The sequence below is a fragment of the Tenebrio molitor genome, chromosome 1, assembly GCF_963966145.1.
Source record: "Tenebrio molitor chromosome 1, icTenMoli1.1, whole genome shotgun sequence".
Taxonomy (NCBI): domain Eukaryota; kingdom Metazoa; phylum Arthropoda; class Insecta; order Coleoptera; family Tenebrionidae; genus Tenebrio; species Tenebrio molitor.
Genome location: NC_091046.1, coordinates 11,628,758 through 11,881,936, shown reverse-complemented (window position 1 = coordinate 11,881,936; position 253,179 = coordinate 11,628,758). Strand labels below are relative to the sequence as shown.

Genomic DNA, 253,179 nt, shown 5'->3' with positions numbered 1-253,179 from the left:
CCGCACCCGTACGATAATGAATTTTAAATCGCACACGTGTGATTAAGTAAATAACGGAAATTGATATTTGATTCCTAATTTAAGGAACGAGACTTAAAATGAGGCTTGCAGCTGTGATTTGTACAGGGTGATTCAATTCAAGTTTTACCGCCCGTACGATTAACCCTATTAAAAAATTAGTAAAAATTACGAAACTTTAGGGTTACATTCCCTTGATATAAGACTTCAAATTTGAGCAATAAATTTTCCCGTATCACTTCATTCAGAGCCATAAAATGTAAAAAATCGATTTTGATCCAAAAAAAAAAAAAATTTTTTTTCGCAAACGCTCATAATTCACAATTAATTCAAAGAACACATTTATGAAATTCGCATTGAAAGAAAATTGTTAGTTTTTGAGTTATTCCAATTTTAACATTAAAAGCGAAAAATGACCAAGATTTACAACTGCAGTGTCATAAATAAATATTTCATTGTTGGGTAGACATCTGTTGACAACTTTTCGAGTAATTCTTAAGATCCTAAAGGGTACAATAAACTACCCATGTCAACCTCTTTTGTGGAAGTGACCGCCCAATTTAATAATAAATCATAGCTAAATCTTGCATTTTAATATCAAATTCAATTTATTTCGGAAACCGGTGATGTTTTCATAATTTCAATGACACCAAATTTTTCCTAGATATTTGAAAGGACTCTCATCGAAAAATTATGTAAATTAATCTAGCGGTTATTGAATTAAAACGAAATACCTGTTTCATTAAAAAAGTTTAAATTTTTACAGAAAGTTCTACAGCGATACACAATCATTCCTGAATTTTTTGAGAATTTTAAATCAATTAGAAGTGGGTGTTTTCGCTCGGGCGATTAAACTTGAATCACCCTGTACACAGAGTGTAACAGAAACTCGGAAAGAAATACATATTATTAATGTGAGTCCCTCTTCTTCATAGCATTTGTTGGAAATCGCATATTTTTAAATAGGTAGTGTGGTATACAATATGATCAACAAAAAAAAGAGATAAAGAACGGCTACGGCAAACATAATTCCGCCAGTAAAACTTGGCAAAGAAAACATGATTACAAAAAAAAAAAATAATTGAAATGTCATACATGTTATAAGTTATGAATGTTTTACAATAGAGGACTTGCTATAATGTCAAAGAACGACATTGCCGACCAAAATTTATTACGTGTAACTGTAGCTTGCTGTATATGAAGATAGGTATGAAGACAGATTTTCATCTAAAGTAGCGAAAAGCAACCTTTCCTTTTAGAGAGTGAAAATTGAAAAACTAATAATCTGAAACAGGCCGCAAGCTCCTTAGAAAACTTTGTTTATTGATTTAATAGTTATTTAAGCTACAAGTGGGATATAGACATTATTATCTCATGCATTTGTGAAATATACATGAGGCCGTAGGCCGAGTTTGTGTTAACACATAAGTGCGATAATTATGGAATACATGTTGCATATAATGTTTTATCTAAAATCGCTTAGAATGTTTGAAAATCAACACATTTCTACTTGAACATAAATTATTTCAAATAAAAGTAGAAATAGGCGCTAAGTGTTTCTACCGTGAGCTTTTTATTTTACTGAACATAGGATTTATGGATGTGTAAGTTTGGTTGCCTATTTCAAATGAATTGACTTGTCCATTTTAGAACTGAACATAGCCATTTTACATTGTATGTTCAGCGAAATAAAAAACGCAGTGTATAGTATTTTTACCCCTAATAGAAATATTAACTAAAATCATAAATCACACCAACAAACAAACAATTTACAATCCACTTACAGGTACTTACACTTACAGGTAAGAAACCGGTCATTTTTGCCCGTTGGGTGTCATCAAATATTTGGCTGGGGTTATTTAACACATCGGATAGGGTGCTTTAAGATCTATTCCTTTGTGGTGTGATTTATGATTTTAGTCAATATTTCTATTCAGGGTAAAAATACTATACAAATTCACAATTTTTCAAGAAAACTTATTACTATCTCAACAATCTTTTCTGTGGCTACGATATAAAGATTTTTATTTTTAGTTTTGCATAATTACTTCATTTATTTGTTTTTGCAAATTTCACATGCGTGCGATAATACCTCTATCCAACTTATTGCGTAAATAAAAACTATTGTCTATGATGTCAAGAAACGATACTGTCCTAAAACTTAAGTCTATTGTACACCCCAAGCAATATTCATTATATCAGCTCTACCTTCCACGAAAGGACTTTACTGATGGACGATGGACGCGTTCGCTATTTCTTCGGATTCCAGGAACGAAGCACAGAATATAGAATGTGATAGGAAGTTTCGTAACACCGGCGTTAGCGTACACGGTTATCTGAAAAACGTAACGCGAAAACTCTCTATTATTTTACTGAACATACGCCTAATGCATCTGTACTGTAAGTTTGGTTGCCTATTTCATTTGAATTGACTTATCCATTTTAACCATTTTTACATCGTATGTTCGGGGATAATACAGGGTTATTCTAAATGATTGTAGTACAAGTAAAGTAGGCGTAAAAACTGAATGTATGGTTGCCGCTCCGTTAAAAAACATCAAAGTGATGTGAATAAGTGAATATTATTACACACCGTTCACACACAGGAGTTAAATGGAGTGCAAAACAACTCAATATTTTTGGAAGGTGGTCATGGATTTTCAAATAATTGTCGAAGCTTTGTGTCAAATAATTTTTTGAATGTCAAAATCAATTTTCGAGAGCGCTTCCCACACTTTGCAGTAATGCCGAAGGATTTTTGTGCATGCCTTACAAATTGTGTTGGTGTGTTTTGCGAAACTGGCTTTGTGGCTCATGAAAAAAGGTGCTGGTAGGCCAATCGTTCGTACCGAAGAAATCGTCACACTAAATAAGTTGAGACGGACGTTTTCCAATCCATGACCACCTTTGACCAAGATAATTTTTGACATCCCGGTACATACATATTGTTCACGTTGGTAACATTTTTTCCTTTTCGTAACTGCCACTTGGTTAGGGATTTGTAGTTTTTTTTTACTGATAATGACCAATGGTGTGTGTTCAATCTTTACCTCCCTCTACCCCGACTTAGTGGTGCCGGACCCTTTCGGCTACCTGCACTTGTACAAAACCGAAATATTTGTAGAATTTAGAGACTTGTAAATAGAGATTCGTAGAAGCCACACGTCTTTTATTCAGTCCATTGATTCGTTCTCTGTTTATCAGTCACTTGTTCAAAAACGCTTGAACATATTTTTTGGTCCTTCGAGCCGGATGTAACGTCGCGCAATTGGATTAATCCATCGACGTATTATCCGTGTGCAATTTGCAACATCGCAAATATCGGCGCCATCAAGTGCATATCAGTGTCGCCTCAAGACATCAACATCGAGTGTCATCATCTCCAGACCAGGACGACAATTCCAATCAACATTGTAGTCTCCACATCAGGACGACAACTTCATCAGCATTGTCAACAAAGGTCAGTCCTTCTTTCTTATATCCTTCCATACCAGTATACAGCTAGTGCATGGTCAAAGGATCACAAAATTTGACAATCATTCAATTTACTAGTTACGTAATACATATTCAAAATGGTAGCAGACTTGAAATCTCTAAAAGCAAGGCGCGGTAACATCAAGGGTCGTCTCACACGATTTTCGAATTTTTTCAAAGATCAAGAAAACACGAACAAATTTAGTGAAATTAAACGTCGGTTGCAAAGCGTAACTTCATGTTTAACCGAATTCGAGGAAGTGCATTCACAAATTCAAGAGTTAGATGCGACCCAAGCTACGGAAGTCGAGTTAATAGATTTTGAAAATGAATATTACAAGGTAATTAGTGAGGCCGATACCATAATCAATGATCACCAGGCCGCATTTCATTCGTCCCAGGTAAAACTCCCAGATATTCAGTTGCCATTGTTTTCGGGGTTATTTACGGAATGGGTTACGTTCAAAGACACATTTTTAAATCTGATACATAACAACAACTCATTATCAGGTGTACAGAAATTTCATTATTTGCAATCTAGTCTGACAGGCGAAGCACGACAAAACATTGAACATCTAACAATTTCCAACGAAAATTACGCCACAGCTTGGCAAATTTTATCAAATCGTTACGAAAATAACAGATTAATCATTCATCACCACATACGGGCAATTTTCAATCTTTCACCGATTAGTAAAGATCCGAAATCGCTACGACAATTATTGCAAACGGCCACAATGCATTTGAAAGTTCTTAATTCATTAAACCGTCCTACAAATCATTGGGACGATTTATTGGTTCACATCATTACATCCAAATTTGATCAAATCACAATTCTTGCTTGGGAATCTTCATTAACAAATGAAATTCCTACATATCAACAACTTGAAGATTTCATGACGCAACGGTGTCAAACATTAGAATCATTGCAAGTAACGAGTTTAGATTTAAACGCACAAAAATCAGATTCCAAATCAAAACATTTTTCAAATCCTCCTACGAAAACGATCGTTGCTACAACGTGCTGCTTTTGTAAAAAATCTCATAATTTATATCACTGCAAAGATTTCCTATCATTGACAATTCCACAAAGAATCAGTGAAATTAGGAAACTAAAACTATGCACAAATTGCTTGCGAGAGTCTCATAAAGTCGAATCATGTACATCAAGCACCTGCCGCAAATGCTCAAGAAAACACAACACACTTCTACATATTGAGACAAATGACAGCGACAGAAATCAAATTTCACCTTCCGTTTCTAGTACATCCAGTCATTGTTCGTATCTAAAGGCACAGGACGTCATCTTGTCTACGGCCTTAGTGAAAGTTTTTGATTGCAACGGCAAACCCTTACAATTAAGAGCGTTACTGGATTCCGGATCACAGTCGAGCTTCATAACGGAATCTATTGCTGACAAATTAAAACTTTCGTTCACTCATATAAATGTGCCAGTAACGGGAATAAATGAAAGCATCAGCACAGCGAAAAAATTGGTAGAACTCAAAATCCATTCAAACATAACAACATTTTCCGCAACACTAACATGTTTAGTTTCAAAAAAAATAACAGAAAGACTACCAATTGTATCAATAAATTTGTCTAACTTCACGGTACCTCCCAACATCAAATTGGCCGATCCAAAATTCAATGTGTCTTCCGAAATTGACTTGCTCATTGGCAGCGACCTATTTTGGTCATTATTATCAGTTGGGCAAATTGCAGCCAATCGCAAGGGTCCAATATTTCAGAAGACACAATTGGGTTGGATAGTTGGAGGTCACAATTATAGTTGGAAAAACCCAACGGCGGTTTGCACGTTTTCCCAAGTCGAAAACGACATTCAGAAATTTTGGCAAATTGAACAATTTGACACGGGTTCAGGTGTAATAAAATCTGCCGACAATATTTGCTGCGAGCAACAATACCGGGAGTCTGTCTGTCGCCAACCAGATGGTCGTTTTATGGTTAAATTACCCTTAACTCAGAAAAGGCCGGTCCTGGGTGAAAGCCGACAGGCAGCAATAAAACGACTTAAGGCGGTAGAGCACAAATTTTCAAAAGATCCCAAATTGAAAGCGGATTATACCGCCTTCATGGACGAATACCTGAAATTGTCGCACATGCAGATCATAAACGACAGGTTGGAGCCGGACAATTGTTACTATCTGCCGCACCATCCGGTATACAAACGTAACGACAATCAATCGGCAATTCGGGTGGTTTTCGACGGTTCTGCGAAAAGCACCAACGATCTGTCATTAAACGATAACTTGCTCACGGGAGAAACGCTTCAGGAGGAATTATTCGCGATATTGACCAGATTTCGTACACACCAGTATGTTCTAACTGCAGACATCGCGAAAATGTACCGAATGATTGACATTCACCCGGAACATCGCGATTATCAAAGGATCGTGTGGAGGTTCAGTCCAGAGGAACCAATCAAAACGTATCAATTAAATACGGTTACCTACGGGATGACGTCATCACCATTCCTTGCAATTCGGACGTTACAAGAATTAGCGCGAAGCGAAGCCAAAAATTTTCCTAACTCGTATAAAATGATTTTGCGGGACTTCTATGTCGATGATTTACTAACCGGGTCGTCAACAGTAGAAGAATTACACAAAATTCGCGATGATGTCACTGAAATTTTACGTAGGGGTGGTTTTGAGCTACGCAAATTTCGAACAAATGAACCACAACGGAATAAATCAGAAAAACAAGAATTATTATCTCTTGCACCCCAAACAAACAAAAAAACATTAGGGTTATTGTGGGACAATCAACATGATGTCATTACCTTTGCATACAATGACATGTCGATAAGTCGTAAAATAACCAAACGCACTGTGCTCAGCACTATTTCCCATTTATTTGATCCCATCGGATTAATTACCCCAGTAACGGTCACAGCCAAAATTATTTTACAAAGAATTTGGTCACTCAAGTTAGATTGGGATGAATCTCTCCCTCTCGATCTGCATACCACATGGGTTGCATTTCTAAGGGATTTCCAATTTATTAATCAGGTCCAAATACCGAGGAAAATCATCAGTGATCGGTATCCTGTCAACATGCAGATTCACGGGTTTAGCGATGCCAGTCAATTGTCATACGGGGCATGTGTCTATCTTCGATGCACCATGGTTGACGGTACACACAGTTCGAATTTAATTTGTTCAAAAAACAGAGTGGCGCCGTTACGTCCAACAACGATACCACGATTGGAATTATGTGCAGCCGTTTTGTTGATACAATTAATATCAAAATTAAAGATAACATTAAATTTGCCCATCTCCAAATATTCTTACTGGACAGATTCTCAAATTGTGATTGCATGGATAAAAACTGAACCACACAAATTAAAAACATTCATTGCTAATCGCATATCAAAAATTCAGGAATCAAGCGACATGTCAGATTGGTCATATATAAACACGAAACAAAATCCTGCAGACATACTGTCGCGTGGGATATCGCCAAAAGGTTTACATGAATCACATTTGTGGTGGAATGGACCCAAGTTTTTAAGTGAGCATGAGTTACAATGGCCAACTAAAGAAAGTACATCAATTCAAAATTTACCAGAAGTAAAGCCAATTTGTTGCGTAAACACCTTAGCAAAATTTGAATTACTAACCAAGTTTTCTTCATTCACAAAATTGATTAGGGTTTTCGCATATTGTCTACGTTTCATACACAACAGCCGCAAAGAAAATTGTGACAAATTCACAGGCTATTTGTCGTGTAGTGAGTTACAGCATTCGCATGACTTAATAGTAAAATTCACTCAACAAGAAGCATTTCATTCAGACATGCACAATCTTCGAAAATCAAGTAGGTTATCTCAGGACAGTAAATTAATATCTCTAAATCCATTTATTGATAAAAAGGGCCTATTGCGCGTGGGGGGAAGGTTACGTCACGCACCCATCACCTACGAACAAAAACATCCGCTAATTTTACCAAAAAATCATCACATAACACAGTTAGTCATCAATTACGTTCATCTTTCAAATTTACATGCTGGTTGTCAAGCCACCTTAGCCGCAGTTCGAAACAAGTACTGGCCAATATCAGATAGAGACTCTGTGCGTATGTCAATTCACAAATGCATAACGTGCTACAGGGTTAAACCGATCACTTATCAACAATTGATGGGAGATTTACCTGGAACGCGCGTCCGACCTGTACGTCCCTTTAATTGTAGCGCAGTCGATTATGCTGGGCCTTTTATACTGAAAAATGGTCACGGCCGAACCAACAGAAAAATCAAGGGTTATATTGTTGTTTTTGTGTGTTGCGCCACAAAAGCGGTTCACCTAGATTTGGTTTGTGATTGCACTACAACCTCATTTTTAAACTCTTTAAAAAGGTTCATTGCACGACGTGGTAAGGTAGCAACCATCATTTCAGATAATGCAAAAAACTTTGTCGGTGCTGACCGAGAATTAAAAGATTTTCAGAATTTAATAAAATCACAACATTTTCAAAATCAAGTCATTAATGTGTTAGCAAACGACAATATCACATGGAAATTTTTACCACCGCGAGCTCCTCATTTTGGAGGTTTACATGAGGCTGCAGTCAAGTCAATGAAGTACCATTTGAAACGTATCACAAAAAATGTCACTTTCAATTTCGAGGAAATGTACACTCTTTTGACCATGATCGAAGCGTGCCTCAATTCCCGTCCTTTGTCACCTCTGTCCAGTGATCCGTCAGATTTACAAGCCTTAACCCCTGGACACTTCCTTATTGGTGAACCTCTGACCGCACCAGCAGAGCCAGACATTTTAGACATCAAATCAACACGATTGTCCAAGTACCAACACCTGGAACAAATGAGCAACACTCCTCAATTAGGAACACTAGTCCTCATCAAGGAGGATAATGCACCGCCACTCCAGTGGCCGATGGGCCGCATCATGGAACTTCACCCAGGAGCCGACGGATTGGTTCGTGTAGTGACAGTGAAAACTATGCGTGGTGTGTTAAAAAGGCCTCTCACGAAAATTTGCGCGTTACCAATCGAGTGCTAGTGTTCGGTTCATTCATCCACACAAACTGAATTGTTCCAATAATTATGTAATCATTTCATTTTTTGTCATTTCTCAGCTTGTTATTGTTATTTTGTTTACATATCTCACATTTGTTTCCTTTTACATCGATGCATGTATTGTATAATATGTACCTACTTTTTTATTGTACTTAATTCATTCATTTATTTAAGGACTATGCCTTAACGGGGGGAGCAATGTTCAATCTTTACCTCCCTCTACCCCGACTTAGTGGTGCCGGACCCTTTCGGCTACCTGCACTTGTACAAAACCGAAATATTTGTAGAATTTAGAGACTTGTAAATAGAGATTCGTAGAAGCCACACGTCTTTTATTCAGTCCATTGATTCGTTCTCTGTTTATCAGTCACTTGTTCAAAAACGCTTGAACAGTGTGCAGAAGTTTGAGGTTGTCTAACCAGATGTTCTTAACATAAAAAATATATTTTTGGTAGGTTGTTTTAATAATTTCCACTAATTCGGTTTTATGGTCTTTGGATTTGGGATGTGCAAACACGAGAGTTGCGCTTGGCAGATGATGTAAATATTTCAATATCTAAATATGTGTTTCAAGTTTAGTTTTTGTTGAACGTACATTCGTCAAGTAATGAAATTGTTATCGTATGAACTTATATCTCCGTGTCGTTATTTTTCTCAAAAATCAAAGCGTCCTTTGTTCAAAAAAACTTTTAAATTTTTTGGAATATATGCATGACTTGTGGATTATTTATTTAAAAATGTTTTTGAATAAGCGATATCGGCAATTAGTATACATTTTATCAAATAATAACAACATCGAAAAATTTCACGGGTCAAGTTAATTTGATTGCAAAATAATCATTTATTCTTGCAATACTTTCACATGAAAAGTATCAGAAACATCACTGACATAAAAATAAATTATTAATTAATGGGGAAATACGTTCTTGAGAGTTCTATAAATTTGAAAAGTAAAATTTTGTCCTTAGATACGCATACAAAGCTCTTTCTCTCTCTCCGTTATCAGTTTATTACACACTGCCCTTCACAATCAACGTTAAAACCCATTTACATGCAGATATTTATGTCTGACGTCGTCATTTAGTCGTACGGTTCTTATCTTTATTTTGTATTGTTATAATTTGTATGGTTAGAGAAATCTGTTATTCGTTTGCACTGAATTTAAAATAATTATAAATAAGTTACTTAGGGTTGAAAAAAGTAAAAAATGTTCAAAATTCATTTGGAGAGTTTGTTGCTCCTCAAATATGAAACCTAAAATAATTCCTAAATGTGATTACCGAATTGCGTATGATCGATAAAAAAACATTAAATATCGATGTATTTCCAGTTTATAAACTTCTTCATAAACATTTAGAAGTGGGGTCAGTTTGTTTGATTTGAGTCTGTTACGAGTTCACTGCAGAATAAAGTACAATACATCTTTACTAGATGAGTAATGGTTTCTTTGTTGCTAGTTTTATTTTCATACACAAGGGTACGTGGTGTCATTAGTGATCACATGGTACTATCGTGCTGTCTTCAGTTTAATATTGCTGCAATATTGATCAAACATAATACAAAATAAGTGTTTTTTTCTCAAGTAAATATGTTTCACAATTTCTTGCTTTAAATTGGTATTTTGGGTACATTTGGAACTCATAATATATTGTTTGTTATTCTGATCATTAAATTTAATTCATGTTCTGGTTGACTTATAACAAGGACCCATATTATTCCACCTAGCATTTCTGGATACGTTAATGTACTTTGCAATTTGCATTTCTTGAATTTTTAGGCAAAACTGTGATATGTTGTACCATCGTTGAATAAAAATAATAAGTAAAATTTAATTGAGTTATTCAGTTCCCGACAATTATAAATTTCGTTCTACAGAAATTAATTACGTAGTCAAATAGTGAAGCAAGTTGGAACAGAATTTTGGACCAAACTAGGTCTAACCAGGAGAGATCGCTAAGTATTCTTAAGTATACTTAACAATTTAAAATCAAACATAAAAAACATTTAAAAAAATACTTATTTTTGTTCGACACTGTCAGAATTTGAGAATTTTCTCCTGTGTGAACGGATTTTGATAAATGTCACAACTTGTCAAAACGAAACGTCAAGCTAATTTTAAAGATTTTAAGCGATTTGGGGCTCGTCGAACAAAAAAACGTTGTATTCAACTCGTTCGTGTGTAAATTGGGCTTTTTTACACACGAACTCGTTAAATAAACTACTATTAGTTATTACCATTTTATAACAAAATGAAACAAATGAATTGTTTTTTATACATAACGTTGTGGTCATTGTTCACTTTAACTACTTCTGGAATTTTCGCGTTTTTTCTGGCTAGACAGCCTCAGGGCGTCCTCCTAGATCGTTTCCCACCATTCAAACCTTGTGCAAATGAATTTTCCTTACCCTTTAGTTATACTAAGACATTGGCGCGACCTTGACGCGACCTTGAAACACAACAAGAGAGAAAAAAAGGCATTTGCACAAGGTTTGAATGGTGGGAAACGATCTAGGAGGACGCCCTGAGGCTGTCTAGCCAGAAAAAACGCGAAAATTCCAGAAGTAGTTAAAGTGAACAATTACCAACGTTGTTTTGATGTGGAATGATCCATAAGCAAAAAATTATAGTATATAACATATTAAAGATGTAAATATTGTTATTGGTGATATTTTTATTATAAATGTTTTTACTAAACCGTTTAATTCAACAAATATACGTCAGTATTTCGATGATTAAAATTAATAAATTATTCCATAGATTACAATGATCGTAGACAACCTTGTCATTACTCAAAAGGAATTACGTGAAGATTACAGGAAACGAATACAAGGAGAATGCACACTTTTCTCCTTTGTATTAAAATATTGTATCTACGATCGTGTAAAATGTAGGCACTTTTTGCACTAAAAATCGTTGTCAAAGTTGACGTTTAGTGAAACTGACGGAATCGTGCCATAAAACTTTTAGTGCACGCTTTTATGGCACAGAACTGTCAGAAAACCACAATACAATTTGTTAGAAACATTGTTTAGAAGTAGGTTGCTAAACGACGTACTTCTCAAATGGCTTTGGTTATTCATAAAATATTGAATCAGTGGTAATTATTTTATACAAAATGTTTAAATCGGTGCGATAATCTCACGAACGTAGATAAAATGTTGTAAGACATACGTGTAAAAAGTTCCTTTGTTGCACTCACATCCTTTAAAATACTCCCTCGTACCTCGGTCGTATTTTAAACCCGTTCGTGAAACAAAGGATAACTTTTTACACTTATATCTTAAATAACTATAAAATTAATAACAACATTACGAAAGAGAATCAATAAAAGTCTTCTGCTTTTTAATTATATACATTTTTGTAATACGATAGATGATATGAATACTAATTACTTAATTAGGTATAACTTGACAAACGCTACTTGGCCGATGACGATGAGATGCGTATGGAATTCTGGATAATTCTGTTTCCTTCGTTTTCCTATTGTAGCTAGTCCAACAGCTATTTAAAGGATTTTTTTCTTTAAATGAAAAATGGATATTTTAGAGATATTACAAACAGTAACAATTCCGAAATTGCTAGGCGTAAAATAGTCGAGTTCAGCCCTGACAGGGCAAGTACAGGGTGGGGCATCGTAGGTATATGCGCACGCGAAAAATCACGACTTCTAATTAAATAAAATTGTCGAAATTTTTCACACTTACCTGGCTATTGGTAAGGTACATTTCATAATTTTTTGATAATTTTTCACTTACAAAAAAAGCCAAAAAAAAATATGTAAATTTCAACCAAAAAGTCAAATTCTGATTTTTACACTGACCTACCCAGATTCACTTCCTATAATTATTTACGAAATCAGCAGAAAAAAAAAACCAATTAGATTTGAATTAAACACAGTTTTACATTTCAACTTTCAAAATCGTTTTTATTTATGACCTGCTGCTTGTGCTGTCGTAAATTTATGGCAAAGCTGCAAGTAAGAGAGTCAAAACGGCCGGCTACTAGTAAATGGTCCTTTTGTTGGCAAATTATAGCATTCGGCCATAAAGGCCCATACACAATGGCGTTAACGTTACGTCGCTGTTAAAACGTTAATGTTAACGTTAGATCTAGAAATTCAAAATTACATGTATTTCATTGTGGACCGTTCACAATGACGTTATGATGAAAATTAATGTTGCATGATATTGTTAGCGTTAACGTTAGTTCTAGAAATGTTCTGGATTCTTAACGTTACATTCTAACATTAGCCAACGGAAATAATTTACAAAAAGTACTGAAATACATGTAATTAGATCTAACGTTAACATTAACGTTTTAACATCGACGTAACGTTAACGCCATTGTGAAAGGGCTGTAAATCACGCGTCTGGTTTGCGTTTTTTAAATAAAAAGGGAATTATTTAGCTAACCAAGTCAAAATTTGAAATTGTCCCACCATGGTTTGATGCGCTAGCAGATACAGATTCATTTAGTGTAAAAACTTTATATGTCAATTAACAGTAAATTTTAGAAACTAATAAAACTGTTACGGTCTTATTTATTAACAAAATTTTTTTAAAAATTCTCAAATATACCTTATCAATAATTAGTTAGGTATATAAAATTTCGACAATTTTATTTAATTAGAAGTCGCGATTTGTCGCGTGCGCGTATATGATGCCCTACCCTGTACTTGCAGTTTGGAGATGGGGTGTCGTAAGTCTTACTTCTGATTCGGTTTGTGATTAGGCACTTTGATTAATTTTACTTAATCGCCTCCTGACGCGAAACCCAATTCATAAAATAATGGGACAGGCTTATACAGGATGTTTTCGAAGTTGAGACGTTCCTTTTAACGTGTGATAGTATGCGTTGTTCTAAAGAGTTTTAGCCAAAATCACCTTAGTAAAATGTGTGCAGCAATGAAGATACAATGAGTTAATTTTTTTGAAATTTTTGAAACCTGTCCTGTTCAAATTTGCGCTGATTTGTTAGAAATTAGAATTGACCAAAAAAAATCAAATAAGCATGGACGTTAATCAAAAATATTGTCAGAGTTGTCATCTAATTAGTCGGAATGGCTTTATCATTACGAAAATAATGAGCTCACAAATATGTTGCTAATGTATGGGCAATGTTATCACGTTATCAGAATGCAGCTGCGGCGTCCAGAGGGTACGCAGAGCGATTTACAGAAAGACACCATCCTGGGCCACGTCAGTTATTAATTTAGTACAGCGGAGAAATAGACAGGACCGGACTCAAAATTTTAGAAAATAATAAAAATGTACAATCAATTGTCTCCGTTAATACAAACATTTTACTATGAAGATTTAGGCTAAAATTCTTAAGAATAATGTATAGTACCTACTTCGTGTTACAAGGAACGCTTCAACTTCGAAAACACCCTATATAGCTCATATGTGCGTCTCTTCATAGCCAAGCGTCAATTTTTTTCCATAATTAGAAACCGCGTAATCGCAAAAATGGTAAGTGTTGGGCCACCCGTAAAATATTTTGAGTAATACCCCGGGTAATTTTTTTGTTTGAGACCGCCTAGTGATTGACAGGCACAATATTACAATACATTTTTTTAAGTACGGTCCTTGTTCGGTTTATTTTTAGCTTAAGTCAAAATTCTTTACTAAGATAAAGGCACTATAAAACTTAATTTTACCTCATCATAACATAATACGGTGCGATCAATTAAAAAATAAATCGAGTCGGCGTGTTACCTATGGCAACCCATGCTATAGCATAGGCTCCAAAGCAAACTCGATTTATTTTTTAAATGATCGCTCGGTATATTATTGTGCTGCGAAGCAAACTGTTATGTGTTCCATGAAATAACAACAAAACAGTAAATACCCATAAAAATATACAAATGAATGCATAATTGCATACATTTATTAATAAAATTATCATATAGTATAATTGAATGTTTATGTAGACATTATTTAATTAATCAAGAAATTTAAAGTAATTCGCCGATTCTTTTTTTTTATTATTGTATCGGGCGTTCAAAAAAATTGCAGTCAAGCAGGATTTGGTCTTCACTCTCTTCTACAAGTGCAGGCGGTCTTTTTACTTGGTATTCATTTCCTTCAGATATATAATTTCACCTCGATCATCATTTTATTGTAAATTAAACACTGAATTCAAAGAAAACATCATCGTGTAGCACTTAGAAAGTCAAAAAACAAGAAATAATTCATACCACTGTGTGTTCAGTGAATAAATAACGTTCAACATTCTACGGTCTGACAGCAAAGTAAGCACCATCCCATTTGACCACAAATGTTTTTCAACCAGTGACGGCTCGTTAGGGGCGGCAGAGTCGGCCGGGCCGTACCACACATAATTACGAATTTTATTTTCATACTTTCTGATAAAAAAATGTTTACGTTATTTTTCTTCAAACACAAATAACAACTTAAATTACAATTTACATTTCTGTCTCGTACCTAATTACATTGTACTGTGTACCGTATGTGCTGTAAATACACATATTATGTAGTATAAATACCTAAACGCATCCAGGATAGTTTTGAAAAAAAAAAGTGTGTGTAAATGAAAATCCACTTAATAAACGCAAAATTCTACTAAACATAAATTATGATGTCTGTTCGCCTTCATCGTTTTTTTTAATTGCCTCAGTAAAGACCAATTTAAATTAGATATTGAAGTTAAAGTTATTTTTTCACCATTACAAAAATTAAATGTATACGAATATTTACAAAACTACGACAATAATTGACAAAGCCGTTCCTAGGCTCCTGCGGCAAGTGTTTATTAAATAGGTAATAAATACATTCGGCCAAGGAAGGGGAAGGGTCGGCCAGTGACGTATTTGCCGAGTGCACACAGACTAATCTTTGCACTGCGATTTTGAAACGATGAATACGTTCAGAAGTACGTCCAGCTGTCTCGTCTCACCAATCTTAAGTTATGTTGCTGTAACTTGTAACGGATAGCTTAGCTCGTTTCACACAACCCCGGCAAAAGTTAATTTGGCCGATAGCTGTTGCAGCGCTGTGGCGCTGCTAAACTGAGTTTGCTAAGGTAACGACAACGGTTGCGCCAATATTTCCATCTCACTTAATTTGGAGTCTATGCAAGTTAATCGACACGATACAAACATCCCGTGACACGATACAAACATCCCGTAAAACAATGAGTTGTCGCTACCTTATTTATCATCGAGAACCTTAGAGTTTGCGTTTGCGTAGTTTAATTCCTTAATTTCAAATTCACGTCTGCTCCTAACCGTTTAACGTATCGTCTTTTGTTTCTGTTTTGTGTGTTTAATCTGTTATTAATTATTATAGTATTATTTAAATTGTGAGTGTAAGTGTTAAGTAGGTAAACACACCGACAATGGCAAATGTAAAAGATACCAATGCCGATTTGATTAACTATTTATTGGTAAATAAATTTCATACATTGTCTTATGATGACAAAATATTTGTGAAGAAATTGCCAGTTCCATAACCCTCAATGGTTGATTTAATACAATCGAAAAGTGGTCATAATCGCGCGTTTTCTAAAACTCTGTACCAGAAAAATATATGGTTAACGGGCAGCCAAGTGCACTTGCACTTGTTAGTTTTACTATGTAACATTTTTTTAATTATGAACCTACATTTGTCACGCGGATGCCTATCAAAAAGTTAAATTGACTAATTAGAGCTTTACCGATCTACCCATGTTCGGCCGACCCATATTCGCGAAACACGAGCCGTCACTGTTTTCAACGCTTTTTATACAGGGTCTATCAGAACTGGCGGACCAAAATAATACTGTGAATTCATCATCTTCTGGGAATAATAGGAAAAATGTTCAAAAAAATCTATCTTAAATAGTAATTAGGAAAGAAGCAATTTAAACTGACCAATCCTGTTGTTGATGTTAAGTTACCTATAAATTAGTTTTCCTGCTTTATTTGTAACTACGGATGCATTTCAAATGATGCATATGCATTGTTGGGTATCTGCATTTTTTGTGCAATGACGGACGTTTTTAGGTTATAGTATTTTTCAGGTTATAGTATATATTTTTGCTAGGATGTTCCCTATTGGGAAAACGAACTGCGTACTCCTGAGCAGCAACTGTGGCACTCCCATCACATTGTCCATATAAGACAAGCATATCAAAATATTATGAAGAAGTAAACATTAAGCATTTTTAATGACTTTTGTAATTGTCAGAAATTATTTATTATGACATAATATTCAATTATTATGTCTTTGCAACAATCAAATTTGTTGCGATAGTTACTAATATAATTTTTTAAGGTAATTTTATATCTATACGCGATTGGTCAATTAAAAACGTTCTTATTTTAAAATCCAATGAGGATGGATTTTAAAAAATATTTTTCCTATTATTCCCCGAAGATGATGATTTCACCGTATTATTTTGGTCCGCCAGTTCTGATAGACCCTGTATGTATTAGGCATTCACGATCTTTTTGGGACCGAGTTGGCTATGACTTTTTCTTTTCATGTTGGACTAACTGACTCAGTGATGCAACGGATGCAATTTTTTTTCCTGTCAGTGTCTGTTCGACATTTTCTTGCCACCGCATTGCCATATTTATTATTTTAATATTCGTAAGAAACTAAATGATTTATTAAGTGTGTAAAAATAATTTAAATTTCCGTCAAAGGAACAGTCAAAATTGCCAAAATAATTTTATTACGATAAAAATTTTCTATTAAACGATTTGATTTAATTTAAAAAGTACAGACCAGATTTAAGAGATCCGGCAACAATGTACCTATTCAGAAAATATAACCCTAAACTGAAAACAACCTAACCTAACACAAAAAGTGTCAATTTCCTTTAGGGAATGTAGTTATCACCGAGGTACTGCCAACAAAATCACTAGATGGTCATAGCCAACTCGGTCCCAAAAAGATCGTGAATGCCTTATACACTTCTATAAAAAAAAAAGCGTACTCGTATTGAGGGCTACTGTAAATGGGGATAAAATTAATTAATAGTTTCCAAGAAAACGTATTACTGACATTTTGTATGTATGTCAAATGTGTGAACACTGTTTTTTATAAATTTTTCAATTGTTGTTAGATGTGTACTATGGCGAGCATAGAATTTCGGGCAGCAATTTACATGTCATTTAAAAAAACCCAATGTAGTCTAAGCTTTATTGTCATAAATGTCATAATAATTAATTTTGACGGAACTTCAAAATAAACTGTCACAATTATGCACAATTATTTTACATTTTAGTTACTGATTTCCAAAGTTTAATAAAAAAGACGATTTAGTTCTCAGAAAATCACATCTAAGCACTTGCAGCTTTTCAGAATTGATGAATGCAATTTGGAAAATGATATGAGACAATAGTTGATATTAAAATGAGGTTATTAATACGTCTAACACCTAAAGCCTATTTCACATTTTATATCAGTCAAATTTTAAGTCTGCCCGAAATTCCGTGCTCCCAATAGTACGTGATACATATAATCTGTTTCAAAATCAAAAATTCACCAACACTGCATTCTACCTCGAAAATACAATCGACAACGTCGCCAACTTTTGTTTTTAGTGTGTCTGCAAGTGTCAGAAAAAAATGGGGTTATGAAAGAAAATTGTTGACAGTCGTTTCGGGCGTAGTTCATAGTGTTTTTTAATTCTCAATTTATTATTTCACTCAAAAGGTATGATATGGTAGCTACCACCTTTTTGTACGTAATAATTATTTTGTGTTACGTAAATAAACTCAACAATTCAACGTCAAATTTTGGCGGGAGGTTGGGCCAACCCAAAAAAATGAATCTTATTCTAGTGATTTTTTTTTTCTGCCAACATAATTCAACAGGTGGTGGATTTTTGATTTTGAAACAGATTATACTGTTGCGAGCAATAAATTTTGGTCGTCAACGTCACTTCAAAATTAAAAAAAAATTCCTGCCTGATTATGCCCATGTCAACAAAGTGTCAAAAAAATGAGAAAAAAAAGACAATTAATGTCATACAACATGATGATAGGTTATGAATTTACGACTGTTTTACAATGGAGCATTTTCGATTGCATCAAAGAATGACCTTGACGACCAAAATTTATTGCTCGCGACTGTACATATACTGCAGTATTAAAAATTGAATGAATGTGATTTGCAGATGAAAATATAAAGCTGATTCCTTTATCTTCTTAACCTAAAATTAAAAATTTTACAGATCTTATTTTTAATGACGTTTATAGTTTGTTCAAACGCGTCGCAATTCTGGTTTCTTTAAAGGTAAATCTGTCTTTAGTTTGAACATTTAATGAAACATGCTTACATGTAATAGATGAAAATTATTTAAAAATAAAATTTCATTGTTGTTTATGTTTTCTTTATTATAATCACGCATGAAATTTTACCTCATTACACAATTAATGTTTATACTGATTCTGGCAGTGAAAGTGTTTCAAAAAGTAGATTAGACAGACTTGTGTGGCATTGTCGACTGATATAAGTTCTGTAAACTTTTTCATTATGAAGAGTTCCTTCTTCGTAAATATGTAATTCTTAACAGCAGGAACAAATTCTCTTTCCGTTGTCAATATGTCAGAGAAAAATGCAACGAATTTTAAATGTTAGAAAACGAGCAGCACAGCAAATGTTAAATTTTTCTTACTTAATTGACAAGTTTAAAGATACCGGATTTATCGTTGTTTTGAAGCATCTTGGCCAATACCCCGTCGATGATGAAATTGCAAACAAATGTACGAATAATATTACGTGAAATTTCAAGGAATTTCATAAGATCCAAAAAACAAATCAAAGAGATATATGGTGATAAGGGTCAGTTGGTAGGACAAGTCCGTCACTATTAAACAGAGCCTGTTTTCGTTTACGGCTCAGTCTGTGGACAACTTTAAGCAAATAACTTTCGCTGGATACTAACAATTTTAGAAAAATGATGTCTCGACCTACCGACATAGCCAAGGCACCCGTCAAGGAAGAAACTCCTCAAGGGAGTCCACCGGATATAGTAAGTTTTTTCTTTTTATCGCCGAATCAATGAATGTATGAATTCGAAAGTGAGTGTCGGAGTATTTCAGTTTCAAATAGTAATAAATTCTTAAAATTTTTCAAATTTTTCCGCGTCTACGTTCAACTTTCCTTCCACTCTAACGCGACTTTACACGCTTTATGTATCATTCGATCTTGTTGTCGTAAGTAAATTCTGATATATTATTATCATAATTAAATTGTTTTCACTAATTGTGCTAAATCATTTCGTATTCTTATACATATAAATAAAACTGCAATTTATCAAAATAAAAAAATGTAAAGATGTATTTAGAAGGCAAGCGGATATAGTCCGGACAAAATAAATGTGAATCTTGACGTTATTAAGTCAAATTATTTAACAACATGATAACGTAAATAAAAATGTATGATAGGTCGTTCTCGAAAAGAACCAGGTATATAAATACAGCGAGTTTTCGAAATTCTATATCTGTTCCCATCATAAATCTCTACAATTGTTATCTTTACATTTTTATTTGAACATGCTGTTAAATAATTTGACTTAATAAAGTCCGGATTCACATTTATTTTGTTCGGACTATAAAATATTGTCATTTTTAATCTTATATTAAATATTTACTTTTTTAAAAACATGTAAAAAATTCTGACAATATGATAATTTGATAAATAATGAAATAGCAAATTAAAAATATTATTCTTTTATTTGTGTTAAATTCAATTGAATATGTAATTTGAAATCATTGTAAAAAATTCGAGTAACAACAATTTTTAAAAAAAATTTCTCAATGCCATACTTCAACAATGTTAAACGTTGCACTAATTTATTATTAAAACAAATAAACATTAAAGTTTAAAGTTTCGATAAACATATAAAATAAAAATAAATGCTTGTACTATTATTATTTTATTTAAAGCGGTCAGGGTCTTCTATAAATCTCAATTAATGATTTTTTGTTGATTAAGTAGATTCTCTCTTGTTTAACCAGGAAGTAGAAAGCAATCACGTGATTTGTATTTCATCATTTACAATTTCGTTAAAACAAAACTTAAAATGTAGTGAAAACGCCAACTACTGTTCCTATGATAACACACTAACGCGTTTATTAAAAATAGAAATTATTCATCTTCCTTGACATGAGCGATAAATATTTACCATAAATGGGAATTTGACAGTAATTGTAACACAAGGTTTGCGGCAATGATTTAATGGTGAATTATAGATTTGACGGTTTGGCTTAGTAACCAAGTACCAAGTGATTAAAAAAATGTTGTTTAAAAATCCTGCAAAAGTTAAAAATAATTTAGATCGTTTTTAATTTTCATTTCAACACCGAACAACCTAAAAACGTATCGGCCATTTTTTATTAAATTTTGAAATGGGTTCTGGCAAAATTCTGATCTCTTTTTAAATTGTAAATTTCTTTGTCCGCTAAAAGATGGTATCGTGGTTTCTCTTTGTATCTATTTACTATTTAGCCAATTCAAGAAGCGCAAAAGGTTTTTTTAAAGACTGTTGTAAGATGAAAGTTTAGTGTTTTACAAAAATATCATTCGTTTTGAAATTACTGAATTTATTCCATAAGTAGTTTCCACATTGTATACGTTCTTTTAGAGACATTTTGTGATTAGTATACATATACATTTTGGTCGTCAAGGTTATTCTTTGACGCAACGGAAAATGCTCTAATATGAAACGGACATAACCTCTAATAAATTCTATTTGTCTTGTCTTGTCAAGATCTTGTCAACTTTTTGGAAATCCCAACTAGGTTGCCACCCTAGCTTCTGACACATCCATCTCTACAGCGAAATAATTTTTACTCTGTTAAAATACGATATTGGGGCCATAATTTTGAATGTTTAGAATAAAACTTTGACAAACTTCTTTTTTGATTGACGTTTTATTGACATTGGCCCTAATTAAGCAGGCAAAATTTTTAATTTGTGACAGTAGCGGGAAATTGACCTTGACCACCAAGATTTAATCCTCGCGACTGTACATACGACTATGTAGAAACATTCTTTGCAAAATATAAATGGACGTATTACATATTTCGTTTAATAATAATAATTATTCACTAATCGATTTTAATCTAAAAAATTAAAAACCAATCTAATTTATTTGTTTATAATAATATAGCGACACGAATGTTGACCGAAGGTCAGTTAACTGGCAAAAAAACAAAATAAGAAACCATTCTCTCCCGGCAATAATTTAATAATTTTAGCATTATTAATTATTAACACTGAAAAAATAAACCAAAACTATCACTTATTGAAATATGTACTGTTTTTGCCTGGTAAACTGACCTGCATCAACAAGGATCAAATCAAAGACCTTAAATAACATCGTAATTATTATGCTTGTACTGATTTGGAATTTCACGGTTTAATATGAAACATCTGATGCAATGCCTTATAAAGGTTGCAATTTTCACGTAACGGAAAACCAAAAAAGTAATTACAACAAATACTAGGAAACGCCGGCAAGGATAAATAAAAGAGTTAAATTGTATGGTGAAACCAGTACTTCATTCAGGAGGCTTTTGGTGTAAAATTTGTGTTGTGTAGTCTCTCAATGTCTAATCACTACAACGTGTTCAAAGATGTAAGTTTAATTTTTAATACATTTTATAAATAAATACCACCTCCAACTTACAAAATATATTAACTTATAAAATACATGCATGAAGAAAAATTGAAAAACAGCTATGCAGGGCGTTGTAAAGTAGTTGGCATTGAGTTTTAATTGTTAATTTGGTTATTTTATTCAAACTAACAGTATTTACAATTTTATTACATTAATATTAATTTTATTAAAATTTTCTCTTTCTGCCTCTACATAATATTATTTGTTTATACATTTTAAAGTTGGATTCATTGAAAACTATGAAAGACTTTTAAAAGTAGGCAATATTTTACTTGTTCTAAATTTGTCCTTTAAAAAAATGTTTTAAATAGGTTTGGTTGTAATATGTATGTAATGTACAATCGCTGGAAAAGAATAGTGGTACCGTATGCTACTTCCACCTCCACTTCTAAAATTCAATTAAAATTTGAGTTTTGGAAATGTCTACATGCTGCGATTTGTAAAAAAAAATCTTACTACTGATAGAAAAATATTGTCTTTGTTTATGTTTTTTATTCTTTTATTACTATTGACATAGTATTTATTACTTTGTTTAACATTTTTTATGTACAAACATGTATTCAGATGCTTAGTTTGTCGTTGTTAATAACGACGTTTTGATTTTTATATAAACACATCTTTTATTACTTAATATAATTATTATTTGCAGCCAAAACTTATGCCGGGAGGGAATTACATAAAAATAGGCCGCGACTCTGCCAGAAGCACCTGCATTGTTTTCGCACCGGCCGCCGAAGAAGTAGGCGTCCTAGCCAGATGTCTTAACATTTTCGAAAAATACGGAGTCAACCTGTTGCACATCGAATCTCGACCATCAGCCAGAATCCTCAACAATTACGAATTTATGGTAGAATGCGCACCCACAGGAAACTTAGGAGCGGCCATCACCGACATCAGGAACAACAGCGAATACTTCAACATCATATCAAGGGACTACAAAGACAACAAAGATACAGTTCCTTGGTTCCCAAGTCGCATTCGCGATCTTGACAGATTCGCCAATCAGATTCTTTCTTATGGAGCCGAGCTAGATTCGGACCATCCAGGCTTTACTGATCCTATTTACCGGGCCCGGAGGAAATATTTCGCCGATATAGCTTACAACTACAAACATGGCGAGAAGCTGCCCCATGTGGAATATACCGAAGAAGAGGTGGAGACTTGGGGGAAGGTTTTCACTCAGTTGACCACGCTCTACCCTACCCATGCCTGCAAAGAGCATAATCATGTCTTTCCGCTTCTCATTGAAAATTGTGGATACAGGAAGGATAATATACCGCAACTGGAAGACGTTTCCAATTTCTTGAAAGGTAAATTAAATGGGAGTATGGCAATGCCAAATACATGAAACGTCAACAGACAAATGTCTAACCTTACTTTCTCATACAAAACTGATATATTTTTACATATTAGGTATATCCTTAGTGCTAGGTGTTTATCGAAGGTAAAATAACAGGACCTAATTTTTTTATCAGATAAATTTTTCAATTTTACGAAAACTTTTTGCTTTGACAATTTTACGAATTGAATTTGGACATTTTTATTCTGGTTAGGTTTAACCTTTGAATAAAAATGTCCAACTATCAACGAGTAAAATTGTCTAAAGCAAAAATGTTTAAGTGAAAATTAGGAAATTTATCAGATTTAAAAAATTAGGTCGGGTTATTTTTGGAAAGATTAATTCCAGAATACAAACTTTAACGTTAGGTAATTATTTATTTTTATGATGCAGTTACTTATTAATAACACAATTATTAAAAACAATTTGAGAATCTGACAGGATAGCATGCAATTTTAATCACAGAGACGGAGACAGAGTAGCAGGACGTTTTTATCGCGATAAACATTTTTGATTGGATGAAACCAAGCGTTCTGATTGGCTGAATACGCGCGTTTAATGTACCTATGTGGGAATTAATCAGCGAAAAAGACGAAAACATTCGCAAACGAATAAAAATGCCAATTATTATCTAATAAGAGCCCGAGTAATTTAAGAATGTTCGAGTCAGATTTTTTTTTAGCTGACATCAAAATCAAGCACGAAGGATATACAGCTGATTATTTATCGAAAATATAGCACATAATTAAATAACTGCCACAAATTTCATTTTTATTAAGTAATGTAAAGTTATCCTATTGAGCGAACCTTTTGCTTCGAATACATCTGGCTGGATTCTAATCTCTGGCCTTGAAAGGTCCAACACACCTCTGCTGTTTCTCTGCATGTTAATTACCTTGTTATAGACTTGCAGGGTGACACTCTTTTTCACATTTTTTAGATTGCACCGGTTTCACTTTAAGACCAGTCGCTGGCCTTCTTTCATCGCGGGACTTCCTCGCTGGTCTAGCCTTTAGGGTGTTCCACTCCACTCAATACATCCGGCATCCGAGCAAACCTTTTTACACACCGGAGCCGGATGTATGTCACGAACTCTTGGGGCACGCTCCTCTTTTCGCCGATCCCGCTTTCGCCCAGTTTTCCCAACAGATTGGTCTAGCCTCGTTGGGGGCACCCGACGACTACATCGAAAAATTGGCAACAGTAATTCACCTTAAATACAACCAAAACGACTTAATCTGACAAGATTTGTTTCAGTGCTTTTGGTTTACTGTCGAATACGGCTTGTGTCGAGAGGGGCACGACTTGAAAGCTTTCGGTGCTGGACTGTTGTCTTCATATGGCGAACTGCAGTACGCTTTGGAAAATAAAGCAGAAATTAGGCCTTTCGAGCCCGCGAAAACCGCCTTGCAGAAGTATCCGATCACAGAGTACCAACCGGTGTATTACGTTGCTGAGAGTTTCGAAGATGCCAAAGAGAAAATGATGTAAGGACGAATTTTTTTAACAGATATTCTAACGATAACGTTTCGACAATTTTAGTAAATATGCTGCCACAATACCTAGGGGATTTGGAGTTAGGTACAACGCCTACACTCAAAGCATTGAAGTGTTGGATTCTAAACCTCAAATTGAAAGCTTGATTTCTAATATCAGCACAGAAATTTCCATTCTGGCGGACTCTTTAAAGAAGTTGTGAACATATGCAGACATAATCGTTAATATTATCAAGTATTATGAACATGACTATACCTATGATTGGTTGTAAATATTTAATAAGTTTTATTTAATTTTTTTTAATACACAAGTGGATTTGACATTATTATTATTTGTTATGTTATTTAAATTGCATAAGTGTCAATAACATGAAAGGTAATAAAGGAGTTACTTTACTAAACATTCATAATTTTTATTTTTATATTAAAAAAACTGTTAGGTACATAAATAAATATATATGTGTATATTACAACTTTACATTACAGTGATGTATTACAACAATGCATTAGCTTATATCACATTCAGAAAAACCTACTTACAAGACATAATATCCTTAGGACGACTTATTGGTATTTATTTACAACAATTTGTTAAAAACAATGTTTGTAATAAATTAACATTAGACCGCTGTCAAACTCTATTTGTTCTTGTTACGAACCAAAAGGTGAGTCATAAATGTACACGCACACACACGTACAACATATGATTTTTATATCATGCGTTCAAATGAAAACCTGAGCTGAGTAGACGTTGAAAAAAGTAAACCATTTGGAACAGTGTAAAGTTTGAATTTCCCGCCGTTTGATACGAATTACATTTATTTACATGATTGAACATGTTTGTTTTCAGCAAAGGCCGCCTTCAGATATTTGCTTCGAGAACAGAAATCGTTAATTATTCTAAATATTTTTAATGTAAAACATTGCAAATAAGGAAAAAAACCGAAAAAGTTTTCTTTTATAAATTTTAGGTTAGCTGTCAACATGCTCTAATTACAACTGTCAATTTACACTGTAAAAAAGCAAAACAACTGACGGTTTCCAGCACCTTCCCAGCCCAGGATTTCATTTGAACGCCCGATACTTGTCGGTAACCCGGTAACCGTTGATATCAGAGGTAAATTGCTTTTAATTAGTAAATAATAAAATAATCTTTTCTTATTTTAATAATCGACATTTTTCTATTTAGTAAGAAAAGAAGTTAAAAAATATTTGTATGAGGTTATTTGAACATATTTTTCACCATTATTTCAATAATAATAATTATTGTTTAATATTTATCATTTGTATCATTTTAATATGAGAACCTTGTTGGATATGAAACTCAAAACATAATACTTTAGGTCTTTAGGTCCTAAACGTATGTAAGATTTAGTAATTAAAGGAAATCGAATTGAATTAATTTGCTTCCTAATACAGAACTGCTTGTACAACGATACGTAGTTTACTTGGTAATTTGTTAATTTTGAGTCTTTTAGGAATATCTTTAGCTGATTTAAAAATTAATTTAAGGAAACTGAATTTAACTTCTGTGGTGCTTTCAGTTTGAATTTCTGATTGAAAAAAAAATCCACTTGGTACGGAGTAAAAAATCATTCATGTGCAGAATTGAAAAATAAGAAGTAAAGACGTTGATTGTGTATTATTTTTGTAACGTCAAAATATAGTGTTCATTTAAATTTATCGTAGTAAAAACACAAACAACGCAAAAAGTGAGGTTAGATTTAATGAGGTCATCCTTGATCTGTAGGTAATCCGTGGTGCGTTCACAATCGACTCTTCAACGCCAACTTTGAGGATAAATTTAAATGAACACCCGGTATATATTATTCATAAATCATAATTATCATTATGTCAGTTATCACTTAACTTTAGCAAAAGTAAAATGGCAATTGTCTTTTGGTTGTATTTCAACAAATTATCACTTAATAAATGAAATAATGATGAAAACGGCAATTTGTGCGTTTGCAGATCAAAAAAATAATGACTTCAGTTTTTTCCATTAAAAAAATTGCTATTTATTTTAATTGGAATTTAAGACACAATAACACAGAGGTAGGGAATTACGGTAACGACTTGAGCGAATTGTTCTTACTTTATTAACTCGACACTAATAGTCTTTGGTCTTGTTGCAGCACGTAGTTTATTTAATTTTCATTTAGTTTGTCCATTTGTATCCGCAGGATTGTACAACATGTTTGGCTGGTGCTGAGATAAAGGCAAGGATATGCTTACAGGTACTATCACTGACGGTGAGCCCACAGCACTCGACTGGATCCCTTGAATTGTTGTGGTACTACTGACTGCTCCAGAACTCGCCCCTTGATATGTTATATTAGCTACTTGAGCAGAATACTGAAAAATAGAAAAACAAACATTAACAACAATCTCGTGCGATGTTTAGTCATACATTTTGGATAGGTTGGTTCTGCGGATGTGGCAGCAAGCCGAGCCTAGCCATCAAAAGTTGTTCGGATACTCTTCGCAATTCGGCTTGCTGTTGTCCAATAATTGCTTGAAGTTCGGCATGTTTTCTTTGGAGATCCATCTGAATTTGTGTCTGGGCTGGCGTCATTATAACATTATCTAGTGGCTGAAATACATTTTATTTGAAAACGACTTTGAAATCACTTTTGGACATAGACTCACCTGCATTGGAGAAATTACTCCTGATGGAGAAAATCCAGAGATCATTGGTTGCACAGGTATGGCCGCTACGTATTGAGGTGGTTCCAGAAATTGTTGGGTATGTTGCATGGGCTGCGAATGCGGAGGTTGAATGGGTTGTGTTTGTTGTGGAGGCTGCTGGGGCTGCTGGGGCTGGATGGTCGGAGTCAGAGGTTTACCATGGTTTGACTTAGATTTCTGCGAACAACACGGATCACTGAAAAGTGTTCTAAATACATTTTTTTTGCAATAAGTTTATCAGATCTATAACGTGTCTTACATTATCAGTATTAACGTAATACATTTACATATTCCGCCTTTCAACCATTTTTATAAATTTTGTGCAAAAAGGAAAATGTCTTATACTTTCTTTTTTATATAAATATTGCCCACGTCATAATAAAAAAAATGGATGCTTGTTTTTAAGGTGTTCCCAAAAATATTTTTTAAACAATACTATTTTAGCAAATTGATTTATTCTTCAAAATCTTTATATGTAGTTAAATTCATGTAAAAAAATTATATTAATCTAAAGGACTTGAAAGAAATAGTAATTTTGTGCAACCGTACGCGAAATGAGCACTTTCGCGTACCTAAAACAAAACTGATAATTGTCCTGTCACCATAAATTATGTAAATAATTAATTGTATTCCAAATAGTATATTTATAGTTTTGTTGAGGAGCTAATGATAACAAACACTTAAAAAAAATATGTATTAATAAATTTATCTATTTGAAAAAGGTAGATACAAAACAAATTTGTAATTTTGCTTTGTAGTTCATGCGGCCGGCTAAAAAATTTAATGTGCACGCCTGCCAAAAAATGCCCTTGGTCCTCGCCTATTTTGAAGCCTCGGCTGCGCCTCAGCCAGAAAACTCAGATTCCGACGAAAAAGATGCACTCTTTGGCCTTGATATTCAAGTAGCTATTTGCTTAAAATAGTCCAGAATAGTGCTATAAGTGAAAACTGAAAAGTTTAAATCTATGATCTGATTCAAGATTAATTCCTTGAAATTCAGTATTTAGCGACCATAAAAGAAAATGCCTATAAATCTCCTAAGGGCATCTTTGAACATACAATAAAATATAAAACTTATTAGTCTGAATAATGGTAATTATTGAAATGCCTTGCATTCTCATTACCATCAACCTTGTAAGACCTCTGTACGGAGCAGGTTTTATTTCATAGGTTATATGTGAAATCCGTTGTCCACTAGTTACTTTCTCTCAAGAGAGAATGACTTCACAAGGACTTTAGAACTCTTAAATATAAATGCATTGCATCTTTATTATGCGTCGAGTGCAGAAAGCACAAATGCCATTCCTTGCAACTGTAAAATTTGATTAAATATATTGAACAAATACATTACAAGTATGGAGAAGATTGTTTCATCATTTTTTTTCATTTTCACTGAACTTTATTTTCAGAAAAACAGATAAGGGGCGGTTACATTTCTACAAACGTGTGACGTAACTTAATAAACGGTCACTTGTCAATTTTGACATTGGCGTGAATTTTATTTAAAAAAATATTTTCACTCAAGAATACAATAGTATATTAAAGAACGAGTTTTATAAGGGTTGATTTGGCGCACGAGTCTCAAGTGTAGAAAATGAGCCGTAGGGGAGTTTTCTATGGGACGAGTGCGCCAATGCCCCTATAAAACGAGTTTTTTTATGTTATTTTTTAGAATTTGCACCCTTGTTTTAATTTTTAAATAAAAAAATTAAATTTTCAAATTCGAGGGAATTTTGTATTAATTGGTAATTCAAGGTAACGGATGCAACTACATCTGCAACAGATGTTAAAAAATAGAGTTTCAACATTAATATTGGAAGTTTTTTGGTGTAAATGACAATAATACACTGACATGTTGATAAAACTTTTCTTAGAGATCTATTAAACCACGAGTGCTTTAATAGATAGCCATAAACGACTCTAAATTGAATACAATAATAGACCTATTAGAGACGCAAATTGTAAAAAATATATATTTATGACAGAAACCTATTTTGAAATTGGAATGAAGAAAATGGTGACTGAGTATACCATACATACACAACTTTATTTGTTGGTGTTTTGGCAAAATTCCTTTTCATCAATATGTATGTGTTAGTATGACAGTATGAGTGAAGCTATGCCGCACGTTTTTAGAAGTTTTGTTATTCATTAGCATTCCTTATCTCTTTTTTTTTGCTGATCATATCGTATTTTTTTTTTTAAGTTCTTAAGGAAGATATTGTTCAAAATATGTTTATGTTCTTCTTGTTATTTTCTTTGAACGAATCATTTTTTTATTGTAAATGTAGATATAATACACAATAATTATATCGGGCGTTTTTTTAAATTTCACCTCATAGTAGGCGTTGAAAAGCCGATTGTGAACGTACTATACAGGTTACGAATCATGGATCAGCTGTTTAAATCTTACGTTTTATGAGTGGTGCGTTCATAATCGACTTTTCAACGCCTACTACGAGGTGAAAAAACACCCGATATCATTGTTCTCAATCATCGCTTATCACAATTTTCTTCTTTTTCTTTCAATAATTAATCTGATTGAAAATTTCATGCAATGGAATTGTCGTCATTTAGATGCCACAAATAAAATTTGAACTTCAATTGTGTACTCAAATCCTTCAACATACCACGGAAAAATGCGTCATCGCTGATTGCCTCGAGGTCGGTGAATCCGCCGACATAGAAGTGCAGTCTGACGCAGTTTCATGGCGGATAATACTCTTATTATTCTTGCTAGGCCAAGGAGTTGAAGATCCTCCGTTTCCTAGAGTAGGTGAAGGACCAGATATGGTAACACGAGTCTCTTCTTTGCGATTTTGCTTCATAACATCTACATAACTAAAATGTTAAATTTATGATTACTCTTGAACGTAATCAGCATCAGTCGTCAATTTAGACTTACCTGACGACTCGATGGGTGCAAACAATAAATTCAGGTTTAGAGTTCCACTGATGATAAGTAATGTAATATCTGGTCTGCAACCAAATCCACTGTTGGCCTTTTGTAAGAAATCTATAATAACAAGAAGTACCCTCGCCTTTTTGCATGAGGGCTTCGTGACCGCTTGTTATGTTATCCAAGTCATCCACGTGGTAATAATCATATCCAGAAGTACCCAAAAGTTCGAATGGTAGATAACCGATAATTGGAGGTGCTCGATGGTCGAGAAACAAAAACTTCCACTCGAGACTGTGTCTTGAAGTAAATTCGCTTTTGCTAGAATCTACTAATGGCATTTCTCTGATTAGGCGAGGTGTCTGAATTTTGCCAGTCCCAACAAAGACCAGTCTGCAAAAGGCAAAAAACATACATTTAAATGCTCTTGTAAGAGTTGTAAGCCTTGTTTTTGTAAATTTTATTACATAGTAGTATCACTGACAGACAAATATATAAATCATATATTTATCAAATTGTAGTGTACGTTTCCTACTGCAATATTAATAGCCGAAAAACTGATTAAAATAATATTCATAACTAAAGAGCGATCAAATTAATTTGTAATCGAGTTATCCATGAATCCGAAATCGTATGTCGTTACTTGAACTCCAGGCTCTAATAAACACAGCTTGAAACACAGGTTAAATCTGGACATATCAATCGCAAAAGACATACGGTTTTAAATCCATGGATGACTCGATTACAAATTAATTTGATCGCTCGATACTAATTCAAAAAGTAGTTTAAAGCATTTACGAAAAATTACTAAGTTCTTGACTTTTTTTCTTTAAAATGAATCTTATAGTACTACTACTTTTTGTGTACTTGATGATTAATTGATTACATACTATATATATTTAATATTTACTAAATTGTACAATAGACATTATTAACGCACGTATTGTGAAGAATCGCCCTACAAGGCCGTAAACCGAGTTGGGGTAATCAAATCACATAGTGCGTTAATAATGTAGGTACTCGTAATATCTGACAAATATCGTACAAAGTTGTAACTTGTTGTTCTTGATGATAAAATGCGAAAATAATTGTATGCGGAGAAACAATACGTGGAAGATAAAAGTTAATATTGGACAATACGCCGTGATCAAGAATCAGTGAATCTGTTGGTAACAATAAAATTTGGCAAGTTTGAAATTTATCATCAAAGGTTCATTTTTGTAATGGCATAAACATAACCGACATAACCAAAAACGTTTTTAATGTCGTCTCTTGAAATAGCAAAATACATTAAAATTTGTAATATGTGCTACTACATACTTGGTTTATGGTTTATGATGTTTTATATATTTTAAAAATATGAAACAAGATAACAATGTTACTGTACCAGAAGACATTTATACTGTAAGTCATTATCACAATCATTGTGAAGTTAATTTTCACATAAACAAACAAATCTATTTTAGTTTATCCCTATTTTAGGCATGAGAAACTGAGTGGGCGAAAATAAAGAGCGATCAAATTAATTTGTAATCTAGTTATCCATGAATCCGAAATCGTATGTCGTTACTTGAACTCCACGCTCCAATAAACACAGCTTGAAACACAGGTTAGATCTCGGCATATCAATCACAAAAGACATACGGATTCAAATCCATGGATTACAAATTAATTTGATCGCTCGATACAATAAGATCAACAAAAAAAAGAAATAAGGGGCTGCAAAAATTTTATTTGATTTTTATTGTAAAAATTTTAATTGACCTTAAACAAAAACAAAGAAACATCAGGTTAACAATAAAATTCAACGCAAATGTTGAAATTGCCTTCCGCCAATCATTTAGCACTCACCGACACTTTGTACACTGCGCTCAATAATGTCAGGGATTATTTCTATTTGTTCCGTTTCAGCGCGAATTCTCTGCTGCAAATCTACTAAATTGTTTGGTCTATTAAAATAAATTTCGATTTTAACTAAACCCACAGAAAAAAAATGTTTACGTCAAAAATTAAATTAAAATTTTGAAATAAAAATTGTCATTTTCTCAAAAAAATTGTTATGTAAGATACAAATTTTTTTCATTCATCATTTAAGTGGTACGAAGGTCTATCAAAATGAGAAGAAACAAGTGGGTGTTGTCATTTAAAAAATTTATTGATGACGTCATAATTAGGAGATGAAAAGCTGTCAACATAAAGAAAGTACGGAGGAATATGCACCTTTTAAAAACAAAGTTGACATCTTCGAGAATTTTTCTCAGAAATTAATGCTTACAGTTTGATCGAATTTATTCTGAACTTTACGAATACACTGTATATTATTTAGTGACTTTACTGTGTACTGTGCTGTCAAATGTCACTGCTGTGCTGTCTTTAAAATTCTATGTTCCCAACTTCCTAATAAAATCACAGCCTACTCTAATTCCGAATTTATTTGAAGGCTAAGAAGGCGAAGGCACGATGCTAACATCCGTAATGAGGAGAAAAACAAAGACAAACAAAATTGTGTATGGTAAACCTAGCCACCATTTTCTTTGTTTCCAATTCGAAAATAGCATTCTGTCAAGAATAATTTATAGTTTAAATCTTTTTTTTTTAATCATATTTTATTATCCCTCACTGCTGTAGCACATCAGGTGTCATAAAAATAACTTGAGTGGGCAAAGAAAAGGTTTCAAGTTATGTAAGAAACGACATATTTCAACAGCAGGATTAAACAAATATTGTTAAAATGCTGCACGAAAGAAACACACCGCTCAAATGTCATGTCAAAATCCTTTATGGATTTTACAAAATAAATACAAATAACAAAAGGTTATTATAATTAATCATCTTAAGTACATAACATTTTTGTTTTACAATACAAAAATTTCCGATAATAATGCGGGATCTAGAAAAGTGCCCCCAATGCTTGCAGCGTTTCCACGTTGAATGGCAAGGGAAATCCTCTCAAAAAGGAATTTCTTTGATTTTGAATCGCCTGATTCCGCAATAAGCCGGTTTCCGATGACATTAATAAAATCGATAGCTTCTTTGCACCAAGGGTCTGAGGTTTCAAAGGCTAAGCCTTTAAATATGTAATTTCATGAAATAATTGAACTAGGTATATTTGCTATGTTTGCGTTTGCAAGCCATTTCAGCGGCAAAACCTGAAACTTCAGAAGTTTTCAAAACGTAACTGTCTGCAAGTGTAGCTACAATACCTACAATACAAATTATATTGTTATATTATTGTTATATTATTGTAGCTGCCAAAATGAATGAATTTCCAAAACGGAGTAGAGCATCAATAAGGAAACAGACGAAGCAGCACATTTTAAAGCCTTTCAACAAAATGAAATAAATGACTCATGGAGATAATGGAAACGTAATGAAAAAGTACAAAATTGTAGAAGCAGTGGCGGATATTTTTTCGGTAAATTCTAAACTAAAATAAAACACTACCTAAGTGCTGTACAGGTATCAGTCCCAGAAATATACAAAATTTTAAATGAAGGACAAGGACAAGGTTTATGGGAAACTTTAGCATCCATGACATATGCCCAATTATTGTTAATTTGGCTGAAGATTCCGATTCGGACTTAGAAAACAGCGATTATGACGAGGATGAGTAAGACAATTCAAAATTATTTCATTGTTCAACTGCTTTCTCGTATTTGTTTAGTGTAACTTTCCTATTTTTTTTTTCAAAATAATTAATTAAATTTAATTTCACTATACTTTGATTGGGACCAGTTTTGACAGAACAAATTCGTGACCCATAACTTAACTTTTTGAAAGCCCAAATTCGCGGTAAAAAGGTGTGTTCACAAGACAAAAGTTACTAAATTCAGTACCTAACTCTAGTTCGTCATTACAAAAATGAATTGATTATACGTTAATACCTAGTCAGGAATTAATTGTTGGTGTTTGTAAGGATGACAGTATGTATATAAGCAACATACCTGAATCGTGTGACAAATCTGACAAATTGAATCAAATTAATGACATCGTTTTTGAAAACGTTGTATTAATTCACCAGGCTATTTAGGTATAAAAGCCGATTTTGTAGCCTGAGATAAATGATAAATGAATGACGTCATTATCTTATTTGTCGCTGTCTAAGAACTCAAAGAACCATTTTTTTCCATCCTACGGTTTAAACGAATGACATTTTACGAATTTGTATGACGAATACATCTTCGGACCTATCAAGTTCGTAAAAATAAAAGCCACGTTGTTTAAAATAATGACATTAGTGGGTACAAACAAGGCGATCTTCATTTACTTGAGACCGCCTTGGTACAAATCATAACAAGATGGAGCACAGCTGCGCTGAAGCAAATGAACAACACTATTCTAATTAAATTTAAAGTTCTCCATTTCTCTAATTTCTTACAAGTTCGTGAGTCGTTGGTTAGCTGGGAATTACTTGTTTAAATGTTTGCTTGCAAAATGGATGGTTTAACGAACTTACCTAGTGTCGGCTTCTCCTGAATATCCGCTATATCTATTTTCACCTTGCACCATATCCTCATCGGATCCTGAAAGGCATAAGAATTTATGACAACCTTTATTGCCATTTTCATAATTAATGTTACATGTCTGCATTTCCTTGTTCTTGCAACCTTGCTTGTTGTCGAGTCACGATCACGTGCATTACGTAATTTATATTCACGTGAACGTGTTAAGAAAATGAAGAAACTAACATTTGATTATGATTTATAGTAATCAACAATCACTCACTAAAATATCCTACGAAGTGTACAAGCTCGAAAGAAGGGTTTTGTTTCATATCAGGATCTCCACGTCGCAGATGACACGTGAAAGAAGCTTGACCCTGTTCTTCGGACGGAGTGAGTAAAATATTGTAAAGATTACTGTGTTCTTCTTCGCTGGCCATGTCATATATTGTCATGTTAAGAACTTCATTCTGGAACGAGACGCTTGTCAGCATTCGATTTTGTTCCGATTTTTATACCTACCGGTAAATATCCTAAAAGCGAGGTAATACTTTCCGAAGCGTAAAAGATTTGTCCTGACGCCGAAAATACCATAATAAATCCATCTACAGCTTCTAGTACTAAATGTGTAAATTCTTCGTTTGTGAGAAATGTCGGTTTCCAGTCTTCTTGAATTTCATTGACGCGAGATCTTACTGCTACTTCTAAAATTCACAGCCTAATTTACATTTATTCAGGTGGCGAAAGTGGCATTTTACCGTTATGATTTTTTAAAAATGCTATAGTGGATTTAAGGACCGTCGACTTGTCCATCTTTCTACTCCCCGTCGCAACCATCGAGCTTAACTCATTCACTAATAAATTAAATTGGTCCCTTCTTTTCTTTTCACTTAAATTTCGAGATTTTCTGAAGAAATAGATTTATCTTCCATTACATTATTATGTTTTTCACAAAAGAGTAGCTTACCGTTTCGAGTCCTTGTCGTCGGAGTCATCGTCCATAGTATCACTGGAAATTTTATAAAATAAAATTAAAATCATCCAGTAAGTTTATATTCATAACAAGAAGAGACGATTTACAACTAATGTTCCTGATATTCATTTCAACCAATAGGCTTTTGTTTACAAGATGTAATAATTTGTTTCCATTATTAGGTATGTTAGATGAAGTTCGTTCAGCTTTAAAAACTTTCGCGAACAATTATAAATAATAAAATACAGAACAATCAAAGTTAGATAATAATAATAAGAATGATAAAACTGATTAAAAAAACTATTGCATTTTGTAAATAAAATCAATAATTCCCTGACTGGGTTAAATAACTACAATATACCGACTGCATCATCAGAATGACACATCGCGAATCTTGAAGAAGACTTTATCATCTCCTTTCTGTCAGTTGCATTCTCCAATGAGTAAAGTTACCGCTAAAAATGAAATGAATTTGTTCAATTTACTTGATATTTATGTTATATATTAATATTTAACTAGTCAATTACACTGACTCTCACAAATTAACTAAACTCGAAATTTCGTTTTGTCAACAGACAGGAATGGTTTCTCTTAATTAATGTTGCATAAAAAATTAATTGTTTTGTATTTATGTCACTTTGAAGCTGCAATTTGTAGGTATACAGCGTGGGTTACTGAAAACGAAACAGGCGTGGTATGTGACACTTGACCCCAAATTTTCGAAAAATAGCCGAACAAGTAAAATTAATTTGCAATTTGAGATGGGGGATGTAAGCCAGATATACTAACAAGAATAAGTAAAGCACAACAGGTGTTCAACCCATTGGGAGGCATATGGAGAACAAATGCAGTCTCGACAGACACAAAGGTCAAAATGTGTAACTGCACAATTAAAAGCGTATTGCTATACGATGCTGAAACCTGGAAAGTTGACAAAGAGACAACGCAGAAATTGCAAACCTTCATAAACATGTAACTAAAGAAGATACTAAAGATACACTGGCCACACAAAATAAGCAACAACGAATTGTGGAACGCAACAAAGCAAGAACCAGGAGAAACCACAGTAAAACGAAGGAAATGGATTGGACATACGTTAAGAAAGATAAATGAAAACATTGTAAGACAAGCACTAGAACATCAACCGGTAGGAAAAAGAAAAGGGGCAAACCCTTCAACAATTGAAGAAGAAGTGTAACAAGGGAACACGAGGAAATCGGCTTGAGCTGCACGGATGTAAAGTCGATAGGGAAGAATAGAGAAAAATGGAAAGACAGTAACCTAAATCTCCAAAGGATAGAGGGCTAGCCACTCAACCACACTAATTATTGAGCAAGAAACTCGAAAGCGCCCTATATTCCATTAGGAGTGAAAGGACATAGAAGGAGAGAGAGGGAGAGAGTGAGAGAGAGAGAGAGAGAGAGAGAGAGAGGAGAGAGAGAGAGGGGGGGAGAGAGAGAGAGAGAGAGAGAGAGAGAGAGAGAGAGAGAGAGAGAGAGAGAGAGAGAGAGAGAGAGAGAGAGAGAGAGAGAGAGAGAGTTTTAATATACTTTCTTTGAATTTGCCAGTGTATTGTCAAGAATTAAAAAAGAGCACTTTCCTTGCAACTTTTGCTTGTAGTACATTGTAGTACAAATGTTCAAATTGTAATCCATTTACATTCTGTATCCAAGATACACAACAAAAAGTTCAATGGGCTCAAATCTGGTGATGGAGGATGCCATTCAACCCTCTTTTGCCACCTATACAACTATTTGCAGAAATATCGTCGAGGAACGACGAATCTCTACACCAAAATGTCGAGGTGCGCCGTTTTATTAAAAGTAGAATTTGTACCTCGCAGTGTCATCGTTATTTAGCGACAATTATACATACAGGTCGCTAAAAAGTATGGATACAGCTAAATATTTTCAGAACAGTTTAGCAGAGCTCGTTGAAATTTGGCACACAGTTAGAAATGTCTAAATTCTATCATCTGAGATTTTTTCAATTTTCTAACATCATTTATTTTGAAGATACAAGTCTAACTTGATTTTTTTAAATGGTACGGGGGCCTCAAATTTAATACACTCCCCACAGCAATTATCGCATAACATAATATGTTTATACAGTGCGTTCGTAAAGTTCAGAATAAATTCGATAAAATTGTAAGTATTAATTTCTGAGAAAAATCCTCGAACTTTGTTTTTAAAAAGTGCATGTTGTACAGTACGTTATTTAAGTTGACAGCTTGTTGTCTCCTAATAATGACGTCATCAATATTTTTTTTAAATGACAACCCACGCTTTTTTCATCTTTTTCTGGTAGACCTTAAACTTAAACGACTAATGAAAAAAATTGATACCTTACATAACAATTTTTTTGAGAAAATGATACATTTTACTTAAAAAATTTAATTTAATTTTTAATGTAAAAATTTTAATTGACCTCAAGCAAAATCTAACAAACATCTCAGGTTAACAATAAAATTTAACGCAAATGTTGAAATTGCCTCCCGCAAACTATTTGGCACTCACCGACACTTTGTACACTGCGCCCAATAATGTCAGGGCTTATTTGTTCCGTTTCAGTGCGAATTCTCTACCGCAAATCCTTCTAAATTGTTTGGTCTATTAAAATAAACCTTCCATTGTAACTAAATGTATTGAACAAAAAATTTAAGTCAAAAATTAAATTAAATTTTTTGAAGTAAAATTTGTCATTTTCTCAAAAAAATTGTTATGTAAGGTGTAATTTTTTTTTTCATTGATCGTTTAGCTAGTACGACGGCGTACAAGAAAAATAAGAAAAAAATGATGGTTGTCATTTAAAAAAATTATTAATGACGTCATAATTAGGAGATGACAAGCTGTCAATATAAGCAAAGTACTGAACAATATGCACTTTTTAAAAACAAAGTTGACCCGTTCAAGGATTTTTCTCAGAAATGAATACTTACAGTTTTATCGAATTTATTCCGAACTTTACGAACGCACTGTATATGTAAAATTTGATTTTTTTTTCTGTGTTATCCTTCCGAGAATGGAATTGTATAAAATCCATATTGCACATATCAACATAAGGAGTTACAGTCATTGATTAATTCGCTCTAAAGTATTGTGGTAAACGAGATGGTTCTGCAATGTCTTGCATACAGTCAACAAAAATTAACACAAGCAGTGCAAAAATTACTTATCATTCCAATATAGGGTTGAAATCTTCTTAAAGATTAAATTTAGTCTATTTATACCAAATGTTTGCAGACCATTTGCTATATACTTAAGAAACAAAGTTAAGACATCAGTGTGAAAATATTTAGCTGTATCCATACTTTTTAGCGACCTGTATATGACGATTCACAGTGCCGTTTAAACAAAAAGCTGCTTTGTTAGAAAATAGAATATTTTATAGAAAACTTGAATCGTCATTATAACGCCCCACTAATGCGTCACAAAATTCGTAACGTCTATCGGAATCGTCCTCGTTTAATTCATTCATGAAGCAACTGAACTTTGCAGGTTTTTTTTTGATAATGTTATGTCAAGTGATTCTGATTGTTGATGCAATTTGTCGGGTAGCGAAATGAGTGTCTCCTGCTTGTAATAAAGTGTTCAACTTTGTATCATCATTTACTTGGAGACGTCAAAATTTCATATACAGGCTGAAATCGAAATATGTACATCAGAATATTACGATCCTAGCACGTGCATTCAGTCTTGCGTTATACAACATAGGTACATACATCCGTTTGAGGCCAAGCACAAAAGTTGAATATGTCACGTTAGGTGGCAGAAGGTGTTCACTCACCACCCAAGATCACACCGCGGCAGGTGGTTTGGCGAGATCCTGAGTGGACACCCCGCCCAGACCTCCTCGTGGTGCCACCACTCCGGGTCTACGGTTTGTTGTAGCAAACTCTATGGGCAAATCGGGCGGTTCAGAAGGAGGTTTATCTGCTCCGCTCATAGTCATATGTCCCCGAAAGGTGAACAGGGGTGGGTGGCCCTCGGGACACCCGCTTTTCGAACTAGGGGAGCAGACAGCTCCCCGAAGGCGCCGACTTGGAGGCGGACGTGGTGCATGAATATGTTGAGCGATTGGAAATGATGGTCCCCTTTGAGGGACCGAGAGCGGGTCCTTCGGGCCAGCATGAGCCGTCCCCGTAAGGTGGACGGGGGCCGGCTTTTGGGCTGCAAGGCTAGGGGAGCAGACAGCTCCCCGAAGATGACGATTTAGCGATGTGCGGTATAAGATCGTCCTGCAGAGCAGGAGGACAAGGGGGAGACTGTGGTCTGCGCCCCATGAGCGGTCTCCAAGGTAAATGGCAGACCACAATCTGTTTACCCATAAAGCGTTTCGGCAGACTACACAATCCCACCGTTTCGTGGGTAACTGGTAGCAGTCTTCTAGGACCTAAAACTTATGGGTAAATAGGATCATGTCGGTTCTGTCATCGTTCGAAAACTTTTTCAAATACATACTAAATATATAAAATTCTAAAAGTTTTTAAATTTTTCTGAAGATCTTGGTGATATTTTATAATACATATTAGGAAAGAAGTTAAATTTGTATTATGGTTTTTGTGTTGGTTTGTGGCAATTACATTGTCATTAAGGGTTCTAGTAAATGAAATAGTATGTTATTCAATGATCCTGTAATGATAGTTTTTATCCACGAAGATGAAACTTGAACCACGAGCGCCAGCGAGTGATGTAATAGCCATTACACGTGAGTCAAACACTATACCTTGTCTACAACTATCCGAGAAAAAACAAAAAACTATGCATTCAGGGTATTTCATGAGTGATAATAATGAGCCCGGCGGAATTGAAAATGCAACCCACAATACATTTCTAGAGTTAACGTAGCTATTTTAAATATCGTTTTGTTTTAAAATAAAATTATGAACCATGATGGCTTTGCCTCTAATAATGTTATATGTCATAAGTGACATTTACAAAAAAAGTTAAAATAGGACAATTACAATGTATTCGAATGATGAGAAAACAGACATGATCCTGATTTATGGCGAATATAATAAAAATGCTTTTAGTGTTCCGCGTTTATGCAGACAATAACATTTTCCCAAAAATTCTTCGTTTTTTCACAATTTCATTTAACAAACAGAATGACGTTTATGTCAAAATTTACGAAACTGCACAGCTATGTTTTATGTTTTTTAAATGAAAAAACAAATATCTACTACGTTAACTTTGTAAATGTATTGTAGGTTGCATTTTCAATTCCGTCGGGATTATTATCGCTTGTGAAATACCCTGTACTAAGTAAGTTTTATTAAACACAAAATGTTTTGTTAACATTGTAATTAATTATAGTTAATACTAATATTCGTACAGTTATTAAAAATTACAGGTCGATTTTCTTTACCAGTCATATAATAAGTAGTGCTTCCTGTAATAAAAATAGCACTTTACATTTTGAATGATACAATGATTTTTATTGTTCGTCCTCCTTCTAATTTGTTATTTAAGTTGTCCTTAATACATACAGTGTGGAATAAAATGATTTACATCTAGTTACCTTTGCATTACCCTTGTAAAAATACGAAATGCCGCTCTACAAAGAAAAGAAAGCCTAACCTCAAAATATATGTCCAAATTCCAAGTGTGATTTATTGCGAAGGGATGATATGAATGCAAAGTTAAGATTGAAATTAAAAAGGAGCTAACAAATGCAAGTCACAGCAAGTGTTGAAGGTGGCCACCAACGTTTGTTAATTCAATTTAGTAAATTGTAACAATTGTCAATTCGATTTACATGTGCAAAAATTCCAAAGGTAACTAGATGTAAATCATTTTATTCCACACTGTATAAACTTCGGCAACTGGAGTTGATTTCCATCCCCCTAGTTTTTTTATTTATACAGTTGTGATATCATCACCTTTAAATTGAATTTTGACATAACGGTTCAGTAATATTATTCTATCGAATTGTCTGTATTATTCAACCGATACAGATACATATACATATCATTACCTGCCATGGCATAATAGTTGTAGATAAAAAAAATGTAAATGGTTTAATTTAAAAAGTATTTGATGACATCTTAGTAACGAATAGGTACATCTGTCAAAATAATTTCTAAATAGAGTGTTCTTAATTTCCTAAGTTGGTTGACACACCGTTTTTAGTATTATTACAAATACCTGCAATTTTTAATTTTTTGTTTGTATGAAAAAAATCGAAATAGGTTCCGGGGTACACTAAGTTAACCTTCCTTCTGAGTACCCTTTTTAGACTACACCTTCACTGGAACTATTGCTGAGAATGTAAAGATAAACACTTTTATATTCTTTGATACCTCTTGTGATGGCACATAATACGCCTGCTGCGATTTTGATGACCCACCCTGTCTTAATAACTAGAGCTTTAACGTAAATATCCCTCACATATTTTACTGAATTTAAAATCATTGCTAAAGACATACCATTGAGATAACGTTTTATTATGTGTGGCAAGTGTCAAGCAAAGCGACTTTTAATTTTTTGTAAGTGAAAAATTTTATGCAAAAGTCGCTAACGGTAACATTGCATAATGAGATTTAACAATATGCAGTTACCTGCAAAAGAAAGTCATTTTCTTGATGTAATGTGTAAATAATGCATTACGTAATTGCTTGATTTACCTTAATGGTACAGCAACCGCACCTTAATTATTGTAAGTAATTTAAAAGTGCCACTACCGTTAAGATCGCTATATGTAACCCTGAAATATCTAACATTTCTGTGTAAAAATGCTACACTGCCTCCACTGTCATTGACATCGTGACAACTTTCAACGAGGTTCCGTTATTGCTTGGAAAATCAAGTACACTGTGAGAGAAAAATCAAAATAAATTATAATTATATTAAGAGGAGGAAACAATATTTCTCTGAAATAATCACAGTGTTTTAATGAAATTATTCACGAATTACGGTTTAGTTAGATATATGTATTTATTTTATGACCCACTAACGCTTAATGTATTGTCATCACAGTATCACCTTCAATAAACTATTCTGTACCGTAAGTGTACATTATGAATATAAATGTTATTTTAAATTTAAGTATGAGTAAAATAACAAATAAAAAGCTAAATAAAAAAAATACCAGATACGCTTATAAATTGTAAAATGCGATAATAATTTTTTTTTTAATTTTATTTATTATCTTTGAATAAAATTTCAGTCATTGTCTTGCCAGTATTTGGTACCGCTTCTAGTTCAGTTTTCAATTTTTTGCAAGTTTAAATGGTAAATAAAATGTTTTAAATGATGTTGACAAGAGACTGTACCATTTTAAATCGACAATCTGCACGTTTTTTCATCATTTCGATGGACTAATTTGCAGATATTCGCACAGATATTGATTCATTTCTTCGATAAAAATGTGCCATTGGCAATGTCAAAGGCATTGCATAAAATGACACTAACTCGCGAGGCAAGCGCCCAAATAAGTTACAGGTGGAAATGACACCGTTGGAAAATTCGGACCTGAAAATACAATCGGTCCGCTGAAGCGACAAGGTGGAAATCGCTCTCTTCCCCAAATACTCACTCCGAACGTCTCGTTGAGCTTTTCTTTATGCTGGACATGTTATCGATTGTAATCCAATTTTAATTTATGTTTCCAACACATGTAGAGTATTAACATAATTTGACACATATTTACTTCTTTCTTGATTCACCGGCAACACTTCTTCGACTAACACATTGTCATAAGCACACATGATTTTTCAGAAGCACATTTTACCGACAACACGAACAACACTCGAGAGACGGATGAAAAAGGCGAGGAGGAAATTCGAAGAGCGTGCTGCTAATTAACTTCCAATTAATAAGGGCGATTTTATTGGCACAACACAAGGTAGCATGCACTTCTGAAGTCGAAACGCGTTCCCACTTTGAAGGCGCAAGCGTCACAGAATTATCAGTTCATAATCAATCATGTCGTAATAGAACACAGCCAATCAGTTTACACCGTACCTCTCTCACCGTTTCCTAACTTGGCTGTGATAATTTCACCCCCTTACATATTATATTCGTGGTTGCCACCCTTGCTTCTGTTACGTAAAACCTATGATTCTGGACTCTTATATTGTGCTAGTACCTTCTTAATGAGCTGCTTTATTGGGGTAAACTCGAACGTAAACAGGGTTCTAGAACTTCTAGAAATTTCGATTCGACATAATTTAATCGACATTTCGACAATAAACAAAGAACATTAATTTATTTCATACCGTAAACACGTAAATGACGGACGCTGGAAATAACTTAATTGTCAATAAATATAACTGTTAGTTACGTTTGTCTTAATGCCGTTATACACGTAATCAGATAAGGATGACGAAAAACGTTTTCTTTGTTGTGTTCAAAGATACTTGAATTGATGTTAACTGATAAATTATTATAACACCACGTTCTTGTATATCTTGCATATTTCTTTAATTGAAAGATTAAAAGCATCATCGTTTTGTATTTTAAAGAACGTTGCAAAATTGTTGAGAAACCAAAAAAAAGTCACGCACCGATTGTGCTAATAACTGTGAACGATTATTCTTAGTGTGAAAAAATTGTGGTAAATAGAATTAACATTTTTTCACTACAAGAAACTGTCCAAAAAATTAATAGAACAGTTACGAGTAAATAGAGTGGTCTACCTTGAATTGTAAATAAAGTGGGTTAACGAGTTCAAAAGTTCTGAAAAGCTCTAACTCACTTGTTTAAACGAGTAAAGTCATCATTTGCTGTATCTGTTTAATTTATAGAAAAAAACACTCCCAGTTGTACCTATAAAGGAAATATTTATTACATCACAAAAAACATCATAGAGGAGTAGAGAAAATCCGTGCATAATGACAATGAGCTGCTGAAGAATAATTGACAGTACTTCTTGAAACATAATTACCAGTACTTCTTTTGTAATTGAAACTTTGTTATCTCATAACTATTATGAGATACACTTACATGGATATAGTGATGCAACGCTACGAATAGGCACGTGAGATAGAAAAGAATGTAAAATTAATTTAAAAAGAAAATTTTAAAAGGTCATGCTTGCCTGGTTTGTCGCGGCTTTCTTGAATTACTTCAAAGATTAAGTGCTTAACAGACAAATTAAAAGTTATTTATTTTTGGAACCTTATTCACTGAAACAACTTGCCATTTGAGAATTTAATTATTGAAACAACGAAAATTAAATTAGGGAGTTTGATGCAAAGCTCAGAGAGGAAGAACCACGGATTGTGCACATTTTTAAAGTAAAGGCAAGGAATGGAAAATTGTAAATATACAGTGTGAACATGAAGTTTGCAACACAATTCAAATAGCGTTAGGGTGTTTTCGAAGTTGAGGCGTTCCTTTTAACATGTGATAGTATGCGTTGTTCTAAAGAATTTTAGCCAAAATCACCTTAGTAAAGTGTGTACGGCAATGAAGATACAATAAGTTAATTTTTTTGAAATTTTTGAAACCGGTCCTGCTCAAATTTGCGCTGATTTGTTAGAAATTGGAATTGACAAAAAAAAAAAACAAATGAGCATGGACGTTAATCAAAACTACTGTCAGAGTTGTCATCTAATTAGTCGAAATGGCTTTACTATTAGGAAAATAATGAGCTCACAGATATGTTGCAATGTTATCACGTTATCAGAATGCATCTGCAGCGTCCAGAGAGTATTGCAAAGCGATTTCCGGAAAGACACCATTCTGGGCCAGGTTAGTTATTAATTTAGTACAGCGTAGAAATAGACAGGACCGGACTCAAAATTTTAGAAAACAATAAAAATATACAATCAATTATCTCCCTTAATACAAACATTTTACTAAGAAGATTTAGGCTAAAATTCTTAAGAATAATGTGTAGTACCTCGTGTTACAAGGAACGCGTCAACTTCGAGAATACCCTGTATAGTCGATTTTACTTCGAAAAATGCTATTCTGTGACGTGCAAACTTGTTTAAATAACGCCATTGGTTTTTACGCAATGACGTCATCACCAATTTCTTTAAATGACAATCTCTACTTTTTTCTACACTTTTCTGATAGACTCAACAATGAATGAAAAAATTGGTACCTTACATAACAATTTTTTTGAGAAAATGAGAAATTTTATTTCAACAATTTAATTTAATTTTTTATTTTTTTTCTGCAGCATTTGTAATAATAAATGTAATAATAACAATAACCAATTACAGGACGATATTTAATAATTTAAATAATGGGAAGATTTTAATCCTCCTATTAACTGGTTACAAATTACAATTACATTTCTATGTTTACTAAATATAATTATAAATTAACTAAATGTAGTTAGGTTACACAATTATGTAAAATTTTATAAAATATAAAATATTTCTTCTAATTTGTCATTGCTTGAATCTTCTATTGTTCCAAGGACTGAGGCCGCATTACTCCGTTGTACCTGCAATGCTTATTCTTTGTGTGAAATAAAAAGTTGATCTTGATTCATTTGTAATCTTCTGTATTTTCTGACCAATCTCATTAATTATTTTGTTTTGCGTCATCACCCCAAGGACCCAAAGTCTCAATAGCAATAAGTACGAAATGGTAATTATTATAAGTCTCCACAGTTACGTATTTCGATTTTTTTGCATTTTCTCGTAGGCGAGCAGCTTCTCCAGCTTTTTTTGAAGATAATCCAATATATGATTTAGCCAATGTATCCGTGCATGTTACATCCCATAAAAGAGGTTTGCCACATAATTTAAATATTAAACATGCAAAACAATAAATTAATTTCATTTCAAAAATTTAAAAAATGAGCTAAATGCCAAAAATATGCATTATGGAGTTATTTTTTTAATTTGCTGTTTTAGTTTAGAGGGTAGCGCCAAAAATTCCCGGCCTGACATAGATCCGTATTTTCTAGCAGGTCAAACTTACTTATCTTGGAAAGCCTTACAAAAAAAATTGACGTTTTACGTTAAACAGTTTTTAATTGAACGTATCCAGTAAAATGTCTCAAGTGAGTCAAATCGAGTGTGTTAATGAAAGGTTTACTCAATAAATTATCAAGTAAAGGTTGGTTGGTACAGTGGAAGTTTTCCTTCCTATTCTGTAATAAAAGAATGGGCAAAGCGCTTTCGTATGGGACAAGAATCCCTTGAAGATGATGCAAGATCTGGTCGACCAGTAGAAGTGTTCACGGATGACAACATTGTCCTTGTTGAAGAGTTGGTAGTGCATGACCATTTAGGAATGCATAAAGTCAGTGGAAGATGGGTTCCCAAACATCTTTCAGCTGTTCAGCGGCAACATCGAGTTGAATGTGCAATTGTGCATGAACACATTTAAAGCTCTCTAGATCAGACCCAAAGGGTGTATTGGAGACCATTGTAACAGAAGATGAAATAATGGTCTTGTACTATGATCCTCTGTCGAAAAAAGAATCAATGGAATGGCAATGTAAGGGTGAAACACCCCAAAGAAAATTCAGAGTTTTTCAATCAACAAAAATGGTAATGGCCACAATTTTCTGTGATTGTGAGGGAATGCTTCTTTAGATTGTAAGGAAACTAACACCACAGTGAATGGCAAATACATATTATGCAGCATTGCTTCATAAATTTGCGGGACAATATACGCGAAAAGAGACGGGGGAAACTAACTAGAGGCCCCGGATTCTTCATGACAATACACCAGTTCATACTGCCAGTGTCACACAAGTCGCCATCCTGGATTTTGGTTTCCGTCAAATCGACCATCCTCCTTATAGCCAAGACATGACCCCTAGCGACTATTATCTATTTGGATATTTACAAAAAGATCTACGTGAGCGACGTTTTAACGTGATAATGGGCTAAAAGCAGCAGTAGTAGCCCATTTTGCGGATAAACCAGAAAAATATTTTTTTAAAGAGATTGAGTTGTTAATTAAAAGATGTAACAAGTGTATTGAAGTTAAGGGAGATTACATCGAAAAATTATTTTTAAAAAATTGTTTTATTTTGCCTCCTTCATAGTCAGGCCGGGTAATTCTGGCGCTACCTACATATTTGGTGCAACACTTAACATTTTTTCGATTACGCGGTTTCTAATTAACGAAAAGAGACACACATACATATGGGTCTATATTCGATTTTTTTTAAATCTGAATAGGTTAAAACTACAGTGTGGAATAAAATAATTTACATCTAGTTACCTTTGGAAATTTTGCACATGTAAATTTTCCTGTACCGCTCTATTTTTTTTTGAAGTGTCGAACTATTAGTTCTGTCAATAAATGTCATCAATCGAATTGACAATTGTTATAATTTACTAAATTGAATTAACAAACGTTGGTGACCACTTTCAACACTAGCTGTGACTTGCTTTTGTTAGCTCCTTTTTAATTTCAATCTCTACTTTGCATTCATATCATCCCTTCGCAATAAGTCACATTTGGAATATTTTGAGGTTAGGCTTTCTTTTCTTTGTAGAGCGGCATTTCGTATTTTTACAAGGGTAATACAAAGGTAACTAGATGTAAATCATTTTATTCCACACTGTAGTACAGAAAACAGATATCTGAAAGTAAAAAAAATTAAAATGCATCACTTTGCCGATTATTATTTGCAATTGATGAAAGTGCCGCACAACTAACAAACCAAACCAGAAGTAAGATTTACGACACCTACAATACTTAATGACAACGTCAATCAATTCAAAATAGGGTTAGAATTAGATAAGGGTTATTTCACATTAAAAGTCAAGATAATGACGTTGATGTCCCGCAATAGTATCGGGTGATCAAGAAGGACTGTTTAAGTTGGCAGTACAATTAAGAACATTTTTTTATTCGGCTATTTACAACACTGCAACCGCATATGTTTTGTGGGTTTATTTGACCGGTATCTGACGTAGCATTAATAACGACAAAGTGGTAGGTTATCAGAGTAAAAATTAACGGCAAAAAGAATTCAAAGTCGGAACTCGGAATAATAATCTAAAAATTAACTAAAGGAAGTTCTCGAAGTGCTCCCCATTTTGCTCTAAACATAAATTAACTCTTCTCTCGAACGATTCACCAGCATGTTTAATTTAATTTGAAATGTCAAATTTGACTTGTCACTGATGCGGCTGTCAGTGTGAAGCCGTCAACAACCGGAAGTTACTCCAGTTGTACCATTTAAAAATAAAATTCAGCATTACCAACTTAAACAGTCCTTCTTGATCACTCGTACTTACCCAACTTACTATGTCAGGGCCGACCTCGACTAGTTTACGCCTAGCAATTTCGGCATTGTTTCTATTGTAATGAAATTGAAATTATTCAATATTCAGTTTTCTAAAATATCCATTTTTCATTTAAAGAAAAATCCTTTACGCATGAAAAGTTGCTGTGAATTTTTCTGTAATACACCGGAATTTCACCAGTACGGACCTGAAAAATGGTTTCGGGGGCACTGACAGTCCTGCGTCAAAAAGATTTATTGGGAGCCATCACTTTACGAGCTGTCTTTTTCAGCTCTATCATAAACGGTCTTGGATTTCAGCTTTCTATAACTCGATATTTGATCGCAATTTTCACTATTACCTGATTATAATTCAAAGCCGGAAGTGGATCAATCGAAGAGCTGAGGAACTCTGTAACTAGCAGAGAAAAAAAAACTTACAATATATGGATTATAACAGGTGTTCAAGTTCAAGTTCATCAAGTTGGCTTTGACCTTTGACGCTATCTTTGTCTAGCCAACTTAATTTACGATGTTGCCTGTTGTCTTTTAAAAAATAAAGTAAATGCCAACTCGTTGAACTTTTCAATTGAACACCTCTTATAGGTCGGTATATCAGAATTACTTTCCTGATACTAAATATCGAAATTTTCATTTTAGAGATTTTTTTTGAAATTTCGGTGTTCAATTAGAATTTTTCAGCCGCCTTGTTTTTACTTAAAAAAAAATCAATATCTTAGGAGCCATCAATCCAAGTATCATATGTGGGCATAAATCAGAAAATAAATAATCTAACCAAATCTGCAAAAAATGAGGGTTGCGATTTAAAAAAATTTCCTTTAAAAAAATTAAGTTGACTTGTACTAGTTTTTTTCAGAAATCTCAGCGGGAAACAAAATATTTAAATTGTTCCAATCTTTTGGCTCATTGAATTAGTAGTTTATTTAACGTGTTCGTGTGTAAATTGGGCTTTTTTGCCATGTACTTATGTACTATCGCGGCCATCCAAAAGTGAACGTTTTTTTTTATAGTTTGATTTTTACTTTAAATCATAGGCGTCCTAAAATGTCAAAGTTTGACACTAGCGATAAAAAAATTATTGAAACTATTTTTTTTAAATGCCACATCTCACTCCGATTCAGACAGCTAGGGCTATTGCAAAGCTAGAAGAAAATTGGTTTTTGGCTGCTGTGGCCAGAGAATTATTGCAGTAAGACTTGCATCTTCAATATGTATAAAGAGGCGTTGGCAAGAAAACAGTCTTGAGAGGCCAATACGAATAGTAACGCCTGCTGCACGAACGCCAATGAATACAGCCTGATTTAATCTAACGAAAAATACGGAAATTTTCTGCACAGTATTTGCATAAATTAACGCTGCCCTCCACACCTACAGCAAGTTTTCAAATGTACATAAAGTTATACAAGGTTTTAACGAAACTGAACTTGAATTTCCATCTGCTTACTGTTACGAAAAAGATTTTCTACCCTGGAAGAATCATATTACACTACAGCTCCTTTCTGTATTCTGACCTAGTTCTCAAATTATAATGTATCAGATATTCTTCATAAAAAGAATTATTTCAGTTTTATGTTACATTTTTTGTACTATACGTATGTAACCAGATACATACTGTGTGACTGATGAAAAACCTTTGATGCTGTATTTTGCTTATTTTTTATCCAATTTGAATAAATAACACATCAGATGAAATAGTTCGAAAAACACTTCAACATGATCTGATTCGATATGTTTTTCGACATCTATTTTTTGACATAAAATAGTCAACTTTCTTTTTTCAAATTACAATGTATATTTTTTTATTCGTTGTTATAAAGAATGTTCTTCTGAATGTTCGTACACCTGTCCGATTTTTTAGTAATAGCTGAAGACGAGCTTCTGGGATTAGTGAAATTGAAAATTTTATGTGAACTACAGGAAAATTTATTTAAGTCATCTTGAAGTCTCTTACTGTCTATTTTCTATGGGGAGGCCGTTGTGGGAAAGGCTGAATACAGGGTGAAATCGATATACATCAGAATATTAAAATCCCAGGATCTTTAGACCATTTGTAAAAATCACGTGCATTCAGTTTTGCGTTATATCTCCGCATGAGGGCAGAAATGCGGTGTATAGTTTAAGAACTAAAGTTGCGTACGCCACTGATGTCACGATAGGAAAAACAGTAAGATTAAAAAGTTATCGAGTGCAACGCAAAAAGGTGAAAACGTTTTTCGTTTTCATCCATACAGTGTGCCCGGGGAAGTGGTGGCAAGTTTTCCAATTAGTTCCACCAGATGGAGAAAATATTTTTGATATATGTCAAATGTTGTTTTCTCCATCTGGTGGAACAAGACATTGTCAGTGTCACTGTAAATTAGGTTAAGCAAAAATCAAAAATAATTAACATCTAAAGTCCATTCAAAAATCAAAAAACCACCACCTGTTGCTTTAGGTTGGTAAAATTTAAAAAACCCTAGGTATGTAGTTACTTTTTCATACTATGTTGGTAACTATAAATTATGACATTTATTTGATTCAAAATAAAAATTTTCATTTTTTATTAATTCTTATTATTATCTTTACTTAAACATGCCCAGAAAAACAAGGCACTTAATAAACACTTAACATCAAAATTACAATTCTCATCAAATTTTACACTAGACAGCGTTTCCGATAGTAATTATCGGGGAAAATGCGACGTTCCAAATTTTATTTAAAATGTTCAAATTGTTCACATTATGCCAACCACGCCATGTAAAACCATTTAACAATAGCTGCTATTCTTTGTTCCATAGGTAAACAGCTTGAAAAGGAATACATAATGGCAAATGATGACATTTGAGAAAGTCAAAAAAAAAAGATCGATATGCTTGTATCCTATGAAAAAGTAATAAATGTAAGCAACATTGCAACACTTATTTGATTCGTACATTTCGTTCTTGAATAATGCCACCAATAGGTGCTAATAAATACCCAGCGTAAAAGTTGCCACCACTTTCGTGGGCACCCTGTATTCTTACACGTTTTTACGGCTCTGTGTATTTAAATTTTAAAGTGTTTTTCGGCTATTTCATTTATACTCCTAGTAAGGTTTTGTGACTCTTTGTTTTTGGAAACGTCTCGTCGGGGATGGAATTAAGTTAAATTAATTAAATTGGACTTGAATTTACCACATTTTCGATTTATTCACTTATTGAAGATACAATGGTTTACATATTATGATGAATTTCAATTACACCCTGTATACAGCTTGTCCCAGAACTGCTCCCCATAGAAAACAAGCATGTGCCGATAGCAAAACAGACTCCAAGTCCAAGATGACTAAAATAAATTTTCAAATTTTTATCAAGTAAACAAAAATTTGGTTCACACATTTTTATGTTCAAAGAAATTTTCCAAAAATTCAGAAACCAAATTATACAGTTGGTTGCAAAAAAAAACGGGAACTGTCAGAATAAAATTGACACATTTTTACAATTTTTTCATAGTGTGAAACCTTCTTGCGAGAGGTTAGAATTATGGTCAAAATTCAATGACATTGTTAAAAATTATTTGATAGGTATTGTCAACTAGACAATTAATTGAAAAATAGACAAAACCAAATTTACATTAGAAAAATTTTCCTTTCCCATTTTTTTCGCAACCAACTGTACCTATTACAAAACAAATCCAACCCGGCGCATCCACCATAAATTTAGGGTATCGGAAACAAAACATGTCTTCACTGTCAAAAGTGTCATACATGTTTTAGCGCCCTATGCACCGGCCAAATATCCGTCATATCATAGAGTGCATTTTTTTTAACTGTTGCCATAGGGAATTGTATGGTATAATTTATACCCCCTGTTAACTTTTGTTCTAATGAAAATATTCTTATTTTTAAAGTCACTGTTTTTCTAAAAATTGCTGTATAAAAATATTAAGTATTTGTTTTTTGAAAAGTTTTGAAGAAATAAAAATGTTTAATAAATAATAATTGAGACATTTTAATGAAAAAGCGAATAAAATCAAGTTGCTTTGTGAGACCTGTCAGCTAGAGCATTTGTTACGCAAAGTATTTGACAAGTTGTTAAAACTGTGTTTCCTCGTAATCGTGAGTAAAAATGAATACCTTTGAAGAAATTACCGACATGCTACAAGAGTATTTTGAGTGTGAAAAAAGTGCACAGGCCGCTTGATTTTATTCGCTTTTTCATTAAAATGTCTCAATTATTATTTATTAAACATTTTTATTTCTTCAAAACTTGTCAACCATAAACGGATTGAATATTTTAATGAGTTTGGTTGGGATACAGTCAACATCTGACGGAAAGAAAATATGGAAAATTAAATTAAAAATTAGAAAGAGAATTACTAAGCATAAGCGTGTTTGTTGGAAACATTTTGTAGATGAAGATTTTGTTCCACTGGTTTGTTGGTTTGGCCGCACTGTTTACTTGTTTGATTGTTTCGAGGTTAGGTATGCCGCACAGCAATAAATGTTCAACCCTAAAACAGCTTCTCCTGCGACGTAGCATTACTTGGGGTAGCATTTAAATAATTGCAGACAATTGACGTACTTAAATGCATAATTAGTTATATACAGGTGCGATACACTGAATAAGTGAATAAGCCCATTTCTAGCGTTAGCCATGACATAGCAGCAGGTATGTTCGCAATTTCTGCACGGATGTTGGCCTTGTAGGGTCCTTTGATAGTTGATATAAACGCGAGATTTTAAAAAAAAACGCAAACAAAATTGCAAGGGGACAAATCGGGCGAGCGGGCTCTCTACTACAAATTGCCCCTTATTGAGGTGAGACTCCAGTTCTTCGTCTTGTCACACTCCCGGTTTGTCTGAAATCATGGTCTGAACGTAGTGACCCCTGTAACAATTGATTTCTGGTTCGCGACACGACCCAACATTGAAGCGATTTCGGAAGGGTTGCGATCACAGAAAATCAGTTTGAAAAGTAGACCTCAACGGCAAACGCAGGCTTTTCACTCTTCCAACGCCTGATGGCAGCTGACAGGGATAGGGAACAAATCTTTAAAACCACGGCCTCCGAATGAGACCACTCCCGCCCCATTACGACCCTTACAGTCTGAATAGCACGCATTTCAAAAAAGGAAGTTATGTTGTCGCACCCTGTACAATCCAAAAGTACGTGTTGTTGATCACCATTGATCACACATGGTGTTAAAACTCAGCTGACGTTAAATCTCAATTAAGTTCATTCAAATTGTCGATGCGCGCACGATGACAGATTGTGACAGATGACATAACCTTTCAAAATGAATTTTCTTCATAATTTTTTTTTCGTTAGTTATTCGATGTTTTAATAGTTATTCTGCTAATCGGGGCGGAGACAAATCCAACAATATAAAGATCATAAAAATCTGTCCAGCCGTTCTTGAGTTATAAATAGCGTAACTAACCCGACTTTGTTTTATATTTATATATAGATTTTATTATTTATTTTAATCATAGCCTCGAGGAGATCTCGCTATTTATTTTTTAAATGAAAGTGACAAAAGTCGAAAGTGGAGATGGTCAGGTCTCAGGTGCTAGTTGAGCCGACAGGGACGCTATTCTGGCGACCGCTCGACGTACTATCATTCCGGCGCGCTAGAAAATATTTTTGTCACAACTTTTTCGACAGTTTAGGATATTGAATTGTATTCTGTCCGATAGTTTAAAAAATCTTCAAACTTTGTTCCAAAAATGGTTTGAATATTTTCATCAGAACAAAAGTTAACAGGGGGTATAAGTTTTACCATGCAATTCCCTATGGCAACAGTTAAAAAAAATGCACTGTATATACAGTGAGCGGCAAAAGTATGGAAAAAATTCCTTAAAAATTAAACAATTTTTTTTTCAAAAAAATCAAAATTAAAATTTTTATACGTTGTGTTTCTGTTAAATGAGTAATTTTCGAAAACGTTTTGTAAAACAAATAAATTGACAGTAACATTTGACTGTTTGATTTACCTGCTTGATTTTTTTATTTGTTTTTGTTCGTTACAAAATTTTATTTTTTTCAAATTTATTTTTTTTTTTTCTCAAAAATTGCCTCATCTAAGATTACAAAATTTTTATACTGTCGTTTAGACAATTAAAAGGGCTATCAGAATCAAGAAAAAAATAGGTTTCCATTTCAAAAAAAATTCGATGACGTCATCACTCGAACACAAATGACTGCTTGGAATTTGATTTGGTACTAAAACATGTATTTTTATAAACTAAAATTGACCCCTCCAAAGATTTCTTTGAAAAAAATTTTGTTTAATTTTTAATGAATTTATTCCATACTTTTGCCGCACACTGTATATATGTATTTATACGGCAAGCCAAATTCGTAAAGATGTCGGTGGGTTAATAGAAAAATCGGGCCTATGATGAGCTTGGAAACTACTGCAATAGTTATTTACCTAACGTACGACAAATAAAACTGCGACACTTAAAATTTAATCTATTGAATTGTCACTATATTTGTCAGTGTCAGTATCGCTTTGATGTTTCTCTATATTACTATAGGGTGTCTCAAAATTCGCGAATTCCGAATTCAGAGCGTCGTAGGGGGTCACTTCAGTAGTCCAAATATGGAAAAAAAAAAATCTGGACCCCCTAGAAAGATACATTGGTCTGAAGGTGCACTCTTTGAAGTGCGTTTTCTTCAAATACAGGCTGAAAAGTTCAGTGTTTATTGTTATTTATGGTGTGATGATTGTGGAAAATAATAACGTAAAACAATTTTTTGAAAAATAGCTTTGCTTTGGAGTAAAAAAAAATCTTAAATTATTGTAAATGTAGCTGGAATAGTATTTTGTCACTGTGGATATAAAGGCTGCTATGTATTTAACAAAATTAAAGTGCTTATATCTTCTTCAGGAAGAGCGAATTTTTTTTCTAAGTATATTTGGAGCTCTACTGGGTCCTTTCCTATCACGCTCTGAATTTGGAATTTGCAAATTTTGAGACATCGGTTGAGAAATAAGAGTTAAAATAATTTTGATTTTTTAAAAGATCTGACTCGTTCACTATGAGGGGGATAAAAATGAAAATGAAAATAAAAAATGAAGTACCTACATACATATTCTAAATGACAAAAAAAAAGTGACAGGGTAGCTTTTTGTTACTACCGCAAAACATTTTTTTATAAATGGAAATAACTCTTGCAAAAAAAACTTATAATACAGGGTTATTATTACATACAGGGGAATCCAATTTTTTTAAATGCTCTAGCAACTTTATTTCTTATCCGATTTCAATAAGCGGTACATCAAATGAAAAGACGTTTAAGGGACTATAAACTGCCACATAATATTTATTTTTTAAAGAAGCAGTTTAAGTGGGGTGATATTTAACTTTCTTATTTTAAATTATGACATATGTTTTTCATTACTTATTTTTAAAGTCACTATTTTTCTAAACATTGCTGTATAAAAATATTAAGTATTTGTTTTTTGAAAAGTTTTGAAGAAATAAATAAATAATAATTGAGACATTTTAATGAAAAAGCGAATAAAATCAAGTTGCTTTGTGAGACCTGTCAGCTAGAGCATTTGTTACGCAAAGTATTTGAAAAGTTGTTAAAACTGCGTTTCCTCGTAATCGTGAGTAAAAATGAATACCTTTGAAGAAATTACTGACATGCTACAAGCGTATTTTGAGTGTGAAAAAAGTGCACAGGCCGCTTGATTTTATTCGCTTTTTCATTAAAATGTTTCAATTATTATTTATTAAACATTTTTATTTCTTCAAAACTTGTCAAAAAGCAAATAATATTTTTATATAGCAATGTTTAGAAAAATAGTAACTTTAAACAATTTAAAATAAAAAAGTTAAATATCACCTTACTTAAACTGCTTCTTTAAAAAATAAATATTACTTATATGGCAGTTCATAGTCCCTTAAACGCCTTTTCATTTGATATATCGCTTATTGAAATGGGATAAGAAATAAAGTTGCTAGAGCATTTAAAAAAAATTGTATCACCCGGTATAAAATATTTTAACATCTAGTTGGCGTAGCGGCGCACCTAAATAAAGCACACAACCAGTTACGATGCTAGAAACATTTATTTGACAAATGTCCTGTAGGAAAATTCAGACTCATATTACAGCGTGAAACTACGGGCTAAATAATTCGGGATAAAAGTCCATTAAAGTTACAGTACTTTACAAAATAACTAAGAAAACTGATACATAATTATATTGAAAACATTTGGAAATAAAGAACAATATGCCTTTGCAAGAAATAAGGTGATTATTTTATTACGTATCTTCTGAGAACATTGTAGCAGGAGACAACAGTTGAAATTTGACAGTTCAAGAAATCACCAAATGAGATATTGCACTTACACTTTTTCAGTGATTCAGCCCGTTGGGGACGTAATTTAATATATTTGTCATGTTATTACTCTCCAAAATATTTAACTATTACAACTTTAAAGTAAAATATCTCAAAAACCTCCTCTTTGAGGGACTGATTAGTGATTACCATTATACGGGGTGATCAAGAAGGACTGTTTAAGTTGGTAACACTGGATCGTATTTTAAATCGTATAACAGGAGTAACTAGCAGTTGTTGGTGGCTTGTCGTTGTTAATGCTATAGCTATATCAGATATTTGTCAAATAAACCAACAAAACATATCCAGTTGCAGTGTTATAAATAACCGAATTAAAAATTTTTCTCAATTGTACTGCCAACTTAAACAGTCCTTCTTGATCACCCGGTAGTATAATTCAGAATAAGTGGCAACAAGGAAATTCCAAATACTTATAACAAGAAAATAAACACAAAACGATTCCAATGATAATATCAAGGCCAAATTAAAAGCGAAGGTTACCAACGGCATCGAAACTAGGGTATTATTAGCAAGGGTCTTGTTGCCAACGTAAATTTGAATTTCCAAAGCCTACCGCGATGCCACTTATTCTGAATTATAATATACCTACTTTACTTACACAGACATACTAAAAAAAAAGCCCTCTTTCATAACCCACCATTAAAAAAATGTCGAGTGTTGTTTAAAATTTTGAGGTGGGTGTGGTTGGCGGCGGCTAGAGAAGGAGTAATGACATGACAACTATACCAAGATATATCCCCCATGACGATGATATTCATACTCTAATAAAGTTTGTCTAAACATAAGTGAATTTTACGGTTTTAACAACTCAAGTACTTTATGAGGGATGTTGTAAAAATGGCAATAACCAAATCTGCAGCTTTTCGTTTAACAAAGACAGGCACGCGTTTCAAAATTTACGACAGGGTAGCTAAATATTCTGTTGTGATGGATTTGTCGTGAACAACCCTAAAATCCCTCATAAAGTACTTTAGATGTTAAAACCATAAAATTCACTTATGTTTAGACAAACTTTAGCTATTTATGTAATAAGTACATAATATAGGTCTTTGTGGACGAGCCCTATAGTTTATGGCAGAGCTCGCTTTGCGAGCGAGACTAATAAATAGGGCAAGTTCACAAAGCCTAATTATGTACGAATTACATACAAAGCTTTATGTTCGATTGTGAAGTTAAGTTTCTTTTAGATACAAAATTAATAGATTCTAAAAATTACGATAATTTCCAAGTGTTCTGTTTTTGTTTCTGTGGTTACGAAATTATTTATTACTATTTATTTGAAAACGAACAGTGTTTGTGTTTGAAATACGAACTGAAATCGTCTTTATTTCTAGTTGTAATAATGAGCAAAGTAAGTGAAATTGCGACAAAAGCTAAAGAATCTTGTCTGCAAAGTTTTCTATTAATTCTATTCATTCCTGATTTAAATAAAATTAGGAAAATTTTGACGTTTATTTTGAAGTAATACCTACCCAAAATTGACAAGCGGCCGTTTTACTATCTTTATGGACTAGTCCATAAACAGATAGTTTGTGGACAATAAACGATATCATAAATTATGAATTATAATACAATCGAACATAAAATTTTAAATTTGTAATATTAAAAACTCTAGAAATAAACTCATCAGAACTTTTGTGCCGGACACTCGGTATATCACATAACACAAAGAAGTTTTCTCATATATTTGCAGAAGCTATTCCTGAACTCAGACAATCTTGATAGCTCTAAATCAGTATCAAAAAAATTCAACCTGGGAGGGTGCCATTTAACCCTACTCTACTATTTTTTAAATTTAAATTTTAAAGTAGCCTAATGCGTTTTAAACTTTAGATAAAATAGTAAAATCTGAAATTTAATTTTGTTACTAAGGAAACAAAAATTGTTTTTACAAATAAATTTCTTAATCTAAAAATTCCTTGCACATACTTAATCGTTTCCATGAGTATAATCAGTTAATCACTAAGAAATGAAAATAATAATTTCACAATCAACAGCCGTTCTGTGCAACAGCCTATGAACATTTTCTTGCATGTCTGACCGAAATATACTTGACAGTTTGAAGATGTCTCTGTCTTATTCAATTGAATACCTACTGCTTTATTATTTGGCTGTTTTGCAAATGTAACTATCCACCTGAGGTTTTGCTTTATAAAATTCTTGTAGTAATATAAGGTGTAACGATATCATTGGGATCAAAAACGTAAGAAAGAAATGTAGAAAGAAAAGACAGACTGTAATCGTCAAATTTATTTATAACTGTAGTGAAATATTTTGGGAAAATATAATAAATAATTAATATAATATCACAATGACAAAAATAATAAATATATCAAAAATTCATTACAATAAGCATTATACGCATTTATAACACTTATTTCTTACATTATCAAATAAATATTATCAAGGAGATTTTAAAAGTGACAAGAGTTACTGAAATAAATTAACCATGAGTATACTTAATTAATTATGAGCTAAGACTTACTTGTACCTAAATTACTTAAATAAGCAAATCATGTAAAGAAATAAAAAATAATTCATTGTAACGATCATTCAGAACAAATTTGCGTCATCAGGAAAATTAATAAAAAATTACAAAATCAATTATATAAAAATAAATAAATTTTTGGTCGCTTACATGAAAAACATATCACAAATGTTATCTTTTAGTAGAACATTCAAAAATCAGATTAAATTATGATAGTATCATAAAATACTAACTATCTACAGTAAATATTCAAAAAATTTCCTACATAAAAATGATTGTACATTAGGTCAATAGGGAATTTTTATGTATATTTTTAATCTGAATGTGTAATGACTTCCCTGGTAGATCACAAAATTTTCTATAAGCTTGACTTGATCAAAAAATTTACAAACGTATTTTGAAATTCAAATACGGATTATTTTTACAAACTGACATGAAAATTCCTTAGAATGAGCTACTCAGGTACTTGTCCTATCATGAAAACGATGTATTTTACAAAATTCATCTAACCGCGAGAGTAAAGCAACGAATATGTATCGTCAATGCTTTACTTATTTTCTTAAAGTTACTTAAGATCGGCTGCATATTTTGAGTCAGTTGGTCTTTAAGCGTACTTCACCTTGCGGGAAATACTCGATCGCTTCATCTCCAATCGACCAGTACTGAAGCAATTTTTCAGCACATTTACTAGTAATTTACAGAGTCGATAAAAATTCACCGAGTGAAGCTGAAGCAATCCAAGATAACAATGCGGTTTGGCGCTGAGGTGAACAAGATGGAAAAATTTAATTAGTCAACGATATTTCAAATGTTCTTTCAGAATCACTGCACGATTCACTTGCGTCTTCTGATTCAGGACATGCGTTTCTTTCCAAGGCCTTCATTCGAATTTCCATCCGTTCCAGCATTTTGTCTATTGCACGTAACCTCTTCTCCAGATTCGTAGTGCTGAGAAATCCAACCTAAACCAACACCAATTACAACCAAATCTGTCTATTTGTCACAAATCTCACCTGCAGTTGAGAGCTGAGGGGCAGGATCGGCATCAACCACCAAGTCCACGACGGTCCGTCAGGTAAACTCAGCCAGTTCTTCTCTACATCTGGCATCTTGCCAATCAGCCTTTCCACTTCGGCAAGGACCTTGGGCGTCAGCGACATAATCCACTTCGACGCTTTATTGCGGACTTTCTGGTGCAAAGTTATGAGTTCTGGCAATTTTTCAGAAGCCACCACTACATCCTTAATAACTTGTATCTTTGCAGTGTCATAACCGTCCTGCATGAATAAAACATTTTTAAAGAAATAACTGATTGCGTGAAGCTAAACCGCCAGCAAGTATTGTAATTTTATCGCGAAAGTTAATGTCTCATCATGAAAAAATATAAACGCCAGATAAATTCATCTGCAAAAGTCAGACTGTTTCATTATGTCCTTCAAGCTATAAAAAAACTACACTCCTGATTACTTCATGGTGATCTCTTTTGTCTGTACGCAAGGTCATTCCATATACATGAAATTCTAGAAGTAGGGTTCAAATAAATGGGAATCCTAAATTTGAATAATATCTAAAACATCATATTCGTTACCGAACAAATAATATAACAGTGTTAGTTAATTTTCCATGACATCATTTATTTTAATGTGTATTATGTATTTTAATGTTATTTATGTGAATTTATTCCAGAACTAAAAGAAAACTTTTGACATAACTGACCTTCATTTGATAGAAAATGTTAGTAAAATGCAATAAGATTTCACTTGTCATCAATTCTTTGTTATTAATTAATATTTAGAAATTTAAAGAAGAATAACAACAAAGACAAGATTAAAATAGTTATTTTTATATTAAGTGCGCGAAGAGAGTGTTTTTTGTGCATGAAAAGGTCTTTTACGCCGAGACGAAGGTCGAGGCAGTATAAGCCTTTGAATGCACAAAAACATCTTCGCGCACGAAATATAAACAATATTTTTTCTATAATTGATTCAAAAAATTGAAATTAAAAATTCAAATTTTTGAAGGAACTCTGAAGTTTCAATGCAGTGACCATGTTGCTAGGTAACTAATAAAAAACAGTGCGTGAAATGAAAAACAGAAATAGTCGTATGCGTGAAATTGCATTTCACACACTGTTTTGTATGGTTTCTATGGTTTCGATCTTACTAACAATGCAAAAAAAAAAAAATACACGTCAGAAAATGACCCACTTCAGGTACAGATAACTATGCGTGAATTTCAATTTTTTGAATCAATTATAGAAAAAAACATTTTTTGAGTTATTCAAAATTTTAAAAACTTTTGACAAATTAAATCAAACCTTTTTATTTCACGATATAAGAATATCCTCATAGTAAAGTCGAGTTAACTGCTATCCCTCCACTAGATAAAAAGTACCTACAGTTGGCAGAACTACCTTCTAGTTCCCTTTGCTGTATGTATATGGTTGGTAGCTTTAATCTTTGACGTTTTTGATACGTGACAATTTGACAGATTTTCCCCAAAACACGACTAATTATAAATAAATTTAAATAACCTTTCAACACCAAAATTATATCATTCAACAGATAGGTACAACATTTCGCTAATCAATTCAGAATTGGTACCAACCTGTTCGCCTCGACTGACGACTTTAAACCTCCTCACTCCGGCGGTAGTGAGAATGAAGCTGCCATCTTCCAGGGAGACGGCATCTTTGACCTCCAGAATAGTACCATAAGAAACAAACTTTTCCCCATTGCCCTCCTTGGCCGCCATCGCAAATCTCCTCGTCGGCGATAGCAAACATCTTCTAACCAGCAATCTGTACCTTGGTTCGTAGACGTACAACGGACACGCAACTCCGGGGAACGCGTTCGTGCATATAAACACCGGAATCTGCAACGAAAACAGTTATACGAAAAGTTCAACGTGACAAAGCGAGTACCCACATCTGAGTTTTTATTCAACATCTGGGCCTCTCTCATATTTGTCAGCAACCTGTCGTTGTACTCTTGTGGGAGCAGGAACCGAATAGCTTGGTCCAGGATGACGCTGGATCCTCGCGAGTAGTCCCTCACGCTCAACGGTGCCATACAGAGGGGACAGGAGAGCCCATGGTCCAACACTCTGGTGAGGCAACCCTTGCAAAACGTGTGCCCGCAAGCTGTCGTAATGGGATCGAAGATGCAGCGACTGCACAGAATGCATTCCAGGTCGTTCGGCGTGATGGTGTCCCAGCAATTCTTGACCGCCTCCTCTTGAATGTGCTCGACTTCTCTGAAAACGTTCCTCAGAGTACTGTTAAATCTCCTGTTAGACATGTCCGTTTTCAATAATTTACTGATGTTAGATTTGTCCAGCGACCTGTCGTAAGCTTTGGTTGCTGCGTTTGGTGTAGCGATCTAAAAACAAGCGCTCGTACCACCACTTCAGGAACAAATTGTTGTACACTCACATTTATTTTGTTTGCCTCGTTGATTTGTAGCCCCGCAAATCCTGACCTAAGGTGGTATCGGGGTTCCACCCCCAAAATGTCCGTCGTGTTGGGTACGGTCATATCTGCAAGAGAAGATCGTCTTTTACTTTTTGTTTTTGCATTTCCTGTGTTGTTTATTGTCTTGGCGAAAAAACCGGAATGGTTTTGTTGGAAAGGTCGCGGTTTTGAGATGACTGCGACGAGGTCAGGGGTTTTTAGCGACCGAAGGACCTGCAGGTATTAAATCAATAAAGCCGTTTTCAGTCATCAAGACGTCTGGGAATGTCGAGATATGTGGGAATGACCTCCTGGCATTGACTGCACCGCCGACTGCAAGGAATACCAACACAAAAAATCCGTTGATCCACCGCAGCGGTCAGTGGAAACGACTGCATTGTTCTTTCGGTTTCAAGATATTTTTACTTGTGAGCTGACCTATCCGAACAGTTTACGTCAACGGGCCATAAATAAGTTATCGTTTTGACAAGTAATGCAGGATGGTGCGTTAACAGCGTTTTTAACAGTAGTGACGGCCATTATTGTTGTTGTCTAGACAATATCGATTGTCGTTCGATATTATATAATGACATTAGATCACCTGTCCCTATTGAAACAATACAATTGAGACGTATGATGGTTTCGGGAAGTTTATCGCTTTTTCGATCTTGCTTTCTCTTTCATTGACGAATTTTATATAATAAGAATTTATAACATTCTACGGAGACACAACCGGAGTTCTTATATATTTATTCAAGCTTGATATTTGATGTCATAGAAAAAAGGTGAAATTTTGCTTTGCTATTAAATAGCATGTCGCTGTAATGAATGTTCTAATTGTGTTAATAAATTGGTTTTGTTATTATCAGGTAAATCTACCAAAATACAAACATCGTTAAATTTTCTATATGTATAATAAGGTTTGAATTACCATCTCTTTAAAAAAGTGTTGTAAAGGTTGTATTTTTTTTTACAATTTTTTAAGACTTATTTAAGTAAAGAATTTTTGTGAGAAATTTAGCACCTGGGAATTAATTAATAAAGCGGTTTATTATTATTATTAATTAACTAATGAATAGGGTGAATTTTTATAGTGATAATGGAAATGCTTCAGTTTTGTTAGTGTGACCTTTATTGTTAATAGAACACAATAATGGCATTAATACAAACTATGTATGTGTTGGAAAAGTTTTAATTAAAACATAATACAAAAAACTAGTGTAGGATAAAAAAATGGTAAATCAAAACATAAATATCAGTTTTCACACCTGCTGCTTAAATTGCTAAACGATAATTTTTAACAATTGTTAACTTACGTAATGTCCTTAAACTGATTTCTTCATGCTTATAATCCCCCCAATTAAAAAGAATTCAAGTGGCACCGATTTGCCACTTGATAAACTTGTCTACTTTTTTAAAACTTATAATCAAATCAAACCCAAAAATTATTTCTACAGATTCATGAGGTGTTCTTCTGATTGCATGAAAATATTAACAAAGTGTCTTCATTTTGAATATTGTACACATTTGAAATATTTAAAATAGAAACTTCAAAGGTTTATGTTTGTTGTGTTATACTTTAGGAGTTTCCGGTTTCCACACTTGGGAGTAAAAATAAGAGAATAATTCCCTGACGATAACGAGATTTCCAACATGTTCGGTCAAGATGTCGTAACAGATCAATTAGTGCAAAGGTGGTTTGAAAAATGCCATTCCGGAGATACGATGCTGAGGGATGAATCGAGACCGACTTGGTCGTCTTACGTTCATAACGATGTTTTGAAGACTGTTGTCGAACAAAACCCACGCAAACCAATACCAACCCCAATAACTGCTACTCGCCCTTATATAAGCCGTGAAAAATAAGACGGTTAAGTCTGGATGGCGGATTGATTCAGGAAGTAAAACAAAGCGACGAGAATGGCTGCAGCAATTAGTTTGCTTGCTTAACAGAAAAATGAATCTCCCTCGGAGAAAATGTAACTGGAGATGAAAAATTGTTTACGTACTGTAAGGAAAGTACAAGGAAAAACAACAAACTGACCGGAATCAAAATCTACCATTGTTGGAAGAAAACTTTCAATGTATGAAATCATCAGGTGTAGGAGTGTCAAAAAAGCATTATCCTCTCGTAAATGTGCAGAATGTTGCTATAAAGGCGTGCAGACAAATGCAAGAAGATCGCAGGAAACATTTTTGGAGATAGAATGGTCTGTATTGCAGCGTCCACCTTATTCAGCAGGGCTTGTACCATGCACCATTTAGTGAAAAATACTTCAATAATGTTGAAGTGATTATACATGTGTCCCAGAACTTCCTCCCCAGAGAAGAAAAGGAGTAGGTATTTGAGTAAATGTGATAATCTGCATTTTAAAGAAAAAAAGTCCTATATCAAGTGATAATCGAGAAAAAAATACATATGGTAAACTTGACCAATCAGAGTTAAGCACCATCGAGGTAGGATGACTGCAATTTTGCGTTGCTTGGATTTTGAATTTCGAATTTTGTTGCGATACCAATTATATTTTCAATGTCTAGCAACCTGAGGACGAGCTTCTGGGATTGGTGAAATTGAAAACTTTATGTGAGCTAGAGGAAAAATTATTTTAGTAATCTTGGAGTTTCTTTTTCTGTCGGCACATGCCTGTTTTCTATGGGGAGGAAGTTCTGGAACAGGCTGTATATACCTACTTTGTATTAAAATCAATTGTGAGTACATATTTTTATAATTTACAGTTGTTGTTACTTTTTAAGTATTCAGGATCATCTTTATATTATTAACATTTTTCCAATTATCTTCAATATGAAATTAATTTGAATGTATTTTAGAATTTATCTAGAAATATAATAGTAATAGTGATCCTAGATGTTATTTTTGTAATAGTATTTGGTGTTTTATAACACTTAACAGTCAAAAAATATTTTAAGAAAAGTTAAATTGATAACTACAATTTAGAAGCAATTGACGAATACAAAGAAATACGGTGACCGTGTTGTACTTGTTGCTAGGCAGACTACTCTGTACTACCTTTTACCTAGAGCTCTTCTGTGCTTAAATGAGATCACCATTATTAATCTTTCTTTAAAGTCACATTAGCCCGCATCTTCAGCATGTAAATTTCAGGTTTTCTTTATTTGTTGAATGATGTAAAACGCGTCGGGAATGTTCAAAGGCGAGCCACAAAGATGTCTCATATCACGGACTTCCTCTATAGTCAATGTGAAGCTTTGCTTAAATTACTATCTTTGGCAGATGACTAGATATGGGGATACAAAATTACCCAGAATTTAACTGGTTTTATTGATATATTCCATATGTTCTCTGATCTGTAATTGCGGGATCACTGTTATAAGATAAATATATTGGGCCGTATCACGACACCGTTATTAAAGTTGCCGTTAACTAAATTCGTGATTAAAGTAAACATAAAACGATATAGTTTTATGCAATTATAACCTGCCAGAAAGAGATAAATTCGTCACAATGGTAACTAGAGTCATGATTAAATGTCGTGATACGGCCGATAGAATTTAATGTCTTAAGCACTTTCGTCAGTAAGAATTCATTTAATTTCAAAAGAAATTCAAACTAATAATAATACATACCTAATAGTATCGAATACTATTGATGATATGTACCACCAACAATAATGGAACAATATACTGTATGTTTCAAAAAATGTATGGCCAAGACACGCTATGAAAAACAAATAATCGAAAATATATGGCGCAGCTTTACATTATTATACAAAGTGTTTCAAAATGATTGTGGTGTCGTAGCAGGTTTTGACAATTTCAGTGTTTTGAATTTTAACGCATTCTAGGAAAGTGATACCAACCATCAAGAACCGTCACAATGACATGTACTTATAAGAGAGGTTAGGTTTATCAACCAAACAATATTAACTAAAGCAGTTTGTAATGGTTCTAAACCAATTTGGGTAAAGCCGAGGGATCATTTCATTTTATTGTGAATTTTGGAATATTGACAACAGACAATGAATGACAGAAATGATATTTGACACTTGCTAGCGACTTGGAGGTCATGTTTGGTGTACTGTAGTGCGGGATCTTATCGTCGAAAGGTGGCAAACTATGTTTTCTGGTTCAAGCATCCTACGACGCCATAATCGTTTTGGAACACTTTGTATATAACCATAGCCACAGATTACCTAACTTTGAATTCGCAAATTACCTACTTGACCGTACCTACGTAGAACTGCGGCACGGTCAACTGTCTGCAACGGTGACTCATTCATATAGGAACCATTCTCAGGACAGTACATGTTGTATGACCCAAAGTTAACGCGTAAGTTTTCAAATCTTGTGTCTTTCACAACCGCTCTTGACCATAAACTTTTGGAATACATATGGTACATTAAGTACGTTATTAAAAATTAATTGATATTAATTAGTTAGGCGGTATCATTAGTTAGGCGGTATCAAAAATAAAGAAAATGAGTCAGAGTACATAGTTAGGTAAGTAAAAACGAAACAAAGAAAATAATAATTCGTTTAAAAGCAAAGAATATGTTTTTGTGGAATCGGAAATCAAGGGAATCAAAAAAGAAAATAATAAAATAAAAATAAAATCATAACTGCTTCTGCTTTTGTTTCTTCTGTCACTCCAAATAACAGAGTCCTGGACGTCAGTGTTCTAATTTTCATTTCATTGTTTCCGAGACGGGTAGCATTTTTATCCAGATTGTATTCTGGTGGCGACAGTTTTTCTCGAAGGCCACAAATAAACCACGATGTAATCCATATTTATATAAATCGTTAGAATTAGCTGCGGTCTAAGTAATTTTATTCATTAGAAGCACAACCGTTGTATAATATCCCTTGCATAATAGTCCCACGTATAAGATAAGAATATTATTATTTACGATACAGCTGTTGAAATACATTCCGTTCGTTCGAAATTTACCTTAGATTTTTGTCGTTCCAAACAATTATGTAAACGGACGCTCCTATCATTTTCCCAAGCTTATTAACTCCTAAAAATAGGACATTTTTACACGGTGTACCCCAACAAAAGTATTCACGTAAACAATCCCAGCACGTGGCCAATGGCTAAAATTAGTGAGCACACTTGTGCCGCTTCTAGCACATCGAACTTTTTATCCGGCCACAAATTAAATGCGCAAATCACGAAGCCCCAACTTGGAATAAATTCCGCAAACGGGGGCGAGATGCGTAATCCAGATAAGGTAATGGACGAGTCCCGCGCATTTATTTTTCCCACTAAAAATACGAACAATTTAAATTCTTTCATTGTTTGCGAGTTGGGACGTTGGAAAATTAAGTTTGAGTCCAAGTGTGAGCTGTTAATCTTTGCCAAGGATAATTGTCGACGCAAATATGTGTAAACACAAGACACGTTGATCAAAATGCGATTGAAAATCCAGGTCTTCTGCTCGGACCGGACGTAACGAAGAAACGTTTTGTTGGCATCCACACCCGTCCGCGGTTATGAGAACGATGACATAACATCATTACATGTACTTTGCCGTTCATTAAAACGTAAAACTACATGCATAGATTAACACCGTGAGGATTTCAGCTTGAACAAGAATTTTTTTTTGGTAAACTTTTTATGCTTCTGTTACCAAATAGGTAGTGCAACATTCAGTCACTCTACTATTTTATAATAGAAACTTGTGACCCTGATCTGAAAAAAAATTGTACGTCAGGTGCCCCTCGCACTTTTCGGCCACCGGCAAACCCATTACGCAACCCATCAACGTTGAATGAATCTTCATTATCATCATACGCTAATAATACTTCACGACAGTACAAAAGTTATCTTTTGTAACCCGTCCATGTTGATAAACAAAAGAATGACACTTAATTAGCGTAATTACGATTACTTCAATTCCATATCAGTAATTCCGATTGAACATCGAAAGGAAATTGCCGCGTCTCAGTTTTCTTACAAAAGAAGTTACGTAATTAATGACTGTTCACATTTGAGTAGAGTGTAACGAGTAACATTGGGCTTGTTCTAGGCAATAAGAAAAGGTGTCGATTTTTTGTAAAATTTGAATGTTGTAAAATGTAAGCTGGTCAAAAAAGTGTAACCCTCGAGATATTACGGTTAAGGTAGAAATTGATTTTTATTCCATTTCCTTTCTCGAAATAAGGTGCAAATACAAAACTTGTGAGAATTCCTTCACAAATAAAATGTGCTTTTCTCAACCTTTATAATTTAATTTGTTGTTTAATCAGAATGGACTAATTTGGATATCAATGTCACGTTTTAAATGTGGACGTGGAAACAGTTTTAAAAGAAAACTGTTTTGTTATTTACTTTTATTACAATAAACTTTATTAATGTCAGAGTGTTATAACGGGTGACTATTAAAATTTTCACTTAGGGTTGGCTATGGATCATTCTTTGTTTTCCGTTGCACCTTAGCCACTGACAAGTTTGACATTTCAATAAAGGTTTTTTCTCTTAATTTGGTTATGTTTCAATTGTACTGACTGACATTTGTCGTTCGTTCTTGCGTGTGTCTAAAGTAACAGAAAAAATAAAAACTCGTTCAAAGCCAACTCCAAGTGAAAATTTTAATAGTCACCCGTTACATATCTACAAATAACCGCGAATTCCAGAAAAATAAAATTATATAAGCAGTGATATCACTACCAACGACAATGAAACTAAATGTGTTAAAAATTGTATTGTCTAAAAATCAATACTCCAATACTTAACAAATGGCTCATAGTCATAACTCATTTCATAAGTCTTAAGTCACAAGACTTAATTAAAGAAAGTACACGCAAGAAACCGGGTTCCTGATTCATTTGGCAAATGTTTAGATACATTTTTGTAATTCCGAGAAATATTTAGATACTTTTAAATTGACCAAATTAAATTAGCGTTAACTAAAAAACTGATGTAAAAAATTCGTTCGCCAGATGTGTTCATAAGGATATCTAAAATTTTCTTTGAATCATTTTCGTCTAATAATGCTATTTCATTTCAAAACACAATTTTTTCTTAACATTTGAACGATTAAAAACTTTAAATATGCAGAAACAATATCAAGAGATAAAGCCAAAAACTGATAACACTGATAACTCTTGTCAGTCACATTTTTAGTTTTTTTTTTCACAGCTTTCACCTTCTGGTCTATCGGGTACCTTGCGGTCGCCTAATTCCTTTTTTAGGTGGTGCGGCGGGGCTCCGGGGTACTTTCCCCGGCCACCCACGCCCACCCTCTCCACTCGTTTTTTCCTTTTTTTGGACGACACACAATACGATCACAACAAAAGATCCATGGGTGGCCCATCCGGCCGGGATTCGAACCCTGCCGACCTCGCGGTGATGGTCGAAAGAGTGTTTCTCTTCCTTCCACCACCCTACTGTCCCCTGAAAGTCATGCACACACATGGTTCCTTCCTTGGAAAAAATCCTCCCTCTTCGGTGAGATTCGAACCCAGTAGCGCCGGGACCGTGACCTCGCAGCACTGTCTCCGACAGCCATGCGGCCACTGAGCTACCTGTCACATTTTTAGTTTTAAAATGATTACCGTAATAAAATTTTCTCATACGGTGCGAACTTCTTCGTGGTAAGTGGTAAAGAGCAAAATTTTATCTTAGTATAATTTATTATGTACGACCGAAAAAAATTACAAACTTCTCAACAATCAAGAATTGAATAAATGCCACCCACCTCAAAATACCATGTGATGACGATTTTTTTATAAAAACATAATAGCAAAAGCTTGTCCATACCACGCATGTCAGCGTAATTTTGTTGTTATTCAATTAGTTTAGCATTACTGGTGAGGGAAAAACGGAAAGAATCTTTTACCACAACGTGTACGATGTTAAATCTGATAAAATATGTTTCTAACCAGTTTAGCGTTATTCAAAGTGTGGAACATCCTTCAGAAATGGTAACTGGCAGTGTCCAAGAAATGAATATCTCTACAAAAGCATTAAAAGAAAATCAATTGCTTATCTCAAAAAGACTGCTGGTGACAGTTACAAAGAACTAAAACGATGACATGGATCGTGGAACGTCGTCTATACAATGCAGGCTTGAACGGACATGATGAAAGTTTTAGATATGTTTAACAAATCAGAAAGAATTAGTCGAGTTCGCATCGATGAGTAATAAACTGGAGTACAAAGATTGAACCAAACTTATATTTCATATCTTGGGAGCAACGCTAAACGAAATGAAAGACATCAAAATCCAAAAGTGTAAGTACAAGATCCGAACCAGTTGTACAGGGTTTTCATAAATGTTTTGTGTCACAAGAAGGCTGTGTCTCCATTTACATTCATGAAAGCCCTGTATTTTTCCCACTACGAATACGAAACACTGTGGTAGTATCTATGTACCGTGCGATTAACAATTATTTAGATCAAAGAACCTTTGAGATTTTGAACGTACATATTATGTCCAAATCTACTTGAGGTTCAGACGTTCAGATGCTCTGTATTTTTGGTTGCATATTTAGTTTCAATTTAAATTTGGAAAATTTTGCCGAAACTCTACCAAACAGGCAACAGTGCTGTATGTCCATTCTCCGTTATTGAACACCATCACGATTCTTCAATGATGAATCTTTTGATTCATAGTGACAATTATTTGACGTTTATTAGCTGAGTTAGAAAAGTCATAGCCGCCCCTCATCTAAGTAATTGCTGATCGCACGGTATAATCAATGTTTAAAGGGTGTTTTTTTAAATTTGGCGTCGAAGTAGGCGTTGGAGAGTCGATTGAGATCGCACCACTCGTGTAAAAGTGTAAGATTTAAACAGCTGATCCGTGATCCGTAACTTGTATAGTGCGTTCACAATCGACAGTTCAACGCCTACTTCGACGCCAAATTTAAAAAAACACCCGTTATGTTTTTTTGATTATCGAGTTGGTCTTTCTTCTTCTGGTCGAAAATATGAACGCAACCATGTTCAAAAATACATCAGAGAAACTGATGTTTTCATATATGTGAAATAGAAAAATCTTCTGGGATTGGATTTGTCAAATGAACAACAATCCAAAGTGTCGTTAAAAGGTCCAATGGTTTCACGATCATCATGTATGCATGTTTTAGTCAGTGGCTTAACTAATCCCCAGATGTCAATCCAATCGAGAATCTTTTGGATGGATTAGTCAGCCGCGTAGGAAGCTGATTTCGCAAAATTATATTTACAAGCGGAATTGACGACTTCATTGCGTCCACATCACGGCTCAGTGCTACCGTAATATTAGTAAATTGCTATCCGATAAAATACCAAGTTTGTTTGTTGCTCTTATACTGAAATATACTTGTATAACAAAAACAAAAACAAAATTGTAGGAATTATGGTTTGGGGTCATATTGGTGTGTGTACTATATTAGAAGGCTTGGAAGAGAGCATTTTCCATCAAGACAACGTACGCCCACACATTGCTCGAGCTTCTATGGTCTTCATAGAAGAGGAAGGGATAGAAGTGCTACTACCATGGTTACCTTAATCACCTGGTTTATCGCCCATCGAAAAAGTGTGGAATAATATGGGTACATTCGTGCTTTACCACAACTTTCGATGAACTCCAGCGTATCTACTAGAGAAGAGGCTCGGGAGACTATACTGGTTCACAGAGAACACAATTGACAACATGTCTCACAGAACTGCTTTCGTGGGCACGGTGGCCCACTCATTATTCATTCTTTGTTATCGGAATTGCCTGAAATCAATCATAGGTTCTGGTAGATACTCTCAGTATTCAATAAAAAAATCTAGGTATTCGGATTTCAATTTTTAAAGAGAAAAATTTCAAGCTTACACTTTAATCATTTTACAACTTGAATTTCAATGCTTAGTTGTTTAAAATTTTAGAAGAGTTTTTATAATATGTACCATGAAATTAAAAATATGTAACTACGAGTATATTGCACAAATTTTTAAAAAAGACGAAGAGACGAATGTTGTAATATTGAATTCGGCAGTAAAGGACTTGGACGATGAAAATGTTCGTTGGCCGTTAGTCATTAGAATATGTGTTAATTGTAAATCGTTACGTATGGTTGGCAATGTACGAGCTGTGTCGAATGTAAGTTAACGAATGAAACCGTTAAATTGGAAGATCGTTTGTTCCCAACGAATTGTTTAAATTAGATTATTCGACTATTATTGGTAGTCATTGTTTCGCCGTTGGGATTTGAATGAATGTGAATGGTTGAAAGAGAAGAGAGGGATGTGATTAAAAAAGAGAACGAACGAGTCACCCCGAAGGTCGTTTCAAGTCCGGGGGCTTATTACTCTTATTAGACTTGTTTAGTAGAGTCAAAGGGACTCAAGTTCGAATAATATGTAGTTACTTCATAATTTCATGCGCTCACTGTATTTAAATTATCATTAAATGTCATCGCTTGACCACTTTGAAGTCAAATTCATTGGAAAAAAACAACGGCTACACGAATTTTTTCTCAATAAGGGTCGCGAAAAACTGGCCCACTAAATTCGAATTGAGATTTTAAGATTCGCAAAACCACCTGTTCGGCAAGGAAGGCGATGAACGGCGTGAAGAAAGAACTCGATCCAAAACCGATTACCATAATTGACGTGGGTGACCGGGTGCAAGTTCAAACGTACAGTTTTGCTTGGGGGGACTAATTTGACAATCTCGATTTTATTTCTGGCCAGGAGTGAGTCACTGGACTCATGAAGCTGATCGTGAAATACTCGCTTAATTCCCACATCCGCCAAACACGCTGCCACGATAAGGCTATTGACCCCGATCCTCGGTAAATAAAATATGTATATTTAAAACGATTATGTAAAAGTAAATTAAGAGACTATTATCTTCTCTTGAAGTTGACGTTAACATTGATTATCGCATCAGTGTAACGCCGTTGATGAGATAATGCGACTATTTTTAGTCGGGGACCACTTTTTCTAAAATACTCGTTATCGGCCAATATCGGATAGGCCATTACGTTGCGGATTTCAGCTACCGATTACATAAATATGAAATAACATCGGTCATATCTTACATGAAACTGTAAAATTACACTTTCAATTTAGTCCTTGTACTCGTTTCATAATATAATATTGTCGGGAATGAACAAATACCTCGACAGATCGCTCCGTTAACAATAATTGAATTGTTTGCAAAATCGACACACAATGCGAGGCTCAATGGAAAAAATTGCCTTGAAAGGACAAGTCGGTCGTTAGTTCTAATGTTGCACACTAGAAATGCGAAAAGAAAGACAATTAACGTGAATAATCGGAACATGTCACTCGCTGGTAAAACCTGCTCGTTTCGGTTTTCATAATATACGTAAATACAATATATTTGAATGGCCATTACATAAGCTGTTTATGATATGCAACAATCAATTATGTACGTCCTGTTTTTGATTTTTAATGAGTCAAATTGTTATAACAGCGGCGTGCAAAATTAGCATGAAATTTTCCTTTTGTTACGTCTGCTAAGTGTTTCTTTAACGTAATTCAACAAAGGGTTCATTTGTCTCTAGTTGCATCCAATTACGACATTCACCTCCCAATCGATACTAATTTCTCTCAATGATGACACCCCCGCTCACCCCATTTCTAGTTTCCGATAACCTGAGCCTGTTTTTTAAAGAAACGAATGAACTATGACGATCATAAATAACTACATAATGACAGACTCACCATTTTTATATACTCAAAACAAGATTATTTATTTCAAGGAATCTTTAAATAATATTTGTCCTCAACTTTATCTCGGTCTTAACGTTATTTATAATATTCACCTATCAAGTTCATGTTTTATTTGTTTCTGTAAAAACACCGCCAGATATTGTACCATTTATGCTTCGATGCAGGGAATGCAAACTTGATTTTGCAATTTTGTTATTTTATAAAGGGCTGTTATTTTATAGTCAAAATATATGGTTTTAAAGCTATGACAAAATGCATTCCTATAAATTTTAATTCAAAGTGGATTCGCAAAACGATAGTAAATTGACGGAATAATAAACTAACAAATGTATGTACCGCTACATTTAAGTTGAGCATAACACCCGTTTGTAAATTTCCTAAAGCCGAATTTATTCTACATTATCAAAATTAATATTTAATGGTAAACAACACTGATATATTTTTGTAGTAATTTTATTTCCTCAAGATAAAAGATAAACTATGACGAATATTGAAGTCACAGATTCACATTCCTCTACTTCGTGATATGATTAGATTAAGATCAAAACAAGTCATGTTAAAGGATCTCAATTCTTGAAGTGTCTTCATTTTTTTAAATATTCAATTTTTCTAATAATAAACTATGACATTAAAATACATACATAAGAAAAGAAACAGAATAATAACGTAATGAATTATTTCCTGAAGTATCGGGTGTTCATTTAAATTTCCCGTCAAAGTTGGCTTTGAAGAGTCGATTGTGAACGCACCACTCGTCAGTCTGCAGGGTAAAAACCAAAGTACAAAACACAAACAACGCAAAAGCGAGGTTAGATCATAAACAGTTGATCCGTGAGCCATAATCCATGGTGCGTTCACAATCAAGTCTTCAACGCCTACTTTGGGGATAAATTTAAATGAACACCAACATACTGGTGTAAATTCTACTCAACACATGCATTGAATAGTTGATTTTTTAAATAATTTGTAGTAAAGGATAAAGAAAAGAAGCCCAAAGGCTTCTGATTTTGTTAAAAGATACGTGGGCGTGTATTTAATAGGTATGACAAAAATGAAATTTGTATCTCAATAAAAATAATTATAATTATCTTCCAATAACACTTCTGGGCTTTTACATCACAAAAATGTGATCACCATTAATTAATTTAGCTTGCCTTTCAACGAATTATGCTAATATAACGCTAATCACAAGAAGTTAATTAAAAATAAAATATTATTTGTTGAGAAACAAGGCTATCATATTTATTAATTTCTAATGGCGCCGATCATTTACATTTTAATCAAGGTAATTCTAATAACTATTAACTAATTTGGAAATATTTCTGGTGGTTTTTACAAGATTACAAGCTACGTGTAATAAAAAACTTGAGAATTGGGGTGCACTGACACTGCCTCTTATTCGAGGCAATAAGAGACTACTGCTGCAGTGCATGAAACGAATTCCAGTTACATACAGCGCATCAAAGAATTTAATCTACATAATAGCAAAATACCCACTTTTTACGCTTCATTCGTACAATTATGAGGTTTGAACGTCGCTAACCAAAATATTGATCAGTCGAACGAAGCTTTAGATTTCCAGGAATCCATAAATTTTAATCACCTAAATAAAAATGAGCATTGGAAAGATACATTTTTGACAAGTTTTCTTTTATCATTTTGTTTGAAATTCTTGTCAAGTGACTGGACTAGCACTCCTTAATGGAAGTTTCGTTAATGCCAGAGATAATAGAAACTAGGTGAACTAACTGTCATTCCCTTGGAAATTTCACTAATAAGCAGTTAAAAGTTTCTAATTCGTATTTAATTATGCACATCCCAGCGCAGTGCAATCGAGTTTAAGTAAATGAATCACTTCAACGTGTACCTAGCTTGCACTTGCACTTGCATTTGTATTTGTTATTTGTTGAAGTATTGTAATTGTGAAGTGTTGACCTAACCGAAGGAAACAGTAAGTAACTGTAATTTATTGGTTATTAAAAAAATATTAAAGTAAACGACACTTGAAGCCTTGCAGAAAATGCTGTTTTACAAGATAATTATTTTGGCCTTCACCTTAATAAATTCACGTCTGTGTTATCCCATCGCTCAAGAACAACTTCCGGACACTCCTTACGATGTGAAACCACAAAATCTGAATGAACAATCTGAACAAACCAACCTCGAAGCAAAAGTACAAGACCGCAAAGCAACCGAGGAGAATTCCGTCTCTTTCGATGACCTCTTGGACTCCTTCGGGGACAACTCCGATCAAACCGATGAAAATGAGAGCGCAACCGTGAACACCCGTACAGGATTTTATTTCCTCCTCGATTGGAACTCATTCTTGGATATAGACGATCAGTTAGGGAGGAGAGTGAACCTGAGGTTCCAACCAAAAGTCGGCGATCCTAAACGATTCCTATCTGTTTCGGTGCCATAACAAACAAATTATACACTCGCCGGAATTTACATTAACTAATCGCTACAACATTTTATCAGTGTTTAGAGATAAGGAGTCATTGGTTTCAGATTTTTGTGGACGATTTCTCGGTAATGACTGTCGGCACGTACCACTGGAAACACAAACAACAGTCGTAACTTAACCCGTCCCGTTGTCTTGCCAAAACTGTCACGTTGTCTCTGCGTGCGCTCAAAATAGGTCCACAATTTAAAAAATAATTCGACGAATCCGTGGATCTGTTCTTTAATCTACAAACCAATTAATTTGCTGCTTGTTAGTGTGAAAATGGTTTTGCTCCAGTTTAGGGAAAGAAATACGTTACGTATCTCGCTTGTGACATCGTGTCCAGCCTGTGTGAGCACTTAGCGAGTACTAATTTATTGTTGTTGCGATTTAAATAAATACATAATCAAACCTATTACAAAACCCTAGTAATTTAATAACACCCTACGTTTCTTAACGTAATCGTGTACAGTAATCGGATGGCATAACAGTCTATTGTAGACGAAGGTTACGTAACACGCAGCCACTCCGCGGCGCAAAGAAGTTAGCAACACTCCTGCCGTGACCGACTCCCTCCTGCAACCTACAGAGATTCGGTAATGTTACAGCACCGGCGTTACGACATACCCTGTGTTACACTCAAAGACATATATATATATAGTATTGCAGAGTTCAGCAAATATACGTTAATCATTTCATCTGCTAGCTGGAGCTGCTTACGTACAACGTGCAGCAATCTATTAAGCACACCTCCTGTTGTGTAATGAAGACACGCTCCCAATAAATTTTGCCCGTTCTTACTTCAGCTCTTGCTGCAGTGAGGCAATTGCGAACAACTTTTTTTAAAGAACAACAACGATTACCACACTGTATAAATATCATGGACACTTTTTATAAAACCATTGTTTGGAGGAATTGGCCCGAAATTTAAACGACATCCTCATTACACACGAATTCAGTTCGGTACCTGAGCTAAAATGCGAAATTAAACGACTTTTTGTGTGCCGTCAATTTCTGGTTTTTAGTCTAAAATTCGCACTTCAAGTACTGGTAAATATTTACATCCGCACTTATTTCGTGTCGTAAACTTGAATCATGATATTTTACTCTTTGATGTTACAAAAATTATTACCCAATTGCGAATGTATACACGCTGTGTTCGCAACACTGAGCAAAGCGTTCCATTAAGATCTTTTGGCAACACCTCTACAGTGCAGCAGTTGCAATTTCATGGTTTCACTTTTCATATCTTGTCAAAGATTTTTTATTATTTTTTCTATTACATATTAATGTATTCTGATAGAGAACTTTCAGCACGTTTTGGAAGATTATGAGGAAGAAGCACAACAATTAATACACCTTTCTGCTGAAACGAACACAAAAATAGACTCTCACATAATAAAAGGTATTTTGATATCTGTATTGAAGCAAAAGCCTTGGTTGAGTTTCTTATGGATTTAACAGTTATGTAAGTAAGGATTGGTTCATACTGTGCTAGCAGTGACGCAAAGAGAAATATCAATAAAATATTAAATTCTAAATAATTGAATTGGTTTTTCACTTTTGTTCTTTTTAATGAAACATGTAGATCACTCTAAAATGTGTTAGCATCTTATCGTCTTTGGAATCAGGATTATTACATTCTAAAATTATTTAGTAAGACTCTTGATGCAAAGCCCAATTCCAAATGTTAAGGTTTACACAATAACGTTGAGATATCTGATATTTCCACACAATAACATAATCATTTTTTTCTACTAGAGTTTGGAAAACTTCAACATTGTAATACTAATTTGAGTTAGGAAAAGTGAAAAATTTCCTACTATGGGCGGAAATAATATTTCAACACTAAAAGTTCAATTTTGGTCGTCTCCTGGGATACGTAACGTAAAAACTGGTATTTAATTGAGACAAAAGCTTAAACGCCTTCAAAATTTTTCATTAATAAATTGTTTCTCTATGGTAACGAAAGCAGAACAATTTTGATTTCGCTTTTTAATTTAGAAATAATTAATAGTATATTAAAAATATCCAAATTTTATGTATTTTCCAAACTCCAGTAGAAAAAATCATGTGTGCAATTCGTAGGAAAAGTGTTTTTTCCGTACTCGACGCGTTTTTAATCTCGACTTCGTCTCGATTAAAAATCCCGCATCTCGTAAGGAAAAAAATCACTTTTCCTAACTTATTGCACAAATAGCTATTTCAGCTATTTTTTTAATTATTCAAATATTGCGGATAGAAACAAGTTTAGTTTAGTTTATTGGCGAAAATGACAAAAACTTGTAAATTTGCTCTGCTCCAAATTTAGTTTTGAGATTTTAATATTAATTGTCAAAGCTATGTATTCTAGTTCGAAAGATGATTGTAGTGGTTGACACGGAATGTTATTTTTCATGTTTGCTCGAACAGGATCAGAAAATAAATGCGACAAAAATAAATGTGGGACATGTCCTTCAATTATGCGTCGAATAATGCGTATTCCAATAACTCGGGTAGTTAGTGGATAATTAGGGACGATTGTTAAATATGGTTGAAAGAAATAGTCCACGCATGTCTGAACGAAACAATGAACCCACCTATGTAAATGGCCAATTGCTGCTTCTTATAGTTATTGCGAGATAGTTACAGCATGACCAGTTCGTTGGTAAAAAGCAGGAACAGTCATTGAACTATACAACTAAAATAGTTCTCGTATTCCTCCACACCTGAATAATTACGACCGTGAAGTTGGTTTTTTTTTCAAGGTTTATTGGAACTTTGATGGCTATCATTGTAATTCGCTTACATAAACGCGTGATAAAAATATTTTCGTTATTGACTAATTTAGCTAGTTGTTTTTGTGGCACAAAGGGGGCCCCCGAGTGGGTATCATCACGGGTATTGCATTGTTACGAGTTTGTTTTTGTCAATTCAAAAATAGATTTTAAGTGTCTCATTATGCTGTTATCAAGGAGTTATCAACAAAGAATTTGCACGGATGAGGCGACTGACCCGCGACTGCGGCAAAAAGTCCTGCCAGAAAAATCTGTTAAGTCATTTTGTAATTTTTTATACGCTCGAAATCAGGAAAGTCAAAGACTACGCGCCGTATCAATTCGTACATCAGGTCCTACAGCTTTGAAACTGCTCCGAACATTTTAATACGTTGAGAGAGACTTGAATTATTATTAATGCATATTTGAGAACTCGTGTTTATACATAATGTAGAAGGATTAAACAGGTTTAAATAATTTGTGGTTATCGCTAATTTGTATACAATGCTTTGGATACACAGGCAAAGGCATTAAACTTTGTCGTGTGAGTCAAATGTACAAATTACGTATTAGTATAAAAGATATAGAAACAATTTGTTAACACAATAATAAATTAAGGCATTTACTTGTTTAGTGAATAAACAAAGCAGAAAAAATTAGTAAGTTTTCCTAACACAAAAATAAATTTTAAAAAATTATTAAAACAGAATCAAAATATCAGTTTTGGGCTTATAATAAATTTTAAAAAATTATTAAAACAGAATCAAAATATCAGTTTTGGGGTTATAACAATATTTTTTTTAAATAACCACGGTTCACAGCAATAGAGCAGCAAAGAATACTTAAAAAATCACTTGTAGATTACAATTCTATTTGGAAAAGAAAATAGCAATTAGAAAATTAACAGGACTTCTTAAAATAATTTGAAAATATCCGTCAAAAACAGTAATTTTCAGTTCTGACTTCAGGACTTACCGTCCATTTTGCCCATTCAATAATAACATTAATAAATAATTTTAAAAACTGCATTGTCCTTATAGATCAATCCAGCTGTCACCGGACTGATGCATATCTCTTGCAAATGCACAAGCTTGCAGTGGCGGCTCGTGACCAAATTGGAAGGGAGGGCACACTTGGATCAATTGTACCCAATACTTTTTTATTGCGGTCTATATCCATTAGGGTAATATTGGCGTTATCTGTTGTTTCGTCGGCTGCTATTGCAATGTAATCACTTTCATTCTGAATTGTTTTTGACAAGCCAGTAAACACGGTTTTTTTAGTTTGATCTATGTGTAATTTTAAAATATCGTCAACTTCGGCAATTAAATTTATCAATCCTCGAAAAATGCCTGGGTTATTGCTCTCAACCCCTTCATCATGTCCAGGTAATGCTATGCTAACTCAAATGCCCCGCAAAATTTTATCGCGTCAATAAGTTTTCTTAAAATATATCGATTTTGTTTTTCATTATGTTTTTGAATTTCAAGGCGATATACCCCACTTAGCTGGTTACGGAGGTCCGTGTTGCCCAAAATTCCAAACGACTGAATAAAATAAATGTTTTTGGCTTATTGCATGCTTTTTAACTTTTTGGCCCAAATGTTTTAAATCTGTAACATCGGTCTGAACCCAGGTAGGATCGCAATCAGCGGATCCGATTACCAAACACACGAAACAATAAAATGAGTTACTTACATCGCAAGCACATAACCAATTAGCATTAGCACCTCTGTTAAAATTTCTTACCACAATTTTACCCTTGATCAAATTTTGTTTACAAATTTTCAGGTTTGGACGAGGTGGACCCAACTGTTTAATTTCTTTCCGCTCTTCAAATCCAAGTCCAACGGCGGTTTTTAAATTTTTAATTGATTGAACGGAATTCATGATAATATTCGTAAATAGCACGACTGAAACCTAATGTTACTACTGAAATCTCGAAATCTCGTTAATCTCGTTAAAATTGAAAATTCATAACCTCGGATGCAATCGAGCTAAAAACAATTCAACGTTCGATGAAGTCCGGTAAATTATGTGTTCCTATTCGCTGTGGGCAAAGTCGCCCTTGCCCACAGGAATAGGCATCGGCGTCATAGGGATTTTTTAACATAATGTTCTCGGAGAACTTGTAGAAGCCTCGTACGTCGTAGGGGAAAATAAACGAAGCGGGGCAAGCTAGTGCTTGCCTACGCCGCGACGCGCTTTTGTAACGCAAGATCCAAATGACGCTGAGCGGCGCGCAAAATACAAAATGCACCCATTGTCACATTACAAAGGCGATTCGAACTTACAATTACAATTTAAATATTTGAATAGACTATATAACGATTTTTATATTTATTGTTATCCTTATTTTACAATTTGTTTTGGGGGGGCATTGCCCATCTGCCCCTCCTGTACCAGCCGCCACTGCAAGCTTGTTTATGAGAAAATGAAAATATTTAAAATATAAAAAGAGTGATGTGTTAAATCCAATGTTTCTTCTTAGGAATTACAATTAACCTGCATATTTCGGAACATCCGTTACAAGGGCAACAAGCAGTGAATTTGTATCAAGGACAATAGTCTGTAAAAGCCTAGAAGACCTGTATGGAAGTGTAACATTTCAACATTAAAAAATAAATGTCAAGATTGATTTTACATTTCAATGTAGTCTCCTTTACAACTGTTTTGAAAATCTGCAATAAAAAAAAATCTGTTCTTACAATTATGTACATACTTCCTTATTTGTAGAAAAAATGTGAAAATTAGAATATTTCAACTCATGAAAGAAGAAACAGTTTTAAAAGGCGACATCTTGATATATGTATTTAAATACATTATAAATTTGCATCTGAGGCGACTATGAAAAGCTGATTTTAGTTTGGCAACCCCGGGTAAAGACCCGCATCTAGTGTTTTGTTTTGTTATGGTTGCCAACCATGTTGTCCAGTGCGAAAATATGCTATAACAATGAATTTGTATTTTTTAACGTCCGTCAAAAAAGTGCAAGTTTTTTCATTCGTTCGCGTTCATAAAATACGTGATTTTTTAATCGGTCAAGAAGCGTTAAAAAAGTGCCATTGCGATGCATTTTTGCACGCATTTTGCCTTAAAAAAGTGCCGTAGCGTGTCATTTTTTAACGCAATTATAAAATTTTTCATTCATAATTAGTAGTTTTTTTAACGAGTTCGTTTTAAAGGTCCACGGGTTCACACAAGACAAAATTTTCAAATTTTGAGTGTCGAAAAAATTGTTATCTAAACTTACGGGGTCCAAAATTTTTTTGTATGCAACGCGTTTGTAAAGTATATTTTTTTTACTCAGCGGATTTGCGCACTCGCTACAAATAACGATCAGCAGAGCACGCAACATTTTTAACACTTTTGCGGCCACGTTTGAAATGAGCTACCCCCTTGTTTTTTTTTTTAAATAGCCTTTCCCCTTTCACCGTACTGGTCTATCAGGTACCTTGCGGTGGGCTTGTTTTTTTCCTCTCTTTTTTTCCTTTGTGTGCGGCGGGGCTCCGGGGTACTTTCCCCGGCCACCCACGCCCACCCACTCTTCTCCTTTTTCCTTTCTGGACAACACAACACGAAATACAGCACAAACATCCATGGAGGCCCATCCGGCCTGGGATTTGAACCCTGCTGACCTCGCGGTGGTGTCGGAAGAGTGTCGCTCTTCCTTCCACCACCCTACCGTGCCCCTGAAAGACATACACACACATCCATGGCCCGGCGGAGGTTCCTACCTTGGAAAAAATCCTCCCCCTTCGGTGAGATTCGAACCCACTACCCGGCCGGGACGGCGACCTCGGAGCACTGTCTCCGACAGCCATGCCGCCACCGAGCTACCTTCTTGTTGATCATGGCAAATGAAGGAGACTTAACTAATATAGAATCCATAATGTTTTTGACTTTGGTAAAAAAATATTTTAATACGGCACAATGCTAAAGATTGTTCGCCGTTGAAAAATTCTATTGACATACCAATAAAGCACTATCCAGGACACACGTATCTATTAAGAATCATGATTTAGATGGCATCAAAACAAATTTTCAAACACCATAATTTACATTCAACATAAGTCAAAATTGAAGAATCTCTTTTGTTCTGAACACTTCAATTTCCAAATTTTTCCCATATTTTGTCAAAAATCGTGGACCATTTAATCCTGTTATGTTAAAGCTCCGCAAATTATTCATCTGACATTTCTCAATTTGGTACTTACACCTGCCACCTTCTTCTTGATAGAAGAAGGCTTGAACAAGAAAGTAGGTAAATCTGTTTTTCATATTTTTTGAAATTGAACTTCTGTCGAAGAAGCAGTATGAGAAACGGTGCGTTTTAGTCCAATTGTTACAAAAGCAGATAATAAAATTACGTCAGACTTTTACGAGGACTGTGTATCAGAGAAAACGCGTTACGGCATAACCAGCCTAATCGACCCATTTATGAAACAGCAAATTTTTAAAGAATATCGGTTTGCAACTTTTGCAATTGGTCCGAAGCGATATTGCAGAATAGAACTTTTAATTGATGCAAATTGCGTTATGGGAATGTAATTTACGTAAGTTAATCGCACGAAACGAGCGCAGTTCTGCATAATGTGCAAGGTTCAAAACCATTCAGTAGACTGCCAAACGCCTTCGTTGCGAATATGAGTAAAAATAAACGACAAATTTTTGGTTTAACGCACGTTACGTCACAAAGGCAACGCAACTAACACTATAATCCGATCAAAACAATTTTGCAGGAGAACGGTTTGCCAAGCAAACCATAGCGGCGCTCGTCGTCGTCAATGCACATAATGTCCACTTTGACGAAGTATCTAATTAACAGTCGTTACATAAACCGATTTACGTAAATTTAAAACGGCTTTTCAGTTTTATCACCTTTGCGTTAATTTAGTGTCGGTTTCCAAAAATGGACAGCTCCTGGGACCCTTTTGACGAAATAATTTGGACGGAGGAATGTCGGTTATGTAACGTCGCAAATAGGTAAACTGAATTGGTGATTCTAAGGCCAAATCAATAAATTGTAAAATAGTGCGTCACTAATTATAAATATTACATATCTACCATTATTAAATATTCGAATGGAACGAACGGTGGATTTTGTTCCAATGTATTATATAACAAACAAGTTAGACACGCCAAACAATATAAATATTATGTTTGTCACGTAGTTTATACTATTGCCATATCTGTGTATAAACAATCACTTAATAAGTCTTACATAAAAGATAAGTCTCCTCTAATCCAATTACACACACCGAGTTCTCAAGATTACGCATACGTGGACATAAGAAATTGAGCAGGGCGTCCTTTTAATGCGCCGCAAGGACGAAACTCGAGCTCGATGTTTACTTTGATTACTAATAAACGCATTTATTCCCCCATAAAATTTATACAGTATCGTAAAAGCCTCCTTTTACCGAATATAGTCAACTGATCAAACGGAAAAAACAAAAATCTTCCGATTACATTTTGCATTACATAACAATTTATCGTTCAAATGTATGCGAGTTCGTTTATTAATCGTGGTAAACAGGCAAGATAATTATTAATACGTTAAAGAAAATAAATATCGTTCAACGTCAAGAAATTTCGGTGAACTCAAGTGAATCGTCTTCGTCTAAATTGGTTACGCTCCAGGTTTCTGAATATTATTATTATTCAAAAGCAAAAAAGCAAAATCGACCATACTAATTAAGATTACGTGGAAATTGTCAAATAATTGCAGGATGCTGTACACAGAGAGATTAAAACAGACAGCTCTGAAGCTCTTACCTCCTGACAAAATATTGGCAAAAGTGGAATAGAATTAATTCTCACGTCACACTGGAGATTCAAATTGTTACTTTCGACTGTCAGCTCTGTGATCACAATGTCAACCGACTTTTTTAGCTGTCTTCTGAAGTTGTCTTTATTTTTCAGCTCAGTTCTTATTTTGTCTTGGCTTTCGCGCTGGAAAACATTTTTCATCTTTTATCGTTTCCAAAATTGGACCAAGAAATACCAAGACTATTTCAGCCTCTCTCTATTTCAATTCTTTCATTTTAATCGTAAGCCAAGACAGTAGTACTAACACGTAAGTGAGATAAATCAGATCTCGTATCAAAAATTTTGACACTTATCTAACCAATAACGTAAATTCAACTTTGACTCTTTAAAGTGTTTTACGTAATAATCAATTGCACTTATTACAATTTAATTATGTATAACATTAACAAATTTGCCTTAAAAGATTTACTTTGGAGTAATTTTAAAGCTTATTGTTCCTCAAAGATTTATTATTAGATTTGTTATTTACTTTTTATTCATCAAGTACTGTAATATTATTACCATATTTACAAAATTGCCATTGATGTGATATGGTATGATACTTGACAACTTATTTTTTTATGGAGGGTGGTTAATAATTATTATTTATTCTTTCTTCCAATTAATCAAGTCTTTATAAACATTTTTATTAAACCTGAATCATAATCACTGTTTTTGATACTAAAATGCGTGCGAAAAAGGGTCTTTAAAACACTAAAGCTTTAAAGGTTGTGTTTCTATATCAACGATTAATGAAATGACACAGATTACTTCGGAAAAGGTATTTCAATTTACTTTTTTTGTTATAATTTTCAGATTGTTTATAAGGGCCTTTAAAGCACTTGCGACGTTAAAAGCACTCCACTACGCGTTGTGATCTTAAACTCGTCGCCCGTGCTTTAAAGGCTTCCTTATAAACTTGTATCACAATATACTATTATGCAACTAATCATGAACAAATAGACCTTAAAAAATTCGTTTTCGCCCTAAATGTTTAGCTTTTAATTTTTGATTAAATATTTATCAATTCGAGTACATATTAAGAGTATTCTAGGGGTTCCACGAGAGATTGTAATCTTATTTGTTTAATTCACACGATGCACCATTGTAATAACAAGAACTTCACACATCATGAAACAAGGTATTTGACCTAAAACGTGAATTACTGAAGTGTTTATAAAAACAATTAAAAAGATTTTGAAGAGAATTTTTTTAAGAAAGTAGCTTGCTTTTGAATCTTTTGAATCTTCAATAGTTAAATAAGCACCACTGGAAAAAATCTTTTTATTTCAACTTTACGCAGCATCCTTGAGGGCGATGAAGAATATTGGTGACTTCAAATTCACTGAAAATCATCTCAAAGAACTTCAGATTAGAAACAATCATTGTTTTCCATCATTTTCAATTGAAATGTATCGTTCGCAAATTACGAATACTACTCTAAAAGAAAACAAAAAACCCTTGTGACCTGCACATGAATCGTTCAAGATTCAAGATTCATTCAAGATAAAATTTATTGATTTTCTTTCTTACCGAAAAATTCATCCAATTGGGAAAAACTTTTTATTCCCTGATTTAGCAAATCTGAAAACATCTTAAACTGGCAATAATTTTTATTCTAAGAATTAATTGGAACCAATTTTGAGAATATCGTAGTAAGATGATATTCTTTAGTTTTCTGAAATTTTCTGAAAATTTGACATCGGCATAAAATTTCTTAGGAATCAATTTTTTCTTATAACTCTTTTCGACAGGTCATTTTGACACAAGTCACGTGACAACTTTTGTCAATCATATTTTTTGTCTTTAAATGAGTGCCGTACCAAAACTTTTGGCATAATTTCCCGCGATGTCCTAAGTATTATTCTATTGCAAACTGACAATAATGCACTAGACATTGACGCTATTTATAACATAAAACTAATAAAAACATAACCTAATTCAACAGATGGCTTTGTTACCAAATTAAACACAAAATTTCCATGGCCTCCCACGTGAATGCATTTTACCTACTACCATTCACAGGAAGGAATTCTTCTGTTTTTTTCCGTCTCCTATTTGTGTGGGCAATTTGTTCTCTGCTTAACAAACGCCAAGAGCAATGATAGCAGTGTATGTACATCTCAAATTCGATTCGAAATTAGTGTTTCAAGTAAAAAAAGCAAACACAGATTTCACAGAAACATAAGTTTTATTCTTAATTTTCATTTATTATGTCTTGTACGCGTTAAACAATAATTCCTTCTTTAAAGGAGCATCGGCAATTATGTACTTATTTCTATTATAAACATTCCACCATTTTCCTTCCATTATTGGAACAACGATAAAATTTGTTCAAAATAAAAACCGGTGTAAACGTGGCCAAACAATGTGTTTTCATCAAAAAGAACTTCTGCAACAGGTTAATTTGATAAATCAAATGAAAATATAAATTCTTACATTTTACGCAACTCTAGTGTGCGTTTCTCTTGGTCCACAAACTGCTTCGAAAAGATAGGTTAATTCGAAACATAGGGACAAAAACAATGTCTCCATGTGACAAATGTGCATGATCATTGATCAGTATTCATTCAAGCATACCGTAATAAGCATAATTAAGGCAAATAAATACAAAACAGACACAAAGTTATAAGTTCTATAAAAACTGGTACTGAATAATTTCAAATTAATGTGATGGTTTTTATGCATCAACCGTGCACATTACATAACAGCATTAAATTTATAATTAACTACCATAAACCCACAGCCGTACACAGATGAGATAAGAAAATTCCCTCAATGAAATCTCAATCTCGACAATTGGACCTCGGCGAATTGAAACTATGTTTAGAATAAGACTATATATATAATATTTTCTATTGTTAGATCTAGATCAAAACGTGCAAGTTTAATGAGGCTGATTGGTGGAGGTCACGTACCAAATTCGAAAGTTGGACGGTCATGTGTGCGAGTTGTTGTGTGAAAGTGAGTTAATAACATGGCACCACCCCAGGGGGTTGGTTAAAGCGTTCAAAAGCTCCTCCGATACGGCAATAACGATAAATTCCGCTGTAAAGAGGCCAGGAAACCGAATTCCTGGCCAAGATAATGGGGCACAAAATTTTATCTGGCGATCATCGAGAGTGACAGTTGAGTTAATTTCTTGTAATCATGCCAATATACGCTGGATTGAAAATGAGAATCGAAGAAAACGTGTCAGAATAAATTCAACTTATAAAAGTATTTTTAATACAAACGGTCAAGGCCACATTCCTGTTTGTTAAATTCTTTTACTAATTGCTTCCTTAAAGTCCAGTGCTTGTCAAAATAGATATTTTTTCACTTCGTGTATCGACACTTTTCCATTTTAGTCTTGGCTTTGGAACGGGCACTTTATGCAAATTTTAAAATATCGAAGAATGTTCTAGAGTAAGTACGGTGTTGGAGATTAAAATAAAAATTGTCATTCTCTACCACAGAAACAAACATGAAGAATGTTTATAAGGACGTACATCATTAACCTTGCACACGATGACAATCTTTTCATAAAGTGATAACAAACATAAACAAAATAAAAATATCAATGCTGCAAGTTAATTTTCTTGTTTTACAGCAATTGTGAAATGTGAATTTCCAGTAAACGGTAAAAAATGTTGGTTTAGTAATCGTATTTGATTATTAATGTTTAACGCTTCATCAACGAATTTAGAATACTGGGTACAACAAATGAATAATTAATGTGCGTGTCTATTAAAATGCGTCAAGCGATCCTTGGGATATTTGTTTTTCCTGGAAAGATAATATTAATTATTATCAGTTATCACCCCGTGGGTTGTGAAATCTCGACCGAAACTACACAAATTCATAGATATCAAAGTACATACTCGTATTTCGCGCCAATAAAACCTCTTACACAATTATCAACATTTATGATACAAAGCGAATATTATTAGTGCCAGTTTGTGAACCCTCGCCCATATTATAATTTCAATTTTCAACTCGAGCTATTACGAGGCAGTCGTTGTTTCCGAATATAAAGCGTTGTATAATGTGCATTACTTTTAAACGTTAAATAACAATTTTTTAAGGTTCGCCTCGATAACATCTGCCAAAAATAACAGCGCACTGTTTGCTTTCAATCGAAACGATTCGCATTTCGCCTGACCGTAAACAATACAAAACTGAGTTAAAAAGTTAAATCTGAATCCAATTCGAGCATTACTCCCAATTTGGGTCAAACTCATTTAGCACTTGCAAACTTGGTCGTAATATCCGCAATATGCTCTATTAAATTCAGCTGCAATATGTTAATGTTACATCATTGTTCTTCATAATTGTCAGTACAAAATCACGTAATAATACGCCGTGTAATTGCACATAAACATCTAATTACGCAAGTGGATTGATTCTCCGATGATAAAGGCGACAGCGAGGAACGTTTTCTGTTGTATAACCGAATGTTATCAATGAATTCGTCGGAATCTGTGCTCACCTGTCAGATCGGCTTTGTTTCGCTCCCTCCACTTCTCCACCAGGTCCTGCACCAGGACGTTGACGGCCCTGGATGCACTGATGTCGGTGGCACAAATAACACAAACGGCACTGTTGGTGCGGTCCAAACAGTCATTGCAAAACGTGTGTCCGCACTCGACGGTCACCGGCCCTTTGAGCACATTCCTGCAGATGGGACAACTGAACAGCGTCACCACCTTCCTGTTGTCGTCCATCGCGTCGAAAAGGGCGCTTTCGAACTGCTTGACGCGCAAGCTGGGCAGCTTTCTGATCCGCTTGTGCTTTCTGATCCTGTCGGCCTCCCTCCTGTAGACTCTCCGTTCGCTCTTGAGCCTCGTCAGGTCGCAGGATCTGAAGTTGTTGAGCGCGACCAGCAGCTCGGGGTACTTCTTCAGGATGTGGTCCACGTGTCGCTCGCGGTGCGCCGCGTCCCTTACGTCACTGACGCCGTAATGTTGCATCGCGACGGCCTCCACCGGGCATGTAACCACGTGTAACGGTGAGTTTACCCAAGCTGGAGGACTATCGATCCTGTTGGGCCACTTGCGCACTACACAGCCGATTCAAAAACTTACCGCAAGACGTTTTTCCGGTGCCACCGACTGGGAAAACGTGTGATTCACTTGTTTATTCAACAGCCTTGATTATTTATAATCCACAAAATTATTATTGCACACCAGTGGTGGTTGCTGGACGCGGTACTAATTGCGTTTAAGTCGGGCGTTACGTAACGGTACCGTCGACAATAAACAGATCGACTTGAAAAATTGGTTATGTAAAACGGGCGTCATACGTAAAGCACATGTACAGTGTTGGCGTTGGCAACTCGTGTGCCTTCTCCTCTCGGAGGCTGTCGACGAACTGAGGCACTTCGACGCGACCAAACTCACACCGCCGCTGACTGATTACCAGCGTTCGTAGAACTCGCTATGACGAATCGTACGCGCATTCTTATCACGATACACCTGGTATACATGGTAAGGTCACGTGTACTGTTATCTCAACGGTAATGGTAATGGTAAATCCTGCACCAGTGCGTTGTCGAATCTTGGTGCTTCCGTCGCACCACCGGGAATCGGCGCTAAAAACACCACGTCGGATACACACACGGTACTCTTGTTTTCATTTTTATCGCGGTACACATGGCGCATGGTATAGTCACGTGTACTGTTATCTCAACGGTCACGGTAATGGTAAATTCTACACTAAATCATAATACCACGGGAACCGACACCAAGAGCATCACTTTGAGTATATACACGGTACTTTTTGTTTTTACAGGAGAAACACATGTGCCACATACGTTTTGCCATAAGACCTACCAGGTTCGACGGTCGTATGCGATGGAAAAAACAGTTACAAAAACAACCAATAAATAAAGCCCATTTACATAGATAACGGAACATATTTACTTTCAGAATTCGTTGTATTATCAATATACACTTTGTAAATCTTTTTTTTTATACATTCTTCGTAGAGTTTTGAGGAGATGTACTATCGACTAGCAAAAAAACTGGTACATGGTGTTGCTTTAGACACTTCCAAAACTCAATAAAAAATGTGACACTCTTCAAGGCAAGTATCTTTGCGCGAACGAGGAAATTGTCGCGGACAAGAGGAAACCTTGAGAACCCCGACAGACTAGGATATTAGGACAACCGGGGAATGGCGACAAGCGGAATGGAGGGCGGTAATCAGAAAGGCTCTTGGTACCCAACATCGAGATTTGGACAAAAAGAAAGCGTAGGGAAAGTTGTATTTTCGTCTGATCCAGGCACTAAGTGGACATGGATGTTTTAATAAGTTAATCCAGAATATGAAATTGAGAAAGTGAGGTATGCAAGTGAAAACTGCCATTGGAAGAGACATTATCTTGTATAACATAGTTGTGATAATGCTCCTGAAAGAAGAGAACTGGAGCTATATGTACTAGAACTGATAATGAAGGTGAAGGAAGATGATGGGTCATAAGACAAAAGCATACCACTACTGTTTCGAAGGGAATAACTGAAAGATAGAATTACATTACAGAAATACATTGAAGAAAAACAGCTTATTAATTCTTTGTGTGATCTTTATATTAATTTCATATTTTGAAAACTTAATGACATAAAACCTCAAAGTCAAAAAATTCCTAAATATTCGGGTACCAACATAACTCGAATGTGTCCAAGTTCAATACAAAATGAATGGATTTTAGACGGAGTAATCGCGTCAATAAACGACGATTTCCCACCTGGACTACCAAATGTTATTTTAACTTCTTGTCCGGTGACTAGTTTTAACATACATGTTTCTGCTGAAATACTGGCTGTGCTATCGATGTCCAGAAATTTTATAATCCATCGGCCGTTCTCGAAATCTTGGAGGGCGTCAGAGTACAGTTACGCCCACGGAATTTCGTCAGTTATTTTACTGTCAATTCGAAAAAAACTTGTGTAACCTAAGCTTTATTGTCACTATGACTGACATTCAACATTTTTGTGAGAGAAATTCTGTCACGCACAATAAAAATTGATTGACAAATTGACATCCATGTCAAAAATTCCAATTTGGGGTTAGAAATATATAAAACCTGCTTTACAGCTAATGTCAGTTGAATGACAACGGCTGACGAAATTTCGTGGCCGTGACTGTACTATTCCGGGCAAAAAATTTCGTTCACCCTTTTCCTGTCATTTCACAAAAATTGGGTGTAGTTTAACCTTTATTGTCATTATGATTGACTAATAAAAACACAATTTGATTGACACATGTCAACATGTGAAGTGAGGTTATTCGTTCCTAAAGGCTGCTTTACAGCACATGAGAGTGGAATGACAGTTGTGGACAAAACTTTTTGTCCACCATTGTACGTAGTGATAAATCACTCTTAAGTTTGCCCGCACCTCGACGGCGGCTTCCCGTTCTATATGAAGCATCTCGTTTCCGTTGGGTCGCACTGACATCAGGGTAAAACATACATACGGTTGGCTTAAAAGAAAAAACGGGAACTGTCAGAAAAAGTTCTGTCAGATTTCATTAAATTTTTATAGTTTGAAACGGCCTTTTAGAATTTAGGTTAAAAAACTGCAGAAATACTACGGCCAAACAGACACAAATTGACATAAATTGACAAATTAAATTTCCAATTCACATTAGGTCAAATTTCATTTCCCGTTTTTTTTTGAAGCCAACTGTATTATTTGCCAAATTTCTACAAATAAAGAATATTGTTAGTTCGATGCACTGCTTCGTTTCAAGATACTGTTACGAGTTAAATTTCCCACAAAATCATTTTTATAGAATACGTATTCTCGAATGTCCGATTACTGTGCGCACGACCCGCGTGATTTTCGTATCCGCCGAAAAAGACCCACGGAAGAGGGGCGAAAAAGATATAAGGGGGAACCAGGACGACTCGAGGAAGTTTCACGACCGTTTGCCTGTGGTTTATGGCAAATATTCAAAAGGGGGAGTTGTAGGAGGTACTTTAGTGTGCGACAGGTGCTGGTACGGCCGTGGTGTAGCTGAAGCAAAAAAAAAGGCACCGGGGGGCACGTTTATTTCAGTAAAGGGGAGCATCAAATTGGGCGCACTTTAATACATGTATCAGATGGTATCAGCAAGAGAGTACAATTTTTACTTATTCTAATTTCTCAATTATACTAATAATTAAAACTAATTTACAGTTTTTAGGTTCCTATTCTACTCGGGTCATTATTTCCCTGAAGTTTATCCAAATGCACCAAGCGTTCACTTTACTTCCGGATCCCGCTTTTGCACGTTGCACCACGTCCGTACTACATGTTCTTCACTGTAAACTCTGTTTTTCTCTATGTCTACGGGGTCACTAATTGTATTGATGGTATAGGCGTCTGGTTTTTATGTCAGGGTAGGTGGTTCCTGTGACCAATGTTGTGTGTTGAACTAAAACGTCCAGATGGAACTAGGAGTATAAGAGAAATTACTTGGGCAACTCTTGGGAGTTGGACATCTCCAACAGATCTGTACATCGCGTTTTGAAGGAGATCAGACTTCATCCTTTCCAATATACTCGTGTGCAATATCTCGAACAAGAAAATTACTCTGTTCGAAGAAATTTTTGTGTTTGCTTAATAAAGCGGCAGAAGATGAAAATTTTATGTCGCGAGTCTTGTTTTCGGAGGAATCAAGTTTTGGTCGACAGGGATGTTTCAACCATCGAAATTTGCATGTCTGGTCGTAAGTACGATAATCCAGGCGCTATTTATCCGCGTGCATTTCAACGTCGATTTTCCGCAAATTTGTGGGCAAGACTAGCGAGAAATTCAATGGTAAGTCAAGTTTGTAAAAAATAAAGAAAGCGATTTTAGGTATTCTTTATTTTCAGATCGGACCTTTTGAATTCCCTATGCGTTTAACAGAAGCAGTGTACGCACACCTTTTAAACATGGAACTGCCTCATTTACTTGAAGATATTCCATTGATTTTTCGCATAAATCAGTGGTTACAACAGAACGGGGCTCCACCCCATTTCAGTCACAATGTGCAAGGTATTTTGAATCGAATGTACGGTCGGTGGACAAATAAAACTGGGACACTTAAAATTTAATCTGTGTAAATCAGACCATTTAATTGTCAATATATTTGTCAGTGTCTATACAATATGTCATACCAAAGTTAACCTATTTGTGATAAAGCCGTAATTAAACGATGCAAATTTGTAAATTTTGACTTATGTGATTGTCATTTTTGTCCCAGTTTTATTTGTCCATCGACTGTACTATCGGTGGACATTAAAAGCTGGGACATCCAAATTTTGCTCATTGTGTATCAGACTTTTGAATTGTCACTCAAAATAAAAATTGTCATTAAAGAACTGAACTTTAACTTGATGTTTCTGACAGTGTATCATTGGTATGTCATAATTTTTATAACCTTATTTCTAAAAAGTCAAATTTACACGATGTATATTTGTGATTTTTGACTTTATACAAATTTGATGTTTGTCCCAGTTTTTTATGTCCACCGATGATAGTACATACAATGGCGGACAAAATTTTTTGTCCACAACTGACATTCCACTCACGTGTGCTGTAAAGGAGCCTTTAGGAACGAATACCTCACTTCACATGTTGACATGTGTCAATCAAATTGTGTCTATAATAATAATAATAATAATAATAATATAATATGTTCTTATGGGTGACAGTAATAAATTTCAAGTTTTAATTTGCACCGTCAATCATAATGACAATAAAGGTTAAACTACATGCAATTTTTTTGAATGATAGGAAAAGGACGAAATTTGTTGTTTACTTTACGACTTCCGCCCAATAATAAATTTGTATTAATAGTTGCGGGCTATACCATGACAAATTATATTAAATTTGTTGACATTATTCGTAACCTAAGTTTTTTGACAGTGCAATAATATGCCAAATTTGACAATAAAATACAGTCGACCAGATATTTCGCGTAGAATGATGAGTATTTTGGAAAACAAACAACGGCCCCATCCGTTCTGTTCTTCCCTAGTTCATCCGCGCTTGATTAACGGGATTGGTGGATTTGATATGCTTATAACTCGACTAAAAAAGCAGATAAGAAAAAAGAATCAATCGTTCCTGTAATGTTTTTGCTGTCGGCACAAGTCCGTTTCCTCTGGGGCGTGAGTTATGCCACACCCTGTATAAGGATTTTGATGATATTCATTATTACATAAGTCAACAGGTGGTGGATCTCAAGAAGTCACTTCGGCTGTTCTTAGTTTTGCCAATGTTATGGAAAAATTGTAATTTAGTGTAAGGTCAGGATCATCATTAATTCCATTTTAAAACACCATTATGTTTCGCCGTTCACCACATTCAAACAGTCATTTTTTTGTATAAATACACACCTCATCCACTCCAAAAATCAGAACTAGTAGAAGCAGTCAATAGTTAATATGTACCTATCAGTGGCCAATAAAGAAAACAATAATAATTGTAGATTGTATCAACTTCACTCGAATGTTAAAGAAAAAGAACCCAAACGAAGAAAACATAACACCAAGTCGTCAAACTAAACCTTTCTGCAAAAATCCAAGACAATACTCCCATATACTCCTATATTTTTTAAAAACAAATCGGTTATGAATTTAATACCATCAAAGAAATATTTTACATATATTTTTTTTAAATCTACTACAATACTCCACATAGTTAAGAAATGTAAACTCTTTACGGTACAGAGCCTTCCTTCAAATTAAAAAATGTGAAAAACAAATAATTTCCCAAGCGTTATTTTACCATCAAGTTGAGAATTGGTACAAGAAATCTTAACCAAAATATTTACTGGTGGGAAATACAGTCTTATGAAATGTTTAATTAAAAAAAAAAAAAAACGACTACGAATAAAATACCTATGTACCTATCTTATTTATCTTTTTTAAATAATAATTCATAAAACTTGACCCGCTCAGTACATACATACATTCGGGTAAGATTTGAATCTCGAAGAAAAGATTCGAAATCCGATAATAAACCCAAGAAAAAATACTTATGAGAAAACTCCACCCTCACGAAATACCCACACAAGTGATGATTCAAGGTTTTCAAATAATGTTTGTTTTATTTATATTTTCTTTACGAATTGTCTATTTGTAACTCTGGACACATTCATGGCTAGATGGGAGAAAATGTACTTACAACTGTCTCTGTACTTAGTTTTTGTACCTAATACCTGTACCTAAATTAAAATTTCAGTCTCAAATTAGAAAGACACCTGACCAATGAAAATGAACCATGTAAGTTTTCATGCGTAAATAAAAAAATCCCTATAAATAAATTTATTTTATCTAATTTAAGTTAGATGACCTTCTATTTACGGAAATTTACACGTGACATGTTCATCATTATTCGAGCTATTTGCGTTACATGGCAGAGATCTTTAAATAATTGCTATTTTCCTTCTTTAAGAACAGTTCAAACACGAAATTGACACCTGCTGACCTGCTACAACGAGTGTTTAATAAGATTAATTCAAGTTTACCAAAACAAGATACACTGCACTGAGACACACAAATAAAGCAATCGTTTTGTAATACATACCTATATCTGTTTTCCAGATTTCCATACAGTTGCTTATTAAAAAGGAATAACAAAATTCGTCATAAATATAGGTACATATTATAAATAATTATTTTGTAACAGTTGTAACTTTAGCTTCTAGTTCAGATGTAAAAATAACTCACGTTGCAACTTCAAAATTCAAGTGGTAATGTGTTAATTATAATAAAATTATGTCAAAACGATTGTTGCAATGAATTTGTAACTATAAAACTGAAACTGTTCACACTCTTAAAACATGTACACACGCGGCCACCCAAAAGTGCACGATTTTTTTCACATTAATAATATTACATAGGTATGTATTATACTTTTACAAGACTAATTTTAGAATCTTGACTTTTTTAAACAAAGGATACATTTGTCACAGAAAAAAATGCATTCGGCACAAACCCCACTGGACAGGTCCCGTTTTAAATCTAGGGAAAAATTGAGAAGTCTACACCAGCTATCGTGCACTTTTGGATGGCCGCAAGTGTAGGTACTACTTTTCCGTTTGTTGAACATTTGTGTTAAATTCTAAAATGTTACCGGAAACAGGTTTCTCAAAACTGCTTCCGTTTTTGCTAATGACCTTAAAATAAATTAATTATTTTTAAGTGTCTTTGACTCAACTATGAAATTTTAGTGTGTAGGGCAATTATTTATAAGTTTACAATACCTCGTCATGCAATGTTGTTCAAGAGGCAGGGAATATTTTCACAACGTACAATTGTGTAAAATGTGACCAATAAAATAGAATACCGTCGGCTTTCTTTAGAAACCGTGTAAGTCCCATTTTAATTTTTAATTTATTTAAATAATTATTAATTATTTAAATGAGTTTCATAATGCAATCACCAGACTGTTTTGATAAAATACTGTACAGAAATTTAATACACATTTTTTGCACCTTACTCCAAAAAGCTAACATAAAAAATAAGAATTTGAAAGGCGACGATACCTACCTACTATTCAATACTGAAACAAAATTTCTGGTATTTTTTGTTACTGGCAATTACTCAAATAATAAACATGTAGGTACTGAAAATATTTAAAATGAAAATGTATAAATAGAAATTTGTTTATTTTGAAACTGACAGAATGTTGTTATTTGAAATATTAGGAGTGAAGACTGATGAGGATTACATCAATAACATCAGATGTCCTCCAGCTTCCCTTTTACATGTTTTTTAAACGAATGCTACAATGCCTCTTATTAAAAAATAGTTATTTATTGTATAATGATTTAGATAGAATTTTATCCACGAAAGAATGTTTAAACGCGAGTGCGAACGCACGAGCGTTTAATATTCTTAAGTGTATAAAATGCGACTAAAACATAACGTTTTATCGACAATCAAAAGCCTAAATTATTATTTAAAATATCACAACGAATATCCCTTCTGAAACTCGGTGAAACTCAGAACGCGAGGTTCTGGTTGCATATGTTATTTATTATTTATTTTTCCATGGTAGTTTATATTTGATGTGCGTAGGTCCGGGAAGGTGTTCGGGAGAGCGAAATGATTAACGTGCGAGTGCTGGTGAACGACTGGTTTATTCAGAGTACAGGTGCGCATGTGTGTATGTGATAACATAAATTTGACATATTCAACATCCCCCCATCAAATTAATGTTCAACAAAAATAATAAAATAAAATTCGTCGATCATGGGTGGATTAAACAGCGTCACATAAATCGCGGGAGTAACTCTGAATTCTTACATTAAAAATTCGCGTAACAAAAAATAACGCGCAGCATAATTAAATAACACAATACAACAAATAAAATACAACATTACAAAAATGATTGGAGCGTAACACGGTTTTTCAGTTATTTACCAAACCATAGTGAGAAATACATGACTGAAATTTAGCAACGCATAGAGGTTTCGTCAGGGCGTCTGCGATCATGTTTTGGGTAGAGATGAGCTTGACTTTGATCTTCGCATCTTCGACCAGTTGACGTATGAAATGGTGTCTGAGATCGATATGTTTAGTTCGTTGACTGAATCCTGCGTCAGATGCTAAGTCGACGGCACCCTTGTTGTCGTTGTGCAAGGTCGTAGGTTCCTCGACGGACGTGGGGTCGAGTTCTGACGCTAAACTCCGTAGCCAGATGAGTTCTTGACATGTGTAGCTGAGCGCCATGTATTCTGCCTCTGTTGTAGACAAAGCAACTGTTGGTTGTTTCTTGCTGGACCATGATACAGGATTTCGATTGTGGAAAATGATAAATCCTGTCGTAGATCTTCGATCTGCGAGGTCATTTCCCCAGTCTGCGTCGCAGTAGGCGGTGATCGTGTTTTCTTCAAGTGATGAGAATTCCATCTTCAGGCTGATTGTGGACTTGAGATATCGAAGTATCCGTTTCACGGCTCTCCAGTGTACAATATCGGGATTCTGATTGAAGCGGCTCAAATAGTTGACTGCGTGGGCGATGTCAGGTCTCGAAATTTGCGTGAGGTACAATAATCCTCCGATCGCTTCTCGATAGGGAAAAATAGGAGTCGTTTCGGTTTCGTTGGTGTGCAAGTCCAGCTTCTGATTCACATCTTCTGGGGTCCTCACCGGGTGACTATCTTCCATCTTGAAACGTTTAAGTAGATTGAGGATATAGTCTGATTGGTCGATGTGGATCGTATGTCGTTTCCAATCTCGAGTGAAATTTATCCCTAAACATTTTGATACTTGTCCTAGGTCTTTCATATGGAATTTTTCGTTGAGGCTGTTTTTCGTGCTCGAAGTTGCGAAGTCGTCGTTCGAGAAAATTAGTATGTCATCTACGTAGACTGCTAATAATTCCATTTTTCGTCCTGCTCGTTTCGTGTAAACACATGGGTCTGTTTGCGATCGTGTGAATCCAATTTTCGTAAGTACTGAGTTCAGCTTGGAGTTCCACGCTCTTGAACCCTGCCTGAGCCCGTACATGGCCTTTCTGAGCTTGCAAATTTGATTCTCCTTCCCTGGTTGTTCGAAGCCAGTGGGCTGCTGGATGTATAACTCTTCTTTCAGATCTCCATGAAAGAATGCGTTCTTCACGTCAAGCTGATGAATTTTCAGGTCGTATTTTGCAGCCATCGAAATGAGAAAACGTAGTGTTTCCATCCTTATCACAGGTGAGTAGGTCTCTTCGAAGTGGATACCTGGAATCTGCGTGCAACCTTTTGCTACGAGTCTAGCCTTGTACAAGGTTGGCTGATCTTTCCCCCTTTTAGTTTTAAAAACCCAACGTGTTTTTAAAACTTTTGCGTTCGGTTTGGGATCTGTCAGAGTCCAAGTGCCGTTTTCCATGAGGGCTTTGTATTCCTCCTCCATGGCAGATTTCCATAAGTGACTTTGCGGGGAATTGAGGGCCTCTTCGGGAGTTTGAGGATCCTCGTCTTCGTTTTCGTGGGTGATTGCGTTTATCTTGTAGTAAACGTAATCGTCGTCTTTCTTGGGTTTCGATCCATTCATCGTCTACTTTGAACTTGATTGCGTTGAGACGATTCGAGTACGAGATGATCTGATATACGTACTCTTCCATTGATTGACATTTGTCGAGCCTGGTGTCAGTTAATGCACGCATCAATGCTATCCTGTTGTTTTGGCCTGCATCCTCGAAAGTGCGAGCGAGGTTGTTCCACGCGTCCTTGGCCGTCGCTGCATCCTCTACGTGGATATAGATGTGGGGCTCCGTGGCTAGCAAAATTCGGGATCGCGCCTTCATGTTTTTGCCTTCGTCGGTGACGTCGCCGGTCACACATTTCCATAGGTCTTCGAGATGTAACGCTGCTCGCATGGCGGACTTCCATGTATTATAGTTCTCTCGACCTCGAAGTTTTTCAAACGTAATTTGATTGTTTGTTGGCGGCATGTTGTTCGTGAGCCTTCACAAAGGACGTTCTCGTTGTTCGTTTCGCGGTTTGTTTCGTCGTTCGTTTCGTGGTTCGTTTCGTTGTTCGTTTTGTCGTTCGTTTTGGCCGTTCGTTTCGTTGTTCCTTTTGTCGTTCGTTTGCACAATTTCCAATTTTCGTGGTTTTTTGGACACTCGTTTTTCTTGCGTTTTTTTTCGGTCGTTCGTGTGATATGGCGGCGTGCGTTCGATTTCGTGTCGTTACGTTCACGTTTTCGGAATTCAATGATCGTGGGTCTCCACGAACTTACGTAAGAAGTGATCGGCGTTGTCTTTGGTCACTTTGCGGGCCCATAACCTGATGTGCGTAGGTCCGGGAAGGTGTTCGGGAGAGCGAAATGATTAACGTGCGAGTGCTGGTGAACGACTGGTTTATTCAGAGTACAGGTGCGCATGTGTGTATGTGATAACATAAATTTGACATATTCAACAATATTCCACTAGTGGATAAAATGCTATTATAGTTAATATGGTTCATAAGAGTGGATAAAAGTCGTTTTAAAATGTTATTGTGGATAAATATAATAATATACATTTTTTTCTGCTTTGCGTCATTTATTTAACAAAAATATGGAAACTATTTTCAAAAATGAACTCCTTAGTACCCAGGGAGTTTTAATTGCAATATGTGATAGCAGTGGAAAGCCATTGTGACTATCAATATTCTCAATAATAGTAATAGGTATTAGGGTAGGAGTAGGATTGTTTTAAAGCACGGTAAAATTTTTGGTTTATTTACTGTTTATTTGTAAATTTCTTTCGTTTGAGAAAGTTTTTATTACCCAAGTTCTTAATCTGAATGTTACCAAAAATAGTTCAACAATTAGAGCTATTATCAAACTACGGGTGATCAAGAAGTTTAAGTTGTTTAAGTTGGTGACACTGGATCGTATTTTAAATCGGATAACAGGAGTAACTTCCGGTTGTTGGTGGCTTGTCCTTGTTAATGCTATACCTATATCAGATATTTGTCAAATAAACCAACAAAACATATCCAGTTGCAGTGTTTTAAATAACCGAATTAAAACATTTTCTCAATTGTACTGCCAAATTAAACAGTCCTTCTTGATCACCCGGTATTTTCCATGTAAAGGTAAGTCTGTTACAAACGCAAAGTAGAAAAAATATTTTTAGAAATACATTCTCGTCCTTAACAAAATAGTTATTTTTATATTAAGTGCGCGAAGAGAGTGTTTTTTGTGCATGAAAAGGTCTTTTACGCCGAGAGAAAGGTCGAGGCAGTATAAGCCTTTGAATGCACAAAAACATCTTCGCGCAAGAAATATAAACAATATTTTTTCTATAATTGATTCAAAAAATTGAAATTAAAAATTCAAATTTTTGAAGGAACTCTAAAGTTTCAATGCAGTGACCATGTTGCTAGGTAACTAATAAAAAACAGTGCGTGAAATGAAAAACAGAAATAGTCGTGTGCGTGAAATTGCATTTCACACACTGTTTTGTATGGTTTCTATGGTTTCGATCTTACTAACAATGCAAAAAAAATACACGTCAGAAAATGACCCACTTCAGGCACAGATAACTATGCGTGAATTTCAATTTTTTGAATCAATTATAGAAAATAGTATTTTATGTCAAATTAAAAGAATTAATAATTATTAAACCTTGTTTAATCTTTGCAACATTTCTTAATTTAAATATTACAACAAAGTTTAATACATCATGTACCCAGTGGACATTCTAATTGAAAAATAAAAATTATGTTTACTTTCACACTTTTTTCTGCAAATTACATTGTCAAAATATGTATCTTTCAATATATTATGCACACAATAATTACTTAAAGCAAACGATGCTAAATAAATAAAGGATTTTTTCTATCACATGATGCAATATAGTTATTTTTATATTAAGTGCGCGAAGAGAGTGTTTTTTGTGCATGAAAGGGTCTTTTACGCCGAGACGAAGGTCGAGGCAGTATAAGCCTTTGAATGCACAAAAACATCTTCGCGCACGAAATATAAACAATATTTTTTCTATAATTGATTAAAAAAATTGAAATTAAAAATTCAAATTTTTGAAGGAACTCTGAAGTTTCAATGCCGTGACCATGTTGCTAGGTAACTAATAAAAAACAGTGCGTGAAATGAAAAACAGAAATAGTCGTATGCGTGAAATTGCATTTCACACACTGTTTTGTATGGTTTCTATGGTTTCGATCTTACTAACAATGTAAAAAGAAAGACACGTAAGAAAATGACCCACTTCATGCACAGATAACTATGCGTGAATTTCAATTTTTTGAATCAATTATATAAAAAAGTCTTATTGTAAAAATGCATAACACGAAATATGTTGATATAACATTTGTCTATACATTTAAGACTTAAAAACTATAATTACGCTCTCAAGCTGTTAATTCATACACAGTATTAACAAACTTGCAGGATTAGAATTAGACAAATTTTTTATAGGGACATTTGAATTATTAATAAAAGTTATTGTGTTTTTACATTTCGTCCTTGCAATACCATGTAACTGTTCATTTCGAAGACATGACATTTGAATATTTTTTCATTGATCAACAGTAATTATTGCAAATTGTGAAGGAAATATCAGTTCCATATGATTAACGGTTTTATAACGGTTATACGTAGGTGTTACGTAATAAAACAAATGTATTATACAGTTATATGGGTATCATTTTTATGTGGGTGGATCAATGAGATAAGCAAGAAGGTGAAATATCTCTGTTCAGTTTTAATGACGTCCAGATTTATTGTTGACTGGACTGTTAATTTATGCAAATAGTTTTATCAACAGGTATCGTTATGACACTAACGTCCTGTAACGTCGCATGAACTACCATCCATTCTTGACTTTTTTTGGGAAATTAGCGTTAAAAATAATTAACATTAATAAATAATATATTAGGCACAAAAATGTAACGTGACATTAAATTATTACGTAATATTTCAAAACAGTTTTTTCAGTTTTCAAAAATTCACCAAACTAGCTGACCTTCTAACTTCTTACTTTAGTTCCATAGTTAAGTAATACAGAAATAAAGTAAGTGCATTAACCAGTGTGGTAACTATTACATAACTAATAGTTCATGGTCATCACGACTTTTTGTCTGATGTTATGATTACAGTAGGTATTAGTATTATACCTTCACTTTACGAAATTATTTAAATTGTTTTTTATGGAAACGTGTTCTTTGGTGAATTAAATTTTAATGTTAAATGCTGTCTGTCAGTGAAGCGTATTTCTAATAATAATCGCCAACTGCTGTAGGTAGGTATTAGTACCTACCTACTTAAGTCACCTCGTTGAAAGAGAATTAGCAAGCATTGGTACAATAAAAAATGTTTCATATCCATATAATAAAGGATTTTAAATGAATAGGAGGTATTTGTTTTAAAATGACAATCGTAAGTACATAGGTACTCCATTTCAAACTACAACTAAATACAAAATACTTTTAAAGTATGCAACTTCTTTTTCACCGTTGCAACAGTTGTATACTCCACTTACTTTTGTACAATGTACGGTCGATGGACAAATAAAACTGGGACACTTATAATTTAATCTATGTAAATCAGACCATTGAATTGTCAATATATTTGTCAGTGTCTGTATAATATGTCATACCAAAGTAAACCTATTTGTGATAAAGCGGTAATTAAGCGATGCAAATTTGTAAATTTTGACTTATGTGATTGTCATTTTTGTCCCAGTTTTATTTGTCCATCGACTGTACATGTGTAGAATCATGATGGGTGGGATCAAAATTTTATTGAAAAATTTCAGTAAAATGTACCCATTTAATTTAGATAAATTAAGTGTAAATATTGTAGAATCAGCCATAGTAAATAAAATATACCATCATTTGGTACATAATTATTTAAGTAAACAAATTCTGACAAACTTTTTCAAAAACAAACTAACACAATACATGAACGTTATGGTATAAATAATAAATTGTTAGCAATTTGCACCGTAACATAAACATTCTGGACAATTTCAGGTCAACGGCCTGCTTTCGTCTGTTTATAAATACAGAAATACTGGGTGCCCCAAAATTCGCGGAACAACGTAGTAGTACGTTGTTAAGTAGTCATTAAGAATCAGGTAAAAATGTTTAAAAAAAATCAGTCTTCTTTTTTTGTAGAAGATATGGACCTATTCGTTACACTAAATGTGGCAACATTTAAAAACATTCTACCCGGACATTTTTTTAACTCTGAACATAGTCCATACTTATTTCCTATGTTCAATTTTAAAAACCACAGATCAATGCATTGCGAGTTGCTATGCAACCAACTATACCGAACACCAGAGATTGTGAAATAATGTTAAAAATTGTTCCGATTTATGGAATTGGTCTATCATGTGTTGCATTGGAAATGTCACGCACATTTCTAATGCTCTGATTGGCATAGAATAACTGCATTATGTGTATTTCTTCTTCAAATAACTTGACCATTTTGTTAAACTGTCAAGTACCTACTTATTTTCGTTACCTTGGATACGTGATTACATAAAGTCCATGTAATACCCCAAGTCAGTAAAATATCCTTTTCTAACATAAAAATTTTGGATAAAACGGACAACTACAGCAAAAAACGTAACTCTGTTGATTAATTGAATCTTGTTGTTTTATAGAATATCATGCATAACATAATTTCATGCACATGAATTTTATAATTAAAAATACAGTACAACTTCGATAATCCGGACACACGTTACATCGGACACTCCAATAATTCGGCGTCTTCCACGTTTCGGACACTTTGCAATTTTTACCTCCATAATCCGGATAAATCAAAACATTAAGGTTTGTTACCGAAAAGATTAGCTAAACTACATAATATCAAATGAAGATGACAATATTGTGCAACTGTTGACAAGATTCAGTAATAAAAAAAAAGAATGGGCACTCGGTGAAAATGATAATGTCGATTGTGATTTAACAGATGAACAAATAGTCCAAGAAACTTTAAACAATAATCATGAGGATGATGAAAACGAATGTGAATAATCCAAATTAAACGAAAACAAACAAAAATTATCACATATTTTAAACCCGCATAAAATAATTTACAAATATATAGTGTCCAAAAAGTCTGGAAACACCCAAATGAAAACGTAACGCATAATTTTTGAAAAAATCTAGACAGGTCAATTAGTGTTTTAAAAAGATTGCTGCTGATATTTTCTTTTTGGTCTTTTCGATGACCTTGAAAAAGTTGTTATTAAAAAAAATAGGTTTTTTCAGGAAATTTCTTATGTAAATTGAACATTTTTTTGACTGTCGGGTAGACAATTAAAAGATCTATTAACAACGGTAGTAAAAATGTGACGTTGCCATTTAAAAAAACCTCTGATGACAGTTTTTTTTTTCATTCTAAATGTACGTTTTTATTCTTCAATACATTATGTAGATATGTAGATTGTCATTGATGAATTCATGATTTTTTCGTAACCCAAGTAGTCAAAAATGTATATATAATACATTCATTTTTCTTTTAGACCAGAGTAGGCTATTTTAATTTTTTTAAATGTTGGTGTCGGGGCTATGTCAAAATAACAAAATCAAAATCGAGTGTCAAATTTGACATTATTATTAAGTATTAAGGTAAATTAGTTTTAAATTTGTGCAATATTTACATTTATCACTAAATACACACATTATTGAGTCCTCGAAACTATGTAGTTAATTGGAAAATGATAATGCTTGGCTACATGGTCATGAATTTTGACAAGAAAATGTAAGCTCAAATAATATTATACATGATGTATATTGTCATTCAGCCACAGTCTTACCATACAACTCGCCAAATTTCCATAGCCTACTCTGGTCTAAAACAAAAGTGAATGCACTGTACCTCGCTAATCCGGAAAACTCTCTAATTCGGCGAGGCTCAAAACTATATCTGTCCGGATTATCGAAGTTGTACTGTATAAGCTTTCATTTTACTGACTTGGGGTATTACATGGACCATACATGCATTGACCTGTGTTTTTTAAAACTGAACATAGGGAATAAGTATGGGCTATGTTCAATCTTAAAAAAATGTCCCGGTATAAACCACAATTAAATATTGTTTTTTTTTTGTTAGCTATCGACCAAATGATAACTTTTAATATAGCTCATTAGATTCAGAAAAAAAAAACCCTACCAGACAGCCTAAAAAACTACTACTTTTAAATTTTGAAAAAGAGATTGCGGTATTAAGATAATAATTATTACTGGCCTTTGACAAATTGACGATTTTATTTTGCTTTTATCATGATTTTATTATTTTTACACAATCACACAATGGACATTCTAATTATTATAATACATATCTACAAAATAATTAATTACTACATTTTAAAATGTACTCTCTTCGACTTTTGGTTTGTAGATTAACAATACTGCAAACAATTGTAAATATAGAATCTATATAAGGAACCACATTCCATGGTAAAATGGCATTAAAAATTTCAAAAGTTCTGATACACTGATGTGCCCTTTCTACATGAAACCTTGCTCTAGCGATAGTTGCGTTTTTCTTGACTCTTCCTGATGAAAATTGTTTGTCTTTTCTATGAAAAAATGGCCGTTCAATTTTAATGCTATGCCCAGCACACAATTCATCCACCAAAAATCCTTTGTCGACCATTATTGTGTCAATATATGGTTCAAACTTATTAATCACACCACTTTGTTCGAATATAGATTTGTCTGATGTTCTTCCACCATAACCCTTTGAAATAAAAGTCAATAATCCTCCTGGAGACACACATATCATGAATTTCAAAGTGTTTCTTCTTCTATAATGTGAGTAAGTCTTGATCTGGCAACTTCTACATCTAGGTTCTTGAACTGGAATTTCCATGCAATCAAATATTCCTCTAACATTATTGTAATCTTTAAAGGACTTGGGCATATTTGCTCTAGATTTTTCTATTGATGGCCACAATATGCATGGTTTTAAAACATTTGCTATATATTGTACATATTCATTAAATGTTTCTCGGCAGGTACTGGGTGAAATATGAAAAAAACTGGCCATCACATTGAACTTAATAGCTGTTTTTAATTTGAAAAATACCAACACCACTCTATCCTGGATAGAAAGCTTATGAGTATGCACTGTTAGGTAATGGCGTTCAACTAGTGAGCAAATATAATTTAACAATTTAAAGCTGCATAACCCAGTGAGTGATTCCAAATGTTTATTATTCTCTATTTTTGAAGTAAATGATGCAACTAGATCACCACCTGTCACTTGATCACCTTCATCTTCAATACGATAGTTTTGTCGAAAGTTTACAAAAACTGATCCCAAATTTAATAAACTATCAACAGCGTTACGTTCACCTTCACACAATTCTTCTAATGTTGCACCTATATTATTTTCTTCAACATCCTCTTCACACAGATCGGAAGCGTAATTTGTGACATCCGATTCTTCATTTAACATTTGTCTTTTTCTAACATGTAACTTTCTTCCCCCAGGCCTATTCCCCTTTATTTTTTGAGATAATGTAGGTAAATTTACAGAAGGAATGGCATTTCTTTTTAAACGTGGTTTTTGGCTCCCTAAAGGTGTGGCTTAAATAAAGCAGTTCAAAATATAATATATAAAATAGTATTTAACTTACAAATGTAGTCTTCTCTTCTAAAGTGTTTTCCACAGACCCTCATATAATTGGATGAAGGTTTTTCCATTAATAAGGCACTTTCCCACGCTTTCCTTAGCTCTACCCGGGGTTTAGAATCAAATAATGTTTTCCCACAACGTGGAAATAAATGGAAAACTGCATCTGGTTCGTTTTTTCGGCACGTGTTACAGCCAAAAACACAACAATTTGTTTTGTCGACCTTAGTTTTGGTCATTTTTAAAAATAATAAGCTACAATTTAACCGTCGTTTTGTTTGAAAAACACAAAGCACTAAAATAGCCACCGACTTGAGTATGACTTTGCCCAGTTCATCATACAACTCACAGTTCACATCAGGATGTCTCGCTGATAAATGGATTCGTTTTCGTTAGAGTGGTATATAAATATAAGAGAAAGTAGGCTCGATCCTGGTTCCTAGGGGAAAGCGGAGTTTTTGCATTGGCAGCCTGGTTGCCACAGACTTTGTGAAGTAAATGTACGAGTAAATGCAAGCAAATCTAAATAGTTAACTATAGTTAGTTATTTGTACAACTAGTTATGAAAGTCATACTTTTTTTCATGAATTTGCAGATTGATTAACCAGGGCGTAGCCCGAACTAATCAAGCAAATAAGTGAAAAAAAGAGACTTTCGTAACGTGTTGTACACACTATTTTTTTGCATATCGATCTAAGTTGAGAAATTTTGTCCAAAAGTATTATGAAAAATTACAAAAAAAAAAAAATAGGTATGCTTTGACAATCATCTCCAAGGAGATGTAATAAAATGATACAAAAAAGTACTACTTTCACTACGATTTTTCGTGTAAAAAAGTGCTACTTTCACTACGATTTTTCGTGTAAAAAAGTGCAACTTTCATTACGATATGCAAAAAATAATATTTACATTTTATTTTCACTCTAAACGCAGATAACAATTTTGACAATAACAGTGCAGCCAATTAACCAGCGACCAGCGGACACACTCCTAGGAACCAGGATGGAGCCAACTCAGGGCAAAAGGGTCTTCTACTGCTTGAAGGATATATTTCAAATTTTACGTGCGCTAGATACTATGTATGTACTTTCTCTACGTAGAGTTTAGTATGTCAACCAATCTCTCGCTAGCTGGACAAACTTTACTAATTTCAGTATGAATATTCGAAATTCGTATTATTTCTAAAGTTCCTAGATTTATAAGTTGTCTCTGGATTTATCAAGGGGTTGGTGGGTTGGGTGGGTTAACAAAAGTGCGGGTGATTTGAATGACAATTTCATAAACAATCAAATGTTGTGCACATGCGTAGCAAGAATTCACAATTCACAAAGCGTCAAGTTCTCAAGTTACTATTACCGGCGGAATCTGTGCATCGTGCATCCAAATATCTCGGATCCAAAGAGATCTTGTTTTTATTTTATTGAAATTTTAAAGTGAGTCTTTTTAATATAGTGATTTTTAGATTATTTTAATCATCATTTACAGGTGACATAAGTATTATAATAACACTAATCTCAGTTGCTTATGTCGCACCATGAGCGATATAAAATCATTTTTACATCAATTTTGCCAAAAAAATAAGAAAGAACAGCCACAATTTGAAGTTCGGCCTACTGGTAAGATACATTTAATATGCAATCGTAAATTTTCCAGTTATATTTTGAAACTGGATTTATTTGCTGAAATATTTCGGTTCATGTGAACATGGTTAAACTGCTAGAAACAGTACAGTAGGTGGTAGGTGGATCTAATCAATATTGTGTAATGAATACAGTAATCAAGGTTTTTTCCAAATACATGTATACTTACAATTAGAGATGAGCGATCCGGTGATTTTTCAAGAACGTCGTTCCTGGTGACCGTGATTTCTCAGTCACCGTGATTTCAAACAGTTACCGTGATCACTGATCACGACTAATTTTTACAGGAAATGGTTATCTCTATATCACTTAATACACATATTTGATGCAGTTACTTTAGTTGCAGTTATTTTAGGCTGTTTATAAACTATAATTTAAAAGATAATTATTAATGTATTATTACACTCCGGCTTATCATGAACAGAACAGGTACGTACGTTATCACTCCAGATTTAGCTTAGCAAAAATTGCTACCTTTCAGTAAGATAGCTTCTGTTTTGTAATAGTGCCAGATCGTAATAACATTTCAGATTACAGAATTCTGTAAGGAAAAATAGCAAAATGCTAAAATTACAATTTCTATTTTGTTGTGTGTCGGGTAACGACAAACAAGTAACTGCATAATAACCAGCGATTTAAGAAAATATGTAGTGAAATCACTAATCACGGTTACTTCGAGTATTTGATCACGGTGGTTACTCGTGATTTCCGAGTCACGGTGATAAAATCACCGGTAGTGAAATATCGCTCATCTCTACTTACAATGATGAGGTATGGTTATACTTACATAGTTATTTGTAGAGTTCTGTTAGGGGCTGAAGGAACATTTGGTGGGGGAAACTTGCGCGGTCCAAATATCCAACCAATAGCAACCAGTCTTATTTACTAATAAATCGACCTGGTCGAATCACAGAACGTTAGAACGAAATAGCCTTGCTGAACATCCCCACCTAATATCTCTTCACCAAGCGACTGGAGTCTACAACTAGTTATGAAAGTCATACTTTTTTTCACGAATTTGCAGATTGATTAACGAGGGCGTAGCCCGAGTTAATCAAGCAAATAAGTGAAAAAAGGGACAACGTGTACACACTATTTTTTTTGCATATCAATGTAAGTTGAGACATTTGGTCTAAAATGATTTATAAAAAATTACAAAAAAAAATTGGTATGCTTTGACAATCATCTGCAAGGAGATCGAATAAACTGATGCAAAAAAGTACTGCTTTCACTACGATTTTTCGTGTAAAAAGTGTGACTCACTACGATTTTGCCTGTAAAAAAGTGACACTTTCATTATATGCAAAAAAAAGGGCTCTAATGAACAGCTTTCCACTACAGAAAAGTACTACACTGTTAACATTTCGATAACATTGATAAATAATGATTATTGAAAGAACAAATATTAAGTTTTTAACAAATTAAGTTTGACTCCTTGATGAACAAATATGATAAAGTAAGGGTTATAGGCATTATCTATTGGCTACTCTTTGAAACATGCTTAGACCTGTTTTAAGTTGATGCCGGGACAGGGAAATTCAATAAACTGTTTTTTTTTTTCACTGGTATCTTTTTGCCAGTTTATTGATGAAAACCGTTAAAAAAAGTAATTTGTAATTTCATTTAATTTTGGGAATGCTGTCAGTAATGTGTTGGAACTAAAAGTAATTCCACATTATTATGTAAGAGATTAATAAGCTTTTTGGTCTAAACAAATTATCTGCCATTCTCAATGCCTCAACATTAAATTTAAAATAAAATTTGCTTGCCAATAGAAAGAATAAAAAAATTGTTTCTGACATGCTGATAGCTGCAAGTAAATAATTTCAGGACCTAAACACAGACAAAGATTTCTCTGCGAAGTGCGAATTGAAGGCTACAGCTATGTCGGAGCCGGAAATTCAACAAACAAAAAAGACGCGCAAACCAACGCTTCACGAGATTATGTTAGTTACCTAATAAGAGAGGGCATCGTCAACCCAAATGACGTGCCAGACCTTCAGGATATACCGACATCTGGGCCAGGTTACTGTGAAGCTCTTGATTTTGTTTCCACAATAATCATCACTCTCTCACAGGCAACGACAATGTGGCCAACAACCAAGGTCCAACACCTTCCGTATTTCAACAGGGTATGGGACCGTCATCTTTTGGTGAAGCTTACCGTCCGTTGGGGAAAGGAGGCAGATCTGATCAATCTGAGGGATGGCATTACATGAACAGAGCTCAAGAACAAAAGAGTTTAGAAGATGCCGAAGATCTGGACGTGAACGCTCAGATACACGGAAATTGGACAGTCGAAAATGCTAAATCTAAGTTGCATCAGTTTATGCAAAGTAATAAAATACATTCCGATTACAAATACACTCAAGTCGGCCCCGATCATTCCAGGTTTGTTCAAATTTGTTGCACTTGCATGTGTGTTGAGTGTGAAGTCAGGTTTAGTAGAAAAGTTTATATAAAAAAATAAAAAAGTGGCCCGTATGCTCCATCTCTTCATAAACTAAAAGTGGCAGTTGATTCGATATAGGTACATACTTTTCGTGATTAAATAATTTCTTAGCTAAAGGAATCTTGAGTGAGTTAAGCAACAGATATCCAGTGCAAAAAAAAGTTAAAACCATCCCGTTTCGCCTCCTGAACTAGAGGATTTTGTTTGTATTAATCCAGAAAATCTCTTGTAATTTCAGCATTTCTATTTTTAAACCGTATTCAGCTATGAAAAGCGTTAGAAGTCCACATAAATGTTCATTTAAAAACAAAGTACAAAATGCGATCAGAGATGGTACAAATGGGCCACCAAAATAGTTAAAAAAGCAGAACCAAGTCCAGTTGAGTGAAGTAATGCAACAATAGATACAATTTTCATCTTTATTGTATTCACTCCGTTTGAAGTGATTGCAATAAAATAATTTTTATCGTTATACAACAACACTTATTTTCACAACTCGATAATGGAATTACTTAAGAATATAACGGTAGTAAAATGAGTGGTTCCGTTATCCCATCACAACACATGTAGAAAAATTATTTATGACTCTCCTGTTTTTACTTTGTACAGGAAATTCTTAAATAATGATCTATCTAATTTCGACGACTTGATGACAACCGTTTTACTGTTCTTGGTTCTGTTTTCGAATAGGAACTGTGACCTGCTAGTAAATAAGAACCGTATATACTGTAACATGCTTGTGCATGTAAGTATATGATCATTTTATACCTTCGTTTGCTGTATCGACTTCCTTTGCAGGACATTCGTAGCTGAGATGAGTTTCTACGTGAAACAGCTGAACAGAACGATTACCGGCCGAGATTCGGGTTCAAATAAACAAACCGCCAGCAAAAGTTGCGCACTTTCGATCGTCAGACAGTTGTTTCACCTTGGGGTCATAGAGGCATTTACAGGCACTTTGAAAAAAGATAAAAGCGGCGTCCAGATGAACCCTTTCGATGTGCAAATATCCCCTGAATTACAAGCACAAATTAAAGACTGTTTGGAATGCTTGAACATCACCCCCAACGATGTCAAACCAACAGAAGATGGTCAGCCTGTTTCGCTACTGAGCAATCAAATCCTTCACGAGTTTCAAGCGGCGAAACCGACCGCTGCGGGGGTAGTTCCCTGGTCACCCCCTCAGCAAAATTGGAATCCCTGGACGGGTTGTAACATTGACGAAGGACCGTTAGCTAATGCAAATTTGGACCAAGTGAGCGAAGACATGTTGGAAGAAAGTAAACAAAGTATGAATCACAACGAACATCTTCAAAAGAGTGTACAGGAGCGCCAAGAGTTGCCCGTTTTCACGATGAAGAGACAAATAATGGAAGCAATAAATGATAATCCTGTTATTATCATCAAGGGTAACACAGGTTGTGGTAAGTATCAGTGGGTAATTTAAAGTTGGCATTTACACCACACGCTACGCAAATCCCAAAAATGACTTGTACTGACTTTTTTTGTAAGAGTACCAGCTCAAGGAGTACTTGAAATATTATTAGCAGGTATTGTTGTTTTAAAGTGAAATCACGTCCTGCTGTATTATAACCGACCTGTTCATTTCATTAAAATGCATTATGAAATTGTTTCCGAGAAAGAGCCAATTTCCGCCGGTGAGGGCGCCACATAATGGGCGTTTCTGGCGTTTCACACTTAAAAATAATAATCAATGCGCAATAGAACAATAACAACACAAAAACAACAAACAATAAGGAAAAGATTCACGAATTCAAAATGTCATTTGAACAAGAAAACTTCTCGATGACAAAAACTTAAGATGAATAATATCCCTAAAAAGCGTGCGTACACTAACGCTCTGCAGGGATCACTCAAACTACACTTTTGAACAGGCCGGTTATAATAAAATCTCTTACAGTTAAAATACTAAAGTCAAATAAAAAACGGACTATACATTTTTCCATTTTTGCCCAAAATTTTCTTGGGGGAAATGCTAGACTTAATTTTTTAATCGAAAAATTTAAATAATTTCATGTATTGATTCAAGGTAAAACAACGCAAGTATGCCAGTATATTTTGGAAGATTACATAATGTCGGGTCAGGGTGCTTGGTGCAACATCTGCATAACTCAACCTCGGCGAATCTCGGCCGTTTCTGTATCAGAGAGAGTCGCCAACGAGCGATGCGAGCAACTGGGCCAATCTGTCGGTTATTCGGTTCGATTCGAATCGGTACTTCCCAGACCATACGGATCTATCATGTTTTGTACCGTGGGAGTGCTGTTGAAGAAGTTGGAGAACGGTCTGCGAGGAGTTAGTCACGTGATCGTCGACGAAATCCACGAGAGAGACGTGAACAGCGACTTCATCATGGTAGTAGCGTTGAAGGTCGCGACAAACTCGATAATTTCATCAATTTTCTAGGTGGTACTGAGAGATATGATCCACACATTTCCAGATTTGCGCGTAATTTTGATGTCTGCAACCATCGATACCAGTTTATTTTCGAAATATTTCAACAATTGTCCGGTCGTCGAGATAACCGGTCGAACCTATCCGGTGCAGCAGTACTTTTTGGAGGATTGCATCGAGCTTACGCGATTCGTACCTCCCACAGAAACTCGCAAACGTAAGAGTGGCGGTGGGGATGACGACGAGAACACGATAGGGGACGAAGGTGACGAAAACATGAACAAAATAATTGACCCCAAGTTCAGTAATCAAACCAAGAATGCCATGGCCAGAATGAGCGAGAGAGAAATCAGCTTCGAGCTCATGGAGGCACTGTTGAAATACATCAAATCGCAAGAAATTCCCGGAGCGGTGCTCGTGTTCTTACCGGGTTGGAACTTGATTTTCGCAATGATGCGTCATCTGCAGCAGCACCCTATTTTTGGCAGTGCAGGATACAAAATTTTACCCTTGCATTCTCAAATTCCCAGAGAAGACCAGCGAAAAGTTTTCGAACCGGTGCCACCTCACGTCACCAAAGTCATCTTGGCCACAAACATAGCCGAGACGTCCATCACAATTAACGACGTAGTCTTCGTCATTGACAGTTGCAAAGCCAAGATAAAAATGTTCACTTCTCACAACAACATGACGAGTTACGCGACGGTTTGGGCGTCGAAAACTAATTTGGAACAACGCAAAGGTCGTGCCGGTCGCGTCAGGCCAGGTTTTTGTTTCCACTTGTGCTCAAATGCGAGGTACGAGAGGTTGGAAGAGCACATGACGGCGGAGATGTTCAGAACTCCGTTGCACGAGTTGGCCTTGAGTATCAAGTTACTTAAGCTAGGTTCCATCGGTCACTTCTTGAGCAAAGCCATAGAACCGCCACCGTTGGACGCCGTGATCGAAGCAGAAGTAGGGCGATATACGAATATGTGCCAGTTGTTTAATCTTTAAATTTTTTCAGGTTTTGTTGAGAGAGATGAAGTGTTTGGACAGTAATGACGAGTTGACCCCTCTTGGGCGTATCATCGCAAAACTACCGATCGAACCACGATTGGGAAAAATGATGGTTTTGGGGTGCATTTTTATGTGTGGTGGACCACTTGCCACGATGGCTGCGAATTCGTCGACTTTTCCGGAAATTTTCACCCTAGATATGGGACACAGGCGTTTGACTTACCACCAGAAAGCACTCGCCGGTGATCGTTTTTCTGATCACGTGGCCATGCTAACAGCTTTTGAAGTAAACTGACTTTCAAGTGTTTAAAATGCGCTACTTTGGTATTTCTTTGTAGTTGTGGGACCAAGCGCGACAAGGTGGAGAAGAAGCTGAGCAAAGATTTTGTGATTACAAAGGGATCAGCATGCCGACGATGCGTGTGACATGGGAAGCGAAACACCAGTTACAACAGATCCTCACTTCCGTTGGAATTCCAGAAGAAACTTTGCTACCAATAATGATGGAAACCATCGGACCTGATCCAAAACTTGACGTTGTTATGGCCCTAATGTGCTACGGTTTATATCCAAACGTTTGTTACCACAAAGAGAAAAGAAAAGTGTTGACGACGGAAAGCAAAGAAGCGCTGATTCACAAGACCTCAGTCAATTGCAGTAATTTCGAGCAAACCTTTCCTTTCCCCTTCTTTGTGTTTGGGGAGAAGATTCGAACCAGAGCTGTATCGTGTAAGCAAATGAGTATGGTCACTCCTATTCATTTGTTATTGTTTGGTTCAAGAAAAATCGATTGGGTAAAGAGAAGACCGATTGTCGCGAGTAAATTACAGACGTGTTTTTAGGTGGATGGGGTTGTGAGGCTCGACAATTGGATCAATCTGAAGATGGATCCTGTAGTCGCCGCTCAAATTGTGGCGTTGAGGCCGGCGTTGGAAAGTTTGGTCGTTCGAGCGTCCCAAGAACCTGAGCAAATTTTGGAAATGGCCCCCACAGATATGAAAGTGAGGTGGTGATGTAGCGTAAGGAATCGGTACTAATTTTTGTGTTTAGTTCGTTGCCACCATTAAAGAATTATGCAAATTGCATGCCGGGAGTTACCAACTGGAGAGGGTCAAGCCGCAACTGCCACAGTCCAAGAGGCCTCCAAGGGGACACACTTTGGGCTACACTGGCCCACCGCCGAAGTTTTTAAGGGGCGGTTTCAGAGGAGGATTTAATAATGATAGAGGATTTCACAATAATAGAGGAGGATTTAATAATAGAGGAGGCGGTTATAGGGGAGGATTTGGAGGAGGTGACGGCTCTGGAGGACAAGGCAATTTCAATCGAGGCGGATTCGGAGGCAGAGCTCCTTTCAGGGGAAGGGGTTTTAGAGGTGGAAGAGGATTTAGAGGAGGGAATAATGATTATTATAATTGAAAAAGAAAAGTATTGTTTATTGTAGACGTGTAATCTGCTTTTTGAAACTGCTGTGTATTTATTTTCTGTGAATGGTTCTGTTTTTCCTGATCAAAATAAAATTGCACAATACAGGATGTTTTTTTTTATGTGGCATAAGATTGTTGAAGAACGCGTTACGCCACTGGTGTGCTTGACGCGAGTACATCGATTAATTAAAAGCGATGTTGGTGGTTCGTTGGTTTTAGAATGTGGCAGTTAATTACAGGGGTAAAGTGTAGAGAAGTTGAGGGATGCGAGATTGCATCGCTTTTTTAAATATGTTAGGGATTTTGTGTTTTCTGTATGTTTTTTTAATCGCGCTACTGCGCAAAATGTGATTTGGCAACAAAGCAAAAATGACAGCAGCGGTTGTTCCTAGATGAGATTTCCAAGACTTTTGTCATAAACAGTGGGTGTAACGAAATTGAAGACAAGTCACCTAAAATATTCAGTGCCCGTAAAATGTGCATCACATCCCTTTAGATAAATCACTTGGTTATAATGTGCCCGTTTGCCTGCCCGTGTATTATGTGCAATTCTTGATTGTTTTTAAAAGTAGGTTGATAGAGAAGGTGGAAATTATGGATTTAGACGATTCAGGTGGTGGTCTCGGTTCCGAGACCATTTACGGCACTCACGAAGACTCGCATGTAGTGATGTCTGAAAAGGTGCAATCTCTAGCGGGTAGTATCTACCAGGAATTCGAACGAATGATTGCTCGCTACGACGAAGACGTCGTCAAAACGTTAATGCCGCTGCTCGTCAACGTCCTAGAATGCTTGGACGCTGCTTACCAACAAAATCAGGTACACGTGAACAATTTCCCTTTTGAATAAACCCCTTAAACTTCTGCATCTAGGAACACGATGTAGAATTAGAACTGTTGAGGGAAGATAACGAACAACTTGTCACGCAGTACGAACGAGAGAAGGGTGCTCGAAAAGCGTCAGAACAAAAACTGCTAGAATTCGAGGATGCTGCAGAAGGTGAAGTCAAAATCAAAATAAGCACACTTTACAGTGTCAAATTATAGGTGAAAGAAAAGAACTGGCAGCGCGTCTCGAAGCGCTGGAGAGCATAGTCAGGATGCTGGAGCTTAAACATAAGAACTCAATGGAACACGCAGGCCGTCTGGAAGAAAGGGAGGGTGAACTGAAAAAAGAGTATGCCAAACTCCACGAGCGCTACACCGAACTGTTTAAAACCCACATGGACTACATGGAACGTACCAAACTGCTCTTATCTGGGCAACAACTCGCCAACGAACGAGCGGAAGCGGGACGCTTAAACTCGAATAGAATTAATGTAGGACGTAGTTCAGGACCCATGTCTTTTGGTTTCGCTTCTTTGGAGAACGCAGAAGTGGTGGACAGTGTGCCGTCGTCGCCGATCAGTAGCGTTCACTCGTCACCAAGGTGAGAGACATTTGTTTGTTTTCATGCTGGTTATACCCATTGTTGGTTTATGTAGCCTACACAGTGAATTGGATAATATGGGTCCCAAACGAGGGATTCATACTGTAGAAAGAGCACAAGAAACTGATTCTTTGAATTTAGAGAATAAGAGTGTAATTACATCACCTGTTAGTCCACAGGCACCGCAAGCAACCAATAATAACACAGGGAGGTTGCACACGAAAAAGGAACAAAGAAGTGGAAATACGTTGTATCAGGAGCTTAGTTTCCAGGTTTGTGTAAAAGTTTTATTGTCAACAAGTGTTTAATAAGGAACCATAAAAATTGCACTAATAATGTTCACAGTATTGTGGAATTGCTAAATAAAAAATACTGTGATACATTTTCATGCAGATATACGATGCTTTCATTTAATCAGACCTTAGTTAATTATATAAATATTCTCTTGGAATCGTAATTACGTGATTGAAATGTTAACTTTCTTTTTGGTGTAATCAGCGTAAAAGAATTTAAATTAGTTACAGTGCATGGGTCATTGGACACGAGATCAAAGTGCATAAAATTTATCACCGTGTTTTCTTTATTACACCAGTTAGGTGGAAAAAGTGTGAATTTGAGATATGTTTCTACCGTTGAAATAATATCTTTTGTTGACAAAATTATTATCGTAAATGTGGCTTAAAATAATAATTAGTATTGTCTATTTATATTGCATTAGATTCTAAGAGTGTCAGAAAATAATATTAATTTTGTAACAAGGAATAACACCATAAGTGATTAAAATTGACCCATCATTTTTTGTTGCGACTTGAATCGTTGCTTAACAACAATTTGCAAAGTCCTGGAACTGCTATAATTAAAATTTGGCGTCTCTAATAATATTTACAGTGAGAACTTTTCCATTGCATCACAATGTTTTCGTTCGGTTTTAATAAAGCTAACTAAAAAAATTGATTTTATTCGAAATCAAATTTGTCTTCCACTATGTACAAAACAAACAAAAAAAATTAGAAGTCGTTTTTCAAAATACATATGTAGTGCCAATTTAGTTAAATATTTGAAGATTGAATTTTATCAGAATTCAAAGCGGGCTTTGTTTTAGCTACATATTCTATTTTAAATTAAATTGAACTTCTTCCGGGTTTTATCCAGACCGCATCAGATTTATCGGGTATCCATATTCCGGATTAAATCTGGAATTAATTGAATCCAAATGTGATTTTAATCTACAACGTGATTGATTGCTTTTAAAAAATGTACATTTGAACGTTTTATCGTTGGATTAGTAACAAACGAATGTACTTTTATTATCGCTAAGATTTTACGAAAGATTCAGATCTGAGTTATTCCAAGAAACAATTTAAAACGAATTGAATGCAGGGTTCGATTTGATTTGATTTTGTTCCGGAGTTGTGAGTTGTCAATCTTTAGAATACACTTAAAATGGAATAAATATTCAACATCCGTTTGGCACTACTACATAAAACAGTACACCATTTACAGAAAGTTTTACACATTTTTATTTATCGTAAAAGAGTGGAAATCCGATAAAAATTGTATTTTGTCAAGTGCAAATTAAATAACTGTCGTATTGATAAAATATTTTATTAAAATATGTTAAAATTAGTAAAGTACTGTTGTTACAATCAGACAAGAAAAACAAATGTCGGTTTTGAAATCAAACAATTAATTGCAAAAGTTAGTGATAATAAATTAATGAAAGTAGATAATTATCTACCAATGAAATCGATCGTTATATTTATCCTTAACTTGTTTTGTTGTCGGAGTATCAATATTAATGTGTCACTAATCAGTCAAGTTACAAATACCGAGTGACTATAAATGATTGAAAATTATTTTGTTATGTTGGTGACACATTTGAAATCTTTAGTTGGCAACATCGTTGGCATGACACACGCAATTTTTAAAATTGAAACAAACGTCAAAAAAATCAAAATCGACAATGTACTTCGTGACTTAACCTAACGTAAATAGAAATGATTGACAGATGATCCAGGAGAAGACTTACACTACCAACTGCATCAGTGTTGCCAATCCACTATTTTCCTTCAATCATTTATAGTCACTCGGTATATAGATTATGCAGATTGGTTAAAAAGCGGTACAATTTAAAGAAAAATACATTTTTAATTCATTTAAAATAGGTGTTTTAAAATTATAATTTCCATTAATAAAATGCCTTCATTTTGGCATGGGAGGCCATGGAAATTTTGCATTTAATTTGGTAGTAAAGCTATCTGTTGAATTAGGTTATATTTTACTAAGTTTGAGGTTATAAATAGCGTCATTGTCTAGCGCAACTCAGACATCGCGGGAAATTCAGCAATATGTTTATTTTGATAGGTCCGGATGTCAGGCACATTAGTGAGTGACGGAAATCAAACATTGTGTCCAACTTTAAAAAAATTAATCATGGCCTCTCATTATGCCAAAACAACGTGAACGGTGTTTACAAGAAAACTTGTAAATATTTACATTTTAAAGACAATTAAAAAAATTTGAACAGACCTTGAATACAGTTAGTATCAAGGAGGTTAAAGTAACCTCCTTGGTTAGTATACAGTATGTCCCCGGATTGAGTTTACAAGAGGGAAAACATTTTTATTTTTGATTTTACGCAAAAACTTCAGAGGAATAACATTTTTTGCTTCATCTGAAACCCCCATTTCTGTTATTAAAAAGTCTTTTTTAACATATTGGAAGACTTAACATAAAAATCAAAGAAAATGCAGATAAATATTTTCCTTTTTTTTTTTTGAAAAAATCAAATGATAATTAAATATAAAACTATTCTATTAACTATGCGCCGTTTTCTGTACATAATTCAACCCTGCATCGAAGTTTAAACTTCTGAACTCCCATGCCTGATACATACTCGTAACTGTTGGGAAATTTTTCATTAAATTTTGTGATTATGTGACAAAAATCGGTCCAACATTGGATTAAATAAATTCTTTGTTCTAAAGACAACATTTTGAAACAGTAATAAGTTGTTTGTCAAAAAACCAGGCCTATTGTAATAAAACTTATAACATAAAAATTAATTCTAAGTCCAAATTTTAACAAAAAAATGTTAGTTAATTTAAGAATACAGTGTATCAATACTGAGATTTTAATGACGGAAATGGGGGTTTCAGATGAAGCAAAAAATGTTATTCCTCTGAAGTTTTTACGTAAACTCAAAAGTAATTTTTTTTCTCTTGTAAACTCAATCCGGGGACATACTGTATATCGAGCGATCAAATGAATTTGTAATCGAGTCATCCATGGATTTGAATCCGTATGTCCTTTGCGATTGATATGTCGAGATCTAACCTGTGTTTCGCGCTGTGATTTATTGGAGCGTGGAGTTCAAGTAACGACATATGATTTCGGAATCATGGATAACTCGATTACAAATTACATCATTTGATTGCTCTTTATATTAAATAGAGTTGGCTCCATCTTGGTTCCTAGGGGCGTTTTTCGATTGATAATTGGCTGCACTTTTATTGTCCAGATTGGCACTATTTGTGTTTAAATAAAATTGTTAATTATCAAACTGTTTCTAGAGTGAAAAATCAATTATAAATATTGTGTTAACTATTAAGATTTGTTTGCATTTACTTCACAAAGTCTGTGGGAACCAGGCTTCCAATGCAAATTTAACTCTCAAAAACTCCCCTAGGAACCAGGATCGAGCCTACTTTCTCTTATATACAACCTTGCAATAAAAAAGTCGTCAGTTTTGTTGACTTTTTATTTGTGGTAGATTCTTAAATTTAAAATATGATTAACGTAATTTTTATTTGTATGTAACAGTTTATTTGCATTATTATTTTATAACTGCACAGGATGTGGACGGCGACGATGATGGCGACATAACAGGAGGCTGGGTTCATCCTGGAGAATATGCATCATCAGGTAACGCTAAAAATTATGCAGATCCTGCTCGCTTGTTTTTGTTTTGTTTTGTATAAAATATTAGCAAAGTGCACAAGTTATTGGAATGCACATAGAATCCTGTAAAACTGCATTTATTGGACGTTTACAGCTTTTTTATTACGTTCTACTAATACTAACAATGTTTGTTCCATTAACTCGCTATGGCCAGTCAACGATAATTTTTACGGTAAGCTTTTTTCTCTTACAGTTAACACTACTTACTTTGCGCATTTTAATATATACTCTCTGCTTCACCCAAGCAGTAATAAAAATAAAAGATTTTATAAATAACGCATGTGTTGAGTAGCCGTCGTATTAAAATTTGTTCAGCATGGCTACTGTCAAATATTCAAATAAAAATGTATAATTTTGAATTTACTCCTTTGTCCCAATTGGGTCGAGCGTACGGTATATGCATCGATTACGGAAAGCAAATTAGGTAGATATAATAATTGAAAAATGTTCAAGGGATGGGCAAAGAGGTGGAGAACTTGATAATGGAAAACAACGAGTTGCTAGCGACAAAGTGAGTAATGTCTGTTACATTTTTCGAAATTTTTGGTAACGTATGTGTGTCAGGAACGCCCTGAACGTGGTAAAAGACGATCTAATAGTAAAAGTGGACGAACTGACTGGCGAATTGGAGATGCTTCGAGAAGAAATTCTGTCGTTGAACATGTCGAGAACAAAACTGAGAGAACGCATCAGCGATCTAGAAGAGGAGCTCAGGAAAGTGAAGGAAGCCCACGAAGCGAAACAAGAGGCGGGAGACGAAGAGTCCGACGTTCCGATGGCGCAGAGAAAACGTTTCACCAGAGTGGAGATGGCTCGAGTTCTCATGGAGCGCAACCAATATAAAGTAAGTCGAACTTTCCTTATTTTGCGGCCAATTCTAACAATTTATCAAAGGAGCGCTTCATGGAGTTGCAAGAAGCCGTCCGTTGGACCGAAATGATACGAGCGTCGAAGAACGACACCGCTTTCGACAAGAAAAGCAAACAGAGCATATGGAGATTTTTTAGTAACCTTTTTAGTGGTACGGAAAGGCCGCAACGGCCTTTAGTGGGGCCCCATTTGCGATTTCAAACGGCGACCAATCAGATCGCACCCGGAGTGAGGGCGCTGCCTAGACCCGGACACGACTTCGTCGAAACCGAATTGGGTACGGAAGTGTGATTCATTTTTATAAACTATTTGTACCTGCTGTCAACTTATCTGTGATATATTATTATGCGCTAGTTTATAGACTAGTAATATTTTGAGCAAGTATTTATGCAAGTTTTTTTTGGCTTGGTAAATACACTTAAGAGATCTACGTGCTCTGGTACAATTTTTATTTTTTTTTTTTAGTTTCTATCGAGTTTTTATCTCATTTTTCTCTAGTTCGCAATTTGAACTGTATCCTTACGTCTGTATATATTTTGCCACAAGTCTATTTGAAATCTCGTTTTCTTTCCTGTGTGAAATAAGTGTAGTGCCGAATCGAATAAAAATCATTTGGAGTTCCACAGCAAGGAAAAGTTAAATAAAAGACAAACAAGTCAAAAATTTAAAGCCAACATTCAGGCCATATATTTTGTACAAATTATAAATCTTAGGGTAAGTTATTGGTGTGGTGATTTTTCAGTTGGACGCATTCTGAATGATTTTTATTTGATCACCTGGTTTTTATCGTACTGGAGTGATTGCGTCTGATCAGGTTTTTCGGACTTTCAAGTTTTCCAGAGTCTATTTTAAGTAATAAACGTGTGTGATGAAATCAGCATGTTCGTGTTTTTGTTTTGTTTGATGTGCATCGTTCACTTTAACAATAGAGTAAGATGTAACGAAGAGGATTGTTCAGTTCTGAGTTGGAATAATTATCCAAAGTTTTGGTAACTAATCTAGTCTTACCTCCCTAATTTGTTCTTGTTACCGGTTACGAATATGTTACTTTTGTTAAGAATCGTTAATTTTAAATACATTTTAATAATTTTATTTAGTGTTTTATTTTTGGTCGTTTTCTTGTTTTCTCTAAATTGTAGTAACGTCGTTATTTCCTTTATTTCCTGCATTCTTAGCCATTCTGTTGTAGTGCAAGTGTACATACATAGTAAATGTGACTTATCGAGTATTGACAGTAGTTACAAATAGTAAGTACTGGTTACCATTGCGTTTGTTTTACTGAGTCATCGAATTTTTGTAGGTTCGGAAAAACTGGCCGTGAGAAGAGCTGTCGAAAGGCGGGAGCAGTACCGCCAAGTGAGAGCCCACGTAAGGAAAGAAGACGGAAGGTTGCAGGCGTACGGGTGGAGTTTACCGGGGAAGGTGGGACCCGGGACCAAAGGGACACAGAACAGCAGCGGAGTTCCCGTTCCTGTTCCCGTGTACTGTCGACCGCTGGCGGAGACCACGCCAGGCATGAAGATTTGGTGTGCCGCCGGGGTCAACTTGATGGGAGGGTTCACCAAGGATGGTGGTTTGATGGTGAGAAAAAGGGTTTATTGGTGGTTTTTTTTAAGCTTAAGTGACAATAATATTGTGTTTTATTATTATTAATCGCAGGTGGGAGGAAGCGTGTTCTATTCAGAAGAACCAAAATTGGAGCCGGTGCAACAGAACGAAGTGGACAGTTTGGATCAGGAGCTGAACGCTCTGCGAGAAGGTGCCCTTTTGGAAACGCGACTGTCATCACTCGTTTGGATTTGTACATACACGCACGCTGCTAGTATAGTAACTGTAATCGATGCCAACAATCCAGCGGAAATTTTGAATAGTTTTGGGGTATGTGCAAACCACGTGCTATGTATAGCCAGTGTTCCCGGTGCTAGTCCGAATGATTACAATAAAACTTATACCAAAATTAATGTTAGTGAGAATGTTAAAGATAGTAGTGATAATGTAGAAAGTAGCAAAAACGAATCCACCACACCGCCATCAGAAAACACCAAACAGAACGGCAAGAACCACGAAGAAATGGAAGAAGCGTCATTGGTGAGGAGTGTCGTGTGATTGAACAGCAAAAACAAAAAGATTTATTTTTCAGATTGGTAAAGTCACGTTTATAGAAAATGACCAGTCGGTCGTGAACAAGAAAGATAAATACACCAAAGTTGTTCAGGTGGAAGAAGCGGATAATGCAAAAGCGTCAGAAGAAACGAGCGATGCTCCTTGTGATACGCCCACGGAGACGGAAAGTAGTATGGAAAATGAAACGGATGGTGCAAAGCCGGAACCGGCAGAGGGTAAAACTAGCAATCAGGAAATCATGTCGAGTGTATTGGCCACCATGTGGCTGGGAGCGGAAAATGGTATGGTGTACGTTCATTCTTCAGTGGCCAATTGGAACCAGTGTTTGCATTCTGTCAAACTTCAAGATGCCGTAATAAGTATTGTGTAAGTTTGTTTTTGTGTACGGTAACCAACGGTGTAATTTTGGTGACGTTTAACGCTTTCTTCTGAATTTACAGTCGGTCGGTTTCAGGAGAGCATCGATTATATTATTTGCACATGTTCAAAATCAATGAAATTTGATTTATTGTGTAAGGAAGTATGCCGTTAGGGTCGAAAAATCGTGTACGAGATAAGATCAATTGATGCTGGTGCCAATTGGATCAGTGGTTTTGGAAATTAACGCTTTTATGCCATTTTTTTCGTTGGCGATAACTTCTGCAAAAAATACCGGTTGGAATGTTTCTTTGCAGGAAATATTTGTTTTAGTAAGGATTCAAGGCCTATTAATTTTGGTGCGAGTCGGATTAGCTGTTTTGAAAATATGTGCAATTTTGCACGTATTTTTATTTAAAATTCGATACAGTCTCACAAATTCTGTTAATTTCCTGCTGTAGATTGTTAGAGGTATTTTCATATTTGGTGGCGGAAACAAAAGACTGAGAAATGTCACAAAATTATATTGTCAGTGTCAAATTTCTTATAAACGCCGTAAAAAGGAATGTCTAGGTAAATGTAAATTTTCGCAAAATAGATTGAAAAAATAAATTCTAAGGAAACCAATTTTTGTCAGTGCTTCAAAAGGAGAAGTTATTCTCATATAATCAAACGTATTACAAATCATGTCTCTAGTTCTACGATTAATAACTTTCCTATTACCAATTAGCTGCATTTCTGTTGAAATCACGAACGTCTTTGAGAAATTTGACACTGACAATACAAATTTGTGACATTTCTCAGTCTTTTGTTTCCGCCATCAAATATGAAAATATCTCATGAAATATTGTACTGTCGCGAGCAAAAAATTCTGGTCGTCAATGTCATTTCAAAATTTGGTTAGATTGTCAGAAATTAAAACATTTCCCTGACTGATTATGCCCGTGTCAACAAAGTGTCAAAAAAATGAGAAGAAAATGACAAGGAATGTCATACAACATGATGATAGGTTATATGTACAATGGAGCGTTTTCCATTGTGTCAGAGCATGAATTTGACGACCAGTTTTTTTTTGCTCGCGACAGTAACTCCCAATTTGCGATAAACTTTTCTTATTGTTCATTTTGTGTTCTCTTTTTGTTAAAAAATAGTGTTCCTTCCAAAACTAATTGATATCTAAAATTACAAAATGGTTTTTGCTTGACACTTAAAATTTGAGAATTTTCTCCTGTGTGAATGGATTTTGATAAATGTCACAACTTGTCAAAACGAAACGTCAAGCTAATTTTAAAGATTTTAAGCGATTTGGAGCCTCTAAGGGGCTCGTCGAACAAAAAAACGTTATATTCAACTCGTTCGTGTGCCAAAAAAGCCCAATTTACACACGAACTCGTTAAATAAACTACTATTATGACACTGTTTTCAGTTCACAAAGTTCAATTTTATAGCATCATCATCATCATAGCATGACAGTTTTTGATCGTTGATATTGTTTAATCCACTTTTGCACAAACTGTCCTCATTTCTTCACATATTTTGCTGCGGAAGAAATCCAAATTTTTGGGGCTGGGTATACAAAAATACAGCTTCGAAGCATGAAACATAAAATACTCGTTTTGAAAACGGTCGTCGGTGCAGGAACGCAAACCTGCCAATGGCAATTTTAAGTATAGTCATTGTCTATAGGCCTTTTTAAACTGTTGCAAAGTACATACTCGGTGCTACGTTCTACTGTGTAACCAAATAACTGTGACAAAGACAATTTGCAAATGTCTTGGAAGTGTATACGAGGAACGTTTTACAAATTTTCTGACCTAACCTCGAAAGAAGCAAAAGACAATTTCAAAACTGGTTTTATTTTTCAACATAATTCCCTCGAGGACAATAGGTATTTTACTCCACCGGTGTTGCAATCTGTTTACTCTCTCTTTAAATGAAGTTTCTCCTAAGTCGGCAAAATATTCCTCAGTACCTTGCAATAACTTTCAAATTTTTTAGAAAACTTCTTTCCACCTAAGAAATTTTTCAATTTAGAAAACAGGATTATGTTTGTAGTGGAGTTGGTAAAGTGAAATTGATCTTTCCGGTGGATGGAATTGTTTGAACAGTCATGATAAACTTTCAAAAAAATATTGTGGTTCTTCGCGACTTACTGTTGATTATCTTTTTGCACCTTGTCAATGACTGTGTCTTTTCTAAAGTGTGAAAATCGCGCTATTAATTTTACAGACTAGTCATACATAGTTAGAGCTCGTGCCAATTCTCATGATCGATGACGCAGAAACCAAAATGCGTACCGAAGCGGCCTTATATGCGAACTAAAAACATCGGTACCATTTTATCATACTTTACAGATTTGTGGGCTAATTTATGTTGATATTTATTTAGCGACAGGTCCCTAGATAATGTCCGGCATTCTAACCCAAGCCGTTGGACAGTGTAAAATGCAAATTTGGCGCCACCCTGAAAATTCTAACCAAACGACCGATGTTTTTACGTTTCACTTTTTAAAATTGGGCTCCGCCTTCGCGCAGCTTTTGTCAAGGTCATCGATCACGACAGTTGGCACAAGCTCTAACTCGCACACCAACGATTTCGGATATTTCTTTAGCATATTTTGGTGGACTGCGAATTATTTCATCATTTGTTACAGTTGTTGACCTGGCATTGTGGGAATTATATCGAATGTTGTCGTGGTGATGTCTGAAAGAATTTTATGCACCATCAATTTTTAAACATTGCAAATAAAGTGCAGGTTTAGTCGATGTAATACCCACGTCTGTTTTCTGTTGAAATCGTGACCGATAAACTTTAACCGATTATTCTAAATAATTATCCCGAATACAACCTTAAATTTTTTTGTGTACGCACTAAAGACAATAACTTAAAATTCGTTCATACATTGCAATGATTGAAACGCCATGTCAGGCTTCAAATTTTTCAAATTGCTCCCGTACAAACTTCCAAATATTTTTTTTTGTATATCGTAATGAAAGTGACACTTTTTTTATATGAAAAATCGTAGTGAAAGTAGTACTTTTTTGCATCATTTTATTCCATTTCCTTGGAGATGATTGTCAGAGCATATCTATTTTTTTTTTTTTTTGTAATTTTTCACAAATACTTTTAGGCCAAATTTCTCAACTTGCATCGATATGCAAAAAAATAGTGTGTACAACACGTTATGAAACTCTTTTTTTCACTTATTTGCTTGATTAACTCGGGCTACGCCCTCGTTAATCAAACTGCAAATTCATGAAATAAAGTATGACTTTCATAACTAGTTGTACAAATAGCTATTTTAGACAGACAGTTTAGACATCTGCCACTTTGTAAGAAGGTTGTGCAATTCTAGTGTAGCTTTACAAACTACCCTTAATGGAAGTAACCTTTGGTGTAGTACCTATTGATTTAATTTGATTTAGTTAAAACGACACGTTTTTGATATTTTTGCAGACATATAAATGGCAAAGTGGTAGCCGCATTGGCATGCGGAACTCTGGCCATTTTTGCAAGAAACGACGAAGGCGAATGGGACCTGTCACGTTATCACTTGGTACAAGTCGGTTTACCGTATCAGTCGGTGAGATGCTTGGCCGTAGTGGGAGACAAGGTGTGGTGTGGGTATCGAAACAAGATACACGTGCTGGAACCTCACGAACTGAAAATAATACATTCTCTAGAAGCCCATCCGAGACGCGAGAGTCCAGTAAATATTTTACAAGAAAGCGGAGCGAATCCGTTGTAAAAATGTCTTTTTGAAGGTCAGACAAATCGCCTGGTTGGGAGAAGGAGTTTGGGTGTCAATTCGACTCGACTCGACCTTAAGACTGTACCATGCTCACACTCACCAACACTTGCAAGATGTCGATATAGAACCTTACGTTAGTAAAATGTTAGGTAGGTGCTCGTCAATCTTCACCTGTTGTTGTCGGCGAGGAATTTTAATGAAATTCCGACGTTCGCAAAAGTTAAATCGACTCAAAATCGATCAATCGTTTTTAATTAATTATTTATTATGAAATCGTAGGAACGGGAAAACTGGGATTCTCCTTCGTGCGTATAACTTGCCTGCTGATTTCGTCAAACAGACTGTGGATAGGTACGAGCAACGGCGTTATCATATCTGTCCCGCTGAGCGAAAGCGGAGGATGTGCGGGGAGCATCGTCCCCAGGGGTTCGAACAGCCTGCCCGGTGCAGGAGTCCGAGTGCCTCCCGTTCCAGGAAGTTTTGTCCCCTACTGCACCATGGCTCACGCCCAGCTCAGTTTCCACGGTCACAGAGACAACGTCAAGTTTTTCGTTGCCGTTCCCGGTAACGGAGGTAAGTCGTTTGTTTCGCGTCGACGGGACACAATTCTTTCACGTTTCCGAAGGCATGAGTGCTGCGTCTACTCCCTCGGAGGCGTTGTCTACTTCCGCCACGTCAATTGGTCTGCCTCCGAAGCAACCGTCAGCGATGCTCGTGATGTCGGGCGGAGAAGGTTATATCGATTTTCGAATCGGTGAGTATTTTTTGGGCAAAATATTCATCATGCACAAAAAGGGGAACATTAGTAGTTTAATGCTCAAAACCATAGGATTCCTAGGAATATTAAGCATTAAGTTAAAGTTTGGGTGGCAGCTTATTTGATTCATCATGTTACTAACACAATGTACATAAGTATCAATAATTTCTTGAATAGAAATTATTTGACGAAACAAAATTTGCAGAGGACGATAATGATCCAAGAGATGGAGCCTCACATCTTCTAGTTTGGCAAGTTTTGTCTGATATTCCTGGGAATCCTGTTGGGTATGTGTTGACATAAATGTTCTTTAGCTACTGCTCACGTCGTCAGAGTTGTAATACCTGCATTAAACACGTGCGTTTTTGGTAGGTGATGAAATGGAAGACAGCATTATCGATAATGAAACTAGTGATCTTGAAGCAGCTCAGGGTGAATCCAAAGGTGAAAAAAGTCATTTGATTGTTTGGCAAGTGTCCACTAGCTAATTTTAAGAAAAAAGATATTTAACATATTTAAAAAGTATATTAATAAAGTTTTAATTAGTTTCATATAGCTACATAGCTTGTAGGTAACGTTTATAAAATACTGAAATGACATTTTAATTAAGTAGACTACTCATTATTGCCTGCTTGTGAATATGTAATTGGTTACATATGTTTGTAAAATTTTACTGTTGTTTAAACTCTTCTGTTATTGTAACATATTTTCTGTATAAACTATTTATATTTATTTGTAAATTTTAACACATATATATGCTAGCAGATTTTATTTATTAATAAATTGTATTGTGCTTAAGCTTTTTGATCACCGTGTTTAACAAAGAATACGTGTTGCATGGTGTTTGCAATTATAAATGAAACTTACAGGTAATTGATTCAATTTTATTCTTTTGGAGACATTCAACATGTTAACTGCACCATCGTAACAAAAATAAAAATGTTAAAAAGTAAAGGTGTACCTCACATATGTGTTGAAAAAATTAAATGTGGCAATATGTTTATAAACATTGAGGTTATGTTAATGTTCTTTTGATGCCATATGTCGTAATAAATTGTTGATAAATTTGTCTACTTTTCTTACATCTTGGGCTATTTCCGTTTTGAATTGTAAGCACTGAAAAAGGAACGCCATAAAAACATGCTGAATCTCTGCTATCGTTTCTTACCACTACATCATCTGTCATTTTTAAAACTAATACATTTTTTGAATGTACATATTTCATCGTGTACCGTGCTTTCGAGGGGGCTTGGAGATATAACTTTTCAGCAGCTTTTTCGAATTCTTCCCACGATTTTAAATAAGTCATTTTAATTCAAATTAACACTATTCATGTCAAAAATATGTCAAAATTAATACACATAAGAACTGCATGAAGACAAGAACAAGGTGAGGAAGTCGGGGAGGGGAGAATTTGGACGTGTTTTGGGACAACAATCAATCACACCAACATATAGATTTCAATGTCACCAAATTTGCCACATGAATTAAAACTCATTAATTTTGTTGGCACTACCACTACGCAGATTACGAAAAACCATTAATGCATAAACGTAAGGTCAAGGAGTACATAAATTATAAAAGAGTACTTTATTATTGGTAATCTTAAAATAAAGCAAGTTGGGAGTTTCTTCGGTTGGTGATTTTTGATCGTGTCAGTGACACCAACATTTATTTTAAAACATTTAATTTTTCTAGCCTAGCATCAGCATCAGCGGCAACTTCGTGAGTTCGCGTTGAGACGTGTTAAAATTGTGGTTGTGCAGTGGAAAAGGAGCAAATGATTAAATAGAAGTGTTTAGCTGATAAAAATATTGTTTAACTTCTTTTCTTCGAAGTATTAAAGACAACCACCCAATAAAAATGGTAGTTTTCACGTGCAATCACTGTGGCGAAAGCCTCCAAAAACCACGTGTTGAAAAACATTACAATATGCAATGTCGAAGATCAAAATCCTTAACCTGTGTAGACTGTTTCAAGGATTTTAAGTAAGTAGTATTCCAAATATTTTTTCTTTAATAACTTAGGTGTACATTTACAGAGATGAAGAATATGTTGTTCATACAAAATGTATCACAGAAGAAGAAAGATATTCAGCTAAAGGGTCTATTCCTGGGGGAATAGTGAAAAAAGGAGACGTAAAGCAGGAATCTTGGATCGATATGATCAAGTCCATTGTACAGAATGAACTGAATTTAAAGCCTTCCTTAAAAAACTTAATGAATACTATATCAACTTACTCCAATGTTCCAAGAAAGAAAGCTAAGTTTATTGTAATCATGTTTGTGCAATGTGTTGTGCATTTATTAATGTAAAGTGTTTTAGAATTTTTTACAAAATTCTTTAGGTGGGCGAGCAAATTTCAATGATATTGAAGCAGCTTGGAGCTTGATAGAAAAATACAAAAATGAACAGAGCAAAGACAATAGCAATGCATCAAATAAGCAGCAAGAAAGTACTGTTAAAGAAAATGAGACTAAACACAAATCTACTGATGATGGTGAGGATGCACCTGTAAAGAAGAAGAAAAAACTAGAACAAGTAGATGACCAGAAAGTGGATGTTGAAATGAGCGAAAATGGGCTTCAACCTAAAAATGATGACAAGGAGAAACCAAAAAAGAAAAAAAAGGAATCAAAAAAACAAGAACTTGATGAAGGAATAAATATTGAAACTAAAGAGAATGGACTTCAAAATGAAATTCAACCTAAAAATGACAAGGAGAAACCAAAAAAGAAAAAAAAGGAATCAAAAAAACAAGAACTTGAGGAAGGAATAAATATTGAAACTAAAGAGAATGGACTTCAAAATGAAATTCAACCTAAAAATGATGAGGAGAAACCAAAAAAGAAAAAGAAGCAATCAAAAAAACAAGCATGTGATGAAGTAATAAAACTAATAAATATTGAAAGAGAGACAATGGACTTGAAAAAAGAAGCACAAAATCAACAAAATGATGTTGAAACTAAAGAAAAAAAAAGTCAATATCAAACTAATGGTGATGAAGGATCATACAAGAAAAAGCTGGATAAAGTAAATGTTGAATTAGAAGATACTGAATGTCAGAATTCAAGCAGTTTTAATTTTAAAGATGCAATTTTAAAAATTTTGAACTCCAAAGGTAGCATGTCATGTAAGAAATTGCAAAAAAAGGTGTTAAGTGCATATCTGATGGAAACAGGAAATGCAGAATATTCAGAAAAAACTGTCAAGAAATATAATAAAAAACTAAAAAAAATAGGCAATGTTTCTGTCAATGATGATGTTGTTTCACTGTTGGAAAATGTGGAATAAAAAGTAGTTTTTAAGAAAATGTTTTATTGCAAATCTAAACCATATTTGTCCTTAAATAATCATCATCTTGTGGCATTAAATGAGTATTTAGGAACTCTTCAACTGAATCAGTGTTCCACTTCTCTATAGCAACAGTTTCTTGTAAAGTACCATCTTTGTCGTACAACTTTATGATGGGGTCAAGACCCCTCACGTATTTAATTTGGAGGTTAGGAAACTGTAGAGGTCGGTGGCTCTTAATAAATGCTTGGATCTGCGGATACGCTCCAAATTTGCACGTACAGACTTCCAACACAGCCCTGGCGTATTTTTTTTCTGTGACAGTTGTTTCATCCTGATGACAACACTCTTTGCAATGGTCTCTGCAATTTTAACAACTTTATTGACCGATTAATTATGTTTCGCGAAACACACTTTATCACATCCAAGTTAAATTTGGTAAGTTGATCGCAGGACGAACATAATAAATTCGCTTTGTTAAAACCTAATGCCCAACAGTCTTCGGTGGTAAACTCCGCAACACATCTTTCCTAAAATAACAAGTCACAACACTTTTTAAACTTGAATATTTTCACTTACCACGAAAAACAGTACGCAAACTGTGTACACCACTTTATTCATTTTTAATATCAACTTTGTTATAACATTACGTGTCCTGGCAGTGATAATGACAAATTATAACCTCAAACGCACAACGTGGGAAATGCGCATGCGTAATTTTGAACAAAATGGCGCTACAATTAAACTTCTCATTTAACTACTCCTTAAATTTATCGATGAAGTGCTCAAGTTACTCCGAGATTGGATAATAAAAGAAAGTATCAGCACGATATTTTAATTTATTAAGATTTTTTTACATATATTACAACTTACAAATAAAAATTACAAATATATACTCACAAAAAATTTCATAAAATTGTAACATAAAAAAAACAAATCAATTTACAACGAACCCAGAATAAAAAAATCTAGTTTAATCATAGTTTATTTAATCGATGTTATAATCCAATGAGGGAGGAGGTGACACTGGTTTATCAAATTTATCATTTATTTCGGCATATTGACGAACATCACGATCTTTATCTGTTTTTAGCCTCCTCAAGACTATTTCTAAACTATCCAAGTGCTGGTTACTTGGATCTTTGAAGTATTCTGAAACGAACAAAAAAAAAAAATTAAAGCATATGACACCTTTCAGAAAGACGTCTTACCATTAGGAATAATATGTTGTGCTATTGTTTTGGCAACTACCAATCTGACATTGGCAACAGGATCCCAACTCAAATCTAACAAATGAGGCATGATTTCAGATGCAAACTGTTCTGGAGGTAAAGCTTTCGACGATAACAATTTATAACACAGCAAGGCGAAAGTCTGTCGCCTTTTCCATTTTTTCGAATGAGCGAATTTTTCCACTAATCTAAGTAGGAAAAGCGAATTTAGACCCTGCTTCGTTGAAGTGTGTCGCAATAATTCCGTTATCTAAAACAGTAAATAATACTAAGTAGGTGGAGAATCGTCAAAATCAACAAATACCTACCAATGAAATGGCCGCTTGCCGCACAGCGGAAACGTCGTGCAGTAGATTTTCGGCAATAAACCCTATGTGTTTGGCGGAATCTACAGGTTTGAAGAGGGTCACAATTGACAATAACTGCGTGGCTAGTTCGTGACGGAAACGCCAATTCCATTCGTTTTCCGTTCTCAAAAACTCTTGTAACCTAGGTAAGTAAGCGAGTCGCTTGGCTGGTTTAATTATCTTCAGAAAATAGGCCAAATGTTTCAATATTCCTATGCGAACTTCGTCGAGATCTTTGATGAACCCTTCAAAGATTGGTGTTAAGTGTTCCGTCGCTATATCTCGACCTAAGATGAAGGCCAATTCGTGCAAGCTACTGGCGACTGTTCTTCTAACTTTGTATTGCATGTCGCTCGCCAAACGTTCGATGGTATGTTTCAGAAGTGGCCAGTTCTTATTTTCTAACGTTAACGCTACTGCAGGCAGTGAATAGGCGCAATGGTATGACATTTCGTTGTCAATGTTGATCGAAAATGAAGCGTCGGTCATCAAAAAGAAATGACTGATGAGAACTTGCGGGACGATGTCTTGCTCCGGTTCGATCGGTACAATTTCTTTCGTTTCAGACTCTTGCGATTCTAAAAATACATCACACAATCAAACTCCACGAAGCAAAAACACGTTAAGATGTCGCGAACGTAATTCAATTTAATCATAGTCTGCCTTATACAAAATTATCTTCACGTGTTTATCGTCTTGTACGATATAATCACTTTTGGTGTTTCTCTATTTCATAGAGACAAAAACCGAAGCGTACCTACCGGAATTAAAAGAAGTTTCATTTTTGCCAGTCTCAGGAGAGTCGTCTGTCAACTTTATGTCCGTGAGCGAATCCTCTAGTACGATCTAAAATTAAAACAAACTAATTAAAAAACAATATCGAAACGATTTTATAGAGTGATATTAACAAATCAATCAGAATGACGTTTATAACTTCAAATTTGTGTCAGAAGACCGTCGTCTAAATTCATCACAATAAAAAATGTATCATCATAAATTCCATTGTATGTAATTATTATTTCAAGGTGGAAAAAAAAGACAAACATACAAACTGGTACTTACGTTATGTGGATATCATATAGAAAATGAGGCACGAAATATGTATTAATGAGCACAAAATACAAAGCCAAGCAATTTATGATGACACAAGTGCGTTAGTAAAGCTCTGCATATTACTTACCCTTAAATCTCTATCCATTTTACCTCGACCTAGTTGTCCTTCCTCGAGAAAACTGAGATCTAACGTCATATCAGGACTTATGTACCAATAATTGTATGAATTGTACAAGTGTAAGTTATCGTCTTCTTTCTCACTCTCACTATTCAAAATTACCTGATTGTTTTCGGTGCTTTCTACTTTTACTTCGGTGGTGGACTCCACATTGCTATCGGAAATGTTAGTGTTATCAGAAACCTTTGCAATGGGATCGTACTTTGATGTACTAGGTTCGTCTAGGTTCTTGACCGTCATGTTTTTAAAATCGGCATCTAATTCAGTAATAGCGCTACCTAAGTTATCACAAGTTGCATTTTTAATATTACTTATCACATTTGCATTGCTTAAGTTAGTTTTTAAGTTATCTCCTATCACACCGTGTTCTTGTTCTACGTTTCTGTAGCTCAGTACGGCATTTTTCACAGTTTCGACGATTTCTTTGATGTCCTCGTCCGTCTGACCGACACAACTAGTGTCCAGATCGAAATTTTCTTCTGCCGTCTGTTCGCTATCCAACTCGGTACTCATTCCCTCTATTATTTCGCTCTCCAATTTAAGTTTAGAATCTTCCTCGTCAATTTGCCACCAATCGCCGAGTCCTATGTCGCTGCACGACTTGACGAGGCCAGAATTTAAAGCTGACGGTTGTCTCGGTAAATACTTAAATCTAACGTCGGGAATTGAGGGTGAGTTTATTCTGAAATGGACACGCACAACGGTAACGACTCTTCCAGTTCGTTCGCTGTCAACTTACAAAAATTCGTTGCCGTCCTTGTTGACAAAAACTAATTCACCTTGACTGTTGTAGGCCGTGTTTGTTATGGAGGGATCGGCAAATGTTGATATAAAAGGTCCTAACGTCTGAAATGCCGACATTTGCACCCATCTGCAATCGTCTTGCAAAAGTTTTGCGAACACCGGAGCCAGAGTTGTTCGCCGTATTTCCGGCGAACACACGGTAGAAACGAACATTACTACCTCCGCACACGATTTTCTGACACCCCATATTTCGTCTTGGCACAAGGCGATGTAACACGGCAGCTACAAAAAAAAAATTCGTGTCATTATTTGAAAGCAGAAAAAAAACAACGATCAATTTCTCGTTATAACTGTATCAGGTAGACGTAACTTATCCTTCATTATGTCTTATCAGAAGACCGTCGTCTAAATTCATCATTAATTCAATTCAAATCAAATCTATAACGAAGAATGTGGTTAAAAAAAAACAGTGGTGATTTGAAAACTTTTTAGATCGGATATCCCATTTTCCTTAATACATAAAAAAAAACTAACGTGGATTTATAAATTTAAAAATCGCCATGACCTATCTTACGTTTGAAATTCCTTGCAGAATCTAGACTCAACAAATAATGAGTCAATTAATATTTAACTGCTACTAAACTTTCAAATTTATTGACATTTCTAAATTTATCACCGCTACAATTCTGTGGTTGAACAACTCAATCTCTTTTAACTCTAAATAAAAATGGTTCCGCGGAATGCGAATTTTTAAAAATCGAAAATCTCCGTTTCAAAACTTCTGGTTGAAGCGGAAACGTGTACGATAACGTTATTTAAGAAACTTGAATTTTTACTTTAGAAACAACTCTACAATAAGGTTATCGTGCGCTTTGTTAGTTCTACAAGTATTATAACGGTTCTGCAGATCGTAAAACGTAAAATTTTTGCATTATTTAAACCGAACACATTCTTGTGTAACTCGAACGTTTTTGTTTTGTTTGAAGACAACACACATTGCTTACAAAAATATCGTTTTACTTCGCAGGCTTATGTTATCTTGTCCAGAACATTTCTCGTTAGTTATGCGAAGCAGATTATCGCCGGTCACAAAAATTTTGTTATTGAAATTGTACAATATCCTATTACACATTTGTCACACGCAAAAAAAAATCACTTGTACTTACCAAGACCTTTTCAAACTGGTCCTTGCCGACGATTGCGCAAAAATCGCCGATGTGCGATGCACACACCTTTCTGGTGTAAAACATGTTACTGGAGCACAGCTGCGAAAATCTTCTCAGAAACACCCGCTCGGTAACGTCACGTCCCAGAAGCGGAGCCATTTTGCTCATCAACTGCAAAGAAAAACAATCGTGTTCAACTCCACCGCGTAATGAAGGTGAAAATAACATTTTCCATCAAGTTTACTCACATGGCCGGCTGATGTGTACCGTGTACTCTTGCGCTCATCAAAGCTGGCTGTGATATGATGCTAAATACATTTCACATCCAGTTGATGAGCGAAAGCATACACCAAAAATTAAGAAAGAAAAAAAAAATCAATCCACAAAAGTACCTGGAACATAGGAGAAAGTCAAGCATGGAATGGTGTACATTAGATGTTGTAGCGCTCATCAAAGCTGGCTGTGATATGAGCTACAAATCCATTTCACATCCAGTTGATGAGCGACACAGCACATAAAAATTGAAAAACCATTTGAAGGACAATCCTGGAGCTATCGATGTAAACGTCGTCAACCAAACTCGTCAAAATGGCTGTGATACCCGAACAATTGCAAGGTTTCACAACCAAATTGACTGATAGGGCACCGACTGTAATCCACAATCTTCACACTGATGGTTTCAAAGACAACCGAGCTCATCAAAGTGGCTGTGATATCTATTGAAAATAAGAGTTCACAACCAAATTGACGACTCGGGCATCCTCGTTCGATGGGCACTTCTTAGATATCTACTGTTGAAAAAGACACTCAACTTTGCTCATCAAAGCTGGCTGTGATAGAATGTTATAATCTAAAACCGCCAACTCTGACAAGCAGAGGTGAGATCAAGTGGTGGTCAAACTGTCGCACTGCAACAGCCTCCACATGAAAGACAAGGTAGTGAGACACAATTATAAAACATCTCACTACCCATGTCTTTCACGCAGTCACTGCGATGTATGAGATGAACGTTATTTTAACATGACCGAAATGATAACAAAATGAAGCAAACTTACTGTAATGGCCCCAGTGTTTATGTCCGCGCTCTGTTCTTCGTTAGAGAGGGCTAGTATGGCCGGACAGACTTGTATTTCCGCCTGCGGTTTCGTGATCAGCCCCTGTTCCAGCAGGTGGATCAATGTCGCATGTGCAGCTTTGTCGACAGCATTGTCCGAACAGCCCAAGTTGCGCACCACTAACGGCAACAGATACTCGCTGATGATGGTCTTCAGGGACTCTACCCGATTGGAGTATTTCAATGCTTGCGATGCCATGTGCGGTATTTGTTCCAATAAATCTGCCCTGACCATGGCCTCTGCAAAAAAAAAATGGAAAAATCACAAATCGGTCCCATATCAAAAACCGAAATTCGAAAACCGCCATCGATTTAACGCCGATTTGAGGTTATAATAGCGAGACGATTCGCTTTTATCCGTGAAAAAAAAAGCGGCAAAAGTACAAGCACGCGGTTACCACCATTTTGATTTGCGCCTAAATATTTCTTGCAGGTTAACCGGAAACGCGCAACGAATTTCACGTCGAGAAATGTCTCCGACGCTTCGAAACCGCCAACATTACTTACCCCGGGGGCCGAGGATCGGTTCGCCGCAGTTCGTCGAGAAAATCGCCGCTTTTTTTCCACATTTTGCACCGTAAAATAACAAGAGCAAAAACCAAGCGTTGCCAGTGCCATGCCGACGAACTCGTTTGATTCGACCGCGTGGTGGCGCTCCGGTCGCGGCGGGCAAGCCGCCGAGGAGAGATCGTTGAACGCTCGTAGTACTCGCCGACGTGATGTTTCATTCAACTTCGCGCAGCACCGCCCTATGTCTGGGGCGTTCTACGCCAGTTTGTCGCTACGTCTTTTACCATTCGGAGCGTTGTTGTTGCATTATCGACGGTCGATCAATCGGGGGACGGGTCCGTTTTCGGCCGGCGAGGCGTTCTCGTCCCTTTCGAAAAAATCGGAGCCATCTGGCGGCGGCGACGGGAAATGAACAATCGGAATTGAAAGAGATGCTTGGCCCGCTCTGATATGGTGTCAAGTTCAGGGTGATATACAACCCCCGCAGAGCAAAATAGACGATCAATAGGGAAGCGACTCCCGTTCTTACCGCTTCCACACCACACCTACGCCTCACACGCTTCCGGTCCCGACGAAGATTTAGGAACGCATCCTGACACACATCCCACCTACGACAGTGTCTACGGCGACGCCACCGTGCGAGGACCTTTTCCCCTTTTTGAACTCGACTCCGTCACATATTTACACGTCACATGAGTAAAAACAAAAAAACAATCGATGCCGTTCACGAAAATGGACGCACACGAACCCCGCGCTTTAACGCATTTTCCTTTTCCGTTTTGCAATTATTACCGGTCAGAGAAATTCTCGTGTCGGTGAATTTTTTATAAAGCTTCGTTCAAACGCGACCGACATACGCATTTCAAAACAACTGTAACGTACTCCGTTTTTACGTTGAACCGTCATATTTTACGTATTTAATTTCAAGGTTGTGCATATTTTAATACCACCACACATTTTAAATTTTCAAATGGAACAACGTACATTCCCATCCGAAAATTCTCCGTTTAAAATTAGAGGTCTTTGTAGAATTTCGCCGAAGATACGAGTATTATTAGTGGTGTTAGTCAGAGTTCTTAAGAAGTCGATTAAAAACGGATAATCTTGAATTACGATAAAATTCGCAGGCGGTTATCCTCGACAACACGGATAAGGGAATTGTGTTTATCTCAACTATTTTAACAGCTCGAAGTAACTGAATGACCGTGCAGTTGCTTCAAAGGTTGTACTAGAGGAGTTTAAATTTTTTTAAAGTACATGTAAATGAACTGTGAGCTGTGTTGACTGTTATCAGATTAGGATTTGTTCAGTTGTACACGAGATTCATTCATTACCGTGCACTTAAAATTTGTCAATGAATCCGATATAGTATGATTTAATTCACGATTTTCTGCACTAAACTAAAAGAGAGTGAGTGCACCTTTTCTTTATTGTTCATTCCTCTTTCCCTCTCGTTTTATCGATATTTACTGCACACAGACTGGTTGGTAGGTAGGTGGTACAATGAGATAAAACAGTACACATATTGGACCATATTTTCATAAATAACGAATTCGTTTGTTTATTTACTTTAATCAACATCGCTAAAAAAGAGAAATTCAACCTTGTTTCAATATTGGCCTCATATAAACAACGTAAAAAACTGGGTTCCACCAAATCTTCAACCTTTGTTTTGATGTAATACTTACAGAGAATATTTTCCCTTTCCTTAAAAACGTAAATACAGTTGGTTGCGAAAAAAACAGGAACTGTCGGAATAAAACTGGCACATTTTTACAATTTTTTCATAGTGTGAAACCTTCTTACGAGAGGTAAGTTAGAATTAACGTCAAAATTTAATGACATTTTTTAAAATTATTTGATAAGTATTGTCAAGTAGACACCTAATTGACAAATGGATAAAATCAAATTTACATTAGGTAAATTTTCGTTTCCGGTTTTTTTTTGTAACCAACTGTGCTATTTATAATAGATAAAAAATATTCGCATTTTATTAACTGATCATTTAATTATGTGAACGATACGAATTACATATTAATGTGCCCGATAAATAAATAAAACAGAAGTATGTTTGTCAATATCTTTTATAAATATGAATGTAAACTCGGTACAGGTTGCAAAGACACTTGTCATTTGCAACAGCATTTTTTTCATATTTCTGAACCAAATAAGGGACCAGAAAATCATAGTTTGGGTTGAATATTTTCCATAGGAGTACAGTTTTAAAGTAATTTCAAATGACTAATGCCATAAAAGCGCTGTTGCAAATAAATGACAAGTGTGTCTTTGCAACCTGTACCGAGTTTATATTATTAGTGTTTTTCTTTTGGTTTTCCTCTTTTGTCAATTGTATTTCACTATTAACAAAAGAGGAAAACCAAAAGAAAAACAGTGTATATAGTATTGTCTGAATGATTTTATTTAATATACGACGCCGACATCGAATTTGAAACAAATTGAATCCTAATAGGAACCTAATCGGTAAAAACTTATGTTATAATGTTATAGTATATTGTATATCAAGAGTTGAAAATGAAAGAAGATTGTGAAATCGAATTTTCAATACGTGGTATACACGATATTTTTCCGACGACCACAAAAAAAAAACCTAATATATTCGGCATCCCTTCAAACTACAAATATTATTCGACAGAGCTGCGGACAAAATAATTATGCCGTTGCGCGGAGATAGACATCGTTAATCATCGGCCCGTGTACAATATAAAAACACACAGCTGTCGGCCAATCAGATTTCTCAAATTTTTCATTGTACACGGTTAGGCTGTTCGTTCGTGTTCGTGTTGAAATCGTTTGCAATTTTAAATTTTCACTAAGGAAAAACCGTGTGAAATGTGCCATATTTCACAGTGGTCGTCTGAAAAGTTTTGTTTTCTCATAACATTTGTACAGGGTGATTCAAGTTTTACCGCCCAATCGAAAACACCCACTTCTAATCGATCCAAAATTCTCAAAAAAATTCAAGAATATTCTGTAAAAATTTCAATTTTTTTTATGAAACAGGTAAATACATACCTACATATTTCATTTTACATAATTCAATAACCGCTACCTACATTAATTTACATGATTTTTCACTGAGAGTCTTGTCAAACATTTAGGAAAAATTTGTGTGATTGAAATCATGAAAACATCACCGGTTTTTGAAATAAATGGAATTTGATATTAAAGTGCAAAATTTAGTCTTATTATTGGGCGGTCACTTCCACAAAAGAGGTTATTTATGGTACCCTTTAGGGATTTAAGAAATATTTTATACTAGAAAAGTTCTCAACAGATGTTTGTTGGCTGTTCACCAACAATGAGATATTTATTTATAACACCGTAGTTGTAAATCTTGGTCATTTTTGACTGTAATGTTAAAATTGGAATAATTCAAAAATTAATAATTTTCTTTTGAGTGAATTTCATAAAATGTGTTCTTTGATTTAATTGTGAATTATGAGCGTGTACCAAATAGTTATATGCGGAATAACAATATAGGTACATGTCAAAATGACAAGAATCGAAAGTGGGGTTACGGTTCCTAAAGGTTTATTTGACACTTTACATGAACGCCAAGATAGTGACGGTTAAAATTTTTTGGCCGCCACAGTACTCATAGCACAGTATACCTTCTAAGGGGGAGATTCACGAAACTTTGCAAATTTGCAAATCGTTAACGAAACGGTAAATACAATGCTTCAACAATGTCGGTTGTCATGGTTTTGAATTTGCAACACCTTATCGAGCCTTACCGAGTTTCGTGAATGACCCCCTAAGAAGGTATACTGTGCTTCTAAGAAGGTATACTGTGCTCATAGCCTTAAAATCGGTACTTCCCGATTGTCCTCCGAGTGCGGAAACGATTCCCCGCACGCCGTGTTTTTTCTTTTGCAGCAGAAACTAGGGGAAATTGCATTGTAAGGTTGGTATTTAATAATGTAAACAGACGGAAACGTTAATTCACTTTAAACAAAATGGACGTCTCGTCACATTTGCAATTGTAACATTAATTCTCAGTAACACAATAAATGAGTAATTTTATTATAAAACAAATAAGAATACATATGTATATGTAATTCAGAGTAATAACAGAACCCCGAAAATAAATATTTTAAAATTTATTTTTAAATATTTTTGAGTTATTCGTTTTTAAGCTAGTTTGACACGATGCTAAATTTTGTAGAAAATTTGTTAGAAAATGAGAGAGACCCTCGATCAGGACCAATGAACGATCAGGAATGACAAAGACAGACTATGATCCTGATCGTTCATTGGTCCTGATCGAGGGTCTCTCATTTCCTAACAAATTTAGCATCGTGTCAAACTAGCTTTACAAAAAATATCGTATCTAACTTTTGCGAGAAGAAATTTCCCGCGTTCGCAGTAATGCAGCACTCCCTGCGGTTGTACCGCAAACAAAGTGTTCACGCGGGCTTTTTTGGCACTCATGGGCCTTTAAAACGCTCGTTTCACTCGCGTTTTAAACTGACCCACTCGTGCCAAAAAAACCCAATTTACACAAGAACTCGTCAAATAAACTACTATTACAATTTAAGTCAAAATTGACTATTTTCAACGAGGACTTTATATATACAGCGAGTTTTTTTAAAGATTGACCAAAGGGTTTTACATGCTAATTTTTTAACCCCCTGTTCACTTTTATTTTTGTGGAAATTACAAAGCCTAGCCCTGTTTTTAGATTAAACTATAATACTATCTCGTCATTTACTTCATTCTGTGATACCTAAATGGTTGTAAAAGACAATTTACAAAAAAAAAATGTTATTTGCAAAAAATAGTCTGAACATTACCTTAATAACGACAGATTCATTATTTACGTTGTAACAAGATTCTTTACTTCAATAAAAGTTAAATGAAATGTTCAAAATGGCCTCCATGGGCAGCTAAGCAATTACACAATCAATTACATATCAAAATTACAAATTTCAGGTGAAATTTTAGGCTGCTTAAATTTAAAAATTGAAGCAAAAATTCAAAAATGGGTTGAATATTTTCATGAGGACAAAAGTTAACAGGGGGTTGAAAAATTAGCATGTAAAACTCTATGGTCAGTCTTAAAAAAAAACTCACTGTATATGAATGTTATCGAAACTCTACAGTCATCAATAAAGTCAAATATTTCAGATGTTTAATGGTTAAAACTTAAAATATTTCATGTGCCGACAGCAAAAGAGACTAAGATGACCAAAATAAATGTTCCTGTAGCTCACAAGTTTTCAATTTCACCAATCCCAGAAGCTCATCCTAAGGCATTAATAAAAAAAATCGGACAAGTTGACAATCGGATTATTGATAACGCAACAATCAGCGAAAAGTTCACTTGGAATTTTGACTTCGAAACCTCGGCAACGAAAAATTGCAGTCATCGTACCTTGATGGTAATCAACTCTGATTGGTCAAGTTTAGGATGTCTTTTCTCGATTATCGCTTGAGATAGGACTTTTTTTCTTTAAAATTCAGATTATCACATTTACCCAAACACTCCCTTTTTTCTCTGGGGAGGCAGTTCTGGGACATCTGTACATTTATCAATCATTAGAACTTGTGCAGCGTAGATGCCTACTCATTTAGAATGAGACAAGATTGAAATAGAATTCTTGACACACCAACAATAAGTAAGTATATACGAGTATAAGATTTTAATGGGCGTTCTTTACGTAAGTAAGTACTTAATAAGTACTATTGCGAGCACGGAATTTCGGGCAGACTTGAAATTTGACTGATATACGATGTGAAATAGTAGGTTTTAGGTGTTAGACGTATTTAACCTCATTAATAGCCGTTTTCACCGTCGTAGTTTAAAACTAAGAAAAGCTTAAAACCTTGGTTTTTAAAATCGTAGCAACAATTGTTTTTAAGCTTAAAAATAAGGAACTTCGGTGCAAACGGCTATTAAATACCTATCTACTATTTTCAAAAGTTATTTTGACAAATTGGATTCATCAATCCTGAAAAGTTGCAAATGTTTAAATGTGATTTTCCGAAAACTCAACAGTCTTTTATTAAACTTTGGAAATTCGTCTGTGGGAGATTCGCCTTAGAACCAAGATTACAATTCTTACTTTGTTAAAATACGGAACTGCAGGTATTATTGTAACAGTCAAAATTAATTACTATGATATTTATGATAATAGACTATATTGTTTTTTTAATGACACAAATTGCTGCCTGAAATTCAGTGCTCCCACTGTACATACTAACTACATTAGAATAACGCAGGTTTAAAAAAATGTAGTATTTGTTGACATTTACAAAATTACCTTTTTACGTTTTGTACAGAAAAATGTCAACGTAGCCACAATTAGGTGTAACATTAAAGAACTCGGGCAGCTGCTGACCTAAGAGAAGGTAATAGAATGTATTTCCCCTCAACGTAACTATGACTTGGGAGTTTATAATGCAAATCTACTGGGTGCCCCAAAATTCGGGGAACAATTTGACAGTACGTTGTTAAGTAGTCATTAAAATATCAGGTAAAAATGTTTAAAAAAATAAATCTTCGTTTTTATAGAAGATATGAACCCATTTGTTATAACCGATTGCTCTGTCGTAATAAGAAGACCTTCAAACCTTGGTTACAGTTATTGAAATCGTAGCAACAATTGTATTTAAGCTTGGTTTAAAAATAAGGAACGTCGGTGCAAACGGCCATAAATGTGGCAACATTTAAATCCCAATAGTCTGCAAATATTTAATTTTTGTTGTATCCATAGATGAGAAAGAAAAATCAAAGCCATGTTGATCATATAAGGTTTGATTTACTTACTGAAAAATTGTTGTTTACTTTTTGAAACAAAACATTTTCAATGTGTTTGTTTATTTTGTTTTATAACTTCTCCATACATTTTTTATGTCTATAAAATATCGTACGAGTTTAGAACAAATCACATTTATAGTATATTGGGATATAAGGTTAGTAAGTACATTATTTATAATAGAATCGAGGAAGAGTTTGAAAAATGGAGACGAAGTTGAGATTTTTCAACTTCCGAGATTCTGTTATGGCACTTACTAACCGGTATACGAGTAGTCCACAACGTATTTCGCACAATCACTTATACGGAAAGAATTGGCTTTGAAGGAATTTTTTTGACAGAAGTATTTTGAACGCATAATGTCATTAATGACTTACCCCAAAATTCGCGGAACAACTCAATGGGGCAATGTCGACTCATGAGAAAAATAATTAAAAAAATCTATACCTCTTAGATTTGAAGATATGAGAGCTCCAAAAGGTGCAGCTTTGATCTCGCTTATTTTAAATATTAAAAAAGATTTTGGCTATTTGTCTTTTACTAGCCAGTGACATAATCATTCTGAAGGATTGTGATTAGCTTTGCAATTATTTTCTTCATTATTGCCAGCATTTTCAAGTATGTAGTAATTTTATGTCTATTTTACCTCAAATAACGTACGGCAACATGGCTTTAATTTTTATCTCTCATTTCCATGGATACAAACAAAAATGAAATATTTGCAGACTATTGGGATACATAGAATGTTTTTAAATGTTGCCACATTTAGTGTAACGAATAGGTCCGTATCTTCTACAAAAAAGAAGATTTAAGTTTTTTAACATTTTTACCTGATATTTTAATGACTACTTAAAAACGTCCTACTAAACTGTATCGCGAATTTTGGGGCACCCAGTATAAAGATCTACATCTTGAACTTCACCACATTAACGCATATCTGGAAAGAAAAGGTAATTTGAGGAGAAAAAAATTTCCTCATCGTTGGGAACACTTGAGACACCTTAAAACTGCAACGAAAAATCGAGCTCTTTAAACCTGTCCTGTCGGCGCATTTATGTGTTTGCTGGGGGTAAACGGGGCGTCGAACAGAATTAGTATCAGACGCGACCGCATACCTTTCTGATGGGGTGTCTGTGCTATTTTTACTCTCCGTGGTATAAATAATGCGAGAGTCGTCTAATCGCGGGGGGTCATCCACGTGCGCCACTTCCTGTTACCACCACCGGAAGCTGCACAAAAAAGTTTGCTCGGTTTTGTCACAGAAATAGATGGACGGGATGGGCTCACGACGTGCGTCCAGATGCTATTACATCCGTACCTGGCTATTGGTATTCGACCGAATCAATGCAGATATCAACAGTTCCCAATATAAAATCTTCCCTTATTTTAAAAAGTACTTTCACTGGTCTCACATTTTCAGTTAAGCAAAGTTTTTCACGTATCTGTAACAATTTTTTTTTGTTCGAAGATCTTTCACTGAGGTATCAAAGTCTCTATTTATTTCTTTCTCTTCACCTTATCCGCTGTACATGCTAGTTATTACTTCAATTCATAAACCAATGCAATTCAAAAAACCCCACTGCACACTGGCTTAAGTTAACTCATTTAAAATTTAGAAACAAATTAATTCGTATATGGGTTATTGCCCCTGTTTAGTAATGTCTTTGGTATTAATACTGCAACCAGACAAGGATATAATTAATCCAACATATTTTATTTAAAAACCAATCTCCAAATTAATAGAAGTGTGGGTACAGAAAATTAACTTTTGTATTTATTTCTAAATTCTTAAACATAAAAAGAACTAAGCAAAAATAAATCGTCATAATGTTGAACAAATCAATTAAGAAAGATTTTAACTATTTGTCCTTTACAAGCCAGTGGCATAACAATTCTGAATCAGTGTGATTAGGTTTGCAATTATGTATTTCTCCATTATTTCCAGCTTTTCCAAGAAGTGATTTTATGTCGGTGTTACCTCAAATAACGTATGGCAACATGGCTTTGATTTTTCTTTCTTATTTCCATGGATACAACAAAAATGAAATATTTGCAGACCACTGGGATACATAGAATGTTTTTAGATGTTGCCACATTTAGTGTACCTACCTAACAAAGAGGTCTATATATCTTCTGCAAAAAAGAAGATTGATTTTTTAAGAACATTTTTACCTGATATTTTAATGACTGTTCCGCGAATTTTGAGGCAACCGGTATGCATATTACTTTTCCTACTAAAACAATTTAAGACCTGTTCTGCCTCAATATCTATGTTTGAAATAAAGATATATTTAATGAATTATCTTTTTTTATTTACAGGTATCTTTCTAGAAATGAAAACTATAAGACAAATCAGATTACTTTTCAATTGACACAGTAAAAAAGTATTGAAATTCTCCGTAATTTTTGCTTTTTCTGATAATAAAGGCGCTTTAATCGAATGTTAACACGTTTGTTTACAATTAAAAAAAAAACTTTCAAGAGTTAAGAACTATAGGTATTAATTTACAACTTTTGATCACTGATCAGAAGTGTAGGCATAACCCATTGAGTACCAACGCACTATTTATTGATTTACGAAAAAAAAAAAGAAATTTCAGGAGTGACACTATGGTTTCTTACCTACTTAAAAATGTACTAAATGACCTATTAAAAAAAACTGTTTCCAAGACTATTTATAGATTATATAATATATGGGTGGTTTATCAAGATTGTTGACATACATATTTCATAGGCTTATCGAATAAAATTGTTGAATGATACTACTGTTGAAGAAATTGATAATTACCAATCAAATACCAAAAAAAAACCTTATACGATATTCTTATAGCTACAAAATATAAATAAGATCAAAGAGGCTGATTCGTTCAAAATGAATAGGTTTTCAATCTTCACTCAGACAAATATTTTGTAAGTACAAAGAAACATTCAAATCAGTGCATTTTTGGGAAAGTTACATTGCGTCCATTTTCGAAAACACTGATCCCAATTGGAACCAAAATCAATACGCTCGAAGTCGCTAATAATGAGACACACCTTTTACAAAAAGAAAAATTGAAATATGTAGGTTCATTTTTGCAAAATTTGATTATTTATTTTAGGACAATCAGAATCTGACCTTATTGCCGACACCACTCGACTCGACTCCATCGCCATACCTCAAGAAACATGGACACATTAACTTAAAAAACTAGGCATGTCGAAATACACAAAGTAGGTACACACATATAGCTAGCTTTTTTGTAATTTAACTTCAAAATATTTGCGATATGGCTATAGGACGTACAACGAATTTTAATTACATAAATAAATAGCACACACGGCATCCCTACTTATGTTTTAGGTTTTAGTGAAAAAATTAATCCAACAATCTAGGTTATGCTCATCTGAATCAGCACGTGCATATACATATCTCGAACAATTTTTTTTTCAAGTTTTTATAAACCATGTGTCACCGAAATCGTTACATTCCATCAATCAGCAAAAGCAGTAAAGTCTTTCTCTACCACAACACAGATGATTCAGGGCAATAATTAAAAACAATAAAGCACATTTTACTATTCGAACAAATTGGCAGATGTTTAGCGCCCATTCATCGGTTTCATCCATTAAAAATTTAACATGAATAATTTCAGTTCTTATAGTTGACGAATGAATCATCGGACAGTATGTTCGAATATCATTTGGAAAATTTATAGTCTGATATACATGGCAGTTGTTCTTAAGTCATACGAAAAAAATGTGACGCACTCTATAAGGAATTACTATGACTATATACCTGCCGCCAGTTACTAACCAACACAACATGATGGAAAACACAAACGTTCATCACGTCATTGCAAAGATATCTATCTAGTTTACGTTAACAGAGCCCACAGCTAATTCAAATTACACAAAGAGAATAGGAAATAAATTCGAACGTGGCTATCTATCTACTCACCATCTTTTTCGCCCAGATTCCTGACGATGGTCATGATGTTTGGAATTTCTTCGGCTAGGACGTCCGCGGGGGCAGTCCGGAATAATTCTTGCACTATCCGAGCCACCATTTGGCTGTAAGCAAAAAACACTCCGTTTATTCGAAAATCGAACTTTGACACCGTTCATTTCGAAATGGTCACGTTTCACCACCCTTTGGATACTTGACGTGGCGAGAAGAAAACCATCGACAGGTGATTTTCTCATTGTAAATATTAATTCAGACCACGTGGCGTGTCACACACTTAGGTAGGTGTACGTTCGCAGACGACGCAGTAGGAATTGGCGGGAAATCATTAGGCATGCATCAACAGAGAAGAGAGTGTGCAGGTGCGCGCGCACCGCAAACTTATGAGCGCCAAGTACGATTTGTCAAACCGGCTCCCTTTCATCCGGTGCCAGATACGCAACAAATCGACGACGCAATCGACAAAAAATCGATCCGTACAACTTTCCGATCTGTCGGAAAAAAACCCAGAACGTCGGGTGCCTTCCGTGTACGATGTCCAATAACGTCGACTCATGCACGTTTAATGTTGATACGTAATTGCGATATCCGACAAACCGGTGATCAGCGAAGCCGAGTTCGCGGTGTCCGTCTCTATTGGTCGCGAAGTCTCCGCCCCGCGGAAACAGCCTAAGATGGCCGACCGCGGACCTGAGGATAATATAATCTGCGACGCAAATTTTACATTGACTAATTTGGTGAAAAACGAATTTTCGAACGGGGAAAATTTTTTTCCGGTTTATTAAAAATTCGCAGCGGATAAAAAAAAATTATAACATTTCAGTAGCGAAAAAAGTTGCTTTTGCGCATTAACTTTCTTAGTTACATGCGTTATTCACTTTTTCAATACCTATCGCCTGCAGGTGTTGTGTGTGCAATTGCAAAATAAGTAAATATAAATAAATATCTAATATTAAATATTACATTTATCTACCCTTTTAGGTAGGTACCCTCCCAACGAATAAAAAATTGAAAATAAGGTGTATCTGTTTTGGCAAGTACAGTGTGGAACAAAATGAGTTTCATCTAGTTTGCTTTGGAATTTTTGCACATGTAAATATTCCGCTCTACTTTTTTTTTTGAAGTGCCGAACTATTAGTTCTGTCAGTAAATGTCACCAACCGAATTGACAATTGTTACAATTTACAAACTTGAATTAACAAACGTTGGTGGCCACTTTCAACATGCTTGCTTTTGTTAGCTCCTTTTTAATTTCAATCTCAAGTTTGCATTCATATCATCCCTTCGCAATAAATCACATTTGGATATATATTTTGAGGTTAGGCTTTCTTTTTTTCGTAGAGCGGCATTTCGTATTTTACAAGGGTAATGCAAAGGTAACTAGATGAAAATCATTTTATTCCACTGTAGAAACACCTTGTTTAAAAAAGTCTACACATGTTGTTGTAGGTATCTGGGTACTTGAGGTACCAAAAACAACGCAAAACATATTTGCACAAATATAATTAACACAATATCAGCAAATAAGTAGACATGTACTTACCTGTACCTGCATCTAAGTATGTACGTATGTGAAATAAAATAGGGGTAAAAAAATACAATCAATTTAAAAGACGAATTTGTCGGTTTAAAACATTTAAAAATCTTTTTTTTTGCAACGTATTTCTAAACACTTACAAATATAGCACCCTATATGCAAATATCTAACAGAAACAAATTCTAGAAAAGGAAAACATTTGTATCTTATACCTACCTATTCCCAAAAAAGGCATACCTAATACAGAACAAATTGAATGTTGGTAGGTAGATATTATATAGGTACTTAAGCAGTTCATACTTATTACCTTTAATACTAATGCAGGAACATTTTAATGTATTTTCAACTAAGTTTTTAGATTAACGTATTTGTAGGTATGTACTTATTTATTGTCTTGTTGTTAAAAGGCATAAAAATTATAAAATCATTCATAACATTTTATGTCATTACATGTGCGTCAAATGTAGACCAATAAGGCCAACGGATAGTTAAAAAAAAATGTTAATATAACACCGTTAGAACGCAGCATCTTTTTTAGCAATATGTTCTTCTGAGTGTTAAAGATACATACATCAAGCATTGTTTGTTACAGAGTCAATGCACAACGGAAAAAAGTTGAGCGGGTGGAGCTGATTTTGCCAATACTATAACAACTCATAATGTAAGAACTTTCGACTGGCAGTTTAAATGTTTTCTTTCTTCTTCTTCTTCATGTGCCGATCTGTTCCCGACGTTGGCGATCATGTTGGCTAATTTAACTTTATTTACGGCCGTTCGGAAGAGTTCGGTGGTTGTCATGGAAAACCAAGTGCATAAGTTTTTCAGCCATTTTTTTTTTAAATAACCCATATTTTATATTTAAAGAGAGAAATTGTTAACAATTAATTACTGAATTTTCTATCAATACTTCATATTTTCTATTTCCTCATGAATTATTCATTTAGTTAAGTGTGTAACAATTTGAGAAAAATCGCTCCAGCAATAATCAGGTTATCAATTTTTAACATGGTTCGCCTTATACATTCTTTAAATTGTTTTATCATGACGGTTCAAGTACCTACGTACCTAAGTAAAAATGCAGTGGCTAATCTTTTCGTAGTAGGTATTATAAGTATACTAAATCCAGAACTCTAACGTTTTACGATAGGCAATACTAATAACGACGGATTTGTATTTGACACCTCCTAGTGAGAAGAGGAGCACTTCGACCAAGAGAGGCTACCTGGTATAGTTTTCCCATTTATAATTTGGTTTTACTACCAGCCCTGTTGTAAGGGTGTTAAATACCCCGACAATAGGCAACTACCGCCATAAATCCTAGGACTGTAAAAGAAGCTCTGTTGTCTGACCAGGTTACAATATCTTCACTATCGCCAAAACCACAACGCCAGCCCCTAATAATTACAATTGCACTGCCATAAAACCAAATTATAAATGGGAAAACTATACCGCCTGCCCTTAAAGGTATGTTTATTTACGTCCATTGCCTGCTATTTAACCTCATAACGATATTGCCTGTCATAAAACGTTTAAGTTCTGGGTTCACTATACATTTGCATCATTGCGTCAAAATTAGATTTATTGTCATATTAATGAAAAAATCAAGTTAACCGACCTCCATTAAACTTGAGAAATACTGTCTGATAAACAAAGGAACTTGTTTATCGACTTATGTACCATTGTAAATATGTAATCATTTTTAACTTGTGTTTCTGTAGGTGGATAATAGGTACCTACGTATAATATGTATTTAGTTTTCTTTTTTACCGATTATCCTTTCTTTGCAGTTGAGATTTGGAAGCTGTCTTTGCTTACTGCCATGAAGACGATAGGTACACCTACCTACGTTATCGAACTGTGTGCAGTTCTCACATAGCATACACGGAGAAACACTATAGGTACGCATAACCAATATTTTCTCTTATAAACATAAGGATAATTTATTATCCTCATCTACCAAAAAGAATTAGTCAGTCCGAATCTGTATCAAGAGCGCACTGCTATGCACCCTATTCGTCTGCAGTAAATAAACAAGAATTAAATTAATTTCAAATTAAATTATCAAACTATTACCTACTTAATTTGTTTAGAAATTTAAGTTGTTAAAATATTTAAGTACATAAGTTTATTTTATGTTCAACACTGCCAGAATTTGAGATTTTTTTCTCCTGTGTGAACGGATTTTGATAAATGTCACAACTTTTTTTAAAAATTTTAAGCGTTTTGGAGCCTTTAAGGGGCTCGTCGAACAAAAAAACGTTGTATTCAACTCGTTCGTGTGTAAATTGGGCGTTTTTGGCACTCGTGGGCCTCGTTTCACTCGCGTTTAAAAATGGCCCACTTGTGAGAAAACAGGCCGAATTTACGTACGAACTCATTAAATAAACTACTATTATCTTTCCTTGTGTTTTCCATGTTTAAATGATTAGTAGATAGGTAGGTATGTACATATATTTCTCGCAAGATAAGACAGGTATGTGCATCCAGCGCAAAGGGGTAGGATAAGTGTTAAGTACGGGTTATAACAATAAAGTAAATGAAAGTATAATACAATATCAATTATAAAAAGCGATCAAATTAATTTGTAATCAAGTTATCCATGAATCCGAAATCGTATGTCGTTACGAACTCCACGCTCTTATAAACACAGCTTGCAACATAGGTTGCATCTACACCTTTTCCAATTGTATTTCAGAAAACGTCATGAAATTCAGAAAATATCATTTGTAAATCAGAAAGTCTCTTTTGTATTTCAGAATGCATATTACCGAGAACTTTGTAGGTAAACAAATAATTATAATATTTTATTAATACAATAACAAAGTTTATTGAAAAGTTGCGTGATATTTTCAGGAAAAAGTGAATTTTAACAGTATTTCTACGTAAACAATATGGTAACACGGCACTGTCAATACCCTACTTGCACAATTTCCTTGCCAAATCAATGATTTTGTTCCAAGTAAAGAAGTCTTTGTTCGACAACGCTAATGCCTCTAATTTGTGGAACCCTGAAATGAGTTTTGCATGTCTTAATTTTTGACCATATATTTTCGATGGGATAAGCATCGGAGAAAACGGTCCCAAACGCAATTATTACTTTCTGAAATACAAATGATATTTTCTTAAATAGAATTCACCTTTTCTGAAGTTCATTTAACTTTTCCGAAATACAATTAACACATTCTGAAATGCATTTTACATTTCTGAAATACAATTAACATATTTTGAAATACATCTTACTAATCTGAACTACATTTGATAGTTTCTGAAATTAAGCTGTTACTTTCTGAACTACAATTGGAGAAAGTGTAGACATATCAATTGCAAAAGACATACGGATTCAAATCCATGAATGACTCGATATCAAACTAATTTGATCGCTTGATATTTATTTCATTTCAGATCTCGACCAAATACAAACGCCAAGTTGTTTCAATGCGTAGCGAATGGACTCAAGAAAGTATAGTAGAACATGCAAAGGACGTTCTAAGGAATGAGAATACCTACGTCTTCGTCATCCCACTGGTACATGTACTAATGAAACAAAATAAAACTGAATCTTATCAAGGATAAAGAACAAACAGGAAAGAGAAAATGGACTGTTTCCTAAATTGGGCATATCACTCGCAATTGTATGGCCATCTAGCTACTTCTTACGTCCCAGATGAACTGGCCATGAAATAATTTTTCTATTACATACCTACCTACGTTTTAGCGTTATAAGAATGCATTTTTAATGATTGTTGATTATAATTACAAAGAGTTTAATAAAAAATTCTCTTGTGATTGATAGAAGTCATTTTATTTTACGTTCCTCAAACCAAGTGATGAGTAATTTGATCAATCAAATTATGGCCAATTTCGCGGAATCACCCCAAATAGTAACTAAATTTTACCACACTCTAAAGTCTAAAATCATATGAACAACTTAATAGCGACGTTAGCTGAATCTCTGTTTCTAATAAATAATGAAAGCCTGTACTGCCAAAATCAATATATCTACTTATACCGGGTGTAGAATTGGTTTACGAGACATAGGATTTTACATGTAAAAATAAAGAGTTTCAATTATTGGCTCCCCTAATAATTTTACGGCAAAATAGTTAAAATGAAAGTTGGAGAGAATTAAAATTACCGTCTAATTTCAGTCTTACTTTTTTTCTAACATCTTGTGGTACTGAAAGAAAGGCAAGAAAGAAGTTGATACAAAAACAGTCAAAAGTACTACTAAGCATGAAATTGTATTTCTTTCTTTAAATGTTATTATGGAGGATCTTTTTTAAGCAACTTCCAAGCAATATTTGCTTCAGGTTTCCCAGACCGATCAATTTCTGCCACAGAAACAATTGGAAGAATTGTAGAGAAGATTGAGCATTTAATGGAAGACACCTTTTCATTCATCCTGTTCAGGAGTACGACTTCATTTGAAAGGCAAATCAAAAGACAATTAAATAATAGAGAAACCATCCGACAAATAGATACACCGTAAAAAAATTTTACAGTACGGATTAGGTGAAATTCTTTTACCCATTATCCGTAGGGTAATTTTTTAGAAAATAGTAAAATTACATTTTACAATATTTTCGATAAGCGAAATTACAAAGCAGGACTGTATTTTTGCTTTTTAAATTTACAAAATATTTTAATTTTAAAGGGTAAAATTAGAGAAAATAGTAATTTTAAAAGGTAATAATAAAAATGATTTTACTAGACCCAAAATATTTACTAGGTAAATTTGAAACAGAACATTGATTTTATCAAGTAATTTTACTGTGAATAGAAACAATCCACTTGTAATTTGTTTCTGAAGAAGTTTCTAATTGTTTTAATAACCTTGGAAATTATTTGTTCAAAAAAAAATCACATTATTTATGTATATGTATAATAATAGTAGTTGATTTAACGAGTTCGTTTCACTCGAGTTTTAAACTGGCCCACTCATGCCAAAAAAAGCCCAAATTACACAAGAACGAGCTAAATACAACGTTTTTTTGTTTGACGAAACCCCTCCTCAAGGCTTCAAATCGCTGAAAATTTTTTAAATTAGCTTGACGTTTTGTTTTGACAAGTTGTCAAATTTATCAAAATCCGTTCACATAAGTGTCGAACAAAAAAATAATATTCTACGGGGTGATCAAATAGGACTGTTTATGTTGGTAACACTGAATTGTATTTTAAATCGTATAACAGGAGTAACTTTCGGTTGTTGATGGCTTGTCGTTGTTAATGCTATACCTACATCAGATATTTGTCAAATAAACCAACAAAACATATCCGGTTGCAGTGTTATAAATAACCGAATTAAAAAATTTTCTTAATTGTACTGCCAACTTAAACAGTCCTTCTTGATCACCCGGTACTTCAAAATTTGCAAAATTTTTTCACACAGTAGACATCAGGTTCATATTTTGAATGAAAGAAAAAGAATTTAAATAAATAAACTTTATTTTGATTATAACTACTGTGTTATACAAAATATTACTTATATATTACGTATATAAATTTTTCGAAAAATTATGTAGATATACAGTAATTTATGAAAACAAAGAAAAAACATCAGTAACTAATCTATCTATACTCAATGTTTAGAACGGAAAAAAACTTTCTTTAAATTCTTCAACAAAATTAGTTCTCCTACAAAAACATAATACTATACTAAGGACAACGTAACATTTTATCTGCCCCGCTCATTTCATTTTCTTAGTTACCAATCAAATAGGTTGTTAAGACGATCTGATTTACACAGTAAAAATTTCTGACATTCGAATTGTCTTAATGACATTTTATTTTTTAAAACCTAAAACAATAATTGTGGACTTGACAGCAAAATTCAAACCTTAACTTTTTTACGTGGCAAATGTGATGAAAAGTTGTACAGATTGAATCTGGCTTTGATTCTGATTGGTCAATTTTAGTGGGCGGAGCAGATAAAAAGTTATAACGGCAATACTATAGTAAAGAATAAATTATAACAGTCAGTACCAGTGACTGTAAGGTTGACTTTCGTTTATCACTGTTCTTACGGAAAAACGAACCCATCTCCACCCTGCATCCTGATTAGTCCTTTTGGTGTTTTGACATTTTAACAACTGACCAGACTTCCTAGTTTGAAAATAGTATAGGTCTGAAGTTGTTAGTGGAGGTTATGTTCGAAACCATGCAAATATTTATGTTCAACTTGCAACTCTCCACAACACAATACCAACAACACGCAAAACTTAGGTTAATGAATTAGTACTTATTGTAATATTATTGTACATACTTACCTGTACTTTCGAGAATAGTAATGGAAAAGCACTATTAAAACTAATGATAACACCTCGATTTTCTGGCGGTCAGAGGCGGTTTTGTCAGTGCGTAACACGCATGCTCATTAAACGATCGATTCCAGTACGAATTGAGGTAATTTTACTATTTTGTTTGAATTTTGAAACGTAAAATTAGTAAAATAAATTAAAATTAAAAATAGAGGTAAAGTTATACTGTAGATTTATACTTTTCAATCAAAAATAATGTTTTTAAGGAAATTGTTAGTTCAATATTATTATTTTATGTCGAAAATATAATTCTACATCAATATTACCTTAAAAATAAAGTAAATTTTCATTTTTAATGAAAATTCGACAACGCAAAATTAATACAATTTTTTTCAGTGTAGTATTTTAAAAGTCAAATTTCATGGCTAACATGGAAAATCCTATGTCTCGTAAACCAATTCTACACCCGGTATACCTTCCGACTTGTCAAAAAAATGGATTATTATAGATATTATATTTCTGTTGTTACTTTTGTTTCCCTGTGCAAAGATCTAAGCATTGTACCCAAAATCAAGTACCCATATAGATATCGAACGATCAAGTTAATTTGTAATCGAGTCATCATGGACTTGAATCCGTATGTCTTTTACGATTGATAGGTATGCAGAGATATACCTGTGTTTCAAGCTGTGTTTATTGGAGCGTTGAGTTCAAGAAACGACATACGATTTGGGATTCGTGGATAACTCGATTACAAATTAATTTGATCGCTCTTTACAACTAATATCAGTGATAAAATGTTTCGACATTTATGTAGAAACCAGTGAAGGGACATTTGGTGGGTCAAACTTGCGCGGTCCAAATATCCAACCAATAGCAACCACTCTTATTTACTATACCGGTCGAACCACAGAACAGTCCAAGGAAATAGCGTTGATGCGCATCCCCACCTAATGTCCCTTCACTAATCGACTGGATTCTAAAAACAAATTATTCACTTCCCATTACATCAAACTTTTAAAATAGGAAACCTAAAAAAAAAAAAAATAGTACATGCTTCAACAAGCGTATAATGACGGCTATTATTCAAGAGGATGAAAATTCCAACACGAGCCGTAGGCGAGTGGTGTAATCGTCCTAGTGAATAGCCATTATACGCGAATTGAAGACTATACACTCTTGCCTCGTTTCGATGCGCGACTTACTGTTTACAAACGCATCTGATTGATGATCTGCCTGTGATAGAATGAAAATACGAGGGATGTAATTGGGCGACAACTACGAGTTTCAGTACATTCTATCACTGGGTGCGGAATTTATATCATTCTTTCGTTGTATATCCAACAAGAATGCATTCATTCTTTAATACCTAGTCGTGGAGAAAAGAAGTACTCTACATCTGGTATTTCTAACAATTTGTAGAAATCTTTCTCTTGCGGTTAGCTATTTCGGGTTTTTTAACATTGGTAGTACATTTAGCTTATTATTATTTAGGGATAACTCTCCAGTTGTGTTTAACGATTTAAGTACCTATAGGGTAGGTACCATCGGATAGCAAAAAAAAAACTGGTACAAGGTGTTGCTTTTAGATCCTTCCAAAATTCCAATTTTTACATGGCGTAAATACTGGGTGCCCCAAAATTCGCGGAACAACGTAGTAGTATGTTGGTAAGTAGTCATTAAGATATCAGGTAAAAATGTTTAAAAAAAATCAATCGTCTTTTTTGTAGAAGATGTGGACCTATTCGTTACAATAAATGTGGCAACATTTAAAAACATTCTATGCATCCCAATAGTCTGCAAATATTTAATTTTTTTGTATCCATGGAAATGAGAGGGAAAAATCAAAGCCATGTTGCCGTACACTATTTGAGATAAAACGAACATAAAATTACTACTCGGAAATGCTGGAAATAATGAAGAAAATAATTGCAAACCTGATCACAATCGTTCAGAATTATTAGGCCACCGGCTAGTAAAAGACAAATAGTCAAAATCTTTTTTAATATTTAAAATAAATGAGATCAAAGCTGCACCTTTTGAGCCCCCATATCTTCAAATCTAAGAGGTATAGAATTTTTTTATTATTTTTCTCATCATTTTCTAACATGAGTTGACATTGCCTCATTGAGTTGTTCCGCGAATTTTGGGGCACCCAGTATAAATTTAGGTTATGTACCTATTATACGTCAGTAAAGTATGACATGAAAATTTGCCTTATTATGGCAGAATATCTTGCATCATTTTGTTTTTATTTACATTTAATTTTGCTGCTATACCTATATCTTATTATTGTTGCACCATCCCCCAATCTACTTTCTATTATAGCTTTCTGGTGAGGAGTTAAATTCGGCATCTTTTATTTAAAAATTATTGTTGTCACTTTTATCAATGAAAATTCATTTGTCAAAAATATCTATTTACAGGCACAAAATTTTCTCTCTACCAGTTCTTTTCTGCTAATCGATGGTACAATCTGTCTTTTTAAAAAAATCTCCATAGTCTAAAATTTCTAAAAGTGGTTTTTCACATTGAGTAAATATGTTTTCAAAAGTCTAACACCGGGAACAGTAACAAAAAAGTTTAAGGTTAAGTTAAATTATAAGATTTTTGAGAAATTACTTTAAAAAAACTTAATACATACCTAATTTTTGTATTATGTTGGTACATAAGCTTTAATAACTCTTTACAAGTACCTAGTTGATAGCTTCTTAAAACATGTATGTAGGTATTACTTTTAACTTGATAAAACTTGATTTGATGTCTTTTGTTCAGAAGAGGGAATAATGGCATGCAAATTGTTCAGCTAATCCAATAATAATGTGCAGCGAGTATTATTTTTTAAATATTGTGAGTGGTAAAAATGATTGATTGGCATGATTTGCCTGAATTCACAGCTTGGAGAGCCATCGGAAGATTAAAAGCTCGTCAAGCGCATTAGGTTGTGGTCTAAGAAAGAAAAGTTTTAGAAAATGTGATTTCTGGATGTTGGATTCGCTCTTAGACATATGGAAATGTTCGAGAAGACAGGACGAAAATCGACCATCAGCAACAACTTTAGAGGATGACCAATATTTATCATTACTTGGGCTTACCATTACCTCGCTTCGAAACAAATTTCACAGTGGAAGTTTATGCTTTACTTTGTTCAATTTATGAAAGGGCCCTGAGAAAATTGAAGCAAGAACAGCGTAACTGGACACATGAAAACCGGATTCAAGTACCTATGTATCCTTAAGTGAAGAGCCCATATTCAGCATACGACCTGATTGGCGTAATTTGATCGGACGTTAACGTGAAACAAGAAATAATCCACAATTTGTTAGAGAACGACCACCATATGAAAGCGGCACTTTGATGATTTGGGCAAGAATAAATGCTACATACTAGTCGTGTGGACCAAAAGTTAATGCGCAGTAGTTCTTTGGAAGGGATCACGATGACTGTACAGTGTACAGTCCATAGTGCCTTCATAACCAGCAGAAAGAAGTGGTTTATGGTTTATAATGTTCGACCACATCTAGGAAAACTTGGGGATCAATAGATCTACATATAAATTACTGACCAAATACATTGGTCTGTAGGTCTGTTTGCCGGATTGTAGTCCAACTAAATATGTTTGGAACACTTGAAAAAGATGTATTTTCACTTGACCGGTGCCACCGTGGTCAATCCAAGGAACAAATGAAACAGGAATAAGGAAAAATCCCTTAGTTAATAATTATAAATAATTGTGGGGTTTTGGTAATATCTTTATTTATTAGTAAAATTTTCTTATAATTCTGAGTCTTCTGATTATTAAAATGGTGCAGCAACAAAAAACAACAACAAAATGTACACGTTACTCAGGTTATCTTAGTGAAATTGCCATCATATGACTAGGTTCATTTGCTCGAATAACTTAAACTACAAGTAGAGGTAACCCGTTTCAGTGTTAAAAGTTTATATTGGTTGAAATACATTTTTGAACAAAACAGTCAATTTTTGATTGTTTTTTTGGATAGAAATGCCCACAAATTCAATAACCATTCACTGTTATTGACGTTTTCATTTCATAGGTATTTCGTTTGTATTAAAATATAGAATATAATAAAGAGTGCTAAAACTGCATGTTTGGTCGTCGTCATCTCGGATGATGATACCTAAAACAACAAAAATATGCCTATTTCAAAATCCCAAACTCAGTTCGAACAAAACAAAATATTTTCTTTATCTGATTTTACCCCATATACCCCATGAACAAAACCGTACTATACTTTTGCTCAACACTGCTTAATATAAAATGGAAGACCGGCAAGGATCTACGAAATACATATAATATAGGTAGGTAACAGGTGTGCAATTGAAAAGTTCATAAAATTGGCTTTGTTGTTTTTTAAAAAATAAAGTCAAAGCCAACTCGATGAACTTTTCAATTGAACAGCTGTTATAAATAGCCAATAGTCAACTGATTACTGAAACATTGCAGTTCACTTTTGAAATCCGTAGAATATAAAATTAAAACACTTTAAAATAAAAGAAATTGGAAAGCATGTGTTTTATGACAAGTCTCTGTTGCAAACAGATCGAGATGGTGGAAACCAGAGGCCTAACGCCTGTATAAATTTTTGCATTATTTATGAAAATGTGTGGTAATCGGTTTTCTGGTGCTATGCGGTTTGGTACAGGTCTCCCATAATTTTTTTCGGATAAGTCTAAATACGTAAAGAGTAAGAAAACATACTTTCCACACATTTAAAAGCAAATCAACTTTCATTGTTTTCAGTTGTTTTTAGATACTTCATCAAGTATAACATCTTTTGTTAAAAAAAGTCGATTCGCTGATGCTATTTTGAGTAGAATAATTCCATAAATATACATTTTATCTTATAAATAAATAGCAGTCGTATAATCAACTGCTGTAATGACAAATACATAGTTAAAAAATTTCAGTTCATGAAACTCACAATGCCATTGATGATGATATTAATGTAAAATGTATTAACTTCAGTGTAGTTTCAGTCGTTAAAAATTAGCTTTATATACCTAACCATCAGGTAAAAATGAAGATGGAATTCCACAATATTTCTTGGAAAGCAAAATAATTGCCCCAATTCTCCCCGGTATTCTTAAACACTAGATAAATTTAAAATGTTACAGGTTTATTCACCTAGAAGTAACTTTATTTGAACGAGAATCGCCCTCAAATGTCACATGATTTATATTGACAAATCACAACTCCGAATTATTTGAATAGCAACCAATCACAATTTAATTAAGCGGAAATTTTCCCTAGGGAAAATTTCCGATATAATTGCCCTAGGGAAAAATTTTTTCGGGCGATTCTCTTCCGAATATACCTCGGGACAGATATATATCGCCAGAAATTTTTTCTTGCAGTCCAACACTCGTGTTTGTCGCTCAAAATTACCCTCGGGCTGAAGCCCTCGTGTAATTTTCTTGCGACAGACACTCGTCTGTCAGGACTGCTCGAAAAAATTTCCGGCAATATATCTGTCCCTTGGTATATTATATATGATAATTACCACGAACCTACCAATAGCAGATTCTAAATCATAGCAACTACTGGCCAGATAAATTTACTTGAAGGTGAATAAACCGGGCCTTAATGTGTATATTAAATATTTCTAACACATTTCATTACAAATTTTAAACTGTAGTTATAAAAAATTCAAAAAAAGAAAAGTTCCCTATTCATTTTTGTCTAGTTTATTTCGGTAAGGTTAAAAAAAAAACAGTATAAAATTTAAATTATATTGCAAATTATTAACTTTTTACATATTGATTTTTAAGATGCGGTATAATCTTAACAAAGCTGTTTGGGTTAAAGTTTTGATCTTAATGTGTATTTAAAGTTTTAGGAATATGACACTTTCTGTATAAGGCATAATAAAGAAAGACATAAGGAGTGACCATAGCAAGGAATTTTTCTGAAAACGTGTCGCGTAAATATCACTTGTCATTCATTAAAGTGAATTTCATTTTAAAAAAGGTAACTGGGTTGGAATTTCGGGAAAACCTATCTGTTTATCGCTGTTCGAATGATTGAAGCTGCACCACGTTTGCAAAGAGTTTTTTCTTTATTGATCATATTATAGTAGCTACAATATGTAGTAGCTATTTGAAAATATTAAATATAAATGAAAATTAAAATATTATTATTGAAGTAAAATGAAATCATTGCTGCGGTAACATTTTACATAGGTATTTTAATTTTTAACTATTTTACAAATTATATCTAATAGCAAATATAAATACATACGAATATGAATTGGGCGATGTTCTAAAACCTAAAACTAATGCCCGTTTCCACCGTCGTACTTAAGTATTGGAATCACATTGTTATCCAATGCTTAAGCATTGCTTAGTACGACGGTACAAACAGGCATTAAAGCATATGATTGTGACTTACAAAATAAAACTTTTGTTAGACAGGTTAAGATTTGGATTACTTTCCCACCGTTCCTGATCTAGGCAACTTATGTCCACAATAAAAACCCGCCATAACAAAACATCACAATTAATTTTAATTAAAACAAACAACTTAAACAAAACAAAAAGTTTAAATGAAACCATTTGAATATTACTGAGATAAAAATGTGCCCATCTTTGGATATTGTCACTTATAATATCCCGATGCATAGATTCTATCCGAAAATATTTTTGAGTGCACTGCTGACAAAGATTAGTACTTTGTCAGCAATGCATGAAAATAAAATTTTCAGGATATGAATCTATGCAGAGATATTCGGCAAGAAAATTGCATGAATAGATTAACGACAAAAAAAAATGTACCAAGACTGTAGAATTTTAACTCCTCAACAAATTGAACTTTTATTTACAAAAATGTAGTAATTTGAATGTTATGTACTTAAGTTGATTAATTTGAATAAAAATTTTGCAAGTTTTGTTACACTGGAAATATGTATTTTTCTTTCCACCTAGAGTTGTCACAAATATTTCCGGAAATATTTTATGTATCCATGGTAATAACAATAAACGTAGCTTTCCAATTGGATAGTAGATTCATGAATGCGATTTTCATTTATAATACCACGAGTAGTCCAAATTATGTCGATTATTTTTCAAACTGGTCACGAATTATCAATTATTGTGCTTGGGAATGAATCCACGAGTCAGATTCGCAAGCACAACTGAATGAGTGAAACCAATTTGAAAAATAGTCTACATAATTTGGACTACAAGTTGTATTCGGAGGACTATTCCATGAACCAACATTGGCAATTTGGCAGCAAATCGGAAGAAGAAATTAACGCAGAAATCGAAGAAAATATTTCCAACAACACAAAAAAGACTCGTGAGTCCATTTGGAAGCAATTCTCAAGGCTGCATTCATTTGTTAAAAATTATCGCTGGGATCACTAGTGGTATTACCGATACAATTTCCACGAGTGGGAATATTCGATCCAATTTTTTGAAACCATGGTAACAAATGTGTAAAATTGTGTTTTTATTGGTCCATTTTTAACAAATGACAGGTGAATGGAATAGTCATAAAAATAAATCGCTCATGGACCACAATAATAGCAGAACTCAAAAAAATATCTTTTTCTACTTCGGTGTCACAATGAGCATTTTGTGACACCTAAAACAGTTTCACAAAGATAAATTTTATAGGATCGTTTCTAGTGACTATTGAATGTGAGGTTGGTGGTATTGATAGTAAGTTTCAGTGTTAAATGTAATGTCATTTGACCTGAATCCATGTCTTGGATCAAAATAAACCATTAAAGGAGGGATTATTATTGTAACGACATTTAGTAGACAATTTGAAATTTAGTTTTCAATGAAATGACATTGCTTCGTCAATACCAACGTAATTCCATTAAAATAAAAGTCACTAGATAATTATTTTATTTAAAAAAAATTAAATTAATGAAGCCGAAGTTGAAAAAATAGCATGTCACATTCGTTTCACAAGACATGTTGTCGATCTCGTTCTTTCAGAGCACTCTTCACTGCGTTCGTCGTGCTCTAAACCCTCTCGTTCGACAATAGACTGTCTTGTGTAACTCGTATAACAATATACTATTTAGAGATAGGTACATGCATTTAAAGTTTCCTTTCACATGGAAGAATTGTAGGCAAGAGTAACTTCGTCTACTATCTGAAGATCCAATATTAAAGATTGAGATCTGCCAGTATGTACATACAAAAAATTTTGGCCGTCACTTTCTTGACATTCAAGTAAAGTGTAAATAAACCTTTAGGAATCGTAACCCCACTTTCGATTCTTGTCATTTTGACAATCAATTTAAACTGTTTGAAGCTCAGATATTCCAAAAATCCGACATGAATGAACAAAATTTGAGCAATCGTACATAGATAACCTGAGGTAAACGTTCTGTGTAGTAGAAATGACAAAATAATTTTGAGTTTTGAAATTTACCACCCAAAAAATAACGTTCATAATCAAGACGGTAATCATGATGATAATAAAGTACGGGTTACAATTTTTTTTTTTTGAATTGACAGACAATGACGGCAAAAATTTTTTGGAAAAAAGACTAGTTGCCATACTGATGGGGACTTACAGCAATTTCGATAGCCCTTTTTTAAGTTGTGCCACTTCCACAGCCCACGAGCGAAATGATTCAGTGCAGTTCAGACCAAAGTTGTGACGGGGATGTATAGTCCTCCAAACTAGCTAATTTTAGGGGTGTAACGAGCCATTACAAAAATATTAACTTATTTTAAGCGGACTATTGTGGCTCAACCCTCAAACTACTGGAATATTTTTTTCTGAATCAGCTATAGAAAGAACAAGGTTCTCTCTCTAATGCAAAGGGCTTGCAGTTGTTCATTTGGGCAGTTTGTCAATCCCGTAATAAACTATTTGAGATAAGTTAAAATTTTTATAATGGCTCGTTACACCCCTCAAATTTTATGAGTTCTTAGCTGGTTTGGAGGACTATAGTTATAGAATTCAATGCTCTGAATTAAAGAATTCAAACTTTTATATGAATCTGTAAATTGTAAGAACGCAATATTAATAAATCAGAATATTTTAAATTTAATTTAATCAATTTTATAAGTCTACAAACCTTCTCTAAAGCTGGTGAAGAACACCATTACACAAAAACTTTTCATTTTTGTACCTAACAATTAGCTATAATTTTATGAACTCTTATTAATTTCACTATTTCCAATACAGTGAGCGACGAAAGTATGGAATAAATTCATTAAAAATTAAAACAATTTTTTTTAAATCTTTGGATAGGTCAATTTTAGTTTATAAAAAGACATATTTAATGACGTCATCGATATTTTTTTACATGGAAACCATAAAAACTATAAAAAAAACGACATAGGCACCTTAGGAACCTTCTTTTAAATCCCAACACCAAACATTATCTTTGATAAAGAACTGTTTGATTTTTTTTCTCTTTTCAATAACCCATTCTTTAAACCACTACACTTTCAAACTTTTCTAATGTTTGTCAACGATTTATCCTAGTTTCTATTGAGGTGATTTTTTGCAGATACAATAGTTTTGTTATTAACTTTATTCAACATAGATTTCTTGCCAAATAAGATACTTATAAAGATTTTGCAGAAAAATCATAAGGAGACTTTAAAATTCTATTAGCACAATAATCTTTCAACATGGTATTGAAAAACAGAGTACCGACTCAGCATAAGTACCTTACAAATCACACACATCCCAAAATCAACTTCATTACTTTATCTAACAAAAAATAGATACCAAATAGTCTACTGTTCTCGAACTATGATAACAGCAGGTACCTGAGTAGTTAACACTAATAAGTGTATGTTCAAATAACGCCCAGTTAAGAATATTTAAAAAACCGTAAGTATACAATTAAGTCATGTGCCACTATTAGTAAAATTCACTTCATTGAAAGGCAAGTTGTTAATAAGATTTCATAACCAAACACTTTTTGGGAAAATCCAATCCATTATCGTTATAATTTGACTAATTTTGTGGAATAATAAAGCAACTTTTCCATAAGCATATCCACATCTATCATTAAAGTCTCCACTCCATCTTAGCATGATATTATAATAAACGCATTTTCAAAGAAGTTTTTAAAAATAGTTTTTTCTCCAAATATGCAATAAAAAACAATATCTGTCCCTAAATATTTTCTTTAATTGCCAAGACACTGTTCTTTTAATGAACTCTTATGTATCTGTAGATAGTACTACGTATGTAACTATCAGTAAATTTTCTTGGTGTTCCACATCATATGCACAGTCACATTTATAAATATTGTATTCGCACTGAAAAAGAGTATCACATCGAAGTAAAACGTTTGAACAGTATCTACCTACCTGATATTACTGGAAATCTGCTAATCCTACAGCAAAAGTCTTACACAAGAGACGATTCCATTAAATTATTGTTTTTTATAAATCAAAGTACACACCCTGATAATTTGCACAGATCATATTAAAACCACTATGTATTTAAATTGCAGTATATTTACATAGTTTAGAGATTTTTAACAGCTTGACTAAATTAAGATTCGAGATGAGAGTACGTAATTGCGTTTGTTGATCAATATGCAAGTATTTACAGTTAAACTAATTGTAAGTAGGCAGGTATAGTTTTCCCATTTATAATTTGGTTTTATGGCAGTGCAATTGCAATTATTAGGGGCTGGGGTTGTGGTTTTGGCAATAGTGAACATATTGTAACCTGGTCAGACAACAGACCTTCTTTTACAGTCCTAGGATTTATGGCGGTAGTTGCCTATTGTCGGGGTATTTAACTCCCTGACAACAGGGCTGGTAGTAAAACCAAATTATAAATGGGAAAACTATACACCAAGGTAGAGTTTTGGAAACTGGAGGTTTTACGTTTCCTACCCGCGTATTCTACAAGAATGTGTGTGGTGTTAAAAAAAATCAAGTTACCCTTATGGGTCAAGGAAGATTTAAACTCATAAATAATATAACTTAATTTCCCGTAATCTTACACTCTGTCAAAAAATTCCGATGAATCAACTGTTTCCACACCTGCATTGGCAATTTTGTAATTTTCTTTAGTGAAACTGGAACGATAACATCTGTAAAAATGCACCAATTTAAAGTTTTTTTTAATGCAAAACATTTGTCTTGATGGTGACTATAGGCTCATTGACTTTCGCTCACGATGTCTTCCTTTGTTTAGGTATAACTTTTGCAAAAATGAACCGATTTTAATCTTTTCGCACTTGCAGTCAAATGAACTGTTATAGATATCTATTTGTTCGATTTTGCACACATTTTGTATCTGTAACAACATCGCCCAAGTATCGTATACCTAATGGTGAATTAATGAAAAAAGATATTTTCAGTGTCGCCTCAAATTATCCCAGGTATGTACGGTGCGATCAATTAAAAAATAAATCGAGTCGGCGTGTTACCTATGGCAAACCCATGCTATGCATAGGCTCCAAAGCAAACTCGATTTATTTTTTAAATGATCGCTCGGTATTATTAATTATAAGTTATAAATTTTCAGACATTACATAAAGTACTATATCTTCGCACACACAAGGTTTCTTTTTTTTTGTTTTTTTTTTTTTCATGTTCACAGTACGTGAAACCTCACCTCCGATTCTTGTCTCTCCCTGTAGTTTGTGGTCTTCAGTTACACAATTCATGACCAAAGAATTTAAATAATATTATAAATAAAGGAAATATCTCAAAATATTAATATTATATGTTTTAGCTTAAAATGTACACACAGTTGACTCGACAACACTGTATTTATACAGGGTGATTCAAGTTTTACCGCCCGATCGAAAACATCCACTTTATTCGATTTAAAATTCTCAAAAAATATTCTGTAAAAATTTCAAATTTTCTAATGACAGTTAAATATTTCATTTTAAATCAATAACCGCTACATAAATTTACATCATTTTTCACTGATAGTCCTTTCAGTCATTTAGGAAAAATTTGGTGTCATTGAAATCATGAAAACATCACCGGTTTTTTAAATAAATGGAATTTTATATTAAAGTGCAAAATTTAGCTGTAGTTGTAAATCTTGGTCATTTTTTCCTGTTAATGTTAAAATTGGAATATGAAATCCAAAAACTAATAATTTTCTTTTTATGCGAATTTCATAAATGTGTTCTTTGAATTAATTATGAATTGTGCGGGCGGTAAAACTTGAATCACCCTTTGTTTATCAACTTTATTTATTAAGGAATTTGTGTTGTCAAGGCGTGAATCTCAAAGACTACTAAATCCATTAAATTCATCGAAAGATAACTACTCATTTGTCATAATTTTTTTATTCTAAAAAGTTGAGATTTTTGTGCTCTTTCTACTCCCTACCGTCAAAAAAGTTGTATACAGGGTGTTAGTAAATGGTTGGGAATAAATTTCAGGGCGAACTCCTTACGAAAAATGTGACTTAAAACCTAAATAAAGTTTTTCGTTAAAATGAGTTTTCTCAAAAAAAGAAAAAAATTAAAAATAAACGTATTCTGGCATATTCGTATTTTTTTTGAAATACTACGATTTAATAATGGTTTAAAAAAAAATTTTAACGTGAAAAGTTGAATTTTTTAACGTATGTCAAAATTCAAAACTAATGCGATTTTAGGCAGACAAATGAACTAATTAGAGAAATTCTCCAACAGTGGACTACATTTTATTTTTTGAAAAAACTACTCATTTTAACGAAAAACTTTATTTAAAGTGCGTCTATCGATATTTTAAAACGACCTTTTGCTTCCTTCAGTGGTTTATTGACCGCTAACAAAGATTGTCGTAAAAGTAGTGAGATCCTCAATAATCCGCAGGTACCATCGAGAGTTTTTGTTACAGGGTAGGTAAATAATCCCCTAGTAATGAGACCATCATAAACGACCCAAAATGTTAACTAGTGTTTAAAAAGTGGTTTCAAAATATCGATAGACCCACTTTAGGTTTTACGCCACATTTTTCGTAATGAGTTCACCCTGAATTTTATTCCCAACCATTTACTAACACCCTGTATATAGGTACTTCTGGAGAGAATGCTCATTTTTCTCTCGTTGCTTTGCAGCCTTCGGGCTTCACCCTCTGGCTACAAACAGCACCTCAGGAAAACTCATGCATTTCTCTCCCTCAATTATAATACCTATGTACGAGGGGTCGTTTTTATATTCCCGGACTGGGCCATTTCCAATTTTAATGTAATTTTTCATTACAATAGTTTTTAATCACGTATACCTTAGTAATGTGTTTGACAATTTCGAGAACAATTGCAGCAGTATTAGTTCTAATATCTGTCAGTTTGTGTTGTCGCGTATCAAAATGAACAAACTTGAATATCGAACAGTTATAAAATTCCAAACAAAACAAGGAAAAGCTCCAAAAATTATGCTTGAAGAAGTATTGGCCGTATACGGGGATGATTATTCTTCCAAATCGACTAATTGCGAATGGTCAAAATTGTTTAAGTATGGTCGAAAAATCACTGGATGATGATCTCTGCCAGGCAACTGTTTTTTGTGATTGGCAAGGAATTTTAATGATTGATTCTCTGGATAAGGGTAGTACGGTTATACCATTGTCACAACTGACATTTACGAAAATGTATTCGAGTGATGAGAAAACAGACATGATCATGATTTAAGGAGAATGTAATAATAAAATGCCTCTGCCGTTGCGCGTTTATGCAGACAAACATTTTCCCAAAAATTCTTTGTTTTTTCACAATTTCATATAACCAGGCGAATATGACATTTCTGTCAAAATTTACGAAACTGCACAGTAAACTATGATTCACGTTTTTTAAATTAAAAAACAAATATCCACGTTAGCTTTGCAAACGTATTGTGGGTTGCATTTTCAATTGCATCGGACTCATTATCACTCGTGGAATACCCTATGTAATGTAAAAAGTTTTGGAGTCCTTAGTTTATTAGTATTGTGACAGTTTATAGTACAAAACAATTCTAAACTCATTGGTAGTTACTAAAAAAAATAGGCCACTTTCCTATTTCCTTCAATTATTTTTTTTTTACTTAAAAATCATAACAAATCTAGGCACGTACGTTCTAAATTGAATTTGTTAGGCATTGTGTAATGATTTGACTTCTATGAGTAATTTAAATTGTTTAGATTAAATCGTCTTTGTCAAAGTAAACTTTGTCTCAAATGAGTAATATCAAATTCTTACGTAATAAAAATCTGTATAACCACAAACAAAAGAAAAATCAAAATCAATGTAATAGGTAATAAGTATTTACTGATGTAACCAAATCTATATCGGTATAGTATACATATGAAAGATATTTCAAAGAATAATTTATGTTTACAAAAAGTAAGTATGTACTCTATGTACTTGAGAAAATAACCTAACTACGTTACATATAATTTCGCATCAAGAAGCAATTTATCCTTCGTAATCTAGTTTTGACACTTGATTAAATTTCTATCAGGAAAAACAGCATCATCGAAAACCGGCAATTGAGGAATCTAGAGTGAAATTATTGCAGTGCCGTGGGGCATGTGAATCGTCGTCATCATTGAATTACGACATGACTAGGGGTGAGAGAGAATTTGGTTCGCTTTCCTATACCTATGTGTGACCGGTGCTCGGGTAAGTTTTAGCCAATAGGGATACCCAAACCATTTCGCCAGGTGCGCCGTATATCACTCCAATTTCCGAAAATATGGAAGTATAATGGTGGCCATTCCGAATGAAAACGAGCAAATTCAATGGAGACAACTGCAAATGACCGGTGATTCAATACAGAAACGATTCGCAATGTAACAGTATAATATCAAAAACAGTTAACATTGTCTTGAAAGCTATCTTTGCGTCACCGACATGTTAGGAATGCAAATTTCGAATTAGCTAGAATAACTTATTAAGGTATGACAATGCTACATACCAATGCGAAATGAATTAAGAATGATATCACTACAAAATTATACCGTGCCTACCCGAATGGGTATTTGCTTTGCCAAAGTTTCATTTACTCCTATATGTATTATTTAAATAGGTATACCTAACCAAATTTAGGAGACTTTAGAAAAACAAAATAAATTTTAATGTTCGTTTTTTTTTAATGCACAAATAACAGAGAAGAAATCAATACATTATCTATCTTTGGTTTAAAAAAAAATAACAGCACTGAGAGATAATTTTGTACCGAGTGACTCATCAAAAAAACGTAAGAAAATTTAATTAATAATTTACCACACCTAAGGTATGCCTTTGTAAAACATTTTCATTTTTCATGGTACCGTAAACAAAAATACCTGCAGAAAATATCATCCAATTTCCTAACTAAAATGTAATAAGTAGGGAAATGTTTAAACTTATTTAAAAACAGTCTTCATTGGTTCTATATTGAATACCTATTATTGATTCAACGTGAAAAAAATTATCAATCAAGTGTTTAGAAGCGCTCATCGATCTACCTACGCATTCTTTGTTCACGTTTTTTATTCAATACCACTGTTATAACAAAGGTGGTTTATTATAAACAAAAACAACATATTCTGTAATGTTAGGGTAGGTATACATATAACAAATAAATCATCATCCTTTACAATTCATCAACTGTTCGTTATCTTACTCCGTCATAACTTAAGTAATAAACCAAGTTGCAACTTGTTAATAAGGGTAATAAAAGACCAGAACACTACCTGTAGCTCTACCAGGTTTACTAAATTTAGCCATTTTATTAATCCACATTTATGTTTTACAAAACTCTTGTTTAACAAGAAACAAACATGAAGACAAATAAATATCGAAACAAGCGTCAAATTTGTAGCTATACTGTATTTCCAGTCCATCAATCTCAATGTTAAATAAAAAGGGAAAATATTAGTTAATTGGTCGCTTTGCTAGAATTGAACATTCCCTTTCAGCCTTTCCAAAATTTTCATTCATTCATTCGTTACTATCCCACTTATTGTTGCTGTTGAAAGTAATAATAAAGTACATATACCTACCAGTTAGCAGCACTGGCGTGTTGTAACATAGAAAATACAAATAAATTGTATCAACTTTCATAACATCATGCGATGGTGAAATATTTATTTGTACAGAGCCTTTTTATCTTAAAAATTCATTGCTATCTACAATTTTGAAACTATATCGCTTTGTGTGGAATCATGTGAACATAAAAATGTCACTCGTCGAACGTTTTGCTAATGTATAAAATTCACAGAAGATATTTATGTATCTGCATTTTGACCACCTACACAGCAAAACATATACGAGTACCTATCATCCTGAAACGGTATAGCCCTTTGTAACGCTTAATCACGGTACCACCCGGTTTTGTAAACAACATGAAACATATCTTTTAATCGAGTATACGTACATAAAATAGTCCTGTAATTATGGCTGATTCTTAGGAATTTCCTCCCAAATAACTAAATTTTAGTTCCGTTGTACCTAGGAAGTGTTAAAACGAGCTTTTGCCAACTATCTTCTCATCTAATGGTTTTATGACTGAACCATTATTAAATTTTTAATTTTGAAAATTTCCTACAGAAAAGGTACTATGTACACATTTTTCGTACAAGCAAATGTTTTCACGCATTACGACTTAATAAGCTTAAACTTAAATACAACCCAATCACTCTATTCAAAAAAAGCATTGAAGTTAGGATTTCCAAGCTAGCTGAATTTTGGAATGTACCTACATAATATGTATGTACTTTCATTTAGTGCTTAAAAATACTGTATTAGCCCTTCAGTACATTTTTCGTAGCGAACTTTCTAACATAAATATTTGACAACTGTTTCGATCGTAGAACCAGTAGATAAGGAGATATTTAACAAAAACTCAGTTTTGACACTATGTAATTTTATTTTCGTCCGGATGGATGGTTACTTTTGATACATTATTTATATCTATGTACTAATTGGAAATATGTACGAAAACTGCAGCCAGCTTCAGTGATTTTTTAAATATGTACATATGTATGTAGGTATAATGACTGGATTAATAATGTACCACCTATACATTTGTGGGAGGGTGTGTAAATGTACATACGTTTAAAGTAAAAATAACTGTAATTAGATTTTCTTTGAAAAATACACAGCAAAAATTTAAGATATATTACACTGTCAAAAAAATTACGAATAATACTAATTGTAAAGTGTAGAAATGTTAAATTACAGCTTCTTCATGCAGCCATGTACCGGGTGGGGCATCGTATACGCGCACGCGAGAAATCGCGACTTCTAATTAAATAAAATTGTCGAAATTTTTCAGACTTACCTGGCTATTGGTAAGGTACATTTCATAATTTTTTGATAATTTTTCACTTACAAACAAAGCCAAAAAAAAAATTAAAATGTAAATTTCAACCAAAAAGTCAAATTCTGATTTTTATACTAACCTACCCAGATTCACTTCCTACAATTATTTACGAAATCTATGGAAAAAAATACCAATTAGATTTTGAATTAAACCCAGTTTTACATTTCAACTTTCAAAATCATTTTTATTTATGACCTACTACTTGTGCTGTCGTAAATTTAGGTGACAATGGAAACTGTCAATTTTATGGCAAAAAGGTTTAAAACGGTCGGCTATACCTTTGTTGGGAAATTATACCATTGTGCCGTAAATCACCCGTCTGGTTTACGTTTAAATAAAAAAGCGAATTATTTAGCTAACCAAGTTAAAATTTGTAATTGTGCCACCAGGGTTTGATGGGCTAGCAGATACAGATTCATTTAGTGTAAAAACTTTATAGGTAAATTAACAGTTAATTTCAGAAAACTAATAAAACTGTTACGGCCTTATCTATTAACAAAAAATGTTTTAAAAATTCTCAAATATACTTTATCAATAATTAGTCATGTATATAAAATTTCGCCAATTTTAATTAATTAGAAGTAGCGATTTCTCGCGTGCGCGTATACGATGCCCCACCCGGTATATATCTTGTTTTGTAAAAGCAAGCCGAACGGTTCACCACTAAAGTATGAGACATGATTGTATGACCTGCTGAAAGAATGCAGGCCTCAGACAGAATCACAACACGACCAGTCAACAACCTCCCGCTCGTTTAGTAATACACAAACCAAATACCGTAGTTTTACCCCCAAGCATTACAACATTCACAACGTATTCCGGATAACATCGCGGATTCAAATTTTTACGTTTTCTTTTTACATAAAACAAATACTAGCACTTAATCTCAAACGCAAAAGTGAACACAAGTAATTAATGGTACTCGAAAACCCTTAAAAACTGTCACAATGCACTTAAAAATGTGTTTTTTTTTAAACAAGCATCCACTTACGATTACTTCGTAGATTACACGAAGTATTCTATGTAGATCAAAATAATATCATATCTACCACATTTTTTTAGAAAAACGCAAAATGTTTATACATATTTGGGTTGGGAATCTATTTTTTTTTTAAATTGGTGATCCATTCTAAGAAAATCCTGTAAAGGTGATCGTTCTCCAAAGGTTGAAAAATCACAAAATAAGGTTACGGTTGAAAATAACTTATACCTGCCATCCACTTGGCCCATAAAATTCAGAGAAATCCAGGTAAGTAGTGACCAGGTAAAATAATGTATCTTTTTGTGTTAAAAATTTGTTAACCAAACCAAGTGTTTTGTGTTCGAAAATTTCAGATCTACGGTCCTCCCGTATAAATCTTTATTGATTGTCTGGTAAACAAGCATCGTTAAGAATCCTTTTGAAAATTTTCGAAAAACATTTTTAATCACCTATAAGTCTCAATACGATCTGTTAGAAATTCGAAAAATGTGAAAAAAATCGCCAGTTTCCACGAGAATTACAGTGAAATTCTTGGAATTCCTGGGTTCGTTGACCCGCGACTTCACTAGTCGTGCGAACTAGTTAGTTCATTTTACGTTCCTTTTTATGCAGGCTGAAATAATAACGACATCAAAAAATTGTCGATGGGTTCCGAAAGAATGTGACCGTGTCACAGATGACACGTCATCTCGACGATAATTTCGACCGGAACCGTCCGCTCTCGACTCACAAACAAACTCCGGACCGTATCAACAGTACGGTGTCATCACAACTTCGACAGTTGATACGTCGTAATTATGATCGCACTTGTCTATGAATGAGAAACAAGACGGAAGACGTACGGTACCAAGGCCGGCCACGGAAACGAGGTCGTCACGGTACGCAGAAATCAAACATGGACGACCTTCCTGTGCGTGAGGAGCCGGATCGACGTCGCGAAAACGAAATGCCGAACCGATCGAAAACGGAAAGGGGAAAAAAGCGAAAAAATAAAAAACGAAAATGCATCGGCTGCGCGGGAGTGCACCAGGCCGGTGCCGCCGACTTTCATGAATGAAGAACTTGTGAGTGGTGCGTCATCATAGTAGGTTGTGCGCGCCGTCATCGCCGCCTAATTATTGCAACATCATGACAATGTGTGCGTCGGTCGTGGACGATGCGTGCACGCAATTAGGGATCACGACGTCGGTCTCGGGGGAAGAGCCGCCGCCGCCGATGGGCGACGACATCGCCGCACAAATATGCTAGTTATGCGCAATTAAACGGTTCGCCGTTGGTCGCGGCCACGAAGAGAGCGGAAAGGTTTGTTTTGTTTGCGTTATAACGGACCGCGCGCATTCCAATTACAACACGGAAGACTGTACACAATCGAGACCACATCTGTGCCATCCGCGAACACGTTGGCCGCACGTCCGCGAATTCCTTTGCCCGCCGGCGGCCAAACGCCCAAGCTGTCCCCGTTCGGAGAAAAATTGAAGAATTGAAGAGCGCCCGGATCGTCGTCGCACGAACGAACGTCTTACCTCGAACGAGCATAACAAATAGTTTCCTGTGCCGCTGTAGCATCCTGTCAGAATCATGTGTCGTGTACACGTGTTTGTCAGGGCTTCAGACACCACATCCTGTTCGAACACTTCGCACTGATCCTGGTCGATTCCCGTTTCGCGAACGACGCGTCGATGATCGCGATCGTCACGGGATCGATCGTCATTTTCGACATGAAAAAAACGGAAACGATTTATCGGACGAGAATAAACAACGCGGTGCCGCACTCCCTCCTCGAACATTCGAAACGACTGAAGGAAACGGCGGGACATGGCGAGATGGCGCAGTGGTCTTGTTGTGGAAGGGGCCGGTGCCACCCCGGCATTTATTTTGGACTCGCCCGTTCCGGAAGTTGTATACTCGGAATCCAAAGGCTACGATTTAAATCTTCATCGAACGTGTCCGCATTATCACAAATCACAAACTGGAGACGATGATACGATGATCCGTTAGTTCGAAATTCACAAATCCACCGCTGACGATTCCGACCGCCGACGATTTCTGTGAAAAGCTGAAAATTATTTCCTTTTTTATTGTAACACCGCCAAATACGTTTACGGGTATCCAAATAAATCATCGATAATGAATAATGGCCAGTTTTATTGAAACAATCTAAAAGAGCCTTCGTATCCGTTCCGATCAATGACTGCGCGGTGGGTTACGTGACGTCAAAAGGCGCCACACAATTACGTCACTGTACTTTATGAACTTGGGGAAAATTGGTGTGTGGGCATCCGACATAATTATTTTCCCTAGACGTTCCGAAAAGCCGACTCGTGTGGAAGCAACTTCAGCGGTCAATTCTGAGAAAAGAGGTCCAAACACACCGGCAGGTTAAAGCTGGCACATTCCTCGGCCGATGAGGTATACAGGATGTTCAGACTTATCTCATGCTGGCTGGCCAGTTAACCACCTTATTATTGTATTCGCTTGAATACGAATTGGTTCTATTTTCACACTAATTACAACAAAAAACTATAATTACGGTTCAAGAGCACCTATTTACTATATTTTTTATTTTACTTTTCTTCAATTTCAATGTTATACAGGCTGTTTCCTAAAAAAACGCTGCAAACCGGAGCTCTGTTATTTATTGTCCAATTTTAATAAACAAAAGAAGCAATACAATGGTTAAAAAAATATGTACTACAAAACGGCTTCATTTTTTATTTTTTTCAACATTAACTGTTTTTGTTTTTCAAATGGAAACATATATTTATTTATTTTTATTATGCTAGCCTGTATAAAAGAAGGACACGTACTCTACTACTGGAATAAATGTAGGAGAAATTAATCTTCCTTGTTTTCTCCTAATTCAATAAAAAAAAAATGAAAAAATCCAGAATTTCCATTACTAGACCAACCTATACTATGTATTTCCAATTAACAATTACAAAATTCCCACCAGATTACATTAACTGTCGTCCCTTGTGAATTTATTATTATCGTTTGTCAAATGATATAACGATGATTGAAACATAACGATATTTTGACAATCAGTTTAGAAAATAGATTTCTCTTTATCGATGAGCATACAGTGTTATATTTAGGATGAATTTTTACTCAAAATTTTCCGTCTGATGGGACGAATATGTATGTTCTTCATTTTTTAAAAATTCAATTAGATGGTTGGATTTTTCGATCTACTGAGAATAATAGGACCAAGTGTCCGTTTTAAAGCTAATCACGTCAAAATCAACTCGTCCTCACAAAAAATCTTATTCACACATGTTGTGTAACAACTGAGAATTGAAGTTCAGTACGTTCACATAAAATACAAGACACGTTCAATGTGTCAACTGGAAAAGCTTGATTTTTATTCTGAAATTTGTCTATAGACTTTATACAATAGAAAACAACATCTCGTTGGACTGTTTCTCACGATTTCGGAAACAAATTTCAACAATGATTTTTTTGTATGTATTCAACCATCGACCAAATGTCACTGGATGGAAAAGAACTTGGCAATTTGTACCTATACACAATTCAAAACATCTTTAATTACAAGCGTCGAAAAGTAACACTTGTGGTTGATATCTGATGTGTACCGGGTGAGTAAGTTTTACCTACCGTCCGCACGATTAACCCTATTAAAAATTAGTAAAAATTATGATATAAGGCTTCAAATGTGTGCAATCAATTTTCCATGATCACTTCATTCAGAACCATAAAATTGTGCAAAAAACAATTTTTTTTTCGTACACGCTCATAAATCACAATTAATTTTCAAAGAACACATTTTATGAAATTCACATACATAAAAGAAAATTATTAGCTTCATAAACAAATATCTCATTGTTGGTAAACATCTGTTGACAACTTTTCTAGTTATTCTTAGGTCCCTAAAGGTTACCATAAACAATCTACGTCAACTCCAATTTAATAATAAATCATAGCTAAATTTTGCACTTTACTATCAAATTCCATTTATTTCAAAAACCAGTGATGTGTCCATGATTTCAATGACACCAAATTTTTCCTAAATGTTTGTGAAAGAACTGTCAGTAAAAAATTATGTAAATTAATGTAGCGATTATTGAATTAAAACGAAATATTTACCTGTTTCATTAAAAATTTTTAAATTTTTACAGACTGTTCTACAGCGATACACAATCACTTCTGAATTTTTTTGAGAATTTTAAATCGATTAGAAAAAGGTGTTTTCGCTCGGGCGGTAAAACTTGACTCACCCGGTACCTCTACTCTTATATACCACGATTTAAATGACTGATGAAAGCGGCATACAATAATACACTTCAGTTGATTGTTATCAAAAAATATTGAGTAGATATTTGATGCAATTTAGCAGTTTATACAGATATTTTTTTTAACAAGCTCATAAGATTTCTGTAGCATTAATTGCGGTCATAATTGGAACCTGTCATTACTAAAAGATGACTTCCAGGAGTTGAATTTTGAGCTTGCCGCCAAACAACCAGGTCTTTATTGTCTACCTAGTTCATTACTTTTTCTGAGAAACCCTTAGATAATTTGCCCCTTTTTATAATATGTATGTTCATTATAATAATAACCAAATTTAATATTCCCATGAATTGTTCCAGCAGTTATTTTTAATAATGAAAAAACGAACTCAACAATGTTTTCTATGATACACGATTCATTCAAATTCTGCAAATCCATATTGTAACGCGAATCTATTCGTACGTATGCAAATCGTGGAAAGAATCGTGAGTACTTCCTTGAATAAATATTTTCGTTAACGTTCGAGTTGGCGAAAACGAAACCTTCAAAGAACTGTCAACCGGGAAACAATTAATTACTAATGGACAAACTAAACAATGAGAAAAAAGTAAATGTTTGAAGACAAACTTTTCACCAAAAGAGCGACCATCAATTTTTTGTTCTTTCTGGAAAAGTCTTAAAATTGTTCCCTCCGTAATTATTACTTAAAAGCGGTGTCTTAATATTGATTGTGAAACAATTCAATGGTATCGGTAACGGGGGTTGGGTGGACACAAGATAGTGTCAACAATTATTGTACGGAACCCAGGAATTAAGTACCGTAAAAATAGTTGACGGTAAACATCAATTAAGTCACAGTTGCACTATTCTTCGGAAACGGTACGCCAAGATTGTGGAGTGTACAATTTAAAAAATAAATAGGCTTCCCGAATAAATCCAAGTCCTAACGTCTACCACCCTATACTTATAGATCAGAGGAAACCGACAGAACGCCACTCTCGAAGCGGTCCTTCACACAGACATGATAAAGATTTAGGTGGAAATCGATAAGGAGTCAAGGGGGTTCAAGGTCTGTAGCGCCGCCTTCTGGCGTACGGCGTCGCTTGTGTACAATAAGAACCCCGTTATATAACAGAGAGCTCTGAACGCATTCAACTTGGGCGGCCCCTGGGTCAATGCCACCGATGCACTCGCCATTACCGCTCTTGGTGTTCATTCGTTGGTGACAGGGAACCCGTTAATTAATCTAATTGATATTACTGGGAATATCCTTTGGATCACGAGCCGTTTTTAATGGCTCAATCATCGACATCCCCCCGAAAACGACGGCCGAAAAAAAAAAACAAACCGTCGACGTTCGATTCCCACCAATTTACCGAATGCACTCCATGTACGTTCAATGAAGCTAGCGTAAATAATTAGTAATGCGTCATTTTGACGTGGAACGACCTATATATACGTGGTGCCTTGTCAGGTCAGATAAAACGATGTTGTTGCTCAACGTTCATTCAATAAAAATCGCGCTATTCCTCTACTACCTCATTCATGAGTCCGACAGATAAATTATTGTGCTCCCACTTATCTAGCGACTTTACACAAAATAAGCTCATTATGGATTCCCCACCCTGTGCATGCGGAGTCGACGTCGTGAGACGTGAAAAGTATCATGTTGAAATCAGAACGGGCCTCCATTACAATCCGATGGTTACCGCCCTGTGATTAGGAGTCGAAGAATGTACCTTCACCGAACGAGTTTACCGCATATTATTACCTTCCTCGTAACAAAATATCCGTTTCCAGAACGATACTTAACGATGCAAATAGTGCAGATGGGACGGACCGCTTAGAAAGAAAATATGTACACATTAATTGAAACAAATAAACAAAAGGAAAACAAATACATGACGATGTAAATACGCAACACTACTAGTCACGGTCCCCTCGTTATTTTATTACAGAGATTAAAAACATCACCAACGGCAACAACAATCCACGATAACAACTCTAAAATAGGTATTTTTAAGTAAACAAGTATCGGTATCGGAACACTACGCCCCCGATAAAAAAGAATGTTATGAAAACACAGTCTCGTTTCGTCAGTGTTAACGTTTACTTGTAACTTCCTATCACTTAACCTTGATAACATTTTGAATACAATGTTCATTCATAAATCCCGTCGTTTATTCTTCTATCTACGTGTCATCGCTAGTAAACAGTCGTCCTGGATGAAATCTTCACCGAATCGACCACACCGAAAACGGTTCGTCTGACAGGGTGCGCAAATAAGAATGCCAATTAAATACGTCACAAACGAAGACCGTGTAATTACGCACTTTTTCGCCGGTTCGTTCACGTTCGGATAAAAGACATGATAATTCGACGAGGACAAAACAAAGAAAACGCCGTGAGTATGCGGAGGATTTGGTCGATTTTACATGTGTGCAAAATCCTGTTCAGGTTCAGGTAGTATCGCGGGTAGCGCGAGCTTGAAAACAGTTCAAAAGGGTGAGGAGAGCGGGCAGAATGTTTGTGTCCATCGAGAGGCCTGAGGGGCATTCCTCGATGGAAGGAATGTCCGGCGACCCCGCGAATGCACCGACCACAAGGACGCTGGTTCAAGGAGATACCGATGGAATGTTACACTTAGTGCGTGGTTATTGAACTGATGGACGGACCCATTCTAATGCTCCGATGTCAACAAATCCACCCTCGAATTGGGAACGTCGACTGAAGAACGGTAAGCAGCGTGTTTCTCGCGATAAATCTGTCAATGTCGAACAATAAAAAAAGACATTTATAAAATGCTGCAAAAACAGTCATTACCATGTTTGAATAATAAACGCCCTTTAAATAATAACCACTATTAGCATAAATTATATGTAACACCTGTATGGATAATCAATAAAATTACTTATTACTATAAATATTGAGTTAAGTGTTAATATTAATGACCTCCATTCTGAGTTTCTCCGAGAAGGAATTAATTAGAGATTTTGCATATTACGACTGGATAAATGCAGAAAAACCATTAGAAAAATAATTAACCACAATATCATTATGAAAAAATTCTTGGAACAACGTGGTTAATAATTTATTAAATCTTCAAATCTTCTTTAAATATTTGATGCCACAAAATGCATAAATTGTTCTGATTATGAGATAAATCAACGAAATAAAAGTACATATGTATTTGCAACAATTTACAATATCTTCTACATAAATCTCAAAATTTGATGTAGGTTAGCTTGCCTAAAACTTATATCGAACATTTCGTAAATTGCCTAATTTACTATGGCCACAAAAAAAAATAAAGAAAACTAAAAACTTACTATGTATGTAAATGCTTATACAAATATTGAAGTTCTTTATTACCTGTATTAATAAAAAAATGTGAAAAATGTAAAATTGCATCTCACATCTACTGGGTGCCCCAAAATTCGCGGAACAACTTAGCAGTACGTTGTTAAGTAGTCATTAAAATATCAGGTAAAAATGTTTAAAAAAATCAATCTTCTTTTTTGTCGAAGATATGGACCTATTCGTTACACTAAATGTGGCAACATTTAAAAACATTCTATGTATCCCAATAGTCTGCAAATATTTCATTTTTGTTGTTTCCATGGAAATGAGAGAGAAAAATCACAGCCATGTTGCCGTACGTTATTTGAGGTAAAACGGACATAAAATTACTATTTGGAAATGCTGGAAGTAATGAAAATAGTATATTTCAAACCAAGGTAAGAAAGTGGTTTCTTGCGGTCCGCAGGCAAAGATTATAAACCGAGTCGTAGACGAGGTTTGTAAGTGCCTAAGGTCTGCAAGGACACTTTCTTAACAAGGTTTGAATACAATTTTTTCCCTACCGGCACAACTTTGTTGAAAAAAGTCAAAAAAGATGGTTATATTCGTGATTAAAACGAAAATTTTGAGAATTGAATAGTAGGCTGTGTTATTTGTTTAATTAACTTGTCATAGCATTTGAAGATTTGAGGTTTGTTCGAAAATTTGATATAAACAGGGTAAAGTAATCTACCTACCTAGCTTATCTGTTTATTTTCCAGATTATATGATTGACCTACCAACTTACTTCATTGAATTGGCTTTCATTTATCAATAACTTATTTCACTTTTGACACTTTTGACATTTGTATTTTGGTACAGTTTTACCATAAACATTTCATGATTAACTTTCTTACCTTAGCGAGAAAGTTGAATTTTCTCACCTCAAATGAGGTATCCACAGCCTACATTTCTAACCGGTAGGGAGAAAAAATAATTGCAAACCTGATCACAATGGTTCAGAATTATTATGCCACTGGCTAGTAAAAGATAAATAGTCAAAATCTTTTTTAATATTTAAAATAAATGAGATCAAAGCTGCACCTTTTGAGCCCCCATATCTTCAAATTTAAGAGGTATAGAATTTTTTTATTATTTTTCTCATTATTTTCTAACATGAGTTGACATTGCCCCATTGAGTTGTTCCGCGAATTTTGGGGCACCCAGTATAACATAGAAATAAAATAAGAAACACTTAAAAATGTTATATTTTTCTCAAAAATATTTAAGGAAATATGTTGTATTTATACCTACGTGCAATTAAAAAAAATCATTTTTGTTCGACTGTCAGAATTTTAAAATTTTCTCCTGTGTGAACGGATTTTGATAAATGTCACAACTTGTCAAAACGAAACGTCAAACTAATTTTAAAGATTTTAAGCGATTAGGAGCCTTTAAGGGGCTCGTCGAACAAAAAAACGTTGTATTCAACTCGTTCGTGTGTAAATTGGGCCTTTTTGGCACTCGTGGGCCTTTAAAATGGCCCACTCGTGCCAAAAAAAACCCAATTTACACACAAACTCATTAAATAAACTACTATTACGACAAAAACCTTTTATTGGAAATATGTATGTATACCTAATGTCACTTCAGATTTTTATTGAAAAGAGCAGAGAACCTTAATCACATTCAAGATGAAGGCGGTCTAATATTTTTAGGAACAGAGGTTTGAATTTTTGCACAGTCGTAACACTTCATGGGGTGTATTGTTCGAAGTACATACATACATACATATATCTCAACTCAACCGTACGTGAACAAATCCTTCTAGTAACTGATATTCTCACCGCGAAGCAAAATGTGGAAAATTGGCTCCGTTTGACCAAGTTGCAGTTGGTTGGCTTTACAACTTACAGTTGAGTTGAATACCTCTAATAATGCACATTATGAAGTTCTAAGTATGTGCAAAAATTCAAATCTTTACTTATAAAAATAACGAAAACATCAAGCTCTCTTCAATCTTCACAAGTTTTGCCATATGTATTTTGATTAGTTGTTTCAAAGCAACATTGACTGGTAAAATAGAGTAAAGGACCGAACAATAACAATTAAAAAATATCCAACATACGTATGTAGTAGTATTAACAATTTTTGAGAATACCGAAGATGCTTTTCCAAATCTGTGGAGAAAATGCATAAAAAAGTTCCACAGATTCTTATTGATTAATTCCCACATATGCAAATATGTACATACACACATAAGAACGTTTTTATATTTACTTTTAACAATTTAACTACTGTTTCTATTTCATCAATTGTTAAGAATCAAAACTAAATACAAAAGAAATTCAAAGGTGATAAAAATTATTGAATATAACGTTTTAAATATTTCTATTATGTATTTACTACTATCTACAGTACTTGCATGACTAAAGTTATCAAAAGTAACTTCCAACTTTGCATGTGCCCAGCCATTAAAAATATTCTTCAACAATTCTGAAAAACCGTCTCGGTAATAAACAATCAGCATTTTTTCGGTGGATAGTAGTAAATAAGTATAAGAGTAATACTTGAAAATCTTTTACCCTGCGAGTTCAAAACAAACAGGATAAAACAAATCCCGGCACTTAAAAATCATGTTAAAAACTATGTAAGTTTAGAGCTTTGAATGAGAACCTCTTGTAATCGGTAATCGTGTATTGCCCGTTGTAAAGTCGTCATAAACAATAAATAATAGTGAAAAAACCGAACAGACCGTGATCCCGAGCAAAACAAACCATCGCAGTTCTTCGATGCGGCGCAGAAGAACTAAGACGGTCGGGGTCGTCTTGGTTCTTTTCACGAGAAGCCATCAGACCATTGTCGATGTTAGCGCCTCCGGTTGTTGTCGTTTTCGCTGAAGTCTGGATAAACGGGACGCGGGGTACGACACGGCGTGGGGCGAACACCGTGGGAAAGCATCACACCACACAACCTGATGATTTGTGTGTCGGCCTGCAGCTTACAAATTCCATTTGTTCGACGCGGTCGGTCGCCATCCTTTTCCTACTACAGGATCCTGTCTTTGATGAGACAAAATCAACCCATGACGCACCGCCCACGATTTTCTTTTTAAATTTGTTTTGACGGAGCGCACGATCAAATTTGAATGCGTCTCGATAGCGATCCTCCGCGTATGACGCAGAACTTGTGTGCGATAGCTGCCTATCAGATATTAGTTTGTTAGTCTTACGGTTGTGACGTCAAAGTGATGCACATACAACCTTCGCCATTGAAACCGCAGATTACTCCTGGGCTACCATCGTTACAGTAGGTACGTACACAGAAGCAATTACTGCACACTGCAAATTCTTTGTTTCGGAAAAACTCTTCTCGTTCTTTGTTGATCGGTAACATATCGAACTGGACACAGTGTTGCCGTCAAGCATGTCGATAGACAGTGCACAGTGTGTGTGTTTTTGTTTATCTCACGGTGGTGCCCTCTATCCGCTTCTAAATAAACTTTGTTGGAAACTGTTTTCTTAAAATGGGAATCGTGGAACTTCAGAAATGATATTTAGACTCAGATTTTATAACTTCTGTCATGTTACATTACAATATTTATAAACTGTAACATATACGGAAACTCTTCTACAGACCACTCAAGAAACATGATTTTTTTATAAAGTAAAAAAGACATAAAAAGTTCCTTACATTTTTACAGAAGGTGGAAATCAACCAACTTATAGATGGTGTTAATTGTCCTTCTAAGTTTCCAGCCACTCTGCATTATTAAACGAATCGATTGCACATGTTGCCAAACCAACACCCTTAGTCGGTATCGGTTCAATAAAAAAAAGTTTGTGACGAAAAAATACAAAAATAACTTTTGAATGGATATTTCAAAGTTTTACACGAAAACTCGGACCTGAATGCATCTTGTAGGCACTGATTTATAAATATTTAACTATTATTTTACTCTAGGTTTAAAAGTGTAAATTTCCTCTCAGTTATTTCATATTTCACTTGCACCTACAGAAGAGATTTTTATAACCGAATCTCGTATCTCCTGACTTTCCATGAACAACTAATCCCATCAAATTAATTTCTTTCATTCTTATAACGTGCTTATCGTCCATTAATCACTAATGGTATTTTACCGACAATATTAAAAACCTTGAATTAATACTCATAAAAAAACATTTTGAGATGCAGTATTAACTCACTTACTTACATGTAGTTTTACTACCTATAAACTAGATACAAAAGTAGCTATTTTTCTATATCTATGCGTGAAGTGGGTCATTTTCTTACATTGTTGTAAGATTAAAACTATAGAAACAATACATAACAGTGTGTAAAATGCGATTTCACACACATAAGCTTTTCGGTTTTTCACTTCACACACTGTTTTCTATTATTTAGCAACATGGTCACTGCGTTGATACTTCAATTTCTTTTAAAAATTTGAATTTTAAAATTTCATTCTGAAAGCAATTATAGAAAAAATATTGTTTATATTTCATGCGTGAAGATGTTTTTTGAGCATTCATAGTACATACCGAGATGGCAAGTGTTTCATTTCTGTCGAGAGCTAAGATAGTTGACCAAGGCGTAGCCGAGGTGAACTAATGCTCGAGACAGAAATGAAACACATTCCCATACAAACCTCGTATACTATTTTATTCAGAATCATTACATTTTTAGCAAATAAACAATTAATTTGATGCAGTTTCATTTCTACTGTTTTTCGACTGTCAGTAAGTACGCCACTGGAAAAACCTTATAATAGGGAGAAAAGTGGCCTATTACTGACCAAGAAAGGGAAGTAAAGATAAAAAGGAATGGTTAACTTTCCGCCCTCGTATAAGGTTAGGAATGCGGATATTACAATACGATTCCGAATAAAAGACTTCTACCTCGACCTGCGTCTCACTTAATATAAAAATATACATAGGTACATTTACTAAATGCTGCTCTTCTGGTTAAGAGGAAAACAAGTTAATTTTGAGATCTTAAAATTTCAGTTGGGTGTTTAGGACTAAGGACACAAGAACTATGTCCGAATCGTGACGTATCCTTTATTTTTGAATTCCCTTTAAAATTTTCTAACTCTATAATTCAGAGAGTCAATCTTTCAAAGAGTTCTCGAAGATTTTGATTTGATCGCTCGGAGTCGAGAAACGGGTTAGATGCAGCCTGTTTGGTGGGTGCTCCCAGAAACGTAAGGATTGTAAACTGTAGATGCATGAGGAAGCCGTATTGAATGTCTTTGAGGAGGAGGGCACGCGGAGTGTTCGAACAGTTGCCCGGGAAATAGGTTTATCTTATCCAAGAGTGTGGTGCAAAGATTTTAACCGATAACAGGAGCCATCCATACTCGAATCCAACATCTTCTGCCGGAGGATTATCAAATTAGGCGAGAATTCTGCATTTGGATAATAACCCAAAACGATGCTGATCCAAACTTCTTGTCACGGATACTGTTTTCGAGTCGCTATTTTGTCGGCAAGGTTGTTTCAATTATCATTATCACAACCTTCATGTCTGGACAGAAGAAAATCAATGAGAGTCATTTTCCACAGGTTTTCCGTAAATTTGTGGGCTATTGGGTGATCGTTTGGGAGGTATGAGTACGATGGATCTTTCCATTTGTTAAAATTCCGAATTCCCCGCTCTAGATTGGACCGTTTGAATTTCCTCCACGATTAACGGGTGAAAGATATGCTCAGTTTATTGGCATGGAGTTACCGGACTTGCTTGCAGATGCACCTCTTGCGTACTGTTTAAATGACCGGTTCCAGCATGATAGTGTTCCACCGCATTTTAGCAGAGACGTTCGGGAAATCTTAGATAACCAATATCCACAGCGTTGGATCGAATGAGAGGGGCCCCATCCTTGGCCTGCCAGATCTCTTGATTTGAATCCACTGGATTTATTTCTATGGGGGCATTTGAAGTCAACATTTATCGGCGGCCCATAAATTCGGAGTCTAATTTGAGAGTTCCCATTCAAGAGAGTATTGTATCAGTTACTCCAGAAATGATCCGTAACTCTGCTTCAAGAAGTTTCTTACGTAGTGCACAATTGTGCCATCATTTCGCAATATTGCTATTGAACAACATTGATTTTGCATACATCAAACCAATCAGCAGCTTCATATCATAGCAACTACAACCTTGTTATAGAGCAATATTGGTCAATTTTAAAACAGAATCGCCCCAAATGTCAACAAAATTCCACATCAGAAAACGCCAAAATTCTAAGTAAACTTTTTGTTGATTGTTGCGATATCAATAATTAATTTTTGCTGTCTAGCAATCTGTCCACTTTTTAGTAATAGCTGAGGACGAGCTTCTGGGATTGGTGAAATTGAAAACGCGGTTATGTGAGCAACAGAAAAATTTATTTTAATCATCTTGGAGTCTCTTTTGCTGTCGGCACATGCATGTTTTCTATATGGAGGCAGTTCTGGGACTGACTGCATAATAAAGACCAATGCAATGTAAAGTAACCGTATGTATAATAGGTTTACAGTAATTAAAAATGGATGTCCATTTTAACAACTTGTCATTATACATACTAATTTAACTAAAACAGATACATATTTTTGGGATGTAATTTTATTAATCCTGTTCCAGAAAAATATTTAAACAATTTCCCTTGGAATTTTTCCACTGACAGAAAATACATCCGTAGATTGTTTAAATTTGAAAAATATAAATACCTGTTTCAAAGGGGGGTCACACTAGAAACACAAAAAAATGTTCTTGTTGCTATCAATACTTCCAAATATTCACTCTCTTAATAAAACAACAATTTGTTAAAGACTATCTAGTTATTTTTCTTCAAATTATGTTTTAAAGAACTTGGTACACCTTTGGAATAAAAAAGTAAAATATCACAGCGCAATTTATCGTCTTTTAAGTTGACATTTGAAATGTCTTTTGCAAATCTTCAATCTTGGCAGAAATAAAAAGCCGCATCTCATCTCATAAATGACGCATGATACACGAATCAATCAGTTTTTCGAAGACGTCTCCCATGGGAGTATCCCTTCCAGAAGACATCAGTGTCGCGTCACGTTCGTACACATCGAAGATTGTCGTTGATCAAGAACAAGAGCCGCCAAGAGAATTATCTGGTTGTGTTTGGACGGTGCGGTGCACCAGACCGCTTACGGACGTAGAGCTGCACAAGGCAAGAGGAGGAGGTAAGAATTCCTGGAAGGACCGGACTGCATACATGTATGCATATCCCGCTGCAGCGGCAGACACTCCTTGGTCATTGCCGGATTGCCGCGGCATCGGCTCGGCATGGCCTCAGCGGCCGCATTCTTGTACCCCGCACCGCACAACACCCGCAACGCCATCATCTCAGACTACTGCGCAGTTACTACAAATACTATCGCTTTCCCGCCTTTGTGGTAGCCTCATCGTGTGGCGTTTGCTGCTTCTTTCATCAAAAGAAAAAAAGAGAGACAGAAGAAAAAAGAAGAAATTCACTGCGCTGCTAACGATGAGCACGTTACCGCAACCGTGCCGTTTGCGGCTTAGAAATGTTATCCTTTTTCAAAAAAATTGCCCTCACATAAACTACGTTGCAACGAAAAATAATCAACAACAATTTGTCAAATTTATTTTGTGCCCCAATAAATCAACAAAAAGGTGTTACAAAAAATTAAAAAATCGACACCGCTGATTAAAAAGGGAGTTTGTAATCACACGATAAAAAACAAAATATGTAAACACACGAATCAATGAAACACTTGTCCGCATTCAACAAATAAAGCTTGTAAATTATGGTAATATGTAATTTGTGTTTTGATAAATGGACAAATTGTAGAATTTGCCAATAAAATGTTTACATATACATATTTAAAATTATTGTTTCGTCAGAAAAACTAGAGCAAGCTGATAAGACTCTGGGCTTTACAGGCCAAAGCATAGGACGACGAACACAGCCATTGACCGCCACCGGATGCGAATGCATCACAACATTCACAACACAAGTTAACGCCCGGTGAAATCTGCTCCTTATGTGGTTGTGTACAAAGGTTCACAGGGTGATTCAACCATTCTTCCGTATTTATTGAATGTCGCTTTTACAGTTACCCAAAAACTAAATTGTTGTTACGTTGGCAATTTATTTTACAAAAACATTTTTGCGTGTATCAAAGGGAGAACATTTCAAAAAAATGTCTTTGTTAAACTGCATTTATGTGCGTATAATTACAATAAAATAAACATATAAAATATATTTCAAAATCTTATTAGCTTTAAAATTTTCGTTCAAAATATGTATAGGTAAATACACCTACATGTAGAAAAAATACAATTGCTGTTCCTACTGTTATAATAAGAAATAAAAAATAGACTCTAGAATCAAAGAACCTGCGAATCCCAACTAGTAACAATGTAAAAACAAAATAAAGATTCATTTGTCAAATTAAATATTAACGTACCATATGTCTGTTGAATTTTACAATACTTTATTTAGATCTGAATAATTCTCAAAAATGTAGTCAATATTAAAAAACTACAAAAATATATGAAATATTTTAGATATCTTTCACGAAAATCATCATTCATTGAAATGATAAAGATATAAAAGAATTATGTATATTGGCCTGTCGCTCATTGACTGACCGTTTGTTTGTTATTTAGACAGAAATAAATATTTTACGCTTACCTATATCTGCAACAATAGTTATTTATGCAACGAGTTTCTGTGTAAATTGTGCTTTTCTAATTGCCCGAGGGACAAGATTAAAACATAAGCGTAGCGAGGGTTTTAAGGCCTCGAAGGCAATTAGAGAAGCCCAATTTACTCAGAAACGAGTTGCATACAAAATTTTATTGTTTTCAACTGTCATAAATTCTCATTTTTCTCCTTTGTAAACTGCCTCTTAACTGCTCTAAAGCAAAATGAGCAGATAACGAACCGTTGCCCTAGAGCCTAGACAACACATTCAACGTTACATTTCTGACCAGGTCTTGAAAAATTTCTCAAAACTGTCAAAAGCAAATGTGAAACCTTTTTTAAAAGATTTGGAAGCTTCAGGGACGTCGTTTCAAACAATAAATATATTTATTTTTACTTAAGAGAAATTAATTTATTGGCTAATGTATTAAAATCATCTGAAGCAGAAATCTATCTGGAATGGTAAATAATGTTGATGATGTTTCAAAGCGTATGTTAGCAGACCATTTAATAGTAGGGTTTTACTTGTTTCTTACAGCTAAACTTCTTGTAAATTTTATTGTATGTGGCTAGGTATTCAAAAATAAGTGCCCAAAATTTTAACAAAAATACTTAAAAACCTAATGTAATTTTTGTTAGAAGAACACAAATTATCTATTTAGCGCACTTCCAAAATTTTGACTAGATTGAATTCCATTATCATGGATGAAATAAGTTGAAATCGAGCATAATTGTCACCACTAAAAATACACTGAAAGGCATAGAAATAGAAATATTCGGCAATACTTTTTAGTATTTTCTAATATGTCCTGTCAGAGAAAACAATACATATAAGTGAATATGTATTTTATTTGGTTGTTTATTATTATGTATTTATTATTATTGTGCTAGACTTTACTTTCTTTTATAATGAAAAAATATATTAAAGCATAAAATGCGAAATTTATCGACTTGTACAAAATTAGGTTGATACACTTAATATCCTCTTGAATTGTTTGAACTATTTACAGAAACACAATATTTTTAAGTAAAATTCCCTGAAAGAAAATCCAAAATAGACAATCATTCCATGTTACTAAGTCGTTATAAAGTCGTTATTAAAAATGAAACCTTGTTTCTATGCATCTTAATCAGACAAGTACATACATTATTATAGGAAACTGAAAATTATATTCGGTGCAAACCCAACTAAATATAAGTACGCAACTCCAATTTAAGCACCAGAAGTTACTGCGATTCGGTTCACAACAAAAGCAGCACAACTGTCAATTATGCATACATTTCAACAAAAGACGTCTTAGTCTGACGATGTTACCGTGATGGATTTCAGACAATTCTATTTTTAAGTGTGACGAAAAACATTTTCAACTGCGTATACCTAAAGTACGCTCAAGTCTTATACAGCACTTGATTAGGAAAAAAAATTGTATTTATGTGATTCGACAGTAAATATTCTGTCCAAAGTGAATGTGGTTTTGTAAAAACTAATCTGTTGGCAAACTTGGCACGCATCACAGCAATTTAAGTTTCTACAAGTTTTTTGGAACACCTATATATGATAAAGATATTTCGAGCAGATTTCCAAATTCACAATAAAACACCGATAATATTGACGACAATGGAGTCCGTAGACAGATACAGATGCGTACATCGCGTAGGAGGGAGCGCTTTTCTATTTATAATTTTGTTATGACTGAGCCCCCCTGCGAACATTTAAAGTTATATTTAACATAATACTGTCACCTACTCCCAAAAAGAAAAAATCTCTACGAACATCTTTATGTTTCTGTAGGGCAGTAGAATTTTTCTTTTCTTAACGTAATACAGAAATGTACTGTGATTATTTTTCCAAATTTAAGGATGACTAGGAAGTGTGATTATTAATTTAGACACAACATAAAGTACAGTGAAAAACAATAGGGTGGTCCATATGGAGGTTGGAGAAATTTTTTGTTTGCAAGTATGTATTGAAATTTAAAAAAATTATAAGTTTAAGCTTCAATACACAATAGAGTCGACATCTTCCATGGAGATATATTTTTGAAAAAAAAAAAAATAGATACTCAGTTCTACTTAATGGGTACAGCATTCCGCAAACTCCTAGTTCAATGGCCGATGAATAACCCTGGATATACCTTCTACCTTCCCCTACAATATTTCACCCTATTCACAAAATCGTCTACCTTTCAACTCGTAAAACAAATGTTAACATTTTTGCAGCTTGCACATCTTGACGAAATAAATCGCTCGGGCATAGTTTATTTTTGGTGTTAAAATGTGCAGCATCTGCGCGTGCTAAGGATATGGCATTATTCAGCAAAAGAAGGAGCACGTACCAAGATCGAAAATTCCTCGACAAGCATACGTATGCAACACCTGCCCAACTAAGCAATGATTTGAATTAAATAAAAGAACTGCATATAACCAGGAAAGGTACCACCTGCCTACATGAAATCAAAGACAGCTGTCGTTCGTGCCGCCACAAGACACTGAACGAAACCGATTTTTTTTCTTCAGCATCTTTTTTGTAACGCAGCCAATTTACCACTTCATCAAATTAACACCACTTTCAGATTTTGAAAAAATTATACGAATTTTTGTGGTAGATCTTAGATTTTTAGCCATATAAAAAGATTACAGTAAGTACAGTTGCGGCCGTTGAAAACTCAGACACTTTGACAACGCCAAACTTTTAGCTTTGTAAATGGTATTGAAAGTGACGTTTCTCAAAATGTCACTCAAACATTATCCACATTAATTTCTCGCGCAATGGCTCTTATACTCACACCGTCCCTCAGTCAAACACATTTTTGCAAATCAGATAATTGCGGCATTTCAGAAGTTACGCGCGATTCTGACCTAATATGTCAAATACTGACACTGACTTTATAATCCTTGATGAAAATCCTGTTTACGCTAATCAAATTTCGGAATTTATACAGTGTTTAAATCTTTCCTGTCTGAGATTTCAACGGCCGCAACTGTACATCTATGTACTCGTATGTACTTGAATTTTTCGGGTTCATAATAAAATTTTGAAAAAACCTCTCGACCGGAACACGTCTCGAATTTCATTCGATTAACTATGCAAACCAAAAAATAAGAAATAATTTTAATAATAGCTTAGTAACAACCGAATAAATTATTAACAAGTAAACCGATTTAATTATACCTGGCCCAAACATGTGCTACTCGGTAATTATCGATAACTTAGTAGACATAATGGAAACAAATGAAGAAGCAAGGCACGTGACCGGAAGCACAGTCATGATTACACAGACCACCTGGCGGAGCTGTTTCTAAAATACATGTTTACCCAAGATTGTTCTTTTGCAGGCAATTCATCAAAATTATTAAATTTTTTTAAATCGCCACGAACTTTTAGATACAGGAATTTGATTCAAGTGTAAATTGGATTAGAACGGTCCTAAATACCAAACTGAGAGAAAATATGTTGGAATTATGAAATCACCAATTAATGTCCGATATATGGCAACATTCAAGCAAGAATGCATCAACCTTGGATGAATGCAGGAAGGCCGCGCGGGGGCGCCAGATGCGCGCCAGCTGCTGGATGGCACGAGCCCGCAGCTGCCGATGAGACCCTCTCCTGTATCTAATCTTTTGCCTGTGTTAGTGCCAGTAAAATGATGACCATCTAACACCTTCCTTCATCAACTTACTTAAGCCACGCCACGAGTCGTTCACCAAAAGCTGTGGCATTGGGGAACATGCGCCATAACCAACTGCTTGAAAGCTATTGCAACAAGAAACATGCGCCGTGACGAACAAGTTCGAAGGGATTAAATACAGAAAAAGGTGTACTTCGTCGGTCTCGTCAACGGACACAAGTAAAATAACCGCAGAATCTCTTGATCAAATCGAAAGTAAAATTTTAATGATTCCTAAAAAACATATCAACCTTCGTATGTCGCACAGTCACGTGTTTACTACATGGGAAAAGTACCACCATCATAAAAGGGTTATTCTATGTTTAAAATAATTATTGTTGTTGAGACTTCGAATTTAAAAATACCTGTGAAGTTTTTCAGATATAAAAAAGATCAACACTAACCTCCCTTTTTAAGTGTGACAAAACCGGAAGGGTGCAGACTGAAGAAGATAGGAAGGGTAAAAAGACTGCTGTGGTAAAACTGCATCGCGTGCAAGCTGTTGGACGGGGTTGAGGTTCCACCACACCTGCTCGTAGCAGATGTGCACGTCTACATCCTAAGGTCCCGTCTGTATTCAAACCCATATTTAAAGCTGTATTAGATGCCATCTTTATTTTCCTCTAGAGAGTTATGGGTAAAGATAACATTACTAAAATCAAGGGTAGGTATCGCGTTCTTGTTAAATAGGTAAGTCTATATTCTTTTACAGCCCTAAAATACGACACGCTGCAATAAATGTCTACATGGTAAATACGTTCGAAAAGCCGGTCAACATTTTCGGGGAAAATCAATTTTTTTTTCCAAAATGAATTATTTACGGTCAATTCCAAACCGTTTATTTGTATTTATAACATGTTTTCGAGTTGAGACAAGCGCAGATTTCTGCCATACAAAAGAGTTCTTCAACAATACTAATCAACGACTACTAGTACCTATGCGAATATTCTATTGGTTGTTCGATTTAGATTGCTTCGGGACAGGTAACTCCCACCTATGGCAAAAAGAGTCGGCGATATTGCTGCACTATTACTCATCTACAATCAACGTTCTCGACGAGGACAAACAATCACAACAATTTCACACCGATCAAGCCATTCTGTACGACCGAAACCCTCCGATTCAAAAAAATAAAACGCTTCGCAGCGCCGTCTTTTCGGAACAGCCTGTAGAATTGAAAATATGTCGCTGGCCTCGTTTTTCGCAGGATGAAAACACCTCATCTCTATAATGGTCCAGACGGCGAGCATTGCATAACCTAGACGATGGTGCGAATGTGAGGATGAACTATTTCGGTTCGATGGGAGGGTATATTTAGAGAGAAATCTCGGACAGCAGCAGCAATCGACGCGCGGTCATCGCACTTTCGAGGAGAAGGGGTTGACCTAGTCGGACGATGGGGTGCACGGCTCAGGTCAAGGGGTAAAGGTCGTTGTCCTTGCGACCATCCCCTATTCGAAAATAAATCCTATCGACGCTACATACGCACGACGCAAAACCCAATGTCTACGCCGCTCGGGGAAGGCGCGACAGGTTTTATTGTCTGTCCTCAAGAACGTCTAATTAGAGCTCCGAGTTTCTTCGGTTCGACGAGCGGCAGAGTTTTTCGGATGAACAATCTCTTAAATATTCAACGTGAACAACAGAACATGCAATATCATTTTCTATCGGCTAATTAAGGGGTACCCTTCCTGGAATCTTTACGAGCAATCTCCACCCTGTCGCAACTGGCGCACACATAGTTGCATGCATACACCATTTTGTTGCAAAAATTCGCACAACGTCCTGTGAATGACCAGCATAAATGTGTAGCCGTATTCTTTTTTTTTATCAAATAATAGCTACGAACAACTGAAAGGTTTATGTTTCAGATATCAGAAAACTAGATTTGCAAACTCGGAAGGTCAACACAGTGATATCTATATCTAGGTATGACCGAGCTGTAAACTACGTAAAACCACGTAAATCTCGTATAGTAGATTGATGCGAACTGAAATAAAAACTGACAAAATATTAGAAAAAGAAAAACCTCATTTACAGCCCTCGCAGCATCTAATTTATACTTATTAAGCCGGCAATAATTTATTATTTGCCCGCAAAGAAAACTGTGTCTATTTCCACTTAAAACTTGAATGTCACGAAAATCGTTACACATCCGACAGACGTTTCGTCAGCGTCTGCATGAGTACGTAGTGTTACGCGATCCAAATTCGAGATGTCCTGGTTATTCCTGGCGCCGGCAATTCTAATCCAACGCCAACTCCGCACATATTAAAATGATGTGCCAAATCTCCCGCCTTACGTCCTGACTCACAACAATATAATTCGCTATTAAGGGCCAAATCGATTGTGACCACACCAAGTGATCGATATGGAGTCTTTGACTACCGAAACAACATCATTTTTGAAAGTATCAAACAGCATAGCACTTGTTTAAAAAAAAAACTTACCGGTCGTAGACGTTTCCGGATTGAGCATACTTCTGGACTCTGGATAGCGGGGGCAGGACGTCGTCGTCTGCAGGACTGCCCGACGAGCAATCTCCCTGTTCGTACACACCTACAAAAAGATATAGCTTAAATTTTGGGAATTTTTCCATTTTTCAATATTATTAAAAGCGTTTGTGTAATATAACAGACGCTAAATAAAAAAAATTAATTATTTCCCTATGATTAATTATTGTAATAATTCAATATGAATCCTTAACCAAGCACTATTTTCAATTTTTTAAACTAAATTTAAACGAACCTTGGACTAAATTTTAAAACATTCAATTATCGTAAGTTTTAATCTTTTTGAACGCCAACACGAAAATAAGTATATGCACCTCGGAAGTGCATGACTTTTACCCGCGGTGCTTTGTAGAACCCTCGGGCTACAAACTGCACCTCGGGTAAAAATCATGCACTTCACTCCCTCGGTGCGTAATCTACTATTTCTCATTTCTATTGCAAAATGTATCGTTAATTGGGAACCACTTATTTGCTGGATATTGGACTATAAAGAACAGTTTTTACTTATGACTTAATTGACACATGGCATTTGCTAACTTTTATGATCTATCACAACCGAATTGCATAAATGCTTTTATCTACGAGGTCTTTCTTACAGAAGTTTTTAAATATTAGGTTTACAAAGTGGACGGCCAGACAGATATAATCCGCTATTTCGGTGGGATCCAGTAGGTACACCAAATTTTCTATGGTGTGAAATGCACTTACATTTTCTGTCAATGATCAATGTCAATTTTAACAAACAAAATGCCTAATCTAACCGAAAACGCAAAAGTGCACATTCTTTCCAAATTAGAAGAAGGGTGGTGGATCCGGAAGGTAGCCCAGTATTACAACATCGCGAAGAGTACCGTGCAGAGGGACAATATTATGGTGTTCTAAAATATTAGCGACATTTTATGTTGTCAAACTTACCTAACCTATATGTAGATATAAAAAATATGACGCTCAAATTTCAAAAAGGCATCTTTACATGTACAAAAACTGTAATAAATCGACTTCTTGATTTTTGAGGTGTGCTCGATAATTTTGAAATTTACTGTACATATGTGACAACTACGTAAAATAACTGACAGCACAACAAAAAGTGTCGTTATGCTTAAAATTTTTAATTTTCTTTAAAGAAATCTACAAAGAATGCAACCATGTGGTAAATATAAGGTAAAGACACGACAGCAATAGTTTTTCAGAAATTCATATACTACTTTATGAATGATTCTGAACTGCAAGTTGTTTTAGATGAATCAACTGCCTTTTATGACAAAAAAAAAGAAAATTACACAACTCTAAAACCAAAATAGAACGTTCACACTCGTAAATATTCAATTACCAGTCTAAGAAAGAAATAATCCCTTGAAGTTCAACAACTGCGTATTTACGCAGAAAAATTCTACAAAGTATCGTTTATACTTTTTATTACATTAATTTGCTTCCTTAGTGTGAGAGTACACAAATTACTACATTACTCATTTAAAATTCATCTTCAAAAAAGAAGAGTTTCAAAGTCTTTACGATACTTTTCTCTATACCCAAGGTTTCCAACATGTTTTCATATTTTTCAATGTGCATTGCCTAGAATAACTAGCACCACATTTCAACACGTTTCAAGTAACTTTTACATATTATATTTGATAATTTCAATTATCGAACAAAGTGCGTCATATAAATACGTTCCATTTATTTAATTAAGACGATTACTTATTATTTTTATTACCATACATTGTATCAACTAAAAAATGAAATTGCGGAATACTCAAAAAATGAAATTTTATTTCTGTGAATGTATCCGCAGAAGTGAAAATTCAATTTTCTTTTACAATTTTTGTAGTGCAAGTAAAGTAGGTACCTAATTTAGATTTCTGATCACTGAAATAATCTTCAGAAAAGATATTATATCTTCACATGTATCTATTCGAAATGTATTTTTCAAATGATTTAATCTTGGCTATTCGTTACCTGTAGACTCAAGTAAAGTATGTTCTTGTTTAACCAAATAAGCATTCCAACATGTAACATCAAGAACAACTGTACAAATACCTATCAGTCTGTTGGCAGAAAAGCATGGCTTTCTCGTAAATCGATAAAATCTTAATCCTTCCGATGAAACATTATTCCACAAAATAAGTGGTCAGAATAATGTTTAACGAAAAGCATTCCGCTCAGACGGTAAAATCTTGATATATCGAAGTGGTGCGTGATTAATGAACGAAAGACATCTATCATCACGATGTAAATAAAAATTATTAGCAAAAAAGAGGGTGCGGACCTGACAGGTTCTATGCATCTTTTCCACGTGAAGTACATGATGGTGGTGTAAAATCCCAACAATTACGCACCACGCGCACACCGGAACATTAAAACTGACGACCGCAGACCGGAATCGGTCCATTATCGGAATCACACTTGAAAAATGAACCGGATACTGTCAAACTTGCCGGTCGTCAGGACATCACCCGCCAAGGAAAGAGTTTTACGGAGAAGATCAGTCGGGTGGAGACGTTGTTTCGGTGCGTCACCGAACGTCGCGGAGGCGCCACCAATCGGTTAAGTGACTGATCCGATCAATATGAGCGTGCGTACGGGCGTGGTGAACACTTCAAAATCCACCAACATGGAAAAGCCGCATGCCATGAAGGAGCGTACTTTACATATTACCCCATTTGTGTACGACTTGCACCGAACCCTTTCCATTTTGCACCCGCCTTGTTGCGTGTCTAGTTGAGACACATTTGCATACCGCATATGAAGAAAAATCAACCGAGACCGAAAACAAAAATGGCGGCACTCGACCGCTCGGAAATGTGGCCGCAAATATTCCAATATTTCGAAAAAACTCTTTTTAAATTAAATCCACTTTGGACAAATTACGGCTCGATGTGTGTTTACGCAAACATGACCGATCACAAACTGACACTGTCAGAAAAATTATGTTCCCTCATTTTGGGCTACATAACCTCCCTGTGGAAAATAATTTGATTGATGGGTATTTAACTAAATCATTCGTCTTGGTTAACCCATTATTTAACAAAATTTAAACAAAGTGACACTGATCAATGTCCAAATTTTGAACAGTAGGTTTGACTAATAAAATTACCATTTTTATACTGTTTTGATTCAAACCCAGCCTTTCAAATGTTAAAATCAAAATATGTACTCGTTCAGACGGAAACTACATATCGACAATGAATAACGTAATTGTTTTTCACAAAAATTAAATCAAAATGTACAATTCCGGACACGGAATCTTGGCCAACATTTTTTAGACATTTCTTTAAAAAATGATGTAAACCAATTATTAAAAATTACTTTGAAGTTTTTCTTGTGACATCAAAAAACGGGAAATGGCATTATCGAGTCAAAAGTTGGGTTATATTCAATAAAGGCCAGTTCACACATGTTTGTCAGTTAAATGTCAGTTGTGGCCAAGATTTCGTGTCCGCAATTGTACATATTTGATATTTTCCGTTATGAGATACGAGTATACTCATATATATTTATTTGTGTTAAATATCATAAGTACCACAAGAAAAGATAAAATTTTATATTTAAATTTAATAATGGTGGTACAGTTAGGGACAAATCAAAATCGTCACAAACGGTAAAATTGAGGTTAATAATGTAAAGCCTATTTTACATTTTTTGACAGTATATTGACAGTGTTGCCCGAAATTCCGTGTCTCGAACTGTACTACGTAGTCCATCAAAAATATGTTAAAAAGTACACATTTAATTCGAACTAAATTCCTTCAGGACACACGACAGAAAAATAACAAATGGACACGTAGCTACTGGACAATGTTTTTTTTTTCTTGAACAACCTTGTCTTTCAATTTTAAACGTTCATTTAACAATTTAAACTAGTATCCAATTCAAGTGTTAAAAACCAAAATCTCCTCTCGTTTAATTAGAACAATTTACTCATGATCAATGGCGCGATTTTTTTCCAAATGAATTAAATGTAGAACAATATGAAAATAACAAAACTAACTTGTTTGTAAAAAAAATGTTGTACCTACATATTTAATATTTTTGCATTCTTCTTACTTACCCCGGTTCAGTATGGCATGGAAAATGTTATGTTAAAAATAATGCAAAAAGACATACTGCACATACATATTTCATAATTCAAATTGACGCAGCGACATTACTAAATGGTTTACAAAAAAGTTTAAAAACCACAACACTAACTAAAATTAAGGTCCTTCGAGGTGATAGTGAAAAATAACAGGTATTCATCTTCTCTACAACATATTTTTCTATTCTTATTCAATTTATACAAGAAACTTGAAACTCCAAATGGAAGTATGTATATCATACTCATCTTAAATTTAAACATGTGCAACAACCTATTGTGCATACTTGTTGTAATTATTGTATAATTGCAACTATAAACGTACAAATCATTATCAACAATAGTTATTTAAAGAATGTTAATGTTATATTTAACGCACAATCAACACGTTAACACTCTGAATATTAACTTGTAACCAGTTAAGACCTTTCTAATAACTCATTTGTAGAACATTCATATTAAGTACTTCATAAAAAACCAATTAAAAAGAGGCTTTACAAAATTCATCACCTCTTCATAATCCAATAAACGTAAAACAAATAATATAAGATTATGTAGTATCAAGTTAATCCTTGTGGTATTCGCATTTAGTCGGAATAAAAACTGAATGTTTCGGCGCTCCATTTTAAAATATGTTTAAGGACAAATTCTTATCTGTTTCACATTAAAAATCTAAATATTAATTAAATTCTCAGTAATAAAAGTTGCAAGAATTAAAAACAGGTATTAATATTACATATTAACGATAACAAAGTGAGTATTTATTTCAAAACATATACATACACCCATTTACGGTACACTTACCACTTTGTTTTCAATCCTAGGAATATGATAAGCTTAATTCATGACTAATATTTTTCTACTACGTATTTACAATCACGTGCTTCTGAAAATCAGAGATTTAAAAAAATGGAATTTTGGGTTAAAATAAGTACATACTTAAATCCAGACAATTTAAAAATATTTGTAATTAACATTGGAACTGTTTATAAGTAATTATTTTATTCACAATAATATTGTTACAAATATTAAAAAAATAGCGGTTATAAGTAACACTGTACAATTTCTCTTTACATTATTAAACCGTTAGGTTAAAAGATTATAACCAAACAGAAACAGAAATCTAGCCATTTTTGGTAAGTTTTATTTTAAAGTTGTGAGACAATCAAAAATTCATGAATTCATTAAAACTTTAATGAGTTGGGATTTCAAGCTAAAAATTATTTTAGACAGAAGTTTATCACTTCTTCTTCTTGCGGTACACTCTTTTTAGGTATAAGTTATAATATTAATATTCCAGTGATTTAAAACTTATCAGATTTTCAAATTCCATTTCTATAAATTTTGCTTATCTTATTTCTAACTCCAATTACACCTGCATTAACTAGCTACGCAGTTATATAAACCAATTAAATACAACGTCAATAATTGAGTTGCAACTGCTTTATTATCAATTCCTCGTCACAGTTTCCAAGAAACTAAAATCGATTTTAACAATTACGACTTCTCTTTAAAAACTGCTCTATCGCTTTTCGCTTAATGAAAAATTTCTCAGGAAAGTTAAAAATGTACAATACAAATATATAACAGGAAAAACAATGTGATTATTTTTTATCGCAAAGAAATGTCGTTGTGTCGAAATGTAGTTTGAATGAATGAATTGGCAAAAATTAAACCACCAAAATCGACTTAGTAATACGTCGTTTGAAATCATCCCAATGGACACAAAAATAATTTTGGTTAGTAATTTTACTGCAAACGTAATTTTAAAAAATTACCTAGTATACACGTTTGTATACTAAATATAAAAAGATTCACTTGTTATTTTACATTAGAAAAATAACAAGTGAATCTTTTTATATGTATTTTCCATCATTGAGGAGCTTGCTATCTAATAGCAACAAATACAGCTAAATTTTTGTATTATTTAATTTTATCATGAATGATATTATGTATACTGCAAGTGTTCTCAAAATTGGCAATATTCTTTATCAATTTTTAAAGGACCTAAATATAACTCCTATAAAAAATACTCTATTAAAAATGACGCCTTGCAAGTACATACATGAAAGATTTGTTATGAAATCATCGTCTAAACAAAAATATTGTGTATTTATCAATAAAAAGATATACACTCTTGCACATACATTTTTCACGTGATTTAGTATGAGTTCGTGATGTGATCATGAACATCTTTACTGAAATAAGTTTTAAGGAGTGTAAACATCACAAAATTCAAAGATTTTTATGCACATTCGTAAATGGTTTTTGTTGGGTGATTTTTAAATCATAGATTAAGAGGTAGGTACATAAGTGTGTACTGTTAATTCCTTCAAAACAGAATTACATGCCGCGGTGGGAGGATTAGGCATGTTTTGAACAACAACATCAAAGATTTTAAAGCACTTACCTTTACAGCCTAAAAAAACATTTTCACTTCAGACCGACATAATAATGAATTATTTTTAGCTTCTCTAATTAAAACCAAGTTCCTAAATTATCAATCGAATAATTTTGTGAATTAAAGCTTAAATTAATTATAGAAAAGTCAGGTAGCCAGCCAGCCGGGTATGTATCAAAAGTGCAAAATTTACGGTTCTGTTGATATTACGAATATTAAAAATTGCAACAATCAATAGATCATACGCCTATATAAATACATACCTATACTATTAAAATATTGTAGGTTTCCAAATTACTAGTATTTACATTTATTGCACTACTAATAAAAACATACCTACTAAATATAAAAGGACAGCAATAGAGATAACTTTTACATCTATGCATATATACTGACAAGAATTTTTTGGCTTTGTCAAATCGGAACATCGCATATTGTGAAGTCCAAAATAAATTCTTATATCGAACACTTTACTAACAAATGCATACAATTTATGGACCATTCAGTGTAAATAAGTATGAGAAGAAGTCATAAAATTTGATTGTTCTAGCAGTGAATAAATCGATGAACTCGCAAGTTTTTTACTCCTTAAAAGTAACACCAACAGTGAAGTAGTGCTATTCATCTTGTATTAATTTTTGTAAACTAGATTAATTCATTTAACCTGCCTCTTTCATTACTGGTTGATAACACTGTCTGTTTCAGAAGTAAAAACACTCAACGCGAAAGCAATTTCATTGATTGTAATTCTCGGGATACAGTTGCCACGGTATCTAGCCACTTCATTTTACATTAAGATATTGTTTTATAAAAATCGACGCCTTTGCCTATCTATTATCCGGCATTGATTTTGAAAACTCTTGCTAGATCTTAGTAATTTTGTGCCTTACTATTTCCTAAGAAGCCAATTCGTTAGAAAGCACGCCATGTTTTTGTTTCGTCACCGGCAGTATGACCAAATGAATCGTCACGCAGCAAAGAACGAATATCTGATTTGATGAAAACATTTTATTTTAGCAGTACCAAGTTTTGGAAAAATAAATTGTGTTCGTCTGTTCGATCAGCAAACTTACATGTTTTATATGCATGAACGGTAACAAAATCTTGTTGGATTCTACTAGGAGCCCAACTCTTCCTTTCTACTTCTAATAATTGTAAAAATCATTAATAAGATGTCTTTAATATCCTGTTCAGTGAGAAGCAAAATCTTATTTATAAGATTTTAAGCATAGGATAGTGCCTTTGAAGATCTACACAAGTGTGTTACAACCTATGTATCTGTTCAATGATTCTTTAATATTTTTTTTATTATTAGTTTAAATATCCAAATGAAATAAAAGAAGATAACACGTTGCCATTAAAGAAAACAGATTTCACTCCAACAACTAAAAAGGGTAAATTGAAGTATACTAATCTAAAAAAGGAACCAACAAGCATTCAAAAAAATGTTGGTCAAGCAGACCGTCGTTTTTTCTCTTTCACTTCTTTTTAGTTGGTACGCTTGCAAATTTCCTTCAGATACATAATCCCTCTTTGATCATTATTTTAATGTAGGTTAAAACATTAATTTAAACGAAAAACCATCATGTGGCACTAAGAACACAAGGAAAACTCGTCGATTACTTCGAAAATTAACTATTTTTTTTTGCAAAAGAAATAATTCATACCACCGCTTGTTCACTGTAGAAAGATGAGAGAAAAACGCTTGACACCTACGCCTTCACAGTTGATGATGGTATGTCGTACGAAAAGAAATAAGCTCTTCAAATGAACAAAAGTGAACAAATCATGAACAGACTAAATAGTGTTCATATAATATCTTCAAAGATGGAGCTAATCGTAATTTTTAATGTCATATTCGTGTTTAAGAACTGAATTGTCAAGAATTGGCTATTTTCATTTCAGAATCATTTTAGGTGCTCTCCACTGTAATCAAATGCTTTAACAGTTTTTAACAGAAATTTGCAGTTTATGCTACTTCTAAAGATTACGGCTTATCCATATGTTTCTAGGGAGTGATAAAGGTGAGACCCAGCCAAATCTGGTGGCAGTTTATAGAACTAAATTGAACAGCACGTCTTAATCGTTATTTATACTCGGAAACCTTAGGAATAATTTTCACTTTTAAAATACTGTCTATAAAAATTATTTTCAATTAATATTTTTACCAAACTAAGACAATTAACTAAACAATAAAAAATACTGCACTTGATGCACAAAATGGCGAATTATTATACATATTTGACTTATACGAAAAACCATTAATTATCTGATCACGTAATATACCTAAACCTAAAATTCGTATGCTTCTCGCTCGTCTATGCGTGTCCTTTAATTACTATTTTAAATCATGGATGAATGAATCGCAATTTCTATAAATAAAATAGGTGACATGTTTGAATTAAACAATGTTGCTACATTTTGCCAATGGCGATACGTTCTAAAACAATAGCTACATACTTTTTAATCTTGCTAAAAGCGTTCTATCGATGAATTGCAGAATTAAATTAATTAAATCAGAAAATTTTCAGACGTCACTCAAGTTACACAAGATGGCATGATACTTCCGATATTCCATTTACCAACATATCAACAACGTAGGTATACTCTTTGATGTAACTTTTCTACAATTCACAAAAAAATTGCAATTTCACAATAGAAAAATGGCGATTGCGTGAATTTTTACAAATATGCAGTACGTCACTTTTAGCGACAAAACCGCATGTGTGTCGCCGGCCTAATTCACAGCACTTTCGATATGCCCACGATGATATACTTTTTTCCCACGCCGCTGACCACGAAATGATCGTTTCTTTCGCTTTCACAGTTTGTTTTTTATTTTTTGACTCGACAAAAACAAATTAAATGGGAAGAACAGGTCGAAGCGGAATTGAAATTTTCCAAAATCTGTTTGAAAAAAATTCTGCACATATTTAGCGGGTGAAACTCAAAAGTCTAAAATGACGTTTACTCGTGTTCCAAGATCTATTATTCATGACTGAGGAATGTAAAAGTTAATTCGTAACTTCCTGATTTGCAATTTATATTACACGTTGTATATAGCCAAGAAATTGAAAAATTCTTAATAAAAAAATAAAGCCATCCTTTTTATTAAGGTGTAATGTAATAACACGATAAAATTTATCGCAAGCAATAACAAAATAAGATTTGTGAAAGGATGTTAAGTCGAAAATTTTAGCCGATGGTAATTAACACTAATTCTTGTTTTTGTGACGAGTCGTGTATCGGGTTCACAGGACTAGGTGCACATTCTGACACAAACTGGCTACATCCGCGTCACAATAAAAAAGAAAAACATCTCAACAATCGTACAAATAATACCCTAATGGTAATGAAATGAACCAGTCATAGGAACACAAATCATTTGAACGAGTGGGAAGGGAATGGTGGAGAGGGTATATGTATCACCGGAAATGACGGTCGACACCCTCTTTATCTGTTCGTCATATTAAGTAGAAGATGCACGTTAGCTCGAAAGAGATTCTGCTCAATTATTTGAACCAGACAACACTCGAATAATTGTCAAATGCTAAAACGCGTAAATAGTAAATACTTGGCATGCACGTAAGAACGCATTCTCAAGATTATTTCTGAAAAAAATATATAAACAATTTATGTCGAGCTGACCTAAATACGGGGCGATTGTTAACGAAAAGTGGTGAATGAGCGGGCAGTTTACAAAGTATTTCGCCAAAATTACAGGTTGTTTAGTAGCAATTACGGAAAATACGCATTTTAACCTATGCAAAAGTGGCGCATGAATTTGGCATTTTACGTTGGAAGTAATCATTGGGAAATTTACATACCTTCGTCACAATCATCCATGCATACATCTTGGATTAATGAAATGTCTGCAGAAGAAGCAACAATATCAGCACTAATAAAATATTTCATTAAGTTAACTCACCCGCCATTTTGTACCAGCATCAAAACATAGCATTTGCAAAGGCACGTGATTTAAAATTTTCATTAATACGACAACATACGTCAACACTTGTAACAATAAATCACATTCAAATACTTAGCTTGACTCATCCACTCTGATAAGTGACTTATTAATTTAGTAATTCACTCAAAATTCTTATTTTCTAATGCAAAACCTCATCATGGCTCAAGTGTGTGCTGTGTACAAAAAAACTTATTTAATTCTCATACCAACATAAAAATATTTAATTCCCGTTATAGTTATCAGAGCGCGGAATTTGAATTGCGTCAACGACTATTTTACTTCACCGTTTAAAACAAATCAGTAAAAACATAAATAAAAACCCTACACTGAAAAATGTCGGTGAATAATTGTATCGACATTATTGCGTTGTCACGCTCGCACCAACTCATCGCATTTTTATTTAGGTTTTAACCCGATAATAATTTTACTTAAATTATCACGACAAGATAATGTATAATTGCCAAATTATATTTTAATCTTAATCTACTATTTGAAACTTAACGATCTCTTTTTTTGTTCGAGACACGTACGTAATTCATTGTTAAACTAACATGAAAGTTTAATGGAATAAATAATTGTCACAAATAATCATCTTTCGCAATGTATATCAAACATTTCAAATGTTTAACGAATCTAACTGAAACAGAGTAAAAGTACCTAAAAATTGTATTATGGGCTGTTATGGGGCATCTTATGGAGGCACCCAGTGATGATCAATGTCTAGATTATACTTTCCAACTTTCAACCCTGCATTGATGGTGGTATATAATATTTAAAATTTTATTTTTTTGTATTTACAGCAATTTGGAAATCAGACAGGATATTGTGTATTAGAAACGTCAAATTAGGTACATTAAGCAAAAATGAATTCAATATATGGCGTTCATAATAAACAAAGAGAAATGTTTAGATCTGAAGCAAATAAATAACTGAATCCATAAAGAAGTAGGTGTCTACTCCATCATTTTAAATTAACAATAATTTATGTAAACTAAGTCTCTGAACAATGTCTAATAACTGCAAATTTGATTTTTATTTTTTTAAATATTCATTTTAAGTATAGACATGTGTTAACTTAAGTGTATTATGTGTTGTATGTAAACTACTGTAAGTTAAGGTTTTATGAGAAATAGGATGTTTATTAACTCTTCTCTCCCTTCTCTCCCCTATAAAAAATGAGATAAATGTGCAAGTAGCATATAAACTGAAAACCAATCAACAATCAACTGAAATAACGGTGAAACTGGATTAAAAAAAATACATAATCAACTATTAATAGGTATTTATGAATAAAATTCAAATTTTCTGTTTATTATATAGGTACCTACCTAATTTAATAACAAACAAAAAAACAGATTTGAACAATCGATGGTTTATTATAATAAATGCATTTACTTGAACTTGCGATCAAGATTGATCTTAATTTAAAGGCGGCCTTACACCATACACCAAGGCAACAATTGACAACATGTAAGCATACCACAGTTTATGGAATGTTGCCTCTCGCACAAACCAGCTTGCTGCGACTAAGTATCATGTCACAGACCATTTATACTTACGCAACTAATTGTCGTCAGTATAAGTGCAATATGTATTTACATTTCAAATCTCGGATACAATAATTGCAGCTGCAGCATATTTCGTTTTGATCCAACAAGTAAAAAAGCAAAAAAGACGAAGGTGGTGGAATAGAATAGACAATTGTTTGCGCAACGAAACTTATCTCAAGAAAGTTTTTTGTCTCAGTTGAATGCAGATCGCGGAGCCCTTTTTAATTTTTTTTTTAAATTTTACATGAATAAGTTTAATTGACATAATGAAATTGTGCCTAGGGTTTTTTATTTTCTTTATTAAATTAACAATGTCACTTCCATATTTTTCATTTAAGGTCTTAAAAAATCTAACTTTTACCTGTTATTCTTGAAATTTCTTAATTTGTGATTCCAAAGTATTTCGTTATTCCTGTAATCCTCAATAAACATTACAGTTTTTTCATTTGACCATTCCATCACTAATCATTAAATATTCAAAGCAAAAATTTGAAGTCGCTCGAATAATGTTGCTTACTTTTCCACTTGTTGTGGATCGACGTGCTACAGGCGGCAACAGGCAATTTTTGTCGCATGGTCGCGCGATACAGTGGCAACATGTTGAATTCGACAATGTCGCATGCTACATGTTGACAATTGTTGCCGCTTTAAGAATTGTTAAATGTCCTGATTTGGTGGTAAAGTAGGTTTCCAGATTTAAGACATAATAAAAAAATGGCCAAGCAATAGATTTTTTATTATAACATTAAAATATATTTATATGTATTACTTTCTATGTATTTAAATTTTAAAATCATAATCGATAACAGTTATATACATATTTTAAATTAAAATTATCCATGTATGATAAAATACAATTTTTAAATTTGACACATACATATAATCTGCAAAAAAAATTATCACCAGATTTGTTATTGTCAAATCATAACTAAATACGAATAGTACACGACACATCTGACTGCTAAAATTAAAATGTCTGTATTAATTGCATATAAAAATATTAACAACTTAGTCGACACATTGCATTAACCACGAGACTAAAGTCAATACAGAATTATAATTCCTTTCATAACTAATACAACCTCTTAAAGTTACATAAATTATAACTAAAACAATTAAATATGAACCCGTCTTTTATAAATCAACAAATTTGTACAAAAATATGTTTATGTAATTAATATAAATTATTGATTATGTATCTTATCATAGAAAATTTATTTGTCAAGGATTTTCCTCTTCTAAAACTAATTCGAATGGTGCTCGGCACATTGGGCATTCTAGCAGTTGGCTGGCGCATGACGGGCAAAAGCCACTGAAAAAATAAAATTAACTCCAGAACATGCAATTCCATATGACAGTATTCCGACTTACGAGTGTTCACATGGTATAAGCCGTACAGAAGCTTTTTGATCATAGCAAAGGGTACAACTATCTTCTGTGATATTTTCCTGCCTCAACTCATCCAAGAAAATATGTCTTGGCATTACAATCTTGTCTTCTGGTTTTAACGTTCCATATTCGTTAAATGTGGAATAATTACCTGGAGGCGGATACTTGAATGGTTCAGCACCGAAATTAAATCGACACTGTTGGAATGACATAAAACTTGCAGCAGCAAAGAAACCCGATCTGCAACCAAAACAGTCATTACCGTTCACTGTGCCAAACAAATCACTTACTGAGCCATACTGAACACATGAGTACATGGTGGTAACCTCATACCATTGATAGAAAATATTATTTGCGGTGTATTTAAGTCTAGATAACAACCTAAGACATCACCAGACTGCCAAGCAGGCAAATTTTGTGGTTCAGATTTTGCATTATACCAAATTAGCTTTCTGCACCCGTCGTAAGCTAATGAATACTTATCATCACCAATACCGTAGCCTTCCTGGAATTTATAAAATGAGTAAACGTTGACTGACAGCATTGTACAACCGACATGATTGAGAAAATTGCTGTTTTTTGTGGCCCACCCGATCTGCATCACTCCAGGAGTAATGATGCGAACTTCGTAGTACCACACGCCGGAATCGGCTTGCGCCGTGCACCTCACACTTTCAAACGAATACGCATCACAGCGAGCTTCTAAACCGTCTGGAGATATTTTAAGGTATTCGCTAACATCGCTCGTGTTTAACATGGCGTTTATGTTCTCCATATTTACGGTTAAATAGGAATATTGACGATTGTTCATCACAACTGGAAGAAATTTCTTTAGCAAAAATATCACAGCTGGGGTGATCACAGTCGTACATAAATTATCTAAGACCCACTGTGCACAAAACCCTACTTGTCTCTTGATGTAGTGAGTTTCGTTGCGCCACTTTTCTAATGCATTTATTTGACAGGGATGTATTTGTTCTAACCTTTTCAGTATGGTGGATTTATTTTGACTAGACTCGGCAAACTTCTCCAGTGCTATCAGAGAAAATAGCACAACATTCGGATCAGTTTCAGGTTCCTGAAAGCGATATTTATTTACATTGTTGATTGCGAAATGGAGTGACTCACCAAATTCGTTAATAGATAATCTAACATGGGATCATTAAGGATTCTTAAATTTCTCGGGCCAGCCAAAGTTTCAGCTATGCAACCCAAAACTACACAAATATTTCTCTCCCGTGAAGGGTTGGATCTTCCGCTGACGGCCGACTCCCTTGACAGATTTAACATATTGACTACTTTGAATACTGATTCCTTTGAAGGCAACGGACAATCATCCAGCAAAAGTGTTATAATTGATGGTCCTAGAGGATCAGATAATGGTACGACTTTTATCATTGACTTCACCACTTGAATAAATCCTTCTTCATTATCTGCTATATTGTGTAGTAATAACATTGATGCAGGTGGATCTTGTTCACTGAAAATTTTGTTGATAACAATTTAATCAAGTCAACAGATGCTACTGATGATTAATTGCTACCTCACAACTATTGCGCATTTTTGGTGATCTTAACGAGCACTTACTTGTCCACTAAGGTTGCGATGACGCCTAACGTTTCCAATACAAGCTTATCGACGAGATGAGGGTCAGGAGCTTTTGCAACTCTAATGTAATACTGGGGGGCTACTGGTGAGACTGGTTGTATTGTTGCAGTAACGTTGTGATTGTTTGAGGAGTGGCGCTGTTGAGGAACATAGGTGTCATGTTCTTCCTCCTTCTGTTTACACCAGCAGACACCCATTACGTATTGGAAGTATATTTACAAAAACTTGTTTGTTGATTGTTTACTACATGCTAGTTATGTTTAAATGTTTATACAAGTCTTTTGCGCTTATGTTGGTGTAATCATTGACATCAACATATTAAAATTAGCACTCGCGTGGTTTAAAACCCATACGATTTTCGGCATTAGGCGAGTTTTGTTAGGCCCATTAATTAACTGCATGGATTACACAATCACCGTTATTTCCACAACTTTTTAAATTTAAAGAACGTATTTTGATTCGATTAAATTATGTGTTTGGTTAGAATTTTACTGTCACGACTGTCACTAACGTCAAGTGCTTTTTTAGGTCACCTGTTTTATCTCATCTCCAACATAAGAAATTAAAAATCACTAAATAGTTAAAAGGCCATGGCCATAAAATCCAAGATGCACACGTGACGGCAGTTTTGCTAAAATCATTACATATTTATGTAGGTACAGTTGTAAATGCATATTACCACGTTACATAATACAGTGGAAAGTTATTATCACTTGTAATAAAATGCGCCACTAATAAACATTACCTATTTGTGATAAACATTTTGGTAAGAATTGTTGCAGAAACACAAAACAAAATTTAAGAAACCTACAAATTTTGTTGGTTTACAAAAGTTAATTAGAAAAAATCGTTATACTGGTGCATGTTTCATTTTTCATTTGATTTTCAAGTAAAAATTTCGAGCTAAGCTTAAATTTTACATACAATTACATAAAGAAAGACAAACACAAATAATGCCAAACCGGATTTCGAAAAGAATTCGGATTTTTTATAAAAATGTTGGTTACAATGACCTACTTTTCACTTTTGATTTTGATAAATATTTGAATGTTTAAGATAAGATAAGGAAATCACTTCTAAGACCTGTTAACCCTTTGTAAACAATCATTGAAAAGATTAATTATTACTCAACTAAAAAGAATTCACTCGAGAGGAATTCCACTTATCGTTCAGAAGGAAACTGTCAGGCTGCGTATAAAAGTACCCCCACTTTTATTTGCTTTTTGTAAATATTTTGTAGACTTTGTTTAAAATTAATAATCTTTGTGTTGGTAATTGTTTACTGATGTTTTTAAAAATGATAAGACCACTGTTTGCGATTTTGATTAAAAATATGTAATTACGTGTTACAAAAAAGAAAGAACGTTTCTCATTTTTGAAGGTGTCATTTTTAATCTTGTTCAGCAGATAACACAAATAAATTAACTATTATACCTATCATTTATCAAATGATTTAAAGGAGAAGTTGTCATGTTTTGTCAATTTGTAACTGATTTTTGCCGTTCTTCTGTGATAGTACTTATGTATCGAGCGATCTATTGAATTTGTTATTAAAGTTGGCGCTGGAACTGAAGCCGTAGGTTTTTTGAATCGATACACTTATTTGTGTATAAATTAATGTTACAAAATGCTATCAGTGGAGTCAAACGAAGGGCCCGTTTGTGCTTAGAATAAAAAATTGGGATGGAGCCGAGTCGAAGACCCGGCCTATAGTTCATTTTTTAATGCTGTAGAAAAAGCCAGGCAGCTAAATATACACTTTCAATAGTTCACTAGATTTCTATTTCAATTTTGTAAATTACTTCAATCCATGATGCCATATGCCACAATAAATGTATTAATGTCAATTTGTGTCACTGTGTCACAGGTATGAATTTAAAGGCTAGTTTGGTCAAGCGTTTTTATACTTGATTATCGATGGGTTGCACAGAACAAATTATGTTCAACGAAACAGTATTATTGATTCTATTTACTAACTTACTTAAATTCTAGATTAAACACATTATTAAACACGTTTTCTCATTTCAATTAAATTTTTTTATCGAATGTCAAAACCATGTCAGACTGACGGAGATTTTGACAAAGAGAATTTTTAGCGGCATCGTGGATCCATATCAATTATAAATGAATTTAAGGTATCTAGGCAGCCTTGATGACAGTATATTGGGTTGCCTGACTTTTTCTACTGCATTAAAAAATGAATCATAGTAACTTACCCGACATCAATTTAAAGCAATCTGAATTGACCCGAGATACCTACCTTGTCCGTGTTAACCCACATAAGTCATCTTCTAATTCTCGCAAATAGTAAATATCATTTCCAACATAAAAACAAATGCCTTTTCAACTGGTGATGCCAAATTTCCATGTCATCTCATTATTTTTTCGAGCAACCCCCACCCTCTTCCACCCCTCGTAGTCGGATTGACACAAAACTCTATTCGGTAGTCACTATTACAGAGTTATTTCCAATGGCAAGGTCCGAGATTATTTTATTAAAAGTTTCAGCAGTTATCGCCGTCGATCTATGAAGACGTAAATAATTTTATAAGTCCGCCATATTGGAAAAATCCGCAAATGGTAAACATCGTTTTCGACATAGAAACACATGCCCTTTCAAACGGTAAAGTCATATTTCCATGTTCCCTTATTATTTTTTTCGACCTACCCCCACCTCCCGTGGTCCGATTGACACCAAAAGCTTTGCAACTCGAGAGACCACGGGTAAGTTTGTGTTGGTCAAATTTGAAAGCAATCGGTCAAAGCGTTTTTGAGTAATCGTGGGAGAACGAAAAGTGGGACAGACAGACGCACAGACGCACATAAACGTGTTGAGGGGACTTCAAAACGTAAACATCTGATGAAATTAGCAATTCGAAATTTTGGACCGATCACAATAACTTACCCACCTTTGGTCGGGTAAGTTAAAAAACATCAAAATGATGTGAATAAGTGAGTATACTTGACTCAAGTTGCAAAAAACCACTTGTCAATTGCAACAGCATTTTTTCAATATTTTTAAACCAAATAAAGGCACAAAAAGGCCAGAAAATCATAGTTTGGATTGAATATTTTCCATATAAATACAGTTTTAAAGTAATTTCAAATGACTAATTCCATAAAAGTGCTGTTGCAAATGCAAAATGGTTTTTTGCAACTTGAATCAATTTTACACACCGTTCACACACGGTACAAACAACTTAATATTTCTGGATTCAATCGTTAATTTAAGAAAATTAAATAAAAAACTCATCACCGCACTTTTCACCTAAAAATGACAGTGACTGCGACAAAACTGACAGTTCTCATGAAAGCGGCAAAAATGTAATAACATGGGCATGGCCTCTTCGACTACAATCATTTAGAATAATCCGGTATTTAGAACTATTTTGCATAGACACTGTCGCGAGCAAAAAATTCTGGTGGTCAATGTAATTTCAAAATTTGGTTAGATTGTCACAGATTAAAAAAAAATTCCTGCCTGATAACGACCACGTCAACAAAGTGTCAAAAAAAAAATGAGAAAAAAGTGACAATTAATGTCATATAACATGATGATTCGTTATGATGATATTTACGACCGTTTTACAATGGAGCATTTTCCACAGTGTCAAAGCATGATTTTGAGGATCAGTTTTTTTTTGCTCGCGACAGTACATATTATTACATTTTTCTAACACTAATATCTTATACCTACTGTTTCCATGGTGCATTTGAGCTCACACCGTATGTTTCCCATAAAATACGCTTTTCTCTATAAGACACGTCGTCAATAGCAACGTAAAGTCCATTCATTTTGTATTGAACTTTTCAAGGTCAAATAATTTTATTTTTTGGCTTTGTACCTTTGTAATTATGTTTTGTAAATAGTGACATGCAGGTAAACACCGTAGACGTTGAATTGAGCATTGCTAAATCACATTATGTTGGTTATATGCATGTCACTATTTACAAAACATAATTACAGTGCCAAAATTTAAATTATTTGACCTTGAAAAGTTCAATACAAAATGAATGGACTTTATCTTATAGAGTCATAAAATACGCTCACACATATTATTCAAGTAACATTTTATTCATAATTTTTACAGTAAATGGGTCATATGCATAAACCATTAGCAAATGCTTTTACTTGTATTAGTAAGAGATAGAAATACATGGACTCTATTAGATAGAAAAAGACATATATATATATATACAGTATAAGCAAATGCTTATTCTTATTCATACTACCCATTATCACAAAAGTGAAAAGTACAATTATTGAATTGGAACTGCCACATTAGCTTCGTGCTCTTATTCCTAACATCTTCTTCTTTAACTTCTGCTGTTTAATCCAATGCAAGTGCCCGGCCATCGAAAACTGGCAATCTTTACATTTTCTTCAAATGCTTCTTGCCTTGGTGCGAATTAACTTTAAATGAAGTTCTACACACTTACCCCATATCAAGAAAAGCCAAAATGACATCTTCCGTTACCTCCGTGATACTTTTTTTATTGTTCCGGCCTTGAAACGAAACATACACCTTTTCGTATGCACTTTTAGACTTCATTGGTAACAAATTGCCCCTTTTTTCTTATTTCTTCTGGAACGTTTTGCCCCATTTCAATGATGAAAATTATTTTTTTCCAAATTTATTGATATTATTACCATAGTACCCACGGCAACCTCCGCATTTTGTGTATTGTGACGCGCCTCGAATAATTTCTGAATTTATTAAAATTTCTGATAAGATGTTAGTGTTAGAAAAAATCTTGAAGACAACGCGTGTTTTATAGTTTAAAAATCTCGATCTATTTAATCCTCGCTCCCTGCGGTCGCTCTGATTTAAACTACGATCTCGATTTTTAAATCGTCTATAAAACACTTGTTGTCTTAATAGCTATTTACTCATTTGGAGCAAACTTGATTGGAGTTTAAAGATTGTCATATCAATGTTAGTTACCTGTCGGGTTAGTGGTGGAATAAATAATAATTATTGAAACACTTCGGCAGACTCACACTAAATATCTTATGGTCAGTGTCTTAAGTATAGTTTTTTGACTGCATATTATAAGAAAGACAAACGTGAAAAATATGTTTGTACATATGTCTGATTTGTTACGAGACTCACTTCAAACAATGGTGGATGCGCCGGGTATAAATTATTTTTTAGAATCTGCGTCTTTAATAAGTCTATTATTGTATTCAATTTGGAGTCGTTTAGGGATACCTCTTAAAGCACTCGTAGTTTAATAGATCTCTAAGAAAATTTTTATCAATATTTCAGTGTATTATTGTCATTTACGCCAAAAAACTTCCAATATTAATCTTCAAACTCTACTTTTTAACATATGTTGCAGATGTAGTTGCATCCGTTACCTTGAATTACCATTAATACAAAATTCCCTAGAATTTGAAAATTTGATTTTTTTATTTAAAAATTAAAACAAGGGTGCAAATTCTAAAAAATAACATAAAAAACTTGTTTTATAAGGGCATTGGCGCACTCGTTCCATACAAAACTCCCCTACGGGTAGTTTTCTACACCTGGAACTCGTGCGCCAAATCAACCCTTATAAAACTCGTTCTTTAATATACTATTTAACATTTAGGTAAGTACTCTAATGGTTCGGACGTTCGGTGAATTAAGAATTTTATTTAAAAATTTTTTAAGGATTCGGGACTAGCAACCAGATAATTTTAGTCGGAGACAAGGGTCATAAATGTGCGCTGGGTAAAACTTTGCAGCAAAATACGTGTTTGAAATGTTTAAAAATTTTGTTTAAATCAATTGATGTTATCAAATTTCAGGTTGAAAGAAGCAACAAATGAATTTTCACTAAATTAAGTGACTTTTTTGTAATGCTCAAATTTTTATCAAACATAAAGTCAAGAATTCCTAATTTGAAACACATTGCTTCATCGCAGAAACTAACAACGCACGTGTAGTTAGAAAATTAACAGAACAAGGTAGACAACGAGTTATTATAAATGATTGTCCCATCGCAGCTGGCGTTGGTGACGTATTTGAATGTGCCACAAGCCTCATAACATGAGTGAGACTATTATCGCCGATAGGTGGCGATACCGGCGGTAGTGGACATCTGTCTATTAGTTTGTCTAACGCTGCGAGGCTGGCGGTAGGTACATCCAAAATTAGTGTGGGTTTTCAACGCCAACTGCGATAATAACCCTATACAAGAAGGTAACATCACTTAATTTATAGAATGACAATGTGTATGTGTGTGAGAGAGAGAGTGAAATTCAAACAAATGTAGAATAATTCTTATTCTTTATAATTGCAATAGTCAGATTTTACAATACAAAAATTTCCGAAAATAATTTGGAATCTGGAAAAGTGCCCCGAGTGCCCCGAATGAAAAGGAATTTCTTTGATTCAAATTAAAAATTTCAAGTTTAATTGGAAAAAAACAGAAACGCAGAAAAGTATAGAAATACTGAAAACGTTAACGTGATAGTTTAATAGCTATTTGTGCAATAAGTTAGGAAAAGTGACTCGACGCGTTTTTAATCTCGACTTCGTCTCGATTAAAAATCCCGCATCTCGTACGGAAAAAACACTTTTTTTCTTTTTTTCTTTTTCTACTGGAGTTTGGAAATACATAAAATTTGGATATTTTTAATATACTATTAATTATTTCTAAATTAAAAAGCGAAATCAAAATTGTTCTGCTTTCGTTACCATAGAGAAACAATTTATTAATGAAAAATTGTGAAGGCGTTTAAGCTTTTGTCTCAATTAAATACCAGTTTTTACGTTACGTATCCCAGGAAACGACCAAAATTGAACTTTTAGTGTTGACATATTATTTCCGCCCTTAGTAGGAAATTTTTCACTTTTCTTAACTCAAATTAGTATTACAATGTTGAAGTTTTCCAAACTCTAGTAGAAAAAATTAATTTTTGTTCGACACTGTCAGAATTTGAGAATTTTCGCCTGTGTGAACGGATTTTGATAAATTTGACAACTTGTCAAAACGAAACGTCAAGCTAATTTTAAAGATTTTTAGCGATTTGGAGCCTTTAAGGGGCTCGTCGAACAAAAAAACGTTGTATTCAACTCGTTCTTGTGTAATTTGGGCTTTTTTGGCACTCGTGGACCTTTAAAACTCTCGTTTCACTCGAGTTTTAAACTGGTCCACTCATGCCAAAAAAAGCCAAAATTACACACGAACCCGTTAAATAAATAACTATTTTTGACAAGTGTTCAGTTGAAATGTTCATCAAGTTGGCTTTGACTTTATTTTTCCAAACGAAAACTTAAATCGAAATCAAACTCAATCAAAAGACTTTTTTTTAATAAAAATTAAGTAAACTGTGTTGAGTTGTTTCATTTGGAAAGAAGAATTTCTCATGGAACCATTTTCCAAATCTGACTATTGGAAAGCAGCCTGGCAAGACGTAGATATTTTCAATAAAAATCTAATTGAGAATCCTACAAAACTACTTCCGGGATTTGACCTACCTAGGAAAATCTGGTGTAAATTAAATCGTTTTAGAACCGGCCATGGCACATAAAATTCGAAATTCATAAAATAATTATGGTAAATTATATGTTTTTAATTTGTTGTAGCCAATTTAGGGCGTCTTCGGTAAGTAGATGTAGTTTGGAGAAACCTTGCTGGAATTTAGTAAGGGGACATTCTTCCACAATGTGTTGGATGGTTTCTTTTTCGGCACCGCATTCACAAGAAGGGTTTTCACGAATGTTCCAGTGAAACAACATATTATTGCAATTGTAATTTTCTTCATACGAATATATATATACACTCACCGGCAGAAAAAACGGAACACCATTATTATTTTAAAATCTATCGTCGCGGTATGTGGTTGCTCTTTTTCAATCAGTCTTTTGAAACCTTCTAACAGTTCGGTGACGACTAGCAAGAGGAGCCTCAATAGCTTTAGCTGCATAACGGAAACAACAACAGTCTTCAACCAAAGCTACTGCTCTGGCAATATTTACACCAGCTAGAGACATTTTTTTACGTTCTCCACTTAAATTGGAAGTTAACAACAATAAAAAATTACAAAAGTTATAAAAATCTAACCAGGTTGCTTGATTATTATAAAAATGGTAAATTTAAGAAAAGAAGGTTTTTAAGCAAAAAATTTGTTTTTATGCGAAATTGCTAATAAAATAGCCTACGCTAATGTTCAAGGTTATGTTTGCTATCATCGCCTCCTGGTCAAAATACATCAAAATAGGTATTATGGGAATAATTTGTTGTTGACTAATTAGTGTTCCGTTTTTTTTGCCGGTGAGTGTATATATATTTAAATAACCTTTCCAATGACGCAGCTTCTCGAAGAACCCAAATTAGACAACAATATCTCAATAGTAGTAGCAATGGGTTGTTGTGTTCTCTTTTTTTTTGCAATTATATCATCCCAAGGGAAAACGTGAACAGTCTAAACAGCGTAACGTTACAGTAATTATTTGGATTTATAACGTCATAAGTATTAAAATAATAACAAGAAAAGATTGTCTCTATATTTTTTATTTAATTTTTTAAAACATTTAGTTTTAAAAAATAATACAAAAATAAGTTTTTTGAACAAAGAATCAATTCAGTTAAATATATTTGAACACTGATCATATTTGTAACTATTTTTTCACTATTTATCATTAAGTTTACACTTTTTTAGTGTTGTAATGGTGGAGGCGCCAGGATAACGTATTTTCACCTTCAAAAGGTTATCTTAACTAAGTTCTTTAAAATACACAGAAATCAAGTTGTATTGAAAGAAAATAAAGTATCTTCTAAATTTTTTTAAATCAACAAATAATTTTTGAGCAGCTCCTTTTTTAGAGTTACTGTTCCATACAAATCTTATACACAACTTTAGATAAAATATTAATAATTTTGAGAATTTTATCGATAATATTTACCACCATTTAAACATCCATATTAAAAAACACATTTATTTAACAGTAGGTTAAAAATGTAGTAAATGTAAATGTATTAAATACAGTTAGGATAACGTAATGAAAATTACACAACAACCATGCACATATTGTTAGTTTCCAGTTTTCTCTTAATTGTGCATCTATTAAAAATAACATATTTAGTTAACACATTTCGTCGAGTACCTATCTGACTTAGGTGACAACACAGACTGTAGACAGTAACTCAATGATTATTTCAATTATTATTTAGTTTCCTCGGGGACAGCACCATACTTCTGGGCGTAAACGTATCACATGGCAAATCATGTTTCTTATGAACCCTCCTGACGTGCGACCGCAGATTGTCTCTTCTGGACGACCTGTAACTACAGAACGGACACAAATGCGGTTTCTCACCGGTGTGCATTCTTCGATGTTGTATCAGCTAAAACGAAAACATTCAAACATTTTACTCGACGTGAGCCACCCTTCACCTTTTTCAGTTGCAAAGTTTTAAATTTACAAATATCACAACAAAAGTATTTGTCTTGCTTATGCTTTATCATGTGAACTGAAAGCGTCTCTTCACTTCGACGGTCTTTTCCACAAATTGGACAGGAGAGCAAGTGTTTGTTGGAGCCGGAATCCTTGCACTCGCACCACCTCAAATGACGCAGAAAAGCTTTCTCGGTGGTGCAAGTGTAGGGACATTGCGTGCAACGATACTCCTCCTTGGAATATCTAGAGTAACAAGGAGTTGTAACAAGAGCTTACAGTAGTCGATAAAGCTTTCTAACCTTACTCTTTGTATCGACTTCTTTGGTTGGATTTTATCTTCCTTGTCGCAGATTTTGCCTTTTTCGTCGTCACCACTGTTGGACTCTTCATTTTTGTCATTATCACCGTCTGCTTCATTCTCATTTTCTTTAAGGGGTACGCTGCTTTCTGAACTCAGTGATGAATTAGTGTCGCTTGATGTGACGTAAGGGGTAATTACTTGGACACCGTCAATTAGCGAATTCGGATGTAGACACACCGTGGTGGTATTGAGCAATAGCTGATTCCAAAGGCCAGAAATATCCATTCTCACACATAATTATTTAATTTTATTGCAACATCATTTTAGCCTAATCATTTCTTTCGTTTCATTTTTGACTCATGCCAGTCACAGTTTAACTAGTCTCATCGTGTTTTAGAAGTATTTTTACGTTTTAAACATCTCATATAATGTATTATGTATTTTATTGGATAAGACCCAGTTACAGTGTGAAAAATACGTCGAGTGCGGTCCAGTTTATCTCGCAACTGGATGTTGTTTACAATTGCGTGAATCGGGTTGCACTAGAAACACAATAAATAAAAAACGCCACCAGAAGCGGTAAATTGAAAATTCTCAACTCTCAAAGAAGCTGAACAACATTATCTACTCCAACTGCTGCTGTTTCCCAAAAAAAAACTAGCTTTCTAATTGTTGAAAAAATAAAAATTATGTGCAAAATGAAAAACCTTGGTTTTTGAAGAATTTAAAATGTTTTTTTGGCTATTCGTTACTGGTGATGGAATGATTTTTGGGAAATCTTCAGCAACGATTATTTCATAGTCGGTGGGATTCGGGGGATGAGTCATTAATACAAATGCATTCGTGAAACTTGTAATATTGTAATTGAATCGATAATGTGTGTATTTATAATGTATTACAAGTTGTATTACTTAACTTGTTACATAAAAATAATGCAACATAGAACACAAGTTGACATTTATTTAAATTTGATCATCGTTGAAATCAGGGAGAAGAGAGATCAAATGAACACATCAAACAAGAACCGTGCCATCATTCATTTGATTTGATGAACAACTAACTAAAGACAACTAATCGACTAGGACGTGATCCGTTTTGAATGTGTTTGTTCTGTAAAAACCGGCTTAGATTAACAGTGCGCTGTATGAAGAATGGCACAAGTTAAATGAAAAACTTGCAACAATTTAAAAAAGTAAGTTTTATACACAACAAGGTATTTCCTACATTTTATAAGCTTACAGCTTCTATAGTATTTGTGTGAATTGTTTTAATAAAACAATAGAATTATGATATGGATTAGCAAAACTATCTATTAGTAGTTTTAAATACAAATTCACTTGTTGAATTGTGAATCAATCATATGAACATTTGCACATTTGTGTGCGGTTGTAAATAAAATTTGTTTAAAACTTGCATGATTTCTAGAACGTCGCTAAAATGTCTCCTATTTTAGCTTGATGATGAATTAAGTACAGTCGAACGGAAACTGTCGTAAAGAAACGCTTTACGTAAATTAATTTCTAAACACCATGCAAGTGTAAATTTCTAATATTTCTAGTAAAAATTTATAACTTTACATTTCAAGCAAATTGCGTAATATGATATATTTGTTAGTATGTTAATATTAGGTAACAGTATAGTTTATTTACAAGACAACAGAAATAGTTTTGTGAGAAAAAGTTAACCGTTCGAAAACGTTCACGGGTTGCTTCGTACCAAGTTTTACCAATAGGTTTCTTTAATTTCAATAGAAATTGTATCGGTTTGCTTAAAATCTCGGACGGGCGTCTTAGTTTGTTCCCCTAATATTAACATGAACCACGAGGATTGGTCCGAAATTGCAAAATGCAGATCGAAAAGATTTTATTGCATATGTACTCAGATAGGATCAAACACTCTCTTTACCGTTACTTTTTAGACAAAATAGTAAATTTTGAGAGGACTTTACAATTTCGTGACCTGGTACGAGCCACCCTAAGTAGGTAGAATGGACATTTTAATTCAGTCAAACAAGCTAACTTACTAACAAGTTACTGCATTTCAGTTATTTATAAAAGATGATCGAAGTAGGGTTACACTATTAGTTCTAATTGTTTTTTATCTAAATATGTATTATCTAATAAAACAGTAGATTTAAATGTGTTTTGATTTTTTTATTCCAATTAGTTTAATTATTAATAGGTGCGAATTCAATTTTACCGTTTATTTCCAATTCTTTTTAAAAGCTATTGGCAATGTTTTTAGCAAATTTTGAAACAAGTGCTAAAAATAAAAAAATATATGAACCTGGGGTGCCAACTGTTAAAGTACTTACAGTCCATAGAAAAAAATTAAATGTTATTGACAGAATTTGCAATTAAATCTAACTGTACAAATGTTATCACAAATATTTGCAATCAATCACTTTAATTTAAAATTTTAAACCAATTAGACGAACGAATTGATAACTAGCTCACCCCATCTTTTTTAAAAATTAATTATATTTTATAATCTATTTTACTGCATTCGTCGAAAACGACGTATATTTTAAGTTAGCTAATTATATTTTTCTAATAAAAAAAATAGGAATTTGATAGTCATGTGTCACATATTTTGAAATTATTACATAATTTTTGTTACGTAATTTTTTATATTTAAGCTAGAGGCAGTATGGCGCTCTTATGGACCTGTGTTGTTCCAAAGTAGAACAAAACTCGCAAAATTCTTGTTTTTTCGAGCAAATCAAATAATTCTAACACGAATCAAAATTTGAATTGAGTATTTTTTTAGTTTTTGAGTAAAGCAAGATTTGTTATTAAAGGTCAACTTGTAACACAATTAAATATGTACTCTCTGGTATTGTTTTGTACTATTTATTTTGTGAAAGATTCTCTACGTAAAAATCCAGACAAATTAATTTGGAAGAAACTGACAACAAAAAAACAAGTAAGTTCGTAAAAATAACCAAATTTCTATTTGAGCCCAATACATTTTATGCGAATTTAATAAATGACAAATCAACGGGCTTGTCAGAAAATGACTGCTGGAAGCAGTAAGTCAGCTCATCTGTGTAAATTAAATATTAATTTTCATGTAACAATATGTTCCACCAACACGAGCGACTCCGTTAAAATGAGCATATTTGTTCTCTACAAATATTTTTTTTAAAGAACAAGCTTGTCCGTGCGAATAAGTCCTTATTGTTATTGATGCCTTTGTTAAAAAAATGATCGTCACATATTCTGTTGATTAGTTATTTATTATAAACATCCTTCTTTCTTAATGATTTTGGATTTTTTTGCCAAATTATGACAGTTGGAGTTGAATACGATGACGTTGTTGTTTCGGTCGTCGTTTTGGTGGTACATTGTTCGAAAGTGAGAAAGTATTGACTATTAATTATCGGTAGCATGGTCTAATTTTCTAATTCATGCATCCAATAATTTTTTTTAATAAGTAATGCGTATCGTACACGGCACGAAAGGCGTATTAATCACTGTTGGTCACGGATTCAATAAGAGGAATAATATTATAATACAAGGATGTTGGGGAAAGTGGCAATGTTAAATCGTAGTAGTTGAAGGTCCAACGTCGAGATAAGTAACGATTGCTCGACTAGTGAACGGATATTGAAAGACGCTGTGCTCTAATTTGAGCTATATTAATAATATCACCGTACTTAATTTACCTAAGTCCATAAAAGGTGTCCAAAAATACGATAATTTGAACCACGACGAAGTGACCACACACGAAAACGTGTTCGTCACGTTGGTGATGGATTTATGCTTTGCTGATTTTCGAATAACTACTTGATGTGTTAATACTGGGCAAATTTTACATTTCAAAAATCCATCGCGAACTATATAAAGAGTCCAAAAAAATCTTAAAGCTTCCATAATATTCCACAAAAAATGCGCGTTTGTAACCATAAACACAGCAGCGAAGGCGATCAGCAGTAAAAATTGAACAGGAGCCTTTCTCCGAGATGCGGCGAGTCGATCCTCATGGGTCTGCCTCGAAGACGATCTCCAGATGTCACTAAACCCCACACACGGCCATGAGGAGGAAGCCCTGGATCAGTCGATTTCGTGGTTGTCCATGAAGTGGGTGCGCACCTCGAGATGCGCCGCTAGATCCAACACGAGGTGTTGCAACGAAGGATGCTCCAGGAGTTCGGCTTCCGGCAGTGGGGGTTGGCACCGAGGGCGGTACTGCCGACCTCGGAATGCCCTATGGAGGTGCAACACTACGTCACAGAACACGTAACGAAGCAGCAACAGACGCAAGAAGTCGTCGCCGAAAAATTGCAGATAAGAGGAATCTAGAAGACACACTTTTCAGTATCGGACCGCCACCAACAACTTCAACAACGATCTAAATCTACTCATTCTACACGATAAATAAACAAAAGGAAAAACAGCACAATACTAAAACCAACATACCTTCGTCATACTCACCGACTCTGGATCGCGTGAAGAGCCTCGAGGCTTCGGTAACGAATCGATCGACGAAGCTCTGACACCGCTCCCAATGGTGGATGGGGATGCTGGTCAAGTTACAACAATAACAGAATGCGGTCAGCGGGGAATGCAGGAATAGTGTGAACAAAGAACCGTTGTGCTGTTGATCTGAAACGAAACTTTTGTCTTCTTCTTTGGACTCAAATAAAGAAAAATTTACCTTGAAACGCCGGTGGTGTGTCTTGTGGTGACATTAACGTAACCAAAGGTTGTCCAAAATATCTAGGAATGTGTTGGAAAACAAAACTATTATCAGAATCAACGACAACAAATAACGGTCGCCTAGTGAACGGGTACAGATCACCAGGATAAAGGCAGTGAGCTTCTTTTTGTTTTTTGTGCTCTCCATCTCTTTTGCTGCTAGTCAGCACTCCACCGAGATCGTAACCCACTAGAATTCACCAATAATTATCACTTCGCTCTCTTCGAAAACCACTACTTACTGTCTTCCGGATGCTTGGTAGTGGAAAAACAACCATCCGACGACAAATATAAAAGAAGTGCTCCGTTAGCTGGCAACTCTTTGAAACCGCTAGCTAAGAACACCAGCACTTGACTCAGGGTTGGTTTGTACAAAAGGTACTTGTGGGGATTCTCGCGACGCGATGGTCTTTCACCGTTCTCAATGTAACTGAAAAAAAATTGGTGAGTGTTTTTGGTCGCTCTCGTTGGAACCCGGTACCCCTTTTGCCCAGGAACACCGTAAGGAACACGTCCTGGCGCCGGAGAAGCATCGTATATATGATTGTAATCTTCCTGAGGTTCCCGTTCCAGGGTTTGAATCATGCGAAACATGTCCATCGTTAATTCGGAAAACTTGACTTGCTCTGAAGCACTACCAACTATCAAAATCTCTTGCAAAGTTAAGTTCATGTATTGAGACTTTTCCACCGGAGGTGTGGTGAGTGGACTAAGTCTTGAAAAAAATCAGATTTAGACGGTTCAGATGGAGACGATGGAGAGCAGTACCTGTGGGATAAAACGATGGGGTTGGTATCTGCATGGAGAACCGTGACCAAAGAATCCGCAGTGATAAAACCCTTGATCTCGTCGAGCACAAGACTCCATTCTATCTGGTCGTCAGGTTCGTACGTACTCGTGTAGTCGGCAATATGTCGATCTAATTCAGCTATCAATTCTCTCACTAGTTTCATTCGACGTAATAAAAGGCAAACCACGATAAATCGTGCGTAGTACCTTAGTTTCTTCACCATCAACTCTGACCTAAAACTCAAGATTCACAACGATGAGTACCTGATTTAGGAAAGAAGAGTTTTTGACGAACAAAAATTACCTATCTTCTTTAGCAGCTCTGGAATAGTAAGCGCGTCCTCTGATTGCAGCATAGAAGGAGTATGCTTCATTCAAATAGTTCGTCTCGCTGGTCCTCAAACTGAAAACCGAAGTGTAGCAGTACTACAAACTGTGCAGTTCTCGGTAAACTTACTAATAATGGTAGTAAAGTTGTCCAATTTTAGATGCAATCTCTCCGATTTGCCAGCGCTTTAGTCCATACTTTGTATCTAAAATTTGACGGTGCTGCTGTTGAAATTTCCATAATTTAGTGTAGATGTCGAAAGTTCTCCCAAAATAAGCTTGCCACTGCTTATGACCGTACTGTGGAAGATCACTGAAAGCACAGTTCAAGAGAATTGCGACCGGTGCACTATAGGAAATGCCCAGTACTTACCGTAACCCATTGAACAGTTGTTTCGATTTCTCTAAAAGATGACAAAATTCCATTACCACTTTTCGTTCGTGTTCATCCATATTTGCCATGCCGACCATGATTTCTTTATTTCAGAGTACCATGTTTTGAGATTTTACTGTATTGTTGAGTAATGGGCACGAACGACGGCCGTCGTCGAAAAATCGAACAGCAGACATCGTGCACGACGCTAGCGCCGAGGCGGCAAATATCTTGTGTCTACTTAATTCGCTATCGGACTTGCATTTTCATCCCCCTCATAGGCGTTCGACAAAATTCGGTTGGAAAAAAATGTGTACAAATGAAAATTAATTTTATAATTAAAAATAATGAGAGCGTTGCGATGACTTTTATAAACTGCCATCTGTTGATGCCGTGTCCCTCATGCGTAAGCTTCATGTAAAAATCAATAAACATGTCGCAAATTATATGAGGGGGTGAGTTCTCGGAATCGTTAGACTGTGTATGAACCCCAACTGTAACGCAGCTTGGAGGGGAAGATTTCTGCTGTTGGTAGGTTCAATCGAAATTCAGGCAATTTTCATCAGTTTCCTTTACAATGTAATCTATTATCTTCTTTAAAAAATATATATTTAGAACTTAAACACTGACTGTGAAAATATTTTATTATTATACACCTGTTCACATAAGAGTACGAGCTGTACTAGCCTAACATGCAACCCAAATTACATTTACATTACAAAAACCATGGTGCCGGTATTGTAATGTGGGTTGCATGCATGCTCGTACTTTTATGTGAATAATCGTGTACATGCCAACAGCACACCGTTATAATTAAGTATACTTAATTATAAAGTATAGTTTTCATGTTGTATTATTGGTTGCATAAAACCTTAATAGAGTTTATTGTTTCCGTTATATTCAATTTTCTTAATAATTAATAAACAAACACCGCTGTTTATTTAGAAATTTATGTTGTTAGAAATTATAATTATTATTGTAACTAATTAAAATTTTCGAAGTTTTGTTAAAAAAAAACACTGTGTCGTTGATATGGTTTACCACAATGCTAAATTCTTGTAAACTCTAAGGTCAGTCACTCTATGGTTCACTACTATTAAAGAAAGATCTATAAAACTACAAACTGACTTTTCTGAACTATGGTTGTTAAGGTAAGAAATTCTTGAATTAGAATATCGAAAAGTTACGCATCTCAAAATCGTTCTAAAACCATTCAAAATCTGGAAAACTGGAAAGAAGGCTAGTTTTGACACTTTGGAACTTGTGATAACACAAAATTCATATTTTTTAAGTTGTGCTACTGTGCAAAAAAATGATGTATTGACATACTCTCCCTTAGGTAGGACAAAACCTTACTCATGAATTATGAATTAAAGACAAAATTGGGATTTTTTGCTAGATCGTTTTGGTACGGTAACACCAACAATAAAAAATAAACTCCTGGACCAAATTAACGCACCGCTTTATTAAACTTACATAATTACAATACCGAAATTAATATCGTGCGTTCATTTAAATTTATCCTCAAAGTTGGCGTTGGAGAGTCGATTGAGAACGCACCACTAGTGTAAAAGCGTAGATTTCAACAGCTGATCTGTGATCTTTTATCCGTAGGTATTGTACGTTCACAATCGAGTCTTCAACGCCTACTTTGAGGATAAATTTAAATGAACGCACGATATTATAATCAGAATTACATGACAGCTTATAAGTTAGGTTTATGTAAGCGTTTGTAAAGAAATTAGCGAAACACGGCCTTATTTTAAATTATTTCTGATTAAATTAGATGTGTGAAATTAGATGTGCAGTAATTTCCTGGGGGGTATTCCCCATTCATTAATTACTGCATTCACCAGTTGATTGTGGTTGAAGGGAGGAAGTGTACGACTTCCGACTTTCTTTTTAAAAGCGTCCCATAGATGCCCTATGGGATTTAAATCGGGACTATTTGGTGGCCATTCCATAAACGGAATATCAACAGCATTCAAGTAGTCGATTACTTGTCTAGCCACATGCGGCCGAGCATTATCTTGCATTAATAAAAAACATTACATTAATAAAACATAACATGTTCAACTACGATGTTTTCTACATAATAATCCGAATTCATAGATCTCGCACGTATGGGGACCAACTCTGTGCGACCATTGAAATAGATTTCTCCCCAAGCATTACTAAACCACCATCAAACGGTACCCTTGGTATTGCAACTTGCAAATCTCTCTGCTGCCCTTTGCCAGACACGCTCACGTCCATCAGGAGATTTGAGGCTAACTCTCGTTTCATCTGAGAATAAAACCTTCTTCGAATCGTCAACAGTCCAACGTTGATGATTTCTGGCAAAACGCAATCTTTCAATTTTGTGCGCTCTGGTAAATAATGGGTTTTTTTGCCAGTTTTCTACTGTTTAAGCCAGCTTCCTTTAAACGTCTTCTGATTGTTCGAGATGACATTACAAGATTGCGAGCAGTTGCTAGCTCATTTTTTAGCACATTACTAGTAGTTCTCCTGTTTCTCAGAGCGGATTGCCTAAGAAAACGCTCATCTTTTGGACTGGTACATCGTTTTCGTCCTTGCCCTGACCTTCGTAAGTAAGATCCTATCTCGTTAACTCGTCTGACCATGCGACTTAGGCTGGAATGATGTCTTCCTATCAGATTAGCAACATAACGCATCGAGTATCCCTCATCCAGCAAAGTTGTTACTCTTAGGTATTGCCTCTTCTACGGATAGATTTCTTGGGCGATTCCCGATTCATTTTACAAGTTTAAAAGACTCGTAGCAGATACACTCGATAAAAAACAAAACTTCGTGGCTGTAGATAATTTGCCGTAATAAGGCTTTTCTGAACTTATGTTGAATCAATTTTTGGTAATCGTACGTTTAATTGACAGTTGTAAGTTTAAAACAAAACATTTTTGCCAGCATTGGCCTGAAATGTCAGAAAGCGTCCAAAGCCTAAATTCGCAACACAGTTAGTAGCATAAATTTTATCATTATCTCGGAATTTAACAAAAAATTTTTAGTGGTGCGTTAATTTTGTCCAGGGGTTTAGTTTCTCTTGTTATTGTGAGATTTGTAACTCAAGGTCAAGGAATAGTGAAGGCAAACAGATGAAGTTAGACTTCTTCAAGACGAAAGTGAGAAAACGTCAGTCATAATAAAAACCGTCTCGAGCACGATACACCAACCGTAGAAATACGTTATAATTTGGATGTGGCTAACGTCGTGGAAAACGTATTGCATATTCCTTTACATCCTCACGTGCATTCATATTTGCGCCCGCATTCTCCATAAAGTATGAGCATTTCGGCAGCTGTATACATGATTTCAATACGAAGTTTGACAATTTCGAACCAAATTATAACTTGACGTCAAAATCTTCACAGTTGCCCAAACATTTATTGAAATTCCATACCATTCTTACTAGAATTATGTTGCTAGGCAACTGTTGGTTAAATTTACTTGAAGTTCAAATTAACAGCGTCCTTCTGATTGGTCAACTTTAATTATTCATTACAAAAAATCGATTATACCCTGTCCTTTTTTTTAAATGCTATTGCTTTCAGTTATCACCAAGGAAAACGCACTGTAAGTTTGATCCGCGAGTTCTGGGACATCCTGTATTTTAGAAATTAGAACAACAATACTGAAGGTTCCCAATTCCCAATGGCTATTCCAATAGATGTTCTGTTTACATCCTTTCTTTCATTTATAGAAATAGGACAGAAAAAAGTATCTATGTTACGAAAAAGAATGTATCTCAGATCAAAAGTACAGAATGTTTCCCATTTATCCAGGTTTTACGTATGGAGGTTCAATGTCTATTCTGCACAGTTATATTTTACACCTGATAAGGATACAAGGATTAGTAGTAAACCAAGAAGTAGATACTAACAATGACATATTCGTAATACTACTTCAAATAACCAGACAAAGCAGTAAATGCTCCGGGGGAGATTCACGAAACTTTGCAAATTTGCAAATCGATAACGAAACGGCAAATACAATGCTTCAACAATGTCGGTTGTCATGGTTTTGAATTTGCAACGCCTTATCGAGCTTTACCGAGTTTCGTGAATGACCCCCTCCGTTGTTTATATTGCTTTTTTTTTATTGGTAAGCTATTTTGCTCATTTAAAACACGCCTGAGCGTGTATAAATCGAACTTTTAAAAACGCGCGTTTTTTAAAGTTTCCATAGCATCATCAACAATCCGGCAGGATCGGAGAAACGTGAAGTCTAAATATTAACTTATTAATGATTGATCTGACAGGAGTACCTTGTAACGTTAAATAATATACTACTAACAAACGTTTCAAAACCTTTAATCAAATATTCAACAATCTAAGGGCCAGTTTACAGAAGCGAAATTATGTTAATCGTAATCAAATGCGAGATTAACTGAACACGTGATCAGATTGAACCAATCGAAGTTCGGATTCATGTGTTAATCACGCATTAAAATTTAATTTGAATTAAATATTTAATTCTCTTTCTATAAACTGGCCCTTAATCTTTTAAATGAATGTGAAGAATATAGTTGAGATTAAGTGACAGATTGGAAATTAATTTTGTTTTTTTTTCATTTTCCATGACAACGAAAGGTATATTCATGTCACATCACTAATGTATTCACGTTCTTATTTCCGTTTTTTGTAATATTTATGATTTCAAAGTGTACCAATAAAAAAAATTAGCGTAAAGTATTAGTGGATAATTGGTCTTTAAAACACTTGCTCTATTTCGAACTCTCCGGCTGCGCCGTCGTGCCCGAAAAATCGCGCGTGTTTTAAAGACCTTTTTATCCACTTATACCGAGCGATCATTTAAAAAATAAATCGAGTTTGCTTTGGAGCCTATGCTATAGCATGGGTTGCCGTAGGTAACACGCCGACTCGATTTATTTTTTAATTGATCGCACCGTACTTTAATATACTATAGTAATTCTTTTACATACTTAGTATACCTACTCATAAAAATATTATCAGTTTATTTTATTATCTGATTTGAAAATTCAAAACAGTGTCGATCGTGGCAATTCTTTTTTTAATGTTTTTATTTTTTTATTTTATTTTGGTATTTATTGCAAAGTTGTGATGTATTTTTACAACCATATCTTCAAAAAGGACGCTATGGCAAAAGTTTTTGTCTTTATTTCGATTTTCTGAATTTCAGTTTGTTTTTCTTTTATGAAGAACACAGATGTGATAAAAAATACAATAATAGTTACATAACTTGTACAACAAGTTAAACAACAAACTTGAACAAAGCATAAAAGGATAATCTATTGCGGGCCGGTTTCACCAACGCTAGTTAAAGTTAGGTAACTGTAGGTTAAAATGTATAATTTGAAAGATTTGTTAAATTACAGTTATGGCCACGGAATTTCCTCAGTTATTTTACTGTCAATTCGAAAAAAATTGTGTAGCCTAAGCTTTATTGTCATTATGACTGACATTCAAAATTTTTGTGACTGAAATTCTGTCACGCATAATAAAAATCAAAATGCCACCAGTAACGTTTTTGATTGACAAATTGACATCCATGCCAAAAATTCCAATGTGGGATTATAAATATTTATTTTTCACTTTAGTATAATTGCATGATAACTCCTAGGATACGAAATACGTAAACAGCGTAATAAGAATAAGCGGGCGTAATGAATTCATAACGCCCTCATCAATTCATAATTGCAAAGATGCCAATTTTTTTTAAGAACACGTATAGTGAAAAATAAAATCTTGTATGCACCACGGCGCCACCGAATGATTACGCCCATCGAACGATATCCATCTCTCGAGCTGGATTCATCATTCTCCGGGCGTAATCATCATTGTAACGCCCTTGGTGCATAAATAACTAATAAAACCTGTCTTACAGCTAATGTCAGTTGAATGACAAAGATTGACGAAATTCCGTGGCCGTGACTGTACTAAAGTTTTGTATTAATAATTTTGTTTTATTTATTACAATTTTGTATACCTACACGGTGTTATGGAAGTCCATGTAATAAATTTAATCATCAATAGAACTCTTTAAAATAAACATTTTTTACATATTGATCTTTTTTAATCGAATATTTTGTTTTACATTTTTCTAACCCCTCATTGGATAATCATCAATTATTAACTTTAGAAGTTTTTTGAAGAAAGAACGAGACCACTGTTCTAATACTTACTAACAATTTTCACTGTTTTTCATTAGAATATTTTTATCGAGTAATTTTTTTTTCGTGCTTCGTTATCATTATAGGGCCCGGATTTTAGGCAAAATGGACTATTTTTATATTTTAAGGCACATGTATGAAACTTGTCTATAAATGATTTCTGGCTTAATTAGAGTAATTAGAGCCATATTTGATTCTGCCTATTCGGCCTAAAATGCCCTTTAAATACCTATTTTACCTTTTAACTGCCTGAACATGCCTAAAATGACCAAAAATCAATTTCATTTTTGCGGTTTTTTCCCAATTTTCGAATTCTGGGAAGTTTACGGTATTGAAAATGTAAAAGTGGTACCTCAATAAAATTTACAATGCTTTATGATTTTAAAATTTAAGGAGATGTAATTACTGAAATGTACAAAGTGCAGTACAATACAGGAATTACTTTTTCGCTTTTACGGTTGGGACCATGATGTCAGCGGTAAATACTCCGACAATACCTAAGTACCACAAACCATTAGACTGGACTGGCATAAATTACAGAGTTTATCTGTTTGCCTCTGTTCGAAGGGGTGCAGGTATACGCGGTCTAATGTTTTCTGATACTTAGGTATTGTTAGAAGCTTTAACGTTTATAAAATGGTCCTTGCCATAAAAACGAAAATTAAAATCCCGAAGTGAAACAATAAGAGAAACCTTAAGGGTGTCATTTTCTAAAAATTTAAGAAATATAAAATTAACCATCTCCTCTGAAATTTGGTGGGAGACGTAAATATAAGCATTACAAATTTGTCATTTCTCGTTTACTTTATCTCCGTGCAGTGGTCGTGTTTCTTGTGAACCTGTTTAAAGTGAACATAATGCCGAAACAAAAAATTAGTTTACGCGAAAAAATATTACAGTGGACAAGCAAGAAAGATTTATATGAAATAAAATCAACCCGAGAAATGTTTTGTAAAGCTTGTGGTAAACTGGTAAGTTAAGCATAATTAAAAATATGTCATTTTATATTTTTTACTTATTTGAAAATTTTATTTTTTGTAGTTTATATGCGAAAAAAAATGTCACTTGCAACAGCATGAGCAAACGGCCATCCATAAAGAGAACATTATGACACCGCTTCGGCAAACGTTGCTGACACAGAACTTGGAGGAATCGGCAAATAGTACATTCAATATGGAACTTTGTAACGTCTTTTTAGCTGCCAATATACCATGGCACAAACTACAAAATCCTGCGTTTCAGAATTTTCTGACAAAATATTGTGGTAGAAAAATTCCGGATGAGTCTACTTTACGGAAAAATTATTTACCAAAATGCTACAAAGATGTATGAACATACTATCTTTTAATATTTAATTTAAAATTATTTTCACTTTTAGACTATTGACCGCATTCGGAATGAGCTGGATCCTTTTAACATATGGGTTTCAGTTGACGAAACAACAGATGCACTTGGGCGATATGTGGCGAATTGTCTGGTTGGGAAACTTTCAGAAGATGAACCTGGAAAATCTTATCTTTTGGCGTCTAAACAATTAGAAAGAACAAATCATGAGACAATAGCTAGATTCGTAAATCAATCTTTAGGTAAGGGTTTTTCACTTTTTTAAATTTATTTTGATTTAAAATTTCTATGCGTAGAAATCTTGTGGAGTACCAGAGTTGTTGCTGAAAAGTTTCTTTTGTTTGTAACGGATGGAGCACCATATATGATAAAATCTGGTAGACACCTTAAGGTGTTTTATCCAAAAATTGTGCATGTCACATGCTTAGCGCATGCTTTAAATCTAGTGGCTGAAAAAATTCGCTATCAATATGAAGATGTGGATAATTTAATTTCGAACGTGAAAAAAATTTTCGTTAAGGCACCTTTGAGAGTTGAAATGTACAAAGAAAAACTAAAAGAAATGCCACTGCCTCCACAGCCAATTTTAACACGATGGGGAACATGGCTTCAGGCTGCTATGTTTTACAGCGAACACTTTGATTCCATTAAAGAAGTAAGTATATAAAAGATAAGCAAATTAATTGATTGTTAAACTGTTTTTAACTACTCACAGGTTGTCATGTCCTTTGATGGAAGTTCTGCTGTTGCTATTCAAAAAGCACAGTCTATAATGAAGAAACCCGGAATAAAAAACCAATTAATTTATGTTCGCAGTAATTTTAAAATAATCTGCGAAAGTATTACTCAATTGGAAAAAAATGGGTTACCTTTAACCGATTCAATCAAAATTGTTGAAAACGTATTTACCTCCCTAAAAAAATCTCCAGGCCCTGTAGCAGCAGTAGCATTAAAAAAACTTGAAGATGTTACTGAAAAAAATCCTGGATACAAATTTCTTCTAGAATTGGCAAGAATTTTTAGAGGTGAAGATGTGCCGGAACATGACACCAAAATGGAAGAAATTTATTACAAATTTGCGCCCATTACCTCTTGCGAGGTAGAAAGAAGTTTTTCAAAATATAAGTCCATTTTGGTGGATAACCGACAATGTTTTAAAGTAGAAAATTTAGAGCAATATCTTGTATGCAATGTAAATACGTAACAATGTAAATAACTAACAAACTTGTAGTATTGTATATTAATTAATAAAAAATAATTAGTAAATATCTTGTTGTGTGTACCTACTTAAAACTTTAAAAACACATTTTTTAATTTAATTAACCACAACTTTAAGGACCTAGTATGGCTTATTTTCAGTTTTTAAGGGACTATTTGCAGTAGTTTAAGGGACTATTTTAGGCACCTATTTCCGACTTTTTAATTGCCTAAAATCCGGGCCCTAGATCAATAATGATTGATAAATTGTCTAAAATATAAAATAAATAACTTGCTTACAACAATTAATCATATAAAGAACTTACATCCTTTAAAGGCCATACATTTTGTTAATTATAATAATTTATTCAAATAGAAAACGAAATTTTATAATATGACATATAGAAATTATTTATTTATTAAATCCTGTGTTTTTTTTATAGTCACTTTCGACTTATCCGACCTTATTTTCTTTAGTTAAAGATTGTTTGTGGCTCCTGCATTTCGACGACCTACCGAAGATATTTATATTAATTATTGACATTCATAATATCTTCTTCAGAAATGTAAGTGATAGTATACATAAAAATTGTAAAGTAGAAAGTTATTTTTTAAAATAAAAGAAATTAGTCACAATTGGTTGCAATAATTCGATAACAGAGAATTAAAATTCAATGTAATCATTATTTGGTTGTTAATATTAATATTTTTATTGGAAGGTAGGTATAGTCCAATTTTTACCCTTTTGAGGTGACGTCACGATTTCCTTCCTCGGTTTCTCTTTATTGAAACGACAGAAACAGAAAAATAAAAAAAAGGCACGTTTATTTATTGATGGTCACTTTGAGGTTATTTTACACTTCTGTCAATTTGACAATTTTTAATTTCTTTCACTTATTACATTGATTACAAACATAACCCTTCGAAGCAATTGTCAACAAATTTTACACATTTATAGTTATTTACGATCAATTCAAATTTGTTTCTGATCCTAGCTCAAACATACGTAAAGTTACTAGATAATGACGTCATCGCAAAAGGGTAAAAATTGGACTATATGTGTTTATTTCATCTGAATTTTTGTTTGTTTCTACAAAGTACTCCGTGATGTATTTTGTATTTCTTTAAATACATATGTATGTATTAAGTGTGTAGAAAAGTAGGGTTTCTTATTAAAGACGAAGTGGTAATATTATTACCATTTAAAAGCGTATTCCTTTGCCATCCATATGACATTTTCGTTTCAAGAAACATAAAAAACTTAAAGACATTTTATGCAACTAACAAATGTTGTTTACTTTAATAATAATAATAAAACTACATTATTTGTTTAATACAATCTTTAAATAAAAAAATCTATATACATAATATCTTTTATTGTTTTTTCCAAGTACATATATGTCAAGTTAGAGGAACCTCATGTTTGCAGCTCTTGATTTTGGTTGCACCAATCAATAATTAAGTAATCAGATCGGAAATAGGAGAGGACAGTTTTCAATAAATCGTTTTGTCAGGATATAAGAACATAAGTCTAGGATGGTATTTACTAAACTAATTTCCTATAACAAATATATGCGACAGGGTAACAGTAAACAGTGCTTTTACATGTCCGGTCAGTTATATGGCGGTAGTTCTACAAGCTGCCCTGCACGGGAAACAATGAATCAACATGTTCTTTTACTTAAGACATGACTCCGATATGCACACAAATCACTCTGCCAACGTAATTTATTCCAAATACCATATCCCCAATCGTGTGTGCTCCTAAAAATGGAAATAGGACCGTGATATATTACTAGGGTTGTGCTTAAGTATGAAATGTAAATAATATCTTCTTGCAAATTGTGCGAACGACGAGACAAACAAAGAGAAGGACATTTTGCACGAGCAATGCGTTCAAATTTTAAATGAATCTCTGTAATTTTGCCTGAAATAGATCTTGTTACAGAAGAAATATCCAATCTGCCATGCAAAGTATCGTTTTTTCAGTATCAGAACAATCGCTGCTCGAGAGTTCCCTCTTAATTAAAAACACCATTTGTGCCCCTAGCAGCCACGCGGCTAATTAGAAACCGTTTTTTGTTCTTTTTATAATCTCACTTTTTTAATACTCAAATTTTGTTTCAATTGGACTAGTGCGGCCCCTTCAATTAACGAGGATTTCGGTATTGCGAACGTTGAGAACGTGTCGGAACGCTTGTTAGGATGAGGGGTTGTACTATAAATGAGTTTTTAATGTCTAAAGATAACAGATTTGTATTTTTCTACTGTTTTCGAGCATGCAAACGAATGAATGAATAATTAACATTTTAATATCGTAGGTCCAGTTTAATTAGTTTTAATATTTTTAACGAAAATAATCTGCTTTAATGTTGCATTTGCACATCCAACTTACGACGAGGGAAGATTTTTAAAGTAGGCAAATTGACTTAAAATTGTCACTACTGAATAGCTCGTGATGGAGTTATTAGGTACTTCGTGATTGCAATTCCTGCAGTTTCGTGCAGATATAAATCTATAAAATAGTTTGTTTTTGGTAACAACACGAGAATAAAGTTTGCGTTAAATTTATGTTATCTATCCACACAAAACTACATTTATCAGATTTAGTAAATATTAATAAGTTTTTTTGTGTTTAAAAAATTAAATCCTGCTGAAATAGTAAGCGATTCTTAGCAATCTAAATGGGTTCTATCAAGGAATACAAACCAAAGCTACAAAATAATTTATTGAATAACGCAAAAATTTAGCTATCGAGAATTGAAGTTACAACGGAACAGGGTTCCCCAGGCGATGACCCATCCAAGCACCGAGCGCACCTAACATTGCTTCACTGATGAAACGAATTATTCCTAGTAACAACTTGATGTAGGTGACATTCTTTAAGTATTTAATTCAAAGCATCAATGTATTACTTTAATATTGGTTAAATTACAACTTTCTAAATTGCACTTTTTTGTTTCCGAAACACGTGTTGTAATAGACTGAAATGTTTTGAAGCATTATGTAGAAGTAACCGATACTTATAAATAATAAGAAAATAAGTGTGATGCGATTTTTCAGCTTTATGTATGGTTCGATGATAACGTCGTGTTTATTATATAATATCTTTTAATGCCAGCTCTTTATCACAAATTTTGTGTTGTTTCCCCCAAACCCTGCAGTATCTATTTTTCTGTGGCACGATAACTGTCATACCGACAGGGTGGAACGTGTACTGCAGACCGATTCAAAAGTGAATCTCATTGACAAACAGAATAATCTAAATCAGATCAGCGAGAGTTGAGCCCCCACAATGATCATGTATCTGGTGGAAGGGGCGGTTGTGATGGTGAGCGGCGGTAAACGGGGCTCCTGCGGGAAGCGAGACTCCGCATTGTTGTTGTATGATGTACGGCAAAGCGTCCCGAATCTCGTCGCAGGAGTTATAGAGCCAGCTAGCAGTGCGTGGAGCGTCAGTCAATTGTCATCGGTCCGGAAGTTGCATTGTGCATTCTCTGCCGGAAACGAGCGCCATGCAGGCAGGATTCAAATACCAGCTCCTCGTCAACCTATGGGGAGAATGCCTAGCTTAACGGCTCCTGCTAGTTGCTGGGAAAATGGCGGCGGCGTTTCTTATGCAAATTCGCTCTTCTGTCAAATCTTATTCAGCCAGAACGTAATGTGTCACTCCCTAATTAACACAATAGCTCATGCATGGCAGATTTCCCCTGGTTTGAAGAGACAAAAATACGGAAAAATCTGCCAAAGTAAATCTGCTAAACCATGAAATGTTATTATACTTAAGTATTTATATATATTTTTTTTGCATATCGTAATGAAAGTGGCACTTTTTTTACACGCAAAATCGTAGTGAAAGTAGCACTTTTTTACACGAAAAATCGTAGTTTTTGCATCATTTTATTCCATCTCCTTGGAGATGATTGCCAAAGCATACCCATTTTTTTTTTTTTTTTGTAATGTGTCATAAATCCTTTTAGACCAACACGTTATGAAAGTTTTTTTTTTCACTTATTTCCTTGTAAATTTATGAAAAAAAGTATGACTTTTATAACTAGTTGCACAAATAACTATTCATATATCTTTGTTACGACAAATACAAGGCAAGGATGATAAAGAAAGATATTGCAAGCAAAGTTATTTCTTATTATTTAATTTAATTCGGAAAATATTTTTATAGGGTAGGCAACCAACAATTATTCACTGGTACACATGAGACATGACTAAGTAGGTATAACAACAATAAATTAGGATCTTTTAAATTTTGCTGAATAATTACTTGTTTTACAGTGATTTTGTGTTATTTATGTTATTTCATCATTTTACTCTTTCTTGATGTGGACTCTAGCGAAATTTTTAGTGCGACTGTACCGTGACATGTAATCTGTCAGTAACCATAAGAACACTTACGAAATGCAAAGAATATAAAAACAAAATCGATAACGGATTTGATTGTTAAAATAATGGGATCATACATCCTTTATTATAGTTTAGTGCTAAATATGTGCATACGTAATGACCATACATAACGATATCCATAAAGATTTATCGTGCAGATAACGTATGAATTATTAATGATCACATTCGAATATTGCTGTTTTAATTGATCTGATAACATGGCAAACCCTTTTCTTACCAGTCTTTCAAGTTATAATTCAAAAAGATTTAGAGGTGTCAAATTATCTGTCTGGACTTTTATTTCGTTGTTAATATGGAACAGGTGATTAGATATATCGATACACAAACACAGTTTTAACAATCCAAAAGAGTTTTTGGGTTATTCACACGAAGACGTAGAATTTTATGCTCTATAAGAACAAACGTGAATTCCATTGCAGTACATATTATGTCAAAAGAGACTTTTACTGAGAAGAAATTAGGACAAAAAAAATCCACATTCCTTCTTTTATTTAGAATTGATATTTTATCGAAATCAAATCTGAATTTATATTGAATAGTCCAAAAGCATTTTTGTTGCACGAAATAACTTGTGATTTCAATAATGATAAATTTAAAAAAAATCAATACAATATAAGACAGTTAAGAAGAAAACTCATAGTTTATTTTTTAACATTTAATTGCAAGTTGGAAATGTTTCCATTTCTAATTGTTTGTTTCTGTTATATTTTCTTTTAGTATTAAATGAAAAGATATTTATGGAAAGATGTTTCAAATGTTTCCTCAATTTTGTTACACTGTATTTACCAACTTTGAAGCGTAATGTATTACATATATCTTCGAGTAAATGCCAGAGTAAAATTTTAATGAAATTTTTAAAAATATTTCAAAAATAAAAAAATACGTTTTTTCTGCTATGTACGAGTATTTTATATTTATGTTTTTTAAAATTTAATGTAATTTTCATTTTTATTTTATTATCCTTTTAATGGAATGACATTGTGAAAAAAATTTTGCAACTAACAAATTGTTTGCAATTTAGAAGTCAGACGGAGTTAAATCAGGCGAACACTCCAAATCTGACTTTATTTTTATCATTGAAGGAGGACATCTCAATCATCATTCATTATCAACTTTGGATTCCTTCAGTCACATTCATTTGTCCTCAAAAATGTGATCATTTATTTTTCAAACAAATTTATCCCCCATTACCCAATGTACGGAGAGCTTTCATACATATATTCTGCGGTTTCGAAAAAAAATACATTAAAATTATTTGGTGAAAAACTGATACACATTTTTGTATTTCATGGATGAAAGGTTTGAGAGGAATAATTTTTTTAATTTGTATGTCGTAAGTGTAAAGATATCGAGAGGAGAAAAATGTCAAGACGAGACAGAAGTTCTGTGATTTATGTGGTACAACATCAAAAGAAATCGATGGAGAATTATTACCGAAGTCGAATGAAATATTAACAAATACGTCAAAGTCATTGCAGAGATAATATGAACATATTATGATATATTCTAAAAGTGCGTGCCAAACTTCAATCAAGAAAATTTACCTTACTGTATGAATGAATAACGGAGCGTCGAGGCGTTCAACAAAGCATGTAAATTGTGTTTCAAACGGTTGCCGCTTTTAAAACAGAGTGTATTATAAAACGTGGGTGCGAAAAACATCTGTACGAGTGTTTTATGTCCGGCGATATTCACCATTATGTACCTACTTAACACCTGCTCTAACACCCAATTAGTTAACATTTATCATTTTGATTGAAGATAACCGCCTGAAAATTACAATCGAAATGTTAAATATGACTGTGGCACATAACACAGGCAGTTTGTGTGAATGTGAACGTTATTAGATACCGCCTGGAATTGATGCCGCTCAATCTTGGGAACTAAAAATAACAATAAAACAAACTACAAAAAAGATCATAGAATGGCGACCCTACATTAGAGTTGTACACGCGTTACGATTCGTTTCGAAGCTATCAAAATATAGCATTCCTAATCGCGGCACACCCCTGCCATCAGTATTCATTGTCGAAGAATAAGCACCACCGCACCGATTTAATGGTGCTGACATAGACGTTCCATAAAGAGTGTTACGCCTTAATTGGCTGCGACTGTATCACCAGTAACGTCCCAGCAGAAGTGGGATGACTAATCGAATTATGTGTGTTGAGTAAAGCGAACCGTTTCTGCTCTATATTCTTAACCATGCAATTTCATTGTAAAAAATACTTATGGTAATTTCACGCCACTTAGAATTTAGACGAGATTGAAATCATCTTTGAATTATTAGTTTTGATTGCAAAATTTAAACAGAATATTCTACATTATAAAAATTAGAACAGTCATCACTCATCAGTAAAAATATGTCATATTTGAGCCGTTAGATCTTTAATTATTGCTGTTAATACCAGGAACGAGAATAAAAACGCAATGAAGCTTAGATTGAAAGAAGAGAACGCAATTAAACTCAAAATACACATAGATGAACATAATTAACTCAGACCACTTATTACACTCATATACAGGGTTATTATATATATTTTTGCATCAGTTGGCTGTGAAATTTGTCACTTACAATACATAGCGTAACTATACTATCCTAAAGGTAAACTGATGATTGCCTAAAAACAAGGGGCTTTAAGATATTGTAATTTAAAGTTAAAAATTGTAATAAATAATTAAAATCAAATCACCCTACAACAAATATCATCTGTTCAATTTTTAAAATTTTATTTAAAAATGATAAAAACAGAGCAAAAAACAAATATACTGTTTCCAAAGAACAAAATGTTGAGTGTTATGTTCCGGATACTTGATTACTGTTATTTACTTATTTTCAAAAATGTTTGGCCATATTTTCTGACCAATTATTACTGTACGTGTAATTTTTCCTTTAGTCTTTAAACTCTTATTTAAACAATTGGTCTTGCAAATATTGAAATGTTGCAAAGTGTTTGTGAGTCGTGCTCTAGTCATTCTTTTAATCGAAACAGCTTCCTCACATTCTGGAGGTCTTCCAATTGATATTCCTTTATTTACACTTCCAGCCTAAATAAATCTGTTAATTACGTCTCTAATAAGGACTCCCAAAGACATTTCCTGCTATGTAAAGCATTGCAATATTTTGTGAGGTACTTGTTCTTGTAGGCCAACAGTGAGTAAGTCCACTTATAATTTTTTAATATTTCAATAACGCGATATTACAATAAATGTATTCTATCTCAAGGAATAAACCATTTTCATAAATTTAAAAATCCAAAAATCTAAGTATACGTATACCACAAATTACAGCCAACTACGGTAAGAAATGTTTGTAATAGGTCACTCTATGTTTCTGAAGAAATATAATATTTTTAATCGAATCCTGTAGGTAAACTTTCGTGTTAATGAAATGAAATAACTCTAGTTTAGAGTTTATGCGGTATTACATTTTTTTTTCAGTTGCCTGAATAAGTATAGTCTTAATATAGTACTATTTTAAACGTCTTATACCTATGTATAAGACGTTTAAATTTTTTTTTATTGTGGTAGCCCTAAACGGTGGGAATTTGATCTTGAGGTAACTGGAAACTTCATTCATGGTGTTGGCAAATTTGTGTATTATATTTCTATAGAGAAGCTAACAAAATTGTTCTAGGTTAAACTAAAAGATTATTGTAAACGTTTTTTACGTCAGATAGGAGAGACTTTCTTCTTTAATGGAACACAATACTGGTGCAAGATAAATCTTACCTACACCTAATACAAAGGGCAAAATTCTACTGATTGGGAGTGTTACGTATGGTATAGCTTCAAAACTAGAACTCATTTTTTAATAACCGCAAGAGCAAGGATATTATTGCTACCAAAACCTAACGTAGTGAGTACTGTTTCTTTAAATATGTAGTTTAAAATGATGAATGTATTTTTTATCATTGTAATGGCAATGCAAACTAAACAAACAGTAGAGAGCATTTGAATTACTTGTAAGATATTCTCAAAAACACTTAAAAATTATTCCCAGTGTCAATCCTACCATACTTGTTTAAATAGGAGATGTCCCATTACATTTACTTTTTTACAATTTCGTAAATGTTATAAATGCAACAGTTTTGCTACTACACACTATAGTATAACTGCAAACAATTTTTACCGACCGCGTGTTCAAAACCTCAAATAATAATTTTATTGCAGAAACTAATTAATTACATAGATCAGGTATTAACAAAGTTATTTACCATTAATTATAAATTTTAAAGATTTGATAATATATAGTGGAAACTGAAGTACGTCATGTGAAGCAAGTTATTACAATAATTATTGTTGCAAGTCCCTGGAGAACAGTTCAAACGTCTAGATACATTACACCAGAAAAATAGCACTGTAATGTCAAGTGTGTGTGAAATTATTAGCACACGTACTGTACGTACTGTTTAGGTAAAGTCCTCGTCGAAAAATATTTTGTGACTTAAATTGTAAACCATTTTACAATAGGAGAGAAAATTGTCTTACTGCACAGCAAAGGGCAATAAGATTAGAGGGTATAATGGAATTATTTATGGTATTTTCTCTCCTATTGTAAAATGATTTACAATTTAAGTCAAAATTGACTATTTTTCGACGAGGACTTTATACAAGTCGCAAAACGTATCCTTGATACTTGGGAAATGGATGCGCAGTGAAATTGTGGGGGGAGACCCACTGAAAACGAAGCCCATGTATCAAGCTACGTTTTGCGACCTGTACGAGTATAACACAATAGTAATTAACATTATAAGTCCGGGAACTCATAGTTTACAGTACGAGTGAGACTTTTAAGGACGAGGCGACGAAGGAGTCGAGTCTTGAAACTCGAAACCAGTACTGTAGAAAGAATTCACGGACGAATGTCGTTATGTATTTTATTTCATCCTTTATCAAATTTCATTTTAAAAAAATATTAAAATTAATCTCAAAATAATTTAACAAATGCTCCAAATCTAGTTACATTTTCGGAACATGAGTAGCAACGGCTGTTTGGCAATTGTTTAATTTGTTGATTTTGTTGAAATAATTTGGTGCATTAAAATGACTTCCAATGCAAATCCTTCAGAAAATCTGAAGAAGCGTGTGGTAAATTAATACCTAGAAAGTCTGGTGAAATCAGAAAATAATGTGAAGAAAATTACGGTTATGCTGGCTGGCCTATTTTTTATATTGGGTTTAAATGGTTATATTGGGGTCTATTCTGTATTTTTTTAACAGCCTGTTTAAATTGAACAACCTGTTATAGTATTTTACAGTAGAAGTCCGTTAGGATAGCCTTTACTGCCGAGCCGGAGATTTTGTGAGACGAGCTCGCAGAGCGAGTCGAATAATACTGGCGAGGCTGTAAAGGCCCTAACGGACGTGTATTGTACAATAGTTTTTGCAATATCTCTACGATTCGTTCACAATTATCTTTTTGAAATACATTTTTTTCAATGCCATCGAAAAAACCGAATGATTAATAAGCGTGCGGAGGACGTCGTCATGTCAACCTTTGTTTGTGAAAAAAAAAATGTTTCAATGTTGTTTGTCAGATTTATTCAAAGCTTAACTTTCCGTTGAAAATAAATGAATGAAATCAATAAAAAATCGCAATCAAGATATGCCCGATGTCCGGAAGTGAGGTATCGTTATTGCCTGCAAAATCGTGCTTGTGTTAGTCTTAAAATTGTGAAGCATCATCTTCAATCTTGTCTACATTTGCTGCTGTTTGTCAGATTTGCTCAACACTTAACTTTCCGTTGAAAATAAACGACTGAAATCAATAAAAAACCGCGATCAAGATATTCCCGATGTCCGGATGGCCGCAAAGCAAGTGTGGTTATCGTTATTCCCTGCAAAATCGCGCTTGTGTTGGTGTTAAAATTCTGAAGCATCATCTTCGATCTCGTCTACATCTGCTAGTGGCATACGGATTTCGATTAATTCAAGGTGTGTCCCATAACATTAAACATTAATTATTGTACCAATTGTAAAAAAGTTGAAAAATAAAGTTTAGATCTACGTTGCTATAGTTATTTAATCATTCATAACGGCCGCTCCCGCTCATAACGGACACCCTTAACGGACTCCGGCCGTTATGAGGTTGTTTACATGGTGACAAACAATCCGGAAAGCCACCTTTAACAAGTAGGTATTACAAAAAAGTATTAAATACGTTTCTCAGATTGGTCATTGTCCTGGTTACGAATTTTTAAAGGCTGTTAAGATAATTAACATGTAAATTACAGAATAGACCCCATTATTTCATTTGTGAACTAACGTTTTTAGTCTGAGAAAGTAAGTGCATCTTCTTTGTGGCCGAAATATTAATATTTAAGTTTAACATTTCTTAAACCTGAATAATTGTTATTGCGATTGTTAATTTTGTGTTTTCAATAGCAACACTTAACCGGCGTAAGGGCGTTTTTTGCGTTTTCCCGGACTCAAACTGATGACGTAAAGTATTGGAATTTGACACAGGATGAAATAAAAATTAAAAAATGTAGAAAATAAAGAATTATTTTTATTATTAAATGATTGTTTATTGTAATTTACATTAATTTGTAATAGGTCAAACGTATTTATCTAAACTTTAAATACAATTATGTACAATGACATTTAATGATACTAAAAACAATTAACATATTTTTAACAAATTACTGCGCACAAAACACAAATTAAAGAAAAATAAGTGGCATAATACCATAAATAGCATATTTGAAGAGAATTTTTATTAGTTTCGAAAATCTTCTACAGCTGTTGGACAACGTGCTACGAGCTCATTTACTTTATAGTCTGTTGAAAAAAATATTCATCTGATTTTTTCTACTACCTCTATTTAATAAAAGATTAAGGCCCGATTTACTCACCTTCAAGTAACTTTATTTGAACGGTAATTACCATGGATCTACCAATAGCAGATTCTAAATCATAGCAACTACTGGCCAGATAAAGTTACTTGAAGGTGAATAAACCGGGCCTCAGTTAGTCAAGTTTCACATAACTAAACATTGTTTTGATATAACTTTATTATATAACATTTTGTGTATTCTCGCAAGTTCTGATAAGTTAAAATTAGATATTTAGAGCGCATCTTGACATGTAGTAACATCCTGAAATTGCATGAGCATGTGTCAGTACCGAAAACCGTAAACTACATCATAAACATGATATTCAGTAAGTACACTTGTTTTTCACACCAAATTAAATACAGCATATATTTCGCTGTTTCCTATCTTTTGAATTACATAAAATTAAAAATCTAATAAAATTTTTAATTTATTATTACACTATTATGTAAAGGTTTCTGTATAAATTAGTGTTGCATTGTAACATTATGTGTGAGACCATTTTTTCGATTACTAATGTACCGTAATTTTTAATTTAAACATTAGATAGTTTTAGTGATCTTTTTTAACGTCAGCCAGTCATTCATATACACCAGTAAATAATCAAGTAGCGTTAAGTGAACGTGGCATCAGACACTTAATATTAATGCATCGCGTGCAAAGCTCCTGAATCTGGCCCTCGGCTCTTACGTCATTTCCGGAGCGTGACGTACCCCGTGCCCTTCACCGGACACTAGCAAAATACTCACCAGTTGTAATCTGTGAGATAAGAGGACACCAAGAAGCGAACAGGACGTTAAACAAAAGATTAAAAAACCACGGCGGATTACTCACGACAAATTATTCCATTTAAGCGTCGAATTTGAACGGTTATTTGACGAGAAGAACGCTCGTAATTATGAAGGGCTGAATAGCGATATGCACGGTTCTCGATCAAAGTTGATGATGTCATTATGTTCTTAAATGTTGGATCACATCGCTCATGCCTTCCTGAACTTCAGATAACAACTTTCGGTGATCTGAGGCCGTACCTGGTAATTTCAGGCGGCGATTTACTGCCACCTAAGTGGCCCTCGTAGTCCCGCCACATGAGCAAACAAGATTTAAGGCGGGTTCGTTGCATCCAATTGATTTTCTATCACGAGCACTCACTTTAAACATATTTTATTTTTTCTAGACCCTCAGAGCATCAATAAACAAACCATGTTGAAATTTTGAGTTGAATAAGTTCAGTTTGCAAAAAAGCTTCTACAGCTTCAAGACTAGTTCCAGGTATTTCTAGCTAAATTCAGAACAATAACATCTCATACGTGCTAGTTTTTTAAAGAAATATTTATTTTACAGCTCTATCCAAAAATATCAATGAAATGAATTATGTTTCATCAGTAAACTTTGCCTAATTTGTGTGGATGTGAAGCCACAAAGCTCTTCTAATCGATCGTTTTGATTAATCAGTCTGTCAGAGAGCGGTCGAAGTCGTGGATTGGTCAAATTATTATAATGTAACAATTTAAATTCTCTCCCTAATTAAACTTGATGATCTCTGAAGCTTACGGAAAGCTATCTCGTGGTTTCAGTTCCGATACAGCGCTTGAAGCTTTCAGCAGGATGACATTAACTCCGCCTATCGCATGCGCTACCCGTATCAACCAATCAGGTTAGTCAAGACTTATTATCAAATTACTAATTAAACATGTGCAACCCATCGCGAAGACCAAAACAAAAATTAGGACGTTTCAGTTGCAATAAAATTGCGACGGCTTTTGCAATTATGCGCTGAGGTCGACCGGTTTTGAAATAATCGCAAAAAGACACAGAGATACCTTAGCGACCTTTCGTGTATCGAGTCCTATGGGGTTGATAAGGGACAGCTCGTGTGGCACCGTCATTATCACTTTTACGGGATCCTGGCGAAGCCTTGGCCGACTAGTATCGCTGTCAAATAATTGTGCATGGTGGTGAAATGATGAGCATCCCCTGTAGAGGTGGTGCCTTTGGAGGGGGTAGGAACCGCCCCGCCCCTTAGAGGAACCGCCACTTGCGATATTGCTTCCTGCCATTCCTGCCGGCGCTTCGTGTTCCGCAGGAGCTGCACTACACTTCCTGTCAACACTGTCTTCCTGATCTATCATTGACTGATCCCTGCCATTTGCAACTGGTAGCGGTAAC

General features: G+C 34.4%; 13 protein-coding genes and 2 long non-coding RNA genes across 24 annotated transcripts; 5 read left to right on the top strand and 10 right to left on the bottom strand.

Annotated features, from left to right (window-relative positions):
- The first annotated feature begins 19,387 nt into the window (after nt 1-19,387).
- On the top strand, nt 19,388-25,432 carry Hn (phenylalanine-4-hydroxylase). The gene is made up of 5 exons (XM_069044794.1): nt 19,388-19,544; nt 22,846-23,506; nt 24,476-24,738; nt 24,793-25,022; nt 25,078-25,432. The coding sequence occupies exons 1-5, from the start codon at nt 19,470-19,472 to the stop codon at nt 25,232-25,234; spliced, it is 1,386 nt and encodes a 461-aa protein (XP_068900895.1). The 5' UTR covers nt 19,388-19,469; the 3' UTR covers nt 25,235-25,432.
- Nucleotides 25,433-25,579: 147 nt separating this feature from the next.
- Clk (circadian locomoter output cycles kaput protein Clock) lies at nt 25,580-44,066 on the bottom strand. The gene is made up of 11 exons (XM_069044782.1): nt 43,570-44,066; nt 36,028-36,069; nt 35,819-35,967; nt 35,583-35,764; nt 35,344-35,530; nt 35,075-35,141; nt 30,625-31,011; nt 30,350-30,560; nt 27,681-27,896; nt 27,442-27,624; nt 25,580-27,386 (listed from the first exon to the last, which is right to left on the bottom strand). The coding sequence occupies exons 1-11, from the start codon at nt 43,605-43,607 to the stop codon at nt 27,186-27,188; spliced, it is 1,863 nt and encodes a 620-aa protein (XP_068900883.1). The 5' UTR covers nt 43,608-44,066; the 3' UTR covers nt 25,580-27,185.
- A 16,560-nt stretch (nt 44,067-60,626) lies between these two features.
- Nucleotides 60,627-91,887, bottom strand: LOC138126299 (LON peptidase N-terminal domain and RING finger protein 3). Its single transcript, XM_069042042.1, has 6 exons — nt 90,621-91,887; nt 63,463-63,566; nt 62,957-63,409; nt 62,637-62,903; nt 61,043-61,306; nt 60,627-60,991 (listed from the first exon to the last, which is right to left on the bottom strand). The coding sequence occupies exons 1-6, from the start codon at nt 91,099-91,101 to the stop codon at nt 60,815-60,817; spliced, it is 1,746 nt and encodes a 581-aa protein (XP_068898143.1). The 5' UTR covers nt 91,102-91,887; the 3' UTR covers nt 60,627-60,814.
- A 15,924-nt stretch (nt 91,888-107,811) lies between these two features.
- Nucleotides 107,812-110,131, bottom strand: LOC138140060 (uncharacterized). The gene is made up of 2 exons (XR_011162434.1): nt 109,207-110,131; nt 107,812-109,156 (listed from the first exon to the last, which is right to left on the bottom strand). It is a non-coding gene; the product is annotated as an uncharacterized lncRNA (long non-coding RNA).
- A 350-nt stretch (nt 110,132-110,481) lies between these two features.
- mle (maleless) lies at nt 110,482-118,241 on the top strand. Its single transcript, XM_069060644.1, has 11 exons — nt 110,482-110,635; nt 110,688-110,818; nt 112,673-112,867; nt 112,921-113,233; nt 114,093-114,718; nt 115,345-115,670; nt 115,722-116,663; nt 116,716-116,994; nt 117,047-117,502; nt 117,551-117,709; nt 117,759-118,241. Exons 2-11 carry the CDS (start codon nt 110,737-110,739, stop codon nt 118,125-118,127), a joined length of 3,747 nt encoding a protein of 1,248 aa, XP_068916745.1. The 5' UTR covers nt 110,482-110,635; nt 110,688-110,736; the 3' UTR covers nt 118,128-118,241.
- Nucleotides 118,242-118,465: 224 nt separating this feature from the next.
- syd (JNK-interacting protein syd) lies at nt 118,466-132,180 on the top strand. Of its 4 annotated transcripts, XM_069060670.1 has the most exons (18): nt 118,466-118,954; nt 119,008-119,134; nt 119,182-119,563; nt 119,619-119,835; nt 123,418-123,487; nt 123,678-123,695; nt 123,977-124,034; nt 124,088-124,367; nt 124,418-124,670; nt 125,694-125,974; nt 126,053-126,481; nt 126,534-126,883; nt 130,331-130,583; nt 130,639-130,774; nt 130,905-131,198; nt 131,251-131,379; nt 131,588-131,669; nt 131,755-132,180. In XM_069060670.1, exons 1-18 carry the CDS (start codon nt 118,730-118,732, stop codon nt 131,756-131,758), a joined length of 3,588 nt encoding a protein of 1,195 aa, XP_068916771.1. In that variant the 5' UTR covers nt 118,466-118,729; the 3' UTR covers nt 131,759-132,180. The 4 variants fall into 4 exon arrangements, with proteins under 4 accessions (XP_068916771.1, XP_068916777.1, XP_068916754.1 ...); XM_069060676.1 differs by lacking the exon at nt 131,588-131,669 and having other exon boundaries at nt 119,736-119,835; XM_069060653.1 differs by lacking the exon at nt 131,588-131,669 and having other exon boundaries at nt 118,467-118,954.
- Nucleotides 132,181-132,252: 72 nt separating this feature from the next.
- Nucleotides 132,253-132,811, bottom strand: Srp9 (signal recognition particle 9). Its single transcript, XM_069060748.1, has 2 exons — nt 132,551-132,811; nt 132,253-132,498 (listed from the first exon to the last, which is right to left on the bottom strand). Exons 1-2 carry the CDS (start codon nt 132,689-132,691, stop codon nt 132,403-132,405), a joined length of 237 nt encoding a protein of 78 aa, XP_068916849.1. The 5' UTR covers nt 132,692-132,811; the 3' UTR covers nt 132,253-132,402.
- A 269-nt stretch (nt 132,812-133,080) lies between these two features.
- Nucleotides 133,081-134,695, top strand: LOC138140040 (cell growth-regulating nucleolar protein). The gene is made up of 3 exons (XM_069060722.1): nt 133,081-133,370; nt 133,424-133,655; nt 133,708-134,695. The coding sequence occupies exons 1-3, from the start codon at nt 133,246-133,248 to the stop codon at nt 134,674-134,676; spliced, it is 1,326 nt and encodes a 441-aa protein (XP_068916823.1). The 5' UTR covers nt 133,081-133,245; the 3' UTR covers nt 134,677-134,695.
- LOC138140044 (selenoprotein F) lies at nt 133,708-135,396 on the bottom strand. Its single transcript, XM_069060735.1, has 3 exons — nt 135,256-135,396; nt 135,091-135,206; nt 133,708-135,038 (listed from the first exon to the last, which is right to left on the bottom strand). The coding sequence occupies exons 1-3, from the start codon at nt 135,295-135,297 to the stop codon at nt 134,711-134,713; spliced, it is 486 nt and encodes a 161-aa protein (XP_068916836.1). The 5' UTR covers nt 135,298-135,396; the 3' UTR covers nt 133,708-134,710.
- Nucleotides 135,397-135,497: 101 nt separating this feature from the next.
- On the bottom strand, nt 135,498-210,824 carry LOC138140024 (serine/threonine-protein phosphatase 4 regulatory subunit 1-like). Of its 3 annotated transcripts, none has more exons than XM_069060698.1 (12): nt 210,575-210,824; nt 210,474-210,518; nt 200,111-200,219; nt 151,740-151,852; nt 140,452-140,750; nt 139,397-139,567; nt 138,226-138,512; nt 137,589-138,168; nt 137,017-137,101; nt 136,217-136,833; nt 135,888-136,158; nt 135,498-135,828 (listed from the first exon to the last, which is right to left on the bottom strand). In XM_069060698.1, the coding sequence occupies exons 1-12, from the start codon at nt 210,579-210,581 to the stop codon at nt 135,665-135,667; spliced, it is 2,748 nt and encodes a 915-aa protein (XP_068916799.1). In that variant the 5' UTR covers nt 210,582-210,824; the 3' UTR covers nt 135,498-135,664. The 3 variants fall into 3 exon arrangements, with proteins under 3 accessions (XP_068916799.1, XP_068916791.1, XP_068916810.1); XM_069060690.1 differs by having other exon boundaries at nt 137,436-138,168; nt 210,575-210,823; XM_069060709.1 differs by lacking the exons at nt 200,111-200,219; nt 210,474-210,518; nt 210,575-210,824 and adding an exon at nt 179,303-179,573 and having other exon boundaries at nt 137,436-138,168.
- LOC138132112 (uncharacterized) lies at nt 185,201-189,727 on the bottom strand. The gene is made up of 2 exons (XR_011159986.1): nt 188,567-189,727; nt 185,201-188,510 (listed from the first exon to the last, which is right to left on the bottom strand). It is a non-coding gene; the product is annotated as an uncharacterized lncRNA (long non-coding RNA).
- Nucleotides 210,825-212,885: 2,061 nt separating the features above from the next.
- On the bottom strand, nt 212,886-215,791 carry LOC138130264 (RING finger and SPRY domain-containing protein 1-like). The gene is made up of 7 exons (XM_069046699.1): nt 215,143-215,791; nt 214,684-215,035; nt 214,426-214,633; nt 214,112-214,371; nt 213,846-214,060; nt 213,538-213,795; nt 212,886-213,478 (listed from the first exon to the last, which is right to left on the bottom strand). Exons 1-7 carry the CDS (start codon nt 215,358-215,360, stop codon nt 213,388-213,390), a joined length of 1,602 nt encoding a protein of 533 aa, XP_068902800.1. The 5' UTR covers nt 215,361-215,791; the 3' UTR covers nt 212,886-213,387.
- A 7,880-nt stretch (nt 215,792-223,671) lies between these two features.
- LOC138134223 (zinc finger protein 785-like) lies at nt 223,672-225,411 on the bottom strand. Its single transcript, XM_069052391.1, has 3 exons — nt 224,855-225,411; nt 224,552-224,798; nt 223,672-224,502 (listed from the first exon to the last, which is right to left on the bottom strand). The coding sequence occupies exons 1-3, from the start codon at nt 225,139-225,141 to the stop codon at nt 224,314-224,316; spliced, it is 723 nt and encodes a 240-aa protein (XP_068908492.1). The 5' UTR covers nt 225,142-225,411; the 3' UTR covers nt 223,672-224,313.
- A 1,453-nt stretch (nt 225,412-226,864) lies between these two features.
- LOC138137520 (protein SCAI) lies at nt 226,865-231,383 on the bottom strand. 5 transcript variants are annotated; one of them, XM_069056976.1, is made up of 9 exons: nt 231,046-231,381; nt 230,803-230,985; nt 230,650-230,748; nt 230,325-230,585; nt 230,038-230,271; nt 229,799-229,986; nt 229,516-229,746; nt 229,278-229,463; nt 226,865-229,156 (listed from the first exon to the last, which is right to left on the bottom strand). In XM_069056976.1, the coding sequence occupies exons 1-9, from the start codon at nt 231,141-231,143 to the stop codon at nt 228,912-228,914; spliced, it is 1,725 nt and encodes a 574-aa protein (XP_068913077.1). In that variant the 5' UTR covers nt 231,144-231,381; the 3' UTR covers nt 226,865-228,911. The 5 variants fall into 5 exon arrangements, with proteins under 5 accessions (XP_068913077.1, XP_068913082.1, XP_068913093.1 ...); XM_069056981.1 differs by having other exon boundaries at nt 230,325-230,579; XM_069056992.1 differs by having other exon boundaries at nt 229,293-229,463; nt 230,325-230,579; nt 231,046-231,380.
- Nucleotides 231,384-237,325: 5,942 nt separating this feature from the next.
- Nucleotides 237,326-239,824, top strand: LOC138141228 (uncharacterized). Its single transcript, XM_069061927.1, has 5 exons — nt 237,326-238,185; nt 238,256-238,540; nt 238,593-238,800; nt 238,855-239,213; nt 239,274-239,824. The coding sequence occupies exons 1-5, from the start codon at nt 238,072-238,074 to the stop codon at nt 239,760-239,762; spliced, it is 1,455 nt and encodes a 484-aa protein (XP_068918028.1). The 5' UTR covers nt 237,326-238,071; the 3' UTR covers nt 239,763-239,824.
- The last annotated feature ends 13,355 nt before the right edge of the window (nt 239,825-253,179 follow it).

What these genes read in the sequence shown, in the direction of transcription:
- Clk (XM_069044782.1), bottom strand. Translation starts at nt 43,607, where the DNA reads ATGTCCAGCATAAAGAAAAGCTCAACGAGACGTTCGGA. An exon ending in ACACTTCGTAGGATATTTTA is followed by an intron (nt 35,142 to 35,343) that starts GTGAGTGATTGT and finishes TATGCCTTTCAG; the next exon opens with GATCCGATGAGGATATGGTG. An exon ending in GAGTAATTTCTCCAATGCAG is followed by an intron (nt 27,625 to 27,680) that starts GTGAGTCTATGT and finishes AATGTATTTCAG; the next exon opens with CCACTAGATAATGTTATAAT.
- Hn (XM_069044794.1), top strand. Translation starts at nt 19,470, where the DNA reads ATGATGTCTCGACCTACCGACATAGCCAAGGCACCCGTCAAGGAAGAA. An exon ending in AAGGGAGTCCACCGGATATA is followed by an intron (nt 19,545 to 22,845) that starts GTAAGTTTTTTC and finishes TATTATTTGCAG; the next exon opens with CCAAAACTTATGCCGGGAGG. An exon ending in GATGCCAAAGAGAAAATGAT is followed by an intron (nt 25,023 to 25,077) that starts GTAAGGACGAAT and finishes CGACAATTTTAG; the next exon opens with TAAATATGCTGCCACAATAC.
- LOC138137520 (XM_069056960.1), bottom strand. Translation starts at nt 231,143, where the DNA reads ATGGTCGGCATGGCAAATATGGATGAACACGAACGAAAAGTGGTAATG. An exon ending in CAACTTTACTACCATTATTA is followed by an intron (nt 230,749 to 230,802) that starts GTAAGTTTACCG and finishes TTCGGTTTTCAG; the next exon opens with TTTGAGGACCAGCGAGACGA. An exon ending in CACACCACCGGCGTTTCAAG is followed by an intron (nt 229,464 to 229,515) that starts GTAAATTTTTCT and finishes GTTTCGTTTCAG; the next exon opens with ATCAACAGCACAACGGTTCT.
- LOC138134223 (XM_069052391.1), bottom strand. Translation starts at nt 225,141, where the DNA reads ATGGATATTTCTGGCCTTTGGAATCAGCTATTGCTCAATACCACCACG. An exon ending in AAGTCGATACAAAGAGTAAG is followed by an intron (nt 224,799 to 224,854) that starts GTTAGAAAGCTT and finishes TTGTTACTCTAG; the next exon opens with ATATTCCAAGGAGGAGTATC. An exon ending in AAACTTTGCAACTGAAAAAG is followed by an intron (nt 224,503 to 224,551) that starts GTGAAGGGTGGC and finishes TTTTCGTTTTAG; the next exon opens with CTGATACAACATCGAAGAAT.
- Srp9 (XM_069060748.1), bottom strand. Translation starts at nt 132,691, where the DNA reads ATGACTTATTTAAAATCGTGGGAAGAATTCGAAAAAGCTGCTGAAAAG. An exon ending in AAATGACAGATGATGTAGTG is followed by an intron (nt 132,499 to 132,550) that starts GTAAGAAACGAT and finishes TTCCTTTTTCAG; the next exon opens with TGCTTACAATTCAAAACGGA.
- LOC138130264 (XM_069046699.1), bottom strand. Translation starts at nt 215,360, where the DNA reads ATGGGTGTCTGCTGGTGTAAACAGAAGGAGGAAGAACATGACACCTAT. An exon ending in ATTATCTATTAACGAATTTG is followed by an intron (nt 214,634 to 214,683) that starts GTGAGTCACTCC and finishes TATCGCTTTCAG; the next exon opens with GAACCTGAAACTGATCCGAA. An exon ending in CATGTGTTCAGTATGGCTCA is followed by an intron (nt 213,796 to 213,845) that starts GTAAGTGATTTG and finishes TTTTGGTTGCAG; the next exon opens with ATCGGGTTTCTTTGCTGCTG.
- LOC138126299 (XM_069042042.1), bottom strand. Translation starts at nt 91,101, where the DNA reads ATGCAACATTACGGCGTCAGTGACGTAAGGGACGCGGCGCACCGCGAG. An exon ending in AAACAAAGCCGATCTGACAG is followed by an intron (nt 63,567 to 90,620) that starts GTGAGCACAGAT and finishes CTTCTCTTGCAG; the next exon opens with ATATGACCGTACCCAACACG. An exon ending in TGTTGAATAAAAACTCAGAT is followed by an intron (nt 62,904 to 62,956) that starts GTGGGTACTCGC and finishes TTTTCGTTGCAG; the next exon opens with ATTCCGGTGTTTATATGCAC.
- mle (XM_069060644.1), top strand. Translation starts at nt 110,737, where the DNA reads ATGAGCGATATAAAATCATTTTTACATCAATTTTGCCAAAAAAATAAG. An exon ending in GTCGGCCCCGATCATTCCAG is followed by an intron (nt 113,234 to 114,092) that starts GTTTGTTCAAAT and finishes CTTCCTTTGCAG; the next exon opens with GACATTCGTAGCTGAGATGA. An exon ending in ACGCCGTGATCGAAGCAGAA is followed by an intron (nt 116,664 to 116,715) that starts GTAGGGCGATAT and finishes AAATTTTTTCAG; the next exon opens with GTTTTGTTGAGAGAGATGAA.
- LOC138140024 (XM_069060690.1), bottom strand. An exon ending in TGAAACTTCTTTTAATTCCG is followed by an intron (nt 136,834 to 137,016) that starts GTAGGTACGCTT and finishes ATGTATTTTTAG; the next exon opens with AATCGCAAGAGTCTGAAACG. An exon ending in ACAACATATTATTCCTAATG is followed by an intron (nt 135,829 to 135,887) that starts GTAAGACGTCTT and finishes TGTTCGTTTCAG; the next exon opens with AATACTTCAAAGATCCAAGT.
- LOC138141228 (XM_069061927.1), top strand. Translation starts at nt 238,072, where the DNA reads ATGCCGAAACAAAAAATTAGTTTACGCGAAAAAATATTACAGTGGACA. An exon ending in GTAAAGCTTGTGGTAAACTG is followed by an intron (nt 238,186 to 238,255) that starts GTAAGTTAAGCA and finishes TATTTTTTGTAG; the next exon opens with TTTATATGCGAAAAAAAATG. An exon ending in ACTTTGATTCCATTAAAGAA is followed by an intron (nt 239,214 to 239,273) that starts GTAAGTATATAA and finishes AACTACTCACAG; the next exon opens with GTTGTCATGTCCTTTGATGG.
- LOC138140040 (XM_069060722.1), top strand. Translation starts at nt 133,246, where the DNA reads ATGGTAGTTTTCACGTGCAATCACTGTGGCGAAAGCCTCCAAAAACCA. An exon ending in GACTGTTTCAAGGATTTTAA is followed by an intron (nt 133,371 to 133,423) that starts GTAAGTAGTATT and finishes GTACATTTACAG; the next exon opens with AGATGAAGAATATGTTGTTC. An exon ending in GAAAGAAAGCTAAGTTTATT is followed by an intron (nt 133,656 to 133,707) that starts GTAATCATGTTT and finishes AAAGTGTTTTAG; the next exon opens with AATTTTTTACAAAATTCTTT.
- syd (XM_069060653.1), top strand. Translation starts at nt 118,730, where the DNA reads ATGGATTTAGACGATTCAGGTGGTGGTCTCGGTTCCGAGACCATTTAC. An exon ending in CCAAGGATGGTGGTTTGATG is followed by an intron (nt 125,975 to 126,052) that starts GTGAGAAAAAGG and finishes TATTAATCGCAG; the next exon opens with GTGGGAGGAAGCGTGTTCTA. An exon ending in AAATGGAAGAAGCGTCATTG is followed by an intron (nt 126,482 to 126,533) that starts GTGAGGAGTGTC and finishes TTTATTTTTCAG; the next exon opens with ATTGGTAAAGTCACGTTTAT.
- LOC138140044 (XM_069060735.1), bottom strand. Translation starts at nt 135,297, where the DNA reads ATGAATAAAGTGGTGTACACAGTTTGCGTACTGTTTTTCGTG. An exon ending in TTTGCGTACTGTTTTTCGTG is followed by an intron (nt 135,207 to 135,255) that starts GTAAGTGAAAAT and finishes TTGTTATTTTAG; the next exon opens with GAAAGATGTGTTGCGGAGTT. An exon ending in TTTAACTTGGATGTGATAAA is followed by an intron (nt 135,039 to 135,090) that starts GTGTGTTTCGCG and finishes TTAAAATTGCAG; the next exon opens with AGACCATTGCAAAGAGTGTT.